The sequence below is a fragment of the Acomys russatus genome, chromosome 30, assembly GCF_903995435.1.
Source record: "Acomys russatus chromosome 30, mAcoRus1.1, whole genome shotgun sequence".
Lineage (NCBI taxonomy): Eukaryota > Metazoa > Chordata > Mammalia > Rodentia > Muridae > Acomys > Acomys russatus.
Genome location: NC_067166.1, coordinates 15,219,801 through 15,508,158, shown reverse-complemented (window position 1 = coordinate 15,508,158; position 288,358 = coordinate 15,219,801). Strand labels below are relative to the sequence as shown.

Genomic DNA, 288,358 nt, shown 5'->3' with positions numbered 1-288,358 from the left:
GAGTCCAGGGGCTGGGTGCTCTAGAGTTAGAGCGCATAGCTGGTTGTGAGACACCTGACATGGATGCTGGGAACCAAGCTCAGGGTATCTGCAAAAACAGTATGGCCTCTTAATCATGTAACATTTCAGCCCACTTTTTCTTCTTTTAAAAAGACAGAGAGTCCCCCTACCCAGATCTAGCCAATGGTCAGAACATTCTCCACAGTTGAGTGGAGAGTGGGATATGACTTTCTCACATACTCTGGTGCCTCACATTTGACCATGTCCCCTGGAGGGGGAGACCTGGTGGCACTCAGAGGAAGGACAGCAGGTTACCAAGAAGAGACTTGATACCCTACGAGCATATACAGGGGGAGGTAATCCCCCTCAGGAACAGTCATAGGGGAGGGGAATAAGGGGAAAATGGGAGGGAGGGAAGAATGGGAGGATACAAGGGATGGGATAACCATTGAGATGTAACAAGAATAAATTAATTTTTAAAAAAACAGAGAGTCTCTATATGTAGCCCTGGCCCTTCTAGAATGTGCTATATAGGTCTTGTGTGTGCCTGGCCTCCTGCCCACTTGGACCATGGATTTTGCTTTCATATTTTAAAAGTGTCCTTTCATGCCACTTTGAAGAAATCTCTTATCTTTTAATAGGCTGGTCTTATGTTGATAAGTCCCAAGGTCGTGTTTGGAAAGGCCCTTCCTTCTCTCTCCGGCTTTCTGAATGGCACACTTTGCCAGGAATGTTCTTTTGGCAAGCAGTCATCTCCTTCTGCACTTTGCATCCAGCACTCCACCAGTACTGACCTGCAGGGTTGTGCTGGGAATTCTGGTGAGTGTGTCACAGCAACATCCCTGTGTGTGATAGCCTGCAGTCCTCTGGTGAGTGTGTCACAGCAACATCCTTGTGTGTGATAGTCTGCAGTCCTCTGGCTGCTTTCAAAAGTCTATGTTTTGTTTTAAAGAGTTTGTCTATAGTGTGTCCGGGTGAAGATCTCTATATTTTCTCTATTTAAGATATCTGAGGCTTCGGGGATCTGAGTGGTGGGGATCTGATGTCAGGTCCTCAGGCTCGCACAGCAAAGCCCTTTACTGACTAAGCTGTCTCTCTAGCCTCTATTTTAAAGTTTTTATGTACGCATGTATTGATTTCTAATAAGAAAGTATGTTTCAGTTAAGAACCATCTTTACAGTAATTAGAAGAATAAGATTATATGTAAAGTCATAATTCTTAATTAAAAGCCTGCTTTAAAAATATGCATGGTGTACGCCTTTAATCCCAGCACTCAGGAGGCAGAGGCAGGCAGATTACTGTGAGTTCAAGGCCAGCCTGGTCTACAAAGTGAGTCCAGGACAGCCAGGGCTACACAGAGAAACCCTGTCTCGAAAAAAAAAAATACATAGGCAGTCATTCTAGGCTATACAACAAGTTCATGGCCAGCCTGGACTACCTAAGAAACAAGTAAAGAAAGCAGTTCCAAAGATATGAACTTGGTAAGATAAAATAACAACTTTAGAAAAAATGCAATCAAAACACGCAGAAGATAGATGATGGCAAAATGTTAACATGTGTTGCAAATCGCTAAAGAGTACACACGTAATCATTTTCTTTCAACTTTTATATATATGTTCAAAAGTTTATTTTCCAGACAGTTGTTAAGACACACACACACACACACACACACACACACACACACACACACACACACTTGGTCTCAACGGTCTAGTCATTTTAGTCCAGTTCTTCAGCCTTCATCAAAATGCAGACTGCAGTGTGAATGGTAAAAGCTCGCCTGCCCTAGCTCAACCCATAACGTGCTGATGTGTATGACTGCACATATGTTATAAAAAGCCACCCACTAATAGCGTTGATAAAGCTAATGGATTAACTTTCAACTAAAAGAGATAAAACAGTAATCTGGTAATTGTACACATCCTGAATACCAAGCAAAAGAAACTAGAAAGAGAATATCCCATGTTCAGGAAAACATACTTACACAACTAGCCCCAGAACTTATTTGCATGTCTCAATGTGTAAGGAAAAGAAACTCCCTCCCTCCACTATTCCTAAATCTAATGTAAAAATGTCACTATATGCCAGGTGTGGTGGCGCACGTCTTTAATCCCAGCACTCAGGAGGCAGAGGCAGGAGAATCTCCATGAGTTCAAGGCCAGCCTAGTCTACAAAGTGAGTACAGGACAGCCAGGGCTACACAAAGAAACCCTATCTTGAAAAACAAAAAACAAACAAACAAAAAGGTCACCAGTTGTGCTGCCTAGTTTTCTGTTAATGTGACACAAGCTAGAGTCATCTGAGAAGAGGGAACCTCAATTCAGAAAATGTCTCCATAAGATCAGACTGAGGACAAGCCTGTAAGATATTTTCCTAATTTAGCGATTGATGTGGGAGAGTCCAGACCATTATGGGTGGTTCAGTCCCTGCACTGGTGGCCCTGGGTTCTATAAGCAAGCCAGGAGGAGCAAGCCAGCAGGCAGCACCCCTCCATGCCTCTGATTCAGTTCCTGCCTCCAGGTTCCTGCCTTATTTAAATTCCTGTCCTGATTTCGTCAATGGTGAAATGTATAAACCCTTTTCTCCCCATGTTGCTTTTGGTCATGGTGTTTTATCAAAACAATGGTAACCCTAACTAAAACACCTTATGAACAGCTTTCTGTATGTGATGATTAACATGTTAGTGTCAGAAACTGACTTTTTAAAAAAATTATTTATTTAATTTTAATTTATGTGCGTTGGTGTAGGGGTGTCAGATCCTGGAGTTACAGACAGTTGTGAGCTGCCATGTGGGTGCTGGGAATTGTACCCATGTCCTTTGGAAGAGCAGGAAGTGCTCTTAACACTCAGCCATCTCTCCATCCCCCAGAAATCGACTTTCTTCTATATCATGCCTATATCGTAGAAGTGTTAAGTTCTGCTGGGTAGTGGTAGTGCACACCCTTAATTCTAGTACTCAGTAGGCAGAGGTAGGCAGATCACTGAGTTTAAAGCCGGCCTGGTTTACAGAGTGAGTTCTAGGATAGTTATGGCTACACATAGAAACCCTCCTCATCCTCACTTGTAAGGCTGATTAAAACTTCATTCATGATGATTTTATTTTATTTTATTTTATTTTTCTGAGACATAGTGTCTCTATGTAGTACTGGCTGCCTAGGGCTCACTATGTATACTACAATGGCCTTGAAGTATGTGTCTAAGTCAGGCATGTGGTGCACCCCTTTGATCCCAGCACTTGGGAGGCAGAGGCAGGCGGATCTCTATGAGTTCGAGGCCAGCCCTGGTTTACAGAGTGAGTCCAGGACAGCTGGAGCTACACAGAGAAACCCTGTCTCAAAACAACAACAACAAGGTTGCTAGAGTTAGTGTGAGGCCAAGCAGAGCAATTCAAGGACTGAGAAGCCAGACTGAACAAGTCAGCTGGGAGAAGAGTTTGATCGAGAACACCTGAGTTGTTCAGCTAGACCAGCGCTCAGTAAGAACAAGAAAGAGTGAGCTTATGAAGCAATAAATCTCAGAGGCTTAAAACATTCTAAGCATGCGTCAGATTGTATGAAAACTAAAAGCTTCCAGGACTAGGCCTAGGTTCTCAGACAGAGGCAATAAGCCTCTCCAGAAACAACTGAAACAAATAAAAGCTCCTTTTACACTAGAACTGCATAGTTATGTTGCAAAATATGCAGAAAAGTAAGACCATTTAAAGTAAATTTATGACTTTGTGTTGGGATTCCTTCCTAGCTATCCTTGGCCTCATTCAGGCCATAGGCTATGGGTCACTGTCTTAGTTACTTTTCTATTGCTGTGATAAAACATCATGACCAAGGCAGCTTACAGAAGAAAGGCTTTAGTTGGAGCTTACAGTTTCAGAGAGTTAAAGTCCATAACCATCAAGACAGGGACCATGGCAACAGGCAGATATGGTGCTGGAGCAATAGCTAAAAGCTCACATCTTGTTGTTTTTGTTGTTGTTTTTCAAGACACAGTTTCTCTGTGTAGCCTTGGCTGTCCTAAAACTCTCTTCCTAGACCTCGAACTCACAGAGAGCCACCACAGCTTGCTGAAAGCTCACATCTTGAGACACAACCATGAGGCAGAGAGAGACACTAGGGGTGGCACCAGTCTTTGGAAACCTCAAAGACCGCCCCTAGTGACACACCCTCTTCAACAAGGCCACACCTCTTAATCCTTCCCAAATAGTTCCGCTAACTGAGAACCAAGTATTCAAATATATGAGCCTGTGGGGCCACTCCCCTTCGAACCACCACAGTTACACACACTGGAAACTAATCTGAATGTCTCCATTGACACTATTCATTCTCCAAGGGCAAGGAAAAAAACCTATACCCCATTGTGGCTTGCAGAATGTCCTACAGTCCTAAATGTATCATAAACATATTTTCAATAAAGATGATGCTGATGATAATGTATTGGAATTAAAAACATCGGAAACTGCAGAGTCTGCCAACTGAACAGAATTTTGGGAAGATAATAAAGTTCTTTATAGCTTTTTTATACTGCCCAAGTAGATGTTTGAGTAGTTTAGCTGAGGTTATAACGTTTAATCAACTCAGAAGGAGTGAAGGCTAATTGAGAAGAGTTTATTTTCCCTTCATAATTGCTATCAATACAATAAAATTGTCCTGAAATGGTCATGCTGGTCACGTTAGCGTATACAGTTACTGTGAAGCCATATGATATAGTCTCCTGTTATTTATGTTTCTTGGCTGGTAAGGTTAATGGAAAGGGCTTGCATTCATTAGAATAAAATTGTACTAAAATTGTATTCTGACCCCATAGTAAGAAGCATCCTTTGTCTGCTCTGTGCAGCAATTCCAGCCATAGGCGGCAGAGGTAGCTGTTTTCACAGGAAACAGGAGATACTAATACTAATTGCTCAGATTTTCGTTTCTTTCCTAGTTTTAATTTCAAATGGTGAAATCTTATAAACTATTGATCTTTTGTGTTGTCACTTGTTCCTTCCTTTTTTTTTTTTTTTTTTTTTTTTTTTTTTTTTCTGTCCTCTCTTGAGCAAGACTGCTTTGCTAGACAGGCCAACCCCATCAGAGCTCTTTGTCTACTCACTCTGTAACTAATGGCTTCCTCACTTACCACGCCAAGCATAAATATCCCAGATTGGACACTATATAATTATCCCGCTGCATGAAATGACTGCTAATTGTTGCTCCTGTAAGAAGATTTTAAATTCCATTTGACAAATACGAAATGCTACCATATTCGGGGGAGGATAGCATGGGAAAAATGAAGATGGACAGGTGTCTAAGAAATGTAAGGCAACAGTCTGTGGATAGCGAGCGTGAGCATTCACCTCTGAGTGTGACTTGATTCCATGTGACTGTCTTGGGCCCACTGTGCCCCGAGGGGAGACTCTAATGTAGCTGTTTTCAAAAGTTAAAGCAGCGGGTCCTTATGGACCTATTTGTCTCCCCCCCCCCCCCCCATTAAGGTGGCTCCTGAAGCTGTTAGTTCTACTGACTACGTAATCAATGGAATTGTGAGTGTTTTGCCTCACCACCCTGACCCTCAATTGCTACAATAGGAAAATAACACAAACTAAAACAAACTCTAGAAGACTATGGTGATACACAAATGAAACAAATGAACCGCAGGCTGTGAAGATGCCGCCACAGCGTCTCACACCTGTAGGTGCTCAGTAAATTTTAGTTCTTTTTCTATTTCTCTGAAGGTCTCCCAGCAGCATGCTCATTTGGAATGTCTACGCTTTCTGAACCATAAGGGAATATGAAAAAAAAAAAAAAACAACACTAAGCTGCTACCAGATAATTCTGGCTGCTACTGAAAAAGCACTGACTTCAACACTCATAAAACATAAGTAAATATTATATACTGTATAACATCATTTAGCATGTACAAATATACATATAATATGCATGCATTTATGTGCATGCATACACATAATTCTTTTTGTTTGTGTCCTTTATGTCCCCTCACATCTCAATTCCTATTGGAGCTCTGAGACTGAACACACATACTGCCTTTTTTTTTTTTTTTTTTTTTTTTTTTTAACTTGAGGACAATTTTATTAGAGTTTAAAAGAAAAATGACAGAACAGGCACGTTTCAAGTCTTGGCAGCTGCCTGGAGGAGGGATAGAGAGATGCCCAGGAAGTAGAAGGGAGGGACATAGAATTTGAGATTTTTTTTTTCTTTTTTTTTTTTTTTTGAGGTGACAGCACGGGCTAGGACATTTCCTTTTTCCTTCTGGGACATCAGCTGAGGAGGAAGGTCAGCTGGGTGTTTTTCCTGACTCTCTGAGCTGGTAGGCTTTTACCCCAGGATCTGGCTCCCGAGTCTGTATTGGTAAAATCAAACATTTGAGATTTTGTTTTCAAACAAGAATCTCTTGAAGGACACATAAGACCATTTACCCTTTATACCCATCTTCATTTGTTTTCCTTTGGCTGTCAAGTCTGGATTTAAAAGTGATGAAGCCAGGAGTGGCTAGGATCAATGTGAGCTTCATCCCAGGTGGCCACTAAAGATAGAGAAGAAAATTAACTATCATTCAAGTTGAGGTTAAAGCAGTCATGGGCGCCATCTCTCTTGGCTGCAAGTAGGCACTGCAGTGCTGAATTGAGCCAAGCTCATGGTGTCCTATGTCTGGGCAGCATTTTCCTTATTAAGAAGAAAATCATCAATGAGCAATGTTTGTCTAAATAACATAAAGGTTAAAGCCTAGTGTCTGAGGACTGTTAGTCTGTGGATTGTTAAGCATCGCAATTATTTTTATCTTCGGTTATACTTTCCTCTTGGAAGTTTGAGTTCACGTAGGTGTCCAAAAGTAATCATTTTCTTTCTTTCTTTCTTTCTTTTTTTTTTTTTTTTTCAAGGTCAGGTGAAGGTCTGGTCCTCATGGGTTGCTGGGGTTTGGAAGGAATCCCTAGGTCCTTTAACTCTTCTTTTTACTGGTTGTTTTATCTGTAGAGGATAACTCAAAGACTTTGCTTCATCAAGGCTTTGCCTGGCAGTGTTGAGGACAGTTCCCTCTGTGTCTGGCCCCTGGGATCTAGCTAACCCAAAGTTTGTTTCCTGCAGAGACTCCTAAACTTGTAAAATTCAGCAAATAACTCAATACACTCATGAAATATACCAGCAAAGAGGCATTATGACACAAGACAAAATACATACATAGCACAACTATTGGCAAAGGAATAATTTAGGTAGTGCCCTGAGAGAAGAAAAGGAACAGTAAGAAAATCATTTTAATATATTTTATTTTCTGATAGATGAAATATTTCCAAAAGAGAATGAGTTTCCCCTTTAATCATCTTACTATAGCCAGTTGCAGTCAAATTATTTTAAGACATTGCCAAGAGATGGTGACTGTACTCTCCTAAATGGAGAAGTGTGTATTTTTATTGTAGCCACAAGAAGCTGTATTGGGCTACTTACAGTGGAGGAGGCACAATGTATATTTAAAGGCAAATGATAGCACCACTCCATTGTTTTATCCCTGAAACCAGGAGGAGCTAGTGCATGACTGAACCCAAACCAAACTTTTTTGTTACCTGATTATGTAATCAGATGAAAATAAACGTAACAGCTGGCTGTGGTGGTCCATACCTGTATCCCCAGCACTTGGGAGCTTGAGACAAGAGGATGGTTCCAAGTGGGAGGTCAGCCTGGACTAGAGTGAGTTCTAGGCCAGTCTCAGAAACATAGTGAGACTTTGTTTTGAAATACTAAACAGTGAACACTAAGCTAATTAACTACAGAAGAATGCCTGGCACACCAACACAAAATTTCTTTTCTTTTTCTTTTTCTTTTTTTTTTTTTTTTTTTTCTTTTTTGGTTTTTTTGAGACCAGGTTTCTCTGTGTAGCCCTGGCTATCTATTCACTTTGTAGACCAGGCTGGCCTCAAACTCACAGACATCCACCTGCCTCTGCCTCCCGAGTGCTGGGATTAAAGGGATAGAAATTTTCTATAGGAGCTAAATTAAAAAAAAACAAAAAACAAAAAAAACTTTTATTTTACTGTTACTGAAATGAAAGAATACCAAAACAAAAATGAAATAGCAAACATCAATATAAGTATACTATTTTAGAATATCTTTATCAAAAGTATATTAAAGTGGAATTTTTTGAAAGACATGTTTATATATATAAGCACTCTATTGCATGTATGCCTGCATGACAGAAGAAAGCAACAGATAGAAGAGGGCATAAGATCCCATTATAGATGGTTGTGAGCTACCATGTGGTTGCTAAAAATTGAACTCCAGACCTCTGGAGTGATCTTAACCAATGAACCATCTCTCCAGCCCTAAAGTACCTTTTTTTTTTTTTTTTTTTAATGTGTTTTTAGACAGGATTTCTCTGTGTAACAACCCTGGCTGTCCTAAACTCAATTTGTAGACCAGGCTGGCCTTGAACTCATAGAGACCCACCTGTTTCTGCCTCTAGAATGCTGGCATTAAAGACATGGACCACCATGTCTTCATGGCCGTGTGTGTGTGTGTGTGTGTGTGTGTGTGTGTGTGTGTGTGTGTGTGAAAATTTTTGTATAACAAGATAGTATTTGACAGTGAAAATATATGACCTGATTTGATTGCTCCTGCCCAACCCAAAATTATTAGAGCCCAACAGCACTAAAATAGCTAAGCTGGAAGCTAAATTGAAGGGCAGGAGAGATGGTTCAGTGGTTAAGAGCACTGGCTGTTCTTCCAAAGGACTTGGGTTCAATTCCCAGCACCCACATGGCAGCTCACAAAGGTCTAAATTTCAGTTCCAGGGGATATAACACCCTCTCTCAAACATACAGGCAGGCAGAACACCAGGTGGTGGACACCTGTAATCCCAGCACTCAGGAGGCAGAGGCAGGTGGATCGCTGTGAATTCGAAGCCAGCCTGGTCTACAAAGAGGGTTTAGGACAGTCAAAGCTACACAGAGAAACCCTGTCTCAAAAAAAATCAAGCGAAACAAAAATAATAATAAGTAAAATAAAAATAAGTAAATCATTAAAGAAATTTAAAGTTGTATTGATCATTTATTCTTGGAAGTTTAACTCTGATGATAATTTGACTGTTTTTAGTACAGGGTTTAATTTTCTACATAAAAAATGATCGTTCCTAATTAGAAAATATTACCCCAAATAATTTTGTATTTTGAGCCGGGCGTGGTGGCGCATGCCTTTAATCCCAGCACTCAGGAGGCAGAGGCAGGCGGATCGCTGTGAGTTCGAGGCCAGCCTGGTCTACAAAGTGAGTCCAGGACGGCCAAGGCTACACAGAGAAACCCTGTCTCGAAAACCAAAAAAAAAAAAAAAAAAAAAAAAAAAAATTTGTATTTTGATATGTGATAGCGAAAAGATTACTGTGCAGTGGCTGCAGGCAAGACTCTGGGCCCAGAGAGAGGTAAGATTTCCCTCTCCTCTAATGAGCAGAGTGAGTCAGAAACACAGGCTATATCACCCCTGTTTCTGCTGCTTTCCCTGGCACCACAGTGAGGCACAGCTATTGGAATATTGAGCACTTCAGGCAAGAGCCAAGTTAATTTAAATTTTTATTGCTACATTTAGTTCTTGGCTTTAAACAAACCAAAAAAAGAACTCTCAGAAAAAGCAATTTAGTAAATCATGATACCAATCAAATCACGAACCAAATTGTAGCGCGTGGCCCTTCTTGGCTTCCTTTGGTTGTTGTCAAGACATAAGACAATTTAACTGACAGGCAGTATTTTACCGAGATGGCGTCCAGAACGCTCCCTTGGCCAGGCTGCCGGCAGGGTACAGAGGCAGGCGCTCCTCTCCTTTTTAATCGGAGTTGGCTTTGCAGTGTTTCCTTCTTGCTTAGATAGATTACTCTTTATTAGCAACAATGGTTCTAGGCTCTGAATCCAGGCCCTGATCAGCTTGCTGGGGCTCCGATTAACATGTGAGACGGCTCAGATCAATGGCTATCAAAAAATTCTACGGTTCCTTGGATGAGCTATCAGTGAGATGGCTTGTTTGTCATAATGCGGGAGAGTGATGAGCAGAGAGAGGGGGAGATAGGGAGGGAGGGGAGAGTCGAGCAGTGTTATAAAGACCGAACAGGTGGATGCAGACAAAGAACTTAGCCTAGTGTTTGCAGTAGTGTGAGCACTCAGAAAACGTGTTGCTGTTGCTACTACTGTGAATATTCACTGTGTTCACTAGAGGAACACACAGTAGAAGACAAACCATTTTGCATTTTTGGTTGTGAGCCTAGGCTTTAATGGCTGAGCCATCTCTCCAGCCCAACAAAATATTTTAAATACATAGAAATATATTTATATATCAAATGCATGTTTTATTTTTTCTTATGTTAGCTGCTCATAAAAGAGAATTCAAGTTTAAGATTTTATCTGACATTTGAAAATAGTTAAACCCTGTTTAAATAAATTGGAAAGGGCTGCTACAGAAAACACAGTCAATAAAAAGCTGTAAAAAGATAGCTGGAGAGATGGCTCAGAGGTGGCTCAGAGGTTAGGAGCACTGACTGCTCTTCCAAAGGCCCTGAGTTCAATTCCCAGCAACCACATGATGGCTCACAACTGTCTATAATGTGATCTGATGCCCTCTTCTGGCATGAAGGCACACATGCAGGCAAATGCTGTATTAAAAAATAATAATAATAAATCATTGGGCTGGAGAGACGGCTCAGCAGTTAAGAGCACTGACTGTTCTCTCAGAGGTCCTGAGTTCAATTCCCAGCAACCACTTGGTGGCTCACAACCATCTATAATGAGATCTGGTGCCCTCTTCTGGCCTGCAGGTATACACGCAGGCAGAACACTGTACACATTATAATAAATAAACAAATCTTGAGAGAGAGAGAGAGAGAGAGAGAGAGAGAGAGAGAGAGAAGAGAGAGAGAGAATAGTGCTGCCCATATACATTCGAGGTGAGGGGCCATCGACTGGAGCATGGCAAATGTACCTCAAAGAAGAATGAAGTGACCTTTAGGCTTCTGCAGGGTCCTACTTCCTGTGCTTGGGGCTAGACCCATCTCCACCTCTTGTGTCTCAGCTAACCTGTAGGCTTCCAACAGGACACTCCTACCTGCATCCACCCACAGGACCCTTTATGCTGCCTACAGCACCCCACTTCAAACTCACACCCACTTTCAGGGTCTAGCCTGGTGAATGCTCTGACTTCCTCATCTATGGATATTCTGTAACCAGCCCGATTTATCTGGATCCTACAGGCAGTGCACTGGCTAGCCTGGTCTTCCCTACTTTCCCTGCACAGGAGCGCTAGGTTTGAGCTGGCATCCTTGGTACCAATATGCCAAAGAGAGGGCAATCCCACATCACAGCCAAGCTAACCACTCAGATCTACCCCTAAACTCCCAGGCTTGGAACAGGAAGCACAGCCTGTCCTTCATCCAAATATGTGCTGAACACCATGTGCATGACACCAAGGAACATGCAAACTGGAAAAGGAAAAGCCCATGAGGTCTCAGCCCTACACAAAGAACTACAGGCAATTGGATAAAGCTGGGAGTGGGAGAAGTGGTCCTCCCTAAGGAAGAGTACATAGACCAGGTGGTACACCACTAGTCCTAAACGGTCAGCCTGAAAACATACATACAAGGGACATTGTACAGACTCAACAGGTTATATTTAGGAATATATCTCATATATAAATATGCATATGCACGCGATAACAATAGGTAAACAGAGAGGTCATAGTGTGAAGGAGAGTGAGAGCGATTCATGGGAGGGTTTAGAGGGGGGAAAAGATGGGGAAATGTTGTAATTAAATTACAACATCAAAAATAAACAAAGGAGAGTACTCAGACTCCCTCCTCCCTTGTCAGGTTATAAAAGTGGGTTTTAAAAGGCATAAAGTTGGGAGGAGGATGTGTTGATGAGGACAGGGAAGGAGTGAAGGGGGAAGTAGGGGTGGTTATGCTCACATTTCATTGTAAACGTGCATAAAATTCTCCAAGAATAAAAAGTTATAAAAAAAGAAGATAGATCAGATCCTATCGTGAAACAATATTTGAAATTATAGATTATCTGAAAGGGCGTGAAAGCAGAGAAAATAGTAGAATCTAATATTCAGGAAAGAGAAAAAAATTGGGATCCTTATCTAGGTAGCACTCAAGAGGATAGAGACGTCAGAAAATATTAAAATGCTAGATGTGGACGTTAAGGAATTTAATCATCAGTTCTATGCAGACAGAGACAGTCACAGAGGATGAACAGCCTGAATCTGATTTGGGAAAATTCTGTAGACAGGGCCAGGCCCAGCTGGGACCTGTCACCTCTCTGCTTGGGCACTTTGGCTACTGCTATGGCTGGATTATGAGCTGTTGAGTTTGGTGCCCGGTGTTAGGGGTCATCAGGTGGTAGTAGGAGCCCAAAGGGTTCACCCATGTGACAGGAGCAGGGCTGACGGGCAGGAGTAGGCTACTTGTTCTCACAGGCCCAGACTGTCAAGAGCTGACTGGTGAAAATGAGACCGTCTAGAAATTAGCCTCTTCCACACACACTCCTTTCCCTTCTGCCATGAACTTAACAGCACAAGTCTCCCCAGGCGTAGCCACCTTGGGTGCCGTGCCTCCAGAGATGTGACCCAAAATAAGCCTCTTCCCTCTCTGAGGAATTCTGTGGCAGCAAATAAAACAGACAATGACAGTTACTCAGCTCCTTCTCATCTCCTCACTCACTGGCCCCACAATGAGTTCAAAGACTGTCTGACCTCTTCCCTTAGCCTCTGCTCCTTGGTACAGACCCTGGTACCCTCTTACCTCAGCATCTTTTCTCTTTGATCGAGTCTGAGACATTGAATGTTCTCTCTCTCTCTCTCTCTCTCTCTCTCTCTCTCTCTCTCTCTCTCTCTCTCTCTCCTTCTCTCTCCTCTCCCATCTCCTCTCTTCATCTCCTCCTCTCTCTCTCTCTCTCTCTCTCTCTCTCTCTCTCTCTCGCTCATACACACACGCACACACACACATGCACACACACACATGCACATACACACATGCACACACACACACACGTACTTCACTTACCTTCTGACTCACTAGTCTCCTTTGGCTCCAGCAAGCATACTGGATCACTTTCTTGGTCTTTTTTTGCTAGTTCCTCCTCAAACCCCCAATATCCAGTACCTGAGAGCTCACTCTTACACTTTCTATCCCTCTCTTGTCTTTACAGCCAATTATTAAATTACTTCATTCCTTGGAGCATTGGTGGCCCAAGCCTATAATCCTAGCACCTTGGCGATTGAGGTAAGGGAATTTGAACTAAATAGTGAGACTTTGTCTTACAGAAAGCCAGCTAATACAGCAATAAACAATTTTTATTCTACCACATAGTTTTAAACTAACATCTATTTATTGACAACTCTCAAGTTTATATTCCTATCCCAGATCTGTTCTTTGACATTGACCTCTGTATATTCAACTGGATACTTAGCATCTCTTAAGTGTCTCACAGACCCCCTCAAACTCATATCAAATATACAGAAAACTAAACTTTCCACCTCAGCCAACACAGCTTTCCCCATTTCAGCAAATTACAACTCTATTCATATAGTCAATAAGGCTGAAATTTTACTTTTTTTCTTTCGTTGGGACAGGGTCTCGTGTAGCTCAGGTTGGCCTTGAACTCACTATGTAGTTGAGGATGGATTTGAACTTCTGATGCTGCTTTTTCTACTTCCTGAGCGTTTAAATCACAGGTATGTGTCACAGTGTCAGGTTCATGTGCTTCTGGGTCTTAAACCTGGAGCTTCACTGAAGCTAGGCAAGTGCTCTACCGGCTAAGATACAGCCCTACTCCCTTCAGAACCGTTCTTATCCCTTGCTCTATCTTTTGTCCCATTGACGATCATGAACATATCCTGTAAACTTCACTTATAAACTATGGCTGGACTTTCTCATTTAAAGTCTCATTATTTCTCTACCACCATTACTCAAATACCTTAAAAAGAACTGTTTTCATAATTGTGTGTATGTTTGGGGAGGCAGGGGAATGTGTGTGTGTGGGTGCAGATGTCTAAAAAGGCAGGAGGCATCAGACATCCCTGGAGCTGGAGTCACAGGTGATTGTGAGCTGCCTGGTGAGGGCACTGGGAACCACAGTTGGGTCCTTGGGAAGACAAGCAAATGCTCTTACCCATTGAGCCATCTCTCCAGCCTTCACAAGCCTTTGTATTTGGGTTATCTATCCGGATCAGGTGGAGTCAGCCTACCTTGTTCTGCAAAGGTCAAGTTGGTGATCTAGCCTCCATTGCCAATACTCAGGTCTGATGCTATCCTGTGGGAATCTGGTGTAAGATATTTGATCCCATTGTGAGCCCCGTGATTGTGAACGGTAAAAGGTTGAGCCCTAGCACACACCTTTAACCCAAGAGCTTTCTGAACACAGGTCAAGAGGTGGAACAAGATCAGCTGACAGGGATTAAAGAGTAGGAGTGTCTTTGAGATGAGGGGCATTTAAGAAGAAAAAGGGGCTTTTGAGTTTTGAGCTAGCTAGCTTTTGGCTTTGAGCTTTTTGGGTTTTCCTCTGGCAGTGAGCTGAGTAGGAAAGTCAGCTGGGTGCTTTCTCTGCCTCTCTGAGCTAAGGAGGTTTTCACCCCAGCAACTGGCTCCTGAGTCTTTATTGATGAAATCAAACGGCAGGGTGGCAGGTGGTTATGGTATCCCTGAGTACCTGGTGGCAGTTGCAGATGATGACACCCAGAGATTGAAGGCCCCTAGAGGCTGGCTAGTGAGCTGCCTATGTGCTAACACTCTGACGAGGTTTTTGACTGACTCGGACTCACGAGTTCTTGTGAGCTCCTCCTGTCCCTGACACCAGATCTCTGTCACTGTTCATCCTGAAGGCATTGTGCAGTTCATAAGTTCGTACAGTAAAATAGCCTATGGAAGTGGATATAATTTTCCTGACTGAGAAGCAACTGGTCTTGAGTTGAGAAATTTAGTGAAGCGTCCATGCATAACTATATCAGGGAAAAGTGAGCCACAGGGTCAGTTGTACATAAATATATAAGGAGTTCTGAGAAGGACATCTTAGCAGGGTCACAATAGAAGAACTGTGCACCCAAAGAAGAGGTTGGGCTATAGAAAATCACAGGATAGCACCAAATACCCCAATTTAGTTTTTCTTAGCCCAGAAGGGTATGAGGAGAGAGAAAAAGAGGGACAGGGAGAACAAGACCGTAGGAGAAGCTGGACGTGTGTGTGTGTGTGTGTGTGTGTGTACTGGAGATGAACCGTGGTGTACCGAATATCAGCCAACGGAATCAGTCAGCCCGAGGCAAACTCAGAAGAGGCAGCTAGGGAAATCAGTTTGCTCTTTTTATATCCTGGGCAGCTAGCCCATGTAGTGGCAGGCAGATAATGACATCAAGGGTTGCTAGGTAGACTGGGGGCAGTATATGAGGTGACAAACCCAATGGGAAGCCAGAGGCCATACACATCCACACCCATCCTCAGAAGGGTGATAAAGGGTGGATGATGCGCCGAAAAGTGGCCTCCACTGGATTGGTCAACCCTGTTCTGGGAAGACCTTGCTAGGCTACCTGGTGGGGTGACCAATTAGAGACAGTGCTTTCAGAGAGGAGAGAGGGGTGACCATGAAAACCTGGCTGGCAAGTGAATAAACTACCCCAATGAAGATAAGTAATATAATTGCTGATAGTATTTTTTATAATTAATAATTAAGGCAGTAAGATACATGGTAATAAGGTAATAAGATGATAAGATAAGGTAATAAAGGTACCAGATGCCAGATATTATGTTGTAGAGGAGTTTATTAAAGGAGGGAGGGGTACCCCAGAGAGAGACAGAAACAGAGACAGAAAGAATAAGAAGAGAGACAGAGGAAGAGAGGGGAGAGAGAGGAAGAGGAAGAAAGAGAGAGCCGCGTGGACGGTTTGTCCTTTTATATGGCCCTGGACAGGGCCACGCTCCCGTGGCAGGTAAGCAATGACATCACAAGTAGGCCGAGTGAAAAGCTCTAACAATATTGATACCCAAGGCCCAGAGAGATGCTGTGTGCTGCATGAAAGGGAAACAGCTTGGGGTGTGGTTCTCTGTGAGTTCTTCAGAGAGAAGCTACCTGGACAGTGAAGGGCTCCTAAGCAAAGGTTAAGAAAACAGGCTTTAGGCAACTTTAGTCTGGAAGTTAGGAGACCTTGGGTGATGAAACAATCACATGTCTTTACATTTTTTAAGGCTTCCTGGTGGGAAGGGATTAGCCTTTTGTGTGCTGTACAGCAAGGAAGCTTTCTAATTCTCAAAGCACAAAAGACTCATCACTGTAGTTGCCCAGGGGCTTGTGTGGTCTCCGGCTGGGAAAAGGTCACAGTGGGAGCTGGTTTCCTGTCTCAGAAAGACGAGCAAACTTTATAACATTTAAATCTACTTTAATGTGGAGAATCTACGATGAATTCTTCCCTTAATAAAAAAGAACCCTGATAGGCATCACAACCCAGGAGAGAAAATTAAATCTGGCTTATGATAAGCTAAATCCAATGAAAATACAAAGATTTTGTCATTGCTTTAACATCCCCTTTCTCCCCTGTCCTCTTTCATTTTCAGAAATGAATTCATATGAAGCAAATCTATAAAAGGGAGCCGTGGCAGCGCAAACACCACGGAAGAGGCAGCAGCTTGCCTAGTCGGCTCACCGAGGGGAGACAGGTGTGAAAACTCATTACAACTGGGATTTCTCACACAGCGCACTTTCTTTCCTCCTCTCTTCAAAACTTTCTGATGGAAAAAGTTGAATTTATTTTATTGGTACCTCCATGCTTCCATCAGATAAAGAGATAAATTAGAGAACTTTCTAGTAATCTAAAAATACTGTGATCCTTTGGGATTTATTGAATGTTTCTTAAAAGATTACGTCCAAGAAATCTCTTTTTTGTTGTTTTTGTTTTGTTTTGTTTTTCAAGACAGTGTTTCTCTGTGTAGCCTTGGATGTCTTAGACTCACTTGTAGACCAGACTGGCCTCGAACTCACAAAGATCCACCTGTCACTGCCTCCCAAGTACTGGGGTTAAAGGCGTGTGCCACCACGCCTGGCAAGAAATCTCATGCTTAAAAGTCATGGGTAACAGTCATGTCTTTACTTGGACCAGCACAATGAGAGGGAATAGAATTTAATGCAACCCTATTCACGTCTGTAGATTATGTACTCCAAATGTTGCAAAAAAATAAATTCTATAATAAACCACTGCTTTGTTTTGTATTTCAAGATAACATTGCAGACCTTTGTGTTAGTTTTATATTAATGAAGTTGAAAAAAAAAAACCTAAGAATTTCTAATCTCATTAGCTTTTATGAGTGCTATATTTTTCTTTCTTTTTGGTTTTTGTTGTTTGTTTGTTTTTGAGACAGGGTTTCTCAGTGTAGCCTTGGCTGTCCTAGACTTGCTTTGAAGACCAGGCTGGCCTTGAACTCAGAGAAATCGCCCTGCCTTTGCCTCCCCTAGGACTGGGATTACAGACATGCACCATTGCAGTTGACATATTTTTCTTTCTCTTATACAGTAGATTAAAAATTCCGTTGAGGGCTTGTTCGGAGCCAGCCCGGGGTCATTCAAGGCTAAAAGAGTCTACTGGCTATGGAAGGATACTGATGCCCCGTTCCAAAGCTAACTTCCTCCTTTCAGCCCCTGCAGATGTTGTTTAGCAGGTTAGCTCGGGACTTTCCGAGAGATAGTTAGCTAAGATAAGATAGAAACTGTTCCGAAATAAACCACAGGATGTTCCCCTGATGGTATTATCTAGAGACATTCTCGGGCCCCTCCTACTGCTTAGTTCCTGACTCCACCCCATATAAGCTTCTGCTTTTGAGTCAATAAACGGACCTTGATAGGAACGCTACTTGGTCTCGCCTCTTTCTTTCCCGTCTCATCCCTCAGGTATGGCTCCCCTCGCGACCCCGTAATTACTGGTCCTGCTGGACAGGACAAGGGCTGGAAAGATGTCTCAGCAGTTAAAAGCACAGGCTGTTTCTCCAGAGGATCTAGGTTGGATTCCCAGCACCCACATAGTGGCTCCAAAACACCTGAAACTCCAGTCCCAGGGCATCTGATGTCTTTCTTGGGCCTCTGAGGACACTGTACATACACAATACACTGACATGCAGTCAATACACCCATGCACATACAAAATAAATCTTTTATAAATTCCTTCAAGAAAGAGAAAAGCACAATTTTAAAAAATCACTTAATGCGGGGCTAGAGAGATGGCTCAGCGGTTAAGAGCACTGGCTGCTCTTCCAGAGGTGCTGAGTTCAATTCCCAGCACTGACATGGCAGCTCATAACTGCCTGTAATTCCAGTTCCAGATGATCCGACACCCTCTCACAGACATACATGCAGGCAAACCCCAATGGAAAAAAAAAAAAACCACTTAATGCAGAGACTCAGGAGATTGCTTAGTGGGTAAGAGCATTTGCTCTGAGGACCTGAGGTTGAATCCTCAGCACCCACATAAAATGCAGGTCTGGCTTTGAGTGCCTGTAACCCTAACCCCAGCATTCTGGGATGGAGACAGATGAATCTCACGAGCTTGCTGGCTACCCAAAATGGCAAGCTAGAGAAGTAGAGGAAAGGGAGGGAGAGAGGGAAGGAGGGAGGGAAGAAGGGAGAGAGAGAAGGAGAAAGAGGAGAAGAAAGTAAAACATCTGATGTTTGCCAGGTGTGGTGGCACACGCCTTTAATCCCAGCACTCTGGAGGCAGAACCAGGTGGATCGCTGTGAGTTCGAGGCCAGCCCGGTCTAGAAAGCAAGTCTAGGACAGCCAAGGCTACACAGAGAACCCCTGTCTCAAAAAACTTAAAAAAAAAAAAAACAAGATGTCCACCCCATGCATCTGCATTCACACACACACAGAGTCATTAAATTTAGCAAATCACAAGAAAAAAGCTCTTCACACAGATTTTTTAACTTGTTAACAACCCCCTTTTCTACTTAGATGAATACTGACGTTTAAAGAGTGTTGTGCTGCTTTTCCATGCTCTCGTGACTCACAGGTTTTAGTACTCAATTCCAGTTCTCATGCTTGTGGTACCACACTTCCTAATGTCACAGTGTGGCAGGAACTGCTTCTTTCCTACCAAATACCCACTCCCTCCTTCATTAGCATAATGGAACGATGGGTTTTAGCATGGCTCACTGCATAGCTGATGCTACTTTTCGGCTCAGCTTCTCTTGCAGCTAAGAATGAGTGCATGACTGGAAAGCGGGTAACACATACCTTGAGGTGGGAGTGATGATGGAATGCCTCTCTCCCAACAGTCTCCCCTGCTTTCCACCGTGTCTTGCTGTGGCTTTTACCAGCCACTTGGGATAGCAGATGGCCTTGGGGATAGGTCTCAGACCGGAGGTGGAAGAGCACATCCTGATGTTCTCCACTGACATCACACAGGCGCCATGCTAATTCTGGTCCTCCCATTCCAGGACTTCTTTTACATGCATATGAAACAAACTGCCATCTCTTTGAGACCTCTGTTGGACATAGTGATTATGCTTAATATTTGTGTGTGTGTGTGTGTGTGTGTGTGTAATTCAAATTGACTCCCACTCCCTGACACTCTAAAGCTTCTTTGATGTCAATTATTTAAAATTTAACTTAAATTCTAACTTATCTGAAAAGTAGTCTCCGGCCACAGCTTTATCTATCACCTTAGGTAATTTCAAACAAGTTACTAAGTATTTATGATTATCTATGCTTTTTTTTTTTTTTTTTTTTTATAGGCTTCTGGTTATGGACTGTCGAGATAGCTCAACAAGTAAAGGTAACTTGCTGCCAAGCCTGAGGATCTGAGTTTATTCCTTGGGATCCACATGACAAAAGGAGAGAATTGTCCATTGACCTCATATGCAGTCTTTCCCCCTCTCACACACGCATACATGACTCATATAATCTTTTCCAAAATCTGTTTCTCTGAGTCGTAAAGGTAGGTATGGTTTCCCAGCCTGGGCTCCCACATCCAGTCCTCCGTGTGCATGCTTATCTTACTTACTTTTCTATTGCTGTGATGAGACACCATGGCCAGTTAACAGAAGAGTTTATGGGGTGCTTACAGTTCAAAGTGTTACAGTCCATGATGGGGAGGAGGCAGGGCAGCGGGCAGGGAGGTATGGCTCTGGAGCAGTAGCTGAGTACTCCCATCTGGTCTCACAAGCAGGAGACAGAAAGAGAGAGACCAAGCATTTAAACATATGAGCCTGGGGGAGGGGAAGGGAGTAGCGGGGGAAGGGAGGACAGGGGAGAGGAAAGGAGGGAAGGGGAGGGGCATTCTCATTAAAACCAGCACAATACTTCTGCAGCTCTGGACTGGGATTGAGAAGAAGCTTCTAGATGCCTACAAATAGCCTGTTGAAAAATAGTTTGGAAATATGCTATTTTCAAATGCTACATATTATATATACATGTATGCTATATAGTTTCTGTCATCTAGAATAATACTGAAAAATAAACCCCACATTTATTTGGTAGGACATTATGAACATTGGTCCCAGTAATATCAGCAGATGTGCACCAGTTGGGCTTGAAGCCCAAGAGGCAATGTTCTAGAAAAGCTCCTGTTGGTGCCTAAATAGAGGCAGCATGACAGTGTGGAGGTCAGGGAGGGTCAGAATCAAAGGAATACTTTCAAGTCTTCCTCTGAACATTCTGTTCTGTTGTGCTGTGTCTCCTCGCTGAAAACCGTGTCTGTGAAGTTTTCCTCAATTTTCAGTCAAGGTCATGTGCTTTTAAAAAGAATAATCTGTTAATGGAGTTCTCTCGTGGAAAAGATTCAAGAAATAATGTAACCAACACAAAGCACATGAGGTATTAGCTGCTGATTTATCGTTTTAGTGTTTGATTAGTATCTATGAGTTTGCTTTTTACAGTGCTATGTAGGACCCTGGAGTTTCCGGATAGCTTCTGTATAAAATGATGGACTCCCTTTCTCAGCAGGGTTCCCTTTTTGCCTAATCTGGGGAACTCCAAACCTCTCAGGAGCATCACATAGCCTTCAGGGAGATTACAAACCCAATCCTTTCCTGATAAGAAACCCTTTCAGCAAGCACTTGGGGATTCCTGGGAACACCCACCCTATGCTAATGAGATGCCTCGGTGTCTTGACTTTCAACAATAACCTTTAACCACACCTGGAGTTCTTCCCCACCCAGAGGATAATTAAGTACTGCTTTCCCCCTCTTATGATAGGGCTATGCTGTTACATGTAGACCAAGTATCCCTGGCATCCCTAGCCCCCAGGAATCAAACACAGTCACCCTCAAACCCCCCCCCCCCCCAGTGCCCAAGGTTTATAATGTCCCTGATTCACGAAATAAGCACTTGCTTTCTCATTCCACTCCTCCACCATAACTTGTGAGACTCTTTATTCTGAACGCCTGATCTAGGCTGCCAATCAGCTTCTGGACCGCCTGGGGCTTGACTGCTGGTCAGTCAGCCAAGAGCTGCTGGCCACCACCTGTTGACCTGTATCCTGCCAGAACTGCGTCTTACCAGACCTGCCTTCCTATTGATTTCAGGCTTTTGCCTGCATCCCTGCTGTTATTACAGGGGCTTAACGGAAGGGCTGTAGCACTAGGGTATGTCACAGGCTTTTGGAATGCCTGGGTTTCCATTGGTGCCTGGTACCAGCAATCTCACTTTAAATGAACTAAATGTAACACCCAGTGGAAAACTCATTTCCACCTCTCTCGGTGAGCCCGGGAGCCTCACCTAGTGGACCAGCCTTGCCCTGAGCACTCTAATCATTCCGGAGAGAAAGACCGATTCTAGGGGTTCCTCTGCTCCCGTCCAGAAGTGCCTGTACTGGACTTTGGGAGAAATGTGAATGTCTGTTTCTGGCAGAAAGGCAGTATGACAGCTTTGCTCCAAAACAGCCCAGACTTGGACAATAATGCTAGGGAACAAACTCAGGGTCATGGGCATGTGAGGCAAGTGGTCTACCACTGAGCTACATCCCTAACCCCCTTTATATATTAATTATATAAGATGATGGATTTTATTAGGACTTTGTTACACATGTACACAATGTATAATGCTTTGATCATATTCAACCCTATCACCTTTTCTTGTCCCCATCCTGCTAGTAGGCCTCCTACAAATTAACCACCTTCTACTTTCATTATTTTAAAATCTGCGTTCCACCTAGGAGAGAAACCATTAGCAATTGTGAATCTGAGCCAAGCCTGGTGGCGCACACCTTTATCTCAGCACTCAGGAGGCAGAGGCAGGTGGATCTCTGAGTTCAAGGCCAGGCTGGTCAGCAAAGCGAGTCCAGGACAACCAGGACTGTTTCACAGAGAAACTCTGTCTCAAAAAAAAAAAATTTTTTTTTTTTTAATTGTGAATCTGGAGCTAAAGAGATAGTTCCAAGGTTAAGAGCACTGGCTGCTCTTCCAAAGGTCCTGGGTTCAATTCCCAGCAACCGCACGGTGGCTTACACCCATCTATAGTGAGATCTGCTGCCTCTTCTAGGAGGTGCACTGTATACATCATAAATAAATATTTTTTTTAATTGTGAATCTGACTTATTTCACTTAACAGGATGATCTCCAGTTCTATCCATCTTCCAGCAAAAGGCATATTTTTATTCTCTTTATGGGTAATACTGTGTGTGTGTATGAGTGTGTGTGTATGAGTGTGTGTGTGTGTGTGTGTGTGTTAGCTTGTTTCTCAATCTGGCATTTACAACTTGACTGTAATGAATAATGCTTCAATGAACATGGGAGTGCAGGTATGTCTCTTGTGTGCTTTCTTGGATTCCTTTTGGGTATATACCCAGGATCACACTAACTTCTACTTTAAAAAAATACATATTCTTACTTTACTAGACCAAAGTTTTCAAGCTGTAGTGTACATAAAAATAACTAGAATATTCACAGCCGACAAGGGCTCAGCTGAAGATCCAAAGACTTTCATTCAGTTTTATTCTAGCAAGATTCCCCCCCCCCCGCCCAACCCGCAAGACAGAGTGACCCTGATGCTCCACACTGCAAAGCTTTATAGAAATGCTTGACTCTTTGTCTTACAGACCTAGATTTTGATACAAATTTAGAATTTTACTATATGTGAGTGTGGTGGTTTGGACGATAATGGCTCCCATAGGCTCATATGCTTGAATGCTTAGTCCTGGGTAGTGACACTGTTTGGGAAGGATTAGGAGGTGTGGCCTTGCTGAAGAAGGTGTGTCATTGGGAGTGGGCTTTGCAGTTTCAAAAGCCCACACCAGGGCCTGGAGCAATGGCACACGCCTGTAACCCCAGCACTCGGGGATGCAGAGGCAGGCAGATCTCTGTCAGTTCAAGGCCAGTCTGGTCTACAAAGCAGTCCAGGATAGTCAAGGCTACACAGAGAAACTCTGTTTCAGGGGAGGGTGAGGGGGGAAAGGCCCACACCTGTCTCAATGTCTCTGCCTCTCAAGCCACTGCCTGTAGATCAGGGTGTAAAGCGCATAGCTACTGCTCCAGTGCCATGCCTGTCTGCTTCTTATGTAGTGATCATGGATTGACCCTCTACAGCCCCCATTTAAACGCTTTCTTTTCTAAGAGTTGCTTTGGCCATGGTGTCCCTCACAGCCATAGAGCAGTGACTAAGACAATGAAGTGTATTGTGAGTGTAAATATTATGTAAATGCTCCATTAGCATAGTGGCCTCTTACCATGAAGTGTTGTGTTGTGCTGTGATGCACACACAAACACTCGCACACATACATAGACACACACATATACTTAGACACACACATACATACATGCACTTAAGAGATAGATGATAGTTAGATAAAACTAGAAGAGACACGTGGCTCTTTTGTACTTTTGTTCCCAAATTCTCTAAGCTTTTTGTGCACTTGCTCAAAGTCTTTATGCTTGCCTTATAGAAAAGCTAAAGTAGGGTGCAAACTCTTCTTTGTCTTTTTATCTCTGCATTAATATGTCTTGAAAATCTCTTTATGGTACAGCTGAATTTCTTGGTTTTTTGTTTTGTTTTGTTTTGGTTTGGTTTGGGTTTTTTTTGTTTTTTTGTTTTTGGTTTTTGTTTTTGTTTTTCAAGACAGGGTTTCTCTATGTGGCCTTGGCTGTCCTGGTCTAACTTTGTAGACCAGACTGTCCTCAAACTCACAGCGATCCACCTGCCTCTGCCTCCCAAGTGCTGGGATTAAAGGTGTGCGCCACCACTCCCGGCAAATGTCTTGTTTTTAAGGGTATGCAGCACTTCATTGTTTGGATGAGGCCTAATTCATCTTACTGTAAGGACCAAACTAACGCCATGTTCTGTATGTCCTGTAACTAATGCCATGGTCAGTATTTTATGTGAGAACTTGTCCTCTAGGTGATCCTTCTCCCTGCATTCCAGGAATGACCCCGTACTGCGTACCGCTGTAAACTGCACCTGCCAGCGGTCCCCAGAAACTCCACTCAGTCCCCCTGAAGGTCGATGTTCCTGTGACCCACAACCACCCGCCCCCGCCCCTGCTTATGAGTTTTCCCCTTTATATACCCATTGCCCTCCACGCCCAGCACCACTCTACTATCCTGTTGCACGAGGAAGGACTGTGACCTGATCTCGGGCCTGTAATACCGGAGCCTGTGTATGTTGCATTGATATGAAATCTTGGTGGTCTTTTTTGGGGGGTTCTTGTGATCTGGGCAATCTCAGTATTACATTACCAGTCCTGGATTGATGAGCACGTTGGTCTTCACAATACAGTTTTGCTGATAAACTACTTCGGCAAGAAGTAGCTTTCAGGTAAGCAAAAGGTTACTATAGGATCCAAAGCTCTCCTCCTAGGCAGATGTCTGAGAACGGAGGACACGCAAAAATTAGCATTCAGGGCTGGAGAGGTGGCTCCGTGGTTATGAGCACAGGCTGCTCTTGCAGAGGACCAGAGTTTGATTCCTAGGACTTACATGGTGCCTCACAACCATCTCTAACCTCATTTCTGGGGCTCCAATGTCCTCTTCTGGCCTCTACGGGCACCAGGAATGCACATGGTGCACAGACAGACACACAGGCAAAACGCCCGCACACGAAAGTTAAAAAGAAAAGAAAGGAAAAAGCAATGGGTAAGCAAGCTCAAGTTCCTGTAACAGAAAATGAAAATGAAGGTGGTGGTCCACTGGGGCTGAAGAGGTAAAGACAGAGGCAGTGGTCCAGTCTGGAGGGACCAGCTTAGGGCCCAAAAAAATAAGATGCAAAGGATGACAGGTGTGGTGCTGGCCAACCTCAGATGGAATAGAGCAGCTTCAAGACTTTCAGTCTAGGGGAGCATGCGCAATTCTGTCATCTCCTCCAGTTCCACACCGCCCCCCCCCAACTTTGCATACCTCACCCTGCTACTGAACATCTCCCTTTTTTGAATCCTCAAGCACCATATACATTATTGCATTTTATACCTCTACCTGTAACACACTGCATTCTGGGTTTTTTGTTTGTTTTGAGACAGGGTCTCTCTATGTAGCCTTGGCTGTCCTGGACTCACTTTGTAGACCAGGCTGGCCTCAAATTCACAGGAACCCGCCTGCCTCTTCCTCGCAAGTGCTGGGATTAAAGACGCGCGCCATCCCTACCCAGACCTAGCCAAGGGACAGAATACTCTCCACAGTTAAGTGGAGACTGGGGACTGACCTTCACATGAACTCTGGTGCCCCTTATTTGGCCATGTCCCCTTGATGGGGAGGCCCGATGGCAGTTGGAGGAAAGATAGCAGACTACCAAGAAGAAACTTGATACCCTAGCATCATATTCAAGGGGAGGAGGTTCACAGTCATAGGGAAGGGGAATGGGGTGAAAGCGGAAGGGAGGGAGGGAGGAACGGGAGGATGCATGGGATGGGATAGCAATTGAGATGTAATATGAATGATTTTATTTTTCAAAAAAAAAAGACACGCACCACCACACCTGGCTCACACTGGATTCTGGGTAAAATAGGTTTATGGAAAAAAAAAAAAAAAAAAAAAGATCCTTTCCTAGAGGAGCTCCCCGTTCTGTACAGCAGGCAGAAGAGACATGCACAAGCCTGATATCCAGCCCCAACTCATCCCTGCGGCCTCTTTTCTAAAGATTATGTACCGGGTCCGCTTTTTTCCTAAATACTGTCCCCTGGGTGTCGGTTCCTGGCTCTCCCTACACTCTTCCCTGACTCTGGGTTCTGTTTCAGAAGCACACCCTGGGGTGGAGACCAGAGGGCACCGGAGACCCTACCAACACCAATGACGAGGGTTGTACAACCTTAGGACCACGCTAGAAACACTATATTGTACACTTCAGAGAGGTAACTTTTGTTCACGTGTGAGCGTAGAGTAAGATCCTGGAAGCGAGATTACCGGGTCAAAGGTCATAGGGACATTCCGATTGTAATTGCGCTGGATTTTGCACCATTCTCCCCAGATTGTGTACCAGTTTTAACACTTCTGCTCACACTCAACAAATGTTCCTTCCTCACAGGCTTTTCAATTTTAAAGAATCTTGTCAAACCTGACAAATAAGTAGGATTGTTCTGTGGTTTTATTTGCTGTTCTTATGAGTGAAATTAAGCTTTTTTTTTCCTTTCCTTTTAAAAAAAATTAAAACTAATCAATTGGAAATGCGGCTTCATAGCCGCCGTGTTTTCCTATATAGGAATCTATCATTTCTAAGGCCAAGAAGGAATTTGCTCTGTTTCCAGCCCTCTCAATCAACCCCAATTTCGTTTCTACCCTCCAGTTTAGTGTATAATTATTCAAATTAGCGATGAATCTCTTTGGCAACAAATTGAACCTCTGCAGAAAATGAACCGAAAGCCATAAAGAGAAAATAGAAAGATGGATTTTTAGCCTTTGGTTCGATCTGGGCTTTTGAAAAACTAAACAAAAGGCCAGTGCCTCTCCAAATTACTGCTTTACACAACAATGTCCTCGCAGCTGATGTTTTTCCAGAGTTAAGTTAATGGCTGGTAGCACTTTGCTTCTAGCACATGAACTGGACTCATCCTTTTTTTTTTTTTTTTTACTGGATTCATTTTAAGTGCATTTGTTTGGGCAGCTCCTTCCCGTCACCGAAGATTGATGCCCACCCTTGGATGACAAACATGCCCATTTTTCTGGGTAAGAAAACCAGATTTTGATGAGTGTCGCCGGCAGAGATCAATTGCCAGGCTGCCTGCCAACAACATAAGGCTAGCCCAGCTTCCTGTAGCAATGCTTTAGGCTCTCTGTACTTTAAAAGCCAACCGTTGAAACACAACCTTCCACGTATCTACAATGAAGTTCGTTTTTGAGCAGGGATGTGACTTCACGGTGGAGTTGTGTTTTCCCACCTCTGTTCTTTTTCTCTGGCCAGATTCAAGGTTCTCCGCTCTGAGTTTTAGGGGGCTTGTTCAAGGCCATAGGAAACACAAAAGCCAAAGCTAGCATAACATTGATAAATACCAACTCTGAAGCAGGACCATTTGCCAGACTCTGGTCTAAGAGCGTTAAGGACGCCATCTCAATAGTTTTCCCCCAGCAGCCTGTGGGGTGCGGTTTACAATTACTCCCTTTTAACAGATGAAAAACTGGAGAAGTCAGACACCTTGCCCACAGCCCTCCAGCCAATGACAGGACTCTAACCCCAAATGTCTAGATATGTTGACTGTCCTAACACTACTTCATGAAAAACTTCTAGGACAATGTGATTTTTAAAAAAATCTATGTTATTATTTATTCATAGTGTTGTGGTTAATTTAGAAGTGTGGCCTAATGAGTGTTTACTATTAGGTTCATTATTATTATAGCAGTATTTCCTAACCTGCTATCAATCAATGAGAACACAGATACCTGATGCATTTTAGAATGAGCCTTTACCTGGGGCAAGTCAGATATTATCTCCTAAGCTAGCCTCCATTGTCTTCCAGTCTCCATTCCATGCCATCTGCTTCTAGAATTTTCTACTTGGTCTATCTCCCATCCACAATCCCCAAATACTTGCTAATGTTCTCCATCTTTTTCTGTGAGGAACTTCAGCATTCCTCCTCTGGGCCCACACAGCTCTTTTCTTATCCCATGGCGGGTCTCCTCCTTTTCTTCCTTCCTCCAATCTTTCTCCCAAGAACTACAAAATCATCATCATCATCAAAACAAACAAGCAAACAAAACCAGCAAAACCAAAGCTAAGTAAAGAAACTAACACTGCAGACAGTTTTGAAACAGTCTTCACATTGTATGGCTGCTTCTTGATAAACTCTGCAGTTGAAAGGCAGGTCACTGCCTCAGTTCCTGGCTGCCCCCACCCTCCTCAGCCCCCCCCCCCCACCCACCCCCCCCTCCCCACCCCCAACAGCAATGACTACAGTTGGTTATGCCTCACAGCTACATAGTTTTTCTTAAGCTTTCACCTTCTCATGTTATGAAGTCCACAATAAGAAGAAAAGTATATGTGAGCTATATTATCTTCTATTTTTGTTTGTGTTTGTGGTAGGCATGTATGTTTACATGTGTGTGGGCACGTATGTGCATGTGTGTATGTGAATGAGTATGTGAGTGCATGTGTGTGAGGGAGGGAGGAAGTGTGTGTGTGTGTGTGTGAGAGAGAGAGAGAGAGAGAGAGAGAGAGAGAGAGAGAGAGAGAGAGAGAAAGCAACCTTAGGTTTCTTTTTTAGATTCCATCTGGCTGTTCTGTGGCTTGAACCCAGGACCCTCACCTGTGTAAGGGACTGAGTCACAACTCCATCCCCATCTCCTATGCAACACGTGATGTCTATGCCAGAGTCTCCACTGACCAGCTTATTAAAATTTTAAGCCATTATGCTGGCAACAACTCCTATAGAATTCAGAAATCGTGGAGAGGCTCACGGCCTGAAGAGCCTCCTGAATTGTCTTTCTTGAGGCTCAGGGGTTAGGGACTATCATGTGTGTAAAAGTACAGAAGAAATTTCAGGCAGGGAATAATTTGTAAACGGATCTCAGGGGTTATTGGGAAATAAATAATAGTATATTACAGTGACACTGTAAAGTAAAGCACACAGGATAGAGTGGAGTTCTAAGAGTCCTGGAGTATAGCTCAGTTATAGAGTGCTTACTTAGCTGAGGGATCAGTCCCCCAAATGCAGAAGAAGAAGAAGAAGAAGAAGAAGAAGAAGAAGAAGAAGAAGAAGAAGAAGAAGAAGAAGAAGAAGAAAAGAACATTGAGGGTATTTATCTATTTCTGTTTAATTTTATATACATCAACATTACTTTATGAAAATAATATGTTCAATACATGGCATGATAATGCAGGGAACAATAGATTGTGAGCTGTGTGTGTGATAATTTCAGAGTGACATTACTAATTATACCCCTTTTCTTAAATAATTACACCCTAGTCTTGAGGGCCTGAACTCTGCTGTGCAGTATCTTCTGATGCTATTTAATCCAGAAAGAAATCACTGTTCCTCTCCTATAGAATATAGATCTGAGGTGGAGGAAAAGCCCTTTATATGTGTTTCCAGTTGATAGTTCATTTGTTATATTTCTTCTTATGAATTTCTAGCATAACTTTTATTGAAGTCATAAGATTCCCTAATGTTCCCTTTCTCTTTTTCCTGGATGATTTGCTTTCCCTCCTCACAGTTTCTTTCTTTTGACACAGTGATGTAATGGGAACTTTTATTCGCCTGTTTCAATTGCTGTCTTGGAGGCTTACTGTCTGTCTGCTAACCTAGATCTAGTCCTGGAAGCTTCTAGCCTCTATACAATCTAACCTAAGCCTAGAATGCTTTCAGCCTCTGAGACTTATTGCTTCATAAACTCACTCTTTCTCGTTCTTACTGAGCTCTGGGCTGGCTGGTTCAACTCAGCTGTTGTGGCTCAAACTCCTCTCCCAGCTGACTTCTCTCGGCCCCTGGATTACTCTGCCTGGCCTCAAACTCCAGCAATCTGATCTCATCTCCAGGCTCCTTCTCATTCTCTGACTCGTTCTGTTTTCACCTGTGTCTAGTTTGTTCTCTCACAGTCTTTATTGCTGCAATTTCTTTTTTTAAAAAAATACTTAATTTTGTGATGTTCAGTGGTGTTTTGCCTGCGTATATACCTACGTGAGGGTACCAGATGCCCCGGAACTGGAGTTACAGACAGTTGTGAGCTGTCATGTCGGTGCTGGAAACCAAGCCCAGGTCCTTTGGAAGAGCAGCTAGTGCTCCTAACCGCTGAGCCATCTCTCTAGCCCCTATTGCTGACATTTCTTTAAAGCTCTCTACGCTGCATTTCAAAGAGCGATTGATGCCTTGGTCCATTGTCTTGTTTCCATGGCGTGTGTGTGTAAAAGTGTAAAAAGCACCTTTAGTTGATCGCCTGTTCATGTTGCTCTTCTCATTGTCATGTAGCTGTCATGGAATGAATGCAGAGGAGCAAAGAGTTGGGTGTATAACGGTGGGATTTGGGATTCCTAGCAACGCGGGCTCATGCTGCTTATCTTTAGACTTACTTGAATTAGATATAAGAAGGAGGACATTGTTTAAATAAAAGCAAAAAAACGGAAGCTGGGCGTGGTGGCACACGCCTTTAATCCCAGCACTTGGGAGGCAGAGGCAGGCGGATTGATGCGAGTTCGAAGCCAGCCTGGTCTACAAAGTAAGTCCAGGATGGTCAAGGCTACACAGAGAAACCCTGTCTCGAAAAACCAAACCAAACCAAAACAAGCAAACAAACAAACAAAAAAAAAAGACCCAAAAAAAACCAAAAAAACAAAAACAGAGGAGCTATTAAACTTCAAAAAAGTTTTCTACTGCAAGATATATTGTTTTTAATAAAGAGCTTAAATGTGCTAAATGCTAAAAGTCTGGATTCCCTGTGATGTGTGTGTTGGGGGAGGGGCGTGTTTACCTGTGTGCGTGTAGGTAGACAAGCAATAGGATAGTGTTTGTTATCATCTACCTTTGCGGTCCACCCTCTTTTGGGAGCCGGTCTCTCTGAACCTGGCCCTCACTCCCTTTTGGCTAGACTTGCTGACCAGGGAGAGCCATGGAGCCTCCTGTCTCTGCCTCCCCAGTGTTGAGATCATGGATGTGTACCGCTGCTTGGATTTTGATGCTGGAGGGTCTGAACTCAGCCTCCCGTGCATGCATAGGCGGATTAGCTACTGAGGCTCCTCCTTGTTTTTGTTTAAAAAAAATAAACAAACAAACAACCCCGCCCTGCCCCCCCCCCCACATTCTGACCATATTTATCACCAGAAACTAGCAGCTTTTAAAGATGAGAACAGTAACAACCCCACACCCCTACTTATCTCATCTTCCTCCTCCCCTCTAGTTTAAAATAGTACCTTTTGTTTTATCGTGGTAATTCATATAATTTTCATTGGGCACAGCTGATGTATTAAACAATCCTCTATCTATACCCCTGTCATCCTCAGTAATTTTTTTTTTTTATGGAAAGTAAATACTCCTGATATGTCCCTCTGTTCCCCATCAACTCCTAACCCCAAATTACTACCATAGTGTTAACAGCTGTTGGCTCACTGCCCATCCCCCATCTCACTCAATAAGCCCCGGGAGGGGGGAGGGGAGGGGAAACATAAGTAGGAAAATACCTAGAGAGTGACAAGTCTAGTTTGTTGCTGAGTTCAGCAGCACAGGAAGAAAAAAAAGGCTAGGACCACTCATAATGATAATATATTTTAAAAAATATTTTATTTAATTTTAGTTTATGTGTGTTGGTGTGGGGGTGTTAGATTTTGGAGTTACAGACAGTTGTGAGCTGCCATGCTGGTGCTGGGAATTGAACCCAGGTCTGGAAGAGCAGGCAGTGCTCTTAACCACTGAGCCATCTCTCCAGCCCCCGTAATGATAATATTAACGCTCTGATTTTTTTCCCCGACGTCTAGAATTTTCTAGGATGATAGATATGAACGTTGAACTCGGATGAAACAACTGGCTTTTGCGAACTTACTAAGTGAGACCCCAGGGAGACCAGGGTCGAAGGGATGACGGGCAAGCACTCTGTCTCCAGTACAGCAACACGCGGAAGAGCCAGCCCACCTCAGGGCCCAGTCGCCAGGCTGCTCATTTCCCTGCCTCTTGCCCAAGCAAACACAAAGCTTAATATTCAGAGCTAAACATCTGGCCTGACAGCAGGGAGCATTCAGTTAATGGTGGCTCAGAGGGGAATGCTGGGTTTGCAGCTGTGACTTCTTGATCAAATAATTGCTGTTTCAAATGGTAAATTATTATGTAGGTTTGGAATCCAGTGAAAACGGGGTGTCGTATCTCTCAGCTTGATCTTCATGGTATATAAATAGGTTTTGGAAAAGAAAGGTGTAAGGTTTTAAAAATGTAATCATTACACGTTGTGGAAAGCACTCTTTCCAAAAGGGCCAAAGGGGCAACGCTGGGGAGCTATCACACAGCACCGAAGGACACAGGTCACGTGGCAGGTTGGTGGCTGCTTGTATTTTCTAATTTTTCATGGCAAGGATACACACTCATAAGACGTGGTATTTGGAAAACTGCTTTGCTCACACCAGAAGCTCGGTTGCTGCTGATAGGAGGCCTGGGACGAGAGGCAGGAACCAGCTCCAAAGCTCTGGGTTAATGGAGGCTGTAGCTTGTCTGTAGGGCCTGGTAAAGGAAGGAAGGAAGGAGCAAAGAAAGATCCACCCATTTCTCTTGCCTGTGCCTGCAGAGGACAGTTGAGAGTGCAGGTCACCAGATCCTAAGCATTCGAGAGAGCCTTGGGGACCTGCAAGGCACAGCTGTTGAGGACAGCAGTTCTTGAGGGAGAGGCTCCAGACCAGGCTGCGTGCCCTGATGTCCTCTTCCTGCCATCTGAGGCCATGGTCCACACTGAAAGCCTTATATATTCTAGTCCAGGAGACACCAAACAGTTAAGGGAATAAGAATTTCAGAGGCAAGCAGGCCCAGGCAGGGAGCCCAGATGGCTAAACTTATTGAGTTGCAGTGCAGTGTTAAGGGGCTCGTGGGCCCTGATACAGCTCTGGCACAGTCTGCGTGAGATTCTTTTGTCAGGGCCTCGTGAATCTGGAGAATTTCACTTCCCTGGCGTCTCCACCTCGGCCCATCCCAAAGCAGATCAGAGGGCACTGACTGGACTGTCTCGTTTATGCTGTTTATCTTCCATTTTCTTTTCTTTTTCTTTCTTTCTTTCTTTCTTTTTTTTTTTTGAAACATTAAAAAAAATATTTTTATTTAATTTTAATTTATGTCCATTGGTGTGGGAGTTACAGACACTTGTGAGATGCCATGTGGGTGCTGGGAATTGAACCCGGGTCCTTTGGAAGAGCAGGCAGTGCTCTTAACCACTGAGCCATCTCTCCAGCCCTTATCTTCCATTTTCTTTTTTTATTTTTATTTATTTATTTATTTTTTGAAACAGGGTTTCTCTGTGTAGTCTTGGTTGTCCTGGACTTACTTTGTAGACCAGGCTGGCCTCGAACTCACAGCAATCCGCCTGCCTCTGCCTCTCGAGTGCTGGGATTAAAGGCGTGCGCCACCATGCCCGGCCATTATCTTTCATTTTTATTTGCCACAAATGTTATGATTCTATCATATCAGTCATAGCTTGCACATTACATTTATTATTTTATCTACAACCCCAGTCTTCTCAGACTTGGCCCTAGATCTAAACCCCTGCCTTTTTCAGTCTGTGACTAGTGTAGATTCAAACACTCTTTCTCTTCCTCCTTTAAAAAAAAAAAAAGATTTATTTATTTATGTATGTATTATTTATAGTGTTCTGCTTGCATGTATACCTGCACACCAGAAGAGGGCACCAGATCTCATTGTAGATGGTTGTGAGCCTCCATGTGCTTGCTGGGAATTGAACTCAGGACCTTTGGAAGAACAGACAGTGCTCTTAACCTCTTAGCCATCTCTCCAGCCTTCTTCCTCTGTTTCTTAATGACCCTACTTTTCCTTTTCTGCTCCTATTGGTTTTGTCATTTTCTCCTCAGAGCCAATTAATGGAACTCCAGGACTTGGATTTTTTTATTTTTAAAAGCTGGAAGCAATCCTAACTTCCCTCCCCACAGCTGGCCAGAAAAGCTGAATAGTATTCTGCACCCTTAAACTGTCCTCAGATGAGCATCACAAGGATATTTTAGGTTTTCAGACTGTGTGCTCCCCTCTGCTGTGGTAAGACAGAAACACTTATGGACAACAGGTAAATAATCCAGGGCAGCCACGTCCCAGGAAACTGTTACTTACAAATAAACAAGGCCCAGGAGGCTGAGGGTAGCAGGCTGCTTTTCTCTCTGTTGGCTTTATCTGTTCACAGACAATATGATGGCACAGAGATCATTGCTGTGACCCTGAAAGCAGGCATTGGATATGGCCTCTTGTGTGTTCCCTAGGGCTAACTGTATTGAAATATATGCCCCACTGTGAGGCAATCTGTTGAGAGTGGATGAAGTCCTGAGCGAATGTATAATTGACAGAAGGACAGTCATGTCAAGGACCCGCAGTGCCTCAGACCCATGGAAATGGCAAAGCCTTCCTCTGGTCCAACTACAGATGTTACAAGTGATTGACCTTTAGCTAAAAACCGGTGTATGCAGAAACTATCAACCATGCCTGCCTCCTCCCAGATGTTGACAGCCTGAGATTTATGCCCTGCTGAGATTAGCTGTATCAAGACACATAAAATAAATGGGACGAGTTTCTGGGCGGTAGCTGCTATGTCTCCATAGAGTACAGGCCTCACCTGACACCAGCTTTTCTCTACAAGGGTCTGTGTGTCTGTCCTTTCCTAATTCTCTTGATGCCCCAGTCAGGGCAACTCCAAAGCTATGCTGTCTCAGCACAACACGAGGGTGCAGATTTAGGCCAACAGTGGGACCTAGAGATGGAGCCTCTGACAGGTGGTTAGAGTTAACTTGCCTAAGAGTTTTCTCTCCTCAAGATCTCATTGACAAGATTGGAAGGACATGCTACCCATTAAGACACACAGCCTCCGTGCAGTGGTGGCTCACACCTTTAATCCCAGCACTCGGGAGGCAGAGGCAGCAGATCGCTGTGAGTTCGAAGCCAGCCTGGTCTACAAAGGGAGTCAAAGACAGCCAGGGCCACACAGAAAAACCCTGTTTCAAAAAGAAAAGAAAAAAGAAAAGACACACAGCCAAATATTTGTCCATTAAAACAGATGTTGTTTGGACTTTCTTTGTCTATGGGCCAAAGGTACAAATTCCTTCTGCTTCCTAGAAAAATTCTGCAGTGTTTTCTGAGATCTTTCAAAAATGTCTTATTATGCCAGGGTTCTTATTATCCTGTTTAATAGTCCCAATCACACTCTGAGGGGTTATTGGCTTTCTACAATAACCCTGTGAGAAACTTGAATTGATTGGTGAGGATAGGAGCTCTTCAAAGGCATTAAAAAATATAAATGGAGAGCCAGGCATGCTGGTGCACACCTTTAATCCCAGCACTCGGGAGGCAGAGACAGGCAGATCTTTGTGAATTCAAGGTCAGTCTGGTCTACAAAGTGAGTCCAGGACAGCCAAGGCTACACAGAGAAACCCTGTCTTGAAAAAAAAAAAAAAAAAGGAAATGGGCAGCCTAAGAGAGTGTACATACTAATTTCAACCGTGTGTGCATCTACATCTACATATGTACATATATATGTGTGTAGCATCAGCTTTGTCACAAAAATTTCAGTTACCCTGGTGTGTGTGTGTGTGTGTGTGTGTGTGTGTGTGTGTGTGATACAGATTCCTTTTGGTTGATAGACTGTGGCAACTCTGAACACAACCATGGTTGTTTCATGGACAGACACTTTAATGAGCTAGAACAGAGGTTGGCACACTATGCCTGAAAGGCCAGACTAGGCCACACTGTTTGCTCACACCTTATCTGTGTGCTTGAAGTTAGTTCCAAGGACTGGTCTTGCTTCTGACACTGCCTGCAAGTAGGGGTGATTCCCAAGGAATGGGGTTTGACGATTGGCTGCACTAGACTGAGTTTCCTGATAGCTGTTATGTTCTGGTTACTATTTATCAAAGGGACATGACATGGTTCTCAATCAGCCACAAGAGGAGACAAATAAGACAGTCCAGGAGGGTTCCAATGATGACGCCTTCAGGATGGTCTCATGGCACAACAAACCCACTGACTGACGGGTTGAGCTGGCATGTGACCTTACCTTTGCATTAGCATTACCCAAAGATACCTCTTTGAGGTTTTTTTTTTTTAAGATTTATTTATTTATTATGTATACAGTGGTCTACCTGCTTGTACCCCTGCAGGCCAGAAGAAGGCATGAGATCACATTATAGATAGATGGTTGTGAGCCACCATGTGCTTGCTGGGACTTGAACTCAGGACCTCTGGAAGAGCAGTCAGTGCTCTTAACCGCTGAGCCATCTCTCCAGCCCATCTCTCTGAGTTTTGATGTTCATACTTTCACACTGCAGTGTCATTCTGCAGGCCTGATTTAGGAGTTGAATGATTGTCTGACAAACTCTGAGTCAACAGATGCCACGTGACATAGCCAGCTAAACTGCATGCTTGATATTTTGGGCTTGGCCAGCTCACACCTTAAATAAAGACATTCAGAAGTGGTTTGTATCCGTTGACAAAAAAAAAAAAATAAATAAATAAAAGCAAAATGTAAAGAATATTTAACTCCAGGAGCATAGTAACCTTTATTAACCTTTATTAGTCCACTTATCATGGGCAGATGATTCGAGTGTCTGAAAGGCTCCTAGGGTTGGACTTCCATCTTTGATTTTTTTTTTTGCTTTTTGTTAAGTTAAAAAAAAAAAAGATTTATTTATTATTACATATACAGTGTTCTTCTTACATGTACACCTGCAGGCCAGAAGAGGGCACCAGATCTCATTATAGATGGTTGTGAGCCACCATGGGGTTGCTGGGACTTGAACTGAGGACCTCAGGGAGAGCAATCAGTGCTCTTAACCTCTGAGCCATCTCTCCAGCCCCTTTATGTTAAGTTTTGCTTAGCAAAAAAAGTAACTGCCAAGCACTCCATTCTCCGATTACTACAACGACAATGATGATGTCTGTTTTTTGTTTCTTTTGAAACAGGCTCTAATTCTGTAGCCTTGGTTGGCCTCAAATTTGCAGTAATCCTCCTGCCTCTGTCTCCTAGTACTTAGGTACAAGTCTGTGCCACCATGTCCAGCTCTACTTCCTGAACTTTGACATACCTGTTTTATACAATACAGGAGGGGAGGCATGATTTATAGGCAAAGGCAAAAACTTATTTGAGCGAGAGCTGGAACAGCAGTTTATTCTCTCTCATGAAGTTTTGAAAGGTAACGCTGAGTGCAACGGCTCAGGAGGATTGCTACAAGTCTGAGGTCTGTCTGGGCTAAATAGTGAGTTCCTGGCCACCCTGGGCTACAGAGTGACTACCTGTCTCAAATCACACACACACACACACACACACACACACACACACACACACACAAATTTAGGGTAAACCTAAGTAGAGAAAATCTAAGTAAGTAAATGGAACCAAAGGAAAAACAACCCTTTGTGTTATTTACCCTCTTTTTAAACTTAAAAATGTAGAAATATTTATTTTTATTATTTTGTGTGTGTGTGTGTGTGTGTGTGTGTGTGTGTGTGTGTGTGTGTGTGTATGTATGTGCATGCACACTTAAGTACAGGTATCCTCAGAGGCCAGAGACATCGGATCTGGAGCTAGAACTAGAGGTGGTTATGAGCTGCCCAGTGTGGCTGCTGGGAATCAAACTTTGATCCTCTGGAAGAGCAGCAAGTGTGTAAAACCTCTAAGCCGCCTCTCCGATGCCTAACTCAGGGGTTTGAAAGTCAGCCTTTATTTCTGCTCCTTGCATAGATCACGTTCGTTATCACACCCTTTCCATGCTATTGTAAGTCCTAAAATATCATTGCAATTGTTGGTTTCACCATTTGGCTGTGTATAGTTGTCAGTATTTGCCCCCCAAAACTATTCTGGCTTGTTGGAGTCATACTCCAGGCTATCACTCTGAAATTTCTCGATCAATGAAAGCGATAGCATGCTGCTGCGGAGCCACTCATCCAATTGCTGTCCATCGATTTTTGTTATACAACCTCTGCAGTTCATTACATAGGAATGAAATGTAATATTCAAGTCAAATAACTTTATGACTGTTCTTACCTTGACAAACATCAAGAGATATTCAGTGCTGTCTTGTGTGTGTGTGTGTGTGTGTGTTTCAAAATTTTAAATTATTGTCTACTTATTCTGACAGGGCCTCTGTACATTGTTCAGGCTGACCTCGGACTGCCAGGCTCCAGTGAGCTCCTGTGAACGTCTCTTACACGTGCATCGGTGGCGTACCAGGCTTCATTTGCAGGTTTAGTGGAAGTTTCCAGAAACCAAAGTGGGTTGTTGCTCACCAGAGTGGGTGAAAGCAGTAAGTTTGGCGAGTGACAGGCAGTCACATGTTACAGAAGGGTAGAGTGCCTCTTGATGCTGAGACCACAGAGGGTGAAGTGTGGTTTTCTTCTCAGTTCTGCCTCTTGGCTGGTAGCCTGGATGCCTCTTGTCTTTGCTGGCTATCTGGTGGTCACCCTGTTCCCTTGCCTACCAAGACCCCTACAGGTGCAGCTGTACCACTTCCTCTACTGTCCTGACAGTGGCAGAGTTACTTGTTCGAAAGCAGAAGAGTCTCTCCACCCTGGTCAGAGGTCTCCTGTCTCCACTAAGCTCCCAGTGAGCACAGCTCTTTCTTTAGCAACTTCCTGTCCGTTGCCTCTTTTCTCTCCCGGGGAATTTGGCTTGAGTTTCTGGGGGGCTAACCGGAAGCCAGCCACATGCAGGTCACAAGGCACTTGGAGCTTCCTTCCTTCTTCTCAGACCTCAGTACAGGCCGCAGAGCAAGCCTGGGCTTTCGGTTCCCTCCCTTGACTAAACTCTTCCTATCAACCACAGGGCCTGTGAGTGCAGCCAAGAGTTTCTTGTTTTTCCTGTGCCTTCAAGTCTAGAACTTTCTCAGAGACTGTCCCTCCAATGATGCTTTTCGGCTCTCTTAAGGTAGTGTTCCGCTGAGCCTGCCTGGAGGCTACTCAGACACGGTTAAAGATGTCTTAGCTCTCAGCTTCAGCTGAGTTAGAAATTATTGAACTGAATTATTTTTGTGTTAACATCCATTTTAAAGTCTCACATCACTTAATCTCCGCTGAGTTTATCTTTCAAAATCATTTGTGTATCCAATTACTTTTTAATCAGAAAACCTGTCTAATGCCCTTGTGAAAATGTGATTAATTTCTTTTGGAACCTTGCTGAACAAAACTTTTGCTCCTAATTTACAATTGCTGATCTTCTGGTGCAAGTTCAGTAGGAAAGCAAGCAAGAGAAAGAGAAATTATTTTCTAATTTTATTTTCTGTACAGGATTTCATTATTTATAAAACTTTAAGAAACTTTCCTGTAATTCTTACTCTACAAAAATATAGCGCTATATGACAAAGTTCTGAATCCATGGTTGGGCATGCAGATCATGAAAAGGAATTAGAAAACCTGTCAGGCGAGTGGGTTTCTTGTTTGTTTGTTTGTTGAAGTGGTGATCTTATGTGAAAGGAAAGTTCATTTTAATGCTGGGGAGAGGGCTCTGGGGGCAAAGCGCTTGCTGTCTGGACACGCAGACCTGAGTTCAGATCCTCAGCACCTGTGCACGCTGTGAGTTCGAGGCCAGCCTGGTCTACAAAGCGAGTCCAGGATAGCCAGGGCTATTACACAGAGAAACCTTGTCTCAAAAACAAAACAAACAAACAAAAAAAGAAGCTGGGCATTGGTACACACCTGAGAAATTGAGTCAGGCAGATCCCTGAAGTCTAATGGCCATTCACTTTAGCCAAAACAGTGAGTTCCTGGCTCACCAAGAGACCCTGTTTCAAATATTAAAATAAATAAGATGGGAGTGTTCTGGCTGTTTTTTTTTTTTCCAATGTGACACAAACCTAGACAGGTCTGGGAAGAGGGAGTTTTAATTGGGAAATGCCTCCACAAGATTGCCCTGTAGGAAAGTCTGTAAGGTATTTTTTTCTTTTCTTTATTTTTTGTTTATTTTTTGGGGGGTATTTCCTTAATTAGTGATTGGTGTGGGAGGGCCCGGCCCATCCTGGGTAGTGCCACCTCTGGACAGGTGGTTCTGGGCTGTATAAGAAAACCAGCTGAGCAAACTTTAGGGTACAAGCCATTAAACTTCCTGCTTCCGGGTTCCTGCTTGAGTTCGCGCCCAACTTCACTGGGTGACGGACAAGCTGTAAGATGAAATAAACCTTTTCCTCCCAAAGTTGCTTTGGTCACAGTGTTTTATCACAACAATAGAAACATTTAACTAAGACCAGGAGCAATAGAGAAACATACACAAAGTTGGCCTCTGGACACACACACACACACACACACACACACACACACGTGCACACACGTAAAAGAGAGAGAGACAGAGAGCTCAATGTGCCCAGTTAAGAATACCTGTACACACACACACACGTATCCTCTGTTTCTGTCTCTCTCTCTGTCTCTGTGTCTCTGTGTGTGTCTTTCTCTGTGTGTCACACATCGATACACTTGCTTTAATTTTTAGCTTTTCCATTCATCTGTCCATGTATCCGTCCACCTATCCATCCAAGAGGTCATTTCGCTTCTACTTTATGTGTGATTTTGTACTGGGCACTGAGAATGTGACCAGGGGATTAAAACTATGACAAGAAGTAGGCAGAAGGGTGAGGTTTCCTGAGGCATGGATATAGGGAAACCGAAAAGCAGCTGCCCCAGGCACTGCTCATCCTTTGGTGACTCTGAGGCCACCCTGGGCTCTAGGACAGCTTCTCTCAAAATGAACAAACAGCTAAACAAACCTTAACAAACTATTAAGGACACACAGTACAAAACTCCACAGACACAGCCTCTGGTTTTCAGAAGAACACTAAAAATAACTCAGCTTTCCTGTCTTGCCATTTTCCCAGTTGTAAAGCGGAGCCAATAATATTCCCCTCCTTAAAGTACATGCTTCTGTGAGAAATCGTCCAGTGAGGTTCTGGTGCCTGAGTGCTGACATGTTCCAGACAGTGAAGAGATCTTTGCTGTCTTTTCGTCTCTTCCAGTGAGAGGGCAAAGAGAACAACTACTCTCATGAAACTTAATTTCTCTTGAAAGTCTAAACACTCACTGAGCAGTGGAGAAGCGGAAAGTATCCTTTCTTCCTCCTAAAAAAGAGTCAGGTTTGGGAGACTATCGTTTGGGAAATCAGAAGATGGTTAAGCTGCTTCATTATTTCCTTGTTCTACAAAGTTCCCTGGAGAGTGATGCCTCATTTATACTTCCTGAATCATAAGCCACTCTTTCTTTAAAGATTTTTAACATTACAATTGTATATCTATTAAGGAATATGAAATGTGGTTATGTAATTTCTAGTTCATAAAAAAAAATGTAGTTTCTGAAATTGAAACAGAAATGTCTGGGGCTGGAGAGATGGCTCAGAGGTTAAGAGCACTGGCTGTTCTTCCAAAGGTCCTGAGTTCAATTGCCAGAAACCACATGGTGGCTCACAACCATCTATCATAAGATCTGGTGCAGTCTTCTGGTGTGTAGGTGTACACCCTGGAAGAATACTGTATCCATGATAAATAATAAATTAAAAAAAAAGAAATGTTAACAGTCTTCATTTCTGACCCTCCATACACACACACACACACACACACACACACACACACACACACACACATATATACCAGATACTGTGATGACTACTAGGAATTTAAAAACAAAACAAAATAAACTACTACCACCACCACCAATAACCAGAGCCAGGCATGGTGGCACTATAGTTACAGACTTGTAGCAACTACAGAGTCTCCAAACAGACACAAAAGCACAAAAATCTCCACTGTGGCCTCTCTATAGATCACCCAGCTTCTGCTTGAATAATTCCATCAAGTGTTGGAGGATTTATTTTTACAAAAGCATTGCTGGGCTATTCTAATTGATTAAATAATCTCTATGCTGGGACAAAGTCCACCCGATGCACAAAGCCAGTAAGCCTTGGGTTCTTTATCTAAAGCAATAAATAATAGGTTTGTTCACTTAACCAAGCAAGGAGCCGTCAAGTGCCTGATGGCCGCTCCACTTCCCTCTAGCCTTCAGTCCAATAAACATTCAGTGCATGTGTGTGAGGACCAGCAATTGGGGAGGCAGAGGCAGTGAGCTCCAGACAGCTAGGGTTACAGAGAGAAACCCTGTCTTTAAAAACCAAAACAACAACAACAACAAAAACCAACCAAGCAACCCAAAAAACAAACAAACAAGCAAACAAAAAATCCCAAACAAACAAACCAGTAACAACAATGAAATTTAGCATCAATCTACCCCTGTGAAGCTTTCAGTTTAGAGAGAAACAAACATGAGAAACAGAAGAAACAAACATGCTGACATCCATGAACACTCACTCAGGTTGAACACGTTTTGTGACCTTTATGTTTGTTGTAAACCATATGCTTAGATGTTTTCTATTCTCTTCTTGAAATGTGCTGGTCATAGCCCATTCAGCTGTTTCTATGACTCACTGTTGGGCTGGGCTTCAAGATCAGTCTGAGTTAGGGAAAAGAAAAAAACCCAACAACAAAGAAAGAAATCCAAACCCAACTCATTTCAAGACTTGAGTTTGAAAAAAAAGAAGAGGCGGAGGAGGAGGAGGGGGAGGGGGAGGAGGGGAGGGAGAGAGGGAGACCAGACTAAGGGGAAGAAGATGTACAGATAGAGACAGAAGGAAGTTTGGAAGCACAGGTTGAGGCCACACTGGGAAGGCCTCTCATAGATGGCAGCGGATTTGTTGCTTTGCTTATAGTCAGCAAGGTTGTGGAAGTTTTTAGGCAAGGAAGCAACCCAAATTAAGAACACTTGCAATGGGATAGCTATCCAAAAGGCATTTCCATAAGGGCTGTGAAGATGAGGAGACCCAGATGAAACTGTGGCTCTCTCTCCCTCCTCCCCACCTCCTCTCCTTCCCTCTTTCCCATCTGCCCTTCCTTCCTTCTCTCTACTCTTGGTAGCATCATGCCAGACAAGGGAGACACAGTGATGAGAACCATAGGATTCCTACTTTCAAGGTGCTGTGGCCGCGTGCGTGCATGCATGTGCATGCGTGTGTGCGTGTTACGGAATGAAGACATCACTATAGGCCTGGAAATACATATCCTGACAGTATTATATGGAATTTGTTACTGAAGTGAAGACTTAAATGAGGATGCTTCCTGGACCAGAGTAAGTACAGAGAAGAAGCCAGTCCTAAGATACAACAAATTCTATCCTTGCTGACTATTGGTTGGCTTTTCTGTGTGAAAAGGGAAGAGCAGAGGAAGAGTTCAGGTACAGTGGCCCACATCTTTAATCCCAGCCCTCAGGAAGCAGACAGATCTCTGAGTTAAAAGCCAGCATGGTCTGCATTAATGGCTATTTCCACGCCAGCCAGCGGCGCTATGTAGTGAGACCTTGTCTCACAAAAAAAAAAAAAAAAAAAAAAAAAAAAAAAAAAAAAAAAAAAAAGAAAAGAAAAGAAAAGAAAAAGAAAGAAATAAACAAGGAGCACAATATCTTCCACTTCAGTTCCAGGGGATCCAATGCCCTTTTCTGGCCTTCATACGTATCAATCACAAACATGATGCCCATGTACATACATGTAGGCAAAAGTTCACACACACACACGCACACACACCCCAAATATAAAAACATTAATTCCAAAGCCAAACAGAGATGGTTTATAAATGCTTTTTCAAAGCAACACCACTTCAGTTCTACACACCTAGTAAAAGTTGGGAATAAGAGGCCGGTGAGATGGCTCAGCAGGTAGATTTGCCAGCTGCTGGTGGGAAAAGAGGACCAACTCCCTAAAGTTGTCCTCCGACTCCCATATGTATATATGGAATTTGGTAGAACAATGGAGTGTGGTGGCAGCGGCAGTGATTGCACACCCTTGAGGTGTGGAAAGCAAAGGAAGAGGGGAGACTGTCACCCTGAGAAAATTTCTAAATGTCAGATCATTCCGCTCAAGCGGGAAAAATGCAAATGGGGACAAGGAAGAGAAATGAATTCCACTTCATTTGTCTTGAGTGCTCTTAGTGATGCCCAACTTAAAAATATTCATTTCACTTATTTCTTTATTTATTGTGTGTGTGTGTGTGTGTGTGTGTGAGATGATTTTTATTTTATTATTTGCATTCTGTCTCTTATACCAGGAGGTCAGAGAACAACCTTGTGCCTCTCTTCTTCCAGCTTTATACGGGTTCTGGGCCTTGGACTCAGGTTGCCGGGCTTGTGTGGCAAGTCCTTTTATCTGCTGAGCCAGCCCGCTGGCTCCCACAGGCCCTGCTTTTCCAGCCTGTAAACTGTGTTGTTCACAGCATCTAGGACATTGCTTGCTTCTTAGTAGGGTTCAAGAAATACTTGCTAAACCGGGTGTGGTAGTGCAAGTCAGTGATCCTAGCACTCAGGAGGTGGAAGTAGAGTGTTCAGGTGTGCAAGGCCTTTTTTTTGGTTATATAATGAGTTAGAGACCACCCTGGGCAACAGGAAACCATGACTCAAAGCACCCCCTCCCCGAAAAGAGAGAAAGGACTGTTGACTGGGGGTGAGTGAGTTAGCCTGGGACACTCCAATTGGGAAGGTAAACTGTTAGGACTAAGGTCACAGATTGCTGACACCTGAAACCAGTTTTGAGTCTTTTTTTTTTTTTTAAGCCCACCCAATTTAGGAGGCAGATCCTAGAAAAAGAAGTCTGTTTTCCATTCTCCAGTTCCCTTCCTCCACTACTACACCTACTAAACTAAATTACATCACTAAATGACTAAACCTGGCCTGGTTCATTTCCTCCATGGGCCACAGAAAGGCTAAGGCTCTTTTCATGGCCCGTAACTCTAGTTTTTATGACAAGCAATGCATGAACAAGTTCCCCCACAGACTGCATGCTTGGCTAGCCTAACATCTGTGCTCTTGAGGTGTGTTCAGCCCCCCACCCCTGTCAGAATCGCCTAGGACAGGGAAGCTAGAAATATGATGAGTCTTGTAGTTTCAAAAAAATAATGCTCTCTGGGTGTGGTGGCACAGACCTTTAATCCCAGTGCTCAGGAGGTAGAGGCAGGTGAATCTCTGTGAGTTCAAGGCCAGCCTGGTCTACAAAGTGAGTCTAGGACAGTCAAGGCTACACACAGAAACCCTGTCTCAAAATACCCAAAAATTAATACTTAAAAAGTAAATAAATAAAACATAATGCTCTAGAAATATAGTTGATTCGGAGGGGTTTCTGTTAGGCCATACTTCTAAGCCCCCCCCTCTATCATCACCACTCTTATAAAAAGTCATAATATTTTTGTGTCATGGTGAAGAGGCTCCAGGCTATCTCCTTGGCAACACACACCCTACCAAGGAACTCTGCCCGTGTACCAGTGAAGAAAACAAGTTGGAAAAAAAAAATATGAACAATATCCTGTTTCCACACTGCCAGGACAGCATGGGAAGATGTACACTTGCAGGATTGTGGGACAGGTATAGTATTAGTGTATAGATAATGCTGTCATGACAACATCGAGGATTCTTTACAAAGTTGCTAAGGGGAGATATACCTTTTTCTTTAAAAAGTCAAAACAAACAAACAAGACCAACACAGGTGATAGTTTGTTTTGGTTGTCAGTCTGATGTAATGTAGAATCATTTGGAGGGTGGGGAGGTCCCACCTGAGGGACTGTCTAGGCTAGTTTGGCCTATGGGCATGCTGTACAGGATTGTCTTGGCTCTGTCACTTGATGTGGGGAGACTCAGGCCATAGTGGGCAATGTCACTAGCTGTTTCAAGTTCCTGTAGGAAGGAAGGAAGGAAGGAAGGAAGGAAGGAAGAGAGAATAAATAGCCAGGCATTGTGGCACAGCACTCTTTAATCTCAGCACTCAGGGCGGAAGATGCAGGCAGATCTTTGTGAGTTCGAGGCCAGGCTGGTCTACAAAACAAGTTCAGGACAGCCAAGATTACACAGAGAAACCCTGTCTCCAAACAAAACAAAACAACCAGAAGTAAATAAACAAACAAACAAATAAATAAAAGTTCCTGCTTTGACTTCCCTGAAATAATAGACTATAACTTGAAATATGAGCCAACTAAATCTCCTTTCCTTTAAGGTTGCTCTTGCCAGGTTTTTGTTTTTGTTTTTCATCCCAGTACCAGGAAACAAAATTATAACAGTCCGTATTTATGTTATGAACCTGTTTTAGGCATGTATATACAATAGCATATTTATATAAAGGCATTAAAAAATTAAAAAAGATGCAGATGCAGGGCCCCTACTTCAGAACCCACAGTAAACTCTTGGGGTAGGAACCATGCAGACTTGGGTGTCTGCCCAGGGCTTCCACGGGACTGGAGCAGTGCAATCTTAGACTTCTGTAGAGTGCATCTTTAGCTGAAAAGAGAGCCCAGTTGGAAATTTCCACCCTGGAACGCATGCTCAGCTGATCCTTATTGCCTTGGAATACAGAAGATAAGTATAATAGATGCCGACTATTTGAGCCATCTGGGGGACAGATGGAAGGAGAGAGGGCCCCAGTAACAGGGATCAGCTGGAGTAAGGTCAAGTACAGGGAGGGAGGGACACAACAGGGGGCTTACTGTTTGCACATATTCAGCCGGTTATTTGTTTTGCTCTGAAGACAGGCAGGGCACGCTTTACATGGTATTCCATGTTTATTCTTTAGTCTCTAACACTCAGGTGCACAGCAGGACAAAGTGACTAGCAAAGTTGAGCTTGGATTTCAACAAGTGTTGAATACTGAGTCAGAACCAGGTATGGGGCAGCTGCTGAGGATCTGTGATCAGAACAGCTTGCTCCCCCCCCCCCCCCCAATCTAGAGTCTTAACCATCTTGTGGTGATCACTGTTGGGTGCCTACTTCCTAATTAGCTGGCTGCCTAGAAGCAGCTGCTTTGTCATCCCAACACGGATTCTACCCAGACTAGAGTAAATTGTGTGTGGGTGTGCGTGCTTTCGCTTTCACAGTGCGGGAAGTTATTGCCTAGGAGACTTTGCGCAGCGCAAGGTTTTCAAAAAGCTAGGGATAATTAAACCTAGGTTCTTCCAATTCTTAGCCCCCCCCCCCCCCAGATAAAAATAATTCTGGGTTTTCATAGCTTCATTTGTTAAAACTGGAAGGAAGGTTAGAGTTGGGAAAGCCATGCCCTCTGAAGTTCTGAGGTGGTGCAGTGACTGATGGTAATGCTATTTATACGTACAGTTTTCATGGGCGGCCCTGGGAAGAAAACAGACTAATATCAAGAGGTGTGTTTTACATCCAAATGCCCGGAAATCAAAGTCAACAATTTAATTTGAGGGCCTTGGTCGCTACACTGCCGCCACCTACTCCGTCTCCTCACGCCCCCACCGTTTACTAACGGAAAGGAAGGATGGAGGCAGAGACTGGGCCAGGCTCTGAATCGTGCCTTTTCTTGGAGTAAGTCCTGATCCCTTAGCCCGGAGCCGCTTTCCGTGACTTAGCAGTAACCTGGGATCGGAGGGACTGGTTGGGTTTCCCAGCGTGAGTGGGGGTGGGAAAGGTGTTTTAAATTGCTTTAGGGATCCTCCCCCTCTCTGGGGTCTGGAGTCCTCGGTACCTGCGGCAGCTGTTTTCCCACCCCAATTACTCGTTCGCCACGTGTTGCCTCCCCCACCGGCCACGTGCGACCCGAGAGTACTGTCCTCCGTCACGTAGGAGCATCACCCCTTCCCCAAGCGGTGCTAGGTGGGTCCCAGGGACCGGGAGCTCGTAAGCTGCCCTCCGCCTGCGCACGCTCTTCGGTCGGAGGCAGAGCCCGGAGCGCAGATCCAGGCGGGAAGGGAGGGCCGGATGGCTGGGCGCCGCGGGCCGCCGCCGCACCGGGCATGCTCAGTGGCACGGCCGGCTAGGTGGCCCCGCGAGCTGCACCCGGATTGCGCGGCGGCGGCGGCGGTGGCGACGTGAGCGCGCAGGGGGGCGGCGGCCTCGCCTCGTCTGTGTGTCGGCGCCGGGCTCGGGTGGGTGACGCGCAGTGCCGGGGCGATGTCGGATTTTGACAGCAACCCGTTTGCGGATCCAGATCTCAACAACCCGTTCAAGGTGAGCGCCGGGCCGTGGCCCTGGCCCGCGTCGGGCGTCGCGGTGTGGCCGCGGAGGCCCTGCCGAGAGGGTCTCAGCGTCACCGGCCTCGCCACCAGCCTGGAGCGGGGGTCGCACCGGGCCGCGGACCCGCCGGACCTGGAGCCGGGCAGGTGTGGCCATCACTACTCCGGCCGGCGCGGCGCGGCGGGGCGGGGGCCCGGAGGCCGGGGCGCCCGGGGCTGGGGTTGTCATGGGGACCTGGCACTAGTGCTGCGTGCCGGTGACGGCAGAGGTGTGCGGAAGAGAGGCGGGGGTACACGTACGCTGCGATAAAGAGATAAAGGGGGTGTTTTTTTTTTTATTATCGAAACTCGGTTGCTCTCAGAGCCACCAGTGGCGTTGCCCGAGGCTCCCCTCCACACCGGGCCCAGCTTAGGGGACCCGGGCATCAAACAGAAGTTAAAAATAAATCAACATCTGGAAACAATAGTGCACGCGGACATCTCCCCACCTAGCTGCTGCTAGTGAGGTGGATCCTGGGCTATTTTCCAAGCCGGGAGTGCGTCACCCGGGCTCCGGGCTGTTTGAGGATTCCGTTCCTCACGTGAGTTGCTTTCCTCCTTGGATCCCCAGCCTCGCAGTGGCTTGGCGCAGAAATGGCCAGGCAGGCTGTTGGGATGTTGGTCATCTCTAAAATTCAATGCTGCGACCGAGAACTCTGTCTTGAAAACTACTTGGGCATAACAAGGCAATTTCCTCCAACTGTTGGTTTGGTTAGTCGTTTTTAAATCTCCCTGCCATGTGCAGTGCAAACTTCAATTTGTAGTCACAGGTGAAATAGGAACTAATTTGTGGCCACCCAAGTGCTGCTTCTGGCCTGTTGGGTTTACCTCTTTCTAGTCCTTTTGTGGCTTACCGACAGTATTGAAGGAAAAAGCACCCCTTTCTGATGGTTTAACCTCATGACTTCATGAAGGGTTTGTTTTTTTTTTTTTTTAAATGAAGTGATCCTGCTTTTACTTGACAGCTGGACTCATTTTGCAAAAATACAGAGAAAACTCTGTCATCCTTCACTTGACTGTAACTTTCTACCCCCACCCCCATCTTTTATTTATTTGCTTCGGCTTTTGTTTTTCATCGTTGTTGGTTTGAGGCAGGGTCTCACTGTGGGGTATAGCTGGCCTTGAACTTTCTATCCCCCTGCCTCAGCCTCCCAAATGTGATTCACTCAGGAACATTTTAAAGGAAGTTCCATACCTTCGCCATGTGCACCCTCCCCCCCCCCCCCCAGCTCAGTTTCATTTAGTATTGGATTCACTTTCATGTAGTGGAAAATTGGGTTATTTTTAAATTATGGGTATCCAAAAGAAACATTCCATAATTTGTCAACTGAGTGTCATTTAAACATTATTTAAAGACGAGACATTAAGGACCTTTTAACCTCTCCTAACTCAGGTACCTCACTGACTGTGCTGTTCCCGTGTTTAGCCACATAGTTGTTGGTTTTTTATGTGGTCCGCGATTCTTGGTTCTTTTTATGTCAGTCTCTTGTTAGGACAAGATCCAGGCTTCTTATCACAGCCTGAGAGTCTGTGATACAGTGTTGCCACTCTTGAGACCTTCCTCTTCCTCCGGCATAAGGTTGCCAGGATCATTCTAAACATCAGTGGTTTTCAGGTATCAATCACAGCGGAGGACGATTAACATTTTTGTTTTCTGTAGGTGCGTGCATTCAGTCCAGGCCGTACAATTCTTTAAAAGGGTTTTTATGTCTAAGGAGGTCTGGATTAATACTGTTGTACCGTGGCTCTCCACTTCTAGTGACTGCCACACGCGGTCAGTGTCCCTGACTTTATCTTCATATTTGTAGCCAGCCACCCTTCCGTTCCTCAAAGTAACCTTTGTATCTGCGGGAGATTAGTTTTCCTTCTGCTGCTTTTGCATTATTTTATGTAGAAGGGGCTTTTGAAATAATATTTTCTTCATACTCTTATTTAGTTCTTCATACCCAGAATTCTTTTTTTTTTTTTTTTTTTGGTTTTTTGAGACAAGGTTTCTCTGTGTAGCCTTGTCTGTCCTGGAGTCACTTTGTAGACCAGGCTGGCCTCGAACACACAGCGATCCACCTGCCTCCGCCTCCCGAGTGCTGGGATTAAAGGCGTGGGCCACCACTGCCAGCCAGCTTTTCTTTTCAAATGTTGCTTTTGACATATGTTATCCACGCTCCTTAGTTCACTCTTGTTCCATGTCGCTCCGTGCGTGTTTGGCTTTGGAGGCTCTATTGGAGCCCTGAACTCCTGATCATCGGCTTCTAGGCCTTTGCCACCGCTTGCTCCTCACCCACTTTGTTTCTTTCCCTGCGTTGCTGTGTTGGAAAGACTTGTAAACATCTTCATTTGAGCTGGGCTGAGAAAATCATTTCAGAGTAGACTCTCCCTAGGTGATAGAAGCAGAAGGACTTACTTGATTTTATTGACTGGTGAAATCCTTTGTGGAATTCAGTTGCTGAGTTCAGTTCTTTCAGCACCCGTTTTATTCCAGTGGCTATTGTAGGCCTAGTGAATGGCTCTGTGAAATTTCAGTGTCCCTTATTGTGTATAAGGAAGTTTAAGTAACGCTGGCCTTGGCTCAAGCATTTAATCCCAGCGCTAGGGAGGCAGAGGCAGGCAGATCTCTCGAGTTCAAGGCCAGCCTGGTCTACAAAGCAAGTCAAAGACAGCCAAGAATACACAGGGAAACCCTGTCTGGAAAAAAGGAAGTAATTTTTAAATAAATCTGTGGAAATCCAAAACAAAATATTTATTTTGGGAAATGTATCAAAATCTGTTTTTGAGTTGTTAAAATGTGGTTTTAAAGCTAGAAAAGGGCTCTGCATAGTGATCCGTGCTTGAGTCCTAGCAGGAAGGAATCAAAGGCGGAAGGATTACAAGTTTGAGGCCAGCATGGTTGATGTAGTGAGTTGTGAGCCAGCCAAGGCTAACATAAGGAGACCCTGTCCCTCAAAGTAAAATAAAATGAAAACATTTTCTACATACTCAACATGTAGTTTCTGAACAGTTGCTGCAAGTCCCTTATTCTGTTGATTTTTCATTTAACCAATGGTATTGAAGCAATGTCTCTAATTTTGGGGAATTAGTCTAGTATAGAGGACAGGCATGTCTGCCGAGTAAGGGGGGAGTTTAATAGCCAGTGGAGGCCAATAATATAGATGCCTGCGGTTGATCTAAAAGCAAATAATTAAGTGCTGGAAGGGAGGCCATTTGTTCATAGGGTGATATTAATAAGGGGACAGGATGACTTTAGGCCTTCTAATACGTTGTTGTATCTTAATGTAATTGAATTAGATAAATCATGGAAATAACATCATCATCATCATCATTATTATTATTAATTTTTGGTTTTTCAAGATAGGGTCTCTGTGTTAGCCTTGGCTATCCGGCACTTGCTTTGTAGACCAGGCTGGCCTCGAACTCACTGTGATCCACCTGCCTTTGCCTCCCGGGTGCTGGGATTAAAGGTGTGCGCCACCACACCTGGCAATTAATTCATTTTTAAAACATAAGGACAATCAGGATTCAGAGCTTGAAACTATGTTTTCAGGTCTGTTTTAGTTAGGTCTCATCTGTGGATGAAAAAAGAAAAAAAGCGAAACAAGAGATGTTGACTGCTCCCCGGTGTAGAATTGGTGTTGGACTGACTCTAAGGTGTCCAGGTTGCTAGTCCATTGTTGGCTCTCTTATATATGCTTGTTTCTTTTTTAAAGTTAAGATTATTTTGAGTATGGGAGTGGGCTGCCAGGGTTACAGTGTGCAGATGGAGGTCAGAGGATGAATTTGTGCAGTTTCCCCCTTCCACCTTCATGTGGATTCCTGGGGATTAAACCCAGGTCCCCTGGTTTGTGCAGGAAGAGCCTTCACGGGTTGAGTCATTCCTCAGCTCTGCTCTCTGTTCTTACCCAGGGAGTTTAGACTCAAGGCTGAGGCTCTGTGGAGTGGTAGCAGGAGGTTGGGTGTAAGTGTGCACTCAGAAGTTTGAGAAGGCCTTGCTTTTTTTTTTTTTTTTTTTTTTCCAAATAATTACTTATTCACTTTACATCCTAGTCATAGCCCCATTCCTCCTCACCTCCCAGCCTCACTTTCTCCCCCATGTTCCTCCCCTATTCCTCAGAAAAGGGGGAGCCCCACTTCCAGTCCACCCCAGCTCATCAAGCCGCACCAGGACTGAGCTTGTCCTTGTCCCCTGTGGCCTGACATGGCAGTCCCACCTGGAGGAAGTGATCAAAAAACAGGCAACAGCTGGGCATGGTAACACATGCCTGTAATCCCAGCACTCGGGAGGCAGAGGCAGGCAGATTGCTGTGAGTTCTAGGCCAGCCTGGTCTACAAAGCGAGTCCAGGGCAGTCAAGGGTACACAGAGAAACCCTGTCTCAAAAAAAACAAACAAAAAAAAAAACCCCCAAAAAAAAAACAGGCAACAGAGTCCATGTCAGGGACAGTCTTCGCTCCCCTTTTAGAGGACCTGCATGGAGCCTGAGCTGCCCACCAGCTACGTCTTTGCAGGGGCCCTAGGTGCAGACCATGCATGGTCCTTGGTTGGTGTTTCAGACTCCACAGGCCCCTCTGGGCCCTGGTTAGTTGGCTCTGTTGGTCGTCTTCTAGAGCTCCTGTCACCTCCAGATCCTTTTTCTTTTCTCCCACTTTTCCACAAGACTCCGTACACATTGCCTAATGTTTGACTGTGAGTCTCAGCATCTGTTTCCAAGCGCTGCTGGGTGGAGCCGCTCAGAGGATAGCTCTCCCTGGGAACAGCTCTACCTCAAGACCCAGCTATCCCTTCCATCTACTAGGAGACTTGTCTAGTTAGAGGGTGTCCTCTTCAGTCGCCATGGCCCTGCTACTAGGAGTCTCTGCTAGAGTCTCTTCCCTCATATCCTCCCAGGAGCCTACCCTGTCTTAGGTCTCCTGCCTTAGGTCTCATCTCCAGCTTGCCACAGAGATGCCCCCGCCTGCTTTCTCTTTTCTCTACAGATGAGAAGACCTTGCTTTGATCCTGGTTTTATCACTAGCCAGCTGTGACTCCTGGGAAAGCCACTCAGGGTCTTCAGCTTACTCTTTTCTAAAGTAGGGTAAAGCACCGGTGCTGGCTAGCTTTATGTCAGCATGACACAGGCTAGAGTCACCCGAGAGGAGGGCCCCAGATGAGAAAATAGGACTGGGCTGTAGGCGAGCCTGTAGGGTGGTGGTTCTCAGGCAGTGGGTGGAGGCCCCTTTGGGGGTTATGTATCAGGTATACTATATATTACATATTACATTAGGATTCATAACGGCAAATTACAGCCATGAAGTAGCAACAAAATAATTTTATTTTCGGGGGACATCACATGAACTGTATTAAAGGGGTTGCCACATTAGGAAGGTTGAGAACCACTGCTGTAGAGCATTTTCTGAATTAGTGATTGATGTGGGCGGGCCCGGCCCACTGTGAGTGCTGCTAATCCTGATCCTGGGTGCTATATAAAAGAAAAGCATGCTGATCAAGCCAGTAAGGAGTACCCCTCCATGGATCAAGCCAGTAAGGAGTACTCCTCCATGGATCAAGCCAGTAAGGAGCACTCCTCCATGGCCTCGGCTTCAGCTCCTGCCTTGAGGTTCCTGCCCTGTTTGAGTTCCTGCCCTGACTTCCCCTCAGTGATGGACCTGGAAGTGTAAGGTGAAATAAACCCTTTCCTCCCCAAGTTGCTTTGTCTTGGCATTTCATCCTAGCAGTCATAACCCTAACTAGGACCTTTGTGCCCTGTAGGACTATTATAGCATCCTGGGATTATGGCAGCATGTAGAAAGTGTTCAATGCATGATGGCTTTAATGAGGTGCTAGTATTTAGTTTATTACTAGTATCAAGTGCTTGTCCTTGGTCACCTGCTAGACTCCAGGTCTAGAGCAAGGTTATCTGAGTTTTCGTCTTTTTCCACTTTTACATATGTCTTTCTCTATCATTTTTATTTCAACTTTATTTGCTATCACCATATATATGCATATGTGCACATGTGACAGTGGGTGTGTAGAGGTCAGAGGACAACTTTGGCTTTCTCCTTCCATGTTTGTGTGGGTCACAGGGATCCCACTCAGGCTGCCAGGCTTGTGTGGTAAGCCCCTTTACAGGCCCGCTGTCTTGCCATTCTCTTCCTGATGTTTGTCTACATGGCTTCTCACTGAACCTGGAGCTCCATGATTGGCTAGGCTAGCTGGCCACAAGCCCCACCCCCCATCCTGCTGTCTCTGCTCCTCCCGTGCGGGCATGGCAGGCTGGCATCAGGCCTGGCTCTTCATGGGAGTAGCCAGGATCTGAATTCAGGTTTTCATGCTTGCTATCCATGGGGCCATCTCTCTAGTCCTAGGAATAATTCATTAAGTTTTATAGCGTGTTGTTATGATCTATTTTATTAGTTGTTGATCTCATATATTCCCTAATTTATAAATTAAACTTCATTATGGATGTGTATATATAGAAAAAATATGTAGTTTAGATACAGTGTGATTTATAATGCCTTGTAGACTGTCTCAGCTCCCGCTGGAATCTTTTTTGGTTCTTTCTTTTGTTGTAATCCAGAGGCCTCGGCCGTGCTGAGCGGGTGCTCCCCTGCAGAGCTGAGTCCTGTCCTTCAGCCCTGTAATCTTCTAAAAACAGCTGCTGAAGTAGTATTCCCTCCTGACTTACTTTTTACTGAGAGTAATTTTAGTGGCAGCCTAGGAATTTAGTTGAGCCTGGTCGGGTAGCCAGCACCTGTGATCCCGTCACTTGGCTGGAGAAGACTGGAGGATCAGGGATTTGAGGCCAGCCTGGGCTGGTTAGAAAGACTTCTGGACAAGAGTTTTGTTTTTAAACTGTTTCCCATGATTCAGGGTTGCTAACCAGCATTCAGGCAGCCATGATGAAGTGCATCACACTGGGTTGCTTATAAACGGGGTTACCGCCCACAGTTCTGGAAGCCGAGAAGTCCAAGATGGAGGCACCGACAGAGTCAGTGTGGTATCTGAATCAGTAATCCTGAACATGGTACATTCAGGCGAGCCTCACTTGAGATGGCACCTCCCTGGGTCCCCTCTTATAAAGGGTTTTAGTCAGGTTCTGAGGCCATAGCCCTTGTGGACTTACCTGCCTCTAATGGGCTCCACCTTGTAGTAATGTCACCTTCACCTTAGGTTTTAACATATCTGGGGATGGGGAGACACAAATATTCAGATCCCAGGATCACTTGTTTTCATTTTGTAATAAGGACAGTGTCATCTATCTTGTTTCATGTTTATAGTGACATTCACAGTGAGATTTTTTTTCCTCTCCACCCATTTAAAATTTGGAGTCTGAGAATGGATAGATAGCATTAGGAAAAGACCCCAGTATTTTTTTCTGCAACAGTTAGATTTTGGAGACCTTATCTCTCAGTGTTACTCAGACACAGTGATAAATCCTTGTCAACTGCCTGCATCCAGGCTCTATTGTTTTCTGGTTAGCACTTTTAAAGTGCATATACTGAGCTATTGGTTATATTTGAGTTAGGCATTGGCTCTAACAACAGTCAGTTGCTTGTTGAAGGTCCTGATATTTGAGCTGGAGTCACTGGCTTTTTTTTTTTTTTTAAAGTGTGTTTTCAGTTACCTGACAGCTTGAATGCACTGGTTTTTAAGGTGTCTTCAGTTCACTGCCTGCTTGTTACCCGGAGCTGCCCGTACGGGCAGTGGTTGTGGTGTTTTCCCATGTGGTGTCTTTGCTGGGCACAGCTGCGCTTTGCAAACGCAAAGGCCGTAGGGTCAAAGGAGACGGGCAGAAGCTTTAGGAGGTTTTGGGGTCATATGCCACTCCTGCTGGTCAGAATAAGCCACATGTTATCTAAAGGAGATCAGACTCCATTTCTTGACAGGAACGGCTGCCGCCCTGACAAGTCCTGTGAACTGAAAAGCTGTGCCTGGCATAAGACGGTGAGACAGGTACTGCGGAGCTCAGTAGACTCCAATTAGATAGAGGAGGAGTGGGAGGCATTGAGCAATGCTGGTCCTGGCATATTCTGCATCCAGCCAGGTACATGGTAGCATCCCCCGTGCAGAGGAGAGTTAGTGGGTTCCTTGCTTCAGATCCAGTTCTGCCGTCTTCAGGTTTTTTCTTTCTTTCTTTCTTTCTTTTTTTTTCAAGACAGGGTTTCCCTATGTAGCCTCTGCTGTTCTAGACTCGCTTTGTAGACCAGGCTAGCTTTGACCTCACTGCAATCCACCTACCTCTGCCTCCGGAGTGCTGGGATTAAAGGTGTGGGCCACCACCACCTGGCCCTTCTTCTGGTTTTCAACATACTCTCTCACGAGGTCCTTTTCCCTACAGAACCCTGACAGTCAGAAAACAGTTCTCATTTTGAAGTAACTCCTCCTGTCAGCCTTGCTGGTACAAGTCTTTTAACAATTTTCATTAATATTATGTGAGTTCAAACTATGCCTCAAAACTGTATATGTAACTGGCTTTTGAGACAAGCCTTCTGACTTGGGTGCTCAGGATCAGCCCTGCTTAGAAATGCTTCGGTCCAGGTTTCTGTGTCCAGTGGCGTCTCTGAGAGGGTATAGCGAGAAGCTGCTGTGCCCTTTAAAACCAGTATTCAGGCCCAGATCAGTTAGGGATCTGCCATAGTTAGCTCCGGTTGTCAATTTGCATGCCATCAAAGAGAGCTTCACTGAGGAATGGCCTCTGTCTGATTGGCCTGGGAGCATGCCTCCAGGGACATTTGCTAATTGCTAATTGATGCAGGAGGGTGCAGCCAGCTGTGGGCAGTCCCAGCCCTGAGCTGGTTGTCCAGGGTTGTAGAAGGAACCCAGAGGAAGCGGGTCAGTGGGCCGTGTTTTCTGTGGTCTCTGCTTCAGTTCCTGCCTTCAGGTTCCTGCTTCAGCTCCACTCGTTTGCCACGGGGACCCTTTGTTTCTGGCCAGGCTGTTCATCTCAGCAGCAGGAAAGCAAACCAGAACAGGCTCATAGCTTTACCGGCAGTCATGCTGGCGGTGATGATTGTAGGAAACTGAAACTGTTCTTCAGCTCACATCATTAAACATGTTTAAGTGTGGTTAATGCTTTGTAGTACTGAACGCATAGTGGTTCTTTTCTTTGTATGTTTGTGGGTGTGTGCAAATGGTGTCTGTGGTTGTGTGAATATAGTGCACAGGGTGTGCAACACTGTTATGGAGGCCAGAGGACAACCTTTGGCGTGGGTGGTTGTTGTATTACCTGTATCGTCTAATAATTGTTATTTATGAGCCCTAGAATTATTTCAGTATGCCGGGCTAGCAATCAATCAAGACACAGACACCTGTTATATTTTAAAATAGCCTTAATTAACCCAGGGCAGGGCGGACATTAATCCCCTAAACTACTTCCCATAGTGGGGCAAGTATCTCATACCTGCCCCAATCCCATGCCATCTGCTTCTGATAACTTCTATCAAGCTCCCTCCCATCCATAATCCCAAATATTTGCTAATGCTCTTCATCTGGGCCAAATCCTCCATCCGTGCCTGCCACGTGCTTTTCTTCCACCTAACCCATGGCGGCTCTACCTCCTTCTTCTCGGGACCCTATTCTCCTCTTCCCCAGGATCCTTTCTGTCTCTCTAAGCCCAGGAACCTTAGCCACATTTATCTCATCTGCCCTGCTCAGGTGGGATGGCTTTTTATTAATTAGTATCAAAATACATCAGACCATCCCCCAGCAGTGGGTCCTTGCTTTCCACCTAGTTGGAGAGAGAGAGTTGCGTGTTGTTCACTGCCCTGTATGTGAATGTCTGGATTCTCCTGTGCCCACCTGCCTTCTAGCTGTAGAAGCACTGGCACTCCTAGCTGTACATGGATTCTGGGCATCTGAAGGCAGGTCCTCCCTCTGTGTGGCAGGTACTGTACCACTGACATACCATCCCAGCTTATCACTTTTTTGTATTACAATGAACTGCCACTTTGATATAGTTACTAAAAACCATATGTATTGGATTAATAATGAGTGACAAGTTCCAAAAAAAACCTAATAATTTTACAATCGTTTGCTCTGGTATATCACTTAGTTACTGTTTTCGTTAGCTGAATACATAGAGTGGTTTGAGCATAGTCAGCCGTGTCAATAAGAGCAGCCAGAAAGGTCCTGAAGCAAGCCGCAGGCAGCCTCACACACACGCACTGAGCGTTTAGTGGACTGAAGGCTAGAGGGAAGTGGAGCGGCCATCAGGCCCTTGACGGCTCCTTGCTTGGTTAAGTGAACAAACCTATTATTTATTGCTTTAGATAAAGAACCCAAGGCTTACTGACTTTCTGCGTCGGGAGGACTTTGTCCCAGCATAGAGATTATTTAATCAATTAGAATAGCCCAGCAATGCTTTTGTAAAAATAAATCCTCCAACACTTGATAGAATTATTCAAGCAGAAGCTGGGTGATCTATAGAGGTCACAGTGGAGATTTTTGTGCTTTTGTGTCTGTTTGGAGACTCTGTAGTTGCTACACGTCTGTAGCCATAGCATTTTGTGAATGCACAGGTTCTCTGATGGTCTACTCTGACATTAAGGGAGAGGAGACTTCCTGCTCTGGAAGACTGCTGTGCTCTGAGGCCCAGCTCCTCATGGCCTCTGCTGAGTGCTGGGGGCCTCACATGACTGACCTTCTCAGGGCGCCTGGCCAAGGGAGGCACTGGACTAGGAGCCGTCTGCTCTCTCTGGGGCTTCTGAGGGCTATTTTCTAGACTTCCTGTTCTGCAGGCTAGCTGCTCCTGAACTATAAGCAAGGTAAAGAAGGCAGTGTCTGTGGAAGCTGGTGTCCTTTCTGTATGTGTTTCAAACACTCCCCACAGCACATTTGTTTTCAGTGAGAATTGATAGACAGTAAATGCAAAGTGACTTTTTTCAAAGCTATGATGAGTAAACCTTTATTTATATATAATTTTAAATATTACACTGGAATCGTGCAGATCCAGAGTTCTGTTTTTGAGTTACCAGGGAGCTCTAGCACTGGATATGAACATAGAGCCAGCCTGAAGGGGGTTTGACCTCGTATCACTTTCACTTATTGTCATCTGTCCCGGTGGAGGCAGGCGCGCCTTGTTGCTTCTGACGTCACATGTGTTGTGCGGTCAAAGCCCCATTGCTCTCTCCTGTGTAAGAGCTGCCATGAGAGTCCCCTGCAGACTGCAACAGGGAACAAGCCAGGAATCTCTTCAGTGCTTGGCGTTGTGTCTTTTTAAGAAGGAAGAGTTTTTGAGACTGTGGAGCTCAGTGGAAGAGCTCCTGCTTAGCATGCGCCAGGGCCCGGTTCACTCTGTAGCCGGCCCTCGCCCGGCTTCTCAGCTAATGTCAGGTCATCAGCTGCTGGACACGCGGACTGCTTTCATTCCTGTTTTGGCTGTTGTGAATGCTGCTGCTGTGCTTATGCAGGTTTTCACTTGAATGCTTGTTTTTACATTACTTGGGTATGTACTCAGGTCATATGGCAGCTCTCTTCAGAGGAACTGAGAGACCATTTTCCTACTGTGGCTGCTGCGGGATGCAGATTTCTCTGTCTTGGCAGTGCTTTGTGCTGCTGGCTCAGACTCCAGCTATCGTAGCTAGTCCTCCCTCTGCCTCAGCCTCTGGGGTGCTGGGAACTCCAGCTGTGCACCCCTGAGACCAGCTAGAGTCTTGTGGTTTTCATTCATATTTCTCCAGAGTTGAGCATGGTTCTGTGTACATAGCAGCATTGTGTATGTATCTTTGGAGAAGTGCCTGTTCACACCTTTGCTGGTCTTTAGTTTGGGCTATTCAGCTGTTTTAAAAAGTGAGCTAGCTCTAAGAGAGTTAGTCTAGACACTAGTCCTTTATCAGCTGTCTGAGAAACATGTTTGTCATTTTTATTTTCTTGATGTCCTTTGAATTTTGATCATAAAAGTTGCAGTGGGGTCACGTCCATTGGATCACTTGCTTTAGTTGGTGGGAGGCTCCGGGTTTGTTAGACATGCACGTGTGCATGTGCACAGCAGCTTTTATTTTTGATAAAGTCCAAATTTTTATTATTTTCTATTTTTATAGAGTCTTACTGTGTAGCTAAGGTTGGCTTGCACCTCATAGCCCTCCTGCCCCACCTCCCAGGTGCTGTGGTTACAGGAGCTTGCCACCACACAGGACCGGGCATCTTTAGTGGCTTGTGTTTTGGTATCATACATAAACATTCTTTACCAAGTTTTGAGATGAGGAGGTTTTTTTTACCCTTTTTGCTCCTTGTATCTTTGTGACAAATCCCCTTGTGATGCAGGTTCCACTGACAGGAGTCATGCGCATGGCTGTGTAATGTTGCAGGTTTTTGACAAGAACATCTTGTGCTCTTTTCCTTTACATTTGCATGAATAGGTTTTTAAAGTCCACGATTACTTTTGACATCATAAGAGGCCAGCAGGAAAGCAATCCCTGGTCCTTAAGGACCACTGCCCTCCCCCCATGGATACACCATTGTAGGGATGGTCAGGGTCGGCAGGGCTGGGGCTCTCAGTGCTGTACTTGAGCTTAACCATCAGTTAACTTATATGAAATGCTATGTGAGTGATACACCTACTCCCAGGAGGAAGTGTTATGCTTAAAAGGTTGATTGGCTAGAATATAGGAAGCTATTAAATGTGTAAAACCTCTTCACATTATGCCAAGTGGCTGCATATTACATGGTCGCCTTGATGTAAAAAGTCTAGAAAGCGTTGCAGTGGTTCTTAATAATGAGGGTAGGAAGTAAGCATAGTACTTTACTGTTTAATAGATGAAAACACAGCGGCATTAGTCATGACAGGGAGCCACTATGCTTGAGGCTCTGCTGTTCTCCCGACCCTACATAGCAATTTGGTGATTCTTCAGTAGTGAAAAGTGTCACCTGAACAGACATATGATCCAATGTTTTCCTGTCCTATGACCAGCCTTTGTATTGTCTGTGGGTGTCAGCACATTAATCTACAGGCACCCAACTCTATTCACTACTTAAGTGTTTGCTGGGTTGGGGGCACACACCTGTAATCCTAGCACTTGGGAGGCAGAGACAGGCGGATCTCTGCGTTCAAGGCCAGCCTGGTCTACAAAGTGAGTTCCAGGACAACCAGGGCCACACACGGAGAAACCCTGCTTCTAAACAAAGAAACAAAAAACAAAAGAAAATTAAGTGTTCAAATTGGGGTAGTGATGTAGTCCCTGTTGCTAATCTCCCAACCTTATCTCCCTTCGCCAGTTTTCTAATGAGACCATATACTATTTATTTATTTAATATGCACTGATTGGTGTTTTGCCTGCGTGTATGTCTGTGTGAGAGTGTTGGATCCCCTGGAGCTAGAGTTATAGACATTTGTGAGCTGCCATGTGGGTGCTGGGACTTGAACCCAGGTTCTCTGGAAGAATAGCCAGTGCTCTTGACCGCTGAGCCATCTCTCCAGTTATTTATTTAATGCTGTGCTGCTTGGTTTACACTGTAGCTAGGTGGCTGGCTATATTTCTTCAAGAAATACCATCGCTTATGTCCTTGTTGTGTGGTGAAGCATCTTCTGTGTATATTCCAAGGAATGGAATGGCTGGGTCTTGAGGAAGCCCTATTCCCAGTTTTCTGAGAAAGCGAAGCGCCAGATAGATTTCCAAAGTTGGCTGTACTAGTTTGTACTCCCACCAGCAACAAAGGAATGTTCCTCTTTGTCTACATCCTCACCAGCATGTGGTGTCACTTGAGTTTTTGATCTTAGCCATTCTGATGGGTGTAAGATGGAATGTCAGAGTTGTTTTGATTTGCATTTCTCTGATGTCTAAGGATGTTGAGCATTTCTTTAAGTGTTTCTCAGTCATTCGATATTCCTCTGTTGAGAATTCTCTGTTTAGTTCTGAGCCCCATTTCTCAATTGGGTTATTTGATTTGGTGGTGTTTAATTTTTTGAGTTTAATCATGTTCATAGGGGCGTTATTCATAATAGCCAGAACCTGGGAACAACCTAAATGTCCCTCAGTAGAAGAATGGATGAAGAAACTGTGGTACATATACACTATGGAATACTACTCAGCCATTAAAAAAATCCCGAAATTTGTGGACAAATGGGTGGAACTAGAAACAATCATACTGAGTGAGTTAACCCAGAAGCAGAAAGACTCACAGGGTATATACTCACTTATAATTGGACACTAGCCCAAGAGGCATGTCCCATGATAGTCTTCACCTACCAGGAGATTGGGATAGATGCAGGGACCTCCTATTGGGACTCTAGGTGAGAAAAGTACAGGAGAATGGAGAAATAGAAGGATCCAGGGGGTCCTAGAAACCTACAAGAAGAGCATCAGGATGGGTGAAACTGGGCCCAGGGGGGCTGCTCAAACTACTGCACCAACCAAGGACAATACGTGCAGTAAATATTGAACTCCTTCTCAGATCTAGCCAATGGACAGGACATTCTCCACACTTGAGTGGAGAGTGGGAACTGACTCTGACACAAACTCTGGTGCCCCATATCTGACCACTTCCCCTTGGTAGGGAGGCCTGGTGACACTCAGAGGAAGGATAGACAGGCTACCAAGATGAGATTTAATAGCCTATGATCATAGAGTGGGTCACTGACATAGGGGAGGGGAATAGGGTGAAAGCGGGAGGGAGGGAGAATGGGTGAATACAAGGGATGGGATAACAATTGAGATGTAATATAAATAAATTAATTCAATAGAAAAAAGAAATACCATCTCTGATGTTAATTCTCTTCTGTCTCCATCTTCTCTTTCTGTGTCTGGGTCTCCCTGCACCCTCAACAATAAACCAAAGAAGAAAAGTCCATCAAACTTACCTTGAAATGCAATTCCTAAGACATCTAAAAGGCACACTTAGCTGCTTTAACACTTCTGTACACTTAAACATCCAATCCCTCCAAAGGAAACCTGTTGTCTTGTAACAGTCACTTTGTGGTGACTAGGTGACCACTGGGACACCTCTGGGCATTTCAAAGGAATGGGGCCGTGGAATATGTAGTCTTTTGTAACTAGTTTTTTCCCCATAACATAATGTATTTTAAGGTTCACACATGGTGTGGTATGGCTCAAAACTTCTCTCCCTTTCTTTGGTGGGTGTGTGGTGTGTATGAGAACAGAAATACATGCGATGTACACACATACATATCTATGTAGGGATACATGTACATGTGCGTGGACACCAAAGAACAACCTTAGATATTTTATCTTGGGAGCTGCCATTCACTTTTTTTTTTTTTTTTTTGAGATTGGGTCTTGATATCCTGGAACTCACATGTTTGCCTAGGCTGGCTGGCCAGCAAGCCCCACAGCTTCCCGTGTCAGCGCCCCAGCACTGGGGTTGTGCTATGCTCACCATGTGAGCTTTCCATTTGGGTTCTGAGGGTCAAGACTGGGGCCCCTGTGCATGTGCCGCAGGGGTTATGTCCCCTGCCCGGTCATGCTTCCTTTCCCCTCACTGCCAGACAACCAGATCGTGTGGTTTGCCTGCTTTTCCACTCACAAATGCAACACCTTTTTCTGAACAGTGCTGCTGTGACCTGTGAGTGTCTTCTTCAATTGGATGTATGCCTTCATGCAGTTTGGTATGTATCTGGGAGTAAGCGTTCTACGTCCCCGAGCAACTGCCAGATCATTTTCTGAAACAGTCGCACCGTTGTTATCTGTAGTAGAGAGGGGGGACTCCCGCTTGTCCGTGTCCTTGGCAACGCTTGTCATCTTCTGTCTAGCAGTTGTACAGTGGTATCACAGCCTTCCCTGATGCCTAATGACGCTAGGCATTGTCTCATGTCCTAATCTATTGCTGTTTGTTTACTTTCTTGAAGAATGCATATTAAGATCCTGTGCCTGTGTTTTTTTCAATTATGGAGCTGTGTGAGTTCCTTATACATTCTAGACATATGGATACATATCAGGTAAATGATTTGCAACATTTGCCCCTACTTCTGTAGATTTTTTCCTGTCTTGATGGTGTTTAGTGTATTCTACATTCTCCTGTTTTCTAGTTTTAATGTGTACATTGGGGCTTTGACTCATTTTGAATTTGCTGTTGTCTATTGTAGAGGTACTCATTTCCTATTTAAAATGATTTTGTTTTAAATGTATTTAGGAGCCAGATGTGGTGGACCATGCCTGTAATCTCAGTGCTTGGGAGGGTGAGACAGAGATCACTAAAGTTCCAGGCCAGCCTGGGCTACACAGTGAGTTTCAGGCTAGCTAGCCTGGACTACGGGGCTAAGTACCTGCCTCCAACAATGAGGCGCAATGGTTTAGAGCACTTGTTGGCTCTTGCACAGGACCTGGGCTGGATTCTCAGCATCTACATAGTGACTTACAACTATCAGTGACTCAGTTCTAGGAGATTTGGCACCTTCTTCTGACACAAGGTGCACGTACCCACACGAGGCAAAATACTCATAAAATAAGATAGATCTAAATAAATAAACAAACACCTTTAAACCACTTCTGAGTGCTTGACTGCAGCTGCCAGACATTTGGGTGCTGTCTAAACAGTTACTTGGCCTACTTACTTCCGTGTGGGTTTTGTTCTATTAGAAATCTTTTTTACTGTCCTCCTTCCTTTCTTTTTATGAAGGAGTTGTACTGTTCAAGTTGGCCTTGAACTTCAGGGCTGAGATCCTCCTGCCTCAGCATAGCTGGGACTTTAAGTGCTTGTCTGACCTGGCTCTAGATATGTTGTCTGTTTTGATGGAAGTTCATGTAGCTTACACCCAGTGCTGCAAACTAGGATGCAAACTTTGAAATGGTGGTTGCTGGGTGCGGTACACATGCCTTTGATAAAGCCAGCACTCAGCAAGCAGAGGCAAGTAGATCTGTTTCTTGGCCAGCCTGGTCTACACAGCAAGTTCCAGCACAGCCGGAATTACATGAGGAAACCCTGTGGTGGGAACAAAACAGAACACAAGTTCTGGAATAACAAAACTCCTCGGCCTCAGTGATCCCTGCTCCCGTTGACCAGCGTGTGGTTCAGTCCCTCTTCAGTCCCTTCTGTTGTCCTTAGGTCACATGGCTAACATGGCTTGTATGTGACGGATCCTGGCAATGGCAAGTAAAAGTATGTGCTCAGTTTTAAATTTTCTGTCTAAAATGAGAGCCTCCTGCCTCAGTTTCCATAGTTATGCAGAGCTGTGGGTGACATTGTGATTGATGCATCAAAGATAAAAGGGGCCACACTTGTTTTTTCCTCAAGATTGCTACCTTTCAGGTGGAGCAGGAGTGAGTTTCTGAGCTGAAGACCAGTCTGATACCGTGATAGTCACTAGGCATAAAGATGATCGCCATGGCGTAGATCAGAGCATCCACCCTTCACCTGGGAAATATAATGGTCAAGAAAGAAACAGCACAGTTTCATGGCAGGAGCTGGATATCCTGATGTGTTTCATAGGCTGGCTTAAACGACAATGAGGACTTGAGGAATTGATTACCCTGAGGAATTGATTACCCTGTAGCGTCTGCCATTAAAAGCAAAGTTTTGGGCCCATGGCCTTTTGGTCTCATAATTTACCTCTTCATGTCCAGAAGGGTCATGCAGTCAAACATTTGTTTTTCTATGTTAACTCAGGAATGACAGGGCTTGGAGTAGGTCTGTTCCAGATCGTTGTAGGAAGTGCTGTCTGCCATGGAGACTCTGGTGTTTATGCTTTCACTGTCTCTCAGGAGGACCAGTTACAGACACCTCAGGAGCTGCATGTGGCTAATGGTCACCAGTACATCTGGATGAGGACAGTGCTATTATATGCTCAAATACCTGAGCAGAGATGTCTAAAATGAAAGGTGCTGCCTAGCGAAGGGCAGGCCCCAGGACAAGTTTCTGCAGCTACCAGCAACTCAGTGTGAGGCTAGGCTCACAGCTGGAAATATATCCACAACTTACATAGGCCAAAAGCCTTTTTTAGTGAAAAGTTACAGAGAAGAAAGCTCTATTTATAGCTATCTAATATCTGTCAGTCAACCCATCCATCCATCTATCCATCTGTCCATCCGTCCATCCGTCAGTCTAGAGTGTGTGCTGAGAGTTGAACAGAGTTGACTCCCCAAGGCACTGTGCATGCCAGGCAAGCACTCTACCAGATTGTTTACCTTGAGTCAACTTTAGGTGTAGATAATGAGAGCAGGGACACAAAGAAGAGTTTTGAGATAGGCAAACGAGAAGCGTAAGCACTGGTTGCTTTGTGGTAGTCTGGGATTTAATTCAGACTTTTCAATATCCATTAAGAAAAGTGGAAGCCGGGAGTGGTGGTGCACTCCTGTAATCTCAGCACTCAGGGAGGCAGAGCAGGCGAATCTTTGTGAGTTCGAGGCCAGCCTAGACTACAAATCAAGTCCAGGACAGCCAAGGCTACACAGAGAAACCCTGTCTTGAAAAGACAAAACAAAACCCCAAAACAAACAAAAGAAACGTGGAACAGTTTTTGTTAATTTGGCCCATTATTATTATTAACTGAGTAACTTCCCACATCCTTAGCCCTTAAATTATTAAGTATGAGATACCTTAGAACGCTGTCAAGTTAAAGCAGATGGCTTTTGCTCACTGAGGCACAGCATGTGAGATTAAAGAATGGTAATGCAGGCACATAAAGTCTCCATTGCCAGCAGTCATTGTTGCAAAAGTCTTCGTCACTTCTATCCCGTACGTAAAATTTGAGTCCCAATTACTTGCAAAATTTTAGATGCTTAAAGTTTTTCCAATTCTATACCAATCAAACTGTAGGCATGTTGTGAACAAGCTTGCACATTGCAAAGCTCGTGTGGGCTCGTTCTGAAGAACAGATCTGAGAGGAGGAGATCGACGAGTGAGGAGGCTCTTGTAGCTAACAGTGAGAGATATGGCGGCTTGGTCTGGGGCTGCGGTGATACCATGCTTGTGGACTAAAACGTGGGGCCAGCATGGTGGAGGCAGGTTTTGTTTTCTTAGCGTGTGTCTCTTCTAAGGATGGTTAGGTGTGAGGTGCTCCTGGAGGAAGCAGCAAATGCGCGGGCTACAGGACAGCTGTGGCATGCTTCTGAGAAAAGGAAGGAAGGGAAAAAGGAGCTTAGCTAGGAAGAGGATGGATTTTTTTTCTCTTATACGCTTTGTCAGATTGTTACAAAAATGTGAACTTAGGGCATATCAACACAGGAGAATACAAAAGGCTAAAATTATATTTGTTTTCTCTTTCACTTTTAGGAGGGAAAGGTAAAACTAACAGTTATTAGCAGCAATTTTGGATCAGTAATTATGTTGGAGGATCAGTACATACACACACATTCTCTCTCTCTCTCTCTCTCTCTCTCTCTGAGCCAATAAATACTCATTCTTCTCCTCCTGCTCCTCCTCTCCCTTTTTCTTCTGGTTTTTCAAGAGAGGGTTTCTCTGTGTATCTGTGTAGCCTTGGCTGGCCTCAACTCGCTTGTAGACCAAGCTGGCCTCAAACTCATAGCAATCCGTCTGCCTCTGCCTCCCGAGTGCTGGGATTGAAGGATGCGCCACCACGCCCAGCACATTCATGCTTCTTAAAGTCTATCCCAGCAGATTTTATATAATATCCTCATGGAAGCTAACTTTTACATAGAGTTAGAATGAGATGCAAAATAGTGGAAACATTGTGTTCCATCTGCTTTGGGTTTCATGACTAGAGGCGCTCCTTCAGGTGATGAGCGTTCATTATAAAGATTCCTAGGAGAGGGAGGAAGCTCCCCGCAGTCCTCTATTATTTAAAGACAGTCTCCACTGGAGAGCCAGCTTAGTAGTTAAGCGCACTCACACCTCTTGCAGAGGACCTGGGTTTGGTTTCCAACACTCACTTGGTGGCCCACGGCAGTCTGTAACTCCAGTTCCATGGGATCTGATGCCCTCGTTGGGCCTCTGTAGGACCAGGCACACAGCTGGTACACATACACACAGGCAAATGCACCCTATAGCAACAGCAACAGCAGCCACAGCCTCTGGAGGAGGAGGGGGTTATAAGGTGCTGCCCCAGTCCCTCCCTCCTCCACACTCCATGCCCTTCCCTGAGGCAGTGTGAGCCATGTTTACTGAACTCAGTATTTATAAAGTGTGAAAGTAGAGCTGCCCTAATTCAAAGGAAGATTGATGGCTGCTTCTCTTCTCTCACACTGCTTCCCACTTGCCCCTCTACTCTGAGGCTTTTCTGAGGAACTCACTGCAGGACTTGGTGAGAAAGGTGTCATTGCTCATGTTACAACACTGGGCTATTGCCCACTTTCCCTTCCTTTGCTCTGGTGAGTGATTGGCAACTTCCCCTCTGAGGTCCTGTCTGCTGTGCCCTGCTCCCTTCCTGGCCACTTGGGATGTTTTTTTGAGACAGGGTTTCTTTGTGTAACAAGCCCTGGCTGTGATTTGTAGACTAGGCTGGGCTTGAACTCACAGAGATCCACTTGTCTCTACCTCTGAGTGCTGGGATTAAAGGAATGTGCCACCATTCCTGGCTTTGTAGTACTTTTTAATGACATGTGTATGTGTGTGCCTGCGTGTGGGCTGGTGCCTGTGGAGGCCTAGGGTTTGGATTCCCTGGAGCTGGAGCTGCAAGTGGTTGTGAGCTGCTTGTCACGGTGCTGGGAGCTAAACTCCAGCTCTCTAGACAAGCAGTGTGTGCTTTTGCACATGGAACCATTTCTTCAGCCCTGTAAGAATATTAAAAACGCAAAATTCCCTTCACAGCCAGCTCTAAAGATGGTTGTGTTTGGCTGCATAGAAGATTTATCTTTGTGTCTGAGTGGTGCCCAGGGAGGGCCAAAGAGGGCATTGGATCCTCTGGAACTGGTCGTGGTTGTGAGTCGCCATGTACATGTAGGTACTGTGAGCCAAACCTGGGTCTCTGCAAGAGCCGCCAGTTCTGTTAGCCACCGAGCTATCTCCCTAGTCCCAGTGGCCACTTTCTAATGACAGCATCTCTTCCTGTGACTGGCATCGGCTTTGTTGTTCCTTACTTGTGGCAAAGTTCATGGCTCCTTTTCCGTCTCCTTAAGGACTAGGATGTGGCTGGATTGATGAGCAGCCATCCAATCTAGACCCTCTTCTGTTGGGCTCCCAAGTGCCCTCACTTCTAGTTCTGAAGATGGTTCCGTTTGGCAGGGAGGAGACGGCCCCATCTTTTCTCATGTCCTAAGGCAGTAGGATCACATGGCACCAAGGCTGAGGAAGCGCTACTGCTGGTAGTTTCCCTCAAAGGTGGTTGTGGGTGATTTGGCCAATTCACCTGGGACATGTGTATTTTATTAAATTGTCAGGAACTAGGGGGGGTTTATTTTGTTATCCTTGTTAATGACAGCAGCCACGGGTACCACTGAGTGCTTTTCATGTGCAAGAAACTGTATTACCGTGTAGCAACATATGAGCAGCTTGAGGTGCAGTTGAAGTATGAAGCTCTAGGTCCCAGGTTCCTGTCTTCTAAGTGGAATCTGAATGGTCAGCTAGCTTTCCAAGTGATGGAGACGCAGCCCATAGCATGTCATGCCAGGTCTACAGTGGGGCAAAGTGATGATCACATTTCTTCAGGTGACGTGAGTTAGGGGCTCAGAGCTACTCACTGTCATGGACATGTCTGGAGCCCTTCACCAGAGCTCTTGCCTGCTAGAGAGCAGTACCTAAGGTTTGTTTTGTTTTGTTTTGTTTTTTCGAGATAGGGTTTCTCTGTGTAGTCTTCGCTGTTCTGGACTCACTTTTATATACCAGGCTGGCCTCGAACTCACAGGGATCCATCTGCCTCTGCCCCCCAAGTCCTGGGATTAAAGGCATTCACCACCATGCCCAGCCAGTACCCAAGTTTTGAAGTGTTAACATGTCCCGTGTTAGAGGCACACAATACATGGCTGTGTCTAGACATCAGTGTCAGCTTTTATGTTACACACTTGTGACTCAACAGCAGTGACCTACAAAGACAAGAGACAGTGCCTGGCTCTGTCAGCCAGGTCGATAGTTTGTGGGGTCAGGCTCCACCCCAGCAACCAAAGGGGAAGTACTCTGCTAGACCCTAGACTACCAGGGGATACAGGACACTAAGAAATGCCTGGTGGGAGAGAGTGGGAGGGATTCCAATGGAGGACTGAACACCCAGGAGAGCATTGAAAATACAATGAAGGTACACTTCCCTGAAAGTAAAGACACAGATTAAAGGCATCCGGAGCTAATGGTATTAGATGTAAAATGTGGTGACTGGCAGGAACTCCATTTTCATATTGCGTCTTGGTTTGTAAGTGACATAGTAACTAAAGTTAAGTGACGTCCACAAAGGTTGGGCAGGATAGGCTCTGCTTCAGAAGTTAGTAATGGCTGCAGATCTGTGTGTGTGCCACTTCAGCTCTTGAGAGCATCGTTATTTGGAGGTTAGTAAGTATAGGAAGCTGGTGTATTCCTTTGAGTCAATGAGAGAACACATTTCCCAGAGTTCCTTTTTAGGGATCCGCTTCCCAGTCTCTATCGGACTGAATCAGAAACAGTGACACTCGGAGTGGGGCTCACTAGTTTAGATTTTATTAATAAAACCTTTCTAGGTGGTTCCTCTGTATGCTAGAGCTTGAGATCCAGTGACACAGATGAGCTGTGTTGTCAAAGGAAAGAGTTTTATTTTCATTATATTGAATAGAAAGCATTTTATTCCCCTAAGTATCAGGGCTCCCAATCATCAGCATTCCAGCCTGTACTCTTAAAGTTGATTTAAATATAGTCTTCACTGGGTAGCTGTGGCGGACCTGATCTAGCTGTGTAAACTAGCTGGGCCTTGGACTCAGACACTTGCCTTGGAGTGCTGGGATTACAGGCATGCTCTGCTGCATCCAGCATCTGTCCTCTGAGAAGGCTGTGTGGGCATTGGGGGTCACCTGAGCAGGCGCCGCTACACATGAAAAGACACTGGTAAGCAAAGCTTCAGCTTTATCAGCATCTCCACACGACCTGTAGTTACTCAGATGAATTTGAAGTTGGACATGCTAGCACACACTAGTAATCAATCCCAGAATGCAGCAAGCCCCTGAAGGCAGATCCCCCACTGCTGGGAGTCTCACCTAGTGGCTCCCCCATAGGCTTCCTGAGGCCTCCCCTATGCCAGGTCTCTGGAATGTCCCAGAGATGCCCCCCACCTCTGATTTCCGTTCTCTCACCTAGTCCTCTGTCCTGCTCTCCCTGTTCCTAACCCTCCTCTGCTCCCCCCCTCCCCATCCCCTCTCCCACCCAGTTCCCTTTCTCAACCCACCTCCAATGCCTATTTTATTTCTCCCTCAGGTGAGTGGGATTCAAGCATCCTGCCTTGGGCCCTCCTTACTGGTCCTAGGTGCCCTCTACATATGTAGCAGATGCACAGCTTGGTCTTTGTGTGGGCCCCCCAGCAACTGGAGGGGGGCCTCTCTGACTCTGATGCCTGCCTTTGAGTCCCATTCCCCTAACTGGGCTGGGCTGGCCTCAGTGGGGAGAGGACGCACGTAGTCTGGAAAAGACTTATATGCCAGGGTGGGTTGGTAACCATGGGGGACCTCCCCCTTTTCTGAGGAGGAGAGAGAAGAAAGGGGCAGAGGGGTGTGTGTGGGGAGGGGGACTGGGAAGAGGCGGGGGGGGGGAGGAAGATGTGATCAGGATGTAAAGTAAATAAATAACTTAATTAAAAAAATAAAATTGAGTTAGAATTTCAGAGAATTATTTTGTTTAAAATTGATTTATGAAGCCAGGCATAGTGGCGCACGCCTTTAATCCCAGCACTTGGGAGGCAGAGGCAGGCAGATCGCTGCAAGTTCGAGGGCAGCCTGGTCTACAAAGTAAATCTAGGACAGCCAGGACTACACAGAGAAACCCTGCCTCAAGAACCAAAACAAACAAACAAACAAAACCAAAACTTGATTTATGAATATATTAATAGATAATGACTATATCCCAAGCCAAGTGTGGTGGTGTGTGCCTTTATCTCGGCTCTAAGCAGGTGAATCCCAGCTAATGCATTTGTAGGCTAGCCAGGGCGACCCAGTGAGCCTGACTCCAAGCAGAATATTTATCTTTCTGAGGCACATTCTGCCTTTGTCATTTTTTTTTTCAACAAATTTTGTTGTCAGATAATAAGTATTTCATGGCTCCAAATCAAAGCTCTAATGGAGGTCTGTGCAGCCCGGCCTGGCTGCTAAGCCTGGGACTCAGGGTCCCTTCCTCCTCCAATAGGAATCATTGAGGCTAGTTATTGGGTTTTTTGTTATTGTGTTTTAAAAATCCATACTCACTTTTATTTTCTTTCTCAGAGCCAACGTTTTGCTCATACTCTTCCTTTTTTTCACATCATGGCAATTTACATGTCCCTTTATACAACTTTAAAGCTGTATGTAACTCAGCTGGCGTATGTCATGGGCATATGTACATGGGCCTATGTACATGGGCCATCGCCTATTGACAGACAGACGTCTCCATCTAGTCTTCTCTATTATGACTAATATTTAGCCAGTATGACCTTGACTGGCTTCCTAGTAGGGACACTGGCTCACAGGATAAATGTAGATGTAATTTGGCCTCATACTGCAGCGGTTGCAGTTTCTGTTCCTGTTAACCAGGTCGTGAATCCCTGGGTCCTCTGTCGCGGCTGAGAGTGCAGACTTACGGAGTGAGTGTTTCTGGCTGAGAGATGAAGTGCTATTATATTAGTAAACTTCTAATTAGTTTTCTCTTGTGAATGGGATTAAATAGCTTTTCATCTCCATTCTGAGTGATCCTTGTAGATTTACTCTTCTAAGGAAGTGGGTTTGGAGGATCCCTCTGAGCGTGTCTAAGAGTTACAATACTTAACGGAAGAAGGTTACGTCTGATTAAACGCAACAAACCAGAGGACATGCTGGCTTTTCCCTCTTCATTTTTGAAAAGTGCTTATTACTTTTTAAGTTATACACAACAATGAGTTGTTAGGGCTTTTTCATACACACCTATTTTGCTGTGTCCTCCTCTGTCTTTCCCCACCCCCACCAGCTCTTCTCCATATCCCAAATGTCGCTGGCACCTATGCCACATGTACTCTGTTCCCTCGTTCTTGCTTGCCCCTTCCTGTAAGTTCTCTTCCCCATCTCCTGATCCCTCTCTGGTTTCATGAACTGTACGTGTGAATATACGTATACATGTCTATAAATAGGAATCTAGATTTGGTGTATGAGAGAAACACAGACGTTTCTCTGTGTCTTGTTTATCTTACTAACCTGGTGATGCCCCATTCGATTTACTTGTAAATGTCGTGATTTAATTTTTCTTTATGGCTGAATATAACTCTATGACTCTTTCTTTATCCTTCATCTGTTGCTGGGTGTGTTGGTTTTCTGGCTTGTCACTGTGCCTAGTTGAGCAGTAAAAGAGAACATGCAAATACATATGTGGCACGTTGACTCAGAGTTCTTGTATATATCTAGGTGTGGGGCTGCCTCTTCTGGAAGTTCTATTTTCAGATCTTTGTTCTTTTTTGTTTTGTTTTGAGACAGGGTTTCTCCGTTTAGCCCTGGCTGTCCTGGACTCCCTTTTGTAGACTAGGCTGGCCTCGAACTCACAGAGATCTAGCTGCCTCTGCCTCTGCCTCCTGAGTGCTGGGATTAAAGGCATGAGCTACCATGTCTGGCTATTTTGGATCTTTTGAGGGACTGCATACAGGTTTCTGTAGTGTCTGTGCCAGCTTGAGTTCTTACCAGCAGTTCATGACGGTTCCTTTTTCCCCTCATCATTGTCAGCATTTATTATCACTTGGTTTTTCCAATGGTGGCCATTGTGACTGGGGAGCAAGGGACTTTGATTTCCCTGGTGGCGAAAGGCACTGGAGACTGGCTAAAACATTCCTTCTGTAATCACTTCATTTGGGGCCCCTTTTATTGATTGAATGGATGATTTTGAGAGTTGCTGTTTTTAATTTTGTTTTAATCCCCTGTCTGATGTAGGAAGCAAAGGTTTCCTATGGAGAAAACTCCCCCCTTAACTCTGGTGGTGCTGTCTTTGGCTTACAAAGCCCTTTTATTTCATGCAATCCCTTGTCAATTCTTGATGCTATTTTCCATCATAATAGCTTTTTCAGAGATACCTTGCCTATGCCTGGGTCTTAAAGTGTTTTACATGTGTTTCCCTCCAGTTTCAAAGTTTCAAGTCTCATGATAATGTCTTTGATCCATTTTGAATTACACTGCCCTCTGGATAAGACGGCAAGGTGTGGAGGCCATTCCGTTTCTCAAAAAAGAAGCACTGTTGAAGTGCCTGCCGGCTTTTCCCAGTGCTGCTTCGGAAAGGTGCCTTTGTCAAAGATTAGGTGAGCGCAGTGGTGTGGGCTTCCTCCGGGACCTCCGTTGTACCCGCTGGTGGAGTCTGTAGTTTCTCTTACTGTAGAGCAGTTTGAGGTCAGGACTGTGATCTTCCAGCCTTGCTTTTGCTGCTCAGGACTCCTGTGGCTGTTGGGGCTTTTTGTGCTTCCTTATCAATTTAAAGATTGTTCTTTAGTTATGTGATTGTCACTGGAATTTTGATGGGGATTGCATTGAATATATACATCACTTTTAATAATACACTTACAGTTTATTCTGCCAGTCCATGAGCATGGGAGTTCTGATTGCCTAGTCCTCTTCAATTTCATCTTCCGTGTTTCCAAGTTTTCATTACAGAGACCTTTTACCTCTTTGGTGAGGTTTATTCCTGGGTGTTTTATGTTTTTGAAGCCATTTTTAATGAGTTTTTGATTGTTTGTTTCAGGATGATTTGCCTAGCAGGTTTGTTTCTGGTCATAGAACAGCTACAAAACCTTATCTTTGTTGCATTGCTGGAAGTGTTTATGAGGTCTAAGATTGTCTAGGGCAGCCCAGAGTATCAGCTATGGATATCAATACTTTGAGTTCTTTTATTCATCTTGCCTTATTCTTCTAGCTAAGACAAAGATAATTGGACCCTGTTTTATAAATTTTTATTATTTGTGTGTGTGCACTTGGGCGCATGTGCCGTGCTGTGCATGTGGAGGTCAAAGGTTAACTTTTGTGAAGTTCTTTTTCTCGTGCCTTTGTGTGGTTTCCGGGGATCAAACAAACACAGGTTGCCAATCAATCGCCTTTATCCACTGAGTCAGGATGTGTTTTTGACTGAGTCAGGCTTCCTCTGCATAAATTAGCTTTCCATCTGAGGTTGTCTGAGAGGGGCTAGCTGCTCCCTGTGGCTCTGTTGATGGCTCTTCTGGGTCACTGCTCCACCTTTTCTTTCCCTTGTAGGTGGGCCAGCGTGTCTTGCTGCTTTCCATTCTTCCTTCCCTTTGCTAGAGGTGGGCGCTTCCTCTGCGCTGGTGAGGAGGATGGCCTTTGTTTTCTGCATATAGCATTTTTATACATGGTGGTAGCTTGGTTGTCACAAATGACTTCAGCTTGTACTGTCTTGAAATGTCCTTGTCTCTCCATCAATTTTTGTTTGTTTGTTTTAGTTTTTTGAGACAGGGTTTCTCTGTGTAGACTTGGCTGTCCTGGACTCGCTCTGTAGACCAACTGGATTCAAACTCCCAGCGATCCTCTTGCCTATGCCTCAGAGTGCTGGGATTAAAGACGTGCACCACCACCTCTCAGCTTCTCCATCAGTTTTTAAAAGGTGGCCTTCGCTAGCTAAAGCAACCTTGATTGGTATTTGTTTACTTTTGAAGTGCATGTTCTGTGCTTCTGTGGTTACTTTGGTTTCTGGTTGGAGATCTGATGTGTTTGCCTTTGTAGATGTGTTGGTGTTTTCTCCTTAAAGTTGATTTATTTTATTTTATTTTCAGATGCTGGGGATTGAATCAGTGTTGTGCATGGTGGCCACGTGCCCTCCCACTGAGCTGCACCCTAGACCCCTTTCATCTTTGCTATGTTTCTTTGCTTTTCTTCTCTGTGATAGTTGTTTGGCGCCTAAATGCTCTTTCTGTTGGGGGCTGTTTCCTCCTCTAACTCTGGTAAGGTTTTTGGAATGATTTCATGGAATAGATTGTTTATGCTTTTAGATTTTATCTTAGTCCTTGGTTCTTGAGTGTGGCTTCGTGAATGTTCCCAGAGTTCGTAGAGGTTTTGCCCATGCTTAGATATTTTTTCTTTGTATGTGTCTGAATGTATCACTGCTGTAAGCTTGTCCCCTGCATGGATACCGTTTCTTTCTCTTGTGTTTGTATGTTGGTGATGCTCCTGTGATGTTATTTGGCTGATGGACTTTTCTTTCCATTTCTAACTTGGTTCTTCTTCAGAATGTTTCCTTGCTGATTTTTTTTCCTCTCTGTTTTTGAATTAATGACCTTAAAAAACAATCTCTTTTACATTTTTTTACCCAAACCCTGAATTGATTTTTCTTCATCTTCTCTTTGAGTCCCTTATGTAGTCATTGCTTCGTTTTTATTTTTATTTTTTTTTTAAAAGAGTTATTTATTATGTATACAGCATTCTGCCTGCAGGCCAGAAGAGAGCACCAAATTTCGCTATAGATGGCTGTGAGCCACTATGTGGTTACTGGGAATTGAACTCATGATCTTTGGAAGAACAGTCAGTGCTCTTAACCTCTGAGCCATCTCTCCAGCCCCATTGCTTCGTTTTTAAAATAGCACCCTGAACTCTTTTTTAACTTAAAATTATTTAAATTGCATGTATGTATACGTGCCTGTGAGGAGATAATATGCACACGTATGTAGGTGCATGCCCATGGAGGCCAGAGGCATCAGTTCTGGAGCACAGGCAGCTGTGAGCCACATGACATCTGTGATGTTAATTCGCCACCCCCCCCTCCCCCATTCTTACTGTTCTGTGAGCAAATGCTCAGACACACCAAATGAAATTTGTAACCTTGCCCCCAAGTTATCCCTGGTTGGCCAATATAAAGTTGCCTATATACCTGGGTTGGGCAGACACGAGGTAGGTGGAGCTAAGGTTCTTGTGCTTGGAGGATGGGGATCACAGGGGGAAGGAGGAGACATCGGAGAGGAGAAGAAGAGAGGAGACATGGGCTAGCATAAAGAAGAACCACATGGCTGGGAGGCGCTTGCCCTGAGGATCACTAATGGAGAGTAGCAGCCCAGATGGAAACATGTGCAAGTGCTTATGGGAATTATGGATGGAAGTAGCCTAGATAGGAATAATTAAAGCAAGTGGCATGGGATGAGGGTCTGGGAGGTAAGAGATGGCTTAGGGGGTTAGTTTCTGCCCAGCTCCAGTGTATAGGTATATTAAAAATCTAACAGGTGTCTGTGTCTTATATTGATATGACAGCAGGTTAAATAATACCTGCCGAAATAATTATATCTATTAATCCTAAATATTAATAACTATTTTCTACAGCAGGCACTGAGAACAGAGCTCAGGCCCTTTGGAAGGACTCTTAACTGCTGAGAAGTCTCTCCAGCCTCACCCTGAACTCTTTCTGGCATTTTATCTGTCTCGGTATCTTTGTTTTCAGTATCGAATTGTGAGCATTGGAGGTGTTATAGTAGCTTGGTTTGTATCGTTGTTGTTATTATTTATTATATTAATGATGTATATTTGTTGGTCTTTTTGTATTTTGGGGAGTGCTATGTCCTCTAGTTTTTCTTTTTCCCCATTTTTGCTTGGTTTATGTGAGTCCTTTCTGGTGCGCAGTGTCCTTGCTGGCTTTGTAGTCCCTGCTTCTGTTTGGAGTGAAGCCTGCTGCAGTAACAGTAGCAGTTGGATAGCAAACTGTGGTGTGGAGATGCAGTGAGTGTGGGCCTCACAGACTAAGACACTGGAGAACTTGCTGCCACGTGCTGCCCTCTTGTCAGAACCCCAGCTCTTTCTTTTTTCTGTCCCCTACATGGTGGGGCGGTGTCCTCAGGTGGGTCGCAGAAGGTGCTCCTTGAGAGTCTGTTTGAGACTCCTGTGCCCAACTTCTCTCTGCTCTACCTGTCTCTCATCTTCCTCCTCCTCTCTTTCCTCTTCTCCTTTCCTTCCCCTCCCTCTCCTTCCCTTCTCTCTTCCTTTCCCTTTCTTCCTGGTCTTCTCCCTTTTCTAGTCCTTTCTCTTTTCCATCTTATCCCTTCTTGCCTCCTCCCTTTTCCCTTCTTCCCCTCACCCTTCCCTCCCTTTCTTCCTCATCTTTTTCCTTTCCCCTCCTCCATTTTTCCTTTCCTAGGCCTTTCTTCCTTCCCCTCTCTCCCCCTTCCTTCCCCGTCTTCCTCCCAACTTCTGCTTTCTTTTCCTCTTCATCTTACAGTCTCCCCATGTAGCCTAGGCTAGCCTTGAACTCTGGATTTTCTTGTCTCAGCTTCCTGAGTTTTGAATTAAAGGCAAGTTCCATAACACCTGGCTGGCCAAAAGACCCAATTCCTTGTTGTTGTTGCTGTTGTTTAAGACAGCATGTCACTCTATAGCCTTCATAGGCCTGGAATTCACTATGTAGACCAGGCTGGTCTTGAACTCATAGAGATCTGCCTACCTCTGGCTCCCCAGTTTTGGGATCAAAGGTAGGTCCACCATGCCTGACAAAACCCAGTTCTTTTTTCTTTCTTTTTTTCTCTTTTTGTTTTTGTTTTTCAAGACAGGGTTTCTCTCTGTAGTGTGGCTGTCCTTGACTCTAGGCTGGCCTTGAATTCAGAGAGATCCAGACACCTACCTCTGTTGGGATTACAGGCAGGTGCCACTGTGCCTGGCCAAAACCCAACTCTTAATTAAAACAGGCCATTTTCATAATGTGGTGGGGAAAGACCTGCATGAAAATCATCCTGATTCAGTAGCATCAGTGCTGATAATGATAAATAGCAAGGGCTTTGGGAATGCTAGGCTTGGGAGGGAGTGCTGGGTAGATGGAAGACTGTTCTGTGCATAACACTTGGATGGACTCGTTAATGAAGAGATGGCTCTAGGCTGGCCCTTGTGGGAGAAGGATCCCACTGGAGGAAGCATGCAAATATGAGTACTGCCCTAGGTCTTAGAGGGTGCTGAGTGTGGGTGCTGAGTGTGGGTGCTGAGTGTGGGTGCTGGTGTGGCGGGTATGGGGATTGTAGCTGGGATCTCTGGGTTTGGTGACGGTCTCTTCTCTTCTTCAAACCCTCTTCTGAGGTACGCTAAGCTCAGCAATGCAAGTTGAAAATCTTGATTAAGATGCTTGGGCTTTTGTTTTCTTATTCTCTGGCAGCATCCCTCTTGAAATTTTTCCTGCTCTTCACTCTTTTAGGTAAACATGAAAAGGGAGAAAATACGTGATGCTGCTCTCTCCTGCCCAGGCTGTTGAGCAGGTCTGAAGGCTTCACAGGCTTTCATCCTTGTGTGCCTGTTTTTCTGAATAGTGCTAGAATGAGCGAGTCAGGCTCAGGGTGAGCAGGCACTTGTGGGCTTTTTTGCCCCTGTGTGGCCCCTGCAGTAGCAGGGCCTTTTCTGAGGGAGCGGATATGCCAAGGGGAGATGACTATGAGACTTGGCCAGGCTGGAGAAATGGGCTACCATGGTCAGAAGCCTTATATAATTTTTCTGAGGAATTTGGATTTAGTCTTAAAGTTGCCAGGGAGCCTTTAAAAAATCTGAAGTGTGTGAGAGGTGAAGGAAGGAAACCACAAAATTCATTTCCACCATGACTTTGTGTTGAGGAAAATGGACTGGGCTTGTACTTCACAGGGCAGTAGGTTCTGGTAGGAACTGTCACATGAGAACAGAGATTTTCTTTTTCTTTTTTAAAGGATTTAGTTTATTTTATATGCATTAGTGTTTTGCCTTTGTGTATGTCTGTATGAGGGTAACAGACCCTGGAACTGATGTTATAGGCGCTTGTGAGCTGTAATCTGGGTGCCTGAAATTAAACCCAGGTTCTCTGGGAGAGTAGCCAGTGCTCTTAGCCTCAGAGTGCATGCCTTTAATCCAGCACTGGGGAAGCAGAGGCCAGTGCGTCTCTGAGTTCGAGGCCAGCCTGGTCTACAAAGTGAGTTCTAGAACCGCCAAGACTACACAGAGAAACTCTGTCTCAAAAAAGCAAACCAACTAAACCAAAACCCAAACCAAACCAACTAAACAAAAAGAAACAGGTTTTTCAGGCCCTACTCCAGAACTGCTGACTCACTGTGGGCTGGGATGGTGAAGTCTGTTTGATTGATTGTTATATTCACTGATGGTGGAAAGGGGCAGCAGGTTCCAGGTTGTGAACTGCACTTCACATGAAGTATGGAGTTGATTTTATTTGGCATGTTAATTACATCTGTGCTTGATACTCATAACCGAAGGAAGCAAAATAGCATTTTGTGATTTAGCAGTTGTTAGGAAAGCTAGTTATTCAAAGGTTTGAAAGACTGAGATAGTGAGCTAATGTATTTGGAAAGGGGGAGGGAGCCTAGGGCCACATAGACAAATAAACTACAGACAAGTAGCCATACTGGGATAGAGTAAAGAAGGATATAATCTTGACTACCCTAGATGTTGGCTGTGTATGGCATTGATTGAAATTGGGAAAACTGTTGAACGTGCTATTTTAAAAAGGGACCCATTCCACTCCTAGAGAAAGAGCTATAGGGGGCCAGTGGCTGCTGAGAGAGGGGGAATTGGCTTCCTCCAGGGATGGGCTCTCACAGGCATTATCTGATCTCGGGTGGTCAGCCCTAGATACACAAACACATGGACTCAGTAGGTTATATATACGTGTGTGTGTGTGTGTGTGTGTGTGTGTATGAGAGAGAGAGAGAGAGAGAATGAGAGAGAAAGAATGAGAGAGAGAATGAGAGAGAAAGAATGAGAGAGAAAGAATGAGAAAGAGAAAGAATGAGAGAGAAAATGTGTATATTTCTGTATTTCAATCTTTATAGACAGACTAGCAGCTGACTTGCATTTAACCTAAGTTTTATTTGTTCTTCTTTGGGTTTAAGTATATTATATATATACATACACACACAGATACATGTGTAATAATCATAGTTAGAGATCTTGTATTTGGGGGTAGAACGTGGGAGGATGTAGAGGAAGGGGGCGGGAGTAATATAGATACTTGCTCGTGTATGAAGTTCTCAAAATAATAAAGCATTTCAGAAATACAGAGGAGACTTATGAATGTAGTGGCCACCTTCTAGGAGGCGAGGCAGTCAGAGCACCAGAGTTCAAAGCCAGCCTGTGAGACCCTGTGTCATAACAGGATGAGGGTGGGAGCTGTCTTACAGATGGCGGTCTAATCGGAGCATCCCAGGCAGCCAGCAGCACACAGCTGGTAAGTGGGACCTACTTCAATATTTGTAGACAGACTAGCACCTCACTTGTGTCCAGCCCAAGTTTTGTCTTCCTTTGAGGATGTGAGGACCGTGGGTTTAAAAGTTACCTTTGTTGGAATATTTAATGCATCTGACAGTTTGCTCTGCTTTGCTCAGTGTCCAAAGGTTCAGATAAAGTAAATATTATGTAACTATTAAAATTGTGTCTCAGTAGATGACTCACATATTTTTTCTCTTTCGGATTTTATCCCAGGACCCATCTGTTACCCAGGTGACAAGAAATGTGCCCCCAGGACTTGATGAGTATAATCCGTTCTCAGACTCCAGAACCGTAAGATTGCTTTTCCTTGTGCTTCTTTTAAACGTGTAAATGGAAGTTAAATGGGGGATATTTTAATTATGTTTCTTTTCAGCTGATGGGCCAAGTGAATGTAAGACAAGCTGCGTGAATGTGCTCTTTAGAATCTGAAAGTTAGGATTATTTTTCCTTTATGGGAAGGATATTGGTGGTGACTGAAAATTACCGTCATAGTTCTAGAGAAGTCCCTCAGAGTTCGTCTTCCATGCTGTAAGTTGAAGTGCTAACCCCCGTGCTCTGCGGACCTCCTTACAGCACCTGGACCATTGGGGAGCAGGAGTGTGCCTCTTGGTGTCCGTGCTGTCTTTGTGGGACTGTGGGCAGTGCTTTCTTACCATGCGGACTGTGTCTGGAACTTATGACATCTCTGCGCTTGTCATTTAGTCACCTTCCGCTGTCACAGCTTCCTTCTGGAAATCTGCTCACTGTAGGAAGGAATGCTCTTCCTCTCAAGATTTAGCTTAGGAGGATGAGACGAGCTCCCGCTGGCACGCTGCGTCTCTGTGTGCACATGAGAAGGGTACAAGGGACTGTCTCTTGCCACCCGTTAAGGTTGTAACCAGTTGCGGTTAGGGCTTCTTATTAAAGCCTTTCAGATAATTTTATTTGACCCAGGTTTTAGAACTACTGAAGTTGCTTTCTCCAGCAAGTAATGTTGTCCTCTGAATTTGTGTGGCTATCTTAGACATTGCCCTCACCAGGTCCCTACGGTGGACATTTGTGACTCTAGAGATGTTAGTCGCCCCATCGACACTTGAGTTATATACGTGGATTTTACCATTCTCTCGTGATCCTTAGTTGGTGGTCACCTCTTGGTGGATATTTTTCATAGTGTAGATTACTGTGAAAGACATGTGGGTTTTGCTCAGGGATTTCTTCACTGTGTATTTTATTGACTCTGTAGTTCCAAAAGAGCTTTGTACACTGTTGTGATTAAGAAGAAAAATGTATTTGGTCCTTGTCCCCAGTTTTGGGTATATAGATCCTAAAACTTGTGGATTTGACGTACGACAATGAGGTGATTGGTGGCTTCGCGGCCCTAGATGCTTCAGGGTGGGTCATGGTCACCAGAGTCCAAGCTTGACTAGATGGCAGGATCTAAGCTTGTGTCATAGTTAGCCTCAGGGGGTCACCTGGGAAGAATGGAGACCCTGTCGAGTAAGTCCTTCAGTCAGACTGGCCTGGGGTGTGTCTGTGGGGCATCTCCCTAATTGTTGATTGATGTGGGAGGATGGCCCACTGTGGGCGCTGCCATTTCTAGTCAGGTGGATCTGGGCTGTCTAAAAAAGAGTAGCTGAGGCCAGACGTGGTGGCGCACGCCTTTAATCCCAGCACTCGGGAGGCAGAGGCAGGCGGATCGCTGTGAGTTCGAGGCCAGCCTGGTCTACAAAGTGAGTCTAGGACAGCCAAGACTACACAGAGAAACCCTGTCTTGAAAACCCAAAAAAAAAAAAAAAAGAGTAGCTGAGCCTCATGTGGTGGTGCACACCTTCATTGCTGGAAAGCCAGAAGCGGGCAGATCTTTGTGAATTCTAGGCCAGCCAGGGCTACCTAGAGAGACCCTATCTTAAACCCAACCAACCAACCAAGCGAAATGTGACTTTGGAAGCAGGCCAGTAAGCAGCCTTCCTCCGAGACCAGTGCTTCAGTTTCTGCCCCAGCTTCCTGTGCTGATGCACCAGGAGTAAGTTAAACAAGTAGGGTGGAATAAGCCTTTTCTCCCCAACTTGCCTTTTGGTTGGTGTTTTGTTGTAGCAACAGAGAAGCACACTAGAAGGAGGGGAACTAGGCTCAGTTAATCACTACAGTGGCCGCTGATTTACCTCACTATGTCTGTGCAGTGGGCCCTCTCCTCAAGGTGTGTCGGAAGGGTGGGAGGTATAGAAAGACCCATGGGAGTCTGGTCCACGTCTCCTCCATGTTCTGCCCATGCATCTTTTCCGTTGGCTGGTCCTGAATTGTACGCTTTATAACAAACTAGTAATAGTAAAGTAATATATATTTTTCTAGTTCTATGATTTTTTTTTCCCCAGAGAATTCTGAAATACAAGGAAGAGATATTGGAAGCTCCTACCCCAGTCCAACACCTCCCCTCCCCCCACCCGTTTATAACCAGCTTGGAACTTAGGAGGAGCATCTGAAGTGCGGACAGACATGTATTGAACCCGTAGCCTCTGAAATCCATGTCTATCCCTGGGCCGGGGTAGAATCAGAATTGAACTGAATTGTTCAGAGCACTCAATGGTGACCAGACAGTTGGAGAACTGTTAGGTAGATGTGGGGGGATGCCTCACCCTCACATACTTGATCAGTTAAAGGTGCAAATACAGATGAACTTTCGGGGTTGGTGTCCAGCCAGTGGCAGTGAGCCTCACAATGTGGGAGGCCCTGGGCTCCATTTTCAGTACCACAAAAAGAAAAGAAAGCTTTAAAATTTCATCATAATTTCAAAGCCTTCACTTACCAGCCTCTGTTCAAGTGTAGCACCTGCATGCCAGGACCACTGATACAGCGTCTGCATGAAAGGGGTTGGTTGGATCCTGGGAAAGGCCAGCGGTCTCACATGATGTTGTAATTCACCCGTCACAAACAGTGCTGTGGGTATGCTGGGGTCCAGCTTGGTAGCGTCTGTTTAAAGTGCGAAAACGAGGGGCTAGAGAGATGGCCCAGCGGTTAAGAGCACTGACTGTTCTTCCATGGGTCCCGAGTTCAGTTCCCAGCAAACACATGGTGGCTCACAATCATCTTAATGACATCTAGTGCCCTCTTCTGGCGTGCAAGTGTACATGTTTTTAAAACACTATACTTAATAAAATTTAAAAAAAAAAAAAAAAAAAAAAAAAAAGGCGAGAACGAGAGCAAACTGCTGTGCTCCGTCCGCTGTGGAGTCTGAGTGACTTGTGAGGACAGGAGATGGCCTCAGGGCTCCTTCAATTGCTGATAAAGAACAGGAAGTACCAGCACTGCTGACAGCTCACTCTGTGCCCTTTTCACAGAAGTAGCTTTAGATTAGTTTTTACACATTTTTATTAAGTTTCTCCTTCTGTGTGTGTGTTGGTGTGTGCTTGGTACAGAATGTTTGTAGCAGTCAGAGGAACATTTGCAGGACTCAGATCCTGGGGCTCAAACTTGGGCTTTGGGCTTAGCAGTAGGCACCTTTACCCACCCACTGGGCCGTTTGCTAGCCCTAGATTATTCTTTTTCAAGTGTCCGCTTTGTGTGATGAGCCTGTTCCCTGCTTTACTGTATCAGAGTCCCACAGCAGCATTCCAGATAGGTATTCTAAGTTTCCTTTTGGTTTGATTTTTGTTTTTCAAGACAGGGTTTCCCTTTGTAGTCCTGGCTGTCTGGAACTCCTTCTATAGACCAGGCTAGCCTTGAGCTCACACATATCCACCTGCCTCTGCCTCTTGAGTACTGGGATTTAAAGGCGTATGCCACCATGCCTGGCTTGGAGTCATTTTTTTTTTTATTGAGGCCTTCTCTTCTCTGATGACTTGGGTGTTAAGTTGTCACAAGCCAGCACTTTGACCATGAATTTGAAAGAGATCAAGGAGGAGTGTATGGGGGGCTTTGGAGGGGGAGGGGGAGGGGGAGTGGGAGTGGTGTCCTGGACTCTGTGTGTAGACCAGGCTGGCCTCAAACTCAGAGATACACCTGCCTCTGCTTCCTTGAGTCCTGGGATTATAGGCCTACACCACCGTGCCAAACTAAAAGAAGACTTATATGTGATTTTTTTTATTGTTGTTGTTGTTAAAACTTTATGGTAGTTAAAGACTATAGAACAAAAAGCGGAATACTTTTATAATTTACATATTGATTCATAGTTATACATTCAAGAGTTTTCACAAGATGCCATATAACATAGATAAAGTATCTGCTGCCGTAGAAAACTACTGAGCACTTGAGCTGGGCCTAGTCCGAACTGAGATGTGCTGTGACTGCAGTCATCTTGAGTTATGAGAATGACCTATGTTGCTTGAGTGGAAGGTTTTCTTGTGGAGATTATGTTGCATATGGCAGGTAGGCTCGCTGGTCTGCCTTCTGAAATCTAAATTGCTAGAGCAATGATTTTATCCTTGAGAACTGATGTGTGCACCAGGAATGTGTTTCCTTAACTAGATGATGGTTTATATTATATTTTATATTATGGTTCTCACTCATTGTAGCCATTGGTGATTGGAGTTCGTGGCTTCTGACAAGTTTTTTTTTCTGATAGATAATAAAAGATGAAAGGCTGGGGACACGTGGGGCTGGAATGCAGTGCTCTGGATAGAAACCTCTGGAGATGCTCTAGGGCCTCACTTGCTGTCAGGTTTCTGTTCCTCGTGGAGGGCTGGTCTGGCTCCTTTTCTGGTTTGTTCCTTGTACCCTGTGCAGTTTCTCTCACAGATCTGTACCTTCAACAGAAAGGAGAGGCATGAGAAGGAGATTGCCAGGTGGTCATCTCTAACCATGAGGAACACAAGGAGCTGGCTTGTCTCTCACGTCCACCACACAGGTGTGCAGTAGGTGGAGGGCCTGAAGACCTGCATTTTAGCCCAGCTCTGACCAGCTCAGGGTCATTTTAGCAAGTAACTTTAGGCAAGCATCTGAACTCCTTTGGGTTTTATTCATGTCTTGCACGGACAGGGAGGAAAGCATTGAGTTAAGTAGTTTCTCCTGTCAGTGCAGGATAAAGCTTTTAGCTGCAGGACTGTCTGTGTGATTGCATAGAGCAGTTCTTGCTTCTAATACTGGGGATGCCTTTTTTTAATTTTTCCCTTTTAACACTGATTTGTCTCTTGCTGTGCACTTCCTGTTCTCCCTGCATCTCCCTAGTTTGGTGTTCTGGGAGCTCGTTACCTGTCCCTTCAAGAGCCAGTCTTTGTTTCCCCGTCTCATTTAGCGACACTGGGCTTCTATTCTCCCGGTGTCCTAGTGGCAAGAAGCACAAATGTTCTTGGGCTCAAATAGCTTCTGTTCGTAGATCTAATTGGCGGCCGCATCCTGTCACTTACTCCCTGAAGAGCTTTACCTGTCTGTCCTTTCAACTGAAACCAAGCTGTCCTAGTTCAGAAACTTGCAGAATGGCAAAATGGCCTCCAGTCTGTCTTCAAACTACTATTTATACTGTGAGGAAATTATTTTCTTAGAGGTCAGATTAGCTAGTCTACTTTCCTTCAAAGTGATTTATATAGTCTGTACATAGTAGTTTGACACGTGGAGGCAGCAGATTTGAACCTAGCCTGTCTTAAATCTAATTTTTCAGCTTATGGAAAACTGAGAGGAAGCCCAGCTTGCTCCAGGTTACCTCTCTAGACAGCCTTGTCCTAGACTAATGAGCTGTTTGTGTCAGCCAGAGCCATCTCCCCACAAACCAACCCTCACTGAGACCCCCTACTTGGCCTTCCACTGTTGTTGAGGGAATCAAGAGACTGTGTGATCATAATGCCTGGGTTTCCTAGGTTATCCTCATCTTTCAGCGGGTCAAGACAGCCGTGTACACAGATTGTCTATTGTTTGACAAAATATCACAAACTCAGTGGCATGAACCAATACAAGCTTATTCTACAATTTCTGTGACTCAGAAGTCTGGGCTCGGTAGAGCTGACTCCTTTACTTAGTCTAAAGCTGTGGTCAAGGTATTGTCCATGTCAATTAATATATGTGTGTGGGTATGTGCATGAGTGCAAGTGCCCACAGGTGCCAGTAGAGGGCATCAAGTCCTTTGGAGCTGGAGCTGGACAGTTGTGAGCTGTTCTGTGGTGCTGAGAACCAAATTTGGATCCTCTTGAAGAGCAGCAAGCACTGTTACCTGCTCAGCCATCTCTGCATCCCCCTATGCTATATTCTTATCTGAAGGTTTGACTAGGGAAGAATCTCTGCCAAGTTCATTGAGGTTACTGACAAAGATAATACGCAGAGTTTATATAACTGAGAGTCTTAGCAATTTTCAGGCAGTTAATTGGTTCTTTCCCTTGGGCACAGATGTCACCTGCAGTTCCCAGGGGATACATAGGTGTCTCCAACATGACCATTTGGTCATAGAGCTCATAGTCTACCCTGGGAAGATGAACTCTTAAAGAATGTGGTGGAGGCTGGAGAGATGGCTCAGCAGATAAGAGCATGCTCTGCTCTTCCCGAGGTCCTGAGTTCAATTCTTGGCGACCACATAGTGGCTCACAATCATCTATCGTGTGATCTGGAGCCCTTTTCTGGCCTGCAGGTGCACATGTAGGCAGAATATTGTATACATAATAAATACGTCTTTTTAAAAATGTAGTGTAATCCAGAGTAGGGCAGCAGTCTGTCACCTTCACTGTGTGCTTCGGTGTGTTGTCAGTTAGAAGTTTGTTACAAGCCATGAAATGCTTTCAGAAGGAGGAATCTGTTTCAAAGATGTGACCATCAATGGCGGAGGATCTTAGGGTTCACTTAAGAATCTGAGTGCCACACTGGGAAAAAGAGTATGTTAGGAGAAGCTGGGCGTGGTGGCGCACGCCTTTAATCCCAGCACTTGGGAGGCAGAGGCAGGTGGATCGCTGTGAGTTCGAGGCCAGTCTGGTCTACAAAGTGAGTCCAGGATGGCCAAGGCTACACAGAGAAACCCTGTCTCGAAAAACAAAAAAAAAAAAAAAAAAAAGAGTATGTTAAGAATAAGGCTGCGTTCCTCTGTCTGTTCGCCTCAGTTTTTACAAGGGTCAAAGTGGAACCCTAGGATACCTACCCCTGACTGCCCTTAAACAACCACCAAGACTGCGGTCATTATGTCAGTCTGTGGCACTTCACACCTGCTGGTGTTTACTCCCCACAGTGCTTTGCATGGCCCTTGTTCTGCCTCCTTTGTATTTGTCTGGAATTCTTCAAACTTGCCTTGTGTCCTTCAGGAGTCCCAGTCTGTCTCCAGGCCATTTTTTCTCTTGTGAGTGCTTTTTCTCTTTTGTGCTATGGAAATACACCATACTGTGAGGATGCGTTATACTCTGCCCAGGTTTGGAAGAATGCCTAATACTGGGTAATTTATAGACAGCAGAAATTGACGGCCCACAGTTCTGGAGGCTGGGAATCCCAAGGTGCAGACGTGGTCATAGTCAGGAGGGCTGAGGGCCTCTTTCCTGGGGCCTATGTTCCATTCTTGCTGTGCCCGCATGTGGGGGAAGAGGCCACCCAGTCTGCTCCCCGCCCAGCTTTGTTTTAAAGTGTCCTCTGATGGGACTTGTGGGCGCTCCTCCCTGATGACCACATCTCCTCCTAAGGACCTCACGAACTGAAACTGTTCGTGAGGTGAGGATTAGCTTCCAACATAAGACTTTGGGGTGACAAGTCCTTCAGGCGTTAGAATTCTGCTTCTTCTGCATCCTTAAAAAAAAAAAAAAGGAAAAAAAAAAAAAAAAAAAAGGAGCTGCCTTTTCTCTCACAGTTCTAAACCAGGCGTGACTGAGAAGTAGCTGTCGTGTTTCCCACTATTCTGAAAATTCCCGTTCTTGTATCCACATTAAATTTTAGTTAGGGGCCAGCAGCCATTGTGACTGACATCTAGTGACCTCCCCAACTTACCAGCTCTTATGTCTGTTCTTAACTTTTTTGCATCCTAATTCATCATCGCTCTTCCCAGAACTATCAGTGTTTCTAACTCCATTCCTATGCCTTGTTACTGATAATTTCCCCAAATTCTCACATCTTTTCCTTGGTCTTTTACATTAACTTCTGCCACTCTTTCCGTTGTCATACTCCACATTTCTTTCTTATAGTCACACCAGCTATTTCATAATTACATATTTTTTAAATTGTGTGTACATTTATTTGGTCCTAGGAACTGAATGTAGGCCTTGCCCAGGTTAGGCAGATATTCTGCCACTAAGCTATATGCCAGCTCTCTCTCTCTCTCTCTCTCTCTCTCTCTCTCTCTCTCTCTCTCTCTCTCTCTCTCTATCTCACACACACACACACATGCACACACACACACACACACACACACACACACACACACACATGCATGCGCGCGCACGCGCCCACAGACAGGTCTCACTAAGAAACTCTGGTTGTCTTGGAACTCACTCTGTAGACCAACCTGGCATTGAACTCACAGAGAGCTTTCCTGCCTCTGCCTCCTGAGTTCTGGGATTAAATGTGTGTGCCACTCATAATAGGATCGTTTTAAAGGCAAATAAATAGTGGTTTATTCTAAGCCAAGTCATAAATGACTGTGGCCTAGAAACATGAATTAAAATGCCCCAAATGACAAATTATACATGCAAGAGGTTGTATGAACTTTTACTTTTATGAGAGAAAGTTATAAACTAGCTGTTGCTGAGACTGCTTTGGGAGAGATGTGAGCCTTTACCCCTCCTAAGGTCCTAATGACAAAGCCAAGTTTATAATATAATCACCATTCAGCTGGGGAACCTGTGAGTTTAATGGCCTTCACTACAGAGCATGGGTGAGGGGTGATGCGTGACGGACAGGAGTGTGAGTGGGAAGTTTTCACTCTGCATGGATAATGGCTCCCCCTAGGCCACTTCCTCTAGTCTCCCTAGCCTGTATACCTGACCACCTCCCCAAGACTTTAAGTGCTTCATGCAGTTAGAGCAAAACTGCATACAGATGGCTGGGGGTGTGGTGGGGGGGGGGCAATGGCTAACACACGGTAACTCTGGCTTGGTATGAACATGCTGTGGTTTGAATAAACTTGCCCTGGCCTGGACCCATTGTTGTAAGTGACAGTGTAGCTTTACCGCCCTAACTTGACCCAGCCCTTGCCCTCCTGGTCACCTCCTCAGCAGCCACTGTTGTTTAAGTTCTCTGCCTTCCCCACCAGTCATCATCCCATTGGGACTGTGTGTTCATAATGTAGCCTTTTCAGACTGGCCTCTTTGCCTGGTGTGCGTTTAAGCTTCCACTCTGTCTTCTCGTAGCTTGCTGCTCATTCCCTTTTAGCTCTGCATAATATTCTATCTTGGGCCCACTGTTTATGGCTCCATTCACCTACTGAAGGAAACGTGGTTACTTCCAAGGCCCTTCTGTGAGGGAAAAAAATGCTCTATGTAGCCTTTACTGTGAGCATAAGCTTTCAGCTCATTTGGGTAAACACCAAGGAGCATGATTGCTATATCATAAAGTGTATGTTTAATTTAATTTTTTAATATATATTTGATGTTTACAATATGATTTAATGAAATATAGGTACTAAAATAGTAAAGTAAATTAATCATCAGTTCATATAATTACTCTTTTTTTGTAGCACAGCAGCTAAAACCTACTCAGCATGGATTTCATATGTGGCTTGGTTCCACCTCCTCTGACCCTCATGCTGTCATCACAGCAGTAGACTTGCTTGTGAATTTCCTTCTCAGTGTCCTCTGGCCTTCATCTTCTCCTTTCCTGCCCTCCTTCCTTCTCGCCTTCTGCAGTCACCATTTTGTACTCTCTGTAAACTTTCTTCTCTGAGTTCGGTGTTAGGTGGAGGCCTCCCTCCCCCAAGCAGGGCCTCCGACTCTCTGCCCACCCTCATCTGGAGAGTGTCATTAGCCACAGATGCTTCTGACCATATCTGGAATATAAGCTTTGACACAGTTCGCTGCTAGCCCTCTCCCCCTGCACCTACGGATAATTAGGTACTATGTTCCTGTTAATATGATAGGAGCGTAATTCCCAATGCAAAAAAGCATTCCTGGCACTTCAAGCCCTGGCCAATAGAGTACATTATCCTGGGAACCCTCTACCCACTGCCCAAGAACCATACACACACACACACACACACACACACACACACACACACACACACACACGGCCTTTGTTCATATAGCCTTTGTTCATTCTGAATGAAGTCTAGCTAAAGCTGGTCCCAAAATGTCATTATGGCTTGTGGGCCATCTGAATCTCTTTGTCTCTAGACTGGTAGCCAATGATCCCCAGGAAGAGGGAGCCCAACATCATCTCCTTCAAGTACCCCAGCCCTCTGCCACCACCACCACCATTGCCATAACCCCAATAGTTCCCACAAAGCCGTACCTTCACCTTGTAAAGCCAGCTTAGTCCTAGATACTTTATTTTCTTAATGCTATCATAATGGAAGCACTTCCTGGTTTCTTTTCCGATTAGGGTTATACAGATGGTACCGGCTTTATTGGTACTGTGCACACAACCTTACTATGTTCATCTCCTGGTTCTAATATTTCAACAGTGGCTTCAGCACACAGAATTTCCCTATCTGTATAAAGAGGTAATTTTACATTTTTGATGAGCACACCCTTCCTTCTTTCCTCCCTCCCTCTCATGTCCAGTGGCTTTTTCTTACACCTATAGTACTAAGCTAAACAGGAGTAGAGAGTTAGGTGAGCCTACTGTCTTGTCCTGGATCTTGAGGAAAAGCTTTTTCTTTCTTTTCTTTTCCCCATTGGGTGATGTGGAGATTTCCCAAGTAGTCTTATGTATGCAGAGGGCATTCTATTCAGCATGAGCTATGGGAGCTTTTGCCATAAGTATGTTAGATTTTTGTGAACATGCTTTTCTTTTTGTGTCAACAGAGATGATCCCGGAAGGTTGGTTTTCATTTCTGTGCTGTTGATACAGCGTTTGTGTTGACTGACTGTAGCAAAGCAGCCTGCCGTAGGGACAAATCCGCTTGATTGTGATGTCTGATGGTTAAATGTGTTGCTGAAGGTTGTCTGCTGCTGTCCTAGTGAGGGTTTGGCATAAATCTCCTTAGAGAGGTTGGCCTGTTTCCTTTCCTTTCCCTTTCTTTCTTTCTTTTTTTCTTTTCTTTTCTTTCCTTCTGAGACAGAGTTTCTCTGTGTGTAGCCCTGGGTGTCCGGAACTCACCTAGTAGATCAGGGTGTCCTCGAACTCACAGACAGAGATCTGCCTGCTTCTGCCTCCCTGAGTGCTGGGATTAAAGGTGTGTGCCACCACTGCCTGGCTATTTTCTTTAGTTTTTTTTTTTTTTAAAGATTTGTGTATGTCTATTCTGTATTGTGTTTGTTGTGTATGTGTTTTGTTGTCTGTACTATGTGTTGTATTGTCTGTTATGTGTTGTGTTTGTGCGTTGTTTTGTTGTCTATACTATGTTTTGTATTGTGTGCTGTGTTTTGTGTGTGTTTGTGTGCATGTTTTTTACATGTGAATGCAGCACTTTTTGAAGAAAAGAGAAGGTAACTGTTCCCTGGTGTTTCAGGTGGTTGTCACCTGCTCAGCAGGTTCTTTACCAAGGCGTTTTCTTACTTAGTGATTGATGTGGGAGGGTCCAGCCCACTGTGAGTGGGGTTACCCCTGGGCAGGTGGTCCTGGGCAGGCCATGGGGAGCAAGCCAGTAAGCAGCACCCCTCCATGGCTTTTTACATCAGTTCCTACCTTGAGTTCCTGCCCTGACTTCCTGGGTGATGGACTACAAATGCATGTTGAAATAAACCCTTTGCACTCCAAGTTGCTTTTCGCCATGTGTTTTATCACAGCAGTAGAATACCTAGGACTGGGCCCCTGACCACTGAGCCATCTCTCCTGTTCCTGGTCTTCTTTTTTTAAGCTGTCTTAGGTGTCAAAGTAATTCATTAGCCTCATAAAATATGTATGTAAACATTCCCTTTAGCTCAATTTTGGGAAAAATTTAAGAAATGCTGACAAGAGCTGGGCCCAGCGGCGCATTCTGGTGGAGAAGGGTCAGGGGTTTAAGGCTAGCCTGGGAAATACAGAGAGATTATGTCTCCACACAAAACAAACACGAACGAAAAACTGGCTTTAACTCCGAGTGCTTGTGGAACACAGGTGTGGGATCCTTGGTCCCTGCTGCGCCTCGCTGGAAGGCTCTTGATTATCGCTCCATCTTTATTGTCCATATTGCTGACTCAGTGTCCGTGCGCTCGGTTGCTCTGGGAGGAGTTTGTGTTTTCCCTCTGGGCTTGCCAATGTCGTTTGAATAGAATTCTTGTTAAGAATGCCTTATGAGTCTCTTAATTTTTCTGGCATTCTGTGGTAATTTCATTCTTTAAATTTTGAGTAGTCTCTGTTGTTTTTAGTCCATTTAAAGATAATCAACTTGGCTTATTTTCTTAGCTTAATTAATTGCTATCTGTAGTTTTTCTGACTTATTTGCTTTTTTGGTTTTCCTATTTCCTTCTTCCTATTGATTTGAGCTTAGTTGTTTGTAAATGCAATGTGCTGATCCACCTTGGGCTACCCTGCAGTCCAACCTTTGTGTGGGAGTCTGTAGCTGCTGGCATTTGCTACTTCATGGGTTCCTTTCTCTCTTCTACGCTCTCCACCCTTTACTTCTTACCCTTTGAATCCCTAACATTAGATAGGAGAGAAAAAAGAACAGAGGGAGAAGGGGTCATCACATCGCTCTTAGACTGCTTCCTGCTGACCAGGGTGTTGAGGTCCTTGGGGCAAGTTTGGTCTTCTCCATCGGGATGTCTAATTTCTTCTTCTTGTCTCTTTGCGCTCAGCTACTTACAAACCACAACCAATGGCATCTAGTCACCAACCAGCAACCCACCTATGGGCTCTAGCATTTGTATTTCTTCTGAAAAGTTCCCAGAATTCCAAAATTCACACACTTGCAGAAACTATCTGCCACTGGCAAAACCACATTCCTGCTAGAGTGCAAGGCAAACAAATCACAGTCACCTGCTGGGAAGCAGCCCCATATCCCACACCTGAGATTAAAATGAAAATCTCATAGTATTTCTGTGTTTTTAAAAGAAACCGAAATTCTCAGTCCTCACCTTCCTGGTGTCCTTGGCAGCTTTGGAAGATGTTGCTTCCTAAACTAAGAATCAGTGAAGCCGGGGGAAGGGCTTATATCAAAAATAATACATGTGTGTTTTGCTGACATGCTTCTAGTGTGTCTGCAGAGGGACCTGCATGGAGGAAAGAGCTTGTCCCAGGCTATTGCCTCGGCTCAGATACCGGGATGGCCACCCTCCTGTCTCTGTGGTACCCAGTGAGGATGCTAGTCATCTTCAGAGTATGTGCCCTGTTAGACCTCTTACCTACTGTCTGCATGTCCCCCTCTCCCAGCCCCTTTTCTTGCTGTGGCTTAATGGCTTTTAGGCTCCCCTTCAGTGGGCTAGCCCCAAAGAGTTTTACAAAGCCTAGCTACCTGGTTGCTGTCATTCTTGTCACCAGGGATGCACAGAGTGCCTCCTTTCTCTTCAGTTCACAGTCCAGTGGCCAGGGCTCCCTATTGTGTTTCAGCTACACATGGGACTTGCTTCTCTTGAGGATTCTAGCCAAGAGTCGCTCCTTTAAACCAACTGACGTTGGCTTTCGTTTTCCAGCTCTTCTGTGTTTTCATCTTACAGGAAGGAAGCAGTGGATGATGTTAATAGATTTTGAACCATTTTGAAAAATCTTTGCTTTATTTGGTGCATTTAAGCCATTGGCACTCAAAGAAATTATATGTTTTTCTTTTCTTTCTTAACACATTGGTCATGTTTGCTTTTACATTCTAGAGTTTGCAAACTCACTCAAATCCAAATAAATGGACACAAAATAACTCTAAGCCCCTTTAGGGGCAGTGTGAATACCCTACTGTAACAGGGTTAGTGGTCCCCGCTTTGATCCTTACATCATTTCTGCTGTTCTTCTCACTCCTTTATGTGTGTAACGAACACATTGACATGGACGAGGCGGATGCGTATGACTCCATAGTGAGAGACGCTGTATTGGCAGCTCAGGCCAAGCATTTTCTGCTAGTCAGTCGATGGGAAAATAAGCTTTTGCTTTTCCCTTACACGTCTCCGCAGATGTCCCAGCTCTGCCTCTCTAGCACTGGGATGTCAAGTGCACCTTGCCACACCCAGCGTTTTAAGGCGGGTTCTGGCATCAAATCCAGAGCCTCGTGTTTGCAAGGCGAGGGCTTTGCTGACTGAACTGTGTCTCCAGGTCTGTGGAGCGATTCACAGTTCCTACTGCTGTGCTCATGAGTCATTTGTGCTCTAGTGAACCGTTCAGTTTGGGGACAGCGTTCTGCCCTGTGTCCTCACATTTACTAAGGTATGCAGGCGCGGGGCTACAGATTTTTTAGTTTGTTCATTCTTTTACCTCTTGGAGTGATGGAGCCCACACTCCTCATCTGTAGGGCCGGAAACTGTCTCCCTTACCAGCCGCTGCTGCTGCTTTTTGTTTGTTTTAAAATCCAGATTAAAATCAGGAGCCTTTAGAACAGCCTGTTACCTGGCTGCTGTTCTTCTGCTCTGCATGTCTCGTATCATGTGCCAGCACACAGGCCCCACTCTTCTGTTTGGAATGGCCTTTCCCCAGGAAGACCTCCTCTTCCTCATGACTTTACTTTCACAGAACGATCCACACTCACCTCACACTGCAGACCCATCGCTCCATGCTAAGACGCTGCTTGTTATTTATGAAGTTATTTACTAAACTGCAAGCTCCGTTCCATACTTGCGGCCAGTGGAGTGATCAGTGACTGTTGGTGAATGTGCGGATGAAGGTGCATGACGTTTAGTGCCGGCTTATGCATCCCTACTGTGTGCAACCTCCTGGCCTGCACCTCTTCTCACTATGCAGCTCCTCTCAGTGCTTACCAAGCCCTTAATAAGTTTAGCATGGTTATTGACTGAAATAATTCTGTCTACTTGTCCTGGTTTTTAAGAAGTGCATATATCTGTCCTTGTCCTTAATACCAGAGGGCTCCATGTAAGTATAGCCACAGCCAGCTGTTGCCTGTGAAAGGCTAAAAGATAAAAAGTCCCAGAATTCCTTGGAGGCAGTTCTGTTGGGAGGCACACCATAGTGGTAATAGAAGCAAACTCAGGAAATCCCAAGTTTCTTTTTTCTTTTTTTTAAAGATTTATTTACTAATTACAGGCCGTAAATGTCAAAGCCCTACCCAGATCTAGCCAATGGACAGGACATTCTCCACAGTTGAGTGGAGAGTGGGGTATGACTTTCACATGTACTCTGGTGCCTCATATTTGACCATGTCCCCTGAAGGGGGAGACCTGGTGGCACTCAGAGGAAGGATAGCAGGTTACCAAGAAGAGACTTGGTACCCTATGAGCAGATACAGGGGGAGGAAGTCCCCCTCAGGCACAGTCATAGGGGAGGGGAGTAAGGGGAAAATGGGAGGGAGGGAAGAATGGGAGGATACAAGGGATGGGATAACCATTGAGACGTAACAAGAATAAATTAATAAAAAAAAGATTTATTTATTATTATGTATACAGTGCTCTTCCCACATATACACCCTCAGGCCAGAAGAGGGCACCATACCACATTCTAGATGGTTGTGAGCCACCATGTCGTTGCTGGGAATTGAACTCAGTCAGTGAGTGCTCTTAACCACTAAACCATCTCACCAGCCGCCTTGTGTAAGGGACACCGAGGAGGTTGTTTAACATGTTATCCAGTGTAAAATGCACGACCCTTCTCTTTGAACCCCTGGTTTGTTTCTGGTTAGACCTAGAGTCTACATTTTCATGTGTTCTGAAGCCAGAGCATATGGTGACTGCACAAAAGCACATTCCAAAGACCCAGAGCTTGAGAAGCATGGGGCTGTTTGAGGATTAGCTGTTTAAACTCTAGAAGTAGGTGGAGGAGGTCTGAGAACAGACAGTTTTAACTACTTGATTAGCATATGTCGATTATTCATGCCAGTGGATCTCATGCATGTCCATGATACATTTCACTTCCTCACCCAATTACCCTCCTGTCTTCCTTCCAGCCCTGATAACCTCCATCTTTTCCCCAATTTGTCCTCTTTTTATTTTTTAGACTTTTGTGTGTTTGTGACCAGTGAGTTAGATTAGGGTTGTCTGTAGGAACATGAGTAAAGGTCTGTACACAGGAGCATGCATACATACCTTACAATGGCTATGGCGCTGCAAGTCTCTCCCTCCCCATCGGCTGCTGGGAGTGACTGAGCCATGAGCCCCTCCCCCTTCCATGGCAGGTGGTGACTGGTTTTCCTCAGGATTTCCCTCTTGTTTTTCAGGTGGACATTTCTTCAGTGAGAGTTAGTGATAGCAGGGCTCTTCCATTTTTATCTTGGCTCTAAAGGAGGTGGTGAGGTGTGGTTCCTTTTCTCTTGACTGACACTCCTGAGACAAAAGTTAACAAGAGCAAAGCATGACTAATTGATTTGACCAAAGTTTGACGTGATACAAAGCTTTCAGAAATGTAGACCCAGAGACTCAGGGGAGACCTTTGTGGTCGCACATGATGCAGGATGGGCAGCGGTGTGGGGGGCGTTACTTAGTGGGGACCCGGCCAGGTGTGGGGCTGTCTCTTGGTCTTTTTTATTTTCTTTTTTGGTTCCTTCTTTTAATTATGCATGGGTAAAAGCATCTTATATGTGTTTTAAAAACATAAACTTAAATGGTAATCTGCATCAAATGAACAATTCTACAAGTTAACAATTCTAAAATGAATGAATTTAGATTCCTGTGTGTGGTGTGCATCTGTATTTCTTGTGGCTTTTCTTTGGTTCTTTCTGTTTGTTTTGTTCTATTCTGGTCTTTATTTTATTTTTTAAGTATTTTATTAATTTATTCATATTACATCTCAATTGTTAGTCCATCTCTTGTACCCTCTCATTCCTCCTTCACTCCCTCCCTCCCGCTTTCCCCCTTACTTCCCTCCCCTATGTCTGTGACTGAGGGGTCCTCCTCCCCCTGTATATGCTCATAGGATATCAAGTCTCTTCTTGGCAGCCTGCTATTCTTCCTCTGAGTGCCACCAGGCCTCCCCATCAAGGGGACATGGTAAAAAATGGGGCACCAGAGTTCGTGTGAAAGTCAGTCCCCATGCTCCACTCAATGGTGGAGAGTGTCCTGTCCATTGGCTGGATCTGGGTAGGGGTTTGAAGTTTACTTCCCGGGATTGTCCTTGGCTGGTGCCATAGTTGGAGCAGGACCCCTGGGCCCAGATCCGCCCATCAACAGAACAAAGTGACAGCCTACAGACTGGGAAAAGATCTTCATTAACCCTACATCTGACAAAGGTCTAATATCCAAAATATATAAAGAACTCAAGAAATTAAACACCACTAAACCAAATAACCCAATTAAGAAATGGCGCTCAGAACTAAACAGAGAATTCTCAACAGAGGAATACCAAATGGCCGAGAAACACTTAAAGAAATGCTCAGCATCGTTAGTCATCAGAGAAATACAAATCAAAATGACACTGAGATTCCATCTTATACCCATCAGAATGCCTAAAATCAAAAATTCAAGTGACACCACATGCTGGCAAGGATGTGGAGAAAGAGGAACACTCCTTCATTGCTGGTGGGAATGCAAACTGGTACAACCACTTTGGAAATCTATCTGGTGCTATATCAGAAAACTGAGAATAGGGGTTCCTCAAGACCCAGCTATTCCACTCCTTGGAATATACCTAGAAAATGCTCCACCACACAACAGGGACATATGTTCAACCATGTTCATAGTGGCCTTATTCATAATAGCCGGAACATGGAAACAACCTAAATGTCCCTCAGTAGAAGAATGGATAAAGAAACTGTGGTACATATACACTATGGAATACTACTCAGCTATTAAAAACAAGGAATTCCCGAAATTTGTGGACAAATGGATTGAACTAGAAATGATCATAATGAGTGAGTTCACCCAGAAAGCAGAAAGAGTCAAATGGTATATGCTCACTTAGATCTAGACACTAGCCCAAGGGGCACATCCCAGGATAGTCTTCACTTACCAGGAAAGTGGGTCAGAGGGGAGAACATCCTATTGGGACTTTAGGTGAGAGAAGCATGGGAGAATGGGGAATTACAAGGATCCAGAGGGTCCTAGAAACCTACAAGATGTCTCTTGTTCTTTCTGTGTACCTAGCTTCCTTCCCTCTGGGACTTGGTAGGAAGAAGGAGAGGACTTTCTAGGTTGGCTTGGGGAGATAGAGAGATGGGAAAGCAGAGAGAAGGCCATGCGTCTCCATCCTATGATACTCGGTGCTCCGGGATGCAGTGCATCTGACCTGACCGGTTCTCGTGTGGCCCTGGCTGCACTCACATCCCACATGAGCATGAGTCTCTTTGGTACACTGTATCTGAGCTCCCTGTCTGCTGTCAGGAAGTCACCTCATATTTTCACCTAAGATTCCCCGCTGTGCCCCCCCCCCCCCCCCGTGATGTCTCCATTAACTTTCTTAAAACCCTGGTTTGTGTTTTGGAATTTCCAGTGTGAGGATTCCTGCCTTCCCATCCAGCTTGGACACTGACTCATCTCTGTGTTCCTCCCCAGGGCTCTTAGGTGTCAGGTCCTTGGACCCATCGTCATCAGGAGTAACTGCACCAATGTTATGTGTTTCGTTTCTGCACTGTGTTCTGTCTTCATACTCCCTTCCATTCCCTTAATTATCTCGTCATCTCTACATTGTCTGTAATTTAACTACCAGACAACATTTTTCGCTGAAGGGAGTTTTAGAGGTTCCATTTGTATTGCTTTCCCAGGCCCAGTGCAGCTTAGGCCTGGAGACCTCACTGGACAGTGAGGGAATGAAAAGCTGGCGTCACGTGCGCCATGCTCACTCTGACAGGCTGAGCACCAACTGTGAAGCAGCCGTGACCTCAGCTACTTTACTAAGTGGGGCAGCGGCAGGGGTTCAGGGGTTCATCTCAGTCTCTGGAGGAGGCAGCTTGCGCACACCGCTCGGTCTTCTGAAACACTCAACACCAGAGGAAAGCTTTCCCACCCACTGAGCCTCATCCAGGGAAGGTCGCGCCCATGCTATCAACACTCACTCACTCAGGACTTCACCTGCTCTTCACGCATTTACTCTGGGCATTTTTGGCTTCCCAGATCATTTGGAGACCAGTTTGATAAGTTTTGACCATCACTGCCCTAGTTAAGCTCTTGTTAACCTCACATTTATTAAGCAACTCTACTTTGTATTTGATTATGTACGAACAGTTTTACCTTTTATCTTGGCCGAGGGTGGCTTGTTTCTTTAGATGCTTACTAAATCATGACTCAGTTACTTTTTAGAACTCTGTGAGAATTCTTTGAAGCCGCATTTTAGGGCATTTCCCCATACTTTGACCAGGAAAGCATGGGGTCCCCTGTGGTGAAAATGTAAGCACAGCATGTTTTGTTTCTATGAATAGCGTGAATTCTGCCCTAAACTTCTACCTTGGCAGAGGTCTGTGACCAGGGACTCAGGGTGCTGGCTTTCTGCCTCCTCTGTGTGGAAGATGGTACGTGTAAACATTCCCATCATCTGTGTGTGTGTGTGTGTGTGTGTGTGTGTGTGTGTGTGTGTGTTCTTCTCCCGTATTCACTGAGGGACTCATCTTCACGTAGCCCTGGCTTTCCCTTCCTCTGCTTTAAACCGCAGCAATCTGGAGAGTGGCAGCCCCTCAGAGCTTTTCTTTCAAGGACTTTTCTTCCTTCTGCCCTTCCAGGATATCTTGGCCTAGTTACGTTTTTTGGCACATTACTTAAATGAGTATTGAACTGGCACTTTTAGATACTGTATACCTTGGTTCTCTACAAATGTGGGCTCTACCATGTAGCTAAAGTGTCAGTCTTGGTCTGGAGAGGGGATTCAGCACTTAAGACTACTCGCTGCTCAGTCGTGAGGACCAGAGTTTGGAGCCCAGCACCTGTGTTGTCGCTCACAGATGCCTGTAGCTGCAGTTCTGAGAGCTGGACACCCTCTCTGGCCTCCATGGACACTCACATGCTTGTGTATATAAGTCACACACACAGCAAGAGTGGCTTCTTGTCTGCTGCTTTTAGGTGAGAGGTGAAGATGTGGGAGGTTTAAGAACCACTGCCACAGTAGTTAAGCAAAAGGTCTTTCCCCAGACTTGCTCCTGGCCTGAGGTGACCACATGTCCCTTAGTTGAAGAAACCCTGCGTCCTAAAGCTGAGTATAGGTCTAGCTAACACCTGCAAATGGGAAGAAGTAAGAGAGGCTTGCCCGTCCTAGTGTTGTGAGCAGTGAGAGGCTTGCCCGTCCTGGTGTTGGGAGCAGTGAGAGGCTTGCCCGTCCCTGGTTGTGTGAGCAGTGCCTGTCATTCAGGAACCCTGACATGGGTGTGGTGGCCTCTGGCTCTCATCCATCTCCCCTGGCTCCTGACTTAAGACACTCGGCAGGAGAGTGCTGAGAAAAGGTTTCAGCTGGGTGAGTTTTAGGGCGATTCTGTGTTTTCCTGTGCTGCCATCTGCTTGCACTTGCATTCATGTTGGCTTGCTCCCTCGGATATTTTCCTTTGTGTTTAGCCCAGGTTAGCCCCAACCTTGTGATCCTCCTGAGCACTGGGGTTTCATATACTGTTGTTCTGTTCTCTTTCAAGAGACTGTCTCATTTTCTAGGACACTGTAGCCCAGCCCTCACTCCGTAGATTAGGCCAGCCTTGGATTTGCAGTAGTTCCTCTGTCTCTCAAGGACAAGTACAAGCATGTGCCACGACACCTGCTCCCAGCTTGTTTTTTAACTTTTAAAAGTAACACTGCAGAGTAAGTGGGTGCTTGCCTTTAATCCTTGGATCGGAGAGGCAGAGACAGGCAAATCTCTGAGTTTAAAGCCAGTTCCAATCTAGCCAGGGATTTATAGGAGACCCTGTCTCAGAAACAGAAAACAAAAATACACTGATGTGTCTGTTGGGGGAGGCAAACAATAGAAATATATAAAATCCCCCTGATAACGGTTTGTTATATAGATCTGTATTCACTTTGAAAATTCATACTTTATTTCATTTAGCATTTTAAAATTTCTTCTACAGTGTTAGCTCATTCTCTTTAATGTGCGTACTGTATAAATGTCCTGGTTTACTGACTCCTTAGAGATGGGTGTGCAGGTATCTGTCTGTTCTTTGGTGCTGCAGCCACCTTCAGGCATGGCTGGTGTTCGCTGGCAAAGTGGACTTGACCGTGATGCTTTGCAGCAGCTTCTCATATAACTTTCAGGGACAGAGTTGACTGTAGATTTCAGTATCTCTCCCTTCTCTCTCTCCCCCTCCTCCGTTCGCTGTCTTCCTCTCTTTCCTAGCTGTTGGGCTCCTGCCGTAGCCTCCCAGGTAGCAGCAGATAGCCCCATGCTGCGCTGTTCTGTGTAATTCTTCAGGCTGGTGCTCCTGTGCTTTCCTGTAGAGCAGCAGCTATGCTGTTGCTTACGTGGTGCGCTGCTCGGCGTGTTAGGAAGTGGTGATGCAGAGCGGAAGCAGCATTTGTGGCACGGCCATGAGAGGGCACAGAGATGGGCAGCTCTTGGGATTTTGCTTTTGCTTTCTAGGAGTATAATACTTTGGAAGGAAGTTAAGGCTGTGTCTTTGTGTTACTTAATTTGTCTTTAACCTTTTTAGCCCCCACCAGGCAGTGTGAAAATGCCTAATGTTCCCAACACCCAGCCAGCAATAATGAAGCCAACAGAGGAGCATCCAGCTTACACACAGATCACAAAGGTTAGTGCACGCTAACTATGTAGGTTGGTACAGCAAGATTATGTATCATCTTGGTGTGCAGTTTATATGGTGAATTTTTTATTGCCTTTGCTCTCAGTGCATAATACCACTACATTAACAAGAACAGAATAATAAATATGACTGGATGAGCACTCAGTGGGTAGTGTGAGGGAGTAGGAGATGGCAAATACCCAGGACAGACAGGTGAATGAAACGCTTGGCATCTCTAACACAGAGTTAGGAGCAGAGTGTCTTAAGCACATCTCTGTCACTTCAGCATTGTGGAACATTTAAGATATTTTAAACTATTCTTGCATTTTTGGAACTTTATCATTTGACCTTGTTTATTCAAGTTAATTCACTTGTCCTTTATTCTGTTCATCTTTCATCACCTGCTCCCTCACCTCCACTCCACTCTCACTCTGACTTAGGCCCAGGGTTAGCAGACTCCAGCTGCTCACTTTTAGAAGGTTTATTTTCATGGTTTTCAATGTTGTGTGCTTGTGTGTCTGTGTAGCTGTGTGCACATGAGTCCAGGTGCCTGCAGAGGCTGGAGTTACAGGCGAGCCGCCTGAGGTGGGTGCAGGGAATGGAACATAGGCCCTTTGCAAGAACAGCACACACACTTTAGTTGCTGATCCATCTCTCTGTCCTCAGACTCAGGCTGTTCTTAATGAGAGCTGGGTTTTTGTTTGTTTTTTCCCATCCTATGGGCTCAGCATTGCTTCCATAGCTAAAGGAACAAAATGAATAAAATATCTCTATATTTTCCAAAGCTATAACCTTCAATGTATTCCTGTGCTTTGCAAGTGCATTTAACATAGATTTCTCTGGTTGTATAAAAGTGGGCATGTAAACATTAGAATATTTTGCCTGTCTGATAACCTGTGTATGTTGGTCATTTTGTTTAGGAGCATGCCTTGGCTCAAGCAGAACTTCTTAAGCGCCAAGAAGAGCTCGAGAGAAAAGCTGCAGAGTTGGACCGTCGAGAACGGGAGATGCAGAACTTGAGTCAGCATGGTAATGTCCAAAGAGCTGAAGAGAGTGTCTGTGCCTCTCAGACAGTTGGTTTGTTGGCAAAACTCTGCCCTGCTTTCTGATTCTCGCAAAGAGATCAGACACAGCAGATTACTTTCTTGATCCCCGCAGCTCTCTGATCTTGCCTGATAGGAGCAGTCTTTAGACAGATTAGAAGAGCGTTGGCGTCACATAGAGAACATGAGACCCACCTGATCAGTGTGCTCCTTTCTGAGCCAGGGAGCCTTTGATTCTGCACTTGGCTCTCTTCAATCTTTCCTTTATTTCTTTGAAGAAGAGTTGGGCATGAAAGAAAGATCTTAGTGTAGGCTTGAGCACGAGGGATAAGAGAACCAGGCCCTTAGAAGAAAGGAGGCACACCCGAGAGCATGGGCGTGGCTTCCCAGTAGCCCCACTGAACCTTTGAGCACATTGAGTATGCCCCACCGTGGACTCCTACTGTATCCTCACGGCTGCATCTTACTTGTCAGAAATGTTAAGAAAGTGTTTGTATGATTGATTTCTTGCTGTGCCATCTGTTCAGGCTCTGAGTGCAAAAGGCGACTCTAAAAGACCCTGTGAGGAAAGTGAGCAGCCTCAGCTGAAGGATAGAGGGAGCCAGGGAAAGCCTGCGGGGTGGCTGGAATGGTGATAAGACCCCCAAACGAGGACAGCAGTAGTACACTGAGTATTTCTTCTCCTCTTTACAGCGTTTCAGCCTTGGGCCTCTGGAGGAGACGTTTATCCTGGGGCATCTCCTTGCTTGCAGCCTCTGTAGGAGAGATCTATAATGATGATGTGTCTTATTTCCTTAATAATAATTAGTGCTAACTGATACTAATTATGTCCATGAGAGGGAAAAGATGTTTTAGTAAAGATAGCAACAAAGAGACAGAGGTAATAGTTAAATTTTGCAGTATATTGGTACATTGTAGTACTTTGCACCTTTTAATTCATATTAAATTCTGAGAAGTGTGACCCACTTCTTCACTCTCTGAGGAAATGAAGGTTACACTTCTTTTTGTTTGGTTGGTTTTTTTCGAGACAGTTTCTCTGTGTAGCCCTGGCTGTCCTGGACTCGCTTTGTAGACCAGGCTGGCCTCGAACTCACAGCGATCAACCTGCCTCTGCCTCCCGAGTGCTGGGATTACAGGCGTGCGCCACCACACCGGGCTAAGGTTATGATTCCTAAGACCATAGTGAGCAGTGTCGTGGGAACTTCTGGTCCTAGTGGCTCCGTTCCTTATGCTGTTCTTGGCCATTTCTTACAGAGTGTGACGAAGATGGTGTGGGCTGAGGGGCTTACGCTAGGCAAGCACTCTACCACTGAGCCATCGAGTCACCAGTTTTAATACTATAACTAGTGTAGCTGAGGACAACGTACAAAGCAGGGCGTGCCTTTCTGTATGAAAAGTGTTCAGATAGGTAAAAATATGTATAATAGAATTTTGAGTTATGAGATATATTTAGTATTAGAAAGTGACTTTTACCAGCACTCAGGAGGCAGAAGCAGGAAGATCTCTGTGAGTTCAAGGACAGCTTGGTCTACAAAATGAGTTCCAGGACAGCCAGGGCTACACTGAGAAACCTTGTCTCAAAAAACTGAACAAACAAAAAAGAAAACTGACTTTTAGTTATTTTCTAATTTATATTTTGTCTGAATTTCCTGCCCTCGTTTCCCAAGTCTTGCTGCCGATCTTTGTTTACACACACACACACACACACACACACACACACGTCCCCTCCTCACACCTCACTTATTGTCTCTAGTTTTTAGCTTGCTGGAATCCCCCATTTATCCACACAGCTGTCTGTTTCCTCACGGTATTCTCACACACACACACATATACACACATACATACATATCAGCCTTTGAGCTTTGCAGATTTGGCCCTTTAGCCAGTCTTGTCTTGTTGAGAGCCTCATCTTTCCTCTGCAGATCAGTTAGGAACTTAGCAGAATTGTAATGTGACACTGAGGAGAAAGTGGAAGCCTAGGCACTGGATTGCCCCCCACAGCCAGCCAGGCTCTGCGAATTTGAAATAAATCTGTTTTAGGCAACTCTTAGTGTTTGACTTTGGGTTCTCCTGTAAAGAAACATGCTAAACGTGGTATGATATGACATGGGAAAATTATATTTTTTCCATTTATTGTTTCTGAAGTGTTATTCTGAGAAAAATTTTAAATGTGAGCTTGGCTTTCAAAATTGTAAGAGAGAAACATTGTTAGTGTTTAAATGCCATCTAATGAAACAAGACGCTATGCTTAAAAGCAAGAAGAAAATGTATATGTTGGAATAACTTTTTTTTTTTTTTTTTAACTTACAGGGAGAAAAAATAATTGGCCACCTCTTCCTAGCAATTTTCCCGTGGGACCTTGTTTCTATCAAGATTTTTCTGTAGACATTCCTGTAGAATTCCAAAAGACAGTAAAGCTCATGTACTACCTATGGATGTGTGAGTGTGCAGCAATTGTGCTTATACATTTAAATGCATTTGAGTTCATATTTTCATTATCAATAGATACCTTTTCAAAAGTGACATAGTAAAATGCACGTTTGGTGTCTTTTCCAATAGATCTTAGTAGTCATAGTTTCAGAGCTGAGTGTTATATTTAGATACAGAAGCTGGGTAGCAGATAGCATCTGAGTGCTTGGCAGAAGAGAGTCACACATTGAACACTAGCACTGACTGTCACAGTCAGTGTCTGTCACATGGGTAGGGTTTTGTAAAGATCCTTTTCCTTTGAAGAATGTTATCTAGGCATGACTTGCTTTGGCAAAATTATGCATACTATTTTTTTTTATATGAAGGTACCATTTAGATTTTAACTGTAGGCACTATGGCTGTTTTTAGATAGGGTCCAAAGATACTGTAACTTTAAAAATTGCTTTGGGCACAGTTTACTTTTTAAGTGACTGAATACTTTTAATCATGAAATTGCTTACTGTATAGGACTATTTCATTAAGCAACATTAGAGTGCATTTTCAGCTGGGATGCGCGGGATGTTTTGAATATGATTCTGACTGAAATACTAAATGAATGACAAACTGCTGAAGGTTCGCTGTGTATTCACAGGCTTCCCACTTGTTCTCTGATTTGTATTCCAAACAGTCTCAGCCCTATTGACAGGCAGCATTGTGGCCCCTCATCTGCTGGACAGGTGGGGCAGTAGTCATTTGTAGGTACATTCCTACCAAGGACGGTGCGTGAGCTCTCCTGCATGATCTGTGAGGCCTTTAGGCCACTTCTCTAAGTGGACGTAACAGTCTTCCTCAAGCTCTTTATGTCAGCATATGAGAAGCCGACAGTTCATAGGGATTACTGTTGTTATAGTTTTAAAAGAACATTTAGTCCCAAAGTAAAAAACTACAGTGGATATTACTTAAATAATTTTTTTTTTTTGAGACAGGGTCTCTTAATGTAGCAGCCTTAGCTGTCTGAGAACTGGCTACACAGACCAGGCTGGCCTTGAACTCGGAGATCAACCTGTGTCTGCCTCTGGAGTGCTGGGATTAAAGGCGTTTGTCATAGATGGCTGTTACTTTCAAACTTTTAGGCTTTTTTTGTTGATATTTCTCCTTGGTGTTAGTAGTATTGTGTATGTTTGATACTTGAGGTATAATTCTTTATGTAATTGCTAGCCAATTCATATATTTTAATTGGTATATTTATAATATATGCATTTGTATTTTTTACATGTGAATTTTAAGAATAGACATAGTACTTTAGGCATACGTTATTTAACTTGTTTTTTATGTTAAAGGGACAGAAGGAAGATTCTACAGCAGATTTGGCAACTGGAAGTTGAATAGGAATTGTAATTTAACTGCTAACTACTAATGCTCATGGTTTCAAAACTGACTTGTTTGGTTTTAAGGATGCATAGCTTTCAGAGTCTCTCAGAAGTAATGTGGTTAACTGTAGTTTTCTCAGTTTGCCAGTCTATTTTGAAAAAGGACTCAAGTCTCTAGTCAGGGCTCAGTTTCAAAGAAGCATTGCTTGGAATGAAGTATTCAGGAGTTTGCCCACACTTGAAGAGTAGAGACTGTTTAGTGGGGTGCTTTCAAAAGTATCAACCTTGGGTGCATTTCAGGGATGACCGAAGGTCTGATCCTCTTTCATAGTCAGAGCTAGCATTTGCCGGTGATGGGTTTCACGCCATGCAGGTACAAGTCCTGACTGCATCCATCAGCAGGCACTGCATTGCGTAGTCTTGGAGAAGCCAAAGCTTTGAGAACTTGGCACACTTGTCCAACATTGTCCAGCTCGTCCAGAATTATATACCAGGTCCCTATGGAGCAGGCTGTTCAGGTAGCTTGTCCTCAGGCCCAGGGTTGGATTCCATGGTGTACATCTACAGACTACCAAGATGAAGACGTGGGTTCTGTTTTAAAGAATGCAATGAACATGTGTGTTCAAAGGTCTCTAAGTGGCAGCAGATAATGTAATCTACAAATGAATCATCCCTGCGAAGTAATCTCCGATCTTTTTAAATGTGCTTTGAATTTTAAAAAATGGGAAAGAAAAGCATGGGCACCAGCCAGTCCCCAGGCAGCAAAGGAGACTCTCACCTGTGACCATCTCTTTTGATTCCGATTTCAAGAGTCACATGGCACTGGTGGTTGCAAATTCAGATTCACTGATGCCGGCGTTGAGTGCCTCGTAAAGCAAACAAAGCTCTCACATAAAAATGTGTGTCTTATCTTGTAAATCATGAAAACAAAATGGCCTAACGCTCAGTTTGGTGTTTGGCCTGTCCTCAGCCTTCACCAGCATAGACCCACTGAAATTAGCAGCACAGGTGTGGAGTGCATGGTGCCCGCCCGCTTGCTGCCCGCCGCACAGGTGGGCAGCCTCATCACTACGTTCCCTAGACAGATTGGCTTTATTGGTACAAGATGCTGACTTACTGACCATGGTTACTTTAAAAACATCTAGAAAACTTCAACATTACAAAGAGTTAGATGGATAATTTTTGTACTTTGAAGAATTTTTGTGGACTTTAAGACATTTATACACACACATGTGGTCCTTATTTTCTGCAAGTGAAATAGAAAATAAACCTTAAAAATTATTTTTGTAAAGATATGATAACATTAAAGAAAAACAAAACCTTAAGACAGCCAGAAGTCCTTTAGAACTACACAATAATTTCTGATCTCACAGGAATTTAAGTTCTGTTTCTATGCTCTTAAAACTCTTAATTTTGAGGAAAAAGGATTTTGAGTCATTTCATTAGTAAGCCAGCTTTCCTGGAGAATTAAAACTCCCAGTAGGAATTGAGTAATTAGTACAGTTTTCTCTTCTATAATGGAAGGGAATGGGATTTTAAAATACAAGCCTTTAAAGGCTATAGCAGATTTGCCCCCAGCCTGTGGAGCCCTGTCTCTCTGTCTCCAGTTGGGTTATCTAGTGTTGTGATGAGAATGCATCAGGGCACCCAGAATGAGCAGTTTTATCTTGCTCCATAAATGTTTTATTTTGATTTATAAAGAGATTTTAAAATAGTTTTTAATGTATATTGAGTTTATAATGGATTTAAGATTATAATATTTTAATTTCATTTTTAAATGTATGTCATAATTGCTTGACATTTTTATTGGTAATATGCATTTTATAATATTTTAATTTTATGGTAATTTATTTTCCACAATAAAATTCTATCTATGAATATATTTTTACAGAATTACTTTTAAAAGTTACAGCTATAGGGAGCTGGAAGGCTGGTTCAGTGATTAGGAGCCCTTGCTGCTCTTGAGGAGGCACTGGGACTGGTTCTCAGCACACACGTGGCAGCTCACAGCATCTGCATCTCCAGTTCCAGGGGATGCAGTGCCCTCTTCTGTCCTCCACAGGCCCTGCATGCACAGGGTGCATATTACATATGTGCAGGCAAACAGCCAAATGCATACAATAAAAACAAGTATAAACAATAGTTATAATGGTAAGTGTGCCTCTTTAGGGTCACAGCATTGCTGGGTGCTACTCAGATTTGGGGGCTGTGGTGTGTTAGGGAGAGTCATTGCCCATAGCTACTCCTGTAAGCAAAGGGAAGTCCTGCCATGGGCTGGACTCACCATGTTGCATAGCAGGATGAAGTGAATAACCCGAGTCCTCTATCACAGTATTTCCCCCCCACTGAAAAATGTCTCACTCTTACAGAAGTGATCCTCACAGACCACCACAGACAGCAGCATTCTAACTATAGTCTAGTTCTGTTGTGTGCCCCTTACCGAGAAGACCCTGCAGAGCCCCCGGCTCCTGGGCGTGCTTGCTTTCGTCTTTAAATGGGCACTGCTTGCCCTCTTGGGCCTTGGCTCAAGAAACTTGTGTCCTGTTTTCTTCTCAAGGAAGCCAGGCCTAAGGGTTGGGCTTAGCTGTGTGGCTGCTTGCTAGAAGACAGCCAGCAGGATTTGTGTCCAAAATGCTCTGCCCCGTGCACTGTGCTTACAGACCCCGGGCAGAGCAGCAGTGCTTGGAGGATGTGTGGCTGAGGAGGGGAGGAAGGATCTCCTCAGCTGTGGTTCTGTGCCAGTGTAACCTCTCGCGCTTTGTTTCTCATCCCGCAGTCCATGCAGTAACCCTGTTTCTGAACATCTTCGGATGCCTGGCTTGGTTTTGTGTTGATTCTTCGAGAGCCGTTGATTTTGGACTGAGCATCCTGTGGTTCTTGCTTTTTACTCCTTGTTCATTCGTCTGTTGGTATAGACCGCTGTACGGAGCCTTCAGGTAAAGTGTGTGTTTAATATCTGTGTGGGTGGTGGCTCACCCCTGGAGGCTCGCCACTTGGAAGGCTGAAGTGGGAAGGTTGCTAGAGGCCAGCCTGGGCTACAGAGCAAGCCCCTGCTACAAACAAGCACCCCATGAAATGAGTAATCTTTATTGTACCCCAAAGGGAAAGTTGGTGTGTTATATTATTATTATTATTATTATTATTATTATTATTATTATTATTATTATTATTATTATTATTATTATTACCAGGAAGATGGCTCACTGGATAAAGGTGCTTGCTGTCAAACATGGTGACCCGAGTTCCATACCCAGGTCTCACATGGTAAAATGAGGGAACTGAATCCTGCAGGTTGTACTCTGCCCTCCACGTGTACACTGTGGCAAGCATACCTCCTTCCCCAGTAAAATCAATGTAAACATAATATAAAATAAAAATTTTACTATAATATACCTTCTCAGAAGTCTAATATAGCTTGCCTACATATTCATTAGATTATAAAATTGCATTTTTTCACTTGAAAATCAAACATGAAAATTAATGAAAGAAAATTAACATTCTTAGATTTTTTTTAAAAGAGGCTTTAAAGAAAAAGATGTATTTATTGTGTATATAGTGCTCTGCCTGCATGTACACCTGCAGGCCAGAAGAGGGCATCAAACTGGATTGTAGATGGTTGTGAGCTACCATGTGGTTGCTCGGAATTGAACTCAGGACCTCTGGAAGAACAGTCAGTGCTCTTAACCTCTGAGCCATCTCTCTAGCCCCATTCTTAGATTTTTAACATGTTACATTATATGCCAAGTTTTGCATATGACTTTAGGAAAAACTTTGTCGTTTGCCCCTCTCTGTACCACATGTCTAAATTATTATGACTCATAACTGGTGATTATAGCCTTTATTTTAAGATAAATTCAGGTAGGATGAACACATATGAAACAGTTTAATCAGCAGCTTGATAAATACTTTTTGTGTACCTTCATCTTAAGTTTTTCCAAAGACAGTGACATTGAAAAACCCACTTAGGCTATAAAATGAATACTACTTTACAGAGTGTTAAATCACTAGTTAAATATATTGGATGATGCATTTTCTAAATGAATGTTCTGTGAGCTGTTAATTGGTATTGGGAAAAATGTTCATTTGCTTGTTTGGTTTTAAAATGGCCAGTTATTACAATTAGGCAGACTTCTTCATTTCCTCATTGTGGGGCTGAGGAGCTGTGTGACTGTGGGAGCTGGCCTGGGCGAGAGTAGGGTCCAGGTGTATCCAAATCCTAAAAATCTCATTTTGAGACTGGCAGGAGTGGCACCTTGCCCTCCCTGCCTAGGCCTGCATGTCCCACCTCTGTCACCCTCGAGGTGGTCACAGCCTGGCGGCCAGGTTACAGGTTAAACTTCCTCTCTCCTTATAAGGTCATGTCCAGCAAGCACCTGGAATTCCTCTTCATGCAAATAAGGCATTCCCAGCACCTTGTCCCCAGCCAATGATGTACACTCACCCCAGTAGCCTCTACCCACTTCCTAAAGGTTTCAATAGCCTTTGTTCTTCAATTAAACGATCGGTCTCACTGAAGCTGTCTCCTGAGAAGGCACTCCCCACTGACAGAGAGTCTGCATTGCACCCACCCACCCACCCACCCTGGCTGAGCTTCACTCCCTCCAGTTCAGCTCGGTGTACACTGAGCCTGGATACCCTGAAGGAGAAGCAGACACAGGGTGGCACCTAATCTCTTAGACTCCAAGTGCCCAGTGTGACTTGTGATGTGACCATGAAGCCATTCTTTTCTGTGGAGCACCTTGTGATTAAGGCTTTGAGAACGCTGGACCTAGGTGAGGTGGTGCATACCTTCATAGCAGCCACTGGGGGTGGGGGCGGTGAGTGGGTAGCATCCCTTGAGCCCAGAGTTCTGCTTACCCAGTGCAATATAGTTTCTCTCATTTCCTCCAAATGGGCTATCTTCAGCCATTCTGCCTTCCTGTTGCCTTAGTAACCAGCTGCACTTTCTGGAATAGTAAGAGTGCAGGTGTGGTTGGTGGTAGCCATGTCTTGTTCTGGGCATTAGAGGAAATCAGCATCAGCTGTGGTATAAGCTGCGGACTTCTTTTGTTGACATGCTTTGTTGGTTTGAGGACTCTATTTTTGGCTTGATGGAGAATTTTATTGTGAATGGTGCTGGAGCTTTCTAGACGCTCCTCTGTGTGTGTTGACATGACCATCTGATCGTTTCCCTTTCATTCTAAACTGGTGAGTCATAACTGCCTGTTATGTGTGAAACCAACTTTCCATTTCCCCCACCAACCCCCTTCGGCCATGTTTGTTTCTTTAGTAGCTGTAGCCAGGTGTTCATCTTTGTGACGAGTCTTGTCTTACTTGAAGGGCCCAAGTGTAGACTTGGGCCGTGAGTTCTGAGAGAAGTAATTGTATCAATCTTTATTTCTTTCTGCTTTGTTTCTAATCTCTTAAATGAATCTCTTGCTAATATGAGAGAAAACCTATTTTTTCCCTCTCAGTTTTTCCATCCCTTTGTTTTTCCCTCTGTAAAGTAGGAAACTTTCCAGACTTTTTGCAGACCATCAAGGTGACATTAGTTTTGAATAGCAGCACTGGACAACAGAAGACAGAGGCACAGTGCATTCTGTGTGACCCGCGTCCAGGCTCCCTGCATTCTGTGTAAGCAGGTCCCCGACTCTGGGAATTCAGATATAACCTGGTCAGGTTGTAAGAGAAAAGTTCCTGGGAGATAAAATTGGCAGAGCTAATTTGAATAGCTTAAAAAGAATTTTATGCATATTAAGGAGACAATTAGTGATTAAATACTGATAGGTATGTATAAAAACCATCAAACAAAGGAATTTCTAAAAAAGAAAAGAAAAGATAATTTCTAACTCCAGGGAAACAAATGCCAGCTAGGAGTCCTGGTCACAACACATCCTTTGTGCCTCAGCTGTCAGTATTCAATAAGTGAGCAGGACCACTGATAACCCCGCAGTATGTGGTTATCTGCTGCGATGTGGGCAGAAGCAGGAAGGGTTTGACAGGAACTCCACGTCTTCATTTACTGGAATAGTAGTGCTCGACACAGTTCCTGTGATGTTAGAAAGCAGCAGGGTAAACTGTTCAGGGTGTGGCCACCAGTGACCAAGTCACACTTGCTGGTGACTGGAAACTGCAGCTGTGGCAGGGATGGGGGCAACAGGCTGTGATGAGGGGTGGGAGATTGCTGTTTTTGCCGGATTCCCACGTGGCATTATATGACTTTCAACTAGTGTGTATATCTTTGCAAAGTATCAAACTAGCTTTCAAGTATAGACTGAAAAGCACATTTGCGGGCAGAGCAGGTGCAGCAATAAGGGAGTCGGGTACAGCCCACTGCTGCATTCCAGGCTCAGGGCCACCTCCACCTCTCTCCTTCTCTTCAAAGACAGTCAAATGAGCCATCTCTTTGACCCCACTACTTGCCACTTCTCCAAATTTCTGCCTTCATTTTTTTTTTTTTAAACTTCTGACATTGAAGATCCTTTTATAAATATGTTCTGCTCTTGGCTGCTGTCACCTTAGTCACATCATTTCTGTCCTGCTTCTAGCTTAGGCTGCTTCTCATTTTCTATTTTTTAATTTCCTATATCCCATCGCCTCTGTTGCTGTAAAGCTTCTTTACAGGACAGCAGCCAATCTTCTAAGGTGTGAGAGTTATCTACAACAGGTTATAGTCCCAATAGTGTGCAATGGCTGCGTATCTCTCTGTGACCTTCATCCGCCACGCAGGGTGGACTGGAGGACGGCGCCACGTTCTACCCCCGCTGCTCTCAACTGTAAGCTATCTTGCTGCTGCTGTGCCCTCATACACCCTCCAATGAGAAGGCCTGACACAGCCCTCTTTGTTCCTGGCCAGTGTGTGCCAACACGACCCACTGGTGCCCACCCTCAGCTGGCACAGAACCTTGTAATAACACCAAATATGTTAGTTAACAACTATTCAAGAGATAAACACTAGTAAGTATTCCAGTGTAAGTTAATCCAGTGTGGGGGTCTCTGCAGTCCCTGGATCCACTGTAAAATTGCAACACAGTAATAGGCGGGGGGGGGGGGGGGGGCAGACAGACGCCCGAGCCTCTCACCTGAAGGGATGTGTGGGCACTCTGGTCCAAATGATGTTTAAATATTGTAGAGCTTGAAGAGTGTCAAGGACTGAGTGACTCATCAGCTCTTTAGTATGCTCACCTGCGTGTGTGAGAGAGGCCATAACTTTATTCCTTCTGGAGGCCGGGTTTAAAGCCACAGGATCAGCCTACTTGTTCTAGGCCCCGAGTCCCATCTGTAGAACAACAGATGACAACAAATCCAGCCACAGGCACCCGGGTGGCGGTGATCTAATGGAAACCGATCAAGTTAGCAATGGAAAAAGTAAAGGCCAAACTTTGTGGCACTCTGCAAGAGGGTCCTTAGAGAACCCTCAGACTAAATCCAAGCAGGAGATGCAGCTGCAAGGCCATGTGGGCAGGGGTGAAAACGGGAAATGAGGTCAAAACCTACCTGAAGCATGTGGGGCCTCCCCCATCCCCTCCCCCATCCTTCTAGTTTCCTGAACAAGCTGCTATTCAGAAGCCAGGGCATTCTATTGAAAACAGAGATTTCACTCTTTTAGTGGCAAGACCTTGCTCGGTCTCTTGTCTTGACACTGGTCACTGAGAACACCAGCAGCTGTGAATCAGTCCCAAGCAGCAGGATGGGAAACACCAATCTGAAGTGTTTCTCTATGTGGTGTATGTGTACATGGTGGAGTGGCACTGCAGCACTGACCACTCAGCAGGGCAGAGGACAAGCAAGCACTGAAGTTGGTGGGCCGCAGGGCGGGTCAGGTGTGTCTTAACGCAAATGTGAGTCCCAGGAAGACAGATGCTGCCTCTTTACAGATGGGCAGGTGAGGAGTCTGGCAATGCTGTCAAGTAGGAAGGGTCCTCTAAGGAGTTGAAGGGATGTACACTGGTTTTCCTTTCTGTTGAATGGTCTGGGTTGAGTTTTAGTAAGTAAATGACTATTGAACAGAACTGTGATAAATTTAGGACAATTAAAAATAGTGCCAGATGTGAAACGATCCTACCCCACAAATAAGTGGATGGAACTTTTTCCAAAAATGCAAGGTTGGCTTTTCTCAAGAGTCTCACTACGTGGCCTGGGCTGGCCTTGAATTTGGCGTCCTCTTGCTTCGGCCTTCTGAGTACTGGTTCCTCAAGCAGTAGCCACTGCACTGTAGTCTATATTTAACAGTAGAATGATTGTCTTAACTAACACTGAAAACATTTGACAAAATCCAACATGTTTTTATGTTAGAAACTTGTAGTAGAAGAGAGGTTTTTTCAAACCAAAAAGGAATGTACAAGCTAAAACCATGTACTGTGGTGTAAGGCTGAGAGCTTTCTGTCTAAGGTCAGGAGTGTGGTAAGGCATTCGTTCTCAATATTTCTGTCCAGAATTGTGTCAAGAGTTCTGTCCAGTATAATTAGGTAAGAAAAAGAAACAGAAGACATCCAGATATAAAAAGAAGCAAAACTATATTTATAGATTTATAATCATCTCTGTAGAAAATATAAGTGAGAATAAATGTCTCTGTAATGGATTAGTAGACTCAATATTACTAAGGTGTGAACTTTCTCAAAATGATTCTGCAGGTCTGCAATATAACCCCAATCAAAGTCCCAGCAGGCCATTTCTACAAATACTGCTTTGTTCTTTCAAAGACGTATGGAAATATCAGAGCCTTAAAGTATTTAAAGCAAGTCTACAGAAGAGCAATGAAGCTGGCAGACTAATACACATTCCCTGGTTGGAAGAGTTGCTAGAATGTGCCAGTACTTACAGTGCGATGTCTTTGTGTTGGTGCCATTGAACGATAAACAAATTAACACTCTTAAAAATTAAAATGAATCCCCATATGTAAAAATCAATTTCAAAAAAATCAAGTTCTTTTATTTATGGGTGCATGTATGTGTGTGCTCCATGTGCCTGCAGTGTTAGCAGAGACCAGAAGAAGGCATTAGCTCCCTTGCAACTGGAATGTAGGTGGTTGTGAGCCATCATGTGAGTGCCGAGACCTGAACCTCTACCAGGGCAGCTACTGGGCATCTCTCCAGTCCCCCAGTCTGATGTTTGAGAAAGATCCAAATGCAGTGTAGCTCAGAAAAGGCTGCTTAAGAACCTCTGCTGGGCTTTCCCTGTGTGAAGACTCAACCGTACCTTACACTGTGTGTTAAGAGAGTCAGTTCAGAGAGCGCATGCTCAGCTGCAGAGCTGCAGGACAGAGGACTTACAGAGGAGACTGGGAAGGTTTCGTCTCTTCAGCTTTGGTGAAGTGGTTTTTTTTTTCCCTTGTTTTAATTGAATATTAAGATTTTTAAATGAAGAGACAAACTAGAATTCATAAAAATGCAAAACTTTCCCTCAGAAGACAGTCTTGGGATGCCCCCAATGCACACATACTTGCATATACAAATCTGTACAGATTGGAAAGACACTCGATACTGCACTGAACGTACATGTGCTTTCATACACAGAGACACGCAAATTGGGAAGACAAGCCCCAGACTACACGATCTTTGCCAAGCATGTATCCAATTAAGGATTTGTATTATCCAGAATATATATTTTTAAAATTCTCAAAAATCAAGAATAAGGAGGAAATCTAGTTAAAATACCAGGAAAAGATCTTAACAGCCTAACAAAGGTCTATAGATAAAATGAAAAGTTGCTGAGCAACATTATTTACTAAGAACATGTAAGTCAAAACGAAGAAAGACACTGGTGGTGTTAGCGTTCTTGTTGCTGTAGCAATACCGGCTGAAGAGAAAGTGAGGTGGTTTTGTTGTGGCTTCAGCAGCTTTGCTTCATGATGATGGGCACCAGGGAGCAGTCCCCATCATGGCTGCCAGGAAGCAGAGTGGAGCCGTCACAGGGAAGACATGCCCATGCCCCATTGCCCATACTTTCAGCCAGTTTCAACAGCCCACTGAGATTCTGAATCCAGCCCAGGTCCCCCCAACCCTCATGGCCTCACTCCTCCCTGGCTCAAAGTATTCATCAATCAGAGCCCTTCTGATCTAAGAACTGCCTGAGGTCTGCTCTCCTAATCTCACCTAGATGTCTGTCAGCCCAACCCAGTTAGCAATCAAGATAACCATTGCAACTGGACATGCTAATTAGACTGGCTAGAACTGTAAACATGACCACAGCAAGTGTTAATGAGATGCAGAGGACCCAAGAGACTCACTTACTGCCAGTAGGAGTGTAAGATGGAGCAACTTTATGAAGTAACTCAGCAGTTTCCTCAACACTTAGATGTGTATTTACCACATGTACTAGCCATCCCATGTATCGGTGGGAAATCTATGTCCTTATGGAGACTTACACATGAATGCTCATGGCAGCAGCATTTGTAATAGCAAAAAGCTGGAAGCAGCACCCGCCACCAGCACCAAGGAATAGCACTCAACAGTGGGAGGGGCTGGAGTCCTGCAGCTGCCGAAGCACAGCTGACTGAACTACTGCTGAATGGAGGAAGCTGGGCAAGAAAGAGCATGGACTGCAAACATCCGTTCATAAAAACTCAGAGTGGTAAACCAGGAAGACAGGAAGCTGAGTCAAAGGACGGAGGAGAGAGGAGCAAGCTTAAGTTCTTAGTATCAGTGGGGTAAAGTCCAAATACATGTGGATACTTACAAATTATATAGTTTAAGTTAATGTTATAAAGTAGTTTGTTAAAAAAGGAAAACTAGGGACTGGAGAGATGGCTCAGAGGTTAAGAGCAGTGTTCTTCCAAAGGTCCCGAGTTCAGTTCCCAGCAACCACATGGTGGCTCATAACCATCTATAATATGATTTGATGGCCTCTTCTGGCCTACAGGTGTACATGCAGGCAGAGCACTGTTTACATAAATCTTTTTTTAAAAAAAAAAAAAAAAAAAAGGAAAACTAAGGACTGAAGAGTTGGCTCAGTGGCTGAGAGCGCTGGCTGCTTTTCCACAAGGCCCAGGTTTGATTTCCAGCACACAAGCGTTTGTAACTCAAGTCCCAGGGGGCCTTGATTCTCTCTTCTGGCTTCCAAGAGCACTTAGTGCACATACCGTGCACACACGCTGCACAGACTTACATGCAGGCAAACAGCCGTACACAAAATGCAAGGAGAACATTTGTTTAAAGGAGAAAACTGAGCTTTCTGTCAGGTGCATTCTGGTGGAGCTGGAAAGTGAGTGGGGGCGGGGGGGTGGGGGGTTGTTCTCAGAGTGGCGCTGACAGGAGTTGGGTCTGGTGCTTGCCCCCTTAGGGTTGGGTGTGGCTATGAAGGGGATGTGAAGAATGACTTCTCTCCTCTTGTTTTAAAGGAGTGACAGTTCCTTCAGGTTCTTTGTGTTCTTCTTCGTCTATATTTGTCAGTTTGCTGTGCATGTGCTCCAGGCTGCAGGATTTCATAACTGGGGAAACTGGTGAGTTATTTGCTATTTTAAAATGGCTAATTTTGTATTTGTATAACAAATTTGGTGTCCTAGTGAGTTAACACAGGAAAACAGAGGTGCTTTAAAAACCCAGCTGAAAACATTCTAAAACATAGCTTCGGAAAAACTACACTCCTAAAAGCTTATGCTCCTATGTAAAAAACCAGCACACTGGGTGTCTGTTTTAAGTAAGATGTGCACGCACTGGGCACGAGAAGGAGTGACAAAATAGTGATCTGAGAGAGGGTAGGACAGGGCAGCGTCTGTAGAGAAGAGCTTCAAGAATATGAAGGAAGAGGGCTCAAGTAAAGCGTGTAAAGTATTATCTTAGATAAACATACAAAGGTGTATACGTGTGTCTGCACGCGCGTGTGTGGGCGTGAGCACACTCGTGATGCACGCACACATACTTGTATTTGGAAATTTGAGAGTGTGTGTGTATGTCCAGGAAAATCATTCTCAGCATGGCTGGATGCTCACTTAGAGAAGTTGGGTGAGTTTGGGGTCAGGCTAGAAGGGAATACAGACTTCACTTATCTCTTATTACCATTTATATTAAAAAGCTGGTGAAATTACTTCAACTTCTAAAGAATTACATCTCATGTGGTTTGCCTATTTTCTTTCTTTTTTCTTTTCTTTTCTTTTGTTTTTTGTTTGTTGGTTGGTTCATTTTTTTTGAGACAGAGTTTCTCTGTGTGGCTGTCCTGGACTCACTTTGTAGACCAGGCTGGCCTTGAACTCACAGCAATCCCCTGCCTCTGCTGCTGCTCAGAGGTGGTGTGCGCCACCTTGCCCTGCTGCTTGTTTTCTAAATGAGTTGTTGGGTTGGATTTTTTGTTGCTTTGTTTTTCGTTTGTGTTTGATGTGGGTGAATGTGTTAACTTTCTCGTTATTGTGAGGAAAATGCCCAAAAGTGCTTGAAGGGAGGAAGCACTCATTGGGGTCCTAGGTCACGATTTCAGGGCATTTCAGTCAGTCCCAGAGCATAAAGCACAGCTCCACGGGAGGTTAACAGGAAGCAGAGAATGGGACAGTGGCAGCCAGGGATAATGACCCTACTGGGCCTGTGGCCTGTGACCTGCATCTTCCTGCTGGATTCCACCTCCTAAAACGTGCATAACCTTCCAAAACAGTGTCACCTGCTGGGCCTCTGTGCTCAAACATGCGAGTACTTTGGGGATGCCTTACATTCAAGTTTTAGGGCTGAGCTGTAAAAGTACAGTCTATATTTTAAAAGTGAACCATTTGTTGGCTATGTGGTCTGCATATATTTTCTTCCCTAATTGAAAATGAGCACTTACAAATGCAGTAAAGAACCCGCCCATTTAGGACATATAGTGTATTTAAAAACACACCCGTCTAGTGAACTCCTGGGGCTCAGGAGTGCGCTTTGCCTAGAGATTCAGCCTGATGCTTCTTAGCTGTATGACCCAAGCTCTGAAGGTCTGAGATAGTGCCTTATCTGTGAAATAAGCAGTGTCTTATGGGAGGCTGTGGAATTATCATGTATATTATGGGATGGCTGTGGAATTATCACAGATACTGTGGGATGGCTGTGGACTTATCACACACAAGGAGTGCTGACATTGCCCTGCCTGCTGCAGAGTGCTGACCGTGCGTCCCTGTTGTTGTTTGGGGGCTGCACTGACTTGTCTGCCTAATTACATTTCTGCTGTCCCTCAGTGGTTGGATCTCATCCCTTACTGGTCTCAACAAGAACATTCCGGTTGGAATCATGATGGTCATCATCGCAGCACTTTTCACAGCATCTGCCGTCATCTCACTCGTCATGTTTAAAAAAGTAAGTGGAGCCTGCTCTCTGGACATGTGACCTGTGACAGTGACCCTGGGGTGCAGGGCCCAGCAGCTCTGCTGCTGTCAGACCACTGAGACCCTGGAGTTCTGCATGCTTATTATGATTTATGGCTCTATATAGACACATGTAAAAATTATATCACATTTTAGGATTGCGATAAGAAGTGAAAACATCCGTGATCTGAGAATCCAGAACCCAAAATGCTCAGCAATAAGAAACGATTTGCACCTGGACTTGGTGCCGTCAGAGGGAATCCCATCTGACCTCGCAGGGGAGATTGTAGATTATGGTCATCTAAGGCAAACCCCTTAAAACATTGTAGAAACTACACACAAGTATGTATGTGTGCTCTCTATGTAAAAGATATGTGAATTTCATGTTCAGACTTGTATACCATCTAGAGATCTCATGATATATATGCAGATACTTAGAAATCAGAAGCATTTTTGGTGGCAAGCATTACAGATGAGGGACCTGAGGTGTACTACTTTTTAAATATGCGACTTACTAGCTTGATGAATAAATACAAGTAAATTTATTACATCAGGTAATAAATTACATATTTTTACCCATATTTAAAATTTAAAGACACTAAATGATTTAAGCATTAGATTTCTTTCCTGTTTTTCTATATACTGCCTGGTAGTTTCAGAACACATACAGGGGACATTATATAGAAGTGACTTTGGCTGCTCTATTGAAGAGCACTTTGCCTTGAATTCTCTTGCTTGCCCACTTGTGTCCCACCCTCCTTGGCCTGTGTGGCATGGCTGCCCTCCTTCTGCCCGAGTTTCTGATTTTGCTGCTGCTGCTTCTCTTAGAAGCTCAGATCTTTCTGCACCACGCACAGGGGCTGCTGCAACTTGGCCCTGGGAAGTCCCAAGTCCTCCAGCCCCTTTTATTTCCACCTTGTACCACTGTGGTCTCCGTCACACAAGAAGACTCCCAGGCCACCCTGATCAAGTTCTGCCGAGGCTGCACCCTCCCTCCATTTTTCTGTCCAGCCAGTGAGGGCTGTAAATGCAGTCGGCTGGCTCCCTGTTCTGAGCCACGTGCAGTTTATCTTAGGAACTTCTTCATCTTGTGTCATCATTTCTGTAGACAAACCTGAATGGCTGAGAGTCTTGGACTAGGAAGAAGACGGTTCTGTGCAAGCCCACTCATCTGCAGCCATTGAAGTTTCAGTTTACGTAGGGTACATGGTGTAGTGAGCATTTTCTATCAATGAAGCTGTTCCTTTTTAAAGAGACACTCTGGTAGATACATGTGGGACTGGGACAGGGGCAGGACATCTTGCAGTTCCCTTTTTGCTCTAACTGCTGCTTCCATGACATCTGACGGTGTCTTTTCTTCTGTGATGTGTGAAGGTGTCTTTTTTCTTCTATTGCCCTTCAGTTGCCTTTTTAGAATATTGACGTGTTTTTTTGTTGTTGTTGGTTTTTCTATCTTTCACTTCCATTCCTAACCTCTGACAATCAGAAGAGCTTTTACAGTTGCCTCCCTCCTCCCTTATTTCCGTGCTTTTGGACTGTTCTCTGTGTTGATCTACCATCCACATCTGCATCCGCAGCCCTGCCTGTTGCAGGATGCTGCTGTGGCCTCTGAGCTGTGGTGGGAAGAGCCTTGCACTCGCTCAGACTGCGCTGCCTGTTTCCTGTGCTGCCCTTTTTTCACCTGAGGAAATAGCCCCTTTCTGCCACTTGAAGACCCACTAGTGCTTTTTCAAGCTGCTGTTTAGATCCTCCTGACCATTTCACAGGGCTTTTCTCGCTACCCACATGTCTGGGGGAGTCCTCTGTTTGGTGGAGCTCAGGGATTTTATTGCTCTCTATAGGATTCCATGGACCTGAAGTATGTGCCAGTGTCCAGGCCTCGTGGTTCCCATGGTATCGGCATCCTCAGTATCCTCAGTGTAAAGCTGTCATTTAGCACTTTCATGCACACACTGAAATGAGCTCCTTCGCTTACTGCTGTGCCTCAGAAGGGATTCTCTGCCTGCCTCAGCGGCTTTGCTTATGCCCCAAGGGCTCTGGGTGCTTTCGTTTGCCTTTTCACACTGAACAGTAAAGGCATGATTAGTGTGTGATAGGCACATAAATAGTTCTTGAGTGAAAGAAGAAATGGGGGTAACCACTTTCACATTGGTTATTTTCACAGCATGAAGATAAACAAATGTAAATTTCAAAAGACCTCCACAGTTAACATAGCTTTTATTTTTTAATCTTGACCCCTTTAACACTGAGGTCTGATTTAGGGCTTACTTTTTTGTTTAGAACACAAGAGAAGCAAACGGAACAGAGTGAGGAGGTTGGTGGTAAGAAATTGGCTTCCTTCGTTCTGAGAGCGAGTGAAGTGAGTTCACAGTGTATGGGGCAAACTTTTAGAAGGGTGTTTGAGTTTAGTTTTCTGTGGTGGTGATTCCCGCCCCCATCCCCCACCCCCGGCCTTAAGCTCCCAGAATAATGACTCATGAGACTCAAAATATATTCGCAAATAACTAGGCCGTATAGCTAGGCTCTTCTCTGACTAGCTCATAACTTAAAATAACCCACTTATTCTAGTCTTTTCTGCCACGTGGCTGGTTACCTCTGCTCAGGTTCTGTGTATCTGTCCTCGTATCTTCCAGGGAATCTCCCATACCTGACTCTATGCCAGATTCTTTTCTGCCTACTGGATGTCCTATCTCCTATTTCCTGCCTCAGCTATATCAGCCATTAGCTTTTTATTGATGATGATGCTTCCATGCAGACACAAGAGATTCGTTCTACACTTCTCAATTGCCGTGATAAACATCATGATCAGAAGCAACTAGGGGAAGGAAAGAGCTTATTTCAGCCTATACTTGAAGGTCACAGTCCACCATTGAGGGAAGTTTGGGCAGGGACTTAGGCAGGAACCATCAAGCACTGGTTCTCAATCTCTGGGTCACGACCCCTTGGGGGTTGCATATCAGATATTTACATTGCAATTAACAACAGTAGAAAAATTACGTTTATGAAGTAGCAACGAAATATTTCTGTGGTTGGGGTTATCACAACATGAAGAGCTGTATTAAAGGGGCACAGCACCAGGAAGGTTGCGAACACTGCTCTAGAGGAATGCTGTTCTCTGTTCATTAGCTAGCTAGCTTTTTTTTTGGGTTTTCGAGACAGGATTTCTCTGTAGCCTTGGCTGTCCTGGACTCACTTTGTAGACCAGGCTGGCCTCGAACTCACAGCGATCCGCCTGCCTCTGCCTCCCTGAGTGCTGGGATTAAAGTGTGTGTTTGAGGGGGGGCTGACTGTACAATGCAGTGGAGGGCATCAGATGCCCTGGAGCTGTCAGAACCAAACTCTGGTTCTCTGCAAGAGCAGCAAGCACTCTAACCACCATCTCTGCAGCCCTCCTTACCACCTTTCTTTGGGCTAGCTCTGTACTTACATTAACTAGTAGTGCGTTCTCACCCACGAAATACCTTCATCTGGTTTCATAATTGGGAACTATGGGCTAGCCATCATTAATACCTCTCTTTAGGGAGGATCCTTTTATTGTTTCAGGTGCTAGGGGTTGTGCATGGTGTGCGTGGCCACACTCGGTTCTCACCCAAGGCCTCCTGCTTTCTAGGCAGACACTGCTGGGCATGTTGTCTAAAACTAGAAATACGGGGAGCTTGGAGGCTATTTTTTAAAAATTATTTTTATTTTATTTTAATGTGTATCACTGTTCCTACCTATATGTATGTTATGTGTGAGGGTGTCAGAGCCCCTGGAACTGGAGTTACAGACAGTGTGAGCTGCCATGTGGGTGCTGGGAATTGAACCTAGGTCCTCTGGAAGGGCATCCAGTGCTCTTAACTGCTAAGCTATCGCTCCAGCCCCAAGCTTAGAGTCTTTTTTAAAAAATCATTTATTTATTTATTATGCACACGGTGTTCTGTCTGCATGAAATGCCTGCACGCCAGAAAAGGATACCAGATCTCATAGATGGTTGTGAGCCACCGTGTGGTTGCTGGGAATTGAACTCATGACCTTTGGAAGAGCAGCCAGTGCTCTTAACCTTTGAGCCACCTCTCCAGCCCAAGCTTAGAGTCTTTTTTTTTTTTTTTTTTTTTTTGGTTTTTTGAGGCAGGGTTTCTCTGTGTAGCCTTGGCCATCCTGGACTCACTTTGTAGACCAGGCTGGCCTCGAACTCACAGCGATCCGCCTGCCTCTGCCTCCCAAGTGCTGGGATTAAAGGCGTGCACCACCATGCCCGGCTCAAGCTTAGAGTCTTATAGAAACTTGATAGTATTCTGTGCCCTTTGATCATATTAAACCAGCTGTCAGGTGTGTCCCAGTGCCAGACACCGTGCCGCACATGTGCCCATTGACACAGCATTGGTGTGAGAGAGAAACAAGAGAATGGGTATCACAGTTCTGTCATTTCGCAGCTGTCACAGAAGAAAGTATAGGGAGTGCATGGCGAAGTGTGGAGACTCTGGCTTTGTTTCTTTTTCTTTTTGTGTTCTTGCTGTATAATCTAAGCTAGCCACAACCCCTGGGTTCAAGTCATCCTCAGTCTGAAGGTAGCTGGGGATACAGACAGGTGCCAGCGTACCAAGATGGAACCTTAGCTGAGATACGATGATGACAGCCTGGCATTACAATTCTCTGCATAAGGGGATAAGAAAGAGGGGAGAAGCATAGAGGCTAAGCAGTTGTGGGGTTACAGTGTGGCATTTAAGGGTTAAAAAGGTCTAGCACAGACCATGGAGCAGGTTGGTGGATCGCTGAGGACTTGCTAGCTTGGGCATCTGTGATGGAGGGTCAGGGTGAGCTTGAACCTTAGGTTCTAATCTCCAAAATGTGTGCTTCACCAAAGAACAATTTTAGGGAGCAGAGTACTTGGATTGATATGCCAAACTTCAGAGGAGTTATTCTGAAGTAAAGGGACTTGTGGGCCAGGTTGTGGGACTTGGACGCCACTAGAGATGGTGGCCTGAGTTAGCTCCTGCCATGCGATGAGGTCAGGGCTCATTCTGGTTGGGCCATTTAGGGAGAACAGGTTTGGGGCTGGTGAGACGGCTCAGTGGATAAAAGTGCCTTCTGCCAAGCAACTGCCTGTGTCTGACCCAGGACCAACTGGTACAATGAGAGGACCAATTCCTGCAAGCTATCCTCTGACCTCCACAAGTGCTCCATGGTGTTCCCCCCCCCCCCCCCCCACACACACACAGAGACAGGGCAGGCGTGGAGTCAAGCTAAGGCCGTGCTTTGTGGGGAGGTTGAAGTGCTAGGAGGGGGTGTGGGTGAGAAAGCTGGGCAGACTTCTAGACAAGCAGAAGCAAGCAAAGAAGTGCAGGCTGGGTTTTCACACTGGGGAATTTTGGCTTCCTGAGGCGAGTGAAGCCTGAAAGAGCACTGAGAAGCATAGAGCCAGAGGAGGGCCAAGGACAGAACACTCCTGAACAGTCCAACATGGGAAGGGAGTAGGGCAGGGCATGGAGGGGCCGTGTTCTACAGCTGCTGACGTCATGCACAGGGCCTGAACCCGAGCAGGGATTCCTGTCGCCTCTGGTCTTCCTGTTCTCCACGGAAGGATAGCTGTATAACTGAGCTTGTGTTCACATGCTGGCATTCAAACTAAATAGGATCATTTCCCAAATAAGATAAAAGTACTTATCAGTGTATGGGTGTACTCTACTGTAGTGCACACTGTGGTATTTTACTTAACTTTTAAACCCATAATTTAAAAGTTACTAGATGACTCTTTTCTGTGTCCACTGTCAGTTGGTCTGCCTCTTCTTACCTATGAAGTGAGGAGCTCAGGTGAGATGGCTTTCTGTGTGATACTATAAACTAAATTATAACTTGAAGCAATCATCAATCCTCTTATATTCTCTAACTCTGATGTAAACTGAGACCCGAGAACAACTGATTATTCAATACTGACTTAAAAAGTAACACCAAAGTTAGCAAAATTAAACACACAAAAGCCTTGTTAGGAGCATGCAGCTCTAGTTTGTCACCACTAGGGGTCAGGCTCTTCCTGGGCGGTTCATGCCCTCAGGAAGATCTGCGTGTGGTTCCACTGGAGGCTTTGCCAGGCTGTTCCGCCCTTCACCCCTGCTGAAGATGTTGCGCAGTCTCGGTTTGTCTGGATGAAAATGAATGCCCTGCTGGGACTTCATTAGTATTCTGAGCTCTTACACAATTAGAGCCATTATCATTGGTTTGGGGGTACTCACTGTGCCGTGGGTTTTGCCATGGTGTTACTTCCTACCTCAGAGGTAGACATCCTTAGCTTTCACACGGAGGCTTGCTTTCCTCTCTGTTGTTTCTTATTGTCTTAAATGTTCTATTTCTGCAGTGAGCTATCAGAAAGCACTGGATAATGTCTCAGGGCTAAATTGGTAGGTATTCTAAAGGAGCCAGTTAAGCAAGACACAAAGGAGCCACAGAACACTGTCAGGAACTCCAGCCATTTCCCTTACTCGTCAAAAGAGGTGGGATGACTTAATATTGAAGAGACAGACAGAAACCACTTGCATTCTTTCAGGAATCTGGTTCCCACTATCTTTTCTATGTAACTTGGGTACTTGTTCATAAATATCTATGTCTACATTAATACAGTAGCTATTAACGACTTTTTGCATTTTAGAAGAATTTTTGAATGTATTTCCCTTTAAAAATATTTTTATTTTTATTTTTATTTTATGTGCATTGGTGTTTTGCCTGCACGCATGTCTGTGTGAGAGTGTCAGATCTAAGAGTTACAGAAATCTGTGAGCTGTCATGTGGTTGCCGGGAATTGAACCCAGGTCCTCCAGAAGAGCAGCCAGTGCTCTTAAGTGCTGAGCCATCTCTCCAGCTCCAAGTTACTTCACTTTTAAAACCAAGTTTGTCTAGGCGTTTTAATTTTTAAAAAAACATTGAAAATTTTTATCTTCAGAGTTTTCATTTGAGGGGAGTGTGAAGTTGGAAGCACACGATTCAGAATAGTGATGGGTAAGTCCTGCTAGCTAGTTAAACTACTGTTCAACGGCAAGTGCTCTGTGAAGATAACCGTGTCGTATATCAAGGTGGGCGGCTTAGACTAGAGGTGCTAGTCACTTCCCTTGAAAGCACCATGCTGTTGTTAATCCCTTTCTGTTCATCTCCTTGTTTAGATTGGACCCAGGCTAAAAAGCTGATTTCATGGTTTTTCTATCTCTCCCTCACTTCCACCCTGTCTCCTCCTCTCCAACCTCCATGTGGTCTTTGCACTCTGCAGGATGGTTAGACAAAGCGCAATGAGCTGGCAGTGCATGCGTGGATCCCAGCTTACCCTCTCGCATTGATTTCTGCCTCTGCAGGTGCATGGACTGTATCGCACAACAGGTGCTAGCTTTGAGAAGGCCCAGCAAGAGTTTGCAACGGGAGTGATGTCCAATAAAACTGTTCAGACAGCAGCTGCAAACGCAGCTTCAACTGCAGCAACCAGTGCGGCGCAGAATGCCTTCAAGGGTAACCAAATATAGAGGCCCTCGCAGAAGCACACTGTTACCTTTTGACTGTATTTTTTCTCCAGTTACTGTATTCTACAGATATTTTTATGTTGGAGACGCACAGTCCACAAAGCATGGGTATTTCCTATTCACATGTGCATGGTCTAAAAACCAGAGAACTTCCTCGTCTTAATTACTTTGCCTAATAGTTTCTTAACATTTCCACGCCCCTCACAGAAGAAAACTATCATCTGCTAAATAAATATTCTCCATATTTTTGGGGGATGGTGTTCCTCAGATTATTTCAGTGGTGACACACTGAAATGAGTATGTGACTTAAGGTTTAAAAAGCACTTGTTACTAACCACAGCAGTTCTTCCAAGGGTCAGTGAAGATAAGGAGTACACATTGGAGAGGTTATTTTTTTCTGATTTGTATTGAAGGAGCAAGGCCAGCCCAAGTCTGGATGTTTTTAAATTGGCTGCTTTATATGAGGTTCAGTCACCGGTAAGGAGCCTGTGTGCTTTGTGGTAGATAATGTATATTTTACCTTCTTTTATTTTATTTTTAGATTAGTCGATATTTTGATAACAATCTCTGATCTTGCATGGGCCCCCTGTCTCTCTCTCTCCCTCTCTTTTTTTAAAATAAAGACCTCCTTTATTTGTTAATTAGTACTATCCCCAAATAGTCGTACATAGAGACAATGACTCATTAAAAATTAAGCACAAAGGTAAACATGATAATTAACCTAGTATCCCACTATTGGCACCATGTCTCTTAAGTGACATGAATTAATTAGTATTTTGGGTTGTATACTGCTTATTGATGTAGGAGCTGGGGCTCTTTATAGAATCAAATGATTTTCTGTGTTTCTTTTAAGTAACCTTTACTGGAGTATAAAGCCTGTAATATAATGTGCATTATCCGAAGGAGAGGGTAGTGAATTGATACCGTAGAATATAGTGATGATTCCTTTTTCCCCTCTTAATTTTCAGTATTCAGATTGTAAAATTTTACTGTATGGAAACTTTGTAATATTCTTCTGGCTAATCTTTTTAATTGAACTGGGATTGTATTTGGCAGCTGTGTGTGTGTGTGTGTGTGTGAGAGAGAGAGAGAGAGAGAGAGAGAGAGAGGGAGGGAGGGGGAGAGAGAGGGATAGAGAGAGAGAGAGAGAGAAGAGAATGATTTTGACAAAGGTATTAAAGACTAGCCTAACCCTTGAATAAAAAGAACATACAGTATTTTAGGGATTTTTCTTTTAGCCTCTCACTTTTAGTTGCATTAAAAATAAAACACCCTAGCACTTCCAATGTACTTGATTTCTTAATGTACCTGTCTTTTACTTTTTGAGACAGACTAAATACATGTGGAACGTCATACCAAGCAGGAAAGTAAAAATACAGTTAAATGTGTAATTATTAATATAATTAAATTGACATTGTTACAATGCAGCACAAACCGATGTGGGTTCAGACTTTAATCATCTCGAATAGTGATTAGACGTCTCAGATAAGTCAGGCTGCTGCAGTTTGGAGGCCTTGCTAGTTTTCACTGTAGAATGACTGGCTTCGACCTACCCAAGTTGGCTTTGAGTAAGACAGGGGAGCTTTAAAAATGAGCTTATACTGTTGAGTTGCTTTGTTCTTTTCCCCAAGGCTGGAGTCAGAGGGAGTTTCACACAGGATGCAGGTGCAGTTCTTGGGCCTCGTGGAGGCCTGTGGGTACCGGATCATACACTCACCCTCACAAGGCCATGTTAGGTTTGCTTGGGAATTTACTGAGTACAATAGTTCAAAGATGCTTCTTTTGTTCAGTAGAAAGTAGAATTCAGAATGTGAGTTTGCAGGTATTGAATACTTCTGATTAGTGATGTCTGCCCTCTGTTGTCACCTGTCAGTTGTTGCTGGGAGCCTGAGGTCTCAGTGGAACTGTGGGAGTGTGTGCTTTACTGAGTGTGCATTTATAGACACTGAAGTCAGCAAGACTACAAAAGTGCACACAACACCACGCGCTTATATTCAAACCCACATTTGTTTTCATCTGACGTGCAATACGAGGCGCATCAGAGATCTAAGAGACACTAATATGCTCTCCTTCAGAAGTGGGGACGTGTCCTTCCCGTTACTTAGAGGTCCCCAAAGGTAGCATTATTAAGTGGCAAAGAATAGTTAGAACCCACATTATGTTTTTTGTATATGAACAAGGGAAATGCTATTTTCAGTCCAGTTGTTTGGATTCATACAGGTTTGAAAGAGATTATGTCATTTGCAAACACAAAGGAGCATTAAATGGCAGTAGTGTCTGCGGCTGCGTCAGGTGTGGGAGCATCCTGAAATCCCTGATGTGCCGTTCTCTCAGCAGCAGTCGGTCAGCAGTGCATTTTCAATTGGTGAGAGACGGGCAGTGTTTTCTATTTAATACCAGTGTTACCTGGTCATGAAATGAGCTTTGTGTAGAACAGGCATCCATGCCACTCTGTAGTTTCGATATTAAGTGGTGGCTGATTTGCTTCAAACTAGGGTCTGATCACTGGAAAATCATTGCTTGGTGATTTGTGATTTGGGGCTTGGTTTATTTCTCTAGGGATGTTTGTATATTTTGTTGGTGCGTCTAACACTGCGCTGCCCTCATAGCAGCTGTCATGGTTGTGTAAATGCCCTCCACGCGTCCCTCTCCTAGTGCATGTTCTCAGTGGTTTGGAAGTTTTGTATATTTATTGTATTAATGCAGAGTGTCATAAAATAAAATAATGTTTACTGGATGCTTGTTTGTGTAATTTAAAACACTGTATTAGCAACTGGGAGGCATAAGTTATACTTGTAGTTTTAATATAGATATTCCATATTTGATTTTTAAAAAACCAGTCTTTGTGTCATTTTACCACATGTAAAAGATTTGGTTTAGCCCTTCAGCAGCACAGTCTGACAGTTTCCCATTGCGTGAGACTGTGATAGCGCTTGAGCACGAGCTTTGCCACATTAAATACGATGACTGGCGTGAGGGAGGCAGGGTTACCTAGGCGTTCATTAGATCTTTGGCCTAGGCTCTTCCCCGTGAGGTCCAGTGGGTACTTCTGTACCACGACTGTCCTGATCTAGCACAGCCTGTGTTGTGTCTCCTGCCTGTGTTTACTCTGTTTTCTACCCCCATGAATGCCCTATTTTGTGTATTGGATTTCTCATCTGGTAACTAAAGGTGTAAAGTTTAATCTAAAGTCATGTCCACAGCAGATCTTACTTTGAGAAATATGTGTTGAATTAAAATAAGAAACGGAATTTTCTATCTTTCATTTTAAAAACTGAGTTTGGACTTTCACACTTAGAAGTATTCTGTAATCTGTGTGGAGCTGGTTTGCTGCATTCAAGGGATTTGAGCTGTTCGGCCATTGGCTCCTGCAGGTGGGCCGTGGCCCTGCTCTAAGGCCAGTGGCTCCTGCAGGTGGGCCGGGGCCCTGCTCTACGCCCACTGTGCTGCGTCCTTCCCTGTCTTGCCTGATTCTCTATTTTCTTGGGCACATTCGTACTTCTGTTACATACTTTCTCACATTTGGGACACACTTTTTCTGGGTTCTGTTCCATGTTCCTTTAAGGAAAAATTCCTTAAAGGGACCTGTGATTCCATGTGACCAAGCCCTCTGGAGATAAGGGAGGGAGGGGTTAGTTAAAAGTAACTGAGGACGGCAAAGTTAGTCTATATGCTACTCTAGTAGATTTTTCAAGTTTCATATGAACATTTATAGCATGATAATATGTCTTAAAATATTGGAGCTGTTTTTAAAAGCTTTAAAATTAATTCTTAGTTTAGCATATAGGCGTTTTATTCTTTACAAATAGTCTTTGCTAGAAACTTATAAGTTGTACTTCCATGATTAGAAAAATGAAATAGTTCTGTAAGAAGTTCTGGGCACATTTTACAAAACAATATGCATGTTGCATTGGTGGGTTTTTAAAACCATGTTTCAGACTCTTTCACAGACTCTAGGGAGACGGACTTTTCTGTGACAGCACCCTGTGCCTCGCATCACCACCAGCTGCCCACTGCTAGCATAGGTACACTTCACTGACTCAAAGATTCCTGGGAAATAGGAAATGGCCTTTATAGCTTTCCCCGGTCCCTGTGGATTTTGTATTTGCCACTGCACTTTGGGTAGAACAAAGCCTCCACCCTGCAGTTTTCCCTAGAGTGGTTGATGTTTTCAGATGGGAACGTGGGAACCGCCAGGGGGCGATGTAGGGAGTGTTGTATTTTGTGTTTCTCCCAGTTCTGCTTTCCTTTTTAAATTGGTATTTCTGGCCTTAACATGACTTCATTGGGTAGTGATACATCCCTCACGCTAAAACCTGTCATCCCCCGCCCCCGGGAGAGTTAGCAAAGAGCTCATTTTCTTATAGTGCTAGTGTCACATGTTTCTGTAAGGTCACCATTATAGCATTACCTTCTCCACATTAAACGCCCCCCCCATCCTATCATGAAAGTTTTATTTTTGAGTTCTAGTTATTTCGATACTTGAATTCCTCAATTGTTTATTTTTTGTGGGCAGTGATTCTCAAAATAAATGCTTGTTGAAACCATTGTTACTGTTGGTGTGTGTAGGAGCCAGGTGTTTGGGTCTAGGAGAAAAGCAATTAAAACCATTGCCCCTTATGTGGTCACAGGACTTCGGTCAGCACCCCAGTCTCCTATGTAAAGACAGAACCCTGTGGGCACACATGTCCTTAAAGCTGCTCCCCAAGGGGCTGCGGGGATGGCTCAGCTGTTGAGAGCCCTGACTGCTGTTCCAAAGGTCTTCAGTTCAATTCCCAGCACCCACATGGTGGCTCACGACCGTCTATAAACAAATCTTTGAAAAAATTGCTTCCCTAGTTGAGGAGCCACACGTGTATCCTGGCCATACGACATTTGGAAAATGAAGAAAGTGGTCCACGTGGAAACAAAGTAAGTCTTTACCTCCATCACCTAGGGGCACCACTGCTAACACTTTATTGTGCTTGCTTGCTTCTGTACTTTGTGTGTGTGTGTGTTTTAAAATGTTAATTTTAGCTGGGTGGTGGTGGCGCACACACACCTTTAATCCCAGCACTCAGGAGGCAGAGGCAGGCAGATTGATGTGTGTTTGAGGCCAACCTGGTCTACAAAATGAGTCCAGGACAGTCAAGGCTACACAGAGTAACCCTGTCTCAAAAAAAAAAAAAAAAAAAAAAAAGTAATTTTTGGCTCTCTAGAAAGAATTTATCAATTTATACTTCCATCATTTGAAGTCCTAGCCAATACTAGGATTTTCCTTTTCTAAAAATCTTTTATTCCCTTAAGATTGGATAAGCAAGAAAGAGGTCTGCATGTAAGCATTCTGGCTTCCCGTGCCTGTGGATTTGTTCACTCAATGGTGTATTGTGCATCCACAGAAGAACCTCCCACCACCCGAGGAGCTGTACGGTAAAACTGAATTAGAGCAGGGTGCAAAGACACGGCGGCCTCAGGCAGCCACTCAGCTAATCCTATAGTAAGTAAAACCTTCACTCTTGGCAACAGGCTATATCACCCTTCACAAAGTGTGCCTTCTAAATCCCAGCAGAGGCAGGTGGATCTCTGAGTTGAAGGCTAGCCTGGTCCACATAGTAAGTTCCAGAACAGCCAGCGCTACCTAGAAACCCTGTCTCTTTTTTTAGAAAAGGTAAATAAAGCAAAAGAAACTCTGTTTGGAAAATAGGATTCTCTTTGTCTTCTTACTGTTGAGGACTTAGAAGAGATTACACTGTTAGATACGTGTCCTGAACCCTCGCAACAAATCTAGGATGTAATTGCTGATTGTCACTATTTCTACAGAGGGTTAGGAATTACCACAAGGTAGCTGTGAGTGAGGGCGGAGAAGGTCTGAGGAAGGGCAGACAATGCGTCCTCTAACAATTCCCTCTCACCTTCCACATTTCTGGTAACGTGGGTCTTGGCTTTGGAGACAGTGGGCCTTTGGAGAAGGAGCATGACCTAAGGCAGAATATTTTTGACATCTCTTGACCAAAGCTCCTACTACAGATATGCCGGCAAATTCTTACCTCTTGTTCCTAGCAGTGCTGGGGCTAAGTGGTCTTTGGCTTTTGTGTTTAGAGAAAGTTGAGAACAAATCCTGTGTGTGTGTGTGTGTGTGTGTGTGTGTGAGAGAGAGAGAGAGAGAGAGAGAGAGAGAGAGAGAGAGAGAGAGAGAGAGAGAGAGAGAGAGAGAGAATGTGTGTGTGTGGTTTCTTGAGACAGGGTTTCTCTGTGTAGCCCTGGCTGTCCTGGACTCTTTGTAGACCTGGCTGGCCTCGAACCCACAGAGATCCACCTGCCTCTGCCTCTCTAGTACTAAAATTAAAAGTGTGCACCACCACACCCAGTGAGAACAAATACTCAAGCATTAGGTTATTTAAGCTCATATGCTCCTAACAGCTGTTTCCCCTGGGTTTGAGAGAATCCACGGCTTAGGTTCCCATCACTTAAGACACAAGAGAAGCTGTCCCAGCCTGACATTTGTTTTGCCACTGTCATGGATCTGATTGATTGCTGATGTCTGTTTTGAGGATGGTCAGTAAGTTAAAAAGTAAGGTGTCACTTTCAAATGTGACAACTGGCTAGATTCCTGGGAGGGAGAAGGGGGCACACGTGACCCCTGTGGAGATAGGGGTGGTGTCACTCAACTGTCCGCACAGCGCGGCAGTACCCTTTCCCTCGTTCCTTCCATCAGGAACGGGGTGCAGCAGAGCCATTTGGTTTCAGACCTGAAGACTTGGTCTTTGCCACTTCTTAGCTTTCTAACTGGGGTAAAGAACTTCACAAAAGTTACATTAACAGCAGGGGTGTTACCTATCAAAAGGTTTCTACCTCATGCTGTGATGAATAAAGTACACGAGGCGCTGACTACGGAATGTGTACAACAGTCAAAGCCATCCTCACTCACCGTGTACTTAGGATTCCCAGTCGCTGCCTCTGACCGGTTTTTCTTTGGGTGGGTCTGTTCCCAGCCACATACACGTAGCCTTCAGTGGCAGCCTTTGTCTCCAACTCTTCTGGCCTCTCCATCTTGGTGGCTGCATCACTCCCCACCAAGACTCCACACTAAATGCCTACAATTATCAAACTCCTGTCTGTCCCCTCCTGCTTCTGTTTGGTCCCGGCTGGCTACTTTCTTTTTCTTCTTTCTCTTTCTTTTTTTAGTTATTTTTGAGACAGAGTTTCTCTGGGTACCCTTGGCTGTCCTGGGCTCACTTGTAGACCAGGCTGGCCTCGAACTCACGAAGATCCACCTGCCTCTGCCTCCCGAGTGCTGGGATTAAAGGTGTGCGCCACCACGCCCCCAGCCTACTCTTTCCTTTTATATCCTGAATTCATCCCATTGTCTTTCCTCTCACTGCCATAATTTGGGATTTTTCTCTAAGAAACGAGAAAACTGGGGGTTTTTGGCACTTCAGGGATTGCCTGTCTGTAGATGTTGGATCTTTTAGACCATTGGGCTATAAAAAGCCAAAAGTTGCTGCTGGCTGCATGTTATTTGTCTGATCCCTTTCCCTCCTCCTGTTTGTGCTTTTGATCTGTGTTCTGTATAGCTAGGCAGAAGTAGCAGTTCCTGTCTTGAAGGGTGTCTGCAGAGGCTCTTCCGGTAAGATAATAGGGGCAGCAGGGGATGGCCACACCAAATGGTGACGCTGCTGAGACAGGGCTCTAGTCCTCCTTGCTCCCTAGAGGGTCGTGTTTGCTGCCCTGCCCGCTCGTGTCAAGTGTACCAAAGGAACTGAGTTATTTGAAGGAATGTCCACATACAAGGAATGCCCAGGGCAAGAAAGACCTTATAGGTTCTGCCAGAGGAAGTTGAGTATGTTTTCCAGGAGATCTACGGGCAGAATTACCCTGTAATAACTAAAGATTGGGGCTGGTGAGATGGCTCAGTGGGTAAGGCGCCTGTGTGTAAGCAAGAAGGACCTACATTTGAATCCCTACAAAAACAAACAAAAAACTGGGAATGGCTGCATGGGCCTGTGTCGGGATGGAGACAGGCTGGTTCCAGGAGCTCCAGCCAGCACACCTGCAACAAGAAAGAAAGATAGAGGTAAAGGAGGACAGCTGGTGTCTTCCTCTGGTTTCTGCATGTGATTGTATTAGCCCCCCTGCCCCCAACCCACACATGGACCGAGGACCACATCCCAGCCTCTGCTCAAACTGAAGACCTGGTGCTCTCTCTGGATTCCTTTCTGAGAACAGTGTAGGAATGCATGCAAAGGCCTCAGAAAAGGCCGTTTCCCAAGTTACCCAGATGAACTGTTTCAACACCATTTCCTTCAGCGATTGGCCGCTACTTCAACCTTGATCTCAGTTAGAAACCTGGTCACTTCCTGCTAGGAAAGGCTTCCATCCATCAGAAGCCAGGTCAAGGCGGCAGCCATGCTTGTTTATGCTGACAGGACAGTGCTCCTGGGACTGTGCGGAGTTGAATGAGTTTAGGGGAATGGTATTAGCATCATCTTTGAGAGTCTAGATTAAAGCCTATGTGTCTAGAAGGTCAGGGTATCCTCCGGGGACTGCAGCTGCAGAAAGCGCCATTTGACTGGCTTTTGAATATTTTTTTGAGAAGAAAGGAGTGCATGCATACCTTTTGGTTAAAAGTACTTCCATGTCTCACAGTTTTACTTTAAAAGCAAGATGCTTATAACCATGCGGGTACTCATCCATGGGAAAAACACCTTATCTGCAAATGAAAGACAACCTCTAATACGGGTAAGAATCGGCAGTAGCAGATGCCTCGATATTTCTTCTACTGTCAATGTTACAGTAAGTTAATTTTTAAATTTTATATTTTTGATCAAATTATGTGCACTGTATTGAAGCCAACACAATCAAACTTGAAAAATTTGCAAAATCTGATTTATTTCAGGCCTCAAGAGGGGAAGGGACACATAGTGAGAATCTTTATGTACAGAACCCTAATCAATGATAGACAAACAATGTATTAGTTTACAATATAATAGGACAGCGACACATTTGAAGGTTCCAACTGAGTCCATCAGCTGTAAGAACAATTTGGTATTTGGCTCAAGTGGTTTTTGAACATCAAATGGTGCCACGTTCCTTCACAGCACCTAAGGGCCCCTCAGCTGTGGGTGACGTTTCCCCACAGTCTCAGAAGTCCCCACTCATCCCTTGAATTCTTTTGGCCTTGAGAGTCTTTGCTCCCCTAAAACACAGGCCTGGGCGATCCAGCAGCCCCGTGTTATTGCACAGAATGGTCTGTCCTAAGCCAGACTCTTATGGCTAAGAAGGTGAGAGACTAGCCCTTACATATAGTGGTCTAGCATTAACGCAGTCTATTAAAAGCACATGAGGAAATGGCGCCTTCTTCTGCACCAGCTCCTAGTTTTCAGACTGACAGAAAAGGCGACACCCAGCTTCACATTTCACACAAGACTAGCATGGCCGGGCCTGGCTTGCTGGGTTGGCTTTCCCATAAATACAGTGATTGTTTCAGCTTAGACCCAGGAGAAACTTCTTTCACGCCAGTCTTTTCTTCACATAAGGTCTGTGTAGCATTAAAATTGTTACGGTCTGACGGCTAGCTGTGAAGGCAAAAATGTCTGACTCTCTTTTGCCAAAACGGAAACATTCCTGTTTTGAATCTTGTCCAGTTTCCCCAAACAAAACACACATACACCTTCGTTATTGCACATCTTCCAGACAACCTGCATGTGTGTAAATATATATTTAAATATGCTACACATAAAAGACTATATGGCACTTTACAGAATACATGCTTAACAAAGACCATTCGTTACACCACAGGTGCCTCAGAACTACACAGAAACCCTTCCACAGTTGCTGTAATGCTGAGTTACCACACAGGGTTAAAGAATCCACAGACTCTATTTTTGCTTTAGAGTTCAATGAGAAGGTGAGAACAAATGCAGGCTTTTCCCGTAGTAGCAATAGTCCTGTTACTGAGAAATGGTTATAGGCTAGCTGGGTGTGGTGGCACTCGAGGCAGAGGCAGGTGGCTTGCTGTGAGTTAGAGGTCAGCCTGGTCTACGATGCAAGTCCAGGAGCCAAGGCTACACAGAGAAACCTGTCTCAAAAGAGAAAAAGAAAAAAACAAACAAACAAACAAACAAACAAACAAACAAAAAAAAAAGAAATGGGTATAGGCCAGCAAGTGGTTTTTAAAGAGCCATGAAAACAGTTTCACTCTACACCAGCACAATGGCAGACGGTCCTTCCATTCCCTGAAAATGTATGTGCATCAGCTTGAAGGTCTCAAATGTTACAAACCCCTCCTCTCTGCTAGAAAGTGCAACCTGGTTCCAGTAAGTCAGCAGCACTCAGGCAGTTTTCAATGGCGTGGCATTTCGTCTGTGCCCTTCCTGGGGCGGGGTGGGGGTAGGGCAGCGCTGTCTTCTTTATGTTTAAATTAAGGAGAAACACTGCTAAGTACCAGTCTGACAGATCATGGTTTCATTTGTGAAAGCACCAGGCTGACAGGAGCTCACTCCCGCATTACCCAAAGAACAGGATGGGCGAGCATATGTGAAGAAGGGGCTAAGATTGTAAAGCCGGAAACGTTAATCTGGTGAAGTCAAGAAAAACGAAGTTGTTTGGTCAGTTTTCCTGATGAGCAAAACTATGCATCATGCAAAGTATTGCCCAGGTTGGAAACACAGTTGCTGTGCCGCCCAGGACTTGGTTAGAACAGCATGAATCCACAGTGGAGGCCGAGAGCCGCCTCCATGTGCTGTATGGGCCACACACTTAGTGATCTGTTCCCATTTCCTGAGCCTCCTAGGTTGCTTAGGGGCCTCCCTCTCCCTCTTTTAACAAAGCCACAGATATCCACCTTGCTTATTTTGAACACTGGTTCAAAACTGAACTGGTCCGGTAACCTTCTCTAACCTTTATCTGTGCCAGGGATAAGGAGATTTCTGGAATAGGCCAAAGGGCAAATAAACTATGATTAAACCCTAGTGGGCCTAGCCCATCTATATAAGGGAGTTCTGAACCAAGGCTTGGTTCTAAACTGACATAGCTTTAAGGGATTTACTGGGACAAGGCTGTAAAATCTGAGTCAGGGTTGTGTGCCTGGGTTAGCAAACATCTGCCACTAGGAGGTGCTTAACTATGTAACTTTTAAGACAAAGCCCTCAGATAAACATCTTTCTAAAACCAAATAGGTCCACTCCACTTAGACCACAGTGCAGGGTCTCTGTATCTGCAAGGCTCCTATAATGCCAGACTCTGGTGTTTCTGGCTGCTCTGGCCACACAGGTAATTTATGGAAGCTGGATTAAAAGCCCTGAGTCCTTTTTTTAGTGGTGGCTTTTGTAAGCAGGCTGAGGCAGGTGCAGTGAGCTTGGTCCAGCCCCTGCTTCTGTGCTAGCTTTCTGGTCTGTGTTTCCCCGGGGTGGGGCGTGGGATTTTTGATGCCAGTCTTCAGTGGCAGTGGTTCCGTATCCTTCGGTCTGCTCTAAGGATCAATACCAGAGGCCAGAGCAGCTTCCGCTGCTGGCTCCTGCTCGCTCTGCAAAGGATGCCGATGGACTTGTACAGCCCAGTGACCAAACAGAAAAAACAGTTCACTCTGCGAACGCTGATGTTCAGGCAACCCCCTTCCTGTGAACATCTGCATGGGCCACAGCTGCTCTGGAGGCTGCTTTCCTTGCAAGGAGGGACACTGAGGTTTCCTTGGGCAGCCAAGTGCAGCCCCAAACCTAGGAGAAAACTAACTACAGTGAGAGGGGGAGACGGGGCTAACAGAGGCTGGCTGCAGAGAGCAGGAAGGCCTCTAGCTGACTGCCAGGTTTGTGCTCTTGTTCTTAACGTGATTGTCTTTTTTTTTTTTAAAAACTCAAATCCTGAGGCTATCTTTCCATTGATGCTTTACCCCGGAACTCAGACTAGCATAGTTCCTCAGTGGGATTCTGCAGTCCCTGTTAACCCCTTTGGGCAGCTAAACAAAACCTGGTATCTTGCTGCGGCCTTCAGCATACAACCTGTCATCAGTAAGTCCATAGTGTTCCTTTCAGACTCCAAGCAGGACAACATGAAAGGGCTAGGAAGAAAACCAAGACACCACCTCCAGCCCACATCAGGAGATGTTCATAACCACAGCTGCGAGCCGAAAACCTGCCTGAAAACCACCCCGAGGCTGGCTGACCTCTCCTCTGCCACCAGGGAGATGGCTGCCTGCCTTGCTCAGTGAGATCGCTGTCCTTCACTGAGCCCTGAGGAGAAAGAATCTGACAGGACTCCACAGTCAGGGGCTGTTCGTGTCTTTGTCTGGTCCCGTTATTTGCACTGCAGCCCGCATGTCCGAGAACTCTTGCTTGGAGGGTGATGCCCTCACTGTTGCCTGCTGGGCTGTGGAATGTGGCTCTGGTAGGTCAAGACTGGTTCTTCACTTCGATTCAAATGACGAAGACTGTGTCACAAGGTCATAAAGAAAGGTAACGGTGGCATCAGTGTCTTCCAGACTAAAGGAGGCACACGAGGTTTTTCCCCTCTTCAATTTCTTCCTGGACCTTGTCACTGGACGTTGCAATTTCTGCTTGTGCAGAGAAGACGGCGCAGATGAAGGTAAGGACTGTGCCCCCGGTGGCGGTGTAAAAGGCCCAGCCCAAGGAGCAGTCTCCAGGCTTGTAGGGAGATGCATACCGTCCGCAGTCTATGGCTTTCTGGCAGCCCCAGCCTGCAGGGTAGAGTATCAGGCCGAGGATGAGGAAGAGACCTGAGGGACAGAAGAAAAAAATAGGTGAAGCCCTTGGTGCCTCGACACCCTGCAGCTCTGTGCCTCCACGCTAGCTTTGGGCAGTGCCGTCCACTGTGCAATAGAAAGTGTCGGAATGTGACTCCACCAATGATTTCTAGAATTGCAAGTGAGTTTGGTACTGTTTTTTTTGCATAAGGGGCTACTTACTAAGACCAAACATAGCTTTATAAATGAAGTTTTAGGGTCTGGAGAGATGGCTCAGCAGGTAAGAGAACTTGCTCTTGCAGAGGGATGTGGCTTTGGTTCTCAGCTCCCATATGATGGCTCACCACTGACCTTAACACCAATTCCAGAAGCCTTGACACCCTCTCCTGACCTCCACAGCTACCAGGCATGCATCTAGTACAATACACACGTACATGCAAAACACCATCATAACTACATAAAAATGAAGGGTGTTTGTTTAGTTTTCTTTGAGACAGGGCTTCTCTGTGTTATCTTGGCTGTCCTGGACTCACTTTGTAGACCAGACTGGCCTCAAACTCACATTGATCTGCCTACCTCTGATAAAAATAAAGTTTTATTAGGACAAAGCCATGCCCATTTTTAAAAAAGACTTCAGATGACTGTTTTGTTGAGTGGTTGCCTCTGAACATGTGTCCTGCTAACACAAAATATCTACCATGTGGCTTTTGACAGTTTGCCAATCACTGCTATAAAGTAATTCGCCCAGAACCTTGTGGCCTCAGCCTAGCTATAGACAAAAGCCAGGAGCCTTGAAGGAAACTATATATCTTAACCTGCACCCGTGTGAGTGGTGTTTGAACTGCACACCACGGAGAGGTATATGCCCACACCTCTGTGTGCACGATTCTTGGTGAGCTCTGCCTTGCATAGAGACCAACATGCCTGGGCCCCATGTGGTGAGCTCTGCCTTGCATAGAGACCAACATGCCTGGGCCCCACGTGGCCAGCACCTTTCTGTCCTTCACCGCTGCATGTTCAAAAGCCACTGTGTCTCAGCAACTGACAGGTGGCTTCCTGCTTGGTCTGACCTAGGCTCGAACTAGAGAGACAAGTTAAGGTACAAGATTTTCACTTGTAGGTGCCCATCTGTGTGCTGTGGGAGCCTGGGTGGTGTGCAATGGCCTCCCCCCGGGCCTAAGCAAGCTGCTCATGAAGAAGGGGAGGACAGCAGGGCCCCAGATTTCACCTAATTGAACTCCCTGTAGGAAGTCTCGTAGCGACTTTCATTTCAGCCGATAGCCCTGTGTTACAAGGGAAGGTGGGCTTCATTCTGTCCCCGGGACTGAGCTCTAGTGTCATAGGTAAGGACATGTAGCTGGCACCAGGGGAGAGGCCTTTGAAGTGAAGGGAAGATATGGCACTGGCTCACTGTGCATGGAAGGCCGAGGACCAGCAGTTTCTTGTAGGGTCTGGATTTGAGTCCAAAGCTCATGAGTGGATGAACAAAAGCTTCTGCTGTGTAGCCCGGGCCCGTGACAGCATGAGGTGACAACACAAACCTGCAGACCAGCTCCCTTGTTAGGAGCCCTGACTTTGGAGCAATGTAAGGTTTGACCCAAGGGCTGTCTGATTCTTCATCACCACAGTACACTAATCCAAAACCCAGAGGGTGGGCATGGTTTTCAAAGTGTGCAAAACAGTACTTTCTTAATCAAGACCGACAAACTCTTAAGTCAAAGGAAAGGGGGAAAAAAAGTTGCTAGTGAAATCAAAGTGTCACTAGGAGACTGGAAAATCTAGGGGAATTAAATAAATAGATCTCCAATAAGCAATGAGACTAATAGGCCAGCTCTGGACTATGAGGTATTTATAGATGAACTAACACTGTGCTCTTCAAACTATTCCATCAACTACAAAGAAGGAACTGCTACCAACTCCTTTTTAAAAGCCAGGATCACCCTGATCCCAAAAACAGATATGAGAGAAATGCATGTTAATGACACGCATCAACACCACGGCCATCTCGGCTTAGGGCTGCAAGGAAACTCAACAGATGTGAACTACAAGGACCTAAGCAAGAAACAGGGACAGAAGCCTACACCACCGCGGCCGATACGGAAAAGGCCTTGGACCAACCTTAACACTCTTCCTCAAAGAACACATTCCAATAATGCGATATATGACAAACTTCTAGCAAGTGTACTAAGTAAGGGAGAGAGAGAAAGGTCATCTACAATTTTATTCAACATAGTGCTTGATGTCTTAGAGCAAGAAGGCAACAGAAACAAAAGGTACAAACAGGAAAGGAAGAATTAATAGTTGGTCCCTATTGCATAAGACTTGATGCTATACTAAAGCCCTAAGCCCTCTACCAGAAAACTCTCAGAACTCTCAAATGCTTCAAGTCCATCCAGACTCCAGTGGCATTCTTCATAGTCAGAGGTAAAAAAATCCTAAACTTCAAATGACTGCCCAAATGACCCCACCTAGTCAAAACACACAAAGCGGGAGTGGTACTGGAGGCATCACCGCACCCTCGTTTCCGGTTACATCACAGAGCCAGACTAACGAAGACCAGAGCAGGAGATGCAGAGACAAGCCCACATCATAGCTACCCGATTCCCAACAGGGTGTCCACGCACAGGAGAAAAGACGTTCTCTTCAACAAATGGTGGGGAACTGGACTCCCATGTGTAAGAGACTCTCTCATCTTAGCCTGTTCAAAAGTTACAGAGACTTCAGCATAAGACCTGGAACTGGAAGAGGAAAACACTTCAAGATACAGACACAACAAAAGCACAGGGTTTCTGAGAACTCCCAGAGAGCAAGGACTGAATAGGACTATTCGCAACTAAAAAGCTTTTGCACAGCAAAGGAAAACCTGCAGAAGGGAGAAAATTTCTGCCTGTTACTCACTAGATGGAGGACTAATTCCAGACCATAAGGTAAGGAACTCAAAAGCTTAAACACTAAATAATGTAGTAAAAAAATGAGCAAATAGCCAGGTGTGGTGGCTGACGCACGCCTTTAAGCCCACCACTTGGGAGGCAGAGGCAGGTGGATCACTCTGAGTTCAAGGCCAGCCTGGTCTACAAAGTGAGTTAGGGCAGTCAAGGCTACACAGAGAAACCCTGTCTCAAAAAACCAAAAAAAGAGCAAATAAGATCTCAAAAACAGGGCCTGGAGAGACAGCTCAGCGAGTCAATGTAAAATGCCAGGGCTGTTGCTGTGCCCTTGAGCCCAGAACCTGGGGGATGGAGACAGAAGGGTCCCTGGGGTTTGCTGGCTGCCAGCCTAGCTCCAGGCTCAGTAAGACATTCTTCGCCAGAGAGTGACAGAGCAGGATGCAAAGTCCTCCTCAGACCTTCGCGCGCACCTGCACACAAAGCAGACACAATGCAAGGCTTAGCATTCCAGGTACCAGGGAAGTGCCATTCGAAGCTGCTTCGAGATTCTATCTCCACTCAGTCACATGACTACCATTAAGAAAACAGCAAATGCTGGTTCGGACTTGGGGGAGATCTTGGTGGGACTGTAAAGTATGGCAGATGTCAAATCAGTATACAAGTTTCTTAAAAACTGAAAACAGCTACATATGAGTCAGTTACACCATTCTAATCAGCATATGACAGAAATGTGTTTCCATGTGTCTACCATGTTTACAGTGACACTATTCACTGTACCCAGGCTAGGTGCTATATCAGGGGAGTGGCTAAGAAAAGTGACCTGCAGATAAAGAAGGAAATGTGTAATTTGCAGAAAAATGGCTTGAACTGAAGATCATATAAAAAGAAATAAGCTAGATTCAGAAATACAAATATCAGATTTCCCCCCCCCCCACATGGAATCTAGACTAAAATTGGACATACCCACACATGACATGAAAGTATAAGGTGGGGACAGTTTGGGAAAAGGAGGCAGGTCATGGTGGCACTTGTCTTTTATCCCAGCACTCTGGAGGCAAAGTCCTCTCTCTGAGTTCCAAGCCAGCCAGGGCTACATAACGGGGTGAGTGGGGGATGTGACTAAAGTACGCTGCATGTGTGTGAAATGTTTAAGAAAAATGTCCCCATAACAAAACACTCACAGACCAACAGCCAATGCTAAAGTAAAGCCACCATGCAGCTCTCCAAATACAAACACAGATGGCAGGAGGACCAATGCCTTTCATAAAGGAGCACCTCCAAAGTAATTCGGGGAGAAGAAAGACACTGGCTGAGAGGCTAGACCAGGACATGCCCCATCTGAATAGAGCTTTGCTTGGCAAGGAGAGCTAAAATGACTCAACTAGTTCTTCAATACCTAGGGCCCTTGGAAACCTAGCTAATCCTGCAGAAGCCCCGCCCACCCCTCCCACCCACCCCACCCCGTGTTCTTCATGGAGCCTCCCACAAGGCACCTAGGAGATCTTGATGCTTTCCTCCATCCAGGCCCTAAGTGGCTGCCCCCAGAGGCCACACCCCACTGCTGACCCTTGATGTCTGCTTTTTGGCTCGAAGTGCCTCTTCCTGTGGACATCCTCTGTCTGAGGCTCACGGGCAAGCCCTACACAAGGGCGCTGCTCTTCCCCTTAGAAGACTGAAGTGTTCTCATTAAGCACCAATGCGCATTTCACTGGGCACTCTGTTCTAGGCTCAGACTCACTGGAAAGGATGCACAAGATCTTAGTGTGGCTGAGGGGATCCTGGGGGGGGAGTTTTAAAAGCGATCTTTCCTTTAATAGCATCCAAGAAAGCCCCAGCCAGGAAACACGCCTGTCCGTTCCTTAAGCACAGGTGTGGTTCCTTGCGCTGCAGACCACTTGAAAGCCTTGTGGTTTGCTACTGACCTAATTTATGGATAAAGACGGCAGACAGCCCTGTCACAGAAGGGTGCCAAAGCTTGCCATCTCCCAAAGCCTCAGCTAGGCTAAAGGGTCAGAGCAAAGTCTACATGGGAGAGTGGGAACAGTGGGCCGAAGGATGCAAAGTGTGCAGCAGCAACAGCTAGGGCCTGCCTCTCCAAGCCTGGCGGCCAGCTGAGAAACCTGGTGCCCGGCTGGGTTGTGGCAAGACCAATCGGGATTCCCAGCATGCCAGTGGAAGGGACTTTCATGTCCGTTCTGTGACAGCACTCAGCAGAGCCACCACCAGCATGGCCGGTGCCATGAAAATGCAAGTATTTGGTCTGCTTGAGGGACCATGGTCCTTCAGATAACTCTTAACACACACATACTCCCTCTCTCCTCTCCTCTGCCTCCATCCTTTGCTCTCCTCTCCCCTCCTCCTCCTCCTCTCTCTCCTCACACACTTTTAAAATCCCAAGCCTCACTTCTCTGGGTTAGGTAAGGTTCCATTTTCATTGTTAGCTAAAGAAATCCTTTCAGGGGCTCAGCAGATAAGTGTACTGCTCTTCCAGAGGTCCCGAGTTCAGTTCCCAGCAGCCACATGGTGGCTCACAAGCATCTATACTGGAATCTGATGCCGTCTTCTGGCATGTAGGTGCGCATGCAGATAAGAGTGCTCGTACATAAAATAAATAGTCTTACAAACACCCAAATCCTTTCAGAGCTTCCCAGTCTACTGACCAAGAGAGTTAGAAGCTGTCACCATCTGATGATCACTGGTCACCATAGTGCACAGCTCAGACTTACTGGTGGGAGGGGGGAAAGAAACTGATGGCTAATTCTTTGGATGACTACTCAGATGACACCTGAGGCTAGAGACAGAGGCTTACCCCCTTCACTGTTGGCTGTCCTTAGGGGCCACTAGCTACTCCAGTGTGACCCTCAGCAACTGTAGCCACATTATCTTCTTGGCAGTTTTACTGGGTTTAACACAAGAGCCCATCAGAGTATCAACTGTGCCTTATCACTGCCCAAGGTATAGAGGTATAGGAGACACTAAAATCAAACGAAACACTACAGGAGTATAAGGTCAGGGCCCGGCTTCCACATCAGCAGTCAGCACCCAGTGGCCAGGCAAAGCCCAGCGGCAGAGGCATGGCTTATGATTTCCTTGTCTGCTTAGGACTGAACATGAGCTGTCTGGTGTAAATATCAACCAAAGCCCTGTGGGTGAGAAGGAAACTGTTCTCAGCCTTTCCCATACTCAACTGTAGAAAGACCGGACCCCTGTGACTACGAGAAGCTCTGCTGCCGTGAATGAAGACAGCCACTCAGGCTTTCTGTGTGTAGCCGGCAAGGCGCAGGGAACCACCGTGGAGTACAGTGGGGAAGGGGAAGGCCCGGTGGCGGTCTTATAGCCTCTCCTTTGCCTTTTTTGACACCTCTCTTCCAACTAGTCACCACTAGCACGTCAAGTGGCCAGACCTAGCCTTCTCTTTGTGGATCCCCCACTACTGACAAGGTGATATATAATTTCCCCTGCCTGAACAGTGAACGCTGCAGCCCTGCCCTGTGGAATCTCCAAGCAAGCTGGGATGTCCACATGGCATTCCCTGCTCCTCAGATGGCCTCCGGACTGCACACTGCAAACTGACTAGAGAGACCTCAGTCTGCGGAGTCAATTTTCTAAGAACAGGAATGAAAGGCGGCTATCTGTGGAGCTTCTACTAAGTCATAATCTGGAGGCCTATTGTGAAGTACTTAGACCCTAAGGTCGCCAGAGAAGGATGCACAGAGGGATGCTGCTGACCACACTGTAGACTGGTCCTCCCGCTGGTACTTAATTGAGGGGAGAGAGAGAGAGAGTGTGTGTGTGAGTTTATGTGTGTGTGTGTGGGGGGGGGCTTTCAGCACCTCCAGGCCAGAGACATTCAAGAACTGGATCAGACCATGCAGGCTGCCATTTTCTAAACAAGGAACTCTCCTGCCGACTCTGGACTCACACCCGCCTAGAAATGTCCCCATCACCCTAGTCCTGTTATCACTTCCTGTTGGGATTACCTCTCTATTCTCCATTGCCCTGTGGACCTTCCTGTTCAGCCCTTTGTGACACTGTTTATTTACTCAACTGCTACATAAAGAGTTACCAACTATAGTTCATTTCCCTCAGCTCTGGCGTAATCTCTTGTGTGCACCTCTGAGCTGCTTGAATGCTTACAAGCTTTATTCCTTGTAGAACCTTCCATATCTTGCACACGTGACACATGCTCTTAAATACTTGTTGACTGACTCAACATCCTAAGGAGATACCATAATTTGGTTTTGGTCATAAATAAACCTGCGGGGTATGCCATGGTTAACATGAATAACCACGATCAAGACTTCATGATACTCGTGACTAAACCAGCCATCCACTCATTTAGTCACCCAGTCGGCCATCCAATAAACACTGCCTTCCCAGGCGTGTGGTGGAGATCTGCTCTCTGTGGTGTTTTCCTATCTAGCTTGTCCGTGACTCCTGAGAGCTGGATTTGAGACCTAAAGTGTGGTCTGTGTTGATCCGGTTTGGCTTGCACCGCAGCGGAAGTCCACTCTGGGTTCCTCACTCCACGTGACCACCTAACATGAACCAAGTCAACCAAAGGAGCGACTGACCTCCAAGAACCTGATCCATTCTGGGACACACTCAGAAGCTGCCCTAAGCCTGGGAGAGGTGTCCGCATCAACCATCAAACTCAACAGGTGCTAACTAAAGAGCAAACCAGGGCACGACTGGAATTCCCACATGGGAGGTTGAGCCACGTGCTGGTGTTCTCCAGGCCAGTGCTTTTCAGGGCCCTGTGCTTTCTTCCAGGCCTTCCCACAATGCACATGTTGAATGCCAGCACCCAGACTGTATGCGGTCCTGTGGCTCTAAGTACAGCCCCGTGCTCCGCCTTCCAGGTTTGGGCTACGGATCTGCACATCCAGCTGCAGGTGTGGACGGACATCTGACCAGGAACATGGAACTAATAGTGTCTTAACCCGAACTCTTATTCCTCAGCTGACCAGCTCATCTGCGCAAACTCAATTCTTACACCTGCTCAGCTGGAAGATGCTGGTGTCGTTTTTGACTCATCGCTTGGTCACTTATACGTTACTTCTATCAGGAACACCTGCTGACCTTTGTGGTCTTTTTTTTCTGAATTACCTCCTGACCAATTTGTCCTTTCTCCTTCAAGGCATCAGCTAGTCTCTCCTCAGGGACTCCCACCTGATGACCTAATATGACCTGTGCAATCCCTTACTGCTCCAGCCTCCTTACCACTCCAGGATGCCCTGGGCCTTAACCTACTCCATTTTACCCACTACAGCCATCACCTTTAGCATTCTACACAATTTCCTCCCATCTCTACCCACCTGAGTACCAACCCTACATGGCTGAGAGGACTGTCTGCAGCTTGTTTTGTGTGTAGTATGTGCCCAGTGAGTACTTGTTCCCCGAATGGATGAATGAAAACTAGAGCGGTAAGATTTCACAGCAATGTTACATGAAGCCAAAGTGCATGGTTCTTGCCAAGTTCTTGAAATAGCTGGAGGAAGACCTTCAGCTGATAACATGAACCTCAGCGGTTGGCAGTCTGTGCCAACAGGAAGCCTGTATCAAGGCCAAACCACTGGCTGGCCCCTTTCTTGTGTACCAAAATCCTTTTTCCTGACTACAGGAAAAGGCTCTTTGTTGAGAGGCATGCAGAAAAAGGCAGTTAATTAAATGTAATGGATTTTCGGTTATCTAGAGGCCAGGCTCACCTCAACCACAAAACTCAGAAACTTTCCAGCTATGCCTGACCGCCTGCAGGGAGAGCCAGCTACAAAGAAGGCAATGGCCGTCTGCAGGAGGGCCAGGACACTCTGAAAGGGGAGCAGTGTAAGGAGAAAGCTGTTGGGGGAAGAAAGATGGTGGGATAAAAAAAGAGCAGGTGGTCCCTAGGAATAGCATGAACTTTGGGCCAGAAGGACCTCCCAGCGGAGCCAGGCAAGGGCCCCGATCACTCCTCCTCAATAGCCTGAGGCCACTACAATCACAGGTGTGTGTGTGTGTGTGTGTGTGTGTACAGGAGAGGAAGATCATGTTTCGAGACTGAACTCTTTGTCACTAAACACTAGGGAGCGCTTATTTCACTAATGTTGGTGTTGAGCACATCCCTGTCTGTGCTGGTTAACATTCACCTGTATGCTTCCCTCTCTGTAATTTTCTTTAGCTCAAGTTCATCCTGCATGCCAATAGCCACAAGTCATTCAGCAGTCCCCGGAAGCTATCTTTGGGTCAACATCTGTTGCTAGGTGGGGCCATTTTCCTGCACCAGTTCCAGCGTTGACGTCACAGCGATCGATAAGGATGTGCTATAACTGGCCACAGCTGGCTCCCAAGCCACTGAATAGGCCACTGAGATTTTCCTCCCACTGGCATGGGAGTGACCTGTATGCCAGTAATGGGCAGTGACTTTGGAACACTTTTCAGTAAAGATGGAAGACAAGGCCCTAAGTAGGCTGCCTCTATTCTGCCTTGGAAAGATGAGTCAGACATGACAGAATTTTAAAAGAAATTCCGAGGCAAAAGCTTCAAATGAAAGTTATGAGCAAGGGGGCTTGAGAGATGGCTCAGAGGTTAAGAGTACTGGCTATTCTTCCAGACGTCCTGTGTTCAATTCCCAGCAACCACATGGTGGCTCACAACCATCTGTAATAAGATGTGGCGCCCTCTTCTGGCCTACTGGTGCACATGCAGTCAGAATACTGTATAAATAAATAAACATGTTTTTAAAAAAACTTACGAGCAAATGGTTAGTCAAGTAGTGGGAGGCCAGTGTATTTATTTTGCTAAAATGAGGACACTAAAACTAACACACACACACACACACACACACACACACACACACACACACACACACACACACACACACACACACACAGAGTGAAGGAAGGGCTGGAGAGATGGCTCAGAGATTAAGAGCACTGGCTGCTCTTCCATAGGTCCTGAGTTCAATTCCCAGCAACCACATGGTGGCTCACAACCATCTATAATGTGATATGATGCCCTCTTCTGGTCTGTAGGTGTAATTGCAGGGAGAGCACGGTATACATAATAAATAAATCCGTTTTTAAAAAGGGTGTGTATGAAGGAGGTAATCTGAAAATAAAGGATTATCCTTTAAAATGAATATATCTGGTTCTGTGAAATCTCACTACACTGGCCTCAGCTCTCTGGTTTGGCTTGGACATGCAGGTGGGGGGTGGGGCAGGGGTCTTTGCAGAGGACACTCGCACTTGTTCCCAGGCAGTAGCTGAGTTCTGTAGGGCGTCCTTAGGAGGATGTGCTGAGGAGCCGGTGTAAGGTAAAGGACACCTGAGGAGCCCGCACATTTGTAAGATGAGAGAGAAGAAGGCTGCTTTTGCGTTTTCTGTCTTGCGTCTAGCAGCAAACGTCTATAGTGGTAATGCTATTGAAAACGTTGGAGGGTTTATGGACAGAGATGGCCAGGGTCTGGCTTTGACGGTCAGTAACTCTGTTTCGCAGACTAAACCAGGGGCTATGAGTCAGAGGTGACCTGAGGAAAAGGGTTGTCAGCTGACGGCTGGCATATCTCTGTAGAACAGCACTGTCTACCTGTCGCTTGGTATATGATTAATAGTAGAAGAGGAAGAAGGAAACTGGGTGATACTTCAGATGTTAATAATTAAAAACAGTAATAAAAGGGCTTATAAATAATGCTTACACCATCTCCCCAGAGGTGTCCAGGAGGCTAGCTCTTTCTACCAACAGCACTCCCAAGGTAGAGCGACTGGCAAGGAAAATACTCCCCTGTGTCGGGGTGGGGATGGGAGGACTCGGCAACCGCAGCGGAATTCGCTGGAGGACACTCAGAACACGGGCAGGACCTTATAGCCAAGGCCATCAGAGAAGTCGCCGTTGTAATGGCTACCAACTGACGCCCTTAGAGTATGTGGAGATCTGATCTGTAAGGAAATGGGTCTCTCCACTGTCCATGCCTCCCTAGATCTCTCCCAGGACACTAGCAGCAGCAGCAGCAGCAGCGGCTTCCACTCTGTGCACCCCATAAACGGTTCCACTGACTCCTTCCCAGTGATGGGAATTATTTCCCACTCAGAGTGAGACTCTGCCTATTAACTGCGGATGGGCAACTAGGAGAACTTTTATGATGTACTTAATCAATAAATTATTCATGCATCCTGAAAGGCAGCTCCTGCTCGACAATTCAAGGTAAGCTTGGATGGGGCTGGAGAGAGGATGGGTCAGTGGTTAGAGCACTCAGAGTTTGCTTTCCCAGGGCCCACATTAGGCGGCCCACAACTGCCTGTAACTCCAATCCCAGGGCATCCGATGCCCTCTTCTCACCTCTGCATGCATATGATACACATATGTGCACCCAGGGACACCTACATGCACATTTAAAAAAAAGAAAACAGTATTTTATGCTTAAAGATACTTTTTTCTTTTTTGTGGTGGGAGATGGAATGCTAAGCTCCCAGTGTACTGAGCATGTACTCGCAGGAGTTACACCCCCAGGAAGGAAAGGACATTATAAAAAAAAAAAAAAAAAATCCAAAACCCCTTAAGTGATCGAGAGTGAAAATTTAAGTAGGTGAACTCTTGCCAGCTAAGGTCTCCAGGTGCAGATGCTAAATAATTCCTACCGCACCTCTCAACACCGAGCCTCTGGGATTGGCCTCTGACTAAACACAGCCACTCTGCACTGATTTGAAACTATAGCTGTGGGCATGGGCATGCACTGTTGGTTTGGTTTTTTTCTCTTTCTGCTTGTTTCTAAAACAAACCAACCAACAAACAAAAACAGTGTTGGAGGACAGACCGTGGGGCCTTGAGCATATGCTACACACTGAGTTCTAGGCCCTGCCCTTGGTTTCCTTAGACACGATATGACCATGTCACCTATATTGGCCAGAACCTGCCATTCTCCTGTCTGAGTGCTAGGATTACAAATATGTGAAGTATTTTAATACTGGCTTTAAATTCTCAGGCTATGTATTTTTAGGGAGGGAGGCTGAGGGTATGTGTATCTGTGTTAGCTGTTTACTAAAGTTACTCATTATTGAAAACTAACTAAACTCGTATTTATGCTATTGCACAGAGATGTAGATTGTTTTTAAAGTGGTTTTACATTTTTGGAGAATACTAACATTGCCTTGAACTCTTAAAACAGAATGCCCAAACTGCTCACATAAATATTCCCAGCCATGCTTAGCCCATTATTTGTTAATGTAGGTTAAATACAAACCATCAGTGGAGCCACGATAATTTGTGTCTACAATGAAGTGGGTGCAATGGCAAACCATTTTCACACTTTATTTGCAGATCAAACACTGCATCTGAATTTTAAGAGAGTCTGCAGTTTTCTTCAGGCCCTTATCTTATCCTTTAAAAAACAAACAAACAAAAAAACAAAAGCCAAAAAACAAAACAAAACAAAAATCCCAGGGGCTGGAGAGATGGCTCAGCAGTTAAGAGCACTGACTGCTCTTCCAGACGACCGGGGTTCAATTCCCAGCACCCACATGGCAGCTCACCACTGACTATAATTCCAGCTCCAGAGGATCTGACACCCTTACACAGACACACATGCAAGCAGAACATTAATGCATATGAAATAATTAAATTGTTAAAAAAAATTACATCCCAGTCTCTGATTTCCTCACGTTAATGACTGCTTGGTGTATTTATAGGCTCTATTCCTTACTTCATGGTATGGCTGGGCTCTTGGTTCCCTTCCCCGTCACACATGACATATATTTACACATCTTTGTGCTTCCTTAGAGAACGGTTTATAAAATGACAACTCTCTAATACATGTTGGGAGCAGGAATTCAGGAAACCTACAGACCGCAGTGTTCAAATCTTTGCACTTAGTGGGACCCCAGTAATGCCTCCTAGGACTGTCATTTAATTCTGGCCTGCCTTATAACACATATGTCTCTACTTCTACCAAGGGATTACTAAAGGCTGGTGAATTTGTAAATGTATCCATCCCATCGGTGGCATCCTTAGTTAAAATTTATTTTTAACTTTAAAAACTCTGTCTCTGCCTGCCTGCCTCTCTCTCTCTCTCTGTCTCTCTGTCTCTGTCTCTCTCTCTCTCTCTCTGTGTGTGTGTGTGTGTGTGTGTGTGTGTGTGTGTGTGTGTGTGTGTGTGTACATGTACATGCGTACCTCTGTCTTTGAAGAGGCCAGGGGCATTGGATTTCCCTTGGTGCTAGAGTCTCAGGCCACTGTGGATCTGGTAATAGACCCTGTACCCTCTGAAAGAGTAGCACAGGCTCTGTAGACCCAATCTGTGACATTCTTAAATAGCTTAAAACATAAAACTGCTAACAGAGGTGCTATCTACTCAGAGAAACCAAGAGCGCCCCCATCGGTGGCCAGAAGCCTGGCTTTCACCCAGAAGGAAAGCAGGTAGGGTACTCACAACTTCCCTTACAGCCTTCTTCTCTGGGGAGATTTGGAGCTGCTCGCTAACGCCACACTGCTTTCTCAGGATAAGGTGAGTAACTTTCTTAGGGCTAAAATTATGGCCAGGCTCTTTTGCTTCCCCAGACCCTGGTTTCATTTCTCTCCTCTTCCCTAGTGATCTCATCTTTCTGACCTTGAGGGAATGAACTGGTGTGCCTGGAGGCCGGGCCCACGCTGGGCTGTGGGTACCATCTGATGCTGCTGTTTTAGTTCACACTATGGAAGAAAGTAATGAAACCAATCCCAAGTGGTGGCCACGGTGTAGCTCACACCCACTTACACCTCACAGACACTGCTTCAGGGAGGCCAATCCTGGATGGAGTTTGTGGTGTCTGACATGCTTTCTTCCCTCTACACCTCCACTCACATTCGGGTTCATGAAGGAAGGCCAAGCCTGGCTTGCAAAGGTGGTGTTTCACATGCCCACTTCTCCCTCTACTCACACTCAGATTCATGAATACAAAGCCCGGATGGCAGTTGGTGTTGCACACCCACTCACACTCAGATTCATGAATACAAAGCCCGGATGGCAGTTGGTGTTGCACACCCACTCACACTCAGATTCATGAATACAAAGCCCGGATGGCAGTTGGTGTTGCACACCCACTCACACTCAGATTCATGAATGCAAAGCCCGGATGGCAGTTGGTGTTGCACACCCACTCACACTCAGATTCATGAATGCAAATCCTGGATGGCAGTTGGTGCTGCACAATCACTCACACTTAGATTCATGAATGTGAATCCCAGATGGCAGCTGGTGTTGCACACCCACTCACACTCAGATTCATGAATGTGAATCCCAGATGGCAGTTGGTGTTGTACACCCACTCACACTCAGATTCATGAATGCAAAGCCCCGATGGCAGTTGGTGTTGCACACCACTCACACTCTGATTCATGACACATGCAGTCATCAAAGCCAAGCTCTCTGTGTCCTCTGACAGTCTCTTACTCATTTTTCTTTTCTTTTTACACAGTCTTCCCTCACGCTCTACCATTCTGTTCACCTTTAAGGAGGCAGAATCATCCATACCAGGCCCTCCATGGGCATGGCTGTCCCCTCCACTACAGACCTGCAGAGGCAGAGGCCAGCCCACTGAGGATGCCCTTCGAGGCTGAGATCACACAGCTAGAGCTGGCAGGACTAGACTATGAGAGCCAACAGACAGGAAGAAGCCTGTGAGGAAGGAGTGAAGAACAGCAGGCAGCCAGGCCCAGCAGGCCTCATGGCAAATCCCAGCAGAACAATCCATGCCAATGCAACTGGAGCCAAGTCCTGAGCTCACTTGAATGGCTCTGTCCCAAACCCCGAGTCACTGGGGATCCCGTTCAACCCCCCCCCACACACACACACACAATGCGTTTCCAAAAACAAACTGCTTCATGCTGTCATGGAAAACCAGGATCTTTGCATTCTACAGTTTCACTATGGATTACATCCAGGTCACAACCTAAGGAAGACAGCTGGCAAAAGCCAGCCCTGCTGGCTGGTTACCCAAGCTTTTGTAATGAATCCCAGAGGAGTCCGAACCCATGTGTGTTGCCGGCTCTGCCAAGTCCCAGACACGCTCTCCTCTAGTATAGACCAGTCTGCAGTTTCTGTGGTCGGGGAGGGGGGTGGGGGGTCCTGGGTGGCCACCTGTAGCCAGATTCAGATGTGGGAGCTGCCTCCAAGAAGAGAGAGCACAGGGTAGCATGGGATAGAGGAAGAGCACACTCATCTGCTGTCTTCTGCCTCTTGGAACACTGAGCAAAAGGCTAACGGTCCAGGGCCTCAGGAGGGCTCTGCACCAGCAGCCTGCAGCCTCGTCCCAGGCAATGGAGCAGCCAGAGGGCTGCAGCTTGAACAAAGTACAGGACGTGAAGACAATGAGGCCAGTTCCAAGGGCTTATGAAGTTATCCTGATCCTCAAAACACAGAGATTCTTAGAGGCATAGGAACACCCTAAAACTTAGCAAGAAAGTAGAAACATGTTCAAAATCACCATGGGGCTCCCACCATTTCCTAAATGCCCAACACCACCCCTGTCTTGCTGACATACTGTTTAACTTAGCCCTCAAACAACCTTCAGTAACTAACTATGACAAGACCCGTTTGCAAGTGAGCAAACTTTAGAGCTTAGAGAAACCAGCTGAGTTGGCCAGTATTTCTCAGTCCTCCTGAGGTCAGGCCTAACTCCAGTGATGGCTGGAGTTTTCTGAACACCAAGGCTTCTACAGGAAGGTAGGAAGGACCAGCTGCCTGGCTGCCATTATCTCAGGCCCTGAAACAAATCCTGCTATTTCAGTTAACTGTAGTTGTTTGCTCTTAAAGTAACAGATAAGAAATTTCTACTGAGGCAACAGAGTCTCTCCCATGTTAACTCTAATGCTGAAACACCAATATTTTAAATGCATACATTTTGTTTTGCGATACGTAGCCCAGGCTGGACCTTCTGCCTCCCTCTTTCAAGTGCTCAGATTACAGGTATATGCCACCACATTCAGTTCACGGTTTATATTTCTATAGAAGCTTGTGGAATATTTATGTTTAAATTTTGTTTATTTTTAGTTTATGTTCATTGGTGCCCGCGTGAGGGTGTCAGATCTTAGCATTACAGGCAGTTGTGAGCTGCCATGTGGGTGCTGAGAATTGAACCTGGGTCCTCTGAAAGCGCAGTCAGTGCTCTTAATCATTGAGCCATCTCTCCAGCCCAGAATATTTACTTTTTAAAGTGAGGTATGCCTAGAGAATATGCTTATGTCATCTCAAATTTTATATCCAGTCACTTTTTAATGTATCATTTTGCACCCGCCCCCCCCCTGCGGCGGGGGGGGGGGTGTTGAGAGGAAAGAAATACTAACTACCCCAAAGCTCTAGCAAGCGCATCCTTGTGCCCATTTGCTTTGCTGTAAGCAGACCACAAGGGGGCGTAAGAGAGGAAAGCCTCAGGACAGCCATTCTGCCTAAAGAGCCTGATGCTCTGGTGCTCTTACAGCGGCTGGCAAAGAGAAGTCAATGTCTCCCACACTGGTGTGGCTGCTTTTGTAGCCTAATGTTGCATGACCAGGCCTGCTGCCACAGGGGATTGAAATGCCTGGTGTGGACCCCCATCCTAGGAGAAGGAACCTGCTGAGCCCTCCTAGCAGTCGTGGGGACACAGGAAGACTAGCTTATTATAGCTCAGAGCTTCACCTTAAGCCCAGGAAACCTAGAAAGCTGAGTGTGGACAGGAGGTCCCTCTGCCTTGTGCCAATTCAAAACTGAGTAATCTCAGGGTTTCTGAGATGTGCCCAAGTCACAGGGGCAGACAGAGTTCTTCATAAAGATCAGACTTTTGGAACTGTCCTCTCTAGCAGGCTGAGCATGAGGTGCACTTCTTCCTCCCTCCTCTTCTCAGATGCTTTATGCGGGGGCGGGGGTGGGGTGGGGGTGGAGGTGCAGGGGGGCCGTTGACACAAAAATTCATAGTGTGGATACACACTGAACTCTACAAAAAAAAAAAAAAAAATGCTTGCTTGTCAGTTAAGAGAAGCAGCAAACATGGCAAGATGTGTTGGGCTAACAACTCCTCAGGGATGGAGTTTACTGGAATGACCCCTATTAATAAACACATACGAAGCGGGACGCGATGGGCCATGCCTGCAATGCCAGCACCTAGAAGCTGAAGCAGGAGGATTCCCATGTGTTCCAGGGTGTGAAAAAAGAAATATAAAAACAAAACAGGCTGCATGGGAGTAGCCTTCAAGACCAAAAGATAAAGGACGCCTCCACTTTGCATCCAAAGGCTACAAAAGACACAGGTTGGAGGCCAGATGGCTCACCCCATGATGTAAATGGGCATAGGTGTGCGTGTGCGTGTGCGTGTGTGTGTGTGTGTGTGTGTGTGTGTGTGTGTGTGTGCGCGTGGCTAGAATGTAGATGTTTCTGTGAGCTTCTGCGGGGAAGAAGGCCTTCTAGAAGGACACACCAGGAGTCTCTCTTGCAGGCCAGCTTACTAAAACTCCCACAGGGCATGAAAGCATGGAGGGTCAGTTTGGCCTGGTGGAAAAGCTAGCTCTGCTCCCTTCTCTGGTTAACCAAGGGTCTTCACGAGGATTAAGGTTATGTGTTTTAAGTTTGACTTCTTAAAACCCTTTGGTAACACTTCACAGTTGTTTTAAGATGGACAGACACCCGAGGGGCACTATGCCTGAGGAGGAAAGCTGACAAGAAAAAACCCAAACCCTCTCCTCTGCCTTCACCATTTCTGGGAGATGAAACACCAAGGTTGGACTTCAGATTTCAGAAGTGAATCTATAGGCCAAAGAGCATTACAGAAGGTGATGTCACATTCCAGCCTCTTCGCTTCACCCCAAAGTAGACCTGCTAGATGGAAGCCTGGCCCAGCAGAGCCTGTCAGAGAACTAAGTGCCTGAAGACTGTCACATGGAAAACAACTGCACGGTGGCACCTGAGGTGGCAGGGAAGGCTGTGTCACCTCTCAGCCCATTATCCCCATCCTCAATCACTGCTGACAGTGCCCCCTCAGATTTGAGGAACAGAAGGAAGGGGGAAAAAAAACCGTTATCTTACCAGCTGTTTGGGAAAAGCCCTGTCATTTGATCTGTTTATTTGGTCGCAGCCCCACAGACCCGCTGAGCTCATGGGTTTGCTATGAGGTTGAGCGGTATTAGCTCACACTGGGTCTGCTGGCTGCTTCACTGCCCAGCTGGAGGCAGGCTCAGAGGGTCTCCAGTGAGGAAGGGCCCAGGTGATGCTTATACAGTGCTGGGAGGGGCTCACTCCTTAATGTGCTGAGGTAGGCTCCTGCTCTTAGTGTAGCTCAAAGTTACAGTACCCTGCTTTATTAAAACAGGAATGCTCCTCCTGTTTTACGTCTTTCTGAGGAACGTTTCCTAACTCAACGGCACAGAGGCAGTCCCTTCATCATGGGCTAAATGCTGCTGTCTGGGGTCAGGGCCCACCTTTCAACCCTTTGAGTGAACCTAAGTAGTGCCCGTGTCCACAGACCTTTTCTTGTAGCCTTCCTTCCAACAAGCTCATGTGTGAGAAATGCCCAGGAAGTGGAAGTTAGCTTGCACCTTCTATTCCGACTGCACGGAATAGTCTGCCAGGCTCCAAGAGACAACTTAAGTGGACCGTCATTAAACACAGAGGAGCTGATGCTGATCCCTTCCCTGGCCGCGGGAATCCTCCCCGCCCAATGCTGAACTCACCAGGGTAGGAGGGCAGCCTCTCCGCCTCTAACTAAACCCGGGCGCCAAGGCAAAGTCTTTCCGTGTTAGCATAGAGTTCCTGCTGCATCTGGGACCGGCTCTGACCAAACCCCTCAGATATGCGCCCTCCCCCCTCCCCCGCGCTTAATGAGAAAAGCAAAAAGTAGGAAAAATTACTCAAACAAAACCCAACAACTCAGACCCAGAGGAACCGATCAAGGAGATTGCAAGCCTGGGTCGTACTGTTGAGAGAGTGACCCCAGGGGAAAAGGACCCTTGGCCAGCTCTCTTCAGCAGAGGCAGGCAGTAAGCAGGCTCTTCCGTTCACCTCAGCACTCACCTGCGATTCCCTGCAGGAGCCCGCAGACGTTGAAAATGCTTTTCTTCATGATGCTTTGCACGCACATAGTGAAGACGGACACCAAGGCCACTACGCTGAGGATGAAGATCCCCATCGCCAGGAAAATAGCTGTAGCCTGCCAAAAGCCGCTGGCGATCTCCCCGAAGCTCTTGGCGTAGGTCCCGCACAGTGTGTCCCGAGGGACTTGCTGCATGGCCGGGGTGCGGATGCACAGGATGCCCAGGTAGTAGGGTTCCGAGTCCGTGACCGCCGGCTCGGCGCCCCCGCGGGTCTTGGCTTTCCCAATCAGCCAGTCTGCGCTCAAGAAGGCAACGAGTTCAGCAAAAGCCACCACGATACTCAGGAGGGTCCAGAGCATCGAGCGGCAGGTGACAATGACATGACACATATTGATGTTCACGGCGGGAAAGCGAGGCAGGAGTCGTCCACGGGGGTGGGGTCAATCCAGAAAAGACAGCTGTGAGATACCGGGAGGCCCAGGAAGGAAGTCGCGGCAAGGGTTGCTCAGTCCCGCAGTCCGAGGCCGGCAGAAGCAATGAGGTCCCGATTCCGGGCTGGGCATTCATACAGAGTGCAGAGTCCCAGCGGCCAGCAGCCTCACCTATATGTCCAGAGAGGAGGAGGGTGAGAGGGCTGGCCAGGCCCCGCCCCACCCTGCGCCGCCCCAACCCGGGACGCCCGCCACCTTCCCGCCCACCTTCCCGCGCTCAGTTCCCAGCTCCCAGCCCGGCAGCCTGGGGCACTTTCCCCGTGGTTTGTGGCAACACTGAGTGGCTGGCGGTGGGGGACCTTATCTGGCTCCCACCAACCCTCAGCTGGGGCACTTGCTACCTGGGACACTGCCCTCGGCAGCCAAGCATTGCAGATAGGATGGAGGTAAGGCTGGCAGGGACCTGAATGCCCGTTGGAGAGTTTGTGAGGCAGTGGTCACTGCTGTGCTAACTAACAGCCACGTTCTCGAAAACACCCAACAGTTTTTGCTATTTAACAGCAGGGAGTAACAACCTTCAGCTGCCTGCCTGGGAATCAGATTACCAACAAAAGTATTTGTTTCCTAGCTGAGTAACAATGTGAAGAGAAATGATCCCAGGAGAAAAAATAAATAAGACAGCGCTGCTCAAACTTATTTCCCGTCCATTCTTCACATTACTTTAGGGACCTTAACTTATGCAAGTTAAAACTTTTTTTAAAAAGCCTTAAGGAGGTCATGACCTGAGGAAAATTATTCAAAATGGTGCCCTGATGACCATTAAGCAGTGTACCATCACAGATGGGGCCTCTTGTTGACAACATAAAGTTGTCCTCGAAGAGTGCGTCTCTTGAATTGTCCCAATTCATCCGTGTCCCCATGGCTTGAGCTTCCAGTCACCCCAGGTCTAGGACTCAAAATGCTCATTGTTCCTTATTTCACAGAGGGTGCATTCTGCTCCCCAGGACACGTGACTTCATTAGCAGAGAGAGAGAGAGGACTTTGCCCAATGCCTCAGCCTTCCTTCAGAGCCTGAACCCTACCCTCCATCAGAGGTTGGCACTGCTGGTCTGCAGCCCCAAGCTCTCTGTCCCCTCTCCAAGGTCAGGCAGGATCATGCGGCAGCTCATGTCTGACATCTGGGCATATGGCCCTGCTCTGAATGATGCCATCTCATTAACTGGGGTCATGTCAACGCCAGGAGAACTACAAAGAGTCCCTTGAGCTGCTAGGCTTGGGTGAGGCAGGCAATGGCGGAAGAAGGGAGGGAGGCGGGGAAATAAAGGTGGGGGGGGGGGCCAGTGAGGAAATAACAAGTCCAGTGTCAAAGCTTAAAATGGCGGTTGGTATACTAGACAGCAGCTCTCTGCTTGCTGGCTGACACTCTGAGTGATGACTCATGAAACATGATGTATTTAAATTAACTCGTATCACAGTAGTCACATGGGCTGCTGTTCTTAAGACATAGTTTGTATGATAGTAATGACATATGTGCGTAAACTGCCATGCTGTGCTGCGCTTCGTTAATGGAGAGGGATGTCGTGTGTTCCACTAAAAACCTTGGGCCCCTCAGATCTGGGTTCTGGAGCCAGGTCCGCCACTGCTCAGCCACTTGGGTAAGTAACTGCTCAGTGTGTGTTCATCTACAAACCTCCATGGAGACTGCAAGGCTGCTTCTCCCTCACCAGACAGCTCTAAGAGATAAACAGGAGCCTGCTCAAGCACCCCAAATCGCACCCTTTTCAGCAGGTATTGACTCCCAGCAGCTTTTCTCCACACCACTGATCCAGTGAGAGCTGAGCCACCCGAGGTGCCCAGTAGGCCAGAGGCTGTGACACTGTGACGGGCAAAGAGACTGAACACAGGCTATTTAGAAATAATAGGGGCTGTCACTCGGGTCTAAGCCTGCCTGGCGGACTTGGAGGGAAATCTGTGGCGCTCTCTCTGTGCTTCTGACCTAAGCTAGACTTTTAAATCCAACTGGAGAGAAAGGGTTAGCGTTGAACACAAACACACGTGTCACTCCCAGGCAAGCTTTACCAACTACTGCTAAACAGAAAAGGCCTTCTGAGACACAAAAGAGATTCACGGGGAGGGGAGCCGGACACTGGGGGTGGGGGGCGGGAGAGGAGTGTTTATAATGAAACCGATCAGGGGAGCCAGGAGGACTCCTCCTCCGAGGCCTTGGGCTGGGCAGCTGCACCTGCCTAGACTGTTAGAAGTAGAGAGACCGATGGAGAGCCACCCTTTCCCAGCTGATTAGACAGCCAACTTGCTATTACTTCCAGCCCATCCCCCCTCCCTCGTCCCTCTTCTATTTAAAGTGGCTTTTCAGAATATATCTATCTGTCCCCTTGCTGAACTGCAGGGCCCTGTCACGCTCTCAGTGGCAATGCGGAGTGGCAGCTGTGCTGCTCCCCCCTGTAAGCTCTGAGTCAGGCGTGTGATGCAACTGTAACCTCGGAAGAGAAAGGCTGGGAAACGTGAGGCCTGCAGGCTTGGTAAAACGGCCCCGTGCCAAAGTCAAGGCAGGACTATTTAGGGGCCCACATACAGCACTTTGCCCATGTATCCAAAGAACACTTCCCTTCCCAAAACAAGGTCCCATGTTCGCAACACAAAGGCTGACGTGAAGCTGCCATCCTTCTGTCTGAACCATGAGATTAAGACTCGCTCCCAGTGAGTTTCCTAACAGCTATCCTCAGAGGACCACAGTGGTCCTCTATACTCACTTAACAAGGCAGCTTCCCCTGGCTCAAGCAAAGTCTGAGTAGCTGGACCAGGGGAAATCTGGGAAGGCAGCAGGGGGCTTGAGTAGGCTGGGCTCTGTCAAGCGGTCCCCATTTGGCTAAAAGCACTGAAAGGCAGGCACCTGCTGAGAAAACCTCCCTGTCAAAAGGGAAATAGATCTCCATTATTGATCTCTGCTAACCACAGGGGCCCCCAGGCTCAGTACTCCTCAGCAGGGGCCCTCTCTGTGGTAACTGCCATTTCTGTCCCCACGCTCTCTCAGGAGCCACCTGGAAAAAAGCCACTCAATTCATCTCCAGTCTAGGACACCTAACCTTACAGGCAGAAGGACTGTGGTTCACCTGGACAGCCTCTTGCAGAAAATAATGTTACAAAAATGTCACGAAGACCTTCAAGAAAAGCCTCTGGGGGATGGGGGGTGGGGGGAGAGCTGGACCAAAGAAGAGAATGACACCGGAAGTAGGGAGCAAGGAGGAGTCTACTGGCAGGAGTTAATGCCCTGTGCAAATTCTCCACAAGCGCTAACTGTACAAGGAAGATGTGTAGAGCTGGGCTGTGCACCTTATATTAGGAGGGTCTCCAATCTTCCAGGTTCCAAGGGAACAAAGTACACACACACACACACACACACACACACACAGAGAGAGAGAGAGAGAGAGAGAGAGAGAGAGAGAGAGAGAGAGACAGAGAGACAGAGAGAGAGAGAGCGCCAGAACGAGGCGGTGCCCGCTGGCCAGATTTCTTAACATGAGCAGAACTGATACCCAGGAACAAAGTTCATCTCCACCCAGAAGGTGCAGGGACACGGGACGTGTCAATCGTTGCTGCCTCACATCCCACACACACCCAGCTTGGCAGAAAAGGCAGACAGGACGATGAGGTGAGGGCAGGATGCCTACTCACTTGGCACCTGCTTTTCAGTTTTATTATAATGATGTCGAACACAGAACATAGGTTGACAAGAATAGGCAACAGGCAAGGGGCCTCTGCACACGCAACACCATGGCTCAGTATCTGTTGTTAACATTTCCTCTCATGCCCCGCCCACCAACCTGAAGCATACACAAGTTTTCCAAGCCATTTGCAAACAAGTCAGTCGTCCTAAATCCTTCATCCCTCAATACTTTAGCACGTGTTTCCTAAATATAGGAAATATAGACATTTCCCCACATAGCTCTAAGGCAATCAATCAATTCAAGAAGACAGCCTTATCTCCAATGCCTTGTCCGTACTTTGCCATGCCTGCTCCATTTTGTCGTTCCCCCCCCCCCACCCCCTAAAGTCAAAACTCAATCAAGGCTCATGAATTGCCATTTGGCTATTTTCTAGACAAGTATTGTCTTTCCTCCCGACTACCCATCCCCTCCCACTTCCCCCTGAAGATGCTAGGACAGCTATCTTACTAAATACTTAACCACATGGGTCTGCCCCTTTCTTCTTGCCGCTTAAGCTTTTTTTCCCTGTTTGCTTCACAGAGACGAATGTTCACACCAAGGAATCCAACTTAAGCCATTTTCCCTGAGGATTCTCTAGAGGTGATGGGTTTAGTCCTCCACTGTTTGTCTGGGAGCAAAGTACTTAGACCTCAGGACCAGAGCAACATTATACGTATCCAGGTGCCATCCACACTCGGACATGCACTTGCACACTGCGCCCCAGGTCCTCTCTAGGCGGATGTGGACCCCAAACCTGTAGAAAATGGTGGGAAACTGGACCCTCGGGTTTGAGAGTGCCCTACAGTTGGGGAGCTCTATTCTAAATGATGCCACTCTGAAGTGAGGAGGGAGTGTGGCCTCTGGGCAATGAGCTCTGTCCTTCCTTGTAACGCAATCATGTTTTATATAAAACCTATAAAAATCCAAAAAGACCTGCAGACCTAAGAAGGGAGATAAACCCCAAATGGCCCCTCCCTGGGGAATTTATTTAAATTGAAAAGACACAGTTGTACAGAGAAAAGCTTTTGTGCAACCAGGAAGGTCATAATTTTAACAGTAGCCTGGACGTCCCAGGCCCTGCAGAAACTTCAGGAAAAGGACGAACATGGTGACCTCTGACACTGGTTTTTTTTTGCCAACCACTCCTGTCCCTTAGCAAGCAACACCATACTGTGTGTGCAACCCGCTACAGTGTTTTCCAAGGCTTCTTAAACAGACCTGAGACTGGCTCTGCTCAGTCAATCAAAACCTGTGGTCTCAGACAGGCTGTTTGTATTTAGCCTCTGCAGTCTGGCTTCCTCATTCCCAGAACAGAAGAGTGGCCGCTCCCCAGGGCTGCAGTGAGGACTAAGATGCAGGCATCTGAACGGTGACCAGCACACCACCGGAACCACAGTGCCAGCTACAGACTCACTAATCCCATGGGATGAGCACAATGCTGGGGGGGGGGGGGTGGCGGCTGGGGGAATCCTCAGCCTATTCTTAAGTGTTTCCTTTTGTTCCTCATCCTACTCAGACTATGGGGTCCCTCGGGCTCCAGTTTTATGACACAACCCAAGGATGATGAAAAGAAAAAGAACGAGAGAAATGTGGCAAACAAAGGCCAGAACTGACCAATCAATGGTCCACAAAGAAGTGGCCCCAAGTCAGAGAGAGGTCTGGCAAGATGAATGACTGTGTCTTGGCTGATGAACCTACTTAACACAGACACTGTGTGGATGCTCCCAACTCCAGTTTTGGTGTCTGAGGGACTGAACATGTATGGTCCCTGGCTAGGGTGGCCCTTCGGGTGCTTCACAGAAAAAGACATACCGTGTAGGTTTCAAAACACAAAGCGTAAGTAATTTACACTGAAAATACCAAAGATGGGGATGCTTTCCTGCTGGTGAGCTGTAAGTATGGAGGAGTAAAATATTAAGTTAAAAATACAGGCTCCAATTACTAATAAATTTACTACGCCGATCTGGGGGGCACATCTAATCATCTGTCTCTGAGAAAACTATTTGTTTCTTGGCCCATCTCTGCATTGTTGCCATCTGCCCCCACCCCCAACACAGGAACCCCAGAAAGGGCTCAGCAAATTGGCCTCCATGCCCAGGTCTTCTGCAAGCATGAGACAGTTGGATTCTGAAAGTGAGGAAAGATCCTTCAGGGCACTGCTTCCTGAAGGACGGTCCCTGGCTCAGTCTCCTCCCTCTCCTAGAAGGGTTGATAAAGGCCTAAGCTCCTGAGAAACTAACTGCTGAGAGGTGTTGGGGGGACCTGCTTCCACCAGATCCCGTCAGTCACGGTTTATGAAGACAGTCAGGAGGAAGACAGTCAGGAGGAAGACAGAAGGGTGTGACCCAGTGCGATCAGGACTCTGCCATCGGCCAGCCACCTGTTCTCTGAACAAGCTCAGGATGGCTCCTGAGCTATAGGGTGTTCCTTCAGCAGAGCAGCTGTTCTCCCCAAATCCTGGGGCAGCAAGCAAGAGTGCTCTGTGTTGGCTTGGGAGCCTTTCCTCAGAGCACAAACATGGCCTTCGGATCCAAGGCCAATGCTGGTATGAAACGCAAAGCACCCGGGGTGGGGGCTGCCTTTGTCTTCAGATTTTAAAATATCCGATCAGAGGAGGCTTCTCAAGATTTTGTTCTGATGACCCCATAAAACACACTGGTTACAGAAAAATGGGTATCCTGATTGTTGAAGGGCCAAACGCACGAGCAACTGCATTACTCTCTGAGCTGAATGTGCTCAGGACCCACCTGCTTTAGCCAATAAGTTTCTTCAGTCACTAGGACAAGCATCTCCTCCTCCTCCCCCTCCTGTTCCTCTTCCTCCTCCTCCCATCTCTGACCCTCTGGGAAGACACTGAAGCTGAAGTTCTCGTCTCACCTGGGGAGATTGTGCCTCACTCACACAGGTATGTGTGCCAATGTCTAGAGGCACATCTTTGAGGAGAGGGGTGTGTATGTGACTTGTTTCTCAAGAACCAAAGATGCTATTAGGTATCTTACAAGGACAGCAAGGACAAAAACAAACAAACAAAACAACAACAACAAAAACTCTGTCATGTGCAGATGTCAGCGCCTTGCTCTGATGGCTTCCCAGAGTTTGAAATGTGCAGGTTCAACTTAAAATAGATTTCTACTATCACCACACCAAGTTTCAGGAGTGTCTCCTGTTCTACAATCTGAATAAACAGAGTACATACCACAGTCAATGGGTTTTTACTTGGGTTTCTGAATTTCTGAAAGGTCCATGCTAGTCTGCATGTTTGAGAAACAGGATGACAGGAGGGGAGAAACTGCTGTGCCAGAAAAGACTATCCAGGGACAGGGCCTTCGTGTGACTTCAATAGTTATTATTCTGCAAATGGAAAAACAGAGCATCCCCAGGCCAAGCATGGTTCACACTCCTATGATATCGCTACTCAGAAGGCGGATGCAGAATCTGAGAGTGCAGCTCGTGCATGCACACACTTATGCATGGTGTGCGCACACACGTACACACACACACACACTCACTCCCTAGACTTTGCCTCTGAGCCCTGCAAGTGTGGTCATAGGCCTTTATCTTTCTTCTTCTTGTTTTGTTTTGTTTTTGGTTTTTCAAGACAGGGTTTCTCTGTGTAGCCCTGGCTGTCCTGGACTCACTTTGTAGACCAGGCTGGCCTCGAACTCGCAGCAGTTTGCCTGCCTCTGCCTCCCAAGTGCTGGGATTAAAGGCGTGCACCACCACGCCAAGCACCTTTATCTTTCTTTCTTTCTTTCTTTCTTTTTTAAAAAAGATTTATTTATTTAGTATACAGTGTTCTATCTGCATGTAACACCTGCAGGTCAGAAGAGGGCAGCAGATTTCATTGTAGATGGTTGTGAGCCATCATATGGTTGCTGGGAATTGAACTCAGGACCTTTGGAAGAACAGGCAGCGCTCTTAGCCTCTGAGCCATCTCTCCAGCCCACCTTTATCTTTCTTAAACTCTCCTCTAGACCTGGGTGGGCCACAAGCATGGAAAACTCCGGGTGTTGGAAGGATCGAGTAAAAATTGCTTCATGGTTTTCCTGCATTCTGGCTCTCAATAAGCCCAGCTCAGCTCTCTTCTATACAAGAGGCTTTTGTTACCCGCTACACTTGCAGGTGGTTTCAGCTTCCTGGAAGTCCCTCTGAACAGATGCTCTCTCTTGGGTACAGCGCACCTAGGGGTGGCTCCTCTTGACCTCCTGTTCACCATCCACTTTTTTCTCTTAACTCACTAGCCCTAGCTAGCCCCAAACCCTTCTAGAAGCCCACACGCAAGCCCTCTCATGTGCAAATTCCCTAACACTGCTCTTTCAGGACACTTAAGGACAAAGTGGCCCCAGAAAGCAGGTCCTCTCACCTACCCCATTTTCTAACTGATCTTTTCTCCAAAACTTCAGTAAATCACATGCATATTTTCAACGTTGCCGGCCACTTTTCTATGAAGGCCCATTTAAGCTCTTAAGAAGGTGGTTTTACCTCAGTGGATTGGCTGCTGTGTGTGACAGAGGGCAGGCCTGAGCCAACCAGACTTCCATGCAGATAATCAGGTATGACTGAGCTAGAGGTGCCATGCCCACCCCTGTGCCTGCCTCTGTGGGTCCAAAGCTACTTTTGGTTTGTGAATGGAGTGGAAAGTTAACTCCTTTTTTTTTTAATTTTTAATTTTATGTGCATTGGTGTTTTGCCTGCATGTATGTCTATATGAGGGTGTCAGATCTTAACGTTATAGACAGCTGTGAGCTGCCCTGTGGCTGCTGGGAATTGAACCTGGGTCCTTTGGAAGAGCAGTCAGCGCTCTCAACAGCTGAGCCATTTCTCTAGCCCCGAAAGTTAACTCCTTTTTATGCCATTGTTTTCGATGAGTTTAAACCACGGATATTTTTCTAATTCATGCCTTCTGTGTGAGGCCAAAGTCTTAACGTGGGCTCACGTGTCATTCCAGGATCAATAGGGAAGTAAGAGCAATAAGGTCACAAGGGCAGAGAAAGCAAAAACTCAGGAATCAACTCTGGGCACAGTCAAGGGAGTACTCTAAGCACCTCTGTTCAAAAGTGGCTATGCTAAGGGAACAGCTGGGCAGCTCTGTGCCCAGGGGACAGTGACATCATTTGCAAAGCAACTGCAGGCTTTCTGACCACTTCTGTGTACTGGCAGAGAGAAATAGCACTTGTTTAGAAATGCTGCCATCAGCCAGGTCCCTCCCCGCCACTTCACAAGCCCCAAACAAGATAAACAGGGAGGATTATACCATCTGTTGTTTCTGAGACTCTCATGCAACTCCAGCAAACACCAGAAAAATCTAAGGATCAACTCAAACAAGAGCCACTCCCTGCCTAGAAGCTTCTTAAACAGCTCCTGTAGAAGATGATGACACTGTTCTTCCATGTAGCTGCTGTCTTTTCTACAGACTGTAAGGTTTTTGCCCCACTGACTGATCAGAAGGCTTGCTTTGGCTTTTTTGTTTTGTTTTGTTTTGCAACAGGGTTTCTCTGTGTATCCTTTGCTGTCTTGGACTCGCTTTGTAGACCAGGCTGGCCTCGAACTCACAGAGATCCACCTGCCTCTGCCTCTCCGAGTGCTGGGATTACAGGTGTGAGCCACTGTGTCCAGCACCATTGGCCCTTCTCTAACTTGAGGCATGTATCACTCCCAATTCTAGCTCACCAGCTCTCCTGTCCCTTGGCTATGACGTCAGAGACCCCTCCATGGGCTATGTTCCTAACAGCCCGAGTCAAGTGAACAGTTACTCTCAACGAACACGCAGTGGTCACAAAACCAAACCTTGGCTCTTACCTGCGCTGAGTCTTAGTCACAGCACAAGCCACCTCCTTGACTGCCTGCTTCTCTTTCCATTCACCATTCTCCTGAGAGCTCTGGACACCTCCTGCCCCTACAGTCAGGGCAAGGATCTGCTTCCCCCTCAACCCCCGACCCCCTGCCTCCCTCCAAGAGCAGCTCCAAAGACAACTCAGGGACCATTTGGTACCAGGTGTCACCGCAGAACAAAACTGCAGGGTGTCTCCAAGGCCAGCCTCCAGCGTGCAGCAGGCCAAGTCTTTCTAAGGATTGGGATAACAAGTTTCCTAGGGAGGTAGGCAACCACCAATAGGAGCAGCAAAGATAACACAGACTACAGGATAGACAAACAACCATAGGGCAGCATTTGGGAGAGTGACAAGCTGAGCCCCAGGGAGAGATTAAACTATGGCCACACACTCCCCACTTCTCCACTTCCATCATAAAATGCTAATACTCTCTATGAAAGTACAGTCATCTCAGAGGCCTGGGGAGGAATGTTCGAATGCACGGAGATGGTGGTCTCCACCAGCCGACTTGCATCAACTCACAGGGTTACTATGCTGCAAACAATTTTAATCTGGCCACTGCCTCCTTATAGAGTCCTTTGTTGGTTTAAGTCAGCCATTTGATATCACTTTATCAGATCAAGATTGATAACAGAAAAAAAAAGTTAATTTGGAAACGTGCACAGATAGTTTAAAAAAAAAAAAGTAACAAAACTAAAAATTCTTTCCTTCCATCTTCACTGGCTGATACTGGACAGAAGCAAGCTGAAGTGGTTAATGTGTAGCCTGGCATTAGGGCCCAGGCCATGAAAGAGATGGCAGGTATGAAAAAAGTAGGCAGAGTTCACTTTCTCAAGTCCAGCAGCGGTGGCACACGCCTTTAATCCCAGCACTTGGGAGGCAGAGGCAGGCGGACCTCTGAGTTGGAGGTTGGCCTGGTCTACAGTGAGTTCCAAGACAGCCAGGGCTGTTACATAGAGAAAACCTGTCTCAAAAGAACCGAAGTGACAGGGGGAGTGGTTAAGGGGACAGACTATCATATGACCCATAGAGAGGACCTACACCTTCTCGCAGAAACACCAGCTCACCCCAGCACTTTCCAGATATATATATATATCAGACAGGTACAGCCTACAACACAACAGAATCCTTAACCTGGACCCCATTAAAATGACCACTCCAAGCCTATCCCAATGCCACCAGCCTTCCTGAGGGTCACTTGCAAACTCCCTGGGGCGTAGGATGTATCTAGTCAGCTCAGACAGTAAGACCACCATAGGGCCTAGCGCTTAATAGACTTTCCCAGGGGACCAGACAACACTAATGGCTATTTACTTTTTTCTTTTAAAATCTTTGACATTCTGTCCGAGGTCACTTCTCCTTATCAGTAAGACAGGGCAGTAGCAGAATACAGGGGAAAGGGACGGTGCAAAGTAAAGGGCTGAAATCTAGTCTCGGCTCTGTTCCCGCTTCCGAGTGTGTTGTTGAAATGGTCTCTGTTTTTTTTTTTTTAACCTCTCATTCACTCGGTGCTGGCGTTTTTACCTCCTAAGACACAAACTCCTGCCTCAGATCCAAGAGGTCTGCCTCCTATGTCTCCACTCCCAAGAGCCAGCAAGCTCAGCAAAGCTTTTGAAAATGGTCCAAGTCTTATGTGTTGAACACAGGAGCAATAAAAAACAAGTGTGTGTGTGTGTGTGTGTGTGTGTGTGTGTGTGTGTGTGTACTCTTGAGACAATCCAGGGTCCCCTGGGAAGAAGGAAAATCAATTTGGAAATGTTTCTATCAGATTGCACACTAGGCAAGTCTGTGCAGGTATTTTCTTGACTAACGACCCATGTGGGGGAACCCAGCCAACTGTGGGCAGTGCCGCCCCTCGGCAGGTGGTCCTGGGTTATGTATAAAAGGACAGGCTAAGCCAGTCACAGGGAGCAAGCCCCACCCTAGAGTTTGCCTTAGCTCCTGCCTGTAGTTCCTGACCCTACCTCCCTTGGTGATGAGAGTATGGCCTAAGAGTTGTAAGCCAAGAGAAACCCTTTCTGCCACCTAAGTTTCATTTCGGTTATGGTATTTATCACAGCAACAGAAACCAAACTAAGCCGCTCCCTAATGAGAGAAAGCTACAAGGATGAGAGCCTGGGGCGTTGACAAGGAAGCTAGGACTGTGTTCATTAGGTCATGAAGAGAAACACAGGCCTGGAGGAGCCCGCCCATCAGGGCAGCATCAGAGTGACAGTCAGGAACCAAACAAACTGGGAACTTAAATGCAAGTCCTCCCGTGACTCAGTGGTGCCCCTGGCGTGACTGTGTCCTTTCTCCAGCTTCCTGTGTTGTAAAACGTGACAACAGAACCCTTCACACAGGGTTACAACAAGACCCGCCCACAGCCAGTCCTCCTTGGTGGGAACCCTACTTTTTAGAATAAGATCCAGCCACCATGCCTCTACTCGGTCTAAGAAGGCCACTTCTGAGTCATGCCAAGGCATCCTTCTGTGGGCCCATTCGTCTGGAGGTGCCTAGCTCCATATTCAAATAACCAACTTCCCATGTAAATAGAGTCATATAACTGAAGTGGTATGGCACAAAGCCAGCCCTATTTCAACTCTATAACCCAGGCCCTATCATTAACTAGTTTTGTGTTTCCCAGAAATGACGTTCACCTTGGTAAGGATTATTTCCTCATCTCCAGGAAATGAGGGTGAAGGAAGTAACCAGCTCACAGGATGACAAACACTGGACAGGCAGAGCAGGAGATAACTGTGGGTAGCTAACTCCACGGCAGGAGTCATCATTACATATTGGCCAATGTTTATTTTCCAGTCATCTGTCTCTATGAGGCAAAAATTATCTTCTCTTATAGGCAACTGACAGGAGTTTGTCTCCTGGCAAAATAATTGGTGGAGAAGACTATCTAGGTTAAACAAGAGTTTAGTCCAAGGCTCCAGAGTAACTGGCACGTGACCTTGTACCACTCCCTCAATGACTCTGGCTTCAGTTTCCACAGGTACGAAGCGAAGGTGATGGATTTGGAGTCACTCCGCTCACTTTCAACTTAGGTCAAACGCATGACCGTCTCTGATCACCTTCTCTCAGGGACACTGGTTCTTCAGGAGCAAAGGGGCTCAGAAAGACCCACAGCTCTCAAGACAATTGTCAGGTGTGGGAGGGGTCAGTCAGGCGAGGGATCAGGCGGGGAGGGATCAGGCAGAGGAGGGGTCAGGCGGGGGAGGAGTCGGGCGGGGGGGGGGGGGAAGAGGCAGGCGGGGGGGGGGTCAGGTAAGGGAAGGGTCAGGCAGGGGAGGGGTCAGGCGGGGAGGGATCAGGCGAGAGACGAGTCAGGCAGGGGAGGAGTCAGGCGGGGCTGGGGTTAGGCAGGGGAGGGGTCAGGCAGGGAAGGGTCAAGCAGGGGAGGGGCCAGGCAGGGGAGGGGTCAGGCAGGGGAGGAGTCAGGCGGGTTATAAGAAATGTTAAGAGCAGGAGCTTGACAGAGAAATAGCAAAGGCCACATCCAGCACGGACCTGAGAGACAAGGTGCAGGGTGCTACAGAAACTGCCCAAGGGCTCCAGTCAAAGGACAAAGGGAAGACCAGGCCCCATTTCTGGTCTTTTTTTGGGGTGTGAGACCCAATTCTAACTCTCATTCGAGAATATAGTATAACAGGCATTTGGGCTAACAGCTAAGGGGAAGGCTCCCTTTGCACTTAGCCTCAAAGACAGATGCTGCAGTTTATCAGATCTGAAAAGCCGTGGTCCTAAAAGGAACTCCTCCTACTTGATGCCAATTACTAGTCCAGAAAATGACATGTGTGGAATTATGAGGAAGCTAAATGCCACAGGGCAGAATATAAACATTCTACATAAAAAAAAAAAAAAAAAAAAAGTGTATTCGGTCTTATGTCACAAAAGATACAGACTGATAAATAAATAAATAAATATTAATAAGACTCTCCAGATGAGAAACCAACAATAAAAGAAGACTCCTAAATCTTTTAGTTTCCAGCAGAAGTCAAAGGTTGATCCTTTCTTTCCTCCTTATGTTTTTTATTAATTTTTAAAATTTTTATTTATTTATTCTTTTCCCCGAGACAGGGCTTCTCTGTGTAGCCTTGGCTGTCCTGGTCTCAGTTTGTAGATCAGGCTGGCCTCAAACACACAGAGATCCACCTGCCTCTGCCTCCTGAGTGCTGGGATTACAGGCATGCATCATTATGCCCAGCTTGTATCTTTCTTAACACATAGCATTAGCTCTATGAAACTGTCCTTTAAAATTAATGTTTAGCCGGGCAGTGGTGGCGCATACCTTTAATCCCAGCACTCGGGAGGCAGAGGCAGAGGCAGGCTGATCACTGTGAGTTCGAGAACAGCCTGGTCTACAAAGCGAGTCCAGAACAGCCAAGGCTAACACTGAGAGACCCTGTCTCAAAAAAACCAATAAATAAATAAATAAAATTAATGTTTACTGTTTATTTCAGCTCCTGGGTAATTATTAAATTATTAAAATAAAACAGTGTGATTCTCTCATTGGAGATGGATATCCCAACAACGCTCATTCACATCTATCCAGCATAATCTAATGAGACATCTTATTTTGTTATAATCAGCCAAATGATTCAAATGACACTTAAAAAGACAAGGGCATGGCCCAGCTGCCTGGTGACGAAGCTTTCTGGCTGACTTTAATCTAATTTCCAACATTATTTGGCATTATCAGTGAGAAGATAGGGAGACTTTGCTTATTTTATTTTATTTTACTTTGGTTTTTCAAGGCAGGGTTTCTCTGTGTAGCCTTGGCTATCCTGGACTCCCTTTGTAGGCCAGGCTGGCCTCGAACTCACAGCAATCCACCTGCCTCTGTCTCCCGAGTGCTAGGATTAAAGGCGTGCACCACTACACCCAACTCGGGAGACCTTAAAACTTTGTTCTTTAAAGTTTTGGTCAGAGGCAGTATTCTACAAGCTTTGGTAAAAAATGATTCCGTTAACATGCGGGTCATGGTCAGCAAAGGCCAAGGAATAGATGATTTGTGGTCAGCTATGTCTACCATTAGGAGGGCCACATGTCCCCATCCTGTTGAGTTTCACGTGGATGATTTTCCTGGCCTTTGATCCAACCTACCCTTTGCAGGTGGCACTGATAATAGCAAGAGCTGACCCCTCTTAGGTTTTATGATGTCATGGGATGGGGAAAGGGAAAAAGGAGGCCCTTTTGGGGCTGCTTTTGTGTAGGATGCGGTAACTGATCCTACTTCAAGGTGCTAAGACGCCTTCCAGGCAGTGCAGGCAATGGATGTGAGGCAAGGAGAAACCACATTCACACTGCAAAAGAACACACAGCGTCCACCATATTGGATCACTTCCTCTCCTCACTAGATCCTACCCCTCTGGAGAATGTGTCCACTGAGCATCCCCTAAAACAAGACCCTTTTACAGGGAGACTCTTGGTGCAGCTCCCCCAAAGGGAGGCCCTTGTCATATCACGGAGCCTGTGTTGAGCTTTGCACTGTGAGTAGCCACAGCTTACTAAACCACACCCGGGCTTCTACAGAGAAGGCCTGGCAGGAAGCTGACAACCTGAATTCCTGTATACACTGAGATTGGTCAAAGTCCAAAGAAGTGTGGGCAATGGAGCAGATGGGTGGGTGAGGGAGCCAGGAGACAGACCTATCCTCCTACAGCCCTGGAGCAGCCGGGGAGCTGTCATGAGGATTGTAATCAGGAAGGCATCGAGGCCAGAACAGGCCACTGGGGACTCTGGGTGGTATGGCTGAGACGCCCAAGGAAAGCATGACGCCGCTTGGCTGGGAACAGATTTTATGAGAAGTCAAGAGATGGCTAACTACAGGAGGAAGTTACAGTTAGAAGAATGGAGTACTTTCTAGCTCCTATGGGGTGACCCTGGAGGTCTGTGTGTGAACCCTCTTAGAACAAGGCAGAAGGGGTGGCCTCTGCCCATGTGGCTCACATTTTAGGGCAGAATTAGTCTCTCTCTCTCTCTCTCTCTCTCTCCTCTCTCCCCTCTCCCTCCCTCCCCTCGCTCTCCTCCCTCTCTCCTCCTCCTCTCCCATCCCGCCTCATCCTCTCCCTCCCTCTCTCCTCTCTCTCTCTCTCTCTCTCTCTCTCTCTGTGTAAATATAGTAGCTAAAATGCATAATCAGGACATATTTGCTATCTACTTAGCATGGTGAATTTTAAAGGAAATCACAATTGTGTGCCCCCAAAGTTCCTCTTACCCACCCACATCCACTTTTTTTTTTTTTTTTTTGAGACAAGGTTTCTCTGTGTAGCCTTGACTGTCCTGGACTTGCTTTGTAGACCAGGCTGGCCTCAAACTCACAGCGATCCACCTGCCTCTGCCTCCTGAGTGCTGGGATTAAAGGCGTGCACCACCATGCCTGACTCTCACATCCACTTTTTAAGCCACAGACTCATCTGTGAACTCTTGAGCTGATTTTCAAGGAACCAGGGTGGCCTTTTACATGAGTCTAGCTTTCCAATCCAAATCCGGACAAGAAAGAAACTTCCAGGAAACACTGGGGACTGGGGCTGGGGAGGGGGTCAGGCAGTTTGAAGAGAAAACACATTCTGATGGCCATGGGACCTGAATATGGGTGGATTAGGAGGGTGGGGTGACACATGCCACATGGCATAGAGCCCTCAGCCCCTCGAAACTGGTGCAGACTGGACTTGTAACCATCCCTAAAGGTTTGCACCTGATAGAACAAATACTCATTATACATGGCTCAGGCAAATGGCCTCACCAGGGGATGAATTTGTGACTGTCAAGTCCTTCTGCAGGTAGTCCCTTCCTATGGACCTTCCAGCTCTCGCCACAGGCACCTTACTCCTCCACCATAATTAAAGGAAAGTTGAAGGGGCCTCTAATCTTCCCCAGAAGCCATGTGACCAGCTCTGTGAGTGAAATAGTAGACTTGGTTCTCAGTTCTGCCAACGGGCTACTGTTTGGCAGAGCACAGGCACACGCACACAGGAGCTTCTAAAGTCTGGTTACATGCCTGATTCTGAGGCATGGCCTAGATGGCAAAATGACAGCTCTCCATCCTCAAAAGGGCACAGTGGGACCACAGATAAGTGTGTGTGGGGGTGTTATAGCCCAGAGCTACCCATGCTCTGTTCTACCTGGGGTGGGGAAAAAGCAGACCACAGACAGCAAATGTTGAGCATACACTGTGTTCAGAGTTGGGAAACAAGAAGACCTGGGGAGGGGAGGAGGAGGAAGGGAAGAAGGAGGAGGAGAAACTACAATGTAGGGGGCTGGATGTGTATTTAGGGTTGTTGGTATTGTTTTATATTATGATAGGAGGGACTATAACATGTTTCTATATAAAAGTGACAAATCCAGACTGAAGAGATGTCTCCCATATGTTGATCCTGCAGAGGGCACAGGCTGGGTTCCTAGAAATACATGGTGGTTGAAAAACATCTGTAATTATAGTTCCAGCATCCCGGACACCTTCTGACTTCCAAAGGACAAGGGATATTCAAATGTCAGAGAGACCAATGAACAAAGAGACTGCTGGGTTTGTGCTGCCAAACTCACGTGCACATAATACTTGCAGCCGTTCAAACATGCAGAATAAAATATGTCAATCTAAAAATAAATCAATAACTTTTTTTAAAGTGAAAAGATCCGGTTTCACCATTTTTAAAAAAATCACCTCCAGGGTATTTGAGTTAGTCAAGTGACAAGAGGAATAAAAACCTACCTGTGGCAAGTGTGTCTGTGTGTGTACTTTTGAGTGTGTCCACATGTGTTCAGCTATAGTCACACAAGTACCAGGTCTGATCCAAGGGCTGTTCAGGGCTGGACTCAGGACAACTCCTCACAACAAGGAGCAGCCTGGAGGTTGGTCAAGAAGCTCCTACTGTGGTCCAGGGAAAGAAAGCTAAGTCGCTTTGTTCGCTACAGCTGAGAGTGAGGCACCAGCGATGTTTGGGACTGGCAGTCAGACTTGAGGACTAATTGCCACAGAAGCTGCTGGGAACGGAGTCAAGGCTGCTGCCCTGATTTCTCTATGACTGTTTCCTAGCAACGTGTTGGACAGGACATGGTCTGTGTCAGCAGGAACCTGAGAGTCTTATAGACCTGAGTCAGACCCTCAGGAGAGATGGGAACTGAAGGAATAAGGAAAGCCAAGGGGACAAGGGAGCCAAGCCACAGTGGTGACGTGTAGCAAGAAGACAGGGGGGCCAGGGATGGACCCTGGGGTAGCACCGGCTCAGGACAGGCACGGGACCTGCTAGAGAGATGTGGTTAGGAAGAGTAGTCCACAGAGAGGGGTAGAACATCTGTGTCTACACAACATCCTGAAAGTTTACTTCAAGAAATACTCTCTATTTGCATAGTCATCAAAATATTTTAAAATTACCCATGGGGAAAGATGTAACTATAAAATGAGAAAACATTTTATGCAGAGGGAAGAACGAGGAGAGTGTGGTGTATTCTGGAAGGGGAAGGCAGAGCAGAGTGAGGGCGGGGTGTGCAGCAATGGGTAGCAGAGACCGGAGGCCACCCCAACATTTGTGTCCCATAAAACAAAACACTTCACCTTAAGAAGCGCCGATGTAAATGATCAGCAAGACTCAAAGCCAGCCTCACAGAGGCCCTGGACTGTCTTCAAAACGTCTTGTGCAGCATTTTAGCTTGACCCTCAGTTTTTCACCTCCTAAGTATTTAGCTTTAAAAAAAAAAAAAAAAGTCCCAAGGAGTGCTTTATCAGAAGCGCCATTCCAGTAAACAGGCATCACAAGGTCAAAAGGAGGAAGAATGCAAACGGTGCAATGATGCAGATACTGCCGGGGGCTCAGGGGGCTGCAGGAAAGGAAGCCAGCAGCGGGACAATGCACAGATGTCTACGTTTCTGCAGCCAGGAGTTCAGACAAACAGGAAGACCTTCAACTTCTCCAACTGGGAAAGCTCCGTTTTGCTCCACAAGCAGAGAGGCTAAGCACATGACTGGAGCTCAGAAACACAAGGTTGTGATTAAAGCTGCGAGCACGGCTCCACACGAGACCCACATCCAGCCTCCTCTGCAGAAAACCGTAAGCCTGGCTCCCCAGGGGCCTGCTCCTGCTCCTCATTAAGTTCGTTCCTCAGCCTTGAGGCCTCACCCAGACTGTTCCTGGGGGTTGGGGGGAGAGCAGAACACATGGTCTGTGGGACCACAAGAGCGACATCAACTCATGGGACTCAAACAAGGCCAAGACTTCAAGTTTCACAATTCTAAAATTTCCCCGTGACACCTAACGAGGAGTGGTGCGTACGCAGCCTCTTAGTGGGAAGTAAAGAAAGCCTAGCTGGTGTAATTACCCAGATGACACACCCTTTCCCAATAACTGTATCACGGAGGCAGCAGGACTGTATGGGCTGTTACAGATTTCAAAAATTAAGGGCTGCATAAAATGTTTCCTAATTTTATAGTTACATGTCCTCCCCGTCACCCTCACCTCCCAATAGGTAAAATTTAAAAATATTTTATGACTATACAAGTCTGGAGTATTTCTTGAAGTACTTAAACTTTCAGGATGCTGTGGACACAAACTCCCTGCCCCACTCAATAGAACCCTCTTCCAAACACTGCTTCCTTTGCCACATACAGCTGTGGGACTTGTCTTCAACATGCAGTGCTTAGCAGGGTAACCTCCAGCTCCTGTTTTATGCCACTAGCGCCCTCCCAGCTGTGTAAAAAGGAAGGGGGAAAAAAAAAAAAAAGTAAAAGTCTTGAGACATTGCACAAAGCCCCTTGGAAAACAGATCTGCTACAGAAGGTTCCACTTGAGGTTAAGAAAGACACAGACGCTGGGGTGAGTGGAGAGTCAAGACTCAGCAATGCTTCCCATGAACACAAACACAGCAAGGCAAGCAGCTAACTTTTCCATGCCTGGCATCTCCCCGGTTGTGAAATGGGGGTGATACTGCTAACCTCATAGGGCGATGTGAAGATAAACAAAGGTACAGGGAACAGGGTACAGGCAAATGCTTTGCAGACAGGCTGGCACCTGGTAGGCATTTAGTACGTGGTAGCAATGAAATGGATTAAAGAAGAGAGTCCTAGACCTGTGCCCCTGGAAGCTGAGTAGATCCTTTATCCAGATAGTCAACCGCAGACACAGCTCCTGTCTCTAGAGTCTGTACCAAGGCTCACGCTTTACACACATAGCACCTGTAATACTAAACTTGATAGAAATCAGGCTGTTTTAATTCCTCAAAGGGGAAACAGGAGTAAAAGAAAACTCACAAAATGGAGGAAAAAAAAATAGCTACAGACCAAAGAAAAACATCCTGATATAAAAAAGAAAAGGGCCAATTTTCTGCTCTGTGAAGAGTCCTTAGAGCTACTAGCTAAAATAACCACACTGAATCGGGAGAGCAGCTAGGACAACAGAAGGCGGTGAGCATCTGGAGGGCCAGAGACGGCTGCTGCAAAAGCATGCTCTTGACCTAGCCAAGAGGGAAAACAAAATAACCAAACATCCAATGTGGAGAAGGATGGGGCCATGGAGACTCTGGCAGCTTCCTTTTGTCAACACAACAGAGTCTGTGGAAGTAGCAGATACCCAGTGTCCATCCCCTGGTAAGGAAGAGCCTGGATGCCATCTCAGGGTCTCTCCCCGACTGGCTGTCCCACCTCACAGACCCTCACCAACCCTACTCCTCCACAGGACACCACAAGAGTGCCCTCTTCAGCCCTGCTTCATTTAGAGGCTGGATGCAGGCAGAATGACAACACAGGAGCTGTGAGTATTACATCCAAACCTTGGGCTTGGAAAATACTCCACGCGTTTACCCAGTGACTTCAGCCAGAGTCTAAAACTCTTTGAAAATCAAAACCAAACCAAACCATATTGAATTTCTATTTAACTCAATACCAAGGAAAATTATCTCCCAAATGAATCTTTCCAATATATACCCAAACCTTTGTAAGACAGTCTCTAAATCAATGGCTTTTAACCAGTGGGTTGCAACCCCTTTGGGTGTCGCATATCAGATATCCTGCATATCAGATATTTAAATACTGTATATCAGATATATATATATATATATAAATTTATTTATTTACTCATTTATTTATGTGCATTGATGTCTTGCCTGCAAGTATGTCTGTGGGTGTCAGATCTTGGAGTTATAGACAGCTGTGAGCTGCCATGTGGGTGCTGGGGATTGAATCAGGGTCTTCTAGAACAACATCGGTGCTCTTTACCACTGAGCCATCTCTCTAGCCCCAGATATTGATATTAATTACAATTCTTAACAGTAGCAAAATTATGTTATGGTTGGGGGTCACCACAACATGCGAAACTGTATTAAAGGGTTGCAGCATTAGGAAGGTTGAGAACCACTGCTCTAAGTAGTTAATGAAATATTCTCTTTACTGTTGTTTTTATAAACTCCTATTATACGCCTGTACATCGCAGAACACGCAGTGATCCGTTAGGCTATTTGGATGGACCATTTTCCTCTTTCCACATTAAGGTATCATGAGAAACCCAGAATGCCAGCGCCCAGCTTGAGGCTGTAGATATGAACATGTATGAACACGCAGCAATGTGCCCGACTCAGCTCTTGTCTCCTGAATCCAGGAGTGCTTGCACAAAACTCCACTGGAGGCAAGTGACCTTTGGCCATGATTCACTCTCATGTGCTGTCCAATGTGTTCTGAAAACCCAAGGAGGAAAACAAGAGAACCCTGTACTCTAATGGGACCCCGGCCTTAATCAAGGACATCGCTGGGACAATGGCTTTCTAGGGCACTTTGCACAAGATGAAAACCTCCCCAACATAGCTTAAGGAAAGTAAAATATTTGATGTGAAGAAGTGGGCAAACGTAAACAGAACAGATAAGGAGGTTACAGAACCGAAAAGCAAGGCAACATATATGTAGTTGACTAGGAGGAAAAAAAAAATCTCTTCAGCTATTCTGAGAAACTCCAGAAGGCTGAATGTTAAGCTCACTTTGTCAGAATTAATTTGGGAAACACTGGCAGCCTTGCGCACAGTGCATTCCCCCAGCCCTTTGCCAAGTCACCGTTTCCACTGAGTTCACTTCAGTGCTCAGACTGAGTAACCAACGGCTTCTCTCCTGCCCTGGCTGGGAGGATTACCATGAGGCCAGGAACCTCGGAGACAAAAAACAAACAAAACACCAACAAAACAAAAAAACAAAACAAAACAAAACAAAACAAAAAAATGGACTCAGTTACTCTGGTTTTAACTCAATTCTCTGTGGAAATCAGGAAGCAAGAGTGAAGACAGGGTGTTGAAGAAAGCTCCTCATGTTATACCCATCCCCTACCTCACCTCAGAAGTTCAAAGGAGAAGTCCCAGGAAGCCTAGACAGAGGAAGAGGAGGATGCCAACATGACTTTGGATAGTCTGATCTACCCCTGCTGCTTGAGACAGTTATTTAACTCAATAGGGTCAGAAAAGCGGAGCGCCCTCAGTCTGGCTTGGGCTCGGCTCTTTCTGTGTTTGAACATTTTGGAGGCCAGGCCCTCTGCCTGGAAATGAACGTAATAGGTCAGGTTATTGCTCTTCTACAGAGTCCCGGACTGGAAGGTTCGCTTTTTAGCTATTATTCATTCATACCAAAGCAGTGACAAAAGATTGTCAATTTTCAAATGTTAACATTATAAGCCTCTAGCCTACCAAAAGGGAGACCACACCCCCACTTTGGTCTCCTCCTTGGGACTTTGGCACGCTGCTCACTAAAGTGCCTCAAGGACTCAGTTGGATTATTGAGCACAAGGGATGGACTCTGGACCAGTGGAGTACGGCATCCATGTCCATCCACCTCTCCTTTCCACTTCCCTCCTTTCAGGGCTCTGACAATCCCCTTTTCCCTCTTAAACCTGAAGCTACCAGGAAGTTTCCATCTTTGAACCACAAAGATGGGCGCCCAAAAGTGAGCGGCTCCTTGGGGCCACTGGGCCCTTAGACACACAGAGACCAGGACTAAAATGTCTAAACCAACACATTCCCTATGAACAATTAGCTACCAAATTGACCCTGCTGAGGCCTTTCTCCTCCATGAGGGTCCTAGCTCAGCCCAGTTTCCCACACTGTTTTACTATCTCGACTGTCCCAAACACTAAATCCCTCACAGCTTCTGGGTAACTGCAGTTACCATGGGTCAAAAATGGGGAGACTTAAAATGCTGGCCATATAAGTGTATCTATCACTTAATACCCACCATCCCCTCCCAACACTGATAAACACCAACAACCAAGACGCTTTCATTTCAGCCGGTTCAATGATAACCAATGATGACGTGCTTCTCAAAAGCTCATCCTCTGACTAGAAGCATGCAACCTCACACGGTCTGGCAGAGAGAGGCCTGCACGGAGGCAGGTGCCCCTGCTCCTTAAGTGTTTACCAGAACCAACACCTGGAATTCCGGAGCAGATGTCTTCATAAAAACTGAAAGAGGTTTTCACTGGTGACCTCATCTTAATGGCACAGCCTGTGACAGGCTGAAATAAACGTGAGGGAGTGCAGCACTGCTCCCTGAAGCAGAAAGCCACAGGCAGCCTCTGGAGGGTCCCGCCAACTCAAAGGCAATGGAGGTTAGTGTAGCATGAAGCCAGGGCATGCAGTGGGACTGGTGTGGAGCTGGGTAGGGAAGGAAAGTTCACAGCTTTGGAAACAGAAGGTCCTAAAGTGAAGATGCAGGTGAAAGGGCTTGTGAAACAAACTGCTGAACTTTTCTTCTTCTTCTTCTTCTTCTTCTTCTTCTTCTTCTTCTTCTTCTTCTTCTTCTTCTTCTTCTTCTTCTCTCCTCTCCTCCCCTCCTCTCCTCCTCCTCCTCCTCCTCCTCCTCCTCCTCCTCCTCCTCCTCTTCTTCTTCTTCTTCTTTTCTCTTCTTTCTTTTGGCAATGCTGCAGCCCCAGGAAGGGCAATCATCCGACAGGCTGAATCATGAGTTTGCAAAATGCAAGAGTTTATAAGAGGATCGTGGAGTGAGTCATAGCCACAAAATGTTGATCCTTGGACACGATTTGCAAAACCTTGTGAACGTAGTGGCTCTTCCAAAAGCTCTAATCATTCATTTGAAGACTCGCTCGCAGAACAATTTAAGATGTTACAAAATTTAGGCCAGATGTGGTGGAGCACACCTTTAATCCCAGCACTCCAGGGGCAGAGGCAGAGGCAGAGGCAGGCGAGTTTCAGTGAGTTCCAGAACAACCAGAGCCACACAGTGCGCCCTATCTCAAAATGTAAAAAGTACCAGAGATAAAATAAAATAAAAAATTACAAAATTATGACACAAAATCCATACCCGATTTCTAATAATCTTATCAGTAGCTATTTTTGATATCTATGGTAGCTATTTTGGTTCTTTGACGTGTTGAGCCAATGGGCATATGGTCCATAGAGAGCACGTCTAGCTGTGGCCCAGGGAGCTAGGAGAGCATCTCCCTGCCATATTGCATTTGTTTGCTCACCTCCTGATATGGCACGATCGATCATGTAGCAAGATTATTTGCCTTCCATCCTCCAGCAACTAAGCAGATGTTCTGAGTCAGTGGTTGTCCTTATCTAGAAGTTTCAAGCTCCGTGGATGCTGACTCGGAACCCACTGGGTCAGACTTTATTGTGGCTTTCGTAGCACAAACCTCAAACTGACCCCAACACAGACCACACAAACTCATCCTTGGTCTCTGACAGCTGTACGCCTCGAATCCCTTGGGCAGACACAGTCGTTTTCTTAGCCTTGCCTCTGCGTTCAGTGGTTTCCATTAACTGTGGTCGACCTTGTGCTGAAAATATTAAAACAGGAACTTCCAGAAGTAATTCCCAGGTTCTCATCTGTGTGCCACTCTGAGTGCCATGAAAGGAATGCCATACCACCCTACTCTGCCCCTGCAGGAAGTAGGTCTCCCCTTTGGTGTATACACACTGTATATGCTGCCTTGCTGACAGGAGAGAGAGAGAGAGAGAGAGAGAGACAGAGAGACAGAGAGACAGAGAGACAGAGAGAGACAGAGAGACGGGGGGGGGGGGGGACCACATGACTTTTCATTCCAATGTCCTTTCAATTGTTCTATTTGAGTATTCATTATTATTAACCTTTCCCTGTGCTAATTTGCAAAGAGTTCCGGGTATGTTTTGGTTCTAAGATTTCAGACATCCACTAGAATCTTGGGATGTATTCCTCATAGCTTTTTTTGGGGTGGGGATGTATAAAAATGAGTCTATTCTCGAAGGGCTGTGATCATCTTTTACCAGTTCTTAAAAGCAATGCTCTATAGCTGCCGGCCTGCCAATGATATTCCCTCAGCCTAGGGTCACTCAATTTACCACCAGCCACAAGTAAGGACTTGGTGACTCAAGGTGACAATTCCCTGGCACACACTCTCTGATTACTCTCCCCTTCTTTGCTAAAAAAAAACCAAAAAAAACAAAAAAACCTATGGCTTTAATAAAATATATTAAAAAAAAAAAAAAAAAAAGAACCTATGGCTAAGAATGGTGACTGAGCTAACTTGGCTGAGGCACAAATATCAGGGAGTACCCCCTCAAAAACCGGATCAATCCTGATAAAAAAAAATCTCAAGATACAAGTATTCCTAGAAACCAGATTTTCAATCCCAACAACGAACAAAGTGTCACCGTTTCAAATGAAGGCAGGATTCTCACGATCGAGGTTTGTTTTTATTTCTGTCTCCAACATGACACTGCTAGGCTGCCTGAAAAACACCGAAATACTGAGGACTTCCGGTGCCCTTTGAACTTGACACCTCACTTTCTTTGTCTTAGCCATGGCCTTGGGGAGAAGTGGCAATGGGCCTGGCTGAACTCTCTGGAGCTTTTCTGCAGGTCGTTGAGATTTCAGTGGAAGAGTTGAGAAGAGGCCTCTGGGAAGGCCCTTGTTACAGCGTGGGTCGGCATTGGCACTGGCCTTTGTTCTCCAGGGACCATAATGGCCCCAGTTCCCACCTCATGACAACAAAAGAATTTAAAAAACAAAATCCCTGTGCTAACTATGGTGGATATTTTAGAGATACAAGGATTCTGGAACCCTGATGACATCACAGCTAAGACCTTGGTCCAGATCCTTCAGAATTTCTTGTTAACTTAAAACAATACAATCTTAAATTGCCTAAAGCACCACAGCCGGGTTTTAGTTAATAATTGATAAACGCAGTTCTTAATGGATATACAATTATCAAAAGGGCAAACAGAATGATAAAGTCACCGCTTTAGTTAAGTAGGGCTGTTCTAGAGGCGGGGCCATGTCAGTGTTTCTCTTCCTAACCAAGTCAATGTACTACCACCAAACAGGGACAGGGACAAAACTCAAGGAAGGTCTGTGATTAGAAATGTCCCCTGGCCAGCAACAAGGAGCACTAACATCTGCTGTGTACAGACAGGTGGGCACGTCACTTCATGCTAAGGCACCATCCAACCATCTGGTACAGACTGGGCGGTGTGTCAGCTGACCACAGGGGCTTACATCTGTTTTATATTCTTCAAGCCCCCTCACAGCTGTACCCATGAGCTGAGCTGACTGAACCCTTCTGCCTCCTCAGTGCATTAGGGCCCACCACTTGACTAGAGGAAGCACTTAGGTCTAGACCAAAACAACGAGTCTAGGAGCCATCTTTCCTATCCCTGATACTTTCCAGTACCAGGAGAATGGCTCTAGATAGATATTCTTGGGAGTGAACACTCATCTTCCTTGTGGGTGATGCTTGAACAAACGAGGCTTTGATCTGGTCCCTATAAGGGTAACTCAAACCCTATGAGCAAGGTGCCGCATAGTACACTTCCTGAGAACACCTGTGACAGACACACGTGAGAGAAGAATTAGATAAGCAACCGGCAGCATGATGAGCTCTGTGCTGTTAACCCAGGGGGCAGGGGGTGGGGCACAGAGTGTGACAGCTTTACACAGAGGGAGAGGAGGCCTCTAGGACCATGACAATGTGAATGCTTGAACTAGAAGGCTCCTGAACCAAGGAAGGAGCCCCTTTTCAACATGGTGAAAGCAAGCAGTGCCTACCTTTCCCCTCACTTATGTAGGCTACGTAATAACGCTGTGCCAAAGCCCTAATCTGCAGGATCCGCTCTGCAAAGAGGGAAAGACTTCTGCTAAGCCCTCGTCAACACTCCAAAACGTTTCTTTTCGCTCCCAGATCGCCAGCAGCCTCATTGAAAACTTCAAGCCTCAGGTCCAGCAGTCCCCCGCAGACCTCCAATTTGAAACCACTGCTTTAAGGAAGAACAAACGAAGGTGACTGAATCCATATAAGAAACGCTCTAGCTCAGGGACCTCCGTGGCCTTCTGGGAAACCAGGGGAGCAGGGATCCTTCTGGGAATGAGAGAGTGGGAACTGTGGTCAACCCAATCACGGGATAAGGAACTGTGGTAGAGGGAGGCCATGCATATGGGTCCCTGCCCTAAAATGCGGTGAGTGGACAATCTGGGGGGACCAGATGCTTGGTTAAAAACAGTCTGGGATCTGTCACTGTCACCCAGGGCTGTCAGGTCAAAGGTTGAGAAGGGCTAGTTTCACCAGGCCTGGGCTCAGCAGGAACTCCCTGGCTACAGGATGCAGGAAGCATCCCTGAGACTAGCTTTACATGGAGGAGAGAGGACCAGACTAGAAACCCAGATTCCGGCTGTAGGTCCCTGGTTAGGCCGCTTTCCTTCTTTGAGAGCTCAGGGAGTTCTACCACAAACGATGAAGCCATCCATCAGAAAGGGCATAGCTGAGGGGACCAACAGCTCTAACGGACTTGACTCTATGACTCCGGAACCTCATCCCTTGGGGGCACTGACTCACCCCCACCACTTAATGACTGCTCGAGTTTTCTTTTCCAGACCATCCTTTTGATTCAAAGCAAACCAGGAATGGCAAGATGGAACTCCAGACGGCCCCCCATCTTCCCCATTTTTCATGTCACTAAAATGGATTCAGGGCAATCATGGCCTAAGCTTTAGCTTCCAGGGGACCATCCAGGGCCCAGGGCTTCCTTTGCCTAAGTTGTATTCTGTCAGGAGACTTCATGAGCAGTAAATGGGGCCACGAGGCCACTGTGGTAATTCTCTCTATTCCTGCCACAGCCACGCAGGAGGGAGAGGGTGGGGTAAGGCTCAAGGAGAAACACTGTCAAAACCACAGCTGCCACCACTGTCGTTCTCTGGTCCTCCAAAGGAAGCTATATTCTCTACTCTAAGACTACAACAAAAGCTTTAAAAATCTTCTCTGGCATCTCACTGCAAATTGGTCAAGTCTGTTTTGGCAGAGAAATTATCAACTCCTTGGGGGGGGGGGGTGGAGGAGGAGGAGGACAGTCCATCTTGTCATGTCCTGGCGCAGTGATCATTCTATTTCTAGTGTTCGGGTCTCACAAAAGGAAATGAGGCTTCCCCTGTCTCCAAGGACACACCGCAGGGTTCAGACACAGGGGTGACACAGTAGGGAACGGTGGCCTCCCAAAATGCCACAGAGCTAGTCCTACACTGACACATCACATTCAGTTGAGCCCCGCCCTTCCACTTACCTCAGCCCCACCCCCTCCCTCACACCCAGGATGAACCACTAACTGTGGGAGAAAGTGACACTCCATTTCAACCTCTCTTCCAGTCCTGCTCTCTGCATCTTCTTCACGGGGCTTCCCAGAGGAAAAAGGGCACTGGCCCCAGTGGTCAAGTGAAGGGGACAGAGAGAGAAAAGCCAGAGTAATTCTATAAGCCCTTTGCCATCCGGAACCTTGCCAAAATAGCTCAGCCAAGGCTGAGGAGAGGCATCAAGCTGGATGGCAAGTCTGTCACTGCGCTCCCAGCTCTCACCTCTTCAGACCTCTTCACAGGCTTCTAACCCATGGCCTCCCTACTCTGCTGATGCCTCCCAGGCCCCAGACCACCTCTGAAGTTGTGGAGATGGTAGCTTTGCTCCTGGACCAAGCCTGGGGCACTGGTTGCCTCCGGAACTCTTGAGTACCAACTATATATACTGTTGTTATTGCATTGATGCCAGGGTTACATTACTGCAGTACCCCACACCTCAGGAGCAGGTTGCCTGCAGATTCCTCTGAATTCCTGACACTACACGTGCACACGACAGTTAGCACCCAACTCGGACACACAGCATGATAAAATATCTCTCATATAATGAGAATCACATTGGGAACCTCTTCATGTCAGGGAGCCTTAAAGCATTTCTCCTCAGAGATTGTAAGAGGCCTTCTCGGATGTCAGAGATCTGTGAAAATGTAGCTGGACGGGCTTCCCCTATGAGAGCACCTAGTCATGGTGTCTACTCAATCTCAAGTTTGTCAGAAACCATCTCAGGCTTTGAAAACAGCCCAGGGACTGAGGCTGACCACAGCGGGGGTGCAAAGAATCAAAACCTACATGGGGGTGTGGTGAGGGGAGAGAAGTCACTTAGTGAGTGAGTACGGGGAGGGTGCCATGACACATAAGTGGCACTCTGCCAGGACCCTGTAAACAGCTGATGTCATTACCACTCATACATAAGCCTGTCACTGGAGGAGTAAAAAAATATCCTCTCTGTCCCCCATCAGAGAAGCATCCTTCAAAGAGAGGTGACCTTTAACCCTTGCCCTGGAATAACTTGCAAACAGCACAAAATTCGGCTTCTCTGTCAACTGTGAGACCATAGAACTCAACAAAAACCCTGGCCCCCAGCAAGATGCTTCGTCAATTCCCCAAGTTGCAAACTATCTATATCCTCAAGAGAGCTTTAAATATGATCAAAGGGAACTTTAATCTCATGGTTTCAACGTCTGGTCTGGGCTAGTCTTTTGTCCTTACAATTTGGTAGTGTCTACTCCATGATGTTACAAGAATCTCCAGCTATGTGTCAGTGAGTGGTGTTTTCTTCAATCAGTCATCATATTTACAATGTCCACATTCTGTCCAAGCATTTTTTGCCAATAATATACAACACTTGCAATCTTGTCATTATACAAAAAAATGTCATTACTGCCACACAACGAAAACACCCCCAGAATGTTTCACAGAAACAGAGAGGACTAACTTATAGATGCACCCCAAGCCATGGTAACCCTAAAGCGTAACCTCAACCAACCCCAGGGCCAGACCCCAGCTCAGGGTCACCAAACAGGGATCTGCACTTCACGCTCACTGGCACAGTCACATTTAAGGAGCTCAGCTCCCAGACTGTCCTTGTCCCATATGTCTCCTATGCACAGACCTTGGTCAGACTTGAGACCACCCTCTCTTGGAAGCCACGCAGCTTTCTCCAGAGTCCAGTCACTATGGTACTCTCAATCTGCCTGGCATCACACCCACCTGGGCTGTGCCCGGACCACTCAGCCTCCTTCTTGGACTTTCAAGACCATGTTGGTCCAGGAGGGGTTAAAACGGGCAATTTTTTTTCCTCCACCCAAAATGTTTATTCATAAGGAAACGACCTATTTTTAGGCATCACTTTCCAGCCCATCCTGGCTCACAGCATCCTTTCTCCTCCCACTTACCCAATTAGAAAGATTGTATTGTTTCCTGGCATACAATTCCAAGGGCTTTTGAACACAAGCAGGGGACCAGGAGAAGAGCTCCAAAACAGCTCTGAGAGAATGGAAACAAGATGATTTCTGCTCAAAGTCATTTCCTCAGCACCCACCCTTTCCTCCCACCACAGACCCCCATGCTGAAGGGACGCCAAGGCCACGCGCAAGCAACAGAACACCAACATATGCAACACATATTTTCACCCCCACAATACAGCAAGCAGAAAGAGAGACAGCCGATTCGTTAACTGTCCGTTTATCCCACCCAAGTTGAAGGCTTAACAGTTTCCCAAATGATGGGAACACTTTGCATCCTGTTTTTATTTTTATTTTATTTTAGTGTGGAGGGGTGTGAATACAGTGGATATAAAGTTTAAAAGCTCCTCACCTGATGCATTATTGGATTCTGCCTATTAAGGGGATCTTACCTTATTGTCACACTACAGGGATGGCAGCGTGACAGAAGGTCTTCTTCTTACTAACCCATCATGTGCTTTGCTCACTGCGCCTCCAAGCTCCTTTAAGAATCCTCAATCAAGGCCTAGTCCTGCAGTATACCAAACCCACCCCAAACTCCTGAGTCAGGGCCCACAGTTTTAAGCTCCCGAGGCAATTCACTTGCATGCCAAGAAGTGGGCTGATGGAGCGGAGATGCAGGGTAGTCAGTAAAGTACTCTCTGTCCAAGCATGAGGATCAGGCTTGATCCCCAGGTTAGAAAAAAAATCCAAGTGTGGTTCTCAGCACTGGAGAGGCAGGGACAGGGTGTAATCAATCCATCACGGGAGGCTACAGGGGAGATCCCTGGGGTGCACTGGCTAACAGCTCTAACCCAGTCTGTGAACTCCAAGCCAATGAGAACCTATCTCTAGCACTCACAGTGGACCTGTGGATGAATGATAACTGGAGTTGCTGTCCTTTGCTCTCTACAAGCATATGTATGCCAGCCCCCCTCCCCCCCACACACACATGGCAAGAAGTGGGCTGCTGTCACGGGTGGGTGTGGACCCACAAAGCAACATGCACCTGCTATCCTGGGCTACTGCCTGGAGCTACTTAACCTTCACACACTAGTTTCTCCTCTACCCTCTCCAGAGGTTTCAAGTTGGAGGGACCTACACTACTGACCCATTCAAACAGCTGAAACCATTAGTGGACATTCAAAAACAGAATAAAAAAAATACAATTTCAGGCTGAACAACCAGCCTCTCACTTCCAACACCAAACCCACCTTTGCACAGGACGTTGGGAGAGCTAAGCAGTGCGTGCCCACATGGACAGGGCACAGGCTCTCCAGTTTATCGCAGCTGCCACCATCTTGCCTACCTTACATGGTCTGTTCTACTTGGTTTGTCCGACCATGTAGGACTGCCTCACAGCAGACTGTAGCTGCTCCCCAAACTACCGACACCTACAGTTCACGCCACCATCACCTCCTCTCTTAGTAGCCACACCTGCAACAGGCAGAGGCTCCCATGCCGGAGAAGCCACCATCCTCCATACAGTCCCAACCTGACCAGGTTTTCTTCCCAAGCACGCCCAGCCCCAGCCAAGCACAATCCTTCAAAACAGGAGCTGTCCCACCCCCAACCTGCTTCAGGGTTCCAGCCCTGCCACTGGGTGACAGTGTGATGTTGTTGGACCCCTGCTGTGGTCTGAATGATGCCAGCCCCTCACAACAACCCCCAAGGCAACAGAAGCAAGAAGTAGGTGCTTGCATCACACTACTAAGGCTGTAACAATATAGAGAAAATTAGCATGGCCTACACAAAGGTGACAGGTCTATGAAGTGTTCCACAATAGAAAGAAAAATGGAGCTGGGACCCCGTGGTGGGTGATGATGACACAGGACTCTACCATCACATAGAAGTAGTTCTCTCATGACAGGGCTCCAGGTGGACAGCTCTCTTGACTCCCACCTTCCACCAAGGGAAGATGTAGCAGTAAGGTCCCATCTTGAAAGAGGACAGTCACAACAGGTATCAGTGAGTGAACCTGCCAGTGTTCAGAGCTGTGGAAATAGTTTTCTGTTATATAGACTATGGGTTTCGTTTATCTGTTCATTTGATTGATTGACTGATTGATTGATTGGTTTTTGCAATGCTAGGGATTAAATCCAGAGCCTTAAGCATGCTAGGTAAGCACTTGGCCACAGAGCTACACACATCACCAGTCCTAAGGTGTATTTTTTCCTTCCTTCCTTTCTTTTTTATTTGTTCATTTTACATCCTGGTGGTAGCCTCATCATCCCTCCTCACCTCCCAGTCCTACCCTCCCTCCCTCTCTTCCATTCCCCCTCCCCTACTCCTCAGAAAAGGGGAGCCCCCCCTTTCCCACCCACTCTAGCTCCCTATGGTATATACTTATAGTAACAACACAAAAAGAGAGATAAACCTGAGGCAGTTACCATATTCTTTCCCTGAGTTACTGTATTAAATAAAAGTAAAGGGCCTAGTGTCATGGGAGTGTGTGGAATGTGTGCAGTGAAGGTTGAATTCATCAATGCAGTTGGTACTTGAAACATATTCATCGTCTGACCCACTTTTCTGTCAACTAAGGCTACCACCTTTAACCCCTCTGAGAAAGATCTGCTCATTTCCAGTGGCAGAAAATAAGGTCCTTTAGGCTCTGGCTGGGCTGTCCACATCAGTCCCTGAGGACGCAGGCTGAAGTCGTACAACCACACAACTGTTACACACACACTTGGTGTTCTCCCACAGCCCACCCCACTGAGCTGCTGTAAGAACCTGTCAAGACACTTCACTGTTTTTTTGTTGTTGTTGTTGTTACAGATTTCATCTGTCTCTTTTCAGTATTTCACACAGACTTTCCAGAAAAACTGTGAGTGGCCCACAGGTGATTGGCACAGGTGGCCTTTAAAATGCACAGATGAACACACACACACACACACAGACACACACATACACACCAACACATACACACCTTCCTTTTTTTTAGGGGAAACAGACCCGCCCATTTTGCATTTTATACCAGCAAATGCTAAGCAATTAGGGCAACCAATAATCCACCCCAGTGCCCATTCCCTGTGTGCTAAGAGGCATGCTGTATGTTAACTAAACCATACCAGGGAAAGCTTCCGAACATCCACGGTAAACGTCTGATCCATGCGCGGTATTATAAACGAGGAGGGACCGAACTGGGTCACTGTCTTGTTTGTTTCCTTAAAAAGGAACTAACTGGTGTCCCTGAGGCTGCAGAATTTTATCTGCCAACGCTGCAAGACAAGACAGAAGAAACATGACTCGTCTTCCCCAACACGACGGTTTCCGTGCAAGTTCCTCCTCTCAGTCCCAAAATATCAGTCTCTGATTTCAACAGGCAGCAGCTTTGTCTTTAGCTTTCAAAATGCAAAGGGCCTTGTGGTCAACAACAGAAGCAAGTCTTCATTTCCTCATTCAGCAGCCCTAGCCTGGGATGTGTTTGGGGAGGTGGTTTTTTTTTTTTTTTTTTTTTTTTGTCTGTGGCATCTCTTTATGCATTGATTCACTATGGTGGTCACTTGGAGGTTTCAAGGGGCCTGTACCATTCCTAGTTAGCGCACTGGCTCGTGTCATGTTTGTCTGCTGCTGTCATGCTCCCCGCCAGGATGGTCATGGACTCACCCAGTTAAAATGCTTTCTTTTGTAAGTTACCTTGATCACGGCATTTGAAAAGTAACCAAGACATACTCCGAATAACTGCCGCTACCCCCCCCCCCCGCCCCCATGGGTTGGATACTGCCTTATTAAAGGGGTTCGCAAAGGCTGACTCAAATGACGCACGGTGGTCCTGCCAGGAAGGCTCCAGCCTTTTACTGGACATTCTTAGCCTTTGGCAACAAGAAAACTCCAATGCCTATGATGTTGTTCCTGCAGCCTTAGCCAAAGAACGACACTGACCTCTAGCAGCGGCAAACAGAGTTATGGAAGCGTCTGGACAGAGCCAGAGGTCTCCATGAAGGAAAACAGGACTGATATTGGCACGAGGAACAAAGGCACAGAGGCTCTTGCCTCCCACTTAGAGGAAGCTGGAAGCCTTAATGAACTGCTTGACAGAGCACCCTTGAGTCTACAGTCCTGCTTCCCAGTCACGCCTGCATCCCGGCGTCACCTCAGCCCTATGCATGCCGGTTTGCAGGACCTGTCTCTGGGTGGGGAGGGGTGGGTACCCCAAGGAAGAAAGCCCGGACAAGGAGAGGGGTAGCATTTCCCAAGTAGTCCTTGATTAAGCAACAGGGGCCAGGGCCCGATGAGCAATGCCTCAAGTTTCTCCTTGACTCCTGACTCACTCTGGTGATCCCGGGAGGCCAGGGAGCTCCCGTTTCCACTGAAAGTCCCACTTGAGAAGCCATGCCACATGTCCTCTGCCATGGCCTGTCCACTCTGTGTGGGGCTCCTTGCCACTCTAGTGACAGCTCTGGGAAGGAGGGTGGGTCCCTTTAACGCACTCTTGCAGTGAGGTCTGCAACACCTGGTCCCTGCTGATACATGACTTACTAAAACTGGTCCCAAGCCCTCCAAGAGTCAGGGATTCAGTGACACACAGGGATGGGGAAAAATAGGAAATGACTGTGCTAAAAACTCATTTCAAAAAGTAACCGCTTTCACTGGCTGGGGACATGGCTCAGTAGTGCAACGCTTGTCTCTCATGCATGGGGCCCTGGGTTTGATCTTAGCACCCTTGCCCGCAACTAAGAAAAGGAAACATATCAGGGCCCACAGCCATAGTCCCTCATACGTCCTGCCTGCCTAGCCATTTTAACAGCGAAATGTAGCCACACATGTGCCATCTGTTGCAATGGCTCCTGGGGAAGCTCAAGTGAGGGATCCTCACAGATGCAGCTAAGGTCCCACAGCTCTGCTGACCAAAGCAGTTTCTGAAGCAGCCCATCAGCAGGTCTGACCACCTTAACAAGAGCGCTGAGCCAGAGACAAAGGGGCACTCCAGCAACTTCTGGGACACAAGAACATCAAGCCATCTGGGTGTAGTGGTGTACACCTTTAATCCCAGCACTCAGGAGGCAGAGGCAGGCAAATCGCTGTGAGTTCAAGGCAAGCCTGGCCTACAAAGCGAGTTGAGGACAGCCAAGGCTACACAGAGAGACTCTGTCTCAAACAAAACAAAACAAAACAAAACAAAAACCAACCAACCAAACAAACAAAAAGAACATCAAGCCAGAGACAAAGAGGCACTCCAGTAAGTTCTAGGCCATTTTCTTACGCACTTGCACGTGTACACACACACTTACACATACACTCACACATACACGTATGCTTGCATGCATGTGCAACCAAAACCAAAACCAAAAGGCTGTAGCTGTGTGTCAGTCTCCTTTCCAGAAACTAGGTCAGTCACTTAGCCTCTCTTTGCTCTTGAAGAAAAAAAAAAATCCCTAACAAAAATATGGAATTCATTTGTATGCAATCCCTAGTGGTGAGTGGACTCATTTCCTCTCTCTGTATGGCTGCTTACTCCCACTCACTCTCGTTTCTCGGGGACGAGTGAAAACACTCCCCAGCAGGAATTCCAACAGTCTCCAGGAGAAAGCATGACAGACTGCTTGTCCTAGGATAACACACGCTCTCTTCCTTACCAACCCGGTTGTGACTGTGCCTGGAGAGAGAGAGAGAGGGAGGGTGGGAGGAAGGGAGGGCGTGTGTGCACTCATTCATGTGGGCACATCCATATCCACGCAATGCATGTGTGTGTGCACACCATTCATGAGTTTGCATCCCTGTGCATACATGAATTCCTGTCTGTGAATCTAACTTAAGCCCTTAGGCAGTTAGTTCTTGCTCAGCAACTCTTCACAGTGACTCCTTAATGAACACCAAACCCTACAAAGAGGCAGCACCAGAGGCCCCAGCTCAACAGATGTCATCAGCAACTACAGAATCAGGAAGGGGAGTTCCCACGCATGGGTTTCTCTGTAGGAATCCATTCTGGGGCTGGGGAGATGGCTCAGAGGTTATGAGCACTGGCTGCTCTTCCAGAGGTCCTGAGTTCAATTCCCAGCAGCCACATGGTGACTCACAACCATCTATAATGTGATATGATGCCCTCTTCTGGCATGCAGGTGTCCATGCAGGCAGAACAATGTATACACAATAAATAAATACATCTTTAAAAAAAAAGAATCCATTTTGCCAGCCCCTCGATGAAAATGTCACATGCAGGAAGTGAGACAGGCACTTTGGAAGGAACAAGGACACTTTCAAGCCACCAAGGCTCCCATTCATGACATTTCTGCCTGGCAAATAAAGGTCCTTGTGGCTTAAGGAGTGATTTATTTCTCAGCCACTTCCCGAGGGCCCACATCAGTTCACATTTCCCCAGGGCCTTCTCACTCCCTGGGAGAAACCCTTGCACACTTACACCTTGTTGGAAATGGTGGCCTAGTGTGTGTGTTGGCTGATCACTCAAGCCACCTGGGCGTCCTGTGAAACAGACTCTCAAACAACCCCAACTTTTCCAAACACACCTATAAAAACAACCCCGACACCTGTTGAGTTCACTTCTTGAGAGACCTACTTCGCTTCAGTAGAGACAACTGACCCATAAAATGCCACAGCAGAGCAGACGGGCATGAAGTCCGCCAAGAGCGGACTCCTACCTCGACCACAATATCACCTGCTATGGAGGCATCAAAAGTCCTAACTTCCATCAGGAAAGGCTCCGGAGTGGCTGAGGGTCACTGATGTTACCTCGTGGACACACACAGGCCATTAGCACACACTGCAAGGCTATGCCACTGCCTCTCATGCTCATGGCTTTTCTAGTGGTGAAGACCACGTACATGCGGCATGAGCTCTCTCGGCTATGCACGGGCCATCTTTGCATGTATGGGTGTGGCTGGAAGGACACTGTTTCAGACTTGATACCCTTAGGGGCTCATAAGAGAAAGAGGAGCACACACGCGTGTGTGTTTGTGTGTGGCATATGGAATTTAGAGGTTAGTACAGCAATCCACGTGGATGAGCTACATCTCTGTAGTACAATGTAGTCCTTTTGGGTACATGTCCAAGAGTGGCAAAGCTGGATCTTTAGGCTTCTGAAGAAACTCCACATTGAGTCCAGCAATGCCTGCATGCTCCCTGGGTGTTCCCTGAGGAGTGCTCCCTGAGTGCTGTCATTTATTAATCTCGGCCATTTTGACTAAGGTAAGATGAAATCTCAAAGCAGTTTAAATTTGCACTTCCCTGATGGCGAAGGAGGTTGAACAAAAATGTTTCTCAGGCTTTTTTGTTTGTTTTGGTTTTGGTTTTTGGTTTTGGAGACAGAGTTTTTCTGTGTAGCCTTGGCTGTCCTGCACTCACTTTGTAGACCAGGCTGGCCTCCAACTCACAGAGATCCACCTGCCTCTGCCTCCCTGAGTGCTGGGATTACAGGCATGTGCCACTACACCTGCCTCTTGGGTTGTTTTCTTGATGTTCAGTTTTTTTTAATTGTTTATATATTTTACATAAGTTCCTTACACAGTGTGACTCACGGCCATAACATTATTTTGTTGCTATTTCATAACTGTACTGTTACAAATCATAGTGTAAACATCTGATATGCTACCATCAAAAGGGTTGAGATCCACAGTTTGGGAACCGCTGCTGCAGACAGTGACCCTCTGTCCGGTATGTACTTGGTGAAGACTTCTTCTCATTCTGTGTTGCTTTGCATGAATGACGGTGTCCTTTGCTGTACAAAGCTTTTCAAGTTTATGACATCCCTTTTATTAATTGTTGATCTGAATGCTGGTGCTACCAGTGTCCTGTTCGTAAAGTCTTTTCCTATGCTACTGAGGTCAAGCCTATCATCCGGATCACTCGACCCTCCTCAGAGGAGCTTCTTGCAGCAGATGGTAATTGACAGAGTTCCACAGCCTGACAGTGTGAGAGACCCTGGAGCACTCGAGTCTTCAGACTCTCTCCTCAAGGCTCAGATCTACGCAGAAGACGAGCCAGAAATACTGTAAGGGCCAACAGTGGAGAGTAACTCCAAGCCGGGCATGGTGTTTCGCGCCCTTAATTCCAGCACTCGGGAGGCAGAGGCAGGCAGATTGATGTGAGTTCGAGGTCATCCTGGTTTACAAAGCGAGTCCAGGACAGTCAAGGCTACACAGAGAAACCCTGTCTCGGAAAAAAGAAAGAAAGAAAGAAGGAAGGAAAGAAAGAAATTAAGTAAGTAAAGTAACTCCAAGGAAACAGTGTCTTCCAAACACAACAAGGCTCAAGCCAAACAAAATCCCAGTGCAGAGAGTGAGACATGGGCACAAAGTCCCACTCCATAGTCAGGAAGCTGTTGGTAACTGGTGTCTGATGGGAAGGGAAACTCAATCTTCTCCATGGAAAAACAGGTGTCCTTCAACCCCACTCCAAGTTAGGCCTCATGGAGCAGTTGGCTAACACAAAACAGACTCCATAGGGTTTTTTGTTTGTTTGTTTGGTTGGTTGTTGTTTGTTTTGGTTTTGTGTTTCCTATATTGTTTTGTTTTCTTGGGCTTTTCTTTTTTGTTTTTGTTTTTTTTAATTTTTGAGAGAGAAAGACATGAAGTTGGGTGAGTAGGGAGGTGGGGGAGAATCTGGGAGGAGTCTGAGGAGGACAAAGAATATGAAAATGTATGAAAATTTTCATCAGTAATTAAAAAATTTTTAAAACCCTAGTGCATAATAAATACATATCTATGGAGTATTCAGCCATGAAGGCGATGTTTCTTACATACTCCTCCTCACAAGGCTCAGGGACCGTAGAGGAAGAAGGAGTGGGAAAATTTTAAGAGCCTAAGGTTGGGGAGGCCTGCAGTGGATGAAACAGGGCCTTCTGGACGACACAACAGGACCGCTGCACTCATGAAGTCAGAGCAGCAGTGGCTGCCTACACAAGGCCTGAGGATGGAGTGGGTAGTGCTCAAGAGGCCTTGCCCACACCCTAGCTGAGGAGAAACTGACAGCTATTGGCTTCTAGAATAAGGTAAGGGGAGTCAGTTTTCTTTAAGGGTGTGGCCCTTAGGTTAACATGTTCCGGTGGATGGCCCCACACGCATGGGGATATGACCAGTACAAATCAGACTTAGTGAGTTATTAAAAAAAAAAAAAAAAAGAGGACACAGACTTGTGAGTGGACAGGGAAGAAGGGCATGGATCAAAGAGGTTTTGGAGAGAGAGTTAAGAGGGTGAATATGACCAAACCACACTGTGTACAGACATGAGATGATCAAAGAAGTAATGGAAATGTTTTTCTTAGCATGAAAACTAACAGTTGCAATACAGCAGACTGTTTAAGGGAATAAAATCAAGCCAAACAAACTCACCCTCACCCCCATCACTCTATGGCCTGTATGACCTCAGGCACATGACTCAACCTCGGAGCCTCTGCACCTCCGTTTTCCTGCCTGTAACAGCACCGTTGTTTCCTTGGATACCCAAAGCATCCTAGGCACGGTGCCCAGAAGACAGAAAGTGCTCAGTAAATGGCACTGTCTATCACAAGATTTTCACAAACACCGGTGTCTGCTGGTTCCTGCTTAAGGCAGAACAAGGAGGGTCACCTGCCCTTACAACCAGAGCAGCCGTTTCTCTTGGCACTGAAAGGTGGCAGTCTGCATATCCTGTTTACACTGGCTGCGAGTTTCCCGGTGACAGAGCGGTGACACAGGAACGTGTATTTGTTTAGTTCTTTGCATTTGCAGCTCCCAAACGCCTGTGGATTGATCTATGTGGGTCTCAGAAATGTAATCGTTAGCTGCCGGGCGGAAGAGGTCTCTCTCTCTTTCTCTCTGTTTGTTTTTACTAGAAGTCAGGCCTCTGAACCTGTGGTTTGCTAACTTCCCTTTTAAGCACGGAAGACTATTCATCAAACAGAATCTGACGAGCAAGCCCAGTTCTGTACATGGAAGGGATGAAAGCAGAGCTGCTCCAATTCAAAAGCAGGGGGCTGCAAAGAGGCCTCTTTCCATGTACCCTCTAAATGTCTTTTTAAAAAAAACCAAATCCCAAACATTCATTTCACCAATAAAGACTCAGGAGCCCATGCTGGGGTGAGAGCCTGTTAGCTCAGAGAGGCAGAGAAAGCATCCAGCCACTTCTCTGCTCAGCTCACATCCTAGAAGGAAAAAGCCCTTCTCCTTCTCCATGAAGTCTTTAAACCCCTTCAACACAATGCCTCTCCTTTCTACTTCCTGTGTGTCTCTTTATCTGTCCTCTGGACTTCCTCTCACTTTCTATGGTTTTTTTTTTTTCTTCCTATGTTAACTCCCTGTCACTTGATTGCTTGCCCTGCCTCTTGACCTATGTTGACTTTATTTAATTCTGTTTACAGAAAGCTCTTGGATTAAAGATGTGTGCTAAGGCTGCACTGCACCACAACTAAAACCAGGTTGTTCCAGTACACAATCTTGGGGTTCACGGTGTGGCCAAGTATCCTGCAACACCTAAATATGCCTCTAGGACCTGGAACATTCTAAAGAACATGCTCAAAAAAACCCACTGATTTAAATCTATAATCTAGCTTGAATCCCATGGCCTATAAACTCCACCCAGCCTGCACTGGGAAGAGTCCTTGCTTTGTCAGTGACACAAAGTTAGAGTCCCCCCAAACCACACCATCATACTCCCTAAACATATCTGATACGGCTGTGGGCGGGGCAGATACACCAACAACCCTTCTTTTCTTTCATTGACTACAAGCTGAGCCATGTCAACCCCCACCAAGCACCCTAGAATCAATGTTTAACGGCCATGCCATTGAAGTCATACACACAGCGTATGACTTACGACGTCCTGAGTACTAGCTTCTCAAGGAGCCATATTCCAATGACAGTTCCTTGTCACCACTAGGTATTGGCATATAGACCAGGGTCGACCCAATCTATCAAAAAAAATCCAAACAGTATTCAATAAAGATGCATTTCTTGGTGGGACAACCATTCCTTATGATGAGTGTGAAGCAGCCACACATGTGAACTGTAACAGGGACAGAAAACTAGACAGCAGTTCAGCATAGGGAGCAGAAAGCTGAAGCAGCTGGGGAAAGTCATTATTACTCCAGAAAACACAAGGCCAGGAGGCAGGCCCCTCCTCCTCAGCCTAATTGCAGCCCAGCGGAAGCATGACAGGGGTTTAAGTGTGGGAATCTAAGAGGCAGAAGGCAGACTTGTTCAGGGTGGTCTGACGGAGACCAGCCAGGAGTGGTGGGGCTGGAGCCAAACTGACAAAGAATCCCAACCAATCGTGAGGAAAAATATTTCCTTCTCAGAAAAAAGGCTGCTCTACCTCCCCAGGGACAGCTGGAAGACTCCCAGCCAGAGTCGTTTGGAGAACAGATTTTACAAAGAGCAACAGGAGGGATCCCAGGGGGGTGTGGGTGGGGGTTTGGCCTGGCCATGACAGAAGACGAAGATTCAAGACCAAGTGGGTCTTTTCCAGTTCCAACTCCCATGATTCCCGGACCTTTCTTGCGTCTTCTCAACTCACCCCAGACAAGCTTGGTGTGAGTCCAACTGCCACTGGGATCCTCTAGCCTGACCGTTTTAGGGCCTGGATATAACTGTGTGGACCTCTCTGGCTGAGGAGACTCAGCCATAGCCTGACTTGCATGTTAGCCAGGGCCACCTGGCCTCAGGCACCAAGAAAACCAGCAGAGGTCATATCCCAGGACCTGGTGCTGCTGGCCCAGACTCTCATTAGCCAGGCCTGGCTACCCATCATGCCCCCTGCTTATCTCTCCATTTCATCAGGCGCCTACTGAAAGCAGCCCTCCGGGAGGCATCTGCTAATCAGCTTAGCTCCTTTGGAGTCATAAATGCTGAAGCCTGCCTTTGAAGGGAACGCTGGGAAAGTCTCACATCCTACAGCTGGACAGCGGACGGCGTGGGTTTCAGTGGGTCGGATATCCGATGAAACCTGCTTATCGAGCTGTGTGAATGAGCTATAAAGTCACTCTGTCAGGTAGCTGCCCCTGGGAAGTCCCCTCTTGCCTTTCCCAATCAGAAGGAGCTCAACTTTGCTGGGTCACTCATTCTGGGTATAAGCATCTCCCCCCCCCCCCCCACTGTTCATTACATGCCAAACATATTATGTTTTTGTTAACTATTCACTAAACTTGGGTTTCTGGAAAATCCCTGTCTAGAAATTTACTGTAACGAAAGAGAAGTCTAGAAAGTATCAGATTAGACTTTTGAAACTCATTTTTCCCCGTGTCTGACTTTAGAATTCTTGGCAGGTGCTATCACTTATGTCAGGATATCTATTAACCGCTTTTGTGTAACAAGGTACCTCCAGCACCAGTGGCTGCAGACAGCAGTGATTTACCATCTCTCTGGGTTGGCCGTTGCTCTTCTCTAGACTTGCGTCGGCCTTACCATCAGGAAAGTCCACTGTGCTGGAATGCCCAAGGAAGCCTCGATCCTATGCCCACTGTCAGTCTGTTAGCAGGTCCTCCCCATCCCAAGGTTAGCCCACCTCTTTGGTTAAGACTGAGGTCTCAGCTGCCTTTCAAGATGGTAGGAGCAGAGGTTGCCAAGGCCCAGACTCATGTGACAGACACACAGAGATGGGAAGAGCCAAAAAAGAATCTGTGACCATTTACAAACGAAAGCCTTGTCAGTCTTCCCCTACTGTGCCCCAATGACATGAGTTGTGGGATGTGGCCACTGTCTGTCCCCCTCTGAGAGCAAAAGGATCTCAGGACAAAACTGAGTCCCATATCTGATCCTGGAAGAGCCATGCACACATGCTGAAATAAAAATCCTGTCTGCTTCGTTCAGCCATTAACAGATACATTTACAGAAACAAGGGAGCCACTGTCCTGGAACACTTTTTTGGAGAGCCTGGTCAGGAAGTCTAGCCTCTTAGAGCTGTTGTATGTTAGCTGATGTGGTCTTGCTCTCTTCTGAGCACATGTGTCTCAGGTACCTTCCACCTCAGGGAGAAGGCTCCAGAACCTGGCAAGTCCTTAACTGAAATCCTTGACACAGATCGCCACACCACAGCTCTCTTGGGTACTCAGACACGAAGAAAAATGTTCCCAAATTTGTATTCACAAAAATTCAAGGCCTTTTTTTTTAAGGTTATAGTATGTCTGAATACCAAAAGAAGGATTAATTCTTGGGCTGGAGAGATGGCTCAGAGGTTAAGAGCACTGTCTGCTCTTCCAGAGGTTCCGAGTTCAATTCCCAACAACCCATATGGTGGCTCACAGCCATCTATGCCCTTTTCTGACATGTAGGTGTACATGCAGATACAGTGCTCATATGCAAAAATAAATAAATGTTTTAAAAGTATTGATTTTTATAGGATGAATAGCAAAATTCACTGTTTAAATTTCCTAAGTTTAAAACTCCAATAACAACCAAACAACCCACAGCTGAGCAGGAGCCCAGTGACATTTTCCAAAGGGGCTAATCAGCCATTAAAGGACCACTGTATTTCTTACCAGCCTCTTGGCTTGCCAGCCTGTTATCTCTCATACACTTTGCCCCATCTGAAAAAAACTTCTTGTCCATCCTCAGAAGCCGGTTTGTCGATTGGTCCCCTGCAACAGCCACCATGCTGTTGGAAGAATGATTACTGTTCGGGGCATGAGACCATGGTAGACGACGCTAAACCGAATCACGATTTGGATTGTTATCACAAGAGCGCACAAGACCTGAACAGCAAAGGGCAGTTACCTCAAATTCAAGAGCCATGTCCCTGTGCACGGAGGAGGAGGAGGAGGAGGAGGAGGAGGAGGAGGAGGAGGAGGAGGCGGCGGCTGTCTGTACACAGCCAAAGAGCACACTGACTTCCTGGGAGCCAAATCCAAGGATGAGGAAGGCCTTAGTTTACTCTGGCACTCAATCTTACACTGCAAAGAGTGACTGGGAACGGCACATAGGAGGACCTCCTCTCATCTGGCTGTCGGGGCAACTGATCAGAAGAACGAACTATTCTCACATCCACAGTGACGCACTCAAAGACGCAATCATCAGTGGTCACATTACTCAAGGCATTTTCAAGTTTATTTACTTACTTATTTATTTATCTATTTTTGGTGAAGTATTTTTAAGTCTTTCTGTGTTATGAAGTCACCATGGAAGCATATCCTGAAAGCCTAAATGGAATTTCAAAATCTGGAATAAAAGAGAATCTAAAGAGGAATGGGGAATTCCATGGGGGGTGGGGGGGTTTGTGAGGGTTGAGGGTGTTGGGGGGGGGGGGACTCCACACACGATAAAAGAGGAAGTATGGAGTCCTAAGAGGAAAAGCACTGTGAGTGTACCGTTGGGCTAGGAAATAAATAAGGTGGTGGCTTGTTCCACAGAAGTCACTTGGGAGCCTTTGTGAGACTGGATAAACAGAAAATCTTCCGTGCAGTGTTTTGTTTGTTGTCATTCTTGGGCGGAGCCCAGGGGCCAGGGTATGCCAAGCAAGCCCTCTGCTGCTGGGCTATATCCCCAGACCTCTGGGTAATTTTTTAAATCTAAGTAGCCAAGAGAGTTCTGTTTTCCCAAGTGTTGGAAGTGATGGGACTTCACATACCATCCTCAGGGGTCCTGAAAAGGGATCTGGAGGCCCAACTCTTTGCTCCCCCCATTCACTCTGCACCATAGCCCCACATTCTAGATAGCACACACCGAGTCTCTAACCCTAAGGCAGCTAAGTAGCCTGTCAGGTATGCGAAGGTGTGACGCTCTGGGGAAACGGACTGAGCTGGGTGGTGGAATACGAGGGAGGCGACACTGGCAGCAGTGAATTTTGTTCCTGTTCCTCTTTCTGTGTCTTAGGGGATTCTAAGAGCATGCGTGCCGCACAAGCGTGACCAAAAGCACCAACATCAACGGTAAGTGAGAGGCAACTACAACTGAAGAGGTAAGAAAAAATCAGGAATTAATCTTCTGTGCTATTAACACTAAATACAGCTGAGAGATGGCTCAGCTATTAAAAGGGTACAGTACACTGCTCTTGTGGAGGACTCCTGTTCAGTTCTCAGCATCTGTGCCTTACAGCAGCCTGGAGTTCCAGATTCAGGGGACCTAACAGTCTCTTCAGGTACCTTCATGCATGTGGGACTTGGAAATTCATGCAAGCTAATATACATACACATGTTTTTTTTTTTTTTTAAATGTAGATCTCTTAAATATAGCTGAATACTAACAAAACACCAAACTGCTGAGCCTTTCTGGAGAGACAACAATCAGATGGAAAATGTACACCGTGACAGTGTAAATTAATAAACAATATGACTGTGACAGTAATACTGACCACCCTTATGAATATGCCTTCAGGAAAGTACCCACTGCCATACAGATCGCTCACCAGGCACCAGGTACAAAATATGAGTGTCACTATCAAAGGCTTTACCAGGAACTCCGCAGGTGCTCTGGGCTCCACCTTCACTATGTACCTACGTTGTCACAACGGCAGGATGTTTGTCAGAGACGTGGGTATCAGGCAGCCCAAACAGTTCAGCCGTAGGCAGTACGCCTATTTATGTGATCATCTGCACAGGACAGAGGGTGGAAGCGGGGGATCCAGTGCTGGGGACAATCACAGAGGACACAACTGACTTCACCTGCCTCCCTACACCTCCCATCAAAGTCCCCCAAAACCACCGCTTCCTGGACACACTCTGAACTTCCACCCACACTCACCTCTATTTGCTATCCTCCGGCAAAATCTTCAAGGCCCAATTTGTATCCCACAGGTCTGGGATGCCTTCCTCATCTGGTTAACAGTTCCTTCTTCCGGCCTCCACACCCTCTAGGTAACTGGTTTACCACAGTGACACCTCTGTTTACCTGCTCTGGTCCATAAAGAAATCCTCATCTTTAAGGGATACTGGCCTATTCTTTCGCTGCCCCAGCATTACACAACAGGCTACACCACCTAGATATCTATACCCCCCGGTCTTACCCTTTTCTTCTACATGCCAGAAAGGAAATCAGCCAACAGGTTACTGGGAGATACTTCCTATGTTAAGATGGATCTGAAAGGCCTGTACATTAGTGTAACAACAGGGAGTAGAAAAATATGGCGCCGAGGATCCCTTTGAAGGTGCACCGGCAGCACTGGACCCTACCTTCTCCGCTTCCCTAGGAATTTCCCCAAGTCATCAAGTCTGTTTTCAGATTTGGCTGGCCACACATTTCCGACAGATTTTTGTTTTCTTCCAGATCTGAGTGCTTTGGGGAAATGTTGGAATTTCCTTGTGGGTCTCATTATGTCTCTGAAGGCTAGTTAGGGCCGAGGAAATGCCAGCCCCCAATCAGCCTTGTCAGACCAGCGGTTCTATGTGTTAGCCCCAGACTGTGCCCCCATGTGCTGCTGGGGCACAGTCTGTCATTTTGGAGCATCATTTGGACACCTCACAGAGAGTCTCCTTGAAGCATCCTTCACCACTTCAGGACGAGTGACTTTGTATTAAGGAACTCAAGCCACTTGATACAGTGAAGCAGGCAGCCTGCAGGACGCTTCCTTGAGGCATAGAAAATAGTCTCATTCGTGAAAATTGCCACGCTGTGGCCCCATGGAGGGACCTTTCCGTGTCACCGTTACAAACATCCTGACAGCCTTGGGAAGAGAACTGGGATGCCTTGAATCTCTGCGAATTAACTTGTTATGTGTGTTCTAAAGCAGATTGGATTTCAGGGGCTGTTTCCAACTTCATGGTATTCAATTTCCCCTTATTCTTTCCAGCACCACATTTCCAATAAGCCCTTTAAAGAAAATACGAAAACCCTGGGGAAGGATATTTTGCTATCTTAATAAAGTCTTCCAATTCTTAGGAGACAAGTCGGTGTATTTTCATTCTCAAAACTATTAATTTTATTCCCTCAAAGAATCTTAGGAAAATATTTGTCTTTCTTGCTTGAGATCCCTGGGAGGTAAACTGAAAAAAAAAAAAAAAAAAAGAAAAAAACCTCTAGCTAATAATGGATAATTCCAATATGACCAAAACAATACATACTGGAATATGGAAATAATTAAGACCCAAAGAAAAAAATGTTAAGGCCTCAAGGCAAAAGCCTCCTAAGCAGAGAGTGCTGTGAGGGGCTCTTACCTCACTAATGTGCACCAGATATAACTCAAGAGTGTTTTCTGTTTCAAACTAAGCAAGTTGCTTTTTAAAATGTTTCTATAAATGGTAAATTAGTAGTTAAAATTTTTACTTCATATAAAGATTTTGCAAATAGGGCCCAGGGCAGGGTGACTCAGTCTATGAAGTACTTGCCCCTTAACGTGAAGACCTGAGTCCAATCTCGTTTCCAGTGCTCACAGAACAACAAGTTCTTCTCTGGTCTCTTTATCCTGTCCACACTGGCGTTCTCCTCAGTACAGGGCAGTTTTGTGTGAAATTAGCAATTACCAAGCAGACAATACAAATGGAGCTGGAAAACGTGATGAGGTTATGAGTGTCACAGTTACCACTGTCACAAATGACAACTGTGTGTGGTTGAAAGGACACAAGCCATTTCCAAAAGAGAAGTTACAAGCTGCTATTCAGTCTATGAAAGACAAACAAAACATTCAACTTCATTAAAAAAAACAAAAAAAAAACCAAAAATGTAAGTTTGTGAGAGGGTGGAGATCAGAACCCACTAAGCCAGGAGAAGAAACAGAAGACCTATTAATGGCGGCCATGGCCACCATCTCTATTCTTCTCCACCCTCCGCCTGTCACCCAATGGGAGTTTGCCATTTACAGTTTATGGGACAGACTGAGCTGCTGCCTATTTTGAACATAATTTTACTGAAAACACATACATGCAAAAATTAAGATAAGATAGCACACTCCCCTTATATCCAATGTCTTCTTTATAAAACAGACCCCCTCCCCTTTTTGGTTTTTCAAGATAGGGTTTCTCTGTGTAACCTTAGCTGTCCTGAAACTTGCTTTGTAGACCAGGCTGGCTTCAAACTCAGAAATCAGAGATCCGCCTGCCTCTGCCTCCCAAGCACCGGGACTACAGGCGTGTGCCACCACCACCTGGCAACAAATCTTCTTTCATACTACCAACTAAGGCCTACATTTCCTGGAAACATTTTTATAACTGAACAATGCTGTTTTAAAAAGGATATTCAAGCTGGGCGTGGTGGCGCACAACTTTAATCCCAGCCCTCGGGAGGCCTGTTTCTGCTTTACTGTATGAACAAGGGTTATCTGGAGAGTTGGGGATGGACACACACACACACACACACACACACACACACACACACACACACACACACCTGCCAGTTGTAGTCTAAGCACAACGGAAATACCATCAAGGTTGCTGCTTGACTTTAGGAGGTACCTCAGTGTTCTGTGGCTCCAAAGGAGGCTGAAGTGTGACCCTTGGGCAGGCTAAATCTGTCTTTTACCTTGAGATATAGAAATTGTATAAATACACAAACACATGACACAGAAAATCACAGTAGCTAGAGAACAGTGGATCTGTGTGGGGATTCACAGTGAGATTTTTCTTGGCAAAGCCTCCTCACCCCAATGCTTACTAATGTCCAGCTAGAGCCTTCAAAATACCTGATGCCGGTTGTGAATGCCCCCAAACTGGTGACTCTGACTGAATAATGAGGAGCCTGTGGAACCATGTGACGACCACACTACAATCTTCCTAATCTACAGGCACTCCATTACTAGTAAGGGAAAAATGGACTGGACTTCACTCTCTACAGTCACTGACACGGTCTGGGCACAGACATTATCTCTATGTTCCACAAGCAACAAAGGGACCAGCTTGCTCAAGAGGAATCACTCTGGGTTCCTAACATGGGGAGCTGAGACAATCTGAACTGGGGTTCATGTTAAACTACAAGTGTCAGATGCCTGACCCGACATGGCTATGTCCAGAACAACCTGCACCAAAATCAGGTAAAGCTAACAGCACATCCATGATTGCACCACGATTGCCACTTGCACTTGACCTGAGGAGCTTTTACTAGAGGGTTTGACATCTTTGCTTGTGGCATATGGTGAGTGGCTGGCCTGTGGCTTGCGGAATGCTGGTGTTGGGCAAATCTGGACAGACAGTACCACTGAATGACTAGGGGTTAACCCAGTAGAGAGCCCTAGAGAGGGAAAGAGTATAAAATTGTTCCCGTGGTGATGGAACTGGCTCAAATGGAGATGTGGGTGAGATCAATACTTAATTCAGATGAAGTCAGTTTCACTTAGGAAATCATGACAAATTCTCAGAGCAGAGAGGAGATCTGTGGGGCGGGGGTTTAGCAACTTCAGAGGCTTACAATTGCCCTCTGTAGTGGTGAGCGGGGATCTCTTTAAAGAAAAAGAGATACACCACCCTACACTGTGTCTTTTCAGCCCAAGGCCACAAAATAAGAATCTGGCGACGATAACCATTGAAATGTAATATGAATAAATTAATAATAATAAAAAAAAGAATCTGGCGATGGTAGCCAGTTTCATATTAAAATCATTCATATGTTTCATGGTCTCTATGAGAGGATGCCTTTACACTGTCCCTGTGCATAGGTTCAGCCCAGACCGGTCATTTCCTTTTGTTACAGTTTAGATCTGACATGTCCCCAAAAGGATTATGTTTTGAGTGCTGGTCCTCAGCTGGCAGCTACAGAGTCATTAGGAGGTGGGGCCCAGTGAAAGGAAGTCACTGAAGGTGGTCCTCTGAAGGACACGCCTGTCCCCGGTTCCAGCCTGCTCTCTGTCCTGTTTTTCGTGCTGTGAACCGGCTTCTGCCTCACGCTTCTGCTACATGAATGTTGCCATGTCTTCCCGATCACACTGGACTGAAATCTCGGAGATCAGGAGCCTTTGCTTTCTTAGCTCGTTCCCATCAGTATTCTGGTTACACAGGTGAAAATGTAACTAACGGTTTCCTTTCACAGAGCAACTGAAAAAGTCCATCATTAAAGTAAAGAGCTTTCCAGGGCTGGGTGTGGTGGCATATGAGTTTAATTCCTGTACTTTGAGGGGCAGAGGCAGGTAGATCTCTTTGAGTTTGAGGCCAGCTTGGTCTACATAGTCATTTCCAGGCCAACCAGGGCTACATAAAATCCTGTGTCAAAAAAAAAAAAAAAAAAAAAAAAAAAGCAAGGAAGAAAGGGAGGGAGGGAGGGAGGGAAAGAGGGAGGATGGAAGGGAGGGTGGGCCAGCACTCCAGCAGCGAACATGAGCGAACATGCCCTTCAGGTAGAGTGGCAGCAAAAGTGCTGACTTCGGTCAGATTTGCCTGCTTCAATACCTGCAGGCAGTGATGGTTTTTCTTTCAAAGAATTCAATAGTCATCCTCAATAAAACCGTGTTTGGTTACTATCCTTTGTTGAAATCTACAGCATCCCTGTGCATAATCCCATCAGGTAGGGGCTAAAATCCCCTAAGAACAACTCGTCAGAGCCGGGCATGGTGGCACATGTCTACTCCCAGCACTCAGGGAGGCAGAGGCAGAGGCAGGCGGATCGCTGTTAAGTTTGAGGCCAGCCTGGTCTACAAAGCGAGTCTAGGACAGCCAAGGCTACACAGAGAAACCCTGTCTCAAAAAAACCTGAGAGAGAGAGAGAGAGAGAGAGAGAGAGAGAGAGAGAGAAACTCATCAGATAGAGACCCAGAATACACAGGAGGCCAGGAACCCTGCGATGGCAGGAAGCTGAGATCCTTTGTCACATAGGGTTCCTCTTAAGCCTCCAGCTCCCACAACTGACGCTCACTCCTCGCGGCACTTCATCTACACAAAGACATCATGGCCTTTAGCTCGACGGCTTGTGCTCAACTCCCTTCTCTGCTTGACAGAACCTTCTGGCTTCCCACGATTCTCTAAAACTCATTTTATAGGGCTGGGGACACCGCTCCTTGGTACCTGCTTCACCTGCGTGAGGCCCTGGATTTGACTCTCGAGCCAAACAAAACTCTCTTACGAACTGGAACTTCCATTAAGTCCACTCCATTTCCCAGCATTCGCTGAGCGCATTATCAAGCATCGGGCACAAATGATGGGTGTCCTACATGTATGCACATCACTACCTCTCCATCCGGTCACCAGTCGCCAAGCATCTTGTCACTGAGCACATCCTAAAAGGTTTAGACCTTCCTCTTTAAAAGTTACAGTTTATTAGGCTGGGCATAGTGGCGCTACAATCTCAGCACTAGGGAGGCAGAGGCAGGCGGATCGCTGTGAGTTTTGAGGCCAGCCTCGTCTACAAAGGGAGTCCAGGGCAACCAAAGCTACATAAAGAAACCCTGTCTTGAAAAAAAAAAAGCTACAGTTTATTGAGAAAAGCTACTTTTCATAGACAGAAGGGGAGAGTCCCTGGGAGGCTTTTGTAGCCAGAGGTCCTTATCAAAGAAAAACCAAGTTGTTACCTCAAAGTTAAAAAAGTGGGGGATGGGGACTGGGGAGAGGGCTTTGCAGTTGAAAGCACTGGCTGCTCTTCCAGAGCACACAGGTCTGCTCCTCAGCACCCACACAGTAGCTCAAAATGTCTGTAATTCCAGTTCTGGTGCCCACTTCTAGCCTCCTTGGGTACCAGGCACACACATGGTTCACAGACCTACATGTAGGCAAAAACAAAACAAACACCCAAACATATGAAATAATTAAAAGAAATAAAAGAGAAATCAGAACGCTAAAATGTCTCTGTGTTTCATGATTTTGATATCTTTTTCATACCATGAATATGGTTATTATTATCATGGGAAAGATGTGTTTGGTTCAGCTCACACTTGGTAAAGGAAGGAAGCTGTCACAGTCTCACTTACCAAATAAACACTACTCTACCCTCTTTAACTATTTCCAGATCGATTATGCAAATGACCTCTACACTGTGCAACTGCCAAGTTTAGCACATCAGTAGTGTAACAGCTAAAGTACATGAGGAAAAAATCACCTTTCCAGCTAAGGAAACATTTGTCATGCACTTACAGCTGAGAAGTCAGGTCCCCTTACCCAAGCTGCTAAAGGCGATGAAAGGTTTCTCAGTAAGTGAATTCTCTGTGCTAACTTTTTAAATGATGGGAAATGATTAGTTAGAAATGCAATGTGAGGCCAGGTGTGGTGGCACATGGCTTTAATGCCAGCACTCAGGAGGCAAAGGCAGGCAGATCTCTGTGAGGTCCAGGCCAGCCTGGTCTACAGAGTGAGTTCCAGGACAGCCATGGCTACACAGAGAAACCTTGTCTTGAAAAAAAAAATGCAATGTCTCTGTGGCACAGGCCATTTTCAAGCCACCTTCTATCTATGTAAAAGGTGTGGCCACCACTCACCCCCATTCACTTGGGCCAGCACCAGGCTGAGCACTTTTACCCATCTGGAAGAAAACCCAGAAAGACCACCTCTCACTGTGCCGTCTCCAGAGACAGTGGACCCTGTGTGATTTCCCCTCCGCCTATCCAGATAACCTTCCTTGCATCAAACAAGCCTAACCTGGTACCACAGGCAGCCCAGGAAGCCAGATTCAAACTCAAGGGACTTTAAGCCATGGGCACGTCTCAATAACAAAGATTCCTTCTTCCTGTGACATAGTTATGAGCACAGCTCTAAAGACTGACTAGGTGTTAGCTCCCTATACCCTGCTAGGCACACGTATACCTCCTAGCTGCCTTCCTAGCAGCTGGAGACACAGGGAGAGTCAGACAAGATGTCAAGGGCCCAGCCAAGGTTACACACCTAATTATAAGCAGGGAGTCAAGCCCAGAAAAATTTTTTTAAAGGGCTGCCAATGTAAATCCTCTGATGTTAACCACATACTTGAACTTGCCCTCTTTAAAGACTTCCCCACAATTCCCATAGGATAAGAGAGTAGAACAGAACTGGGACACCTTGCCTCTCTACCAAGTTGGTGTGGAAGATGAGATGTTTGTCCAAAGAGTCTCAGTGAGGGCCTGAGAGAACGGCTTCTCAGCCTCCACATCCACCCACCTCTCCACAGTACCTGGTGTCAGGGAGCAGCCAGGTAAGGACACCTGGACACTGATAAACAGGCCTCCCTCTCCTCCCGTCAACCTCCCAAAGCAGTGAGAAGAGAGAAGTCCTTCTCAAGGTCAGAGGTAGAATGCAGGGGGTCCTGAAACCTGCCTTGGGCACAGAGCCACATGGCCCCTCTACTGGGACCCCAGCCCACATGTGTCCAGTTCGGGGGATGTATGTTGAGCACAGCTGAAGCCCAGCGTCTCCCCAAACTGCAATTGTTTCTTTCTGCTCAAGAGAAGCCTGCTACCGTGTACACACTGTAGGTAATAGGACACAAGGCCACACTTCAACTCAGACGTCCTAAGTTCTGAATGGCTCTTCTTGTCTGACCTGCTTAAGTTTGCCCCGTCGGTCTCAGATGAATTCACAACTAAAACTACCATGATGGACACAGAGGGGGCTGGTTTTATAGGGGGAACTCAAGGACAAACATGACTTGACTCCTCAAGGCACTTCGAAATGGAACTGGCTTTTACCCAGAACAGGATTAAACAAGCCGGCAGCGATCCAGGGTGACATCCCACAATGAGGGCAAATAAGCCACCAGCAGAACACATGGAAAATGTGGGGCACTTAGCCAGGGTTGTCACAGGACTCTTTGCGTAGTGGGCAGCATGGGTCTGGCTTTCATTCCTGGGAACTCAAGCAGACGGCCCCTCTGAAGAGGGTGAAAATACGCTGGTTCCTCACAGCAGAAGACCCCCTCCTGCTGAGCATATTTCCCCCACCCAAACCCCCCACACCCCCCCCCACCCCCCCAGAACGATGATATGAGCAAACATAGACTTCACTGCTAACCCCAGCCCCGCCCTGCCCCGCCCCCATCACTGGCTGACAGGCACTTGACATTCTGGATCTAAAAGGCATGGCACACTGATGTCATAGTCAAATCCTAAGAAAGGGTTATGAACATCTGGTTCAAAAAATTGTGTGCATGGGTGTTACATATATATGTGTCATATATATGTGTCATATATATGTATATATATACACACACCCAGTTATGTACACATACATACATACATACATACATACATACATACATATTTTTGAGACAGGATCTCAAGTAGCCTAGGCTAGCCTCTAACTCATTGTAGCCAAGGATGACCTTGACTCTCTCATCTTCCCTGCCTCCACCTCTTATGATTACAAGTGTATATACGACCACATCTGGTTTAATAATTTTTACTAATGGAAAAATCAGCTTATCCCCTCTCCACTAAATAAATATGGAACAGATATGGAAAGATTAGCAGTATGATAAGGTGCAAACATTTACCCTAACCCGGACACACCGCCTATCTCAGGACAGTCCTTGTTTTCCCATGAGAAGTCTGGTGCTCAAATCACTTCATTACTCATAAGTGTTTGCCATTCTCATTAAAAAGAGTCCAGGTCTCCCAGCGGCACTGCTACTAGAACCTAGTAACACTTGAGAAAGTCAGTAGTGCAAGATGGAACCTGGGAAATACTTCCTTTCTCAAAACCTGTAGACCAAAGCAATGGCTTTTCTACACAGGGGATGGGACTTGTAGGGATGCCCTGTATTAACTCTCTGCATTCAGTAGACCCTACTGCACAGTCATCAGTTGGACTGGCATCTACACCGGGCCCTGGCTCCTTTGATCTAAGCTCACTGCCAAGGTTATAGCACTAATAGGACCCTAAGAGAACATAGGTAAACAGGCCTCTCTCTTCTGAAAAAACAGAACTGAATCAGTGTTTGGAGACAGTTGGTCAACTGCCCATTGCCTTGATTTTTCTGAACGCATGCCGCAGGGGGCTATTCAACCTCTACTGCTAACACTTTCCAAAGGTAACCTCGGTAAATTAAAACCTACTCAACCATTAATCACCTGTGACTGAATCATTTCCAGCTTTCTTTCTGGCAATCCCTCTATATGGAGTGATCATCAAGCAATAAATCTCAGTTATTTAAATTGGCCACGTCTACGTCCCTTTTTCTAAGAGAAATGACACAGGAGTTGAAATGGTCCACAGAGAGGCTAAAAAGGAAAAAAGGCTATTCCTACAACTCAGATCTCTGAAACCTGAGCGGCTGCAGAACAAAGCAGATGAGAACTGAAGAAAAAGAAATCTGAGTATTAAATGCATTCATTCAATGTCAGGATGAGCTCTTCATGGTAATAACTGATGCTACCCAAGTGGTGCATCCAGCCTAGAAAACTAGTGCTCAGCACTCATGTGGTGCTTTGAATGAGAATGGGTCCCATAGGCTCGTATCTTTGAAAGTTTGGTCCCTAGTTGATGGAACTGTTTGGGAAGGATTAGGGGTTTGGCCTGGTTGGAGAAAGTACGTCAGTGGGGGGTCGCTTTTGAGGTTTCAAAAGCTCACACCAGGCCCAGTTGTCTCTCTCTGCCTCCTACTTGCAAATAAGGGATGTGAGCTCTCAGTTGCTGCCGCTGTCATGTCTGCTGCACCATCATGGACTCTAACCCTCTGAAGCTGTAAGCCAATTACATTCTTTCTTTCATAAGTCACCTCGGCGGTGGTGTTTTATCATAGCAAGAGAAAAGTAACTAAGATACCAGGCAAAGTCGCAAAATGTAAAAAGCTAGCCCTTTCTCAAAAAGGCCTCTGACAACAGCAACATCAAGCCAGGCACCATGGCCCCCACTTGTCATCCTAGTACACCTAGGGCTTGGCAGCCAGATTGCTGTGAGTTCCCAGACTACACAGGCTATATAATTAAACCCTGTCTTTTTGAAAGAATTTCTTTGTGTAGCCTCGGCTGTCTTGGACTCACTTTGTAAACCAGGCTAGTCTCAAACTCAAAGAGATCTGTCTGCCTCTGCCTCCCAGAGTTCTGGGATTACAAGGCAGGCATGCGCCACCACTGTCTTGAAAAACAAAACAAAACAAAGGGAAGCAAATAATGAAGACCTTTGATTTACCTACTTATCTCTGCAGCACTGCTGAGAAGTCTGGATGAACAACTTCAGAAAAGCACCACCTAGAGAGACAAACAGAACAAATTGAACAAAACATTAGATACTTGTCTAAAGTACCAAGAAAACCCACCATGGGATTTTATATCTCATTGCAATGTGATGCTTCTTAAAACACTCATCTCCACATCAACAGTGCAACTTGAATTAACAGCACAGCTATTTCATCCTGGGAACAGTAAACCATTAACCCAAAGTCCAACTGACATGTGGAGACAGGGCTAGTGGAGAATGAGTGTGCAGTCCACCGTACACTGATGCACATTCCTTCCTTTCTCCTCACAAAGGGACCAACTTCAAAATGCATATGAAAATAAAACCAATTTATATGTAAGACAAGGCAGTCCTGGAACTCATTTTGTAGATCAGGCTGGCCTCAAACTCAGACATTTGCCTGCCTCTACCTCCTAAGTGCAGGGATTAAAGGCATGTGCTACCACTGCCTCCCGCTTCTGGTCATTGCAGTATTTTTTAAGTAACCTGTAGAGAACGGTAAGCCTAGAAATACATTCAGAAAACATAGATCGCCAAAATATCTGCTCGGCTCTGCTTTGAAACATTAAATATAAATGGAACAATTTTTAAAACAAAAGTATCATACATCCTGTACTTTGAAAATGCATTATTACCTCTTATACTGTTACCATATTATTACAACGTTCCCAGGCAATGATGCTCACTAACAAATGAGGAATCTGTTGTTGAAGAATAGAACTTTCCTGATCACACAAACCCAGGGTTAAGAATTATGCCCTGGCAATATGGTTTTATTCTTGAAGGCTTCCTTTCTAACTCTGCAGAGGAAATGCAGATTTTCGTTCCTAGATAGAAATGTGGCAGTCCTTAATGGAAAATTCTGTTAAATCAAATAGCTGGCATGTAACACTAATCTTTTCTCTTTGCATATCTGAAAGTTATTTCTTCACTGAAAACAAAAAGGTTATGAAGGACTATAATATTGCATAAAAGTAAGTATTTAGAAATTAAAAGAGTTCAAGAAGTATTTAATATATAACCACTAGTGGAGAAAATATACTAACTTCCATGTAAGACTGATTAAACAAAATATTCAACAGTCTCAATTGTACCACTAAACAAGCAAACAGTAAGTCCACATGCCCATAGTCTATAACTAAACTTTTAAATGGGGTTGACAATGAAAATCAGTAATAGTGAGATATAAACACCTACGCTTATATTCTGCTGTAAATGAATATCAGCAGGATGCATGGTAATCCAAACTGTTTCTGAGACTGAAGAGCCAGCAGTGGCTCAAAGGCATCTTTTTCTTAAAAAATCATTTTAGTTGGCCAGAACAATGATTCAATAGTTAAGAGCACAAGCCGCTCTTCTAGAGGACCAGGAATTGATTTCCAGCACCCACAAGGCAGCTCACAAATGCCTATAGCTCCAGGTCCAGTGGGTGCAGTGCCCTCCAAAGAGGCATCTACAGGTACATGCCGCACGTACACACATGCAAGCACAACACCCACGTGCATAAAAATACAAATCTTTTTTAAGGGAACAATTAATTTTAGCTAAGAAATGAATTTGAAAATGCTGTACAATAACCTGGGTTTCATACACTAAAACAATAAATACATAAAAGGATTTTACATCTATGAAGTCCTTAGCTATAATAGGCTTAACTTTTTTTCTTCTTCCTCTTCTTCTTTACTCAATGGCTCTTTGTAAGCTAATTGCAAGCTGCATTCTAAGCATTCCCCGGCATTTTATTAGGGGAAGTCATGGTAAGTCATCACCAGCATGTTTATCAGGATAGGCTTTCTGTGAAACAAACCACTGGGGTTCTCATGAATGGGCCTTTGATAAGTAGAGGCCTTCACCAGCATTTTATACTCCTTAAAATCTAAACGAGGCACGAAAGTACTACAATCTTAGTGCCACTGAAAGTCAAATACGTTTTTTAAATTCCCTCTTTTTATATGTGCTACCAGCCGAGCGCTGGACATGGTTTCCAGACTAAAACAGGGCTAGAGAAGGTGGATACTGCTCCCCACCCACAACTTCCCAAACCCACAAGGCTGGTATGATGCATTCCTAAAGAAGTCCACTTAACCCAAGAGCTCTAAAGGCAAACTGGCAATTAGGAGCAAGTCTTCAGTGTCATGACTAAACTTCCTTGATAAAGCCATATATATATATATATATATATAAATAACAATCAGGAGGCTCAGAAATATCAGTCAAGCCAAGTAAATCTCTAGGTTTACTTGGTAAATAAGATACTGGTATTATTTAAAGAGTTAGTGTAAGAGTGTGTGTGTGTGTGTGTGTGTGTGTGTGTGTGTGTGTAAGTGTATGCCATGTGTGACTATTAAATGGCCACATTTGTAAGTGTATCTCCCTCATTTTCAACATATTTTAAGTTTTGTGTGCATGTATACTTCTTCTGTGTGTAGTTTCTGTGCATTGAATGCAGTGCCTCTTGAGGCCAGAAGAGAATATCAGATGCCCCAGAGTTGGAGTTACAGGAGGCTATGAGTCTGATGTGGGTGGGGGACCTGTAATCACTTCCTCTGCAGGAATGCACATTCTCTTAATTGACAAGCTATTGCTTCAGCTCCTTTTAAGGTGCAATTTTTGCTGGAAAGATGGCAGCGTGGTTAAGGGCACTGTCTGCTCTTCTAGAGGTCCTGAGTTCAATTCTTAGCAACCACATTGGTGGCTCACAACCATCTATACTGGGATCTCATGCCCTCTTCTAGCCTGCAGGTGTACCTGCAGATACAGCACTCAGGCACGTAAAACAAAAAAGACCACACCTAGTAGGGCCACTCCTAGTAGGCCCCTATGGGCCTGGGGGCAGAGGGAGTATTTTTAGCTGGGCACTTGGGAGGCAGAGGCAGGTGGATCTCTGAGTTCGAGGCCAGCCTGGTCCATAAAGCGAATTCAAGGACAGCCAGGGCCATACACAGAAACCATGTCTTGGAAAAACCAAACACACACACACACACATACACACACACACACACACACACACACACACACACACACACACACACGAGACACTAAAAACACAGTGTCATGTAGCTTTCAAAAATTCACAAAAGATAGTGATTACTTAGACATCATATGGCAGGCTCTGTTCTATGCCCTACATAGGAATTAAGTCTTCACAAAAGCCCTGGGAGAGGCACTGGTACAACATCAACATCTCTCTTCAAGATGAGGAACGCAATGGCGATGCTTACAGAACCTTCCAAAAGCTACATACAACTCCAAAGCAGCAGGGTTAAGAGTCAGGTCCAAACCAACTTTCTCATTTAATCCTAAAAGCTCTCGCAGGCAAGAGGAGAAAAGTTCAGCCTCACTTTAGAGTGGAGGAAAAATGCAGTTCTGGGTAGTGCACTCCGGTCCTCCAAGGCACAGCGCTGATCCGCAACAAGATAGCAGGCCACTGTACTCTGTGGCCAGTGCTGGCCTTCGGTATAGATTCTGTGAATCAAAATGCACCCCCCCGCAATGTGGTGAGCGCTTGACGCCTTGGCTTACTGGGAAGGCACTCTGAAACCCTCTCATAGCTTACAGTCACACCCAGGTATCGACGCCATGCCACGTCACCACTTTTTTCATTATCCCACTTGCAACTATGTCTTTGAACTTAATGGATGTTAAAACACAAAGGCTCCTAACAAAACAAATCAAAATAACAACAACGAAACCACAAATATATAAGCTCCTATTAAAAAAAGCAAAAACATATCTGTCTTCACTAGTTACGACTGCCTCACCTATGTTTTATATATGTGATTGGTCTCATTGAAAATTTAAACTATTTACAGCCCAACAGATATAGGCACTGTTTATTTCAGATGCATCACAGGTAACATGAAAACCATTGTGGTTATTTGTTAAGAGTTAAAAAAAAGTTGGTATTTCTGTTCATCTCCATCTGGGTTGCATGGTGCCCTGCTGCTCTTCCAGGTATGGTGGTGGGGGGGGGGGGGGAGAAACAATAGCTGTGCTTTGTGACCCTGCACAGCAGTCACGTGACAGGCACCAGCACTCACTGGCCCTAGTCAATTGTGAGAAACAGGAAGCAGAGCTGTAGACCCCTTCTCCTCAGTTACAGATTGCTAGGACTTGAAATGGCCCAAATCTGAACGGCTTCATGTGACTCTGTAAAACTAGAACTACAAGAGTGAAAACTGTCCAGGGAAGTTTCAAGGATACATTTCAGCCAAATGAAAAAGGAACTCGGTAAGAAACAGAGCTGCCCACAGAGGTCCAGTTTGTCTCAGGGGCGGTTAAGACGCAGCTGTTCGTGATCACAGAAGCCACAGAGAGGGAGAGTCTGAGTAACTGTCCATGAGCAGGGAGCCTTTTCCTGAAACCTGAGCTAGTTCCCTCCATCCACCCTGGCAAGGGCGGGTGCTCCACAGCCATCTGAGCCAGGCTATGAGCAAAAGGGGACTGGACGGCATTTACCATTCCCACTTTTCTGAATTGGAAGCTGAGAGGTTTAAACTGAGTCACAAAATTACCACACACAATAATCTGCGCCTCAAAATAAAATATTCTCTTTACATTAAAATCTTTCAAATCTTTTTTTTAACCCCCACCCCCCCGTGTGTGTGTGTGTGTGTGTGTGTGTGTGTGTGTGTGTGTGTGCACGCGCGCGCCACAACACATATGTGGAAGTCTTGATACAGACTCTCTTGTCCACTGGCTGGCCTGCAAACTTCCACCTCCCATGTCACTAAAGGAACATACAGATGTGCAGCGCCATGCCTGGCTTCCCATGGGCTCTGGGGTGTGAAGTCTGGTTCTCTCACCAGCATGGCATCAGCTTTGCCCACTGACCCATGTCTCCAGCCCTCAATCTAGAACTCTCTGACTCCAAGCCTAGTCAATTTTCAGTGAGCCGTATTTGTCAACAGTCAGGATGCAATACTCTGAGCCACATACATACACAAATGTACTTGGAAGGCTAAAAGCATGGAGGTGAACAGTAAAGGAGAGTGGCTAACAGCTCCTCCATTTTCACAGACAACCCGATCTATTCTTCCTTAAAAAGGGCCCATGACATTCCCAGCGGGACCGCTCTTTAAGATTCTGTTTACACAAGTCAACTCAAGGGGTAATTATCCAAGTCTACTTTACTGGGCTTTGTTGGTAAAATAAATGCTTGGAGAAGTTTCTCCATGTTTTAAGGGCAGCTCAGCATAACAAACACAGAGAACAGTGCCCCAGTTCTGTGTCCAAAGCATAAACTGTGGCTCAAAGCTCAGCCTGGTAGTTATTAAAGGAAAGAGAGTAGGTGGGGGAGTCGCGCGAAGTCCGATTTCTGCCTAGTCTACAACAACCTCACACTTGTGTTTGACAAGTGGTGCTCAAAAAAGAAAAGAAAGAAAGCAACTTGCAGGATTTTTCAAGGAAAGGCTTGAAAGTGTCAAATTTCAGGAACCTGTCTACCAAACACAGCCGCTGGCAGGCTGCCAAGGGCTGGCTGCGCTCCCCCCTGCGAAATGCTGGGAACTTGAACCTCTACAGCGCTGCCCTGCCACTCAGCCGCAGAGCTGTATGACTTCAATTTCCAGATCTTGTGGACGCCAGGTCAAAACTGAAAATCGTGCACGCTTCCTTTTACTCTTAAGGACTGGAAAACTCCTCGGATCGAACACAGCAAAGTCAGCAATGGAGCTGCTAGACTGCGTCCACCGCTCAGTGTCTGGGTACCGTAGGTAGGGCAGCCTGCCCAAGAGCCAGCACCAAGTTAAACTCTGGTTTAACGCTTCAAGTTTGGGGGGGTGTCACATTACAGTTGCTATTTGCATATAGGTGGCATCACGTTCATACACGTGACCATGATAATTCTAACCTACTTCTCTCTGTCTCTTGCATACGATACAGCAAGTGGGACACAGCAAAAAGTTCATAAATATTTAAATTTGTGAATGAGAAACATGAATTAAAAAAACAAAAACAAAAACAAAAACAGATGATTCCAGTAAGAACTCCTACAGACTTTGCAGAGAGAGCCGGCATGAGGTAGAGAGAAATACTGGATTCTGAGTGGGGAAAACCCAATGAAACAAAGGTGACCACAAGAATCATAAAACAGAGAAAGTACAGCCTGAGGGCATGAGCCAGCAGACGGCAAAGGGGTGGGGGTGGAGGTACGGGTATATTGCGTTATACAAGGATACACTTAACATGGTGTGCCTCTCCAATGCCAGTGTCTGTCTGCACCAGCCTCCGCAGACACCTTCTCTCCTGCAACAGTGTTCTAGTTTGGGTCAAGACAGTGACAGAGTGACAGAGGCCAGCCTGCATAGTGATTCCAAGCTCATTCCTCCAGAGACAATGACTTGATAGCCTTGCCTTTTTTGTAGCCTCGACTATAAATTATAACCCTTTCACAATGCAGCCTGGTGTATCATCCAGCACCAGCAATACGTACCCCTCACCCAACACCTCAACTACTTGTTCAAAGTGGGTGATTTCAACCGGACAGACACAAGTTGCTATAGGCAGACAGGTGACAGCCGCACACCCGGGGATGTGCCAAGGCAGACAATGCCGTGGTGAGTAACGTGGACTCTAAGTGCTGACAGGCTCCCTATATTCCAGCAGATTGCATTCCAAACCTAGGCATAAACCTTACGCAATAACCGACCAAATATCTCCAAAAATAGATGCCGAGATTAAAAGTGAAATAAAGAGTATTTGCTCATTACAAAGATTTCCAAGCAAGGTACTTCCGGACACACGCATAGGCCAAGGCATAGAGTCCACAGGTAGAGATGGTACTTCCAAGATGGCTACCATGTTTAAATCGCTTGGAGTCCAGGAAATAACCTATTTAATCTAAGAACTGCCACCCAGAGATCCTTGTACATCTCCAAGGGTTTTTAACCCTAATAGCTTGGGCTCCCTCCAGGGCTCCCCTGGATGTCTGACCTCTTCCCCCAGGGAAGCTCACTCAAAGGTGTCACCATTGAGACAGACACACCAGATCCCACTTGAGAAATGCCTTATCCTTTGACTGTCTTCTGAAAATACGGGAAAGAAATCAAACAGGGATAGAGAGATGGGTCAGTTTGTATAAGGACTTGCTATACAAGCATGGGGACCCGAGTCTGGTCCCCAGGACCCCCACAGAAAGGCCAGGAGTGGGTGCCATGTACCTGTAATTACAGAACTATCTAGGGCTTGCTAGATGGCCAGTTGAAACCAACTGCTGAGCTCCAGGGGTCAGTGAGAGAGACCCTGTCTCAAAAATAAAGAAGTTAATTGAGGAAGACACTGGACATTTACCCACCCACCAATACAAAAACAAGAAACAAAAAACAAAACAAAAAAAGAAACCAATGGAAACAACCCTAGGCTGGTGGCTGGGGGAGGGGTCGCTGCATCTGTGCAAGACGGACTGTGATGGTGAGAAGGGTGGGTGTGTCTGGGAAGGATGATGTGCACGGGTCACCAACCGTTATCCACTAATTCTTCATTATCACCCATATGCGCGGGCATATTCATCTGCCCGTTATGCTCATTCATTTGTAGTCTAATAATATCCATAGGGGACATATTCCCTGCCAGGCACAAAGACACAGACAAGACATTTTGTTCTGTCTACGAAATGGCTTCTCCTTCTTGATGCTCCACCCTATCGTCCTCTGTACTCTGGGGCGTTCTGCACTGGTGCCCTCTGAGGACCTTGTGGGCACAGATGCGGTGGTCGCTACTGCAGGACAACGCACAGAGGTCCATTTGTCTCTTCTGGGTGTGATTATACTGGTAAGCATCCTACCCAATCAACAAGTGCAGGCTTTTCTGAAAAGCTGACATCGATAAACAGTTGAGGGATGTGAAGTCACACAGTGGAGTGACTGCACACTCTGAGGAGAGCAACCTCTCACGGCGCTCGGGAGGGATAAAAGTCCCTTTGCACACCACTTGTTCTCGAGCATTCTGACTATGCTTCTGCCACTTTGGGAAGCACATGGCTCAGGAAATACGTAAGGTGGGGGCTTGGGGTATGGCTCAGTGGCAGCACAGAGCACCACACAAACAGGGCAAGGCAACACGCAACTGTAATCACACCCTTGGGAGGTAAGCATGAAGCATCATAAGTTCAAGGTCATCCTTGCCTCGCAGTGAAGGAAAGGTCACCCTGTGATACATAAACCACTGTCTCCAACAAAGTACAAAACCCTACATCATAACAGAATGAGGGACCTCCAAACCTTTAAACAGTTTATAAATGCCTATTGCAGTGCTTTTATCAGTAACATTCAGTATACTTTATTAGTAAATCCTAAAAACCAATCTCAGCCATGTATCTCTTACAGTGAGGTCACTTCATGCAACAGGCGCACCCCAGCGGAAAACAAAGCACATCTGTCACCCTTTAAAAAGACGCAATGCAATAGAGGACTTACTTGGAAAATCCCCTGGCACAACTTTGCCAGCCCAACCAGGGATATCATGCCATAGAAAAGGGTTTGTTATTTAAAACCTAAAATAGTATCTCACAACAGATTTGTCACCAGTGAACCACCGCATTTATAGTCTTCCACGGAAACGTTGGGAGGATGATACTGTTGCAAATTAGAAAAATTAAAAAATTGGCAAGCAAACTAAAATCAAAGTTGTACCCAACGGGTACATGAAAGTTGTCAGAACTTCCTGCAGAGTCCCTTAGCACACTTTCTCCATCCCCAACTGTTGTGTGACAAAACTTGTTTCGGGGAGATGCAACGCAGATGTCTACCCACCCCAGTCAGGGAGCTCATGACAGACCAAAGAACAGATACCAGATACCACCAACTTGGTGAACCAATGAGGTTTTTTTGTGGGTTATTTACAGGAATATGGGTGAGAGGTTACTTAGAGGGTCAGAAATGACTCCAAGACAGCTGCATCACCAAAGCCTGCCTAGCACGAATGACAGCTCATAAAGCCGGCAACCTGGAGCGCACTGCACAGCCTCATCAGGTGGGAGACTGTCCTTTCCCTTTCCAGGTGCCTCAGTTGGTCTAAACCTCTTCCAGGCAGTTTGGGGCGGGGTGGGGATGAGGGGAATGTTTCCGCTTCTCCCAGGAAGTGGTTCTGGTCTCAGAGTCATCTTTGCAGCTTTTCCCCTCTGTCTTCTTTGAAGCTCAGAGTTCTTGTTCTGAGAAAGACTCTCAGCTCTTATTGTTTCCTCCGGCAGGAAGGAGGTGGGGCTGGTGAATCTGGTTGGTTTCAGGGACTTCCTGAAGCTATTTTGAGTTATTTAGCTTCCTGCTTAAGAAGCTTCCTGCTGGGTGGAATGTTTCAATCTGGGAGGAAACTGTTGCGCCACACCAGTGTTTACCCAGACTGGGCTGACAATCTCGCCCTTAAATCCATATCCCTTCACTTAATAGAAGCATAGCATGTCCTTTCTACCCGCTTCTTCAAGGTGCCCCCATCTTTGTTTGAATTGCTCTCCTGTTCTTTACTGCTCTGTCAATGCGTCTAGCACTTCGTTCTCCAGACCTCAGTTTGGAGGGTCCAGGCTTGGGATTCACTCTTGTGCAAGCCTCCTCTCAGCCCCTGCACACCCCATCTTCATATATGCCAATCACCTAGGCCTCCTCTGAGCTCATGCAGCTCGGTGGCATATACCTTCCCACTCACCCTGTGAAGTGGCAAAGACCTTGTACACACTCTGGGCACGGCACTGTCACGACTATACTAGGTAATCACCATACACTTGCCCGACTCCCTCTGTCAAGTCCAACCTTCCATCTCTTAGCCAGCATTAACGAGCTGCACCAACAAACACTATAAAAGCTATCCTAAATCAGTTTAGGAGAAGTCAAGACCAACCAAGGTTGAGGGAGACCCTTCAAAAGTCATATATACCAAGTGGAATCCCCCAAATCCAGATTCATATGGATTTCTCCTTTTTAGTCAAACGGTACCTCCTTTCCCTACCCCCTCTGAAAGAGGACGGGTCTCTGACATCTGTTCTCCTCCACGGCTACTTTTTCCTCCCTGGATGCTGCTGCCACCACTGCCTGACTGCCAATCACCGAGGACGAGAAGCAGCTGTCTAGACAGGTAGATCCAAGATGCAGATAGCACCACAGGAGTCAGTGGTTTGTCCACCGCCTGGAAGGCCAGCTCCATTAAGATGGAATCTTTTATGTGTGCTTGGCCTATGAGTCACAGACTCCAACACATCTGAAACAGCACATACGAGAAGGGCCAGGTCCTCAGGATACATCAACTAACAAGTGTAAGGTGTAGGCAGATGATACAGGAAATATTAAAAAAAAAAAAAAAAAAAAAAAAAAGTGAGCGTGTGGGACAAGAGCAGCTTTTTATGGTTGTTGTTTTTTGTTGTTGGCAAAGGGACCTTCCTTTATAGGGCAGCTGGTCTGAAACTTAGCAAAGAGTGTAGAGAGGGCAATTTTGTTCAAAAATGTATTGGCATGTAGGAGGTGACTTAAGCCGCAAGTAAGGGTGACGAAGTCAGGGAAGAGACGACTACCATAGAGGAATAAAGAGCAGCACCACAATAGATGTGTTGGCTGAAGGCGTGGGCATGGATGAGGGGTCTGCTCTCATCTCTTCCAAGCTTAGCCAAATAACTCATACCTATCCGGTGTTCACCAACGGCTTCAGGACGCATGAGCACCTCTCTGTAGCGAGGAGCATTCCTCTTAGTGCCACACCATGAATATTTGGCGACATTTCACCTACCAAGGTGGTGTTCTTCTTTTGTAGAGCTCTGAGTTACTCTAGTCTATTCAAAAATTAAGCAATACTTCAAGGTTATTGGCAGTATAAAACAATCCAGCAGTATTTTTTATTACTTATTGCCAATAAACAAACAGAACTGATGTTTCCCAAAACGGGCTTTTATAAAATGAACACGCTCATCCCACAAGGCCCAGGACAGTGAACATCTACCACTGACAGGAGCAGAAAGTACCGTGAGTGATTGCAAGTCAAGTCTATGAGAAGAAAGCCTTCTTCACACACACCAAAAGCGACTGGCAGGTGCAGTACTGGAACTGAAGCCAGAGGCTGAGCTGAAGGGAAAGGCCAAAACTCTCAGGACAGAAAAGGCATGGGTTGAATGAGGTGGTGAGGTTTTTTTGTTGTTGTTGTTTGTTTGTTTGTTTGTTTGTTTTTGAGACAGGGTTCCTCTGTGTAGCCTTGGCTGTCCTAGACTCACTTTGTAGACCAGACTGGCCTCGAACTCACAGCGATCAACCTGCCTCTGCCTCCCGAGTGCTGGGATTAAAAGGCGTATGCCACCATGCCTGACTCAACTTCCTTTTAAAGTGAAACGGGAAATAAGAGTCCCAGATGGGGTGCCACTTCGGCGGAAGCGGTGAAGCGGTGCACCTAAAAAGGTTCTTGGACGCTGTTTCCCAGAGAAAATGTACATTGTCTTGAACCCTGGCTCTCTTGCTACAGGTGATGCTGGGGAAAGGAACTCCCCAAAACTGAACAGCCAGGAGGCGGCCTTTGTGACAGGCCCACGGAAAGGGTCTAGCTTCTCAAGAGCAGGCATGCTGCTGTCCCCAAGGCAGGTCACCACAACCGCTAAGGAGGCTCACAAACTTAGTAAGCAACATCCCAGCTCCTATGGAGAATGTGGAGTGAGCAGTAAGGAGATGTGATCTCCTCACTAAGAAGCTCCTCTCTGGCCCTTCGGTGTTTCTCAAATAAAGAAAAAAAATCTGAGGTTCATATCTGACCACATCCCCTGGAGGGGGAGACCTGGTGGCACTCAGAGGAAGGATAGTAGGTTACCAAGAAGAGATTTGATACCCTATGAGCATATACAGGGGGAGGAGGTCCCCCTCAGTCACAGTCATAGGGGAAGGGAGTAAGGGAAAAATGGGAGGGAGGGAGGAATGAGAGGATACAAGGGATGGGATAACCATTGAGATGTAATATGAATAAATTAATTTTAAAAATCTGAGGTTTCGTACCCTTTCCTGCTTTGTTTATCAGCCCCCTACGTGGTATTATATTGCATTTTCTGACATTTTTTAAAAAGAAGAACTTCCCACCGTGCTACACTCCCGGAACGAGTCTTCCGGAGACTTTGCCCTCGGCTTTCTGGAATTTTTCAATGAAACTCGAAAGCGGTGTTTACCTGACCCCTACATGCTACCCTAATGAAATCTCTGTTTTTAATTCTTTGAACTCTTCTCCTCCTCTTTCCTCGTCATGCCCTCTGGGATGAAAGACAAGCACAGGGCTTGGCTGGACCTCAGCTGGCAAACACGGGCCTAACGGAGTTTGGACAGTTTTCTCCAAACTTGGACAGGATCACAGAGGTATTAATTATGCTCCTTTCTCTGGCAAGGCTCTTGCGTCTCACCTGCAGAAAGAATCAATTTAATGGTAGGTCATGCCAGCACTTTTTTTTTCCCCTGACAGACAAAACCACAGATGCCAATCACAGGAAGAATAAGGATAAATGGATCTTGTCCTGGATGACGTTCAGATCCCCGGTGCCCACATAAAGCTGCATGGGGTAGCGTGTTTCAATAATCCCACTGCTCCTGTGGGGAGATGAGACACCGAGATAGGGGTCTCCTCAGAAGCTGTGGGCTACAGACTTCCAGGAGAGATCCTGCCTCAGACAAGGACAAGCTCTCAAGGATGTCTCTGACCGTCACAGGAACACCAGAGCACAGATACACTACGGGGTGGGGGTGGAGGGCATTCCTAAGCAGCCAGGAGGAGTGAGGATGGTTCTCTGCCAACAGGAGTCTGCGTGAGGCTGGCTTAGGTTTTCCCTGCCAAGGGAACCTTTGAGGAAGTTTAGTTGATCATTTCCTTTCCTTGCCAGAAGGAACATTCTGTTGAGGAGAGTTTTATTTTGTTTTTCAATTTCATTTAAAACGGTTGAATTAGCTGGGCAGTGGTGGCGCATGCTTTTTAATCCCAGCACTCGGGAAGAAGAGGCAGGTGGATCTCTGTGAGTTTGAGGCCAGCCTGGTCTAGGACAGTCAAGGTTACACAGAAAAACCCTGTCTCGAAAAACCAAAAATAAAATAAAATGGTTGAATTTAACCATGTTTAGGAAGGGCAGAGAGGGAGGATGTGTGTAATGTAATGAGCATAACAAAATAATTTCTTTTGGGCATGTAAAAATAGCTTAGTCAGGAACCCCACTACACTCAGGGTTGCACCTGATAACCAGAACTGGGTGACGTCACTCATTCAAGCTAAGCAGACACAGTCTTAGAAGCCCATGATGCCCACTAGACAGTTTATATGCAGAGACCAAGGGCAATGCCCTGTTCTGCACATCTGGAGAGACACCACCTTGACCTGCCCTGTGGCTGGACAGTGTACCCCAGGATTCTGACCCTAAAATCAGAGACTTCTGTAGAGACTGGGCCTGGCCTTCAGCCAAGATATATCGCACAGGTGAGCAGCCTTGGGGAGACAGGCTTAGGACCGTAGTTAGGAATTTGGAGTGTGAAACCTGTGTGACAACCCTCAGCATAATATGACTTTTGTTATGCTAACTATACTTTTTTTTTTTTTTAAGATTTATTTATTTATTACATATACAGTGTTTTGCCTGCATGCCAGAAGAGGGCACCAGATCTCATTATAGATGGTTGTGAGCCACCATGTGGTTGCTGGGAATTGAACTCAGGACCTCTGGAAGAACAGCCAGTGCTCTTATCCTCTGAGCCATCTCTCCAGCCCCATAACTATACTTTCTTGAGACAAGGTGTGAAGGGGAGAAGTGGGGGAAGAAGAGGAGAAAGAAAAAGACAGTCAGACAAACACTCCAGTGTTGCTCAAAAAAAGCCCCTGCCCACAGACATGTACTTTCCTTTGGCAAAAGATGAAGGAGAAAGATGGATGGATACTTCTCCCAGAAGTATCTGCCTGGAATCTGAACGTGTGTTCAATTCCTCTCTATCTGGAAACCTGGGTGCCCAGCAGCGGGCTTGCTCCCAATGACTGTCCTGTCGCACCTGCGAGCACCTCAGGGCCTCACACCCCCAGCCTAACTGTTGCTCCTAGAAGCTAGGAGGCAGAGGGGCCACATAGTCATTGAGAAGACCCTGCTGAGAAAGTTTACTCAACGTAACAGAAAAGTTGCTTAATTCAAGCCTCACAAAATGTCCTTCACCGTTTAGAATCTGATCCTGCAAAGAGAAAAGAGGAAGACTGTCCTTAACTAGAGCAAAATGACCTCACTCCTTCTAAAGTGAGGCGAGTTTGGTAGTTTCGCTCTTTGTTAGAGCATTGTCCTTTCCCAGTGCTACCCGTTATATTTGGCACAGCCTCAGGCGGCGGCTGCACAGGTCCAGCCCAAATGAGAAAGAGGCTGCAATGCCCACCACCAGATCCTTAAGTACAGCCGACAAAGGGCCTGACTGGCTCCTCACAACCCAGAAAGGCTGTGCCTTGAAATTTCATTTACTAAGAAAACTTTTCACTTATATTCTAGCTCAGTATTTGAACACAAAGACTGATAAGTCTCTGTCTGGGGATCTTTAGAAAGAAAAAACAAGTAAGTCGCTGGGTTTTCCTCAGCTTCAGGAATCAGAAGCTAACTGTTGGGAGACAGCTCCGGTAGAGGAAGCCAGGAGAGTAGCAGGAATATGAAATTCATACATAAACAGAAGAAACATTAGCTCAATTCAGACTAGATTCTTCCTTAGCCTGAGCTACTTTTAAAAGCGGGGCCCAGGGCTATAATAAGGGAACTATTTTGTCCTCATTCAAAGTCTTATTGGCTAAGAAGTAATGACTTTTTAAAATGTTGTTGTTGGGTGCTTATGCCCACATGATGAAAAGATATGCCACAGTACACATGTGGAGGTCAGAGGGCAACTTGATGGAGTTGGCTCTCTCCTTCCATCTTCATGTGGGCTCCCAAGACCGAACTCGGGTTGTCAGGTACACGCAACAAAGCACTTGCAGGCTGAGGGGTAATGATTTGTAAATAGGGTCTTACTTCTAAGCTCTTTGATCTTTAGCACAGGACGAAGTCATCTGGTGTCGATGACCGCTCAACGGGATTCCTAAACTCCAAACTCCAAATGTCAGTCGGGGAGAAGGATTTGTGGTTTTCACAAATGTTCGATTAAAATGAAAAGATCAGAAGCCTCCTGTGACTTTTCCCCAGGTCCCCACACTAGGTACCCGAGGAAGAAAGTGAGCTGGGATGAGAAACTCCTCAGGGGAGAAAAAGGGAAACAGAGCCACGATTTTCTGGCAAGGGCGGGTGGTGGTGGTGGTGGTGGTGGTGGTGGTGGGTGGGTGTGTGTGTGTGTGTGTGTGTGTGTGTGTGTGTGTGTGTGTGTGTGTGTCCGTGTCCTACCCACGAGCAAGTGAAGGACCAGCCTTCAGCTTTGATGCTCTGTGGGCCTTCCTCTCCCCATTAGGCAGAGAGATACATCTGTATCAAGTACTACAGATGGACACAAAGCACGCCGTTCCGCCATGGTTCAGTTGGCAGAGTGCTCGCTTAGCCACTCTTAGGTTTCAATCCCTAGCACCACATAAACAGGCATGGCAAATACCTACAGGCCTGGCACTTGGGACGTTGAGGTAGGATGATCAGAAGTTCAAGGTCACTCCTGCTATGTAGTAAGTTTAAGGCCATCCAGGGATATATGAGATCCCCCCCCCCCCCCAACACACAGCCTCACACCCCCATCCACACACAATAAAAAAAGAAAATGTATTTGAGGTGCTTGGTGGGTAAAGGCACTTGCCACCGAGCCTAACAACTTAGGTTGGGTCCCCAGGACTCATGATGGAAAGAGAAAACTCCCACAAGTTGTCATCCCTACATGCTTGGAATGATTATTCATGCACAGACACAGACACACACACACAGAGTACTTTGCTCTGCTAGGGATATGCGATGATTTTTAAAGGCTCACTTAGAGGCAGCCTGTTGGGTACCACTGGCCTTCAGAAGCCATTGAGTCAGCATGAGCCATAGGCCCAGCTGCTTCCACTGTTCAAGCGGATAGAGTAATCGTGGAAGTGTAAACCGGAGTATGTGGAGTAAATAGGAAACAGATGATGACAGAGGCCCAAAAGCTGCCTCTTCCTGGAAACTATAGCTCAGGACTCTATAGAGTGTGTATGTAACAGGGGCGGCTGATGAGGGTGTGGTCACCTGGGAAACCACCCAGCCTACGTGACTTTAGGCAGACAGAGCCTTCCACAGAAAAGCATCGCAGCACTAACCATCATATGCAGCCCCCTCCCGCTCCGCCCCTCCTGCCCCGCCCCTTCTGGCTCTGCCCCTTCATCATCACTGTGCCCTGGCTGAGCCCTTACCAGGTATCAGGCATCCCGCTCAGCACCTTCTTTCTGTGGACCCTGAACAGAGATATCACAAGGTGCTGTTTGATAGGTGGACGCACTGTGGGCTGGGGATGGGTTGGAGAGCAGCTTGGCCAAAATCATATAGCCAAGAAGCAATATGGGTAGTTCTTATACACCTCCCGGGGGTCCAAGAGGCCAAGGAAACTCAGAGCTTAGTGTGGAAGGAGAGAGAAACCCATGTCTTATACATGATGTACCCATATACATAATATACAAAACCGTTTAAGAAGCTTTGAGAAGAACAGCAGCAGGCCCTGTAGTTCAGATTCTTGGGTTTAGGCACCAAATTCTCCACTTTGATGTGTGGGTATAATCACGTGACCCTACCCAGCTCAGAGCCCAGGTCCCACAATAGGTCACCCTCACTTCCCTTGGGGATGGTCACTGGGGCCACTAGACCGGGCAGCTCTAACCTGTGGCCTCTAGTGGCGCAGCAGTCCACACATGCTGATGATGGCTGCTACCTGATGTTAGAAGGGTGTTATCCGAACAGAAGCACACGGGGCGGTGAGGTGCTCATTCCATAGGCAGGAACGGACGCCCCGGACGATGAGGACATCGTCACACATGGCTCACACATCACAGGCTTTTTTCCTCTGCCCTTTGTTGCAACTACCATGGAGTCTCAACAACTCAGAGACCCGTGCCCGTGGTGACATGTGTGTCCACTCAACATAGCACAAGTGTCCTGATGGTGGTTCTATGAGAGGCTGGAACGAAGCCCTATTACAGTGTGCCATTTAGCAGGTACAGCGTCAGGAACTTCCAGATCTTATGGGGTGATCATTACCAGTCCACTCAGGGGCCCCTGCTCATTCACATGCATGCATCGGACTTCCTAGCACATATTCGGAAAACTCTGGAAAAGGGCATGTCGATAACAACAAGAATGAAAACATTCTTTTTCTATATTCCAGCACTTAGAATATGCTTTTATTTTTTTTTTCCTGTCTAACGAGGATGAATGGCTTTTAAACTCAGTAAGTTTATTTATTTAATTTAATTTATTTATTTATTTATTTATTTTTGGTTTTTCAAGACAGAGTTTCTCTATGGTAGCCTTGGCTGTCTTGGACTCACTTTCTAGACCAGGCTGGCCTCAAACTCACAGCAAAGCACCTGCCTCTGCCTCCCCAGTGCTGGGATTAAAGGCATGAGCCACCACTGCCCAGCTTATTTCTTTAGCTCTGATGGAAAGAAACCTGGCAGCTGTCACTTCAGTAACAAGCAACTCTAGGTGACCGCAATCATTCTGTTAAACCCTGACCTTCTTCCTTAGCAGCAATGAAAGCATTTCTGTCATCTCACGCTCTTGACAGACGAATTTTAAGAAGAACATATAAAACAAGACCAGCCTGAAAAATCTTGAACTTCGTGAGCAACACACCAAATTGAAATAAACTGTCTTCTTCACAGTTGGTTAAAGCTGTTCGCGGAGACTTGCCTTTGCTCTTCCGCTGGCCCGGCGATGCTTGTTGGCACAGAAGCCCACAAAATCCTTCTTAGGAAGTAGGACAAATGATGCCACTAAACCATTAGGAAAGAATTTCGTCGTCTTAAAGGGCTTGTAGGCTAAGAATAAAAGAAACAATAGAAAAAGAACCACTGAAAAAGCTGACCCCTCTAATCTTTACCTCTGCCTATGTGCTCCATAACCCCAGTGCTAAAATGGAGGGACTCAGGCCTGAGTCTAAACGTTCCCTGCTAACAGGTGAGCCACTGCAGGGAACTGTAGGAATTTAATTCCACATCCGCATCTCTGCAGCTTTTGAGGATTTCATTAATTTCCCCGACGGCTGTTTGCCAAGGGTATCATAGTCACAGGCATTCCCAGCTACAGGGACCACATTATCCCAGGAGGCCATTGGGCCTATGGAGATCTGAGGTACCATTGCCCTCATCCACTATTACAGTTAAGAGCTACAGAGCCAGCCAGGTGGGCAGGACTAACAAAAGCTATGCAAACCCCCTGCAGCCTTAGAGTTCTCAACTATCTGGTGAGGATTAAATACTAACACTGTTTGTGTGAGTGATCACATGCAGAGAGAGCGCGCTTAAAATAATGCCGGCACTATTAACAAATGGTGCTTTCTCACTGTTCACGATTAGCCCTGTCTCCTGTCTTATCAAGCATTATTCAAGGTGTGTTTCCTTGGCTTTCAAGCCATTCACCTTTAGTGGAAGTTGGATAAATGCAGCTACCTCTAGCTTATTCCTGTCAGTCACATACGGGAGACCTTGTTATCTTCCTTACATAATTGTTCAGGAAAATTAAGTAGCTGGGGGATGGCTACCAGAACTCAGTCTCAGTGACTCACCTGCAGCTCCTAATTAGAAGTGGGGGAATTAATGCTTGTCTACAAAGTGAGAAAGTCAACCAACACAGAGGTGTATGGTTCCAAAACAGACATAGATTGGACCCAATCACGGCTCAGCTCAGATGGGGCCTATTTGACCTCCCTGCCCTGGCAGGGACCAATGGACAGGCTCCTCTCTGTTCCCAATCCATGCAGACTGAGCAGCACTGGCCTGTCTCCAGCAGCCACACCATGTGCTGGCTCACCTCCTGTGCCCTAGGCAGGACACACGAGACTTTTAGCTGAATCCATGCACGGATGCCTCAAGGTAGCTAGCTGCTGGAAGACCCTTCCTGCTGCCCTGAGGACAGGCTCATATGCTGATTACTATAAATTAGAAGGGCCCAGAATTCCAACTGGACCTTGTAGACCATTGCTCAGAACAGGATCTATATTATAAGGAAGACCACATCTTAGAAAAAGCATTTCATTAGTAGGTATCATTAGAAATCCATTTAACTGAAATATACTTGTATCGCTAAGAAATAACTTGTCATGTCCAATATGACACATTCTTGCATCACTCTGCAAATGCCCACACTTTCTCTCTCTCTCTCTCTCTCTCTCTCTCTCTCTCTCTCTCTCTCTCTCTCTCTCTCTCACACACACACACACACACACACACACACACACACAGTTTCACCTCAGCTAATGGCCCATTATGACTCTCTATATGCCCTCTTTATCTCCCACTAGTCCAGCAAGACCCAGGCAGTAACAAGAAAAAAGGGCAATAAAGATGTGTTACAACGACTGTCACATTTGGATCCTTGCATTTCCTACGTGACAAGCACTCTGACAAAGCCTGGAAGCATTTGCATCAACTGCGCTGGGACACTTGGCCCTTGCAAAAATTAGGCAGAGCATCAGAAAAATCCTGCTAGTGCTAAGAGACTTTGTACAAGTGGATAATTCAGGTTCTGCCTGTGTAACCACAGGCCACGTAGTTCCTCCACTCAAGAGCCTCTGAGTCTGTTTAGCTACTGTTGACCCTGGACACCTGAGGGCTTGTGACACTCCTGAGAAAAATCAAGCTGTGCTCACTGCCATCCTTGGGACATGTGACACGCCCGTTTGTTCAGGAAGAGGGAAATCTGACTGCTGTTTTTGTGAGAGCTCACACATGGCCTCTGCCTATACTGAGAAACTCAGGAAATGAAGCATCCATGAACTGTGGGTTAGTTTGAAAGAGGAAGACGCAGGTCACCCCAAGACCAATCTGTCTGTTCCCACGAGCAAACACCAACTGAAATCCAAAAGACAGGAGGGAGCTGTTGACCTCAAGAGCCCCAACATTTTTCCCCCCTCTCAGCTTTTGAAACTGTTTACAGTTTCTTTATCTTTATTAGGACATTTTCCTCATCAAACTAATGAGTCACCAAACAGAAGGCTCACTAAGATGTTTACAGTTAGGAAATAAACTGTCTGTTAAAGTCCTAGTAGAGAAGATGAGCCGCCATTTGCCATCGCCTTTCAATAAAATCACCTGGGAAGAGCAAGGCAGTGCGGTTGGGGTAGAAGATCAAAGCACTCACAAAGCCAAAGGCTGGTGCAAAGCAAGTGTGCTCGCAATCCTGCTTGCACCACAGTCCCTAGCATCTCCACCGCTACCTGCCCGCTCTTACAGAGGAGTGGCTTTCTGGTGATTGTTAAACAAGATGTTCCTTGGAAATAATTAGGCTTGTTAAAACCAAGCATTGTGCAAGATAGGCCTAGGGACCTGGAGTGAAAAAGGAAACTTGTTAGTTGAGGCAGCAAAATCGAGGCATGTGCAGAACACAGTTAGAATAGAAGGCAGAATGCATAGACATTGCATTTACTTTCTTTCTTTCTTTTTCTTTATGTTATACAGAGTTTATTAGATGAGCATGGGGGGGGGGGAGAGAAGGAAAGGGGGAAAGGGTATCCCAGAGAGAGAGAGAGAGAGAGAGAGAGAGAGAGAGAGAGAAGTAGAGAAGAGAGGTAGAGAGAAATAGAGAGGTAGAGAGAAAGAGGAAAGATAGAGAGGTAGAGCGATACTGCATTTTCTCACAGTTCTGTTGGGCATACACAACTGCCATGAACTATGTATGGCTGGCGGGTTGAGAGCTGACTCCCAAGTGAACCCAAGAGGGAGAGCCTGCACAAGGCGCCTGTGAAGGGCACACCCCCACAGCATCTGGACCGTATCTGAGAAGACATGCCTCCCTTTGGACCGCTGCCATTTGGTGATCTTTTCCCAGTGGTCAGGCAGGCATATTACTGAATTGGCCAGGAACGGAATATTCTTTCAACAAGCAGCACCGGCCTGCAGCTACAGGCCAAAGGAGAGTGTGGTGGTTGGAGAATCCCGGTGGTGGATTCTGGAAGTCTAGAAAGTCTCAGAGATGGCAATAGCACTATGTCCCTACAGCTCAAGTAGAACAGACAGGACACCCCCCCAACCCCAACCCCAACCCCACCCCCTCTCAGAGCCACAGAAGGAGAGAGCTCTGCAGATCCATGCTGCTGAGGGAGTCATTCCCCCCTACCCCCTTCCCCTGCCGCACTAACCCCTGCAAATGAAGACACACCAGGAGGGCCAAAAGCCAACCCACACTGGCCTCCTGTGTGATGGCTACTCATCAGAATAAACTGCTTCAATCTCCACTTTGTGTGAGAAGCAGAGCTCTTAAGCCACCTGCCTCTGTCAAAGTTCTTCAACTGTGTTTTTTAGGAGCTCTGTTTTCTTTTTTTTAGACAGGGGCTGCTTTCTTCGCTTTTACTTTCATCTACAATGACTTCTGTTCCACACACTCCAAATGTTGGAGTGCTGCATTTATTACGCATCATATGTCACACACTGTTGAAAATGAAAACAGTCCCAGCACTTGGGAGGCTGAGACAGAGGATCTTGAATTCAAAGCAAGACTGAGCTACTTAACAGGACAGAGGAAGAAAGAGGGGGAGGGAGAGAAAAAAAGAATCGGGAAAGAGGGAGGAAGAACAGGGAGCTTCCACACCTGGTTTTGGTAATCTACAGGTAGTCCAGCTGCTGCGGGTTGACAGTTACACAGCCATGCTGGGTCCCTGCCAAGCTGACAGTCACACGGACATTGAAGGAAATGCCTACTGTTCCTCACAGCAAGTCCTTTGGAGGGTAGTGTGGCGACTGTCAGGGAGGATGAACTAACTCACTTGTCTTCCTCATGGCAATTAAAAAAAAAACCCACTACCCCTAAGTATGACAAGGGGCCAGCCTTCCATGGCCCCAGAACTATGGAAAAGGAATTGTGAAGGTTAACAGCCAAGCCTCTCGAGAGTCCTGCGGCTGTTTTTCTACCTATACTTTCTTCACCTTAGCCATGAAAGGCACTTCAGACACTTGGCATGCACCCCAATCTACTGCTCATGATTAAAAGAGCATTTTAAAAAACACTCGGCAGGGTCTTCAGACTTGGTTCATGCCTCCACAAGGCCACAATTCATAGTAAACTGAGGCGGCCACACCAGTTGAAACATATGGATAACTGTCTAGGACATTAAATTAATGATTGAATGAACAGTGGTGTCATTATGGCACATGGGGGAGAGGTGAACACAGAGTGTGTGTGTGTGTGTGTGTGTGTGTGTGTGTGTGTGTGTGTATGTGTGTGTGTATGTGAGGAGGGGGCAAGAGCACACAACCTGCAGAAGAGGACCAGAGATGAACATACAAGTGTGTGTGTGTGTGTGTGTGTGTGTGTGAGACACACACACATACACACACACACACACACACACACACACACACACACACACACACACACACAAGGGCTGGACCAGGATCCATAAAGGCTCATCCGCCAATACTGGTCATAGTGGTGTTTTGGTCCTTCCCTTTCTACAGGCAAACTTAGGGCATCTGGCCCAAGGAAGCAAGAAGCTAGAGAGTGGATCCCATTCTGATTCCTTTCCAAGAGAGTATATATAAGTAGCAAATGCTTGCAAAGACTTTCTCATGAGCAATCTAGTAATGCTGTGGACACAGGAACTCACCTGAACCTCACAGGCACAGTCTTACCCACTGATGACATGACCAGACATAAAAGGGTTAAAGAAAGTTGCCTAACACTTCAGAGCTAGTCAGTGTGAGAGCTAGACACTTGTCCTGCTCTTAACAATTGTGCAACCCTCCTTCTCAGAGAGAACGGATATTTATTTATCACTAGACACGGCATAGGGCTATGGGGACCTTCAGTGGTCTACGGAACAGTTCAGCTCTGCTCCCCTAAGGAGAGGCAGTGTAGCTCTTTAGAGATACCCAGATACCCTTCAAGTCTTCACTCAGGTTAAGTCGGCCACTTATTAACGACAAAGCCATTAGATGAAGTATTAGTTCATCTGTGTATTGTGTGCTTATCCTGTGTTTAGTATATTCATAAGAATAAAATACAACTGGGGGATGAAGCCTGGCTCAGTAAAGTGCTTACTGTGCAATCACAAGGACTCAAATTGATCTCACACACCTACGTAAAGGTCAGGTGCAGTGGAGAGCACTTAGATCCAGCTCTAGGAAAGCAGAAACAAGAGATCTCTAACCCTAACCCTAACCCAACCCGACCCAACCAACCTGAACCCTAACCCTAACCCTAACCCAACCCAACCAACCCTAACCCAACCCAACCCTAACCCAACCCAACCAACCCTAACCCTAACCCAACCCAACCCTAACCCAACCCAACCAACACTAACCCTAACCCTAACCCAGCCCAACCAACCCTAACCCTAACCCAACCCACCCTAACCCTAACCCAATCAATCCTAACCCTAACCCAACCCAACCCAACCAACCCTAACCCTAACCCTAACTCTAACCCTAACCTTGACTGGAATTCACGCGCCAGCCAGGTGAGCTGACTCACTAAGCTCCAGGTTCAGTGAGAGACCCTGCTTCAAAAATAAGAAGGTAAAAGATTGAGGAAGACACCTGACAGCTAGCTCTGTCTTTCACACAGACAGACACACACACACACACTCAGGCACACGCACATGCACACATACACACATGCACATGCACACATACACACATGCATGCACACATACCTGTGCACAAACCAGCAAAATTCCTTCTGACACAAAAATATAAATAGACCCTATTATTCACCCAGGCATCTGGTGTACAACCATCATCTAACAAATTAGCCAAAATTCTTAACCCCACGATAATGGTGATAGGTTTACATAGTGTGAGTTCAGAGATGCCCAGCCAATACTGAGGTCTTTCTCTTCACTGTTTGGGAATGAGAGTCCATAATTTAGGTGTTCTTCTGGGATGTGTAAGAACAAGACCCAAGGAAGACAAAGGGGACATATTTAAAGTTAGCAGAATGTTTCAATAAAAAACGCAGTGCAAAAGTTAAAGACAAAACAAAACAAAACAACAACAACAAAAACCCCACCACCACCAACAACAAAAAACCTGACATTTTACAAGAGTCGGTTTGATTCTAGAAAGCCAAACATGCCAGAATTACTAAATCCCCTGTAGAAGAGACAGCCACCAAAGGAAGGATGGAAACTGCACGTCACATCTCAACTGCAAAGCCCAGCCAGCTGATGATGTCAGCCTGCCGAGTGTGGTCTAGCTCTGGGCTCTTTCCCTCAGCCTGGAGCAGAGTGGAAGGCCATCCTAACCTACCTCCTCCATGCCCCACCCCCACCTCCGCAAGCCAATCATTCTCTCTCAAACTTCCTACCAGGCATCTTTTGAATTCACATTCAAAACATACAAATAATCAAAATGCCATCTAAACATGGACTGATGGACATTTCCCAGACACATTTCAAACCAGGATCTAAGGCAGAGGAGGGGAAAAAAAAAAAAGCCATGAACAGACATCCAACCCCCAGCAAGACACAGGGCCTCTCCTTCCTGGGGATGGATTATATTTTTACAACAGGCTTTTCTATTTTCCTTACAGAATGCTTTCGCTACAACACCACAAACCCGACCATCTGAAATAGTGAGTCACCTATTGGCTTGAATCCGAAGTACCAGGTCAAATGCAGTTGACGCCACATCAGTGCTTGAAGCAACCGTAACAGGGTGGGTGGACAGGCAGCAAGATAAACAGACAGTCCCGACTGTTCAGGATGGTACCAGGGAAAGCTGTGCCATTCTTTCTTTAATAGGGGATTCTTGACAAGAGGAGAAACTCAAACGGCAAGCACTTCTGGCAAAGAGGAAGCTGGGAGAAAAGGGCTTTAAAGGGGCAATGGTGACAGTGAGAAATAATTATTTTATTTGTAGTTCTAAAGTAACAGCTATCTGTGGCTGCTCCAAACAGAAGAAATGGATTATGGGAGTTACCATAAATGATCAATGACATTTGATCTTATATCTCTCCTTCCAAAACATCATTACGACTGTAGTAAGAGCCAGACAGGAGTCACTTGAAATTGAATTTGGAATCTGTGCAGCTATAGATTACTTCTCAAGAAAGACACAGATGGTTGTGACTCTGAAAGGTGGGGGCTTGCGGGAAACATGAGCCCATCCAACTCAGGCCACCTCAGGAGGGCAGGGAGCCACTCGCAAATACTCATGACACACAACTAGGTGAGATGTGGGGGAACCTAACGGACGTTTCTTAGATAGTCCTGTGACTCCTCTCTAATGTAAAAGTGTCACATGTAATCTAAAACTGTCCAAAGAGTCCCTCCCGCATCCCTCCCTTCCATAATCCCTGAACCTATATAGCAATTCAGTGGCTGAAAGAGCTTAGAGAGTAAATGTGAGGCAGTGCCCAGCAACACCTGTGCTGGGTACCGTTTATAATACACGAGGCCCAGCAACTGAGTTCCTCCTCCTAAGACAAGGCTTGACAGTTCGGCTCTCACATTGGCTGTCTTCTTGCAGAACTACAAGAGTTAGGCGAGCCTAAGCTGTCCATGATCCCCAGCCTGTCGATTCATATGAAACGAATTGAAACACGCAAAAGAGATTTTTTATTCATAATCATTAGTGAAATAAGCCACCAAGGAAATCTATGATGAACCGTAATGGTGTGAGTATACTGCCAACCTGGGTTCTCAGCCGTTGTTTCCATAAGGCAATCATTCAAGGATGATCCACAAGTCACCCTGAGGTCAGGCTGGATGGGCCTGAGGTGACAGCAGGCAGGCAGAGTAGCCCTAATCCCATGCGCTTTGCACTGCCAGTGCAAGCATAGGACACCATGACACGTCTGTTTCCTTCCAGGGATCTTCAGAACTGGGGGGGAGAGGGATGATATTGGATAAAAATCTAAATCTTATCTTTTTTTTTTTTTTTTTTTCATTTTCTCTCAATCCCCAGTTTCGTTCTCTAGAGATTCAGTCTCTCTCTCTCTCTGTGGGCACAGTGGATCCAATTGTGTTGTCAGGTAGATTGACTCCAGAGTATGCAAGGATTGCAGTGGGTCAGGAGAGGCAGGGGCAAGAAGCCTGCGAAAGAAGAAACCTCTAGAAAAGATGTTTCCCTCCCCCACCACCCATTTTCTCCTCCCCTAAAAGCACAGAGCAAAGGAGGAGCTGGGAAGGAGGGACAGGAAAGCAAGGGCAACGTATTTGCCGAGCATTTAGCAAATGTGCGTTATGGTGTGTCACATGGAAGGGTTCAGGGGGACAGCAGGCATGGGCCCTGAACTCCAGAGATATGTGAAAGAATTCAGTGGTTCTAGGTTTCAGTGTATTCATGGTACCAGGCAACCTTGTGGAAAAAAAAAAAAATACAGACACCTACGTTCCACCCCCTCATCCCAGACACAATGAATCAACTAACTTCCAGGACGCCTGGCTTACTAATGAGTTAGTTACTCACTAGAACTTGACAACCACAAACTAAACACCAGTGGAAGCAAACTTTTGAATAATTCAGACAAAGACATGGATTCTCTGTCTTAGTTATACAAACAAAGACCAGGGACCCTATACCATGTGCCCAGAGATTACAGTGGTATACATATGGAGTCCCAACTATTCAAGAACCTGAGGCAGGAGGATTACTGGAGGCTCAGTAGTATGGGACCAGCTTCTACAACATAGTGAGATACCATCTCAAAAAGAAAAGAAAAGCCATGTAAAACTTCATCCCAAAAGGACTACCATGCGTCTTCAGGGGCCCTGCCTGCACGTTCAAAGAGTAAATGAATAGCAAAGATGGAAGCTCCCTGCCTAGCTCTGGGACTTTACCTGGTTGTTGCCTGGCACCGAAAATGACACGGAAGACAAACGCGGCTACAATGGGACACAGTTGTCTGCATGTGTAACTACTTCAGCCACTACGAAAGTTGCCCGTCCCCTGAGATCCAAGGCTTTTCAAACTGTGCACTAATTATTGGTGATTTCAGTTCTCTTTGGAGGACTAGAAGACACAAGATGAAGCAACTGTCTTGAGAGACACTGAAAGGAATCTTCTGGTGACCACAGCAATCCTGGGCTGTGCCTCTGTACACCTTTTCTCACAGATGAACAAGGTGCAATTGATAAACTCTTCAAAAGGCCACCCCAGGGAGCAGGGGTCGGGAGGACATCCACTCAGGAAAGTTACTGCTGAAGACTCAGGTTGATAGTATGGTACCTGCTCATTTTCCACCTTGAATCTTTTAAATACAAACAACAACAAAATCACATACAAACACATTCTTATTAAATGATCAAACCAGATGTCACTTGTAGCAAGTCATGCTCCCTTCCCAGTGCACAGCCACAGCTAAGTTTCGGAGTAGGGGACAACCAAAGCTCTCGGCTTGAAGACAGGGGTGGCGAACAATCTGGGTCAAAAGATAATTCCTCCACTTTCTGACTTTCAGGCTTCAAATCCTCAGGTTCTCAGGGAGGCACATAACCAACCAATGCTACCGACACACTCACCCTGCCAGGGGTTACTAGGATAGAAAGGTGCTAACTAAAGCGTGTGTGTGTGCTAGCTGAGGAGACGCTTTCCACAGTGGAAGAAATATTACAGATGACCAGGCCAAGGTTTTATTTTGGCCTATGTCTGAACTCAAATTAACCATTAAAAAAAAAAAAAAAAAAAAAAAAGAGTCAATTGAAACTCTGAGAACACTAGAAAGTAAACGGAGATCACATTTAAATCCATCCAATACTTAACCAGCAAGATTGCCATCTGTCCCAAGCTTGCATCAGAATGACCCTGCAGGCCAAGAGGGCACTGGAGTCTGAGAGATCAGCAGGCGGGGGAACCCTCAGAGGGGAAACTGTGAAAACACAATTAAGTAAAACGACTCTGACCATTTGGCCTAGGGATGAAAGGAGAAATGAAGTGTCATGGAGAATGATTAAAACCTGGGCCCCTGACTTCTCTGTGATGGTAAGGTGACAGGACAAACATCTGCTCTTCAGGAGGTGATCTGGCTTGCCTCAAGGATGTACTGAGCTGAGATGGCTCCACCATGTTCACAAACCACAGATGAGAAGGCAGGTCTCGGGGCCGCTGGGACCAAGAATTTAGAGTCACAGAATATTGACAGAATTCCCCTGCCCTGTAAAGGTTCCTATGAGTTCGGCAGAACTTTCAAAGGAAGATATATAAGCTTCATGGTACAAATCCAGTAAGATCACCAAGCACACGTGGTAAATTTGCACAATCCCTGGATTCAATGGCACTGGATGAGGAGAGACCCCTTACCACTCTTCACACACATTCAGCAGGGCTGGACTAGACAACAAGAAACCCTGTGTTTGCTGAATTCTCATCAAGCCAATAGCTAACAGGCTGAGAGGGACAAGGAACTGGAGGAGATGTGGAGTGGAGGTTTAGAGGGAACACTCACGCCACCCCTCCGTCTTCTCACGGAAAAGTAATTTCCTCCAGATCGTAAGCCCATCATCCATCAATGGAAACTCAGCTGTCACGTTAAACATTTTTCAACAATCATTATCACCATGTACAGTAAAAAGAATATGGAGAAACGTTTCTGAAAGCCAAAATAAAAATAAATAAATAAATAAATAAAAACTGATTTTTTTTTTCAAATATGCTATTATCGAGGCTTGAGCGATCTGTGAGTTGTAAGGAGCACTGGCTGTACTTGCAGATGACTGAGGTTCCATTCCCAGCACTCTCAAGAAGGCGCTAAACACCTGCAGCATGGTCAGAACATTCTCCACAGTTGAGTGGAGAGTGTGATATGACTTTCTCACGTACTCTGGTGCCTCACATTTGACCATATCCCCTGGAGGGGGAGACCTGGTGGCACTCAGAGGAAGGACAGCAGGTTGCCAAGAAGAGACTTGATACCCTATGAGCATATACAGGGGGAGGTAATCCCCCTCAGGGACAGTCATAGGGGAGGGGAATAATGGGAAAATGGGGAGGGGGGAAGAATGGGAGGATACAAGGGATGGGATAAACATTGAGATGTAACAAGAATAAATTAATTTAAAAAACAAGAACAAAACCAAAACACCTGCAGCTCCAGCTCCAAGGAGCCTGATGCTCTCTTCGGGCCTACACAGACACAAGGAATATGTGTGGTGCACTTTCACACATGCAGGCAAACATCATAAAAAAATAAAAGTAAATATTATATATGTGAATGCAGGAAGAAAACAAGATGTAACTTGAGACTTTTCACTCGCAAATGCTCCTGAAATGGGATGCAACATTTAAGAAGGTCCACTGAAGTTTCCAGAAGAGAGAAAAATACATCTGACATACATTCTGAGGAGTGACAAATCAAATCCCTGGTGTAGACAAACACACCTGCAGTTAAATGGGAGAACGTTGGCAGTGAGGGGAGGAAAAGAATCACGGCTTTGTTGGCTTTCCAGAATTGTCCGCTCCTAAGCTTTCTGCTCATGCACAGGCAAGAAAAAGGTACAGAGTTTGCAAAGCCCAAGCCACTGACGACTCACACTCTCCATCCTCTGTGGAAGCCATTTTTAGATGTATCTTGATTTCATATTTATGCGTCTACATGTGTATCTGTGTGAGCATATGCCTCTAGAAGATCAGCAAGAGACTGTTAACCTCTGAGACAGCTCCCCAGCTCCCTGTAGAAACACTTTGTTCAAGCTAATGAAATAAGTGGTCGAAACAAACATTCTCTTCAAGCTCTTTTCTTTTTACTCACATAGAACAACCTAGTGTCAGGAGATAACAGCGTACGTTTGCTACCGACCTCATTAACACTTTCTAGATGTTATCCTTATTTCTTTGTTCTTACAGAAAACGTCCTTCTTTGTAGGGGAGTCTGCCTAGCTCAGAAAGGCCCTCCACCATCAGTATTAATTCACATACATGCCTGAGGATTTGTCCTGTACAAAGCAACTCAGATCCCAAATTCAGTGGATACATCAAGAGGACTGCAAGAGGCCATGGCCATGAGGAAAGGCCTTGAGGAACAGACCTGCTATTCCTATATGAAGCCAAACTCTGAGGCCCAATGCCACAGGCCCCCAGCCAGAACAGCTCTCTCAGCTCTAACTTATGAGCTTGGATTATGAGCTCGGCTCCTAGCCAATCAATCGATTCCTTTAGAGCCCATTATCTTACTTAAACCTCAGCACCACCCACAGACAGTGGCAGCACGTGCACTAAGCAAGATGGAAACCAAGGCTCAGGGGCATTTAAAGATGGATTTGAACTCTACAACCTGTGCACTTAACCACCACATTGAACTGCGTAAATTATTGATTAGCTCACAGGGGGAAAAAAAAAACTTGATTCTGAGCTCTAACACCCTCTATTTTCTTTCCAGTAAAAGGTTGCAAGCCTCAAGGACAATTTGTTTTTCTTCCAGGTGTTTTTTGATTCCTCATTCTACTGTATTTTTCAGATCATAAGATGCACTACCTGCCCCCCAAAAAAAGTTGGGGGTGGGGAGGAATTAGGGTGCACTTTATGGTCCGATTGCTGTTTTTACTGTTTTTCTTGTTTTGCTGCTCTAAAAACTGGGTACGGCACGTCTTATGGTCAGGTGCGTCTTATAGTCCGAAAAATACAGTATATCCTTAGAGGACTGACTCCTGAAAGCAGCAAGGAGAAAGAAAAGGGACAAAGAACCCACACCTTTTTATCAGCTTCCTCTTTGGAGAAATACATTCCCGAAGGGGTCCCCAAAGAGAGACTTTGGGGCTTATAGATGCTATGACAGCCTCAATCTGGAAGGAGTTCAGGGGGGGCGGCTATTTTATGACACATAAAATAGGAAATACTAAATGAGCTGTTCAGAATGAACAGAATGTGGTTAATGCAGATGTATGGCATGTCAAGTCACAACGGTGGCAAGCATTTTAAACGCAGCAGTATTTCACCCACTGCTTAAAGTGACAAAACATCCATTTCCACAGAGATGCAGACACTTCATCACAGCCAATGACGGAAATGGCCACAGTTCACTGTTGTTTGAGTTGTAATATTGTTGCCAGAGGAAAACAACTGGGATGCAAAGTCAAAATGGACTAAATAAACATGGTTTTCTACAAGATCGGGGAAACTAAGACAGTTTCACACACACATTCTGAAAACTGAAATGATACCTGCTGTTCTGAGCTTCGAGAAGTCTGGCTTTAAGTAAGGGCAGCTTTTTCCTGGGGAGAAGACGGTGCACAGCTCTGCGTCAGCACTGCTCTGGAGGCAGTCTCCTCATCCTCCATACTCACTGGTCCTATGCCTGGCATTTAGGAATCCTCTAAATCCCTCCTCCAACTTAAACCATCTCACGAAACCACTAGGATTAAAGATGTGGGGCACTTCCTATGGGGAAGAACTTAGCTTCAGGTCTGAGCCATGTGTTTACAGTCTTGCAGTTCAGCATGGTGCTAAGTTAACCTGGACAAGGAACACGCCTAACAGACCCCCTTGCTGGCCAGTGAGCTCCAGGTACAAAAGGAGATCCTGCCTCTAAAGAATAAAGTAGAGAAACACTGAGGACGACACCTGATGTCAAATTGTGGCCTCCATGTGCACGTGCGCGCACACACGCGCGCGTGCGTGTACACACACACACACACACACACACACGTGCGCGCACATGCACACACAGAATGTCTGGAATGTCATTTACTAAATTTTGCACCATCAGAGAAGACAATGAGATATTTCCTCCCTTCCCTAAGAAGAAGCTGTCCAGTCCTACTGTAGACTGTGAATGTCATGTGAGATCCTAAATCCAGACATGCAGACCATGATATCAGGGTATAAACTATATTTCTAATGTAAGGGAATGCAGTTAAATGAAAAGTGTTACAATGAAGCCCAGTCCAGGACAGCCAAGGCTACATAGAGAAACCCTGTCTTGAAAAGGCCAAAAAGAAAGAAGGAAAAAAAAAAAGAAAGAAAGAAAGAAAGAAAGAAAAAAAGGAAAAAGAAAGAAAAACCAAAAAGAAAAAGAAAGAAAAAGAAAAAAGGCATTACAGGGAATTGTAATGTTCCACTGTCCTTGCACACTAAATGGTAAGCATTCTATAGGACCATCCTGGACTAAGACAGCCTAAAAGCTACTGAGCATGAGGAGTGAGGCAAGCGCAGATGCACTACTGAGACTCAGCTGGATGCCCATATCTTAGAAAAGGCCACGCAGCGGGTGCCTCAGGCAGCCCAGGGGTCTGTCCTACAAGTGTGGTCCTGTCAACTCTTCCTTCATAGATCTTCAAGATATACCAGGAGCTTTAGGGTATTGATGCCATCATAACCGATGTTATCATAATTGCCACTATATGCCTGAACTGGAGGCAACTCCTACAAGCCCCTTCACACACACCTGCCAATATCACAATAACTTGGCCTTTAATGTGCCAACTCACAACAAATCACTCTTTACTGACCTGTGTTCTCTTTGACCCATCACAACATTTAACTCAGCAACAAAGACACCACCACCTGCAGACAGATTGCCTTTGAGTTCACCATCTCTGTATCTTGAAATCCCTCAGAATTTTATATAACCCAAAGATGAATCATGGCTCCGTACAATCTAGCTGAGAGTTCTTCCACAGGTTTGAGGGACGCTGTCAGTCTAATCCTCCGAATCCCCGCGCAACGTCAAATATTTTCACCAGCTACACCCACTAACACTTTTTACAGAATTAGCATCTCCATAACAAGGTCTTGTGAAATAAGAACAAAATTAATATGTCAACAGCAAAAACTCTGCCCTAACACACAAATATCAGTTACATTCGGGCGAGGCCTATTGGGTGCCCACAAGTCCCCAGACAAGTGTTCCCTAGTTAGGCTTCTTAAGAGAAAGAAAACTTGACGAAATTAAGTCAATGCCCCATATGTCAGTCTATGAACATTTTGTTAAACTGCTCTGTGAAATTTGAAAGTCTAAGGGTCCCTGATCCCAATGATTAAATGGCACCTTTACTGTATCAGTGAGTAAGTGGCCATCTGCTCTCATAGGCACATCTCTGTAAGACGCATTAACTTATTTATGCCACCGGGGACCAGGCAGTGAATTACTGCCCAGTGCTATTTAATGTACAAGAGTGAAATTTATTAAATGACAATGAGGCAGTAATTACTAAATGGTTCCCTGGCGGCTCAAAAAGGCAGTAATTAAATACCACTTACTGCACTAGGATTGTTAGTTATTAAACAGCACTAATGGAACAGTTCATTAAGTGGTACCTTGGTGTCCTGAAAGGGGCATTTCCATGTGGCCTACCATGAGCAAACACAAACCCTGAGGGAAATCAGGCCATTGCAGGGGACCATTCCAGAATAGTCTTTGGCTGTGCAGCTGAGCAAACACCTCCTGCAAGAACCTCCCTTGGAAGTCGCTGCTGTCCTGGCTCACCGGGCTGCCCGACTCCAAGGTATCACAAGGCAACAGCCCCATCAAAGGTCATCACGGGGTTGTCTCGATTATCAATCACATCCAAAGTTCCAGGGCACCCTCTCTCTTGAGATTGTTTCTGACACTCTGACGTATGAGCAAAAGACATTTAAAACTAAGTCACAACCTAGTTAAAAGATAGACAGCACTGAACACATCTGTATTCCTAGAATTCCTGTGGTGTGCAACACACGCGCGTGCACACATACACACACAAAGAGAGAGAGATTAAATTTTGTCATGTTGGTCTAGGGGAGGGGAAAAGGGCGGAAGAGGGAGGGAGGGTGAGAACGGGAAGATATAAGCGAGGGGATAACAATCAGGATGTAATCTGAATCAATTTTTTTAAAAGTTCTCAATAAACAAAAGGAGAAATAAACAAAAATTGCCATGTCTTTTTTTGTCTTTCTCTCCATTTGATCATTTTCTACTTCCTTGCTGTCATTTTATGCTAGTATGTCCTCTACAATAGCCTGTGTGTCCCTTCCCTCCAGATATTAAGACCAGTGGTGTCAATCAAAAGTCACTAAAAAAAAAAATCCAAACCAGGTGTGGTGGCGCACACCTTGGAAGGCAGAAGCAGGCAGATCAATAAGAGTGTGAGGCCATCTTGTTCTACATAGTGACTACACAGAGAAACCCCATTTCAAAAAACCAAAAAACCAACCAAACAAAAATCCACTTCCGCAAGTGGCTTTGCCTGATAAAACTAAGCAACCAAAAGAAAAAAAAATCCACTACTACCTTAAACTCTGCTGCTTCAAATTCCAAATAAGCTTAAAATGAAAACAAGATAGTACTGTTTTGTTTTTTGTTTTCCTCCCGAAGCTACAGGCACCCCAGTCTTACTTGCCTGGATGATCTTAACAGATAAACTCCATCCATGGCCCATCTATGTAATTTCCAGACAAAAGCAGAGCGTTAATGAATGTTAACTATGAAATCACTCTGGGCAGTAAAAGAGCACACAGTCGCAAAGCTTTTCAAGGAGACACATGATATCCTTATCATTGGATGAACCTGTCAAAGAAAGTTAAGCAGTGAACCAGTGAGCTGGTGAAAAGTGTCAGGTGACACCAGGGGATGGACAAATGAGATCAAGGAGATAAAGTTCAAAGAGGGAAACAACGGGTCATTAATCACACGGATCTGGGCAGCCTGGGATTGCCTAGAGAAAGCATTCTAGCAGAAGCCAGGGGTGGCCCCGCAAACAGTGATTCCTCACACACCTGACGTAGAAATTTCTCATAAGAACTCAGCACTGCATTTGTTTTACCATCCCCATCCAATTACAGGGCAGCATTGGGTCCTTTGTGTGTGTGTGGGGGCGGGGGGCGCGTTGAGACAGGGTTTCTCTGTGCAGCCTTGGATGTCCTGGACTCACTTTGTAGACCAGGCTGGCCTCGAACTCACAGAGATTTACTTGCCTTTGCCTCCCTGAATGCTGGGATTACAGGTGTGCACCGCAGCACCCCGCTGCATTGGGTACTTTCACCATGCAACGTTCTCTAAAGTTCAGAAATAACGTGAAAATACGGAATTTCAAAGACTCTGTCCAAAGCAGAGGCTGAAAGGGGGCACTGTTTCAATTATATAACCTTTATACAAAAATTAGTCAAAATCAAAGTAAAAAAGATAACTGCATGCCAGGACAACGTTAAAATGAATTCTGGACAGACAGTTTTGGTTTTTAAATACTGGAGCTATAAAACTTTCCAGAATTGGCCGTGGCTTGAACTCTTTTTCAAAAGGATAAAAGTAATACCTAAGAGGTTTCATATACTTGACGGTTGAAGTATCTAGGGCAAGTTTACAGGGTGGGGGATGGTCAGCATAAGTGGATATTATGGAGGTCTGTTGTGTTATATGATGGGGGTGCCAGCGCAAGTGTTCATGATGTGTGTGTGTGTGTGTGTGTGTGTGTGTGTGTGTGTGTGTGCGCGCTGCATGATGCGGGTGGGTACCACAGCACATGCATGCAAGTGAGAGGACAACCGGTGCAATTGGTTCTGCCTGTCCGGATTCCCATGAGCTTCCAATCCCGTGTAGCCTGTTCCGTTACCCGCTGAGCCATGTTGCTGACCCATCAACGGTCAGGTCAGTCTTTAAGGAATGAAAAGTCACTACTGTCCTTTGGGGACTCCCAATGGAAGCAGGAGGCTTGTGTCAAGCACCTCTGACCATCCCTAACATGACCAGAGCCACCTACCCAGCCTGTCGTAGGCAGATCAAAACAAAGCAACATACATCTCTACCTTACTTGTACACCCACTGGACATCAGCCCCTGCCTGCTTCCCCCACCTAACACAAGATGTCCCTGAATGAGCATAGGGGACTCTATGGAGGCCAGCAAGGGAACCTCAAGCCCTCTCAACACATGGCCCTGAAGTAGGCAACGGTTATTGAATGAAACCTCACAGAAAAGTAGAGAACAAGTAATCCGAGATACCCTGGCCTGTTCCACTCTTCTACAGACTTAGCCAGCAGGCAGGCAGGGGAGGCTGTCTGGAGACCACACACATGCCCACCAAACACTGGGACAGCTGCGCATGGTAGCCAAGGTGGTGCGGATCCAGAACGCTGGTCTACACTACAGGATGTGGGGAGAGGTCTTCCAGTTTACCTGCCATGGGTTCCAAGAACAAGGGGCATCTGTAAACAAAACACCAAGCAAATGGGACAGTTAATCTGAACACAAACACACTGCAGGCCCAACGTACCATCAACATACCCTTTGATGTGGACTAGCCTGGAAAGCCAGGCTTCAGTCAAGCAGCAAAGAAAAACACCACTCCCAGCAGCTCCTCCCTCCTTCCCCAGCCCTGTTGTACATTCCTGATTTTTCTTTCTTTCTTTCTTTCTTTCTTTCTTTTTTTTTTTTTTTGTTGTTGTTGTTGTTGTTGTTTTTTAAGACAGGGTTTCTCTGTATAGTCCTGGCTGTCCTACACTCAATCTGTAGATCAGGCTGGCCTCGAACTCACAGAGATCCACCTGTATCTGCCTCCTGAGTATTGAGATTGTAGGCTTAAACTTATGGGGTGAAGAAAATATCGAATTAGACCACAAGTAGGCAGGCACGCCGTATGCACACTAACAGGATGCTACGTATATCTCAAATGCCAGAAACCGTGTGTTGCGTGACCCAACATTTCCTGGGGTAGATGCATCACACACATCTATTTACCCCAGAGACAGAGCCTACACCAGACCACCAAAGTCCGACTGCTGAACCAATGAGGTTTATTGGGGTTACTTCCAGAAAAATGGGGGGCAGGGTTACTTACAGGAGCAGAAGGGACTCCAAGCAGCTGCGTCCCCAAGACTCGCCCTAGCATGGGTCGTTTCAAGACTCAAGAGAGAGTCTCCAGGACCATGAACACATTTTAATAGAAGAAGCTTTATTAAACAGGGATGCCAGCTCTTCATGGCGGCCAGACTGCAACCGAGAGCACTGGCCAGGTGCCGCTGCCAGCCATGTCAGCTTATAAAATAACTCATGACTTACGGAGTCATATCCCACAAGTTACATGTATTCTGTGTGCATGTAGGCAAGATCTAGCTTTAACATACACTCCTTGCAGTTTTCCCAGGCATTGAGCAGAGAAAGCAAGTTTGATTTTTAAAAGCAGAAGCCCTAGTTAGTCTTACGACCTACTGCCTTGCTAGAACGGAGATCAGTCAATTTAAGAATAGTCTTCGACTCTGGGAGAATGGGGGGAGTAGACTGCTAGGGTGCTGCAGCCTATACAAGCTAGGAGCTTATGTCACAGAGGCATTTTTTGGGAGGGGTCTCTCAAGCATACGAAGTCTAAACTTTCAATGTAATGTGAACCATCACTGGATGACAGCTCACACTGAACCCAAAGCACACTGAACAGCCTGCAGGCAACTTAACAGGTTTGAGAGTGTCCATGCGGTTGTTCTAAACCTCTTCCAGGCAGCTCGGCTGGTTGGTTTCTGTATCTTCCAGGCAGCTTTTCTCCTCCTTGGCAGTCCAGCTTCCTTCTGTCTGGGGCGGACAGGGGCGCTCTCACCTTTATTGTTTCCTCTGGCAGGGAGGGGGTGGGGCTAATGAATCTGATCAGTTTCAGGAACTTCCTGAAGCTATTTTGAATTGTTTACCTTCCTGCTTAAGAAGCTTCTGGCAAAATGGAGTGTTTCAATCCTCAGAGGACTCTGTTACACAACACAGAGGTACAGTTCTGATCCAGTTAGAATCCCATTTTTTAGTCATCATAAAAAAACAAAACAAAACAAAAAAGCAAAGTCCACTAATTGCCATGAGCACACAAATAAATGGAAGAAGTATTAATTCTTTTCAGACACTAGTCTACAATCAAACTTAAGCCAGAGCTCTCTCAGCAAGTATCTGTCCTGCCTTCTAAAAGCAGAGCCCACTAGCCAAAGGCAGCATGCTTGTACAGAGAGCTGTGAAGCAGGGCTGTGAGGACAGAGCAGAGCAAGAAGGATCCACACCGGTTGAGGGATGGAAGAAAAGGACTGTCAACACAGAACTCCACTTGGACCTCAACTCCATCCACATCTGCCTCTGAGTTCTGGCAAGGTTGAGGCACCACCTGACCCTGGCCTGTGAGCATTCCTGGCTAATTTCTCCCAAACCAAACTTGCCAGTGTGCCAGATGTTGATCTCAAGTCTTCTCACAGCCCACCAGAGACAGGCTCACCAGGAAAACAGATTCAGGTGAAGGCCCTGAGAGGCAAGAGCATGGTGGCCAAGGACCTGCAAAAATCCCTCAAGGCTGGAAGAAAATGAGAACAGGAATGGTCAGGATTAAGCTGGCAAAACCAGGTCACTCTGTGTGAATGAGTCTTGACAATAAATTTGGACTTCATCCTAGTGTAAGGGCTGGGGAGGGAAGGAACTTCAACATGTTAAGGGAGTAAAAATTCACGGTCTAACTTATCTTTTTAATAAAGCTGACAGTTGCTGTGTATTCAAGGGACAACCCCTAAGCATCACTGTAAATCCATTGCAGAAACTCAGGGTGTGCCAGAGCCACAAAGGGAGTATTCCGAACTCCATTTCCCACCATGCACCAGAGCAGGATTTCAGCGAAACACACAGGCAAGCAGCAGGCTTCACTGGCTTAAAGGCCACAGCCCATGGTATGGTGGGCCTTTTCGGGCGGGAGTGAATTAAGACAAAGTGACTCTCTTTTACCTTTCTGTGTTTGTTTTTTCCCTTGAAAGACAAAAGAGAACAGAACAAAGAATATTTTTGAAGTGAGATCATGTAGTATTTGACTTTAGAATAGGAGACAATAGCATCCCATTACTAAGTTAAGCAAAGTTAGCTCTTGATTCACAGTCGTGAGTTTCCAACCATTTATTGTTATGTGAACTTCAATACTGTGAACACTCTTATTCATACAGTAAAGAGTTTCTTATAATCAGCTGGGCAATGTTATGAAAATGAATAATCACCCAAGCTCTTGCAAAATAAAAAAATAAAAAAAGTTTCTTTAGAAATCCAAAGTAGGAAACTAGGCATCAAAACAAATCTCTACAGCAGATTGTGATGGCAGCTTTCACGTGTGCAATGCCATTGTGTAATCAGCCCTGCAGAGCTCTGAAAATATGATTGCTGTTTATCCGGGGCCTTCCTGCCGGCAGTTACAAATATCATCCTCATAATAACCCCATAAAGAGGGTAGAGTTTGCTATAAAAGCTCATTGGGCATGAAAAGTTGGCGCAGTTATTCGGCAGCCTGATCCAAAGGCAATTATTAAAATTAATTTTTAACAGCAACAAAAATAACTTGGCCAAAAGAATAAACTAATAGGCAGCCAGCTACCGACCTGTGACACATCCCCTCCACACAAAGGCTGCCTCTCCTGGCCCTGACACTCAGAATGACTCCTGAGAAACTGGCCCCAGGAAAAGAATGACAACCCAGGGTCCGGTGCCTGTAGCCGTCTGGAGTGCACTGGACTTCAAACTGTGGCATAGTTTGGTCCTAAGGAGCCCTAAGGCTGTCTCCAGTGCACTGGGGAAAGTCTAATGAAAGAAGACTAGACCAAGGGCCATCCTTCATAGCTCCCTGGGGCAGAAGGACCAAAAAGCCTGTGGACAGAGACTCACTGCCCCCCTCTCCCCACTGGTTTCCAATATGTCTGTGCACATCAGCAGACAAGAAACGACAGGGGACCAAGGACTCTGTGGGCCAGGAGTTGCACACAAAAGATAACCTCAGTTCTTTTTTTTTTTTTTTTAATTTATTTATTCAGATTACAACTCAATTGTTATCCCATCACTTGTATCCTCCCATTTCCCCTCTCCCTCCCGCTTTCACCCTATTCCCCTCCCCTAGGTCTATGAGTTAGGGGGACCTGCTCTCCCACTATATGGTCATAGGCTATCAAGTCTCATCTTGGTAGCATTAACATCAGTTCTTACAGCCTTTCCTAGGTATACCCCAGGGGCAGAGGTCATGCCTCCTTTCTCAGCCTTCTGGCTCTCTTGTGAGCTTCCTTCTCTCAGGGCACTGAGAATCCCAGATAAGAGATGACTAAAGCTGGTTCGGTCAGGCCTTTGCAGACTTGAATATGTCTTAAGCTCATTTTTTTTCCTGGTTCATAAATCCAGGATTATCCCATGCATCCTAGAGGTAACTGGAAGCGTGTAGGCAGGGAAGCTCTCCCCAGCTTTTCCATAGCATAGCCTCCCTTCCCCACGCTGCCATCTGCTAGGCACACTATTTACACAGGGACTTAGACTCATGGCGCCTCTGCTAGCACTAACGTAGGGTGGATGGGAGATGAAATCTGTTAATGAATGTACTGTGTGCGGCATAAAGTAGATGCTGCCAATGGTTACTCTTTTCAGTTTGTGTGAAATCAACCTCCTCCTGCCATCAGACCCTCCCATCCCCAAGCATTATTCTCAGACACAAACTTTTATACCAGCTCAAAAAGGAACCATCCATCCAAGGGCATACTAAGAGAAGGGACAGCCAGGCCGATGATTTAAACAGGCTCTGAATCAGGCGGAGCTGTGATCCACGCAGTTCCCAATCTTGGGAAAGTTATCCAGCCCAGTGACTCAGATTTATAAGGTTAAAAAATGAGGGTGAGGGTGGAGGCTAGCTAATATCTCCATCAAAGGATGCTGGGAGAACAGTGGAAAGCAGTAAGTAACATCTTTTTTAAAAAAAACATCTCAGCAGTTAGTACTTCAGGGTGCTTACCATTTTTGGTCGCCAGAGAGAGCCCCCACAGTACTGAGGAACAGGCCTCACAAATAACATTTGATTGGAGTGCCACTGCGGTCAGTGGATGGTGGGGTTTACTTCCACGTTTTATTACTTTTTTAAATTTTATTTTGTATGCATACATGTGTGCGTGTATGTGGCCACTGCACACATGTGACGATCAGGGGATGACCTGCAGCACCATGTGGGTTCGAAGCACTACACTTGGGACACCAGCCTTTGTGTCACATGGCTTTATTCTCTGAGCTTACCTCTAAGGTTTTTTGTTTGTTTGTTTGGTTGGTTTGTTATGTTTGTTTTGGCTTTTCGAGACAGGGTTTCTCTGTGGAGACTTGGCTGTCTTAAACTCACTTTTTGGACCAGGCTCAAACTCACAGTGATCCGCCTGCCTCTGCCTCCCGAGTGCTGAGATTAAAGGTGTGCACCACCACGCCCATCTGCTTACCTCCAAGTTTTTAAAAGGCTTCATTCACCTGCACAGTGCTGGCCTGGAACCAACATACCAGTCGTCATCTCAGTGCCCTGGGGAAGTCTGACTGGGCCTGGTCTGCTGAGAACCTGCAAACTGACCAAGGTCATGTCCAGGCTGTTTCTACAAAGCCTGCCCTAGACACAGTAGAGAAGAGTCCCACCCACCTCCCCTGGCCTCCAGTGGGTCTCAGGAAAGTGGAAAGATGTCACCCACACACTAAGCACCCGAGCCTTTGGGTAAAGCTCGCTCATTTTGAAAAAACAAAACAAAACAAAACAAAACAAAACAAAAACAAAAAGGAATCCACGTCTAGGCTTCATGTCCAGAATTGGAAAAGTAACTCTTAAGACATCCACAAAAGTTCCTGGCAGTCTCTGGCATACAAACCTGTCATCTCCATAGACATAAAAAATAAAAAAATAAAAAAAACAAAACACCAAAACCCTCTACCCATTTCCTTATAAGTCATCAGAATGTAAAGTAACATTGCTATATCTGACCTTATGAAGGAGCCCATGCTGACTCCACAAATATAGGCATCACTGTAGCTCATGCTGAGGAAAAGAGATGATGAGAAGATTTGGAATCGGGAGAGAAGAAAAGCACAGATGCCATTTAGGGTGGTGTCTGACCACCAGGCAGACCTAGTGTGATCTTCACAGAAGCCGAGGAGGTACAGTAAGCCTGCAAGTTCCTGGGGAGGGGACTGACGCAGGGAGACATCACATAACTTCCCACAGATCTCCCAGCCGATAAGTGTTACAACAGTCTGGCTCCTAAGCCTGGGATTTTTAGCCACTTGATCCCACCAACTTGTTTTATCTCAGTCAGTCACAGTTTATAAATCAAGATCAAGGCCTTCTCCACCAGATGGCTGCAGAAGTATCCGGACGTCCCTCCGCTGTGGGTGAGGGCGGCATAAACACTGCAGGACCACTGTGTGTGTGTGTGTGTGTGTGTGTGTGTGTGTGTGTGTGTGTGTATGTGTGTGTGTGTGTGTGTGTGTAGTTGGTGTTCCCCGAACCCCGTCTCTATAGGTCTGTGGGCACAACAGTTCCCCTTCTATTTTCCAAAGCTCTGGGGTGTGTGTGTGTGACGTCAGGAAGACAGAGAGGAGAGAGAGCCCTGTCCCAACCACCAGAGCAAATGGTAGAGGAGAACAGAGGAACATCAAGACATTTAAAGCTGTAAATCCGTAATTATGGGCTGAAGATAGTGCTCAGTTGGGAGAAAGCTTGCCTAACATACAGGAAGCCTCGGGTCCTGTCTCCAGCACTGCATAAACTAGGCATGGTGGTACACGCCTAAAATTCCAGTGCTTGGAAAGTAGGGGCAAGAACATCAGAAGTTCAAAGTCATCTTCAGCCACACAGTGAGTGCTTTGCACTCATGAGGCTACATGAGACTCTGTGAGGAAGGAAAGAACGGAAGGAGGGAGGGAGAAAAGAGATCATGGGTTGCAAGGCAAAGAAAAGGGGGAAATACTGGCTTCCTCTACTTTTCTTTCTGCAAATCCTGTATGATCAAATGGGCAATGTAACTAACACAGTCCCCGCCCCCCTTTTTTTCAAAGCCCTCAGGATCCAGCAACTAAAAGAAAATTGTTTTCTTAAAGCAGATCCATATATGGTAGGAGTCCGTAATCTGTGTTTCCATAAGCTGGCACTGTGGTTCTCAACCTGGAAAGCCAGTGTGCTACCCTTCCCTCCCAAGGACAAACTCACTTATCAATGTCCACAGACACTTGACGTGTCCCAGCTCGGGGAACAAGGTCTTACCTTGAATAGAGGCCAGGATACAGCTAAAACATCCTGGGTGTACAGGAAGGCACCCACAACGAAGGCTGGCCCAATGAGAAATGTCAATAGTGCCAGCAGCAAAAAATTCCCCCCTCCAAGGCACATACTGTACTTGAACCAGGGCAGCTAAGGACAGCCATGCAGGTTTCATCTTGATTTCTCTATTTTTGAACCGAAGTCCTGAGTTAGTTGCACACGTGCTATGGATCCACAGAAATGCTTCATTTGAAAGAGATCTCCTATAAAAGCGCAAAGCCCCAGATTCCCACGGGTGAAGCCATTCTTTCACATAAACACTTTACTTGGGTGACCCACCAGTAATACTAAAAACAAACATACAAGCAAGCATCTTTAAAGGAGGTTCCCACAGCCCTTTGTCTTTTAAAACAATGAACTGAGATGATTATGCACGCACTGAGCAAGCCCAGAGTTATAAATTAACGCGGTGGGGAGGCACTAGGGGGGCAGGGTGGGGGTGGGCTTTCTGTGGCAGGCTGCTCAACCTACCATCTCTTAGCAGGGGAACAAAAGCAGCAATGACACAGGCCAAGGCGTGGCCTCTGACCACACAGCCCCTCCCACACCTCTGCCACCTGTCCTTAAGAAGGCACAGAGGCCTGCCTGTGTGACTATGTGATTACTGTCTTCGGAGTGCTAGCCCTATCTCCCACACCCTGCTCTGGTGCTTACACAGCAGACGCTGTCAGGCTCCTGGACAGAAAACACCATTTATAAACTCTCACGTTCACCTTCAGGGGAATGCCGGATAGGCCTTTTTATTGGGTCTCTTCCACCACAAATTTGTAAAGCTATTTCCTATTTCCAAACATTAATTGCTGTTTTCCTCTTAAAACAAGGTTTCAGTGACACCAACACACAGCCCATAAAACCACATTTCCCTGAGGGAAATAAATTACATTACTAGGCTGGTACATGTTGCCATGCAGGACTGTGAGCAGGCCAGGCCTGTAAATGGCATGTGGTATGTTGGTTCTCCCAGGACAAATGTAAACACTTCTTATCCAGGTTTGGGGCTCTGTTTTCCTCTGTCCAACTTACATGTTAGCCCAGGAAGTAAGCCCACAAACACTGGTGCTCACCCAGAAGGCAATTCTCCCAAGAAACACATACTCGCTAATGAATCAGACCACAGGGCAAATCTGTTAAGTGGCCACTAATCTTAATTCACAGTAACATGCACACTTTAGAAGTCTCTTGATCCCAAAGGCAAAGGAAGGCCTGGAAAATGCCAGGTTCCAGAATCACTGCCTTTTCTGGAACAAGAATAAACATAGGAGCATCAGGATGAAGCTCACCGGCAGGACAGAATGCCATTCGGCAATTCCGAGCAGCAGGGCATGCGCAGTACATGCTATGCGCTTGAAAACAGCACCAGCTAACATGCACCCTGAGGGCTGTGCAGAGGAGACAGAACAGTCAGAGAAACGTCAGTGAAGGACACCATTGCTCAAGACTTCAACTCTTACCTGTAAGCCTTCTGCTTCCTCAAACCCTCCTGAGGGGTCTACAGAGCAGGCGTGACTAGCTGTACCTTCCAGATTAGGGAGCTAAACCCTCCTGCCTGACGTCACAGAGTCTAGGACTGGGAAGTGGAGACCAGACCAGCTCTCTGAGCCAAAGGTCTTCTGCCATGCACACATCTCTACCCAGCAGAGGTCTATGTATGCTCAGCATGAAAACAGGACAGGCAGAGGGGTCAGCCCAAGAACTCCTTTCCTCCAAAGATCCCAATACTGGCTTTCTAATGTTTTTGAGTTGGTAAAATATCTAAAGGGTGTGCATAGTAGAAAACAAACAAATAACACACACACAAAAAAAAAAACCCTAATCCTCTATATGTGGTCATCGCCATCATCAGAAAATGCATACTCTGTAGATGTAGGCTGCTGTCAGCTACAGTGGGTTCCAGTAAGGACCTGAGACTATGACCTAAGACCCCTTGGGGACCTCAGGGGCCAGACAAAGAACTTAGTCCTTTCATACACACCATGACATAAATCTCCATTCACTTGTTTGTGGTTACACACCTCCAAAGAGCATGAGACAGGGGACACAACTGTGCCAAAACCCCAAATACAGTAAGTAATTAAATAAACAAAAGGTAAAGCCAGGTGTGGTGGCACACGCCTATAATCCCAGCACTCGGGAGGCAGAGGCAGGCAGATTTCTGTGAGTTCAAGGCTAGCCTGGTCTACAAAGCAGGGCCAGGACAGCCAAGGCTACACAGAAACACCTGTCTTGAAAAAACAGAAACAATAGGTGCCTTCATCAACAGGCAAGGCTGGAACACTCTTCTTCTAACCAGTATGCTTGCTATTATAAAATCTCCTCCTTTAAAGCTTGGGTTCATCTGGTGCCCCATATTTGGCCATGTCCCCTTGACGGGGAGGCCCGATGGCACTCGGAGGAAGGATAGCAGACTACCAAGAAGAGACTTGATACCCTAGCATCATATTCAGGGGGAGGAGGTCCCCCTCAGTCACAGTCATAGGGAAGGGGAATGGGGTGAAAGCGGGAGGGAGACAGGAATGGGAGGATGCATGGGATGGGATAATAAATGAGATGTAATATGAATATTTTATTTTTCAATAAAGAATGTATAATAAAAAAAAAAAAAGCTTGGGGTCAAACGTGAGGAGGCTGGGTACACCCACCTGGCTCTTCTTTACACTTTCACAAACTCTGAGGAAAAGAATCAAGTTTTACCCACATGTGAATAGATGGATGAAAAGTTTTCAAACCAACTTTCTATAAACATACATGATTTTTATTTGGGGGAGGGTGGTTTTCAAGACAGAGTCTTTCTGTGTTAGCTTTGGCTGTCCTGGACTCGCTTTGTGGACCAGGCTGGCCTCAAACTCACAGAGATTCACCTGCCTCTGCCTCTGGAGTGCTGGGATTAAAGGCGTGCGCCACCACGCCTAGCTACATACATGATTCTTAATTAGTTTCTGATTTGCTTCGTTTTGCACCCAGTCTATTTGAAGACCAAGTAGACATTTACCATCCTCTTCCAAAATGCCATGCTACTATCGCATACCAAGACTAGATCACGTGCCCCTACAGCGCGTTGTCAATGACAGGCCCTGTGAGATCTGAGTCTACACCCCAGGCAGTAAAGATGACACTACAAAAATCAAACCACTCCCCAAGTCCTGGTATTTACCCAAAGGAAGCTAGCGATGAATGAGCAAGGTCAAGTCTGTTCTCCTTGTTCAAGCTCCAGTAATCCTGAAAACACTAATGACCCCCCCCCCCCCCCCCCCCGCCTCACGGCTGCCTCTCGAGCCTGCCAACCTTCACATCAGTGAGCCATGCCATCTACATTATAGACTAGCTCAGTCTGTAGTTGACAACAAGGGTGGACAGCAACAGGGCTGTCCGGTTCCACTAGGAACTGGGTCATCTGCTTGCTACAATGCATATGCTGAGGAGAAGAGCTGTGCAAAGGCACCATTGGCAGTAGTCAGACAGCAGAGGGATCTGGGTCTCTCCCCTAGAGGAGACACAAAAACCCCACATGAGCATGGCCGGTTGCCCCTGTGACAAATGACTGACATAAAGAACTAGGAGAGATGGTATATTTTGGCTCACGGTTTTAGAGGCTTTGATGCATTGTCACTATCCCACTGCTATCGGTGAGGCAGCAGGTGCTGGGAGTAGCATGTGATGGACTAAACTGTCCATCTCGTGGCCAACACGGGAATGGTCCACCTTGTCTTAGTAGCACTATGAATTGGGGACCAATCCTTTATCAGGTGAGCATTGAGGAAACAGTCTAGACACATAGTACAGAAGCTGCAAAGAAGAACTGGCCCCGAACCACCACAGCCAAGCAGTGAAGCGTAAAGGTTAACTTACAGGAAGACATCCCTAACTCAGCTGGAAGGATGGTTGAGAGCAAGCAGATGAAACCCACTGAGCATCAAACAAACCTGTGCCCTTGCGCCAACAGGAACTGAAAGAGAGTTTCTTGGCTTTATAAGCTCTCTTTGTCAACCTTCGATCTTTAATTAACCGCCCGTAACCATTCTAAACCCTGCAACTCCCTCGTACTGGTTTGTGGGTTAACCAAGTTAACTAATGGAGAGAAACACACAGCCAGGCTTTGAGTGGCCAGCCTGGGAGCAGCAGAGTGGCCTCTGACCACACTGGCCTTACCACTGTGGTTTCTGAAGTATAGAGTCACTGCAAGACCCCGTTTCCTTGGTGGCAACCCACAATAGCAACGGTACAGTACTCAAACTGGGTTTGGACGGCAGTGGACATCCTATGGAAAACATAAGCCGTGTTCTATCACTGAAGCAATCAAACACACCTGAGAGGCTGAGGTGTCATGTCAGTCCGTAAAGTGCTTGCTATGCAAACAGGAAGACCTGAGTTCACGTCCTCAGAGCCCACGTGAAAAGCTGGGCACAATAACACCTGCTTGTAATCCCAGCACTAGGGAGGCAGTGATGGGGGAATCCCTTGAACTTGTCATCTCAGTAAGAGGCCTTGTGTGTCAATTAAATAAGGCGGAGAGAACAACTGAGGAAGGCATCCAATGCTGTTTGGTTTCTGCACAACTGCGCGCATGCGCGCGCGCGCACACACACACACACACACACACACACTCTGACCTCCTGATCACCTTGCAGCATTTTGTGCGTGCACACACTGTTAAAGACTAGGTCTGATGCTATAAGCCGCCCATCCCTCTGAAAATAAGCTGACTGGGCCCCAAAAGGTGTACTTAAGGAGAAAGGGAAACTCTAAGCCTGCTTTTCCCACGTCATCCTGACTCCTCCATGGACCCTGAGCCATGAGGCCATTGCCTTTACCCTAAGGAGATCACTCCCACAGAAACCAATGTAAAGGAACTCAGGCATACACCACTGTGGCCCTCCTGCCTCCCAAGCTCCCTCAAAATTCAAAATCACGACCAGCCTGAAGGAGCAAATTTGATGTGTGTGTGTGTGTGTGTGTGTGTGTGTGTGTGTGTGTGTGTGTGTGTGTTTCGAGACGGGGTTTCTCTGTCCTGGACTCACTTTGTAGACCAGGCTGGCCTCAAACTCACGGAGATCTGTCTACCTCTGCCTCCCTAAATGCTGGGATTACAGGTGTGTGCCACTGTGCCTGGCTAAGTTTGATCTTATTATGGCTCTGCTTTACGATCTGTAGATATTCTCAAGAAAGTATCTCACTGTATAAGAGCCACTTGGCACCACTTACATACTTTAAATGTATTGACACAGCGGACTGACAACCAGCAGCCGAAGCTTTGTTTACAGCAATTGCTTGCCTAAAAGTGCACAATGCGCACCTAACATAGGCCAGGGGCAAAGGCAATGAGGGGAGAAAGCAAGAGAGACAAGCGCCGCTGTCCCCATGGTCTTCTGCCAAGTCATCTGGTGTCTTGCACTAAAATTAATGGCTTGGACAAGAAGCCTCTTCCCCCAAGGCCCTCCTGGCTCTCCACGCACCAGTCTCAGCCCCAGTGCAACAAAGGATGACAGCATTCTAGGATTTTTTTTGCTTCCTTGAACACATGGTATTTTAATGCCACATTCATATATATGGCTCAGGCTGCTGTCATGTGACTTATCTCCATCCTGCCAACCAGGAAGTACCTGTCTTCATCCAGGGGTTTACCAGACAGAGCAGCACCCTGGCCTGGGGCCTTCGGGTCCCAGCTACTTAGAGAAACAGGGCTGCCAGGCTCTCCTCAAGTGCTGCCTGGATCTGTTTGTTTCTCTTTCATCAACGCGCATCTGATACTCCGGTTCAACTTCCTGAACAGGGCTCAGAAAGAAAAGCTTTCAAGAGCCTTCCCCGCCAAAGTACAGCCAACTTCTGATTAGCCACAGTCATGAAGAGAGCGGCCAACACACAGACAAGGCGAGAGGACGTGCAGCTCCAAGGACTGCGGAACAGCAAAGGCAGGTGCTCAGAATTCATGAGGCACGGAAGACTTGCCCTCTCTACCCTCACCCCAGAAGTCTTTCCAATCAGGAAAACAGTCCGGCCATTGTCTCCCTTCTGGGTGTTTCCAGGGACACCATGCCCATCAGACAGGAAGGGGTGTACGTTCATCATTGCCAATGTACAGAGCCCCCACATCAGCCGGGTCAACGGAGCGGATAGGACCAACCAGGCCTAAAGCTCCAATTGAATCCATGGCTCATGGCTTCCAGTAGCACATACCTCACTTTCTCAGAGCTAATGCCACAATATTAGACAAAAGTGGCCATAGCTGAGACGGTGGAGTAGTGGCGGGTGGGTTGGGAGTGAGGCATGTAGCTGAAGTGAGGTGGGCAGTGACGACAACCGTCTATCCTGACCACAGACGCAGCTGCTAGGAAATGCCCATCCCTTTGCTCAGGACTGTGTTGGACATACAGAAAGCCTCTCTGGCCACTGCTAACTCATCTCCTCAGCCCGCTCCTTGCCCCTTGGTCACTGTGAACTCCTCAGAAGGAAGCGAGGCTGTCTTGGGGAATGGTGCCAGCTGGTGGCTGGGACAGAGAACTGTCTGCTGGCCACCGTTCTTTCTTCCCTCTCCCGCCCCTCTTCTGCTTCTGCTGATGGTTGGGAGGAATAACTTGAAGTGAGGGCCCCCCCCCCACCGACATGATTCTTCCAAAATGCCAAGAGGACCCCTTGCCAATCTACCAGGGTCCATTAGAAGCAACAGATAAGACCATAACCCTGTGAACAAAGCGGCCCTCATGGGACAGAACACTCTGCGCTCGCTGCTCAGCTGAGGCCCCCACCTGTGTGGGTCAAGACTTCAAACATGCTTAGTTCAAAGGTCTGTGGTGGGCAATCAATGTGCTCTGGAGGTAAAAGGCAACACCTGCAGAATTTAGTTGCAACTCCTGCCTGGGTCCTGCACTCACCCATCAGGATTACAGCCGTAAGCCTCTCCCTAACTGACAGTCCTGCCTGCTCTGCCCTGACTGGCCCCATCGTTGCCCGGGGTCTCCACAGCTCTAAGGGGACAATGACTCTAGATTAACAAGAGGGAGACAGCGGCCCTGGGAGGTTCTGCGGCCTCCTCAAATGCCATCTTGCTATGATAGAGACTTCAAAGGGCCTAATGAAATTACCTCTTTTTTTACTCTTCAGTAATAGCCACAAAATTAGATGAAATGACCCCTGCTTCTCTCTCTTAAGCTTTCTTTATTGATTTCAACCCCAATTCTCTATCCTTTACACGGGTCTGAGAACCTGAAGACCCACAGGCCAATGGGATTAGGAACCCGATGGCTCTGTCCTCTCAGTGGCTCTCCACAGGGAGCCTCTCCTTCTCCACCCCCCCCCCCTCAGGTGGGGTCACCACCAGTTCAACCTTCATGCCTCAGAGACAGCCTCTTTGAACACAATCAAATGTTTCCCCACCCCAGCCTGGTGTTCTGCCCACCAGCACAGCAGCCCCTTCTCAACTCAGAGCATTGGCGTTAACTCAGCCAGAAAGGCCAAAGCAAGAGGAGGGTCAGTGTGGTTAATTGTCCACCAGGCAACAACAGCACAGGCCCCATAGAGCCAGCACCTCAGGGGGGCCCATCGCCCCCCCATAAACTGCAAGTGTACTTTGAACCTAGAGACAAGGACAAAGAGAAATATTTTCCGCAGCCTGCTAGGCCGCAATGGGACTTTTCAACTCTCCAGTCTCTTTCTCGTTCTCAGATGGCAGCCGCAAGCTGAAGGGACCTTGTTGGTGGCTCTGGACACCAGAGCTGCCCCGTCAGGGAACCAAGAGTAGGTGCCACAAGTACTAGCAAGGCTCCTCGGACTGCCCGAGGATTCCATGCTTTGAAGAATCACCCAAGATCTACTCTACAAGGAAAAATAAGTATACAAAATGCAAGGAATTTACTCCTTATCATTGAAGAAGACAGAGGAGAAACTATTATTTTAAGGTTTTTTGGGAGGAATGGGGGTGTTTTGCTATATAACCCAGGCTTCCTTAAACTCTCCATGAGAAAAATTATAAGCTATTTAGATACAGGGCCTCTTTCCAACTCAGGTCCACAATCTTAAAAGACCCCAAAGAAGACGAAAGCACCATTTCTTAACCACAAGAGGCCACAGAGTGATGCGAGCAACCTCTCTACGCTCAACACCGTGCACTGGACACGGACCTTTCCTAGAAGCAAGGCTCTGCAAATCTTTCCAATCAACAGCAAAACCCAACAGTGGGTAAGACACCAGCCAAAAGAGCTGCCTGATCCAAGGAAAGGTGCTCCTAAATTATGCATCGATTGTTATCTGGAAATGGAGGCTAACAGACGTTCCCAGAGATAGCAATCAGTGAGCCAGGCCCGCCCTGCTACTTGAAAGGCTATTTGGGAGCTTCCTCTGTAAGGGACTACATCTTAAAAACAACAACAACAACAAAAAACCAAAACAAAACTAAAAGAGGGCCAGCAAGATGACTCAGCGAGTAAAGGCACTTGCTTTCACGACTGACCACCTGAGTTTGATTCTCATCTCTCTCTCTCTCTCTCTCTCTCTCTCTCTCTCTCTCTCTCTCTCTCTCTCTCTCACACACACACACACACACACACGCACACGCACATGCACACACACACACTCATTCTCATATACACATGCTTTCTCTATCACACGCACACACACAAAATAAAAACATTTATGACACCTGATTGTGGAAAGGGGCACAGTTTAGGCATGTATATACATCTGTGTGCATGAAAGCATGTGCCTGTTGGTATCTCCCAGGCACCATTTCAGCATTAAATGAAATTGTCAATCAGAGCCCATATGTTAGTAACACTGGAGCCCAACACTAGTAGGCTAGTTGGTGCAGCCACTGGGTTACTGTGGCCTTGATGTTTCCAAACTCTTTTTGTGGAAGTAAAGGGTCCACACTACAGTGTCATCAAATCAATGTACTGGGACACCTATATTAGAAACACACAGACACTGTGTGTTTGACTGGCTTGGTACCTGCAGATCCATCTACAGAACACTTTTGCTGAATGAAAGAACAATACCATCTTACATACAAGCCCAAACCACACAGGACGAACTCAGAAACTCCAAGGAAATTAAGAAACTAGATACATTACTTGAACTTTCTAATTAGGATAACATGAGGTGGTCAAGATTCAACTAGGGATGTCTGTTAAGCGTGCCCCAAGGTACACCATGTGACCAGCTCTGTGAGAAAGAGCCCAATCCATGAGGGTGTGACCTATTTTGTTGTTTTTAAGATGTTAATTTTTAAAAACCATGTGTATGTGCATGTGAGTGCAGTGCCTTTGAAGGCCAGAAGAGGGCATCAGATCCCCTGGAGCCAAAGTTACAGGCAGCTGCGAGCTGCCCAAGGTAGGTACTAGAACCAAACTTGAATCCTCCGCAAGAGCAGCATTCACACTTTTAACTCCTGAGCCATCTCTCCAGCCTTAGTTGGTTGGTTTTCTTTTCTTACTAAGAGTCTTAACAAGCAAAACAAGATTCCCTGAAAGTCGGGCCCCACAAAGACGTTCACTACTCATTCTAAATTGTCAAGCAGTCCCCATATGCCACGAAGGGTCAGGCACCAGAAAAGGCCCTTCACAAAGCTTCTTTAGGGACAGCACAGGGACAGCACAGACATTTAACAATATCTCAAATTCCAAAGATGCCCAAGTCCCACTTAACTCCTGGACCTTCAGTTTATTTTCTGGGTATATTTTCATATGTAATAGACAAATACTATACAGAGACTGGAAATTTCTGGGCAACGGTGAAATCCTCATTCCCTTCAGGACTTAGAAAATATTAAAGGCATGAAGAGGAGAGCTGGGAGTCAAAGTTCTGCTGCTGCCTGGTCTTTCACTAACTTCTCTTTGGGGTGTGGGCAGTAGAGGAGGCCACGGGTCCATGGTCGCTCTTGTCACAGCAGTCACTCACTGGCCAGGCAGCTCAGCAGGTGGAGTGAAACACCCACAGAAGCAGACACACAACTCCTTTCGCTTTGCTTCCACGCAGCGCACAGCCACTAAAGCATCGGGAAGAGCTGAGCTACTGCAGGAGCGGACGAGAAGACAGAAGCATGGACCAAAACCCTCAAAGTCATGCTCCCCTTCAGAGCAACAGTCTTTGGTTAGACTTAAGTACCACCCCCATGACTCAGTGAACTCAGTTCCCCCCCAGCTCCTGCAGGGATGCTGCACTCATTCTGATTCCAACACTCAGAAGAACCACGTTGGAAGGCTCTACTCCCATTTCAAAGACAAAGCTGTCTTACCCCAAGGTAACCAGCATGTGTCACAGCATTCAACGCACTGAGAAGTACGGGGGCCGGGGGGCGGGGGGAGAACCTGACAAGCTCTGTCCCAAAGCTTCTTATTACAACAACTAAAGTATTAACTATGGTTTAAAACAAATGCTTGAGCCACTGAAGGGCTTTTATCTGTTCCTGGCCAGCCAATGGGAAAGCCTAGTGTTTGTTCCCATGTGCCTACACATTCAGATACAGGAGGAAAGGATGCTCTGCATGCCTAGGCTTGACGGGTCTTCAAGGGTCCTGATTGACAGGGATTGATTTTCCAAGGGCAGTCACAAAGAGGGGTGGCTGCTTAGGGCCACATGTTACCCCATGGCCTCATGTCACACTATTTAAGAAGTACACAAAGTCCTAACTTCTCATCTTTTCCAATAAGGGTAAGAATCAAAACTCCTGATTTCACTGGATTATGGTAAGTTTTCAATTAAGAGAAATGTCGACAAACAGCCAAGTAATTCATCTACAAGACACTCTACAAATGATTGAGTTTAGAAACATTATTTTTTTGCGGCTGGAAGGGTGAGGTACCATCCCTTTGGTTTTTGTTTGTGTGTTTGTTTTTGTTTTTCTTCTATCACGTATTCATTTACTGAATACCTGTTCCATGTCAGGAACCAGAGTAGGTGGAGGGTGACAGGGAAGAAGGACATTGAGTTCAACACAAAAAGGGCATGGAGTCATGTGGCATAACACTGACTCACCCTGCTCAGCAGCTAGGGAAAGCCCATTAACCAAAGAGCTTTTCTCTAGAGAGCCTGAGTAACAGTGGGCAAAATTTTGATGGGGTCCTTCAGTGAAGAAATGAAAGCTTTAGGTCAAACAAAGAGGGGAGAGGAATGAGAAGGTGGCAACGCCAAGGGAGGAAACAGCCAGTGGGTTAAATAGAGATGTCTGATGCTGTGAGGCTGATGCTGCAGACACAACTGAAGAGAGGGACGATGTTCTTGGGTGCACACTCCTTGGCCTCCACTGACTCTGGACCCAAGATGAAGGAGAACATCATGGCGGCAGGAGAGGAAGCTGTGTGCCCATGCCAGACAGAGAGCAGAAAGAAAGGAACACACAAGAGTCTACGACAAGATCTCTCCTTGAGGACATGCCCCAATGACCTATTTCCTCCAACTAGGCCCTACCTCCTAATGTTTCTAGAACCTACCAAGACCCACCAGTGAAAAGAACAACTGTTTATCACAGGAGCCTGAGGGGGAGATATCACCGTCAAGCCATAACAGTCAGGTAAGCATCACCGGGGAATTTACAATGCAACCGGGGGGGGGGGGGGCTGAGGACCATTTTCCAGCTGTCTTTGATGATATATTACCCCTTCCTTAATTTCTTTGCAGTAAATGAGAACTTCTGGTGGCTATCACGATACACTGTCGTGCTATTCTGGGACAACCTGCCTATGCATGAGTGAAGCCAGGGACCAACTCTTACCCTTATGAAGTGCCTCTGAAGGGCACGCAGAAATTCCAGGCCAGCTGCAAATTCAAGACTTGGCCGCCTCACTTCCCTTGGTAACAATGGAAAAGGCCGTGCGTGTTAACTTTGAGCATTCCATTTAATAGCCCCAGTAGGGACCTGCACATCATGGCTATGGCTTCTTCACCTTTGAGAAGAAAACCTGGCCGGTGTGACTCGGCTAAGGGTTGGATCAAAGAGACCAAGGTAAGAGTCCTAATGGTAGCTTGATGTCTGGCACGCAGGCTCGCTGTGCCTCGGTTTCATCCCCTGAAGTAATAGGGATTAAGGCCTCCTCCATGATCCGCACTTTCACTTTCACTGTGACTGAAGACATATATGTCAGCTTTCCTGGCCTGAGGGAGCTCACGGACAACACTGACCGAGACGTGAACAGGGAGCAGTTGAGGTCCTGGATGCAGTGGACAGAAGCCAAAGTGAAGAAAGGATAAGCTGACCCGGGTCTCTTTGTAGACTTGACGCATGGAGGCCACAGGAACCTCTCCAGAGAACGGGACAGCCAAGCAGAGGAGCAGGTGAGGCTTGCCCAATCACTGCCTGGCCAAAATCACAGCTTCTGCCAGATTATAAAAGCCTTTAGAAACCTTGTTTACAAACAGTGGCATTCTCAGGACCCAGTCCAAAACTGTAGGTCAGAGCCCCAGGAATGCAAATACCTAGCCAGCACCCAGCAGAGAGCTCAGCAAGATTTAGAATAAAGCTCCAGAGAAACAATTGGCAACTTTCTAAATGCTTTGTAAGCACATAACTTCAAAGTTACAGGGTGTGTGGGGGAAAACTCAGGTTTAATGGAAGGAAGCTGCAGTCTTCTTTATCTGAACTTAGGGCCCAACCAAGCATGCAATGCAAAGGAATTAGCCAGAACCAAGCTACCCCAATAGCCATATTATACCAAAAAGATCCCGTCACTCCTGTGCCCTATCTTAAGGACAGTTCCCACACAGCCGCTCCTGGGGGCCTCCAGGGCCCCAAAGAAACCTCAATCCCATCCCTGCAAAAGCCAGCCTTAAGAGCAGGTAGCTTTCAGCCATACTCCACAGGCTCCTGGCAGGTTAAGGTTCGGCCTTTGGGGTCTTGGCTTTGCCCCACCAGGTAGGCAACAGCTGCAGCACCAAGAAAGTTTGCTAGAGATGCAGGGAATCCCAGGCCTACTGGCCCTGCCAGCCCACACTATATTTCAACAGATGCCAGTGATGCCAAGAAGCCCTGCTTGAAGGGATGGGAGCTCCATGGTGTGAGGTCAATCTATCCCCCTCACTCTCCCGCCCCATCCCCACCCCTCAGCTCTCCTAGCTCTTACCGTCCATCCCCCACTATGCCTCTCACTCCTCACTACCGGCCTGTCAGTCCAGCTTTGTCTGGGGGCCAAATCACCATCAGCAGGGCCCAATGACTAGATGACCCCTCCAGAGTCCGATTGTTGGGGAGTAAAAAGGAGGCAGGAAGTACCGCCTGTCAAGTCACACGCTCTCATCATCTGGCTCTACATCTGCCTCCCTTAGGAGGCCCAATGACCGTAAATCAGCAGAGACAATCCAAAGTCAAACAATGCCATGGAATGCTGGGTCGCCTGGTCCCCAGCACAAAGTTAATGAGGTCGAGGTCAGGGGTATGATTAGCTTCCTCAGGATCTTGGCACCGACTTCAGGCCTCTGCCCTCAGGCTGCCTTGCCGAGGCTGATGGCTCCTGAGTGACTACGAGGACTAAAGGAATGACAAGCAGAGGCTAGGCAGGGCAGCACCAATGAAGGCCTCAAAAGACCTCAACTACCAATGAGCAAAACTCACTGAGGAAACACACACAGCCCTGAGGGAAGAATGACTTGAAAGTTGACCCGGTCAGACCAATTATCAGCAGAGGCTGGACACACCAGAACTAAGAAAGCTGAAAATTTACCAGAAGAAACAGGAAGTCTTGTGGCCAAGGTTTTTAAAACTTGATTTTTATCTTTTAGTAACTTCATACCATGAATACAATGTATTTAGGCTATAATCCATTGGCAGGATTTGTTTTTAAAAGATAAAATACGTGTATCTAAACTTAAAGGAAGCTAACTTAGTGGCAATTGAATTTTTTTCTTCTTGATGTTTCAAATCATAGGAGGTAGCTGGCGACAAGGTCAGCATTTTCTTAGAGCCTGTGTGAGTCTCCTTGCCAAAGCTGTCCTGCCACAGCAGTGAGGCTCAGATGATCAGCTGTCCTGAACAGCCCAGGCCAGCCAGTCACACAAGGCATGCATGGAACCCACTACCACCACCACTGTTAGGACTCTGCTCCAGTCTGTGATGTCATTGCCTACCTGCCACGGGGGCGTGGCCCTGCCTAGGGCTATATAAAAGGACAAACCCTACAAACCCTCCTCCCGGCCCCCTCTCTCTATTCTCTCTCTCTCTCTCTCTCTCTCTCTCTCTCTCTCTCTCATCTCTTCTCTTCTCTTCTTCTCACTCTTCCTCTGTCTGTCCCTGTCTCTCTCTCTCCCTCTGGGGTACCCCTCCCCTCTCCTTCTCCACCCATGCTCATTTAATAAACTCCTCTATATCCTAACATCTGGCATCTGGTACCTTATTATCTTGCTGCCTTATATCATATTCTTATGTTAAACATAAAAATCACCACCTGCATTATTGCTTAGTGTGGCCTCTTTGCCCACACTGTCCCCACCTACAGTTCTTCTTGGCTTTGTATCACAGATTATGTGTCCCATGGACCCATTTTGTTTCTGTTGATGATGCCCTTCCTCCACTAACTGAAAGGAAAGCCGCAGACCTATGCACAAGCTAGGATAAACCGCATGACCAGACACACCCTAAGCATATCCACCTACCAATGAGGTTTTGGATGAAAACTGACTTACAGACCCCAGTGAAGTGGTGTGCCGTGCCCCACCACAGTGTGGATTCACAGAGTCAGCACATTAGGATGACTGAGAAAAAGTGACGTTAGGCACATCCACTGATGGGCCTCACTGTGTGGCATCACTTGGAGGATGGACATGATTTGAGAGGATTTCCAAAGCTTTCTGCCACTGTTTTTTCCAAAGTGTGTGCTTAATATGCAGACGGCAGGCCTTTGTAAATACAAAACACTGCTGCCAGAGCCAATGCCTGCTTCTTCAGTTCCTAAAATTTGATCACTATGGGTCAACTTTTTAAGAAGTTGGCTTTTGAAAAAAAAAAAAAAGAAAGAAAGAAAGAAAAAGAAGTTGGTTTTTGGCCTTAATAAGTGTGTACCAGGTGCCCCTTATCTGCAGATAGGCGGGGCTACCGTCCATGCACTCAGGGCCTTCCTTAAACACCTGGCTCGCTGCCCCAACGCTGGAAAACAACACACACATTCGGCCTGATGCTGCCCGCCCAGAAGAAAGGAAGCCTGAACTCCGGGCGCCCCTGACAACACAGCTCTGCAGGAAAGAGAGAAAACGCTGAACAATAGCACCAGCAGAGGAAAAGGAACCCCTCTAAACTTTCCAGGCACACGGGAAGGTTGTTGTAGAAGTATTTCAGACCCCCTCTGCTGCTTCGGGTTCTACTGAAAACTGCAACAATTGCAAACCCCTCAAAAACCCTAAATTGCCCCAAAAGTCCTTAAGTCAGGGATTTTTTTTATCAATTAGACAGAAATACCAAGGTAACCAGTTAAATCTCTAGCCTATATCCTTCCAACCCCATGGAGCGAGAGAGGGCAGGTGCCAAACTGGTTACACAGGCGATGATTCATCAGGCCCACGGAACGTTCCCTAACTCCACAGCTGTCAGGAGTCACGGTCGTGCACAAGTCCTCCAGTATTGCCTGCGATCCTGCAAGCACTCGTGGGTCAACTTGGCACACCTTCAATGAGTCCACATATGAATGAGATTTAAATGAACAGCGATGACCCTCCAAGGCCAAGAAGCAACCCCCACCAAAAAAACAAAACAAACAAAAACAGTTGCCAAGCTGGTTCCCCTCCAGACCATGAGACATGAAGAACCCTAACACTGCCCATAAGGAAAGGGAGAAAATGTTGAGGAGAACAGGTGTGCAGAACAGGTGGCACTGGGGTATGGAAAAGCACATCTATAGCAGGTGCCTGCCGGCAAGCCTTAGCCATCCCACTGACAGGGAGTCAAAGCACCTTGACACGTGTCTTCCATGTATTAGCCAGGGCTACGAAGCCACAGCCTGCTCGTGCCTAGCTGAAGTTCTCCTTAGTATAAGAACTGTTTGTACTGCTACTCTCACCTTAATATTCCTTGGGCAAGATATAAAATACCCGATGCTCTTCATTTAAGTGTTATACCCATAACCCGGTACACGCCTATTGCTTTATAAATCACATGAAGGTTTTAAAATGTGGCTAAACGCAGCAAGTTCAACCCCTAAGTAAGCAGCTCTGAGGTAGTGTTTTCTCAGTGTCCCTAAGAACTACCTGGTCAATACGATGTAATATTAAATAAAAGTCAGAATAAACCCACGTGAATAGTAAAAGCGCACCAAGGTTCTCCTTTCGGGCCAGCCAGGCCTCCAAGTCAAAGCTGGCTGTTTCCCTTGACCTAGCTAATGGTTTAAGGTTAAACTAAGAAAACATACAGATAACATGCCCTCTAAGTTACGTTCAGGATAATGCAAATGTGCACAAAACTGACTCATGTTCTTAGCCAATGAAGGTCAGTGTGTGTGTGTGTATGCACTTGCATGTGTGAGTGGTGTGAAAGGCCATTCAGGCTGCTATTAGCAAATACCATATACTAGGTATCTAAAGAGAAACACATTATTTCTTCATTGTGTCCTCAGAATGAAAGAAGAGTTGGAGTTCTCAGAATGGGGAAACCCACTCTCGGTACCTCATTTGAAAACCTAAACCCGTCTCGGAGGCCCTCCTTCTAGGGTGTCTGGCTTCAACATCTGAGTATAGGGAAATGCAGACATCTGCACGTGCATGCAGGCACAGAATCCATGTCATTTGTTACACAACCACTCTACCAAACGTGCTCCGAATCACTCTCTGTGTATCTCAGGGATCCCAGGTCAGAGTGTCAGAGCCCATCAAGTCTGCAGGCTGGCATCAGGATGTGCTTGGCCGCTGAGGCCAAGGGCCAGGAGCTTAATTATTCCCACTTGGGCCTGTTTTTTTTTTTTTTTTTTTTAAAGCAAAATTTCCAAAGCTTCAGTCACAAGGACACAAATGACTCTCACCTGCAGCACGAAAAAGGTATTTGCTGAATGACAGGATAAATGGATGGACGAATGAACAAACTGATGCACACCTCCAAAATGAGAAGACACGACACAGGTCATAGTCACCTGATCAAGGAACACTGTTTTGTTATGAATGCCTTTATTCACTTTTCTCCCAACTGACCAGGCAAGGGAGGGAGGCAGCAGCCCTGTAGCCACGTGGCACTACAGTGTCAAGAGCCCTCTTTCATCCACTACCTAGAAATCCAATTTCTCTTCCTGTCTTTGCAGCCAGCACTAGGCAGCACATCTCTGAAAGGCTCAAGTTCAGTTTTTATTTCAACCAAACTCAACTACCTTTTGCCATCTGCTTCCAAATGGGGTCTTTCACAAGTGTTCCTGCCCAGAAGGTACTCAACCCCCAAGGACTCTAGCTAGGGAAAGCCTGGCCTAGGAGATGAACTAGTGGGATCAACGGCTCCAAGGTTCTCTCCACCCCACTCCCTTGCTGCCAGGATTCCTGCACTATGGCACTGGCTACCTTGTCCCTGCGCCCCCACTCCCCTCCCCCACACCCCCTTTTCCTACCCACCTCCACCGGAGCCGGGGCCATGGAGCTCGTGGAAAGCACAGTGTCACCTCAGAGCCTGCCCCATGGAAGAAGCTTTAAAGACATCTGCTGAATGACAGGATTAATGAGTGGACAAATGAGCAAATTGACATTATGCCCACCACCCCCACCCCTAAATTAGGAGGTGAACCCACAACGCAGCTCCCCTGGCTCAAGAAATACTGTTTAGTTAAGGGTGCCTTTGTTCACTTGGCTCTCGGGTGGCTATCACCTCACGGCATACTTTAGGCTGTTTTCTTGCTTGTTTGTTTTTGAGTGAATTCTGGAAATTAGGCATTTACAGATCACCTGTATCTTTCTAAAGCTAGAAAGCATTGGATGTAACACTGATTTTAGCATTCTTGGGCAGTGTTTGTCATGTCCACCACCATGGCTTTTTACTTTCCAAATAGAATGGGGATATTGACATTGATGGGACATGGGGCCTGAAGGTCTGTAGGAGCACAGGCCAGAATGATGCGCCAGCCACCTCTGCAGCTGGGCACTCAGACACAGTGACACTCACTTACATACACTACAAACTCCCTAGAAGAGATGGCCCAGAAAAGGCTCGCCAGAAGAGGCCAATAGGATACAGCCTGAAAGTTCTACTCAGAGTGGATGTTTCTAGATACAGACTCTCAGGGGCAAGGCTCAACTCAGCCACTCATCTGAAAATCAGGTACCCTTGCATTCCCTTTTACCTTGGGGGTTTAGATTACTGGCAATAGTTAACATTTTCTGAGCATTTCTTGTACATAGGAAACATCCCAAACTGGTACAAAGACACCAGCCAGTCTGCCAGGGCCTCTGGCTTGAACTCTTGCCACCATCATTTTTTATATATTATGTCAATGCGTGGGTTTGTGCATATGAATGCAGTTCCCGCAGAGGCCAGAAGAGGGCATCTGATCCCTAAGAGCTGGCAATTATGAGCTACCTGACACTGGTGGTGGGAACCAAACTCCAGTCCCCTAGAAAAGCAGTATGCACTATTAGCTGCAGAGCCATCTCTGAGATTTATATTTATTATTATTATTTGTATGTGCATCTAAGTGTACACACACGTGTGTGTGCAGGTGCCTTTGGAGGCTGGATAAGGACATGGAATCCCATGGAGCTGGAGTTACAGGCATTTGTGAGCCACCTGATGCCAGTGCTGGGATCAGGACGGGAGTCCTCATTGACAGAGCAACAAGGGTTCTTAACACCGGAACCATTGTTCCAGCCCCACCCCCATTATATAAACACAGAGACCAAGGCTGGGGGGGGGGGGACCAAAAAACCAGCCGGACAAATGTTCACATAGGACTTTACACAGTGGAGACTCAACAGACTGAATCCAAGTCGCTTAAAACCGTCTTTTTTTTTTTTTTTTAAAGATTTATGTTTAACCATGTCTAGGTGTGTGTCTGCATCTGGGTGTGTGCACATGAGTGTATGTACCTGTGGAAGCCAGAGGCACTGGATCCCCCAGGAGCTAATGTTGCAGACAGTTGTGGGCTATCTGATTTGGGTGCTGGGAAGTGAACTCAGGACCTCTGGAAGAGCAGCAAGTGCTCTTAACCACTGAACCAGCTCTCCAGCCCCATGAGTCTCCGAAATTTTAATCCTCCTAATTTAGCAAATCTTTGAAGTAAAGTTATACAGAAAACGGACACTTTTGTGTGCGTCACATTCTCTTTCCCTCTCTCTGTCTCTCTCTCTGTCTCTTGAAGTTTTCAATCCATTGCTTTATGATCATCTCCTGCTATAGATTTTCTTCTCTGCCTTGTTCAGCCCCTGAATGCAACAAAACCCCTAAGTTCAAGTCTTCTATTGTTAGCAGGTTCAGTTACTTCTGAGCCATGTACATGGATAAACAGTACGCATTATTGTTTTCCCATAAGGCATTGCTTTGCTCTCATCTACAAAGATCCTTTTCTTCCATCAGACAAATGACTGGTTCGTGTATCATGACTCAAATTATATTCACAAATGCTCATTTGCAGTGTAATCACTCTTCCTAAGTAGACTAGTTCCAAGACAAACGAGCAGCCCCTTCTTCATCCTCCTCTCCCAAAACTCACACCGCACCACCTCCCGCCATAAAATGCTGCCCTGCCACAGACCACAGGCCACACTGTCTGCTCTGTGTGACCACTTGAGGGTAACTCTATTTAAGATAAGATATTGTTTTGTATTGCTTTAAGCCTTTCAAATACGTGTTCATCAGAACCGTATTTCCAACATAGGCTAACGCTATCAGTCTGCAGCGAGAGAGATTTATCTTTCCTATCTTTGAAATATCTAATCGTCGCATGCGTGATCTCTATCTCTTAACTTGAAAAGGAGTTTCATGAGGCCAGCCTGGTCTACAAAGCGAGTCCAGGACAGCCAGGGCTACGCAGAGAAACCCTGTCTTGAAAAAAAAAAAAAAAAAAAAAAAGGTTTAAAAAAGATGCTTAGGAGAGCATTGGAAAGAGTAAGCTAAGTTACCCCACTCTCTCTTCAACCTGGGCGGGGCGCACAGAGAATGAAAGTCCCTTGGAAGGAACTTTGGGTTACTCCCCCACACCTTGCCGCCCTCTGGCTCCAACACACTCTTCCCGCAGTGGTTCCACTTTTCCATATGGGTCACCCGTTGTAATCTACAAGCTCAAACACAATCACAGAAATACAGGAAACTGCCTGGGCGGGAGTGAGGTAGGGAGCGAGGATGGGAGTTAGCCTTCGCCATTCACTCACTCTCCACGGACTTCCATAGAAACTCCCGAAACTCCTGAAGTAACTGAGAAATTGAGCCGGCTTGCTTGGAGAAAATCTTGTCGCTTTTCTCAGTTCAGAGAGCACGAGACCGCGAAGAGACCGGGAGGGAAGAGCGGGGCGGGTGGGGTGGGGGGGGGGTGGGGTAGGGACTGCATAAAAACCCGTCTCCCCCAAGTCCTTCACCCACCCCAGATGTGGTGTTCTCCCACTCCCCGCCCACCTTCTCTCCAACCCTCTCCCCCGAATCTTTGCGCTGGCCACACACACAAAAAAAGTAGCCCAGGTCTGAGATGCAGCTGTGGCCGATGAGACCCACGCGGCACGAACTAGAGCAGGCGGGGACCGCTGCGGCTACCCCGGGGGAAAAAAAGCTGTTCCAGGCTCAACTTCTTCCATATCTGCGGACCGCGCTGCAACGGATTCTTCCCGTCCGGGGACCCACCGCCCGTCCCACCGCGCCGCCCCCCACCCCCACCCCGTGCGCTGTCGGGGACCGGCCCTGTCCAGGGCTCCCCGTACCGCGCCTACCTGGCCAGGGCAGCCGGCTCCTAAAATCCCGCTCTGGGCCGGGCGCGTGCAGCTTTCTCCCACCGGGCTCTCCGCGGTGCCTCCTCGCTGCAGTCTCGGTCTGTCCGGGAGGACCTGCAGGGGCGAGGGCGGGAGCAGACGAGGGTCGGCGGCGCCGGGGCGGAGGCCGAGGGGCGGGCGCAGCGGGAGGAGGCGGCCGAACCTCGCAGCCCAGGCCGGCCGCTGCTACTCAGCATCCCCGCCTCTGGCCGCTGCGCGGGGAGGGGTCGGCGAGGCCCGGCCTCCGGAGGGGGAGGGTGATGCAGTGGCCCGGAGGGTGTAGGCGACAGCCCCACGAAGGGGTCCTGACGCCCTGCGGGGTCCGCTCCGCACCGTGGAGGACCCCGCGGGGCGAGCAGAACGTCGGTCTGCGGCCCTGGAGAACGGGAAGCTGGAGAATGGGCAGCCTTGCCGTGCCTTCCCCGCTAAAGGCTAAAGGCATAAGTTTCGAGGTCCAGGGAAACTGTGCAGAGTTTTCCCAGCTTGGATGCTAGGGTCCAGACACATCCTCCCCGCACTCAAGATACAGTTTCCAGTGCACATCAGGGGCGTTTTAGCCAGCGTGAAAGGAGATCCAGAAAGGAGACCCACCAACTCCTCTCACCACTGCTCCCAAGGATAGGAGCAAAGGCCAGAGTCAAACTGCCAGGAGTCGGCTTTCATGGTGTAAGGACAGGGCTTAGCCAAGAACACCACCTTCCTTTGTCTCCCCTCTCCTGTCAAATTTGCTTGGGGGGGGGGGCCAAACTCTCAGACAGTTGTCAATCTGGGTTCCTCTTCTCCCCACCAGCAGCAGCTTGCATGGGCTCTTTTGCTCTTGAAGTCTTAGCACTTGGCTGGCTCTTTCCAAATCCACTTGGGTTTGTCCATTTCGGTGTCCCCCGATCTTGCTTTCAATCTCTGGCTGTGCGTACTTGCATCTAATCTGAACACAACCTTACAGGCTAATGGCTCTAGAACACCTCTCTGCAGGCTACTTCCTGTGTGCGAAGGTACCTGAGGCATTTTGCCAGGAATAATAATAATAATAATAATAATAATAATAATAATAATAATAATAATAATAAATAATAATAATAATAATAACAATAATAATAATAATAATAACAATAATAATAATAATAATAACAACAACAACAATAATAATAATAATAATAATAATAACAATAATAATAATAATAATAACATATAATAATAATAATAATAAATAATAATAATAATAATAACAATAATAATAATAACAATAACAATAATAATAACAATAATAATAATAATTTAAATCCTGAGTTTTAAAACAATTGCACTGTAGAAAACATACCTCATAGCTGGCCCACACACTATATTGTAGATAGCATAAGTTAAGTCATCTGTAACTGCTGAGTTAGGGGGCGGGGAGCATACAAATAAAACGGTGGCAGTTGTGATAGTACAAAGATCACCACCGATTAACAACGGCTGCCAAGCATGACTGCTTCTCGATGCTGGTCCTCAGTCCAGGTGGGGCCCTGTAACCCTGATGAAGTTGCTGATGCTGTTCCCAGGACTCCTCCCAGGGATGAGTCCCATGTACCTCCACTGAAAAAGCAGCTTTCAGGAAGACGTCCTACTACAGAAGAGTGTTAAGTGTTCTCTCTATTTTGCACAATCAAGTGCTAGAAATAACAAGAGGACTTAATGGGTTAGGAATAAAGCCTTCAAAAATCTACATAGCATTGCAATCAGAGAATTAGCAAAAAAAAAAAAAAACTGTGGCCATTCAAAAGAACAGACTAACGGAGTTTATGAACAGTGTTAAATTCCTAATAAATATTGCAATAAGTATAAGGCTTTCTGTTTATGAAAAGATGGAGGTAGTCGTGGGAGAGTTGTTTGAGGTTGATGAGTTGAGAAGAAACACAAAACAAATTTTATCGGGAGGCAGAGGCAGGCGGATCGCTGTGAGTTCGAGACCAGCCTGGTCTACAAAGTGAGTCCAGGATGGCCAAGGCTACACAGAGAAACCCTGTCTCGGAAAAACAAAAACAAACAAACAAACAAAAAAGAAACCAAATTTTAAAGAGAAACCTTTTGCCTTGTGCCATCTTCCTATAAACCCTCTAGCTCATGACTAAATCAAAGAGAACGGATTAGAAACATCACTGTGCCGTGTATTCACACTATACGAAGTCTAAGACCTCACCTCCACTCCCTCCCAGGCAGCTGCTGTCTGTTGTGGTACCAGATGTGCCAGGAACGGTTGAATGTGAAGTAGCATCAATACCTCCATGTTATTAGTAGCTCTCCCTATGCAGAAGCAGGCATAAGTGAGGTCACTAGTTATGCATTGCAGAGACATCCTTGTAAGAGTCAACAGTGGCCCTTTGCTTACAGAGTAGACTGCCCTGTGCTCCACACATCCTTTTGTTTGTTTGTTTGTTTTTTGTTTTTCAAGACAGAGTTTCTCTGTGTAGCCTTGGCTGTCCTGGACTCACTTTGTAGAGCAGGCTGGCCTCGAACTCACAGCGATCCACCTGTCTCTGCCTCCTGAGTGCTGGGATTAAAGGCGTGCGCCACCACCACCCAGCTCACACATCCTTTTTTCCACCGCTTATGTCAGACACTGGATACGAATCAGTAAACAAGAAGAAATGCAAAACAAAACAAAACAGTTTCCCTTGTGAATTGTGGGTACTTGACCAACACATCACTGATTGTCTGTGTCCTCTGGTGGTTTTATATGTTTCATATGTATTTAGCTTGAATTGGTACCTCACCTCTGTTTCAGTCTTTTTGAAGGGCACAGCCTGTAGCCTACAGACCTTTGCATGTCGTACCACGCTGGCACAGTAAATACCTGCTGGGACATATCAATTAGGGCGTTTATACCCAGTTGACACTCTGTGTTGAATTCATAGAAAAACCATCTGGGAAATAAAACATTAACTTTGTTTTTCTGCTCACCAAGCATGTGTGCAGCCACTTGGGCTAACCTCAAAGCCAGTATTTGCAGATAGGGTGATATGGGTCTGAAGGTCAGATAAAATTACACTTAATGGGATCTTAAAGGAGTGACAACACAGTGCAAGACAACACAAAGTACCTGCTAAGGCCTGTGGAAAGGAAACACCATAGAAAGACACCCAAGGGGAAGAACCCTGGGATGTCATCAGTGCTGTTCCTACCATAAGCTCAGGTCAAATTAAAAAAACAAAAAAACAACACTGGAAGGCATGAGGGAGGAGGAAATTAAAGAGTATCTACAAAGTCAAGTCAAATGACAAGGAGGCCTTGGAAGAAAATGATTATGAGCCACTTGGATAGGTCATAAGGTAAAATTATAGTGGAGCCTAGCTAAGAGCACGGCTGCAAACCGACTTGCCTGAGCAGATGTGACTGCTCCCTGAACATCTGGAAAGGATGACACCCCATCAGCTAGGCTAGGGAGTTTTCCATGTGTGAACTCTTTGCACCATTATCTTTCAGGGTGTGAGTCGGTATGGTATTTAAAGAAAGCACACATTTATCTCAGAAAGGCAATCTATTTCCCTGATCGTCAGCATATTGGATATCGATTAACTTTAATTTTCCCGATCATTGTTAAAAAAAAAAAAAAATCGACTTCTTACATCGACCCCAAACACACACAACTGTGAAAGACGGATAGTTCCTAAAAGTATGTAATTACAGAGACACAAGTTTGAAATCGATCCCTTTTGAAGATCTTAAGTGCTAGAACTTAGTGGATTTAAGCTACGAATCCCTTCAGAGGGTCAGGCAGAGTTAGAGGTCTGCTGCGGGCTCTGCTAGAAATCACTGGCTGAAAAGCTGACCGTGCTGCTCTTTCGTCTCATGGATATAATTACATGAATAAGCTATCTGAAACTTTACACATCTATCATTTTCTTCTACAAATAAGCATTGAGAAAAGGCAAGTTTAAACGCCAAGACCTAAAGGGCTACTTCAGAACAGAGTCAGCACTCCCAGACACAGAGGTCTCCTTTGTGACCATGGAAACGGCACATTCAAAGGCATCGAAAGACTTGGAAATACCTCACCTGAATTTCCTTTCTGGTGTTGCAGGTTTTAAGACAATGATAAAAAATTAAGTCTATACATACAAAAGGAGCTTTTTCTATTTTTCCAGAAGTTCCACCGTCAAGGAGGTGTGCAGCTGTCAGTTAAAGAAAGCTGACAAGGGGCCTGGAGAGATGGCTCAGAGGTTAAGAGCACTGCCTGCTCTTCCAAAGGTCCTGAGTTCAATTCCCAGCAACCACATGGTGGCTCACAACCATCTATAATGAGATCTGGTGCCCTCTTTTGTCCTGCAGGCAAAACACTGTATACTTAATAAATAAATCTTCTTTAAAAGAAAAAGAAAGCTGACAAGTGTCTGCAGTGGGCACAAATACCACAAGTCTGGATAGACACACGGAAGTCCAGGAAATAGCAGCACATCAGACAGGAAGAACAATGGCTCCTCAGGAAAAAAAAAACAAAAACAAAAACAAAAACAAAACCCAAAGAACTCTCCATGTAGACTGAAGTCTCTGTGACAGACTCCTGTATTCCTCATAGATGTCTTAAGGACATAGGCCACACTCCAGCCAAAGAAAAACCCAGACTTTGGGCATTTGCACTCCTCCTGAAGAAATAAAGGCTGGTGGGCACACTCACCATCCAGCCAGTCTCTACCACTCTTTCTTGAACACAAAACTGCTTTTATTTGTTCCTTCACTCTTCCCAATAAGAGTCTTCACTTCTGACTCCAGTTTCAAAGCGAGAGGACACGTGACTGACAAAACTCAAGCCTGGAAGGGGCTCTATTGATCTCCTCCCATTAAAGCACTGCTGCATGAACAGACCCATCTGGTCCCAACCCCGCTGAGCTTACCCTGGAAATGAGGTGGAAATTTCCACGATCTGTGAACTTTCCTTCTCCTACCCCCAACCCCTATGCAGTATTGCTTTATGACTTATGTGAAAACCCATAAATTTTTTTTTCTTCCGAGACAGAATTTCCCTGTGGTAGCCTTGGCTGTCCTGGACTCGCTTTGTGGACCAGGCTGGCCTCAAACTCACAGCAGTCTGCCTGCCTCTGCCTCCCAAGTGCTGGGATTAAAGGTGTACGCCACCACACCCAGCCCAAAAACCATAGAATTCTTAACTGCTCAATCGCATGTCACCAGCAAGGTCAATTAACCAACTCCTTAGTCACTCCTAATCTTCACCTTTAGACATTTCTCTGGACTGTAAAATCTTTCTCAGAAGAGTACAAAAATACAAGCAGCAATGGGGAATGGGTGGGGTGGCGGTTAGCTGTCCAGCTGTGCTTATGGCAGGGCATGAAACCACCCAGGCATGCAGGTTGTCACCTTTCGGACAGCATTGTGATTGCCTGGTCTGTGACTTATGCTTCCCAGCAGCACTTTATTTCAGCTATAATGAATTGTGTACTGCTTTCAAAACTTCTACGAGGGAAGGCTTTGCTCTTACCCTCACTGGTACCTACAGTGAAATTTGGAAGCATACTCCACATGATTCAGATGAGACAGTGAGAAAACTAATGCTAATCTATTTTGCAACAAAAAGCAGACTGACATATCTATAAAATCGACTGATACATTTGTAGTAATTACTGGCTCAAACATTTTATTTTAGCTAGTGCTGGAGTTAGAAAATACATCAGCTTCTGCTAATGAGAAAAATACTGAATAACACAGATCATTGCATGCACTTTGTATGTTTCCAAATGGACCCAGGTGACTTCCTTCTTACTTGAAGTGACAGAAGAACATAAGGGTCCCTGTTGTCACTGTCCTGGTTTACCACAGCCAAACATTTCCCAGCGTTAACATGAGTACACTATATAAGCAACAGTGCAGTTCTGGGGTCCAGCAAGAATGCTGGCTGTTCCTCAGGCCAGACAAACATTTCCTAGTGGGACTTTGTAAAAGCCGCTGAATCATGCAAATCCTCACATCTTTAGCGAAATGGGCAACCTAAGCACAGTAGGTGCAGAACCTTTCCTCAGGGGAAGCAACAGGCTGCTCTTCCTCCTAGAAGGGAAAGCAGGAATTAGCAGGGATGACAGAATGGTCTAGACTGCCTCTCTGACCCGGATGAGAAGGCTGAAGTTGCGTCGTCTGCACTTAACTTCCACCCAGACTCTGGCATCCTCAGAGAAGAGAACGCTGCAAAGACCAATGAGTCTTGCAGCAATTATACTAAAGGGCGCGATTATTCATTCACTTCACAGATGACTTTCACGCTTAAGGCCACAGTTACGCCAGGATCTCAGTCATCAAGCACAACTGAAGTCCACTTCAAAACAACCTTGGGGAGGTGGCAGTCAGAGAACGAGCTAAGGAGGAGATAATTCATTACACCAGATAATGTTCAATGTCTTCTGAGGTCCTATAAATGAGACCATGGAAGCCACAGAATTAGGATCTAGAAAACCAGTGACAGTGGAGTACCATGTAGAAAGCAAATTTTGTTGTTGTTGTTGTTGTTGGAGGGTCTCTTTCAACTGTCATGTGAAGTCTATTTGGCCAATCCCCACCCCTTACCCCTCACCTCAAATTAAAGTCCCTCCTCTGTTTTCTAGAGTGTCATGAATTCAAGTCACAGGTGCTTTATAGATGGACAAGAAGAAAACATCCTTGATAAGAAAAAAATCCTGGACTTTGGAGTCTTGGGGATGAATATAAACCAATGTCACTTCCTGCACCACTTACCAAATGATTTTAAGTTCATTTGTTAACCTCTCCAAACCTTAGTTTTCTTAATTTTGTTTTGTTTTGGTATTTTTGTTGTTGTTGTTTTGTTTTTGTTTGGTTTTTTCGAGACAGGGTTTCTCTGTGTAGCCTTGGCTGTCCTGGACTCACTTTGTAGACCAGGCTGGCCTAGAACTCACAGTGATCCACCTGCCTCTGCCTCCCTGAGTGCTGGGATTAAAGGCGTGTGCCACCATGCCTGGCAATTTTGGTTTGTTTTGAGATAGGGTCTCACTATGTAGACCTGCCTGCCTCTGCCTGAGCACCGAGACTAAAGGTGTGTGCCACCATACCTGGCAGTTCCCTCACCTTTAAATAAGGATAATATTACTCTCTGCATGGGATTATTCTCATGTTATTATTACAACGTGTGTGGATGTGCCTATTACAACGCTTAACACACTTTAAAAGATTTTTCTTCCTTGGAAGATGTAATGAATGACCGTCCTCCTTATACAGTCCACCAAAGTAGACTATGGGGAACCACTGATTAGGTTTATTTATATCAAATTAATGAGTTTATTAGGCTTACTTACAGCAAATTAGTGAGGGGTTCTGGATAGGAATGTGGGTGACCTAAGGCAGACTCACTGGAAAGTCTGTGCCCAGCATAGGTGACAGCTTCCCTGGAGCTATACTGACCAGGCAGAGCCTTAAGTGCCAGCCCTTCCAGGGACAACCCCACCCCCCACCCCCACCCCACCTAATCATACAAAGGGCTGGAAGAGCTGGGCGTGGTGGTGCACACCTTTAATCCCAGCACTTGGGAGGCAGAGGCAGGCAGATCGCTGTGAGTTCGAGGCCAGCCTGGTCTACAAAGTGAGTCCAGGACAGCCAAGGCCACACAGAGAGAGCCTGTCTCAAAAAAACCAAACAAACAAAAACAAAGGGCTGGGAGAAGTGGATGAATAGTCTGGTGAGGGTCCTAGGACTGTCCTTCTATGAGGGGATATCAATAGTCCCCAAGGCCAATGGTGACTCACTAGGAGGCACATTCAATCATGAGGAGGGGGCAGTTTTGTTTGGAGGACAGTGCTTTAGGGCAGCTGGGTTGTGCTCTCCCTTTGACATTCCAGCTCTCTCCCTTCTCAGAGTTCAAACAGTTCATCCTTCTGGTCTTGCTCAGCCTCATGACTTCACGATAGCGCTTTCCAAAGGCAATGACCGCGAAGGCACTGACTCTGTGCCACAGATAATACGAACAGATGCGGAAGTCAGCGAGAGAGAAGTGAGCAACCAGAAGTAGACACTTAGATTCAGGTCAACGGTTTCAAGGGCATTAGGGCAACTTGGTGAGGAAGGGACAGCCTATCCAACAAGTGGAACTGATGACTGGGAAGACACAGGCCAAAGAAAGAATATAGACCCTGCCTCTTACTCCACCCCCCAGTTAGCTCAAAATGTCTCCCAACCCTGAGA

The 288,358-nt window shown here is 45.9% G+C and overlaps 2 protein-coding genes across 3 annotated transcripts; one reads left to right on the top strand and one right to left on the bottom strand.

The window, feature by feature from the left end:
- Positions 1–47,887: 47,887 nt before the first annotated feature.
- Scamp1 (secretory carrier membrane protein 1) lies at positions 47,888–129,007 on the top strand. The gene is made up of 9 exons (XM_051172291.1): positions 47,888–48,033; positions 81,406–81,483; positions 102,776–102,874; positions 103,786–103,894; positions 106,219–106,347; positions 110,464–110,623; positions 119,005–119,106; positions 120,799–120,916; positions 128,244–129,007. The coding sequence occupies exons 1-9, from the start codon at positions 47,977–47,979 to the stop codon at positions 128,406–128,408; spliced, it is 1,017 nt and encodes a 338-aa protein (XP_051028248.1). The 5' UTR covers positions 47,888–47,976; the 3' UTR covers positions 128,409–129,007.
- Positions 129,008–140,845: 11,838 nt separating this feature from the next.
- Lhfpl2 (LHFPL tetraspan subfamily member 2) lies at positions 140,846–216,343 on the bottom strand. 2 transcript variants are annotated; one of them, XM_051172420.1, is made up of 3 exons: positions 216,280–216,343; positions 159,958–160,579; positions 140,846–141,114 (listed from the first exon to the last, which is right to left on the bottom strand). In XM_051172420.1, the coding sequence occupies exons 2-3, from the start codon at positions 160,364–160,366 to the stop codon at positions 140,861–140,863; spliced, it is 663 nt and encodes a 220-aa protein (XP_051028377.1). In that variant the 5' UTR covers positions 160,367–160,579; positions 216,280–216,343; the 3' UTR covers positions 140,846–140,860. The 2 variants fall into 2 exon arrangements, with proteins under 2 accessions (XP_051028377.1, XP_051028378.1); XM_051172421.1 differs by having other exon boundaries at positions 216,284–216,340.
- Positions 216,344–288,358: the final 72,015 nt, after the last annotated feature.

What these genes read in the sequence shown, in the direction of transcription:
- Lhfpl2 (XM_051172420.1), bottom strand. Translation starts at nt 160,366, where the DNA reads ATGTGTCATGTCATTGTCACCTGCCGCTCGATGCTCTGGACCCTCCTG. An exon ending in GCTCCTGCAGGGAATCGCAG is followed by an intron (nt 141,115 to 159,957) that starts GTGAGTGCTGAG and finishes TCTGTCCCTCAG; the next exon opens with GTCTCTTCCTCATCCTCGGC.
- Scamp1 (XM_051172291.1), top strand. Translation starts at nt 47,977, where the DNA reads ATGTCGGATTTTGACAGCAACCCGTTTGCGGATCCAGATCTCAACAAC. An exon ending in ATCTCAACAACCCGTTCAAG is followed by an intron (nt 48,034 to 81,405) that starts GTGAGCGCCGGG and finishes ATTTTATCCCAG; the next exon opens with GACCCATCTGTTACCCAGGT. An exon ending in GCAGAACTTGAGTCAGCATG is followed by an intron (nt 103,895 to 106,218) that starts GTAATGTCCAAA and finishes TTTAACTTACAG; the next exon opens with GGAGAAAAAATAATTGGCCA.